Source organism: Sphaerodactylus townsendi, linkage group LG03, assembly GCF_021028975.2.
Source record: "Sphaerodactylus townsendi isolate TG3544 linkage group LG03, MPM_Stown_v2.3, whole genome shotgun sequence".
Classification (NCBI taxonomy): domain Eukaryota; kingdom Metazoa; phylum Chordata; class Lepidosauria; order Squamata; family Sphaerodactylidae; genus Sphaerodactylus; species Sphaerodactylus townsendi.
The window spans coordinates 53,972,655-54,212,156 of NC_059427.1; the positions used below are offsets into that span (position 1 = coordinate 53,972,655).

Here is a 239,502-nt window from a genome sequence, read left to right on the forward strand (position 1 = left end):
AAGTCATGGCTGGTTGGTTGAGAACAAGCAGATTGAAATTAAATCCACTGAAGATGGAGGTTCTGTGGCTTGGCCGGGGCAGTTGGCCGGGGAATTCCCAGCTGGCAGTCCTGGACGGTGAGGCCCTCCATCTTGCCTCATCAATAAGGAGCCTGGGCGTGACTCTGGATTCCTCTCTTTCATTGGAGGACCAGGTCACAAAGATGGCACAAGTGCTCTTTTTCATCTGCGCTAGGCATGGTAGCTGGCCCCCTACCTCTTGAAATCTGATCTAGCCACAGTAATCCATGCAACGGTCACCTCTAGGCTAGACTAGTGCAATTTGCTGTACGCTGGCCTACCTTTCAAGTTGATCCATAAGTTGAAGCTCGGACAGCATGCAGCTGCTAGGCTCCTAGCTGGAGCCATATAACAACTGTCCTGAAAGCTCTACACTGGCTGCCTGTCGAGTACCAGACTCTTCAAAGTTTTGGTGTTAACCTATAAGGCCATCAGTGGTCTCCGACCCGCATTATCTGCATGGCTGCCTCTCCCTTTATTGCCCTCAAAGACCCCTCCGGCCAGCCGGCGGGGGAGGGGGTTGTTGGTGGTCCTGGGCCCCAGGGATGTTCAAATGGCTATGACATGGGCCAGGGCTTTTACAGTCCTGGCCCCGGCCTGGTGGAACGCTCTTCCTGACGACATCCAGGCCCTGTGGAGTCAGTCTCAGTTTTGCAGGGCCTGTAAAATAGCTGTTCCGCCGGGCCTTTTTTGCCGGGCCATCCGGGCATCCCTTTCCATAGTGTTTTACATGTCCCCATCTGGTTGCGATGTGTACATCTGCTTTTATATTTTATGTCCCTACGTAGGTTCTATGTTATTTATTGTAACTTGTTTTTAAAGTTTTAATGTATATATATTTATATATCCATTGTATTATGTTGTTTTATTCATTTTATTGTAAGCTGTCCTGAGTCCTAGGAGATTTGGCAGGGTAGGTGTTACAAAGAAATAAAATAAATAAATAAATAATAAGTAAAGAGACTAGGCTTGCTTGCATTTAAAATGATTGCATCTCCTGGCCCTGACAAGAACAAGGGATACTTAACTTCCTCCTCCCCCTCTTCTGAGCACAACTCCTAGGTGGAAGAAATGTATTGTGAATTTTTTTAAAGGAGCAAAAAATGCTACTTTTGGAGGAAGTCCAGGTTTTAGACTCTGTTACATCATTCAAAATAACTTATCTGAGTCACTAATTCCAATTGGTATACCTCAGGCTAGTTTTCACAAATAGAGGAGGTAGCAAAACACAGTCACTGCCACTGTCCTAATGGCCACTAGGCTGTATCCCCTTCATAATGGAAAGAACATCATTGCAAGGGAAAAACCAGGCAGGCCAGATAAAAAGTGAACCATTTTAGGGAGCTTGCTTGGCCTTTTCCTGCCAAAAATGCTCCAAATACCAGTTGCTGTGAGACGGTGGCCTTTTCCACCAGCCAGAACTGCAGGATTAATTGCACCACCAACTAAGCAAAAACCACCAGCAAGCCAAACTGGGTAAAAATCCTAGCTTCATACTGATACTGTAACTGACCCCAACGCCCCATTTCAGTCCCTTTCTCTTGCCTCCCTTGTCTTTTTAGTTTGTAAACCCATTGTTCTAAGAAACAATAAACGCGTGTATGGGCTGAACCATCTTAAGCTGTATAGGGAGGGACGTACCTTCCATAAAAGAAGGATGTCAGGATATCTAGCCTTTTGATATCTAGCATTCATAGGAACGCTTTTCCCATCACCTTAGGTCTGAAGAGAATGTCCAGTTATACTGGTATGGAGGTCTTTTTAGGGACTATTTAATCGCCTGAAGAAATGATAGTTTCACGACAACATTCGCTTTTTTCAGAATTAGGCATATACATCCTAGTGATTATATTTTAATGCTAGTCAACCTCTTCTTAACAAGAGGCTTACAATTGAGAGACTACGACTCCCAGCACGCACTGCAGCAAAAAAAAAGGGGGAAGGGAAGCGGCCGATATACTTCCCAGCACGCCTGCGTGCCTTTATTCCTCTCTCGGAAGGACAAGTAGCGGCATTCCTTTCGGACCACGCCTCCCATGATGCTGTGCGGCTCAAGTCCCGAAGCCGTGAACGACAGCGGCGGCCAGTTGGCGGCTGGGAATCGTAGTCTTCCTGTGCGTCGTAAGGCCTGATCAGAGTTGGGCGTGTGGGTGGTGCTGCGGTGAGGATGTGGCGGGCGTGACGCGATTTTGTCCGCGTTGGAGCCGGGGCGGCCGTGACGTGGCAGAGCGAGAGAGAGAGAAATAAAGGCGAGAGCCAGGCGGGTTTCCCGGACCAGCCGCCCAGCCAGCCGCTGCCCTCGCCGCTTTCGGCGCCCTTGTGGCCGCGAGAGGGAAGGATCCCCGAGCGAGCACAGAGAGGGACGCACAGACCGCGCAGGCACCGGGGCCCAGGCCGCTGCCTCCCTCCGCCTCCGCACTCCGCTCCCTGCGCCGCCAGCCCCCGCCTAACCCGGAGCCGCCATGGGCCTCACCATCTCCTCGCTGTTCTCGCGCCTCTTCGGGAAGAAGCAGATGCGCATCCTCATGGGTGAGCCGCACGGGCGGGCGGGCCAGGCACACACACGCGGGCGCCCTTCGCCGAGCCCAGCGGCGACCCCGCCCCAGCAGTGGCCCCAGGCCCCGCGGCGACCCCTTGTTCCCAGGCTGCGCTGCCCCCTCGCCGCCATGGCTCTCGAGCGCCCAAAGAACAGGGAGGGGAAGTCTGGGGTGGCTAACTAGGCCTTGGAGGGGGGCGGGATTTTGGTGGGCTTTGGGGGGCACTTGTTGGAGAACATTCCCCGCAGTCCCCCTCGAAGACAGGCGTTTTACAGCCAGACAGGCGTTATATGCAATCGCCCTTTCAGGATGTGGGTTCTTTCTCAGTGTGATGGGCTTCCTGTGTTTCTAAATTTCATTTCAATTGTCTGTGTGTGCGTAGTCCTCCTAGTCCTTGTTATTTCAAAATGTGTATCTTGCTTTTTTCTTCCTGGTTTTCTACATTCGTTGAACTCACATCCTTTCTATTTTATCTCTTTCCCCCCCACTCCCGCAGTAACAATGCAAATATATAGTTACATCAGTTTCACAGCATTAATATTTCAAACAGAATATGTTTAAGGGCTCTCCCAATATTTACGGTGGGGTGGATGAGGATACTGAATTGAGATGCAAAAATTATTATTTTTTTGCTTGGGGGGGAAGCTGTCCTTTTAATTAGTGCATGTCGGCTTAACGGTCAAACAGATCAATACTTTGAGTTGCGGAAAAACACACAGAACTCTTTGTATGCTGCTTGATAGAGTTTTGTCCTAATTATACTGTGGCTGCTCTGAAGTATTATTAGGCGCGAGTGATCTTTCTTTGGGTTAGAAAAATTGGCAGAATGTGAATTTGAATTGCTCAATCTCGCTATATACGCATAATTGTGGTCTAGAAACTGAAAATGTCACTAGTATGTGCTTTGTCTTTCTGTTCTTTGCCCATCCTCCTTACAGCTAATGAGAGGCTGAAATGTCACGCTGTCATAATTCCCCCAAGTCTCCCAGTATTGGATATTTAGGCATAGCTTTATTTTTGTAAGAACAGTTCTGAATTGTCTGAAAAAAGTGCTAGTAAAGGCATCTTTTCAGATGGTTCAGTTTCTTGCTTTGCATCATGTTGCTCTCTGCTACTTTGAGGTTTGATGCTTAGAAATGGACTAACAGATTTGTATAAAACATTATATTCACTGGCCATTATCCTGTTCGGGTTTTTTTACATTGAATTCAGCTTACCAGTATAATAGTTACGATGTAATCTGTTCATGTAGTGTTCTGTCATACATATACATATATGTGTGTGTGTGTCTTATTGTTTAACCTCAGTGTTGAAATTTGGTTCAGCCTTTTGTCATTGTAAGCAGAATTTGAGAAAACTAACATCTGGTTTAGAATTAGATTTTTGTGTGTCTGGGATAGTATTTTGACAGTCCCATATTGTAGATGAAACACTCTCACTTGCCATTGGCCAGTCAGAACTCCATGGTTTTTGACAATACTTCATGATTTTTTTGTGCACAGAAGTTGTTAAGAACACCAGTGTATATTGTATATGCGTTTTAAAATAGAAAAGGAGTGCCAGAATTTTTCTTATGATAACCTTAGAAAATCTAATAAAATAAAAATAAAACAGAATTAAAACACGGAAGAAATCTGCATCCAGAGTGCTACAATAGAAAATAGTATGCATCCAGAGTGCTACAATAGAAAACTCCCTGTGTCTAGTTACTATCCACTTTATTTGGAAAGAAAAATACATCCAGAGTAGGACTAATATCAGCAAATGGGCAGGTTTGTATTGGGGGTGGGGGTGCCAGTCTTCTGGATGCTTTGGTGTCAGGCCACGTAGGAGCTGTGGAAGTCAAAATCGGCTCTTGAATTGCAATTAGAAACAAACATGGAGTCAGTAAACTCTTCCAGCATCAAAACATCTATGTCAGTGGCTTGTACATGGGTGTCACAGTTCTTTGGAACTCTCTCAGCCCCACATACATCACAAGGTGTTTGTTATGGGGAGAGGGAGGGAAAGGAGCTTGTAAGCCACCTTGAATCTCCTTACAGGAGAGAAAGGTGGAATATAAATCCAAACTCCTCTTCTTCTAAAGATAAGGATACTTGTACTGGGTCAGTGGGGGTTGAAACTGGATGATGTTTATATGAAGGCACTTGAATTTTTCTTTTGCAGAACCCTTTTCAGTTCTTAAGTAATACAGTTATAAAACAAACTTAAAGTTCAATCCTAGGCAAGTTTGGTTGGATGTACTCAGTGGGGTTTACTTCCAGGAAATTGTTCTGTAAGTTCTCTCAGAGAGTAGCCTGTTGATCAGAAGTAGATTGGCTAGATGTTCCTAGGGCTGCACCATTAGTTTTTAAAATTCCTTGCTGCACCCAAGGTAAGCCATTACACCAGAGCAATGCTGTGGTTTCCCCTTTCCTTTATGTTCTCTAGAACAATGATTCCCAACCTATTTCACTTGTACCGTATATACTTGCATATAAGTCAAATTTTTAGCACATTTTTTGTGCTGAAAAAGCCCCCCTCGACTTATATGCAAGTCAGGTGTATTTTAAAAACTATTTTAGGGTTTTTACTTTGTCGGCCAACAGGGGGCGCAGTATTTAGGTTAGCAGCACCAAAATTTCAGGGATTTTTCAAGAGACTCTCCTGATGATATCACCCAAGTTTGGTTCAGGGGGTGCCCCATCCCCCATTGTTTCCAGTGGGAGCTAATAGTAGATGGGGCTACATTTTGAGGGTCCATAACTTTGGACTCCTGGAACCAAACTTCACCAAACCTGGGTGGTATCATCAGGATAATCTCTTGCTGATACCAGCCAGGCTTGGTGATGTTTGGTTTAGGGGTTTTAAAGTTATGGATCCCCAAAGTGGGTGCCCCCATTCCCCATTGTTTCCAATGGGAGCTAATAGTAGATGGGGCTACATTTTGAGGGTCCATAATGTTGGACCCCTTGAACCAAACTTCACCAAACCTGGGTGGTATCATCAGGAGGGTCTCCTAAAGATGTTGGTACTGCTAACATAAACATTCCTCCCCTGACCAAAAATCCAGTTTTGAAGGATTTTAACTCTTGTGTTTTAGCTTGGTTGCTGGTTGAGCTAAGGTTTTTGTACTTTTAAAGTTATTGTTGAGACCATATTGGTTTTGTTAACCCTCTTTTCCACTTACAGAGATAGTTTACTCTTTTTCTTTGAAATAACTATTCAAAAACATTTTAACCTACTGATGCCTCAATTAATGTAATTTTATTGGTATCTATTTTTATTTTTGAAATTTACCAGTAGCTGCTGCATTTCCCACCCTTGACTTATACACGAATCAATAAGTTTTCCCAGTTTTTTGTGATAAAATTAGATGCCTCGACTTATATGCGGGTCGACTTATACATGAGTATATCCCTTGGCAACCCATTTCCCAAAAATTGTACCCCCACATTAGCAAACTAATTATGTAATTTTTTTCATATATCCCCAAATGCTCTGGTGCATACTCCTGGGGGTATGTGTAGCCCTGGTTGGGAGCCACTGGCCTAGAGTATGGTATTGTCCTGGAAAGGTAACAAAGTGAAATGTTTGGAGCTCTAAATTTCTGCATACTGTGTAGATGTATAGGCACACTGTTAAGAGCCTAAAATCAACTTTTTCAAATTGTACATGAAATTATTTAGATAGCATCAGAAGAAAACATGACCAGGCCAGAGTGCAAGTGAAGGAGGCTTCAAGATAGTAGATGCTTTTCTACAGTACTACTTTCAGTCCTACAGGCACATCTGAACATTAGCAGCACAATACTTGCATGTAACTGTATCCCTGTAGAGCAGGGAATCCCTACGTGGTGCCCGTTTTAGGCACCTGCCAAGTGTTTTTAGAAAGTGGAGGGGGGGGGTTGCCTAGCATGCTTCCATTGACCACTGGAAATTTGATTGGCTGTGCCTTTTTTTAAATAAAAAATGTTGCTTTGGCAGCAGCTACCATCACAGCGCGAGGATCTTCATTGTGTAACTGAAGGAAAGCTGCATAGCAATTTTGTGGCTGGCTCTACCTCCTATGGCAGCCATTTTGTGGCTGTGCCCACCCACAGGGTGTCAGAATTTCAGATGCGCCCCTGGGCTGACAAAGTTGGGGAACCTTGCTGTACAGTGTAACATAAATCCCTGCCAAGCATAGGAGTTGGACTGGATATGTGAATTTGTGCTCCCAGACCTTGGAGTGGCATTGTGTGCCACTAGATATTTGTAGGGGAAAAACAACAGGCTCCCACTGCAGCTGTTGGGTGCTCCTCACCTCCTGTACCCAAGTGGGAAGTGAAACCTACACTGTTTTCTAGACCTGTAGCCTTACGTTTCACTATTTTAATATTGGACAATATTATACAGTAATCTTCAGAAACTGATTCTGTCCATGGTGATCCAGCTGTAACTGCTTATTTTGATTGAAACATGTTTTAATTTAGCGTTATGGGGTTCAGTTTCAGACTTCATCTCTTAATATATGCAGTGACTAATTTCTAACACAATTTAGTGTTTCTGTTTTTGTAGGTCAGATTTTGCATTTTAATATATCTTAAAATAAGAGTTAAATTGTTTTTATATATGTGCTTTTATCTATGGAATGTGTGGTACCCTTCTGTCCTACATGTTCTTTTTGCATACATATCTACTTGCACTTTAACTCATGCAGTTTTCCTGTCCCATTACTTGATGGAGTTTTAAACATTGCCCTTATTGATTGTACTGATTTAAAAAATGAAATAAAGGGATATTAACCACAAAAAACCCCAAAATTTGAGATCAATTGTTGAAATATTGGGAAAAATATTAGCAAATCTTAGTTACCTTAGTGTATCATATACAACATAACTCATTCTTAGTAATGAATCTTGTAAAGCTGAAAGTTCTCAAAGTGGGTAGGTATATATAATTATTGCATGTTGATGTCAGGGTTCTTGCCCCTTTCTTATATTTTGTTCTTTGTCCCAGCTCTTAATTATTCTACAGTCAATTCTGTTCACTCTTTTGTTCTGATTTGCTAATTACTATTACAAAATGGGGCTCTTCAGCATTATAATGAGAACTTTCTATTTATTTTACCATACATAATAAAGAGGATGCAGATCCTTCATTTTTAAACTTAAAAATCTGTTACTTTTAAAAGAGCTAAAATAATGATTCAGAATGACAATAATAGTTTGGTACAGATCTACCTGTACAAAAATTAAACTGAAATCAGAAATAGCAAATGTCAACTGATGTAGGGGTAGGCAAGCTGTTTAGTATAGTGAGGCATACTGGTAGGGGTTCAGTGTAACCCCATTCCCCCTCCCCAATTAGGTTTTGGATGGGAGACCATCAAGGAATACCAGGGCCATGACATGGAAGCAGGCATTGGCAAACGACCTCTGAACGTCATTTGCCTTAAAAACCCCACTGGGTCACCTTAAGTCGGATGTAGATTGACTGCACTTTTCTCCACCACCACCAATTAATTTCCATATCTTAATTAGCAGTGTATGCTTTGGGGTTACTAAATTAATGATGATCATTTTTATTTTTCTAGTTGGTTTGGATGCTGCTGGAAAAACAACTATACTGTATAAACTGAAGTTAGGGGAGATTGTCACCACAATTCCCACAATTGGTAAGGAAATAATAATACAGTGAACACTGGTGTGAATTTTTTACAATGTATGCTAGGACTGAAATAATGCAGTTTTGCACAGGGTATGTTAGGGTCCAAGGGTTTGTTCTATACTACCTGTTGGATTCAGTGCCTGTCTTCTGGGAAAGTAATGAGGCTTCCTCTGGAGGGAAACAGTCGTTAGACCCTTTGAGCAATCCTACCAACCAAAATCTAATACAGAAAGAAGCACTTGTTGACATGCACAAAGGTGGACTTTCTAGAACTTGATTTTGAAAAGATGGCCGTTTATAAAGAAGTGTAATTATAGTTCTTTAACAATTAACTTTACTTGTCTTAGATCCTATTGTTCCCTTAGCAATTGGCCTGTCTGCTAAGTTCTGGTTGCGATTTCACCTGACTAGTTTCAACAGTGCTACTTGCCTTAAATGCTTGCTGACCCTGCTTGCTATAGTTACTTGTATATATGTTTTCTTGTCAGGTTTTAATGTGGAAACAGTAGAATATAAAAACATCTGTTTCACAGTTTGGGATGTTGGTGGTCAAGATAAAATTCGACCACTCTGGAGGCATTATTTTCAGAACACACAGGTAAGACTTCTGACATCTGTCTGATAATCTGTTACAAAGTGATAATGCCTACGAAAGGTGTTATTCCTAATATTTCTGTCCTTCCTCTTTAAAAATCTTGCCTGAGGTGGATGAAAATCATAAATATGGCTCAAAACAACGTTTATTCTAGGATCTAGGAGCAGCAGTGGCATAGTGGTTAAGAGCAGGTGCATTCTAATCTGGAGGAACCGGGTTTGATTCCCCTCTCTGCTTCTTGAGCTGTGGCGGCTTATCTGGGGAATTCAGATTAGCCTGTACACTCCCACACATGCCAGCTGGGTGATCTTGGGCTAGTCACAGTTCTTCTGAGCTCTCAGCCCCACCTACCTCACAGGGTATTTGTTATGAGGGGGAAAGGGCAAGGAGATTGTAAGCCCCTTTGAGTCTCCAAACTCTTCTTCTTCCTTAAATTATTTTATCTTTTTCAGACCAATCTGCTAATTAGCACAAAGAATAATTAGTATTCATTACTTGTTAGCTCTGTTTAATAGCACTGGAAAGTTCCGTGAGCGATGTGTTGGATTTTTAAAAACAGCTGAGCAAGTCATGGATTTCATTTTCTAAACATTCAGGTGTTTTGGCAGTATGTAACTTCTATATTTTTCTGCATACTGATAATCGCTGCCTTTGTGTGGAAAAAGTCTCTTTCCTTCTTTGCCAGAAGAAGGCAAAGAAATCTGTCCTTTATGAATCTTTCTGTGAGGGATACACTGCAATGTGGGAGTTACCACAGAAGAAGGCCTACATCCTTTCCTAATGAATTTTTCTTCCAAGAAGAAGGGACTACTAAGCAAGGCCTCTTGTCTGATTGTAGTAGTTCTGGAAGAACGAGGTTAGCTGTCTTGTAAAAAGCTTTCCTGAAAAGCCTAATTCCAAGGAGGAATATGCATGGAAAAGATATTCCCAAAAGGAGATATAGCTTGGCTTATTTGGCTTTTAAAGGTAAAATAACTCAGCATCTGGAAGCCAGCCAGAAACCAGCACAGCTATTCCTAATACACCTTGAGCCAAGAGGCAAGGTGTGCATAAATCTTTTAATATAAATAAACTAACTGGTATGCTTTTCGCAACCACTTTTCTTCAGAAAAATGTGTTGCAGAGTTCTGTACTAGGTGGCTCTTTCAAACAGTCTCCAAGGGCAACAGCATGCAGAATATATTGCAGAGTCCAATCAGGAAGCTAACCAAAGCATGGACAGTGTTGGCATATGCCTCGAGTCCTTTGGAGTATTGGCGGGATAAAAATGGAATAAATAAATAAAATTATTCCAGATGGAAGAATTGTCCCAACTGTCTTTATAGAAAGCTTTCCTTAAAGTTTTCTTCCAGGTGGTAGACCTGCTCACTTGGGAATAGTGCAGCTGACTCAAGGCAGAAAGCACCCAAATCCCTGTACAGACTAACCATACTGTCTGTTTTGTCTGACTTCAGTTTGCCCACTTGCTCTCATCAAAGGCCATTTTGCTGCATCCTGGCTTAGCCTGTTCTCTGCTGTTCCTGATCAGATCATCTCAGAAATCTTAGGGCTGGTGCTGGACAAGAAGCTTGCCTGCCTTTGTGCAGAGGCCGGTTAAAAATGAAAAGCAAGACCAGGTTAAATACTTTCATCCCTGTCATGGGGAGCAGATAACAAACCTGTGCTGTAAATTTATGTGTTATTGATTTCCCTCCGTCAGATGTGGCTCCATATTGTTCAGTTCTGTGATGCCATTTGCTGACCCAAAGTTTTCTTTGATAAGCTTGACTCCATGCCCTTCATTGCAGCCACAGGAGCTTCTTCAATATTTCAGTAGTCCCATACGAGTTATGCCAAGTATGCACAGTCTGTTCTTCACAGCACATGTAAATAAAAGTCTGGATTTTGGGGATCTATTTATTTGACTCTGTGGCCTAATGTTACCTGATTAGAGTTCAAGTCCCTGGTGTTTAAAGGTGATAAACATTAATTGAAGTGCAATGTTCCTTGAAAGTAATATATTTATTTATTATTATTAGGCTTCTATCCCACCCTTTCCCCAAAGGGCTCAGGGAGGCTACAACAGCGATAAAACAATTTCATTAAAATCACAATAAATAAATAGATTAAAACAGTAACAATTTAATAATATTAAATAAAACAACCCAACTCCAAATAGCGACTTACCTTCTATACCCCATAACCCCCCCCCCCCACACCCCTGGAGGCCAAAGAGGATGTTACATCTATGAACCTGGCTGGCCATCAGGGAAGGCCCGGTGGAACAGCTCCGTCTTAGAGGCCCTCCGGAAACTACTCTAGTCCCGCAGGGCCCTGATCTCAGTTGGGAGCATGTTCCACCAGGTAGGGGCCAGGACGAAAAGGCCCTGACCCTTGTCGTGGCCAGCCGGATCATCTTTGGGCCAGAGATTTCTTTAAAAGTTTCCCTCCGATGAATGGAGGGACCTACTTGGGCAATATGGGGAGAGGCTGTCTTTCAGGTATGTGGGTCCAAGACTGCTCATAGCTTTAAAGATTAGAATCAATACCTTGAAGATAGCCCGGTACTTGATTGGCAGCCAGTGCAGATGAAACAGGACTGGAGTAATATGGTTCCCACTCAATTTCCAGACTAGATTCAACGGCAGGCCAGCATAGAGTGAGTTACAATAATCCAATCTGGAGGTGACCGTTGCATGGATCACTGTGGCCAGATCAGAACAAGAGAAATAAGGGGCCAACTGTCGTGCCTGGCAAAGGTGGTAGAACGCAGTCGGCTGTTTTGGCAATCTGGGCCTTTAGGGTAATCCCGGAGCCCAGAATCATCCCCGGGCTGGTAACCGATGAGGTCGGGTACAAGGCCTCGCAGTCAAGCACAGGCATACTAAAGTCGGCCCTCATCTCCCCGTGACTTACCCACAGGAGCTCCATCTTTGATGGATTCAGTTTCAACTTGCTAGTTCTTTACCAATGAGCCACAGCTTCCAAATACCGCTGGAGAGCCTCAGGGGCCGAGTCTGGCCAGCCTGTCATTGTAAGGACAAGCTGGGTGTCATCCACATATTGATCACACCTCAGCCCAAAACTCCGGACCAACTTGACCAGTGGGTGCATATAGATGTTAAAAGGCATCGGGGAAAGGATTGCCCTCTGCGGCACCCCACATTCAATGGGATATCGCCTGGAACTCTCCTCCCCCAAAGACACCCGCTGTTCCTGGTCCCAGAGAAACTAGTTCATCCAGCACAATTCTTTAGTTCTCTGTGGGGTTTGGGGACCTAGTCAACTTAATGGAATTAACAAGCAACTTACACTGTTGTACCTCAGCACTCTCTGTCCAGCAGAACCATCTCCTTGTAATTTAACAAAGAATTATAAACAATTAATACTAAGGAAGACTGAGCACAATAGGTAAAAAAGGAAACCCTGGGCAAATGTAGCTTGGAACTCAATTAAAAGCCTGCACTGAGACTTTCAAGTAATGTTTCTTCCCCACTGTCACCAACAGAGTAGATTTGTGTGGAGCAGCAATTGTTAACAACTCAGCCCTCATGTCAGTTTAAGAATAGTCTTGTTGGCCTGCTGCTGCAATTCTGTGAATAGTTTTGCAAACTGAATGGCTCACCTTCCCTTCAACTAGGATAAAAGTAGAAATAATATTGCTTTCCATTATAATTTGTGGTATGCTACTGATGCTTTTAAAATACTGAACTTGAACCTTCTGTTAACAACCAACTGTGATGGACCTACTCATGTGGAATTCCCACCTAGTTCCTCCCCGTAAAATGTTTACATTTGAAATGCTTACGTGTCAAGGCTTTTGGGGAGCAAAGGTTTCTTTAATGGTGGCGGTGACTTCAGCTTTTGGTTCAACAGTGCTGCAGATATATGCATTTCTCATCAAGCTTGCTTAACACTTTCTTTTCAGGGTCTCATTTTTGTGGTAGATAGCAATGACAGAGAGAGAATTCAAGAAGCGGCAGAAGAGCTGCAGAAAATGGTAATTGTCCATAACTTTTGTTCTGAACGTAAATGCCTATTGTGCCTGATAATGGAAAGGAAATTGGGACAAATAATAGGAGGTGCAAAAAATTTACCAAAACATTAGATCTTATGATTTACTATTGAGTCCTTGAGGCCAAATCTTGCAAATCTTTTCTGAACATTTCTGTTCAGTAAAACCTTCCTGCAGCCATTAGTTTAATTTGATGCTATACCATGTCTTCACTACTAACGCACACTGACTAGGCTCTTGGAAATTTAGTCAATTACATACTGTAAATAGGGGAGGGAGTGTTGTTGCCATGCATTTCATTTTATTGATTTGTAGTTTGGGTGTAGGTAACTATAAAAAGGGAAATTAACTAAAATGGTTTTCTCCACCAGCTTCAAGAAGATGAGTTGAGAGATGCAGTTCTGCTGCTTTTTGCAAACAAACAAGACTTGCCAAATGCTATGGCAATCAGTGAAATGACAGACAAATTAGGCCTTCAGTCACTGCGCAACAGAACTGTGAGTCCATTTTCTAAATGAAATGTATGCCAGTGTGTGGTATTCTCTTGCCTTGATATGTTTAATTAGTTCATCTATGCTAACTTGCTAACTTCACAGAAACTTTAAAGTTGTAGTAGTTCCTTTGTGTTGAACAGCAGCATGGGACCCCATTAATTTCAAAAGTTAAAGGTTGTAGCTGGAGGCTTCATGTGCCTAGGTAACGCTTCCCTTATTTCCCTTTGCTCAGCTTATGTAGTATAAGCTGTACTCTGTTCCACATAAAGATGATAGTTCGGCTGGTTGAGGTGCAGGGGCTGAGAAAGTTGTATGCTTCTGTATTAAAATATCATTCATGTTTACACGCTGCCTTTGTCAAAACCATTATTTTGTGTATTATTGAACATGGTACTTTGATACAAGAGCATATATGTCAATATGTATTTTTACTTTCAAAGGGATGAGGGGAGCAGGGTTGGGTAGGCACTGGCACCTGGGCGGAGCATTCTACAACAAAGAAGGTCCAGCACGCTTTGTTCTGCAGCACAGGAATGTACAATCTACTATCATCTTTGAATAGAATACAGCATGTGTTTTGAGTCAAAGAGAGGTCTTTCTTTGTAGATTGTATGATTAAACTGTGGTGTATTTTAAAAAAATATGATATGGACCTCCTCCTCTTAAGTAGAACTCCCAGTGGTCTTCCAAAAGATCTACACCTGTTTGACTGTAGTAATATTAGAATATCTGTTCCTGGATATGCTCTTGTGTTCAGAGTTGTCCTATGTGATAATGAAAACATGGAAATGCTTTTTGATTTGTTTTCCTTTATCAAATTCTTACTCATATTTGAAAGTGGGCACACTACAGTGTTAAATGTTTCATATTATTCCTTCCCTTCTCCGCAGTGGTATGTTCAGGCTACCTGTGCTACACAAGGAACTGGTCTGTATGAGGGACTTGACTGGCTGTCAAACGAGCTTTCAAAACGTTAACCGGAACTGGATGACTTTCGCACTGAGACATGTTTGGTATAAGTGGTCTAGGCTTGTTACAACAAAATTAGTTTGCATCTTGGTTATTATACAGTATCTGGAACTGGTTTGGGCAGGATATTACAGCATTTTGACTTATTTTGTTGCCAATTATTGTTTACCAAGATATATGTTGCCAAGGTAACAATATACTTGGGTTTAAAAAAAAACTCCTTAATTTGGAAAACTAGTGTATTTTCTGATTTTTACTTCTACTGTTAGCCGAAATGCCTGAATATAGTTGTGACTTTTGAAATCTGTTTGAATGCTTCTTGAGCCCCAATTAAATTAAGTTTGTTTTAAAGATTTTCCCCATTTTCTTTAAGTTACTGATATATTTCCATTCCTTAGACAGTCTGCTGACTTAACCTAGCATTCCATTTATATTTATTTCTCTCCCCTATCAAAACACTTTCTTATATTGTTCCAGTGAGGAAAATACTCTAAAACACTATTCAAATCTTCTGCACTGAGGAACATTTTATTAACCCATTTTTGCCTCTGTGTGAATTGAATCTGATTGGTAGAATATTACTGTGCTGGTTGCAACAAACTTGACATTTTTAATATTCAGCAGATTTGTCTTCCTTTATATTGTATCTTTTTGTTGCATGTTGCTTTTTGGTATCAGCCTGTTTTGCCCAGTGTATAATAGTTCTTCGGAAGTTTTACTGTTTATTGGTGAACATATCTTCATAAAGACAGATTTTTGGAAAATTCTTAAGACTCAATGGATTAATTTCTTCATAACCTACTCCGAATTATTCCTAATAAATGATACAGATGTATAGCTTTGTGTATGCTCCTTGAATCTTAAGTTTGTGGAACTGATAATATGAATGTGTGACAGAATTATTCTTTTTCAATAAACTGAGTTTTTTCTGTACCTTGAACACACACAAAAAATCTGAATAGCCTTTGAATTGTTTTCAATTTGGCAAAAAATTAAGATGGGCAGTTAAAATTATGTACAGTGTAACTGGTTAATAGAGGCTAAAATCCTGTGTTTTGATGCTGTAAATCTAAATCCTTTTAAGATGTCCAGATATGAAACTACTAACAGAAAATTGTAATAAACTACAAACTGCCCAAAGACTGTGTCTGTTTCATGCTTAATTTGGGAAGGTGCTACTGGTTAAACAACGTTTTCCTATGAAGATGGAGGGCTTTAAAAAGAAAAGCCCTGCTTCCAACCTCAAACATCACTGTGTCTTGTGATGCCCAACATATTTATCTGCAGAGTACGTTTTAATGAGCCAAAGCGTACTGCTGGATGCATGAAGTGTCGTTTGGCTCCAGGTTACAGTCCGCCACTCTTAACACTATACCATGCTGCCTCTCAAGCAGATGCTTTTCCACTGAATCACAGCCCCTCCTTGAATGCTATACACTGGGGTAAACAGAAACAGAATTTACTGCAAGATAAGGGCAGTCAATCAAAATATAAGCATGTAGAGCAACATACAAAAACAAAAAAATAATCAGTCAAAAGTAAACCATTCCCAAGAGATCACAAATGAAATATGACATACACATACCTGCCTAACACTTGATGCACCTGGTGACTGGGCTCAGGCTCACAAAAGCTTATGCCACATTATATTGGTTAATGTTCCAGATGCCCCAAGACCTTTTTTATTGCAACATCTCTGGAAAGGATAACAAACCAGAAATGGTTGGAATATATTTGGGAACAAGTGACACTGGACATTTTCGATATCATAACAAAAAATAAATTGTGGCAAGATAAACAGCGAAATTTTGAAGTTATGGACAATATATGCGGACTAGATGAAAGAAGCTGGAGTCAATGAAGAGATATGGGAGAAGAGATTACAAAGAATGAATTTACTGCTGTTTGATAAAATTATGAAGAAATACGGGGGGGAAGGAGAAAATGTATTGTTTGAAAACGAATGAAGAAGAGATAAAATGATACAGTAAAAAATGGAAAGATAATAAATATGCATTTTTATGCAATTATGTGCTTCACTACTCCAAGAACAGATATGAAGTAATATCCACACACCTGTAGCTTGGTTAGTAGGCTAACATTCCCATCTTATTACTGTATCATTTTATACTGGTAAGTACAACGGTTGCCAACTTCTTCTACACACAAGAACCACGAACAGAGTTCTTCCAGATTTTTCTCTATAGCAAGTAAACTATTCAAACTACTTTTAAACAGCACATTCCATGTACGTAGACATAATTTATCCTATGAAACAAATGTTCTATTTTTAAATTGGAAAAAACAAGAATGTGCTAACATGAAAACTAAAAAAGCAATTAAACAGCCTTAAGTTGAGTTAATGAGTCAAACTGTAATATTTACAAAACTTTACATATTTATATGAGACAAAGTAGCAAAACTGAATATTGGAAATCTTTGAAGATTTTGTTACCAGATTATCAAGAAAACCCAACACAGAGCTATAGACATGATCTTTATTTAACCACACTAATTTTGGGTTACATTTAAGTAGCTGCAAAACATCTGAGAGACAGCAATTGCCAGTTTTTTTTAATGTGAAAGCTAACATGAGTCACTTATAGTACTGGCATACATGTAAACATTTTGGCAGCTTACCAGAATACCTTCTCAAAAAGTAACAACAGAGTGTTCGGACATGCTATTTACTGAAAGTACCAAAACCCTTTTATCTGTTCCAATTTATTATAAAAAGAGCTATGTTGCCCATCATATTAGACTATAAACAAAAATGCTCTTACAACCCAATCTAAAGGGGGGACGGTGGTACAGTGGCAGCCAGGGGATGGCGCCACCAAAGAGGCCATCGGTGGCACAGGCACTGGGGGAGAAGGGGAAAACCTTTACTCCCCCAGGAAAGCACGTAACATAAAGTGACTTAAGCCACATTTTTTGATGGCATAAGTTTGTACTGGTGGGAGGGGGTGTTCCCAGCCTGAAAATGCGCCGGGAGCCGACTAATGTCCAGGTACATCCATCGGTGCCAGTGTCTGTGCCAAGTGGCATGGACAGTACCTGTACAACCCTCCTGCCGCTTCCAATGTGGCTTCAGCCCCCACCCTTTGGACTGCACAGTTAATCACCATGTGAAAAACACCTGAAAAAAGATAATACAACTCCATCATTAAATATTGACTGCTTTGCTTATAAACAATTTTTATCTGATTTTTTGGTGAAAATTTATATTTAATCTAGAATTCAAGCTGAATTCTAAATTCCCAAATGGAAAAAATTCCTTGATTAAGAGCAAGGAACAGATTTAGCCTATTTCCACTTCAAATCACATATTAGTGCTATATGATCTGATGGGTGTGAAACACTTGGTAAGGCTTGGTGAGTGGTTACTTCTTCATGACTTGGCAGTGGAATGACTTGTTCAACCTCCAAAGCATTTGCATCTATGAAGATGTAGTCCAAACATCCATGAAAGCCACCAACATAATTAGTATAGGCAGGTTCTCCACAAGCACTTTTAAGCCTGAGCGGATGGGTCAGAGATATTCTGCACGGCTTTTCTTCTCCATTTGAACCCCAGTCCTCATGATCTTCAGCAATGCTACCATTACTGACAAAACTATACATCCCAGTTGATGGTGTGCTATTAAAATCCCCACAGAAAATAACTGGCGTGGCAGGATATACATTGTGCGTTATATGCCTAATGTGGGACAATGCTACTGCAGCCTGGATTAGACGGACGTTTCCACCTGAAGACACAAGATAACAAAGACTGTTTAGGTTTTGATTTTTTAAAAGTCACATCTGGTCAGAAATTGAGAGTTGGAATGACTTATTCATTTTCAGACAATCATCCCCCAATCTAATCCTGAATTCTGTCTCCCCTAACCAGCAAATGAAGTTAGCCTTAGCAATGGTTTTACTGTGCTTGGCTTCTTTAACTGGCACCCATGGGCATCTGGACTTGGTGGTTAACCCAATATGCTAACAAAACTTTTATAACTCAGAGGCACTGAGCAGGTGGCAGTCACAACCAGATGTGGCCAGGACACACAGCCTTTTCTGCCTCCTGTTCAATACTGTCGCTATCCACCATGGCCAGGACCAGATAGGAACATGCGCCCTGCCTCCCACTGTGGCAGAACAGCAAGTAATAGAGCCGTGCAGAGTGTTCTTGGAGTGTTTCTCAGCTCCCAGCCACACGCAGTGGTCTTTCAGCTGCAGCAGTAGGTGCAAGGACCTGATCCACAGCCCGCTACTTTTCCACCTGCTGCCACTGAACAGCAAGCAGTTGTGGAACAGGCTGCAGCAAAGTGTGCTGGTTAACCAAGTGCTAGGTACTATAGCTTTTACTGCACTTAATTGGCTCCAAAATGGTATCTTTCCACAGTGCTCCATCCCCTGAACCAACTGTGTTTAATCTGTTCTTTCATCCAGTTAACCTATCATCTTTTCCTGTCACAATTACAAACCAAAAAAGAAAAGAAAAAAGCAGGCTGTGAATTTCTTCTCCCTTGAAAAAAGCAGCACATGTTCAGCCACCACCCTCTCAGGAAAACTGTATTCCTCATATGGCATAAATGTCCCACATTGGCCATAACAGAAGTCATTTTAACATCTCATTACCTGCCTCCTCCCCAAATTTCAGGAAAGCTCATAAACTACAAATAGAAGAATTACCTTTTGGGTGCCAGTATAAGTGAGTGTTGGCGACACAAATCTTTTTGGAAGGATCACTTGTAGATTGAAGAACAGAAACCTACAAGAAACATTCTATAAGTTCTCAGATCACAGTTTTCTTCAATATCTGACTAAACCTCTGGGAAGAATTCTATGCTTGCTTAAGAGGCCAACTTGTCCTTGACTCGAATGATGCCTACTCCTAAAAAATTGCATTTCTTCTCCCTATCTCCCCACACTTTTGGCCCGCATGGTTGAAATAAAGCTTTGTTCCTTGAAGTAGGGATGTAAAATTTCCAGTTTGACGTCACTGAGATTTTTTTCTGATTTTGTAAAGATATTTGAGGAAAACTGAAATATGTACAATACTTTCTGTCCCATCAAATTAAACCAATTTTATTGCTTTATAATAAATATTTACAACTTACTTAGCATATAAAATTGCAATATGTGATATATTTATGGAATGTAAAAGTTTCAGATGCCTTACAGCCCAATCCAGAGGGCTGGCTGGGTGGGGACAATGCTGCTGCTGTGCCACCCAACTGTTTTTCAGAGTGTTTTTCAGTGGCGGGGGGTGGGGGTGAAAAAAAGATAAAAAATGTCCCCACCACTGGAAAGCCCTTCAAGGGGCTCCACAGTAGCCCAGAGATGCAGCACATCCAGAGGGAAAGCTGGGTAGAAGTCGACTAATGTCAGCTTCACCCCCAGTCACACCTCCAGAATGCCCCCGACGGTTCAGCACTATGTTAGAGTGTCCCAGGAGGCCACTGCAGCCACCCATTGGCATATTTCCCCCTCTGCCAGTGCAAGTGCCCTGGGGAGGGCATTTCTGCCAGCATAGGGCCACACTGCCGCCACAACTCCCTTCACCCCGCCCCCCACTCTGGATTGGGCTGTCAGTCTTGTAAAAGTACCATTGCAAATATACCCAATACTTGAGAGAAAACTGCAAGCTGATGCACTCTACACCAGTGGTGTCGAACCTATGGCATGTGTGCCAGAGGTGGCACTTAGAGCCCTCTCTGTGGGCATGCGTGCAGAGTTCGTCATGTGGGGCCCCCCGGAAAATCCCCCCCCCCACATCTAGGCTGGCCTGGGCCACTGGGCATGACGTGTAGGTAACCATGTTAAGTGCTGTTAAACCCCACTGATTTTCATGGGAAGAACTAAAGGGCAATCCTTTACCTGGGAGTAAGCTCGATTTCTGGCCATGGGGCTTGCTTCTAAACCTTCCTAGGGTTGTGATTCACCCATTCGAAGTGTTGCACGGTTGCTTCAAAGCAAAGCCACCGTATACCACCAAGCTTACTCCCGAGTAATGCACGCCTTGGAGCCAACTGTGTTTTCTAAACTAAAACCTCAGTATTCAGGTTAAATTGCCATGTTGGCACTTTGCGATAAATAAGTGGGTTTTCGGTTGCAGTTTGGGCACTCAGTCTCAAAAAGGTTCGCCATCACTGCTCTAGACTGTCTTATCATACGTACTTTAATTTATGCTGGTTAAAAAGAACTAAGTTCACAATGAAAACTTCTGATTTTCTCTGAAGCTTTGGTACAGTTTCTGCCCCACACCGTTCTGATCTTTTTTGTCTCTCTTGCAAGGCAGGGCAATAGCCTACTTTTTATCCAGTCTGTAAAGAACTGTGTCACAGTGGGTTAGGGAACACTAAAAAGGTTAACCACAAGGTCAAGGTTTCAGGGCAAAAGAAAGCATGCAACTGCTGAGAAGTGGTGAAAACTGCATGCTCTCCTCATGAAGGTTAGGTACCCTTCTAGGTACGGAAATGTGTCTTGTATTTGAGACTGGCATACAGTATGCCCACCTTGACTTTAAAAGCATTTCACTAATTCAAAACAAGAAAAATGTCCATAGTTTTTTTCCCCCAGCAATCGGCCAAATTTCAATTTTGTCCCACAGGCATTAACATCTGTACTCCCAAATCTCTTTTGAAATCTTACTCTATGAAATACACTCGTTTCACTGAATGCTGCAAACTCTAAAAAAAAAAGGCTAGAATTATTATCAGTAGTAGATCATGATGTTGTTTCAACATCAAAGACACATTCTAGAGAGCAAAACAGGCACTAACAGAAGTTACAGAACCCAGGCTATCCCAATCACATGTCAGAAGCTATGAAGGGTTGTTGGGAGACAACCAAGGAAGCCCAGAACTGGTAAGCAGAGGCAGGCAATGGCAAACCAGCTCTGAATGTTTCCTGCTGTGAAACCCCTGTGGGGGTGCAGTTGGTCAGCACTTGACACCACCAATAAACAGGGTTGTTCAGCAACAATTGGATAGCTGACTGACAACCCTGTTTGTGTTCCATTCATACTGACCTGTAACCAGTGGTGGGATCCAAAAATTTTAATAACAGGTTCCGATGGTGGTGGGATTCAAACAGTGGCGCCGCCGCACCTCCAGTCCCTAATGGGCAGGGAGGTTGCTTTAGTAACCCCTTCTCAGCACTCAGAAAAAATTAGTAACCACTTCTAGAGAAGTGGCGAGAACTGGTTGGATCCCACCTCTGCCTGTAACCAGACTTGATGGAGGGCAGATCCCCTCTTTATTTTATATACGTCAAAACATTTACCAGTTTCTGCGCTTTCAAGTGTCAGAAGCTGCTTCTTCATTCAAAGCACAAGAGCCCTGCCTTATTTTATTTCTGGTTACCACTTACCTTGTTTCCTTTTACCTGTAATTCCCTGCCCACCCCAACCCAGTTTGCCTCTTCAGACCCTGCCTACACGGCAGGTCCGCTTATACCTGCAAGACAGAGGACCTCTGCTGCACTTTTTCCTGCACTTCCGGACAGGAGGCCAAGCAGCCTCTCAGTTCTTCGTGCAAAGGATCTTCCAGCAGGGCCTGGTTTAAGGCGATGTCGTGCTGGCTGAGCAGGCTGAACTTGTCCCTTCGGTAGAAGGTGGCCAGGCCCTCGTGCTGCTTCTCCTTGAGCTTGAAGACCCCTTCCAAGCCGAAGGCGTCGAGCGCCGGGCCCAGGCTGTCGCTGAAGACCGACCTGTCCACCTCTTGCAGGCAGATGATGTCCGCGCTGTAGCCGGCCAGCTCCTTCTTGAGGAGATTCTGCCGGTAGTCGAGCTCCAGCGAGTAGGGAGCGCAGTAGGGGTACAGCACGGTCCGGGAAAGCTCGGTCTGCGCGTAGATGTCGGCCAGGATGTTGTAAGTCACGGTGCGGATGAGCCCCGGGCCGGCCACCTTCTTGGTGTAGAGGTGGCGCGCGTCGAAGGTGCAGGCGCCCGGGCCGGCCTCCACGGGGCCGCCGCTCTCCACCTCGCGCTCCAGCCCGTAGCGCCGCTGCCCGTCGCCCGGCCTGCAGACCAGCTTGAGCCGCAGCCCGACGTGCGCGTTGCTGGGCGTGAAGACGCGCTCGGTGCCCCCCGGGGCTTCCACCCAGCCGGCCGCCGCGGCCGCCGCTTCCACCTTGTGCTCTTGGTACCAGCGGAAGAGGCAATCGGCGGGGGAACCGAACTCGGTGCGGAGCTTGGGGCACACGGGGAAGCCGGCCAGGAGCGAGCGCGGCAGCTGGAGCTCCGTCAGGGCCGGCGGGTTGCGCTCCACGAGGTAGCGGGCCTCGCCGATCTGCAGCACCGCCCCGTCCTGCCAGGCCTCCGAGTTGGGCACGTCCTCTGCCACGGCGTGGCCGTCCCGGCAAAAGAGGCTCACGGCGGGGGGCGGCGGCGGCGGCCCTGCGGCTGCACTTTCGGCCCGCGCCTTCTTGCTCTTCTTGGCGGCTTTGGCGTTGCCTTTGCCGGCGTTGTTGGCGATGCGGGCCAGCGCTCGGCCCAGCGGCTCCGCCTGATCCCGCTGCATGTGCCGGGCGCTGCCGTCTCCCAGCACGAACGAGATGCTCAGCTTGGGCTCGGCCGGGACGCAGCGCACCACGGCCCGCTCCATGGCGGCGGCAGCGGCAGCAGCAGCGCCGCTAAGGGACGCCGGAGAGCCCGGCCGCTGCCTCCCGGTTCCTAGGCCGGGAAGGGCTCTCAGCGCCCCCCACACCAAGCGCCGCATGAACCCTCCGAGGCACCACCGCCACCATTCATTCCTCCCTCGCGCGGACCTGCCCCGACTTCCCCGTTGCCGAGCAGGGCAGAGACACTTCGGCTGCCCGCCCCGCAAAGGCAGATGGGAAGAGCCAGGCTGAACACGGGGAGGGAGGGAGGGAGGTAGAAGTCGGAAGCTGGGGTGATGCTGGGAAATGGCGCCTGCGCAGTCACTGGCGAACACAAAAAGGGAAGCCCCGTAAGCCGGAAGTGCATTGTTATCTTTGCCTTGCGTTTGCGTGCTTTCGCGTGGACGGTGCTCGCGGGCTGAAATGGGCATTTCTTATGTCACCAGAGGAGGAATTTGAAACCACCATAATTTATAAAAAGTTCTCTCATGATGTTTATATTCCCAGCACTTATTCAAAACATTTTATACACCTTTACCAGTTTTGCTGGTGTCATGTACATCATTGTATAAACATTCTCTTTCAAATTAGAATTCAATACATATTTAAGCCCCCTTGACCACATATTTTTCCATTATTCAAATTGGATATTATACCCAAAATTAGTAGCTCATTTTATCATGCATCCTTTAACCTGTTCTCCTTCTGATTCCAGTCTCGGCAAACATTTGTACATCTTAGCAATAACTTGCATACCGTAATTTGAAAATCTGATTTAGTTTTCTCAAAACCATACTTTTCATCTAGTCTGAATTTCTCCTGTAACTATACATAAGAGAATCAGTCACAATTAATGTATTTTGCCTATAATTGCTCCCTAGTTTTCATTTTGCAGCCTCCTTGTAAACAATCTAGGCTATCACCATTTCTTTTCAAGAGTCATGTCACATCTAGATAGTGCTTCTTGTGGTGATAACCACCCTGGTGTTTGTTTTTGGGTTTTTTTAACAGTCTAGATTGGAATTTATTGAAACCAGGGCTCCCTGGGCTTAGTCCAGTTATGGCTACAATGGCCAACCTCCATATGCGTCCTGAAATTCTCCAAAATTACAAGAGATGCTGAGCTCTTTCCTCTCCCCAACTCTGCTCCCCAGTCACTGCCCCCAAATTTCCAGGAATTTCTGGAGCTGAAGTCTGCAACCTTACATTCCTGCTGAGTTCTCTTCATATTGTCCCCAAATCAGGGATATTTTAAGCTGAAGTTTGCAGCGTTCAGTATACCATATAAGACTTATCAAGAAATAATAATAGTGTTCTGAACATTTTCCTTAGCTTAGCAGTGACACTTATCTGGAATTAGGGACTGAAGGGGGATAATTTCCAGGTAGGCATGCATCTCAGCATTTTTGTTATCACTAAATCTTTGGTTGCCATGGCAAATTTACAGCTACTTGGCTCATTCTAAACACAGGAAAGTTTATATATGTTTAAGGTTACAACTTGGAATTGATACAATAAAAGGATAGGCATATCCTGAATAGTGTTAGATGTAGCCATTTCCCTCTCCAGCCCAAAATCAGTTTTCATTATATTTTAGTCTGACCACCTTTTTATTGTGACAATTCTTCAGTGCAATAAGAGCAGTCTCAAATTTGCCATCAGCAAGAAGAAATGTGTAAAAATACATTGTCCTTTTACTCCCAAGGACAGAATAAGCAATGCAAATTTTCTGCCACTGGTTGTAAGCAGGTAATTATCAAATAGGACTCCATGAAGTAAAACCTCCCGATGGAGGCTCATCGGGACTTTGCAAAGAAGGTGCTGGTGGATTCAAGAGCAAAAAAGTCATCCCACCTTCATCACCAATTTGTTGCATCTGTTCAATAACACCTCCAAATCAAATCCCAAGTTTGTTTACTAGTCTCAACCAAGCAACATAAAAAACATTGTACAACTGCATGCATTCCCACTTTCTACGTCCAATTTGCACACAGTTCTCTTAAAGAAACATATACACCCCACACCACAATATTTCAAAGGAATAAATAAAAGTGTCATCTTGTTCATGTCATTGTCCTTTGTTGATTGTAAAGGGAAGCCCAAGATTCCTTCCAAAAAGAATTGCAATTCTGTCACCAAAACTTAATTGGTGACAAGGCTTACCAACGTTCTGAAATCTTTGTTGAACACCAATATCCAGTAACACCAATCTTGTCCACAGACACATCAATTGACAAGAATTAGGTCAAAATAAATCTTGTGACATCTTAAAATTTTCATAGGGCACTGCCAACTTAATGAGACACGTGAAGGGAAAACTATGCACACACATGGAGAGAGATGATACCAATGATGGGAGCAGTGAAACGAAAATAAATTCCAGATAAGCGCAGCAACCACACAACAGCTGTAACCGGTGGTAACACACTATCTCCCCAACTGTGGTAACCAATTAACTCTTGTAACAGGTATATCATCTCTATCTAAACTCTGTTAATACAATTAATCAAAGGAATCAATCAAATGGAAGCCACTAGACAGGTTTGAACCCCAGCGTCTTTGTCTGTAGAAGGAACTACTAATCAACAGCCCGCTTGAGCAACAACAGCTACTTCCCCTCTCCCCGTAACCCTGCGCCCAGAGAGCAACTGCAGAACGGAAAGCATGGCAGATCCCGCGCGCAAAGCAAGCTGGGAGTGGACCCGGGAGCCCCCTTGTTTCTATAGCAACTGACGCGTTGTTGATACCGCAGGAGGAATCTGCGCCGGAGTCACCCAGCTCCAGACTGGTCCCCTTGTCTCCTAGGAGACTTCATCGCCAAACTCCGCTTTTCTTGGGGTGCAGACCCTGGAAGAAAGAGGTGAGCGATGGAAAGCGCCCTGCCCTGCCCAGCTCCTCTTGCAAGAACGTCGGGGCAACGGCCGGGCGACTATTTTTACTACTGCATTTTATGAAAACGAGGAAAGTATTCGAGAGCAACAATCTCTCACTAATCACTCGCGCATCTGAGCTAATGGGTGGAAAAGGGAACGGCACTTTTTTGTAGATGCCAGGATTGAGCCATGGGTTTGGCGGCTCAGTCTTTATGTGCTGATCCTGCTTTTTCGGTTTTCCAATTTCTGGGAAGTGACTGTGTTTGTGAAGAGTTGCTACCTTCTGATGACAGCAGAAACTAACAGCCTGACCCTACCCATGTTTTACTTGGAATTAAGTTTCACTAAGGCTATCATGTTCTCAGTAAGTCACATGGAAATCAACCTGACTTACTTCCAAGTAAACATGCACAGGACAGGCTATAAAGGACATGGATTTAATTTTCCTTCCTGAAGGTGTGGAGTAGGAGCCGCCATCTCCCAAGGGCAATTTCTTTAGGAGTAGCCTCTGACATTTAATTACTTTACATCAAGGATCCTACCTTTTTGAGCCTGTGGATAGTTTGGAAATTTTGAGAGTGGGAAGTGGGCAGCACAACAAAATGGCTGCTATAAAGGTGGGGCCAATCATCGAATGTAGCCAGGTTCCCAGCAAAGCATTCTCCCATGACAGAGGCAGCTACTTCTGAAAGAGTAATGTCTACTGGGTTCTTCTGAAGTATATCCTGGGGAAGTTAAGGAAAGCCAGAATCTTTCCTTTAGTGATGATGAGTTGGATCCAGCAAGAAACACACAAAGACTGCAAATTTCCCCTGCTATGGCTTCCCACTAGTAATTATTTCCATCCTTGGAAAATACCCACATAGGCTTGGAAGCTGCAATGGGGAGGGAGAAGGCAGCAAAATTGCTCCCTGCTTCCATCATCTGTGCAGAGTGGAAAGCAGCAAAAATTTCAACCTTCAACACCTTCTGCTGATAGATCACTGGATTTAAATCTGGAGACAGGAGAGTTTGCTTCCTGTGTGCCACCAGGAAGAGGCTTCCAGGGCCAGGATATGTGAAAGCCTGATTTGGTGACCAAGCTAAAGAGACCGGTTTGCTTGTGATGAGTTCAGTACTTTGTTAGTCAGTCAGCTGGTAAGGAGTGAGCCATTCCATTCAAGAATCCAAGTATTTTGTCCCCAAGAGTCAAGAAATAAGCAAATACTAGGAAATACCATGGTGCACCCAGAATAGGGATCACTGCACTACATGGTAATTGAAAATTCATATCAGGAAGCAGCTACAAAGTCATTCATCTTTGCAAAGTCAGATTGATAGGACATCCACTTTATTTATTTATTCATTCATTCATTCATTCATTCATTCATTCATTCATTCATTCATTTATTTAAATAGTTCTATCTCATATTTCTCCCCATGTAACTTAACTTGTTTTTCTCCCATTCTCCATTTTATTTTTACAACACTAATCCTGTGAAGTAGGTCAACCCATGGTCACCCAGCTTCCAGGGCAGAGTAGTGATTCATACTTAGGTCTCTCAGATTCTAGTAAGATTCTGTAACCATTATACCACACTGAGTGTGAACTTCTTGGGAGAAAATCTGGGGGAAAGCCATCCCATGCTGACTTCCAACTGAGTAGCCGTGTTAGTCTGTTGCAGCCAAAAAAAAAAGTCTGTTACTTTAAAGATGGACACATTTACTGAAGCATTTGTGGGCTAGAACTTTTCTCAGGTCAGCAGAGTCTTTTGTGGGTGCCAATCTGCAAAAGTGCAAAATCAACAACTACCTATACACATGCTTTCTCTGTTGTGGCTCACACCTTATGGAATGGTCTGCCTGAAGAGGTCAGGAAGTCTCCCACTCTCCTAGCTATCCATAAATTATGCAAAACTAAATTATTCTACAAGGTTTTTCTGCACAGGTGGTTGGGTTACCCTCACCTGAATTCCAGGCTAGCCTGATCTTATCAAATTTCAGAAGCTAAGCAGGGTTGACTCTGGTAAGTATTTTGATGGGCAGCCTCCAAGAAATACTAAGGGTGTGACACAGAGGTAGGCAATGGCAAACACCTCCAAAGTCTCTTACCTTGAAAACCCTGTTGGGTTGCCCTAAGTCAGACGTGACTTGACAGCATAGAAAAGGGGGGGGGGGTTGGACTCTACAAAATGGTTCACAAACTAACTTGGATAAATGATGAAGGACAGTGGTTTATACTGCTAAATATAGCTTATATAAGTAGGATCCTACTATGCAGTTGTTTCACTGCTTACTAAGTCATGTTAATACTGCTATTAAGCTTCAGTTCTAGCTTTTAGATTTCTGGTTAGTTCCAGATTTCTAGAATGCTAATACACTGTTTATTGAATTTTTCCATTTTGTTGACTGTGTTGACTCACTCTGTGTAATCCACCTTAAGTCCTTGTGAGAAAGGTGGACTATAAATAATGCAAATAAATAAATGAATAAACAAGAATGCTGTACCAGGAGAAACAGTTGTCACCCACAGGACATACCCTGGAGACTGACTTTTGGCACCCTGTTGCAAATTGCAGTTTTTGTAACTAGGAAGTTGTCCATGACTGGTATTTTCTTGTGAGCTCCCATGAGATGAAGTAATTGTAAAAACTGCATCTGATGCTATTCTTCTCAGCATCTTGGTTCATAGTTATTCTCTGCTAGCTAAAGCCCCCTCAAGTTTGACAAACAAGGGAGAAATGAACAGTTTCAATCCTTTCCGTGGCTTCACTCCCCTAATTTTCCTTCCTCTTTCCCCCCTCCACCACAGAAAGAGCAAAAGATGGGGCCCCTAAGAATTAATGGTAAACGTTTACTTGCATGTAAAAAAATAAGGTATATACTTTAGGACCCTACTGGAAAACTAGCATTTTATTCATTTTTGTGTCTGAAATTGCTGTCAAACTCGATGGGATCTAATGAGAATCAAATCAGTCCTTATGTAGCATATACTTAATCCTGCCCCTGGGGTTGGTTTATTACTACCGTGTCATATATGTACGTCTCTCTCAGGAAATGTCGAATGGAATAGTATAGCCTGACTTTGTCAGATCTTGGAAGCTAAACAGAGTTAGTAACTGAATGGGAGACCACCAAGAATGACTTTTGTTCGTCACCCTATGCGACTGTGAGTTGGCAGCACTTTAAAGACACACACACCCCTCTCTCTCAGCATCCTTTGTTTTCACAACCAAAGAGACCCAGGTATTTAATCCTTATGTGCTTGTTCACAGTTTTGGATCACACTCTTGGATCACTGTGTATTTATGCCTGCTGTCAGTCTCTGGATTCACACTATAATGAGCAGAGAAATATTTATTTAGTCTTACATTTATTCAATACATTTTAATCCCTCTTTCCTTGAAAGAGCTCAGGACAGTACACACTGTCCTTTGTCTTCCATTTTATCCTTACAGCAATTTTTCAAAGTACGGTATATTAGATTGTGAGAGAGTGACTTATCCAAGGACACCCAGTAAGCTTCATGAGTGAGTGAAGACTTGAACCTGGGTCTCACAGATCCTAGTCCAGTGATAGTGAACCTTTTCGAGACTGAGTGCTCAAATTGCAACCCAAAACCCACTTACTTATCGCGAAGTGCTAATACGGCAATTTAACCTGAATACTGAGGTTTTAGTTTAGAAAAAACAGTTGGCTCCAAGGCACGCGTTACTCAGGAGTAAGCTTGGTGAAGCAACCGTGCAACACTTCGAATGGGTGAATCACGACCCTAGGAGGGTTTACTCAGAAGCAAGCCCCATTGCCAGTAACCGAGCTTACTTCCAGGTAAAGGATCGCGCTTTAGTTCTTCCCATGAAAATCATTAGGGTTTAACAGCATTACCTATACTGCTTCCCCAAAATTAGGTCTTAGATTTAATGCTAATGATCTCCCTGAAATAATGACTCTATTATCACACTGGGGGCCTGGCAGGAGAAGGGGGCGGGGAGAGGGAAGTGTAAAACTTTCGCTTTCCAAAACCCAATAATTTTCCGTCCCCCCACATGACAAATTCTGTGCACACGTGCCCACAGAGAGGGCTCTGAGTCCCATGGTTCGCCACCACTGTCCTAGTCTAATACTTTAACTACAACACCATCGCTAAATTAAAATGGCCATTTATGCACTTGTGGTCTCATTTGCATTGAGCTTTCAGGTTTGATTCTTGGTTACACACACATTTTCCCCTCTTCAGAACTCACTGCATCCTCAGATCGGAAAATCACCATAGTTTTTAAAAGCTGTTAAAGGTCAGCTTTTTCTATCTGAAGAGAAATGGAAGATTACTGCACTTTTCTTCAGGTTTTCTCACGTCTTCCTGCCCTTCATTGCCCATACAATAACAGTTTCTCTCACTCTTCAGGGCACCAATTCAGAAGATCAGAAGGGCTTTCTTGTTTTTTAAAAAATGTTTAATGCTGTGAAATTCACATGGTCTAGCAAAGTAATGCTAGATCAAAAGTGGTAGGGGGAAAAAGGCAGCAGGTAACCTCCCCAAGTGGAGGTTGCAGGGAAACAACAAGGAAGTGGTGAGTGGGCAAAATGGTGGATCAACTCTGCTAGGGACTCTTTTGCAGGAAGAGAATTCCTGTCTAAGCAAAAAACAACAGTCCCACTGCAAAGTAAACAGCCACAGGGTAAATGGTAGATGCATAAATGGCCATTGCTTTCCATCGAAAAAGCTATACAATGTTGTTTATTCATCCTGTGAAAACATTGTTAATCATATGCTGGTTTTTGTGCAGTTGCATTTAATAATTAATTTTTTTTCTTTACTAAAGATTGTTTTCTTTTTATTTTAGATGTCAGCTCCAAATAAATCAGCAGACTCCCGAAATAATGATGACGCATGGAACATTCAGTTACCACCCATAGATTTGCCCTCCACATCCCAGGGTTTGACAGAAAAACAAAAAAAGCTACTGAAATATCGCAGAGTCAAAGAACAGCAAAATATGTTTAATAAGATAATGTAAGAACCATACTTTATATTCTACATAGGAGAGTTTAGGAGAAGACACTGTGTGTTCTCACCTTAGACTCTGATCCCTTCCGAGTTCTGTGCCAGGAAGCAAAGGGCAGTCAGTCTGTAGCTGTGCTTTTCACAGCACCTTGATGTGAAAACATTGGAAAAAGCATAAGAAGAGCCCTGCTCGATCAGAATAGTGGCCCATCTATTCCACTATCCTCTCTCACACAGTGAACGATCAGTTACTATGGAGGGCCAACAACCGGACATGTCAGCCCCAGCCTTCCCCTGAAATGTTTTCCTGGCACTGGTATTTAGAGGTTGACTTCCTCTGACTGTGCAGATTCCCTTTAGTCTCCATAGCTAGTAGCTACTGGTAGACTTATCCTCTAAGAATGTATCCAATCCCCTTTTGAAGCTGCCTATGCGTATGCACTTTGTTTGTACAATTAAATAATTTCAGGGTATTTCAGCCCCTTGTGATACTGTTTATTCATTTATAAAATTTGCACCCTTCTTCATTTTTAAAATTTTCTGCCCTTCTTTCTGCCACTCTTTATGAGGTCAGCAAAGGGGGCTAATAAACTAAAAACACATCTAATAAAAACTCATCATAGGAACATTTAAAACTAAACAAAAACACATTATAACAACTAAAACCAAGCTAAAATACACATAGGAAAACACAAAAATAGCAATCAAAACATAGGGCAAGATGGAGGGATCACTGGATGAGACAAGCAAAGAAGCACTTCCACTTCTACTTTCATACTCAATTCTCTCTCTACGCGTCTGAGCGTAACATTTTTTGGTCCCCTGCCTCCAAGCAACAATTTTTCAGGGGTCAATTTGAGTTCCTGTGGCAGTGGGAAGATGGGGAAGTCTCACTGGATCCAAGCCTACTTTTCTAAGCTGGTGCTTGAGCAACACAGGCAAATGTACTGTAGAAGATATGTATGGTCAAGAATGATACAGAATTGCGTAGCCATCCACAAACCAAGCAAAGGTCTCTATTTAATGGACTGTTCTGGTATGCAGAATACTGTAACTTTGTAAATTAACAAAAAGAGGAAAAGTGTTCTCAAAACACAACTTGATGGAAGGTTGAATGCAGATAAGGGGTGGGGGGATGTGAGGGTTTAGAGAACCCTGGAAAGGGAGATCCTGGGATAGGAGTTCCAAATTATTCCACCTGAAGATGCTGCAAGAGTATGAAATGTTGAGAGTCAGTTCCAGGGGAAAGGAAAACGGGGAGAGTAGCCTGTTTAAGCCTCTGAGAGCTTAGATTATTCTGGATAGGGAGATCTTTTGTAGGAGGTCAGGCAGAATTCATTCCTGTCCCATGATTCATCACAGGCCCCCAGCTTGTATCTCCCTAATTCTGAGAACACACACAGAAATATTCTGCAATTAGAGTATATTGTACAAATAATGAAATTAAAAGAAATCTATAGCAGCTCCAAAGCTTGGGTAGAATAATGAATGGCAAGTAATTTTGTAGATAGCTGAATGCTATTAAGTTTGGTTGTTCCTGAGTGATTGCTGTGCAGTACAATAGCCATGCTACATGCCATACTGTTGCTCTGTTTCCTTCACTGGTAATCCAATCTTGTTCCACTGCATGTTATTCAGCTCCATCCAAAGGGCTGTAGGGAGTGGTGCAGCCTTGCACAGTGTTGTTTGCCCTCCCCAGGGCACTTACCCCAGCAGAGGGGGCAGCCATGCTGTTATCTGCCCATCCCACAGTCCCACCACTGCAGACCTCAGAAGTCTCGACTGGCATCCTGCTCGGATTCCAGCATGGGAGGAGGGCAGATTGGGCCATTTCTGGGAGCAGAGCTGACATTAGTTGGCTGCCTCCTGGGGTTGAGGGCCGGGTGTGCAGTACCCCAACCTTCGGATTTATGGCACTCTATGGGGTTTCCCGAACTTCTGGAAAGGCCCTCTTAGAGATGAAGGGGCAGTACCACATTGGTGTTCCGCGACCGCTGGGTTTGGATGGGGCTGACTATTGTATATAGTATACAATATATCCAGTATACAATATACTCTAATTTTTGTAATCCAAGTTATACTGCTCTGTTATACTGCTCTGATTGAATTGGTTTTAACTGTGTAATCCCTTCTTCCTTGAGTATCAGTGGTCGGTTTTTTCATGGTGAAATTGTACCGGTTTGAGCACGGGGGAATATACCTGTGCATTTGAGGGTTCCTCATGGCTCCCGGAGCTGCTGCGTGTCTGCCCCGATGTGGCCCCGTGGTATTGCCTTTGCTCCATGAATTTCAGAAATCACTAGCAAGGTGGTACTTTTTAAATACCCCTGTGCGGCCCTGCTGCTGTGAAAAAACCATAGGAGCAGATCTGGGGCAGAACTTTTGCATTTTTTCCGCCATGCCATTCTGGCCTGCCCAATGCTTTACGTGCCAAAAGTGTGAGTTGGAAATGCAGATGGCAAAGATGGGGTGGGTGGGGGAGTGGTGCTTTGATCACATTAAGCAGAGGCTTGTGTGCAGCCCAAAGAGGGGGAGGGGGACACCTTCTGCTGAGCCACAGTGACAAAAATCAATCTGCTGAAGGGTGAGATTTACGTTGCGGGGGGGGGGGGCGGAGAGGAGAAGAGGCGAGCATAAAAGGAATTGTGGCTTCCCAGCTGTCATCTATGTGAAAGGACTCCCTCCTCCTCTCCTAAATGGAATCTTTTACTTTAGCCATTGCAGAAGGGCTGCTGCCTTCCACTCAAACGCTTTCCTCCCATCCTGTCTGGGAAAGGCAGACTGCTCTTCGTTCCCCCCTCCCCCCAATTTCTCTTTCTAAATCCACGGTTTCTCCCTCCGTGAAAGGGAATGGGGGAGAATGATGCCATTTGAGTGACACAACCAGTGGACAATCAGAATGCGGGAAACGGAGGTTGTCTGTGCATGCGTGGAGTAGATCGCAGGGTGAATGAAAAATCCCTGTGCCCGTGCAGAAACAGCTGGAGCAGCTTAGCAGCAGAAGCGGGGATCCGTGCAGAATCACAGACCGGGGCAAAATTGACCCAGTACGTGAGATCCTGGGTCCACACGGGTGTATTTTCACTATGAAAAAATGGCCAGTGAGTAAGGGGGCTCTAAATGAAGCAAATAAACAGACCTGTGCAGGAACAATTTTGCATGGCATTGAACAAAATACCTGACCAAGCAAGTGTTTCTCGGCATATCTTATATTAGGTTTTAAAAAAAAATTGCAAGTTTTTAAAATTACTTTCTAACTGTACATTTTTTCAGTGTTACTGGGGCTATGCAGGACTATACAACAGCCTTAGAAGAATTTGCAAAGAAAGGTTGTCCACCTCCTGCTCCAGAACTTCCTGCTACAGTAAGCTTGTAATGTATTTTAAGACATGATATTGGTACAATTAAGACCTCCTCAAAAGGAGGAGGAAGAAGAGAACATAAGTACATACACATAATAGATTGGGTCAGATGCTATCTGAGTGGATTTGTAGAATCTTTTAATGTCAGAAGGGATCTTTCTTGTATCAGCAACAGAACAAGAGGATCAGTACGATGTTGTCCCTACTGATAGCATCCCTGCAGCTACTGCTGTTGTACCTATTAAACTGATGGAGATTGGTGTGTGTGTGTACTCACCATGCATGCACTCAGTTCTAACAGTGGTGTATTCTGTGCAGAGAAGTAATGAAGCTCCTGGCCTTTGGGGTTTTCTTGGGGGATGGGAATCTGCATTTATATATTCACTATACTGTGGCAGTATATTATGCAAATAGCATTTGTCTGTTAATGTTCATGTATGCTGTCCTTCCCTTCATCATGATAGCTTGTTATCCCAATTGAATAAAAAGAATCAAGAGATGCCTTTGTTTGAAATTCATATAAAACACTACTAAAAGTTTAAACTTATAAGATACTGGAAAAGTATATAGACTTCTCGTTGTATTGCAATGAATTGGCAGACTACATAATAGGGCAGAAATGTGAGTGAGTTATGTAGAATTTTACTAGATAACAAAATTAAGTTACTGTAAAAGAAAAAGTATCTCCCTATACCCTATGACACCACTTGTAAAGACGGGTTAGGGCTGAGCGAGCAGGCACACACCTAAGGGTCTTCAGAAGGTCCTGTCGGCCTTATTCTAACTGCCATCTCTTAGGTATATAGAGGGGATTTGTGAGGGGATTTTAGTTTTCCCTCCAAAATTGACTGATTAACAAACAAACAAAGATTTACAAGAAATTATGTCACAGATATAGTTAAGCTTTTCTTTTTCTTTGACAGGAATACTTTGATAAACCCTTTAGTTGTTTCAGACAGTTCTTTGACTCAGTTATAACAAAACTTCCTTCTACTAAACTTCCTTAACAGGGAAAATCTTTCTTTCACAGATCTTGACAAATACTTAAATCTCCAACTCCTTTCACTAAAGAGAGGCACACTGGGCTTCATAAAGCAGGCTCTGGGGTATTCCACCTGGAAACTCACTCCTGCCAATTAAATAATGCACATCCTCAGAGAATTCACTGTCCTATATCTAGATGCTTTCTTTGCAGAGACCTATGGACAAGCCCTCTCTGTGTTTTAAGTATTGTCCCTGTGATGTTGTTTCCCTCGGACCAAGGCTCAGGTTTCACACACAGCCTGACCTTTCTTGGTTCTTCACCAAAAACTGGTTATCCAGCCTCTTGAGAAGCAAAGCTCTGTTTCTCTCCCCTCTGCTTTTCTGTCTCACGAACACATACCCTCTGGCCTTTTAAAGATAGCTGCAGTACCAGCCAACCTGTAAGGGTCTGGTACTCCAGTCAGTAATAAGACTCAAGGTAGGTTCAAGAGCTTTATTCAGGACCATGTCAGCTCAATGGCCAGATAGCTGAAACTGGGGGTTTGGCTCTGGCCCCATTATATACCTAAAGGTTACAGATTGATTCAACCCCCACCCTTGCATTCCCATAATATCAGCATGTGAAAGGACAGTGAGAAAGAGACATTGTTTTGGGACAGTCAGGTTACTCCCTTTGAAAGACAGATAAGGAGAAACTGTCAAGCGCTATTGAACTAGTTACATGCGAACAAAGGAAAGAGGCCTCATGGCCTTGAGTGGTGGAAATGGCTGGGTCATCTGCAGCAGAGTGTTGTACATGCGATTTACCAGGCCAAGGATGGTGCAGGCCTGACACAACCAATCAGGTGGAACTCCTGGTTAACCCATTAGTTCCCCTTTCTCTCACAAAACTGCACTTAAAAGTTCTTCAGCAGTCTGGAACAGTTGCACTAAATATAGGAACAGCAAACTCTGTGCAAGTGCTCAGTCTGGGTATCTGTGAGGTCTATCTGTGTACCTGTTAATTATTGTTGCACTTTTTTCATAGATGAACAGCGAGCAGAGGAAAATACGAGTAAGTTTAACGTTTTCTTATTTTTAAAGTGACATGTTGCTTGATTCTGAAAAAAAATCTGTGTAGAGGCGGAATTAAGAGGTATATGTCAATCTGTGAATATCAAATAACAGAAACTACAGAAACTCTCACTTCCTGAATCACTGGTTTTAAAATGCTGCATATTATGGAAGAAATTATGTTCTTGAATAGTTCTGTCAAGTAAACTTTTTAAAAAGCAAGCAGCCTTTTTGAAGGGCCACTCCTACTGCCCCTACAAGAGCACCACAGCTCCTGCCTCTTTTTGCGTTCAGGTTGAGACAAGCAGTAGAATGGTGAGATGAGGTCACTAGTGGTAGATATAGACCAGGGGTGGCGAACCTTTGGCACTCCAGATGGACTACTTCGAGATGGACTACTTTGAGAGACACGGTATTATTATAAAATTATACACCAAAAGCTATACCAAAAACAAAAAGGCTTAAAGATAGATCTTTTTCAAGTGGAATCAAGTATGCAACACTTACATCACATACATGTATCTGCATAATTTTTTTAACTATATGGCTTATGCATAATATAAAAAAACCTACTAATTAAAACTATGCAGGTTCAATTGTTCAAGTTTCATGGCTGGATGCATTCTAGCATTTATGAAATTATTTTGTAAACTCTGCAGATTCTGAATCTCCAAAGTTTACGCTGCCTGTGTGCTGTTTCATAATGCAGTTTTATAGTGCTAAACCATTACCTAGAAATGGATTATTTTCATATTCAATGCATTAAAGATCTTGTGCAAATGCAATTCACAGATATCATACTGTACTTATGCTGGAGGATAACAGGTGAAATGTCTTCTGATTAGCCACAAAGCTCTCATTAGCCCCCTCATGAGGCAAAAGCTTCTCTACAAAACTGAAAGTTAAAGGTCATTTTTTTTTCTTTTCAAACTTACCAGTGCAATTTTCAGAAGGGCATGCATGATCTCTTCTGTACTTCCTGGCTGGCTCTCTCCCAGCCCTTCCATCAGTTTACTCACCCACCCACCCCCTTCATGAGGCAAAACTGAAAGTAGGAGCCAATGAGAAGAAGGGTCATTTGCATGCAGGCTTTGAGGATGCTGGGGGATAGTTTGGACGAAAAAACCTTTTGGAGGGGCAGAAAAGGATGAGGGCAAATTACAAAATAGTGATTTGCAGATGCTCTGAGGATGCTGGGAAACTGGGTAAAATGAAATTGAGACTCACCATAACTTGGAAGGTTTGCTGATTGTGGAGACATAAATACCAAGCTGAGTGAGTTTTTTTTATATAGAGAGACAGAGGGAGCAAGAGAATGCAGGCAGGTGGGGGGGGCCATCGTGTGATTTTGCACTGCCCCCCACGTGAATCCCACGGTGGACGCCCAGGACATTTGTCCCCGGATGTCCCTGTGGGAGCTTCATCACTAGGTTGGTCTTAATTTACTGAATATATTTTTATCCCACATTTCTACCCAATGGGGACCCAGAGCAGCTGTAATAAAAGGTTTTACATGACTTTTGTTTTGAACAACCTATTTTGAATAATTTCTACCATGATATTACATTGTTCCATTGTCTACTGAAGTTGCCCAAAGTTTCTGATGCTTAGCATAAAAACTGTTACATTTACTATGAATATCAATGTTAGCTATTAGTATATTGTCCAGTTTTCTGATAGTCTTTTCAGTTGTTGAATTGCAGAGGGGATAAACTGATTTAAATCTTTACAGCTTGCTGCTTTGTTCTGTGAACATTTCCTATGTTGTATGGAAGAAATGTTTATTGCAATAAATTGATTCACAAATATTTTGTATACAAACTTTGAAAGAGGCCAAGGACCAACTTAACATGATATTAAAGTACAGTTTTTAAATAAATGAACAAAGCATTGCTTAGCCTTTTGTAATGGGAATTACATGCATGATCATGGTATCATTTCAGAACAATTATCTCTTTATGAAGAAGTGTGTAGCAAGTAATCCAATAGTTCCTATTCAGCAGGAATGGTTAACCTCCATGCTCACTTTGGTACCTCAGCATCTAATGGAAGGCAAAGACCAAGAGAAACTAGTCAAACAACTCTTAGCTGAGGTAACAACAGATTATGAACTGAGCATGAAGAGATATATGGGTAAGTTCCACTAATGGTATTATGTTATATTAGTACATATTATAGCGACACTGGTACTCTGTAACAGGAGCAAGCATCGGCTTCCCCTGGCCATGGCCCCGGCCTGCCCCCACTATGCTGGCAGGGGCGCAGGGATGCTGGTGTAGCATTCAGCCCCATATCCCACCACGGGGAGGGGGGGGTGCTTTTTCATGGTAGCACTTTGATAATACAAAATATATACGTAATTTCTCCCGTAACATTTGAGTGGCCTCTTCACACATTTGAACAGTCTATTGCAAGGGTCGGGAACCCGTGGCTCGCGAGCCGCAAACGGCTCTTTCCCGCTTGTGGTGCGGCTCCTGGCATGGCCCCTTCCTCCCCTCTCTGGGGCTTTTCCACAGATCTATCCCTCTCTCTCTTGTTTCTCTCTCCTCCTCTCTCCTAGTCACCCACGCTCTCGTTTCCACCCTCCACTTTCCCCAGCTTCTTCCTTCTCCTCGGAGCCTCGGCCGCCCCACCCCGCCTTAAATCCTGCCCCAGTGCCTTCTGGGGCGCTTCTCCCCTCGTCCTGCAACGAGGCCGGGCCGGGGAGAGATGTTGCCGCCGTGAGTCGCTCGGCGGCCTGCCCCCGCAGCGCTCTGCTCGTTGTCCCTCAGGCCAGGGCTGGGCACATTGCCGCCGCCGCTGGGGCTCGGGGCTGCGTGGCCAGACCGAGGCCTGCCGCTGCTGGGGCACGCAGCTGCGCTGGCGCCCGCCCTGTCAAGTCTGGGGAGGAGCCTCCAGGCAGCCCTGGACACCCACGCTCCCGCATGAACGGGGAGCGTGCAGCCAGCATCCTGGCCTGAGCCGGGCGCTGCTATTTTCTCCCCTCCCCTCAGGGTAGAATCCTGAGAAAAAGCGAGCCTCGGCTCAGGCCGGGATGTTGGCTGTACGCTCCCGGCTCATGCGGGAGCTGCAGGTGTCCTGGGCTGCCCGGAGGCCTCCTCCCCAGACTCTTGGACGGGTCTATAGGTAATAGTTGTTTTTCCAAGGGCCACATTAAGGGACTCTTCATCATGTAACTTGCAAGGGCATTAAGCTTGAAAAGTTGTTCCCCAGCTCTGTATTATTCTAAATTTACACTAATTATTGGAGTCCATGGTGTTACCCATATTAGCAGAATGATCCATCCCAGCAGGCTGGAAAGTACTTTTTAAAATGCTAATTTATAGAGGAGTGGTACAGAAATGGACTGGGACTGAAGTGTGATTTCAGTTAAATTCCAAATGTTCACCACGGCAACACTCCTCTCCTGCCCGGCCTCGTTGCAGGATCGAGGGAGAAATGCCCCAGCAGGCACTGGGGCAGGATTTAAGGCGGCATGGGGCGGCCTAATCCAGGTTCCGGTGGGAGAAGGTAGAAGCTGGGGAAAGTGGGAGGGGTGGAAAGGAGAGCTGTGGGTGACTAGGGAGAGAGGAGGAGAGAGAAACAAGAGAGAGAGGGGGGGTAGATCTGTGGAAAAGCCCCAGAGAGGGGAGGAATAACAGGGAAGGAGGTTGAATGTAGTAGAGAGGGGGGGGGGAGCTGAAAAGATAACTGAAAGCTGGGTAGAAATATTAGAGACAGAACAAGGGGGAAAAGGAGGAAACAGAATGGGAAAAGGTCACAATCAGAGGGTTTGAAGCGGACCCTGACGAGAAGGGAGAACTTGAGGAAAGAGGAGAGTTGCCCTTTATACAAAGCGTGCATAAAGGTAAAAAACCAAAATACTCAGTGTTTTCTTCATTTTAAATGCCAAAAAGTATTTGCGGCTCCATGAGTTTTCTTTTCCATGGAAAATGGGTCCAAATGGCTCTTTGAGTATTAAAGGTTCCCTACCCCTGGTCTATTGATTTGTTTACTAGGAAAGAATGGGAAAACAAGAGGGTATTTTTGAAACACCTGCTTAATAATGTTTCCTAATTTATGAATGTATTCCAGTGCGAAGTGTTCTGGTTAAACCGTCTGTAAAAGGGATTGGATATGAAAAAGAAGAACCCTTGCCAGTTTCACCTATGTGAGTAAATTCAATTAATGATCTCTAAGGGTCTAACAAGGACATTTGTTTCATGTATATACGGGAGATAGTTTGTTAACTATTTGCTTTCTCAGTCATCTGGATTATCATTAAATGTATTTCCATAATTCGGATGACACAAGGCTAATAAATATGTCAGTTATGAAGACTGCTTGCTGTTTGAGTTTATTTAATATGCCAAAGGATTTAATACTTCCTCTTATACATATCTGATTAATTAAGTTCTAGAGGATGTGGAGGTAACCGAATTTTTAGTTATGTAGGACTAATGCTTCTTACTTTATTTGCTGGAAATCCAATTATTCAAATGAACTAACTTGAAAAACAGAAAGGGTTGAAAGCACAACATTGTGAGACTAGGGTTACAAGGTACAAACCTGGGAATGGTAGCTGTATGTTTAGATGCACTAAGGCCCTGAGGTAGAAATTAGTGGGGAGATGAAATGGTGGAAATATCCATTGTGGTTCCTTGCTCAAGGACTAAGAATTATTTGCTTGACAAGCAGTGTCAGGTATTAAGTATTTTTCTTCAGGATGGCCTACAGCATGTTGTCCTTCAAACTGAGATAAGGAATGTTTTGAAAATGCCAGGGGAGTAGTGGGAGAAAATGGTGCCTAGGGCAAAATGGCGCCCGGGCGCTGCCCCCACACCCTCACAGCCCCTCTTCGCCTCCATTCCCACCCCCCCTCCCACTTACCAGCAGCTGGCTGAAAAAAGCTTTTTTCAGCCGGCTGCTCATAAGCAGCTTGACTGCGGGGGAGGGGGAGGGCCAGGCCATCGGCTGGAACCTGTGCTGCACCTGTGTAGGCTCCACGCAGGCGTAGCCCAGGCTCCAGCCCACGACCCAGCCCTCTCTTGGCCTGAGCGAGAGGGGGCCGGCTGGGGGGTGTGGTGGGTCACAAGTGCGGGGCTGTTTTCCGCCCCCCCACGTGACTCACTGGGGGGCACCTGGGGCGTTTGTCCCTGGATGTCCCCATTGTAGCTTCACCACTGGGTGACTACTGCTGGTGTGCATTTGTATAAACCTCCGCCTCATAGGAAGCAGTATGTTTTCCTGAAGCAAAAAACCTGAAATCTTAAAACCAGTCAGAAGTATTTGTAAGGCGGGCAAGTGTCCATGTGATCTGTTAATTAGAGGTATGAAATTACTTTGCTTGTGCTTCTGTTTTACCATCTTCTTTTTATTTTTACAGTGGATTAGATTTTTCCCAGCCTTGGCATGCAAGCTTTTTACAAGCAAGAAAACAGATTCTCGCTAATTTACATATTCTTCATCCAACTCTAAGAACTTTACTGGATATTGGTTATAAAACCTTTTCCAATCTACTTCTAGTAGATGTGTCACATTTCAGGTAAAAATTATGCTGAAGTAAAATTCTAAGTAAGTTTATGTCAGTGTTTAAAATAATTGCTTTAAAATTAAAATAATTGTCACATTGGTTCCTTATGCTGTTAGATGTTAGGCTATAGTATAGTATTTTTCACAGTCAAAATGCCCCATGGTAGATCCGGGAGTGTACCTGCCATGGCACTTTTTGCCCTGCTTCTGATTCTTCGCTGCTCCCTGGTTCTTCCCGGGATTTGAGGCAGGGGCGGCACATTGTGCCCCAGCTGTTTCTTCACGAGCCGGTGCTTCCCCACTTGTACCGCAAACTCTTCCACAATGTCTTCCACACATGCACAGAGAACCTCCATTTCCCACATTCTGATTGGCTGAATTTCCCCTTGTCCCCCCCACTCACTTTCTCTATTTTAGTTTTAAATGACTCTGAACACAAAACACGTGCTGAGAACTGGCAACCTCAACCCCCTTCTAAAATCCTTGTGTGTGCAAGAGAATCGCTGCCCTCCCGTTCATGGCACCAGCACACACTGCTTTTCTGTTTAAAAACCAAGGTTTCTTCTGTGGTTTTTTCCCACTATAAGGGGGGGAGGGCACTGATTCTCAGTGCCTGTTGATTGGTGGGGTGGGCCAGAATGGTGAGGTGAGAAAAATGGCCCCGGTTCTGCAGCCCTGGAGTTTTTCACGGCAGCGGAAGCCACCAAAGCAACAAAGGGGCATTTCAAAAGAACTTCAAATTTGGCAGTTTTTGAAATTTGTAGAGCAAAGCCAATGTTGTGGGCCACCAGGAGGAGGGAAATAGTTTGAGGAGGGGATACAGGGGAAAGTGAGATGCCCCCCACAAGTCATTGCAGGCTCCCTACTTTATAACTGGGCCCTGGCTCAGTAGCCAGCACCCACAACTGAGTCTAGCTCAATTGTACAGCTAAAAGCCCCCAGTGTTTTTCCAGGGAGTGGCTGCCAAGAGAAAGGAGGAAGGGAAAGCTGAGGATGTGAAGATAGATAAAGGTAGGTTGGCTGATGGGCAGGAGAGAAGAAAGCAGGGAAAGGGGAAGCAAGAAAAGTGAAGATGCTATTGGGCTTTCAGGGAAAGAAAAAAGGAAGTAGTGGGTGACAGGAAAATGAGATGACTCCAAGTACTTGTGGGTCTCCCACTTGGAAGTACATGAATACCAACATTTCAGTACTTGTGTGCATCCTGGTTACATCTCCCATCAAACAGCCATATAATTGCCTTTATTTCACGCACTTTTATTTTTCATATCAGTTTTATTTATTAATATACAGGTCAAAAGGTCCTCTTGATTGTGAATCACTTCAAAATGATGTATCTATAAACTGTGTAAAAGTAGAAGAAAAGATATTAAGCTCATGGTATCCTAGGGTTATCAATCTCTTCACCAGAAAAGAGGCACTGGAAGGTGTGAAGGCAGACAAAGTTGATTCATTCTATAACTGTGTGGCAACACTTATGTCTAATCAGGTAAAGCTGCTTTCTCACCTATACCTATACCTTACCGATAGTGGCAGATTCTTTTCCAGACTAAAGCCCTATCGTAAATGCTGTTGAGTGATTACAGGGCCCCAATGTATATTTGCCTTCCCAAAAGAGCAGCTCTCTGCATATGCTAAGAACTGCTCTTTTGATTCTGACCTTCGTTGAACTGAATGGGGTAGCTTCTGTACTATAGATAGAGTTCCACGTGCTCATCAGAAATTGTGCAGTAGCAAGAGATCATTGGATTAGACCTCCTGTACATAAATTCCACATTGAAACTATTAGGAAATTATAATGTACCTAAATGAATTCAACATTAAATTGTATGTATGTATGAGAGTACGTACATACGTATGTATTACATTTACACCCTGCCCTACACTGAAGTTGTTGTTGTTATTATTATTATTATTAGTTTTATATACCGCCATCCCCCCTAAGTTCTAGGGCAGCTTACATAATGGGGTTAAAAGTTCTGTTAAAACATACAATCCTAAAAACATAAACATTAAAAACACCATAAAAACATCCTTTAAAAACGGTCAATAAAAATCACTAAAAATCCCCACTCCGCCCTCCCCCCACCCTTCAGCTGGCAGCGATGCAGGGGATCTTGGGGATCACACATTGAAGGCCTGGGTAAGGAGGAAGGTTTTAATCAGGCGCTGAAATCCATAAAGTGTTGGTGCCTGGCAAATTTCTGCAGAGAGACTGTTCGACAGATTGGGGGCTACCAGAGGCATATCAGGGGAAAATGGCACTGGGAGGCAAAACCTGCTCCAGGCACCTCCCCACCACCCATGCCCCATGCCTCCAGTGGCAGTGGTTCCAGTGGCTGCTCCAGGCAGCGTGGCAGGGCCAGGTCTGGCGAGGCCAGATGGAGGGGTGTATGGTTGTGGTGCCTCCAGGCTGCTCCTCCGCCGGCTGAAAGGAAAGGAAGCAGCCACAGCTGGAGTTCCATCCATGGCAGCACCATTTGCCTTCCCTCCTAGTGGGCTGCCTGCTCGGAAAGGAAGGGAAGTGGCCACGGCTAGAGCTCCAGCCGCGGCTGTGCCGATTCCCTCACCCACGTCGTCCTCTTTGACAATGTGGGTGGGCTGTCGGAGACCAAAGTCTGTGTGGGCGGGGAAAGGCATCTGATCATGGGGGGGGGGGCGATTTTGTGCCCCCCAAGTGACCAGCTTAGTTGCACCTGAGGATATGGGTTACCCCATGTCCCCGGGCAGATATGTCACTGGACAGAAAAAGCCCTCCAACGAGTCCCCTCCCACTGCACCTCGGCAACAGAAGGGATCACCAGGAGAGCCACTCCACTTATGGATCATATTAATTACCCTTTGACAAAACTAGGAATAAATAAATTAAATTAAAATGCAGTTTAGAAGTAAAACTTGGAATTGCTAGCTGAAGGGGATACAGGGGAAAGTGATTCGCCCCTCACAAATCATTGCAGGTTCCCCACTTTATAACTGCGCCCTGGCTTAGTAGCCAGCACCACACAACTGAGTCTAGCTGAAGAATATATTTATAGATATGTCTTGTACCAATTAAAATAGTATGGAAATAAGAAAAAATCTGACTCTAAACCAATAATGCTTCTAATAATGCTCCGTTAAGCAGTTTACAAACAGCATGATTTAATGGAAAACACTACTATTGGGGAAATATTCAACTGATGCTGGAAATTGAATGGTGCCACAAACTCCAGCATAGAATCTGCTATGGGTTAAGTGGCAGTTTTTCTCTGAAGGAACTGGGACAACTAGCTCTCAGGTGGTATGAATGTTGTTCAAAATACCTTTTGAAGTGGACCTGAACAAGTTGTGACACACTGAACAAAGTCATGCATTATAGCAAAAATAAGATGTTAGGGAATCCCTGATATGTTACCATTCCTGATTGATAAGATGTGTTTTAGCTCATTGAATCATGAATTCCACAGGCTTATTAGAACAAGTTAAATTTAAAGAATAGGTGTATAGGTCCAAAAATGTATGGAAAACTTTAAAATTAAGAAACAGGCACAGTATAATTGGAAAATCAGAGCTTTTAATTTCTAAGTATAATGCATTCTCATTTTAGATGTGAATTTTTCATCAAAGAAATCCCAAATTAAGTAAAATTTTGCTTTGAGCAGTTCAGGATGCAGGCAACTTATAAATGGGTCAAATAAAATTTTGCCCTAAAGAAGTTTAGATTCTGTTCTTTCATTAATTGATACTTTTTGCAAATGTATATGTGGATTTACAGTTGGAAGTCAGCACTAGGGTTGCCAACTCTGGGTTAGGAAATACCTGAAGATCTTAGGGGTGGACCTTGAGGAAGGTCAGGTTTGGAAAGGGAAGTGATTTCACTGGGATATAAAGCGATAGAGTTCACCTTCTAAAGCAGCCACTTTTTCCAGGTGAACTGATTTTTGTCACCTGGAGATGTAATAGCAGGAGAGCTCCAGCCACCACCTGGAGATTGGCAACACATTTCCCACATAGCAATGTGTTTAGTCTCCCCTGCCCAGAACTTGAACAACTTGCCATTTGAGAGCAATCAGTAGAAGAATGAAGAAGGTTCTATTGGTCATAATGTGATCTTTACTACAGGTTTAGCAGCACCTGGAAGGCTGGTTTGTATGGATGACCTAAATTTTCATGGTCTGTTTTAAATTTCATAATTTACATTTCAAATAAATGAAAATCCTACAAAATGGACTAGAACTATATTAAGACCGATCATATATCTACTAGGTTATTTGGGGCTAGGGTTGTGAACTCCAGGTTGGGAAATTCTTGGAGATGGGGATGGGAGGGACCTCAGCGGGGAAAAATATTATACAGTCCACCATCCAAACCCACCATTTTTTTCCTAGGGTAACTGATCTTTGTAGTCTGGAGATAATTTGTAATTCCAGGATATCTTCAGGCCCTTTCTGGAGGTTGGCAACCCTAATATGGGCGCATATATATATATATGAGAGAGAAAGAGAGAGAGAGAGAGAGAGAGAGAGAGAGGTCTCACTAGTAAGAAATGCTTTGTCAGTTTATTTGTATAGATCTTTTGAAGCAGACAGATACTTTCTTTTATGAAGAGTAATGTAATTATTCTGTGCTCTTTTGTAGCTGAAGGATTTATTGAAAAGAACTGTTGAGGCTTATGTGCAACTATTTGATCTTCAAGACAAAAGATGTCTGCCTTTATTTAAGATGGATCTGACTTTTGATGATGAGAAAATGGACTTTTATCCAACTTTTCAAGATCTGGAGACTGCTATATTGTTCATAGTTACTTTGATTTCACAGAGTCTGCAGGTGCAGTTTAGTCTTCTTGTTTGTCTCATAAATGTGTAGGAATGATAAACATTACATCACTTCTACCTTCACCCAAATACAGTTGTTTATAATTAAGCTTCATGCAACCATAGGTCTATCTCAAATAATAACTAGCCCTACAGTTGTAGTGAGTATATGCTAAATGGAATGTTTGCCATTATCCCAAAGAAGTGATTTAGTTTTGGGGATGTTGAGACAACACCATTGCTATGGTTAGGCTATTACACTCTAAAGGCACATATAACTGACATTCTCTGGTGCTGAGGTCTGCCTTTAGAGGCTAATGGAGCCCAGATGCATATTTAGGTATACCGTTGTTTATAGTAGGATTCTTCTCTGTTGAATATATTCACAAATCACTTGCAAAATGGGCATAAATAGTGAGATGATATAGTCAGCAGATGGTGCAAAATAGCTAAAATAAGTCAAGTCAAAAATTAACATTGAGAAGGCAGAGAAAAGTATGGTAGCAGCCTAAGTAATAAAATTAATTATATTGAGGCTGATATGTGAAAATCAATATATATGAGAAAAATCAACACTGTGCAATCTGTAAAGCTAAATTGCAAAAAAATTGCATTAAGTGATATCTGATAAATGTATTTATTCACTAAGAAATAATTTCTTAAACACTATGGTGACTCTTATATATGTTTCAAATAGAATGTCCAAACAATACACTCTTGGTTAGGAGGTGGAACTGTAGTTTCAACTATTGACACTGAACTTCCTGAGCATGTGATAACGTGGGCCTCAACTATACTGAGGGGAGCAATCAGTGAGAACTTGAAAGGTCCCAAAGCACATTTTGATTATTACGGTGAGTGGCTTCAAATTAGTCTTTGCAAGGGAATTTTAGTATTACAGTGCAATCATAAACAGAGTCACACCCTTCTAGGACCTTTGACTTCAGAGGACAAGTTAACTCTACTTAGGATTGCACTGTTAATATTGCAATGTGCATAACACTGATGGATTTTAATGTGATTGTTGCTTGCAGTTGAGAAGTATGGCTGGCTAGTAGATGGTTCTGCAGATGAGCGTATAAGAACGTTTGAAGCTGAGGAACATACTTTTGATGAATATGCAGAGGTAATTTTAGCTTATAATTTACTAGTAAATCTAGTGTTTGTTTTGCAGACATGGCTAATAAATTTCAGTTGGTCCTAGAAATCCTCTCTTCCCCTCCCATCTAAGCATCATTGTGTAGAATAGCAATTGAATTTTCACAGCCACCATTCTGTCCCATGTACAGTTTGAGAGGTGTACGTGGGGTCCCCCCCCACGTGACCAAAAGGCGTGCACCCCAGTCGCACGCCACCAATCCCCGGCCTCTGTGCAGGGCAGTTTTTGCCCTCCCCAGACCCTGCTGGCCTGCATGGAGGTGGGGAGGGCTCAGTGGCAGGCAGTCCCTGAGCCACACCCCTGAGCATGAGGGGCACAGGGGGCGTCCAGAGAAGGTGTTGTCTCCGGGCACCATTTCCCCTGATACACCTCTGACAATTTGACTTGCTCTTTGCTTTGTGTACTTTCATGCACTATATTAGGTGTCAAAATTTCCTAATTAGCCAGTAATTGACTAATTTCAACTTTATACTAGTGTAGAAAATCTATTCCAGAGTGTACTTCAAGTCAGCCTTGAATAAATATATCTTTCTCTGCGATGGAGAATCTCAGAAAACAAAATTCCAGTTGTGTGAAAACCGCTGTTCATACATACATGTATAGAATCTATGCATATGTTCTAATGAAGTCATCTTGTTGGGGGACAAAATTTGCCTCCACATTCCTGCTCCTTTTCCTCCATGTTTTCACTCTACTCTCTTAGAATATCTGAAATAGGCTAAAATCTACCCCAAAATGATATGTTCATTTGAGGGATACGTGTGTTTTTATGCTTTACATGCATTCCAGTCTATCCCAATGAATACTTGCAGGCAAGCAGGCTGGGGGCACAGCTAGCCACAATGATTCTGCTTCTGTTAAGCACATTTTCTTTTATTTTCCTTTGTGCAAGCGCTCTAGGATTACTGCGCCGTTATAAGGAAGCCACAGTGCAAACATGTTTCAGCCTCCATTTCGATCTTTACTACCTATACAAAATGGAAGTAGAAAAAGCTACTGGAGCAGGTGCCATTACCTGAAGAAATGAAAACACATAGGCCCCTCCCCCACGTATTTTTTCGGCCAAATTAGAGTTGTAATAACACATTATATTTACTGTGGCAGTCCCTTGTCAATTTCCCTTCAATTAGAAAGTCCCTTCTAACTGCAGATGCAAAGTATATCTTCCCCTTAATATTACATTGTTAATGCAATATGATAAAAGAGAAAAAAATTAAATTCCTTTCAAAATGGAGAATGAGAGGCAGAAGAAGATGGCTGAAGGGAGGTTGGATGACTGCCTGGGGCATGGATAATGGTCATGTGTTTGGTAGGATGGAAAAATAAAGACTGTTTCAACATGATTGCATTCTAACGGAAGCAGGCTTCGAAACAGATTGGAGAAAACCATTGTGGTAAGAGTGCTTGGGAAAACAATGGAGGAAAAATGACAGGAAAACATTTCAAGAACCAAATAGAGGAAAGAAAGTGTGGAAAGGAAAAATATACCATTTAGTGGCAGGATATGTTATAGACACATGGTACAGAAATGGCCTATTTCTAATGGAGATTTTGTGCTGCTTTGTTCAAAGTGCTGCTTTGAATATATCCTGCTTCTAGTAAAAACTGAGGCAAAGCAGTGTATGTAGATATTTAAGCTTGAATGGTTATATGGACTAGCAAGCGTGATTCTATTTCACCTGAGGCCTTGTCCTTAGAAACAGCAGAAAAGGTGTAAATGTATACATAGGCTATATTGTTGACTGCAGGTTGGTCCTATGCATGATTTGCCATGGAAAACTAGATAGTTCTAGCCTACTCTTCTCCCTAAGATACTAGTTTTGTTTATGTAGGATTTTTTTTGGTGGGAGAGCTTATTTTAAAGAATGTAGCTAACAAATGTAATATTGTTTTAAAGTTAACAGATGAATTTCTCAGCCTTGCAAAGGAAATAATGAGTTTGCCGATGATAGCTCATTTCCCTATGGTTCGTTTAGACTGTGAGGATTTGAAGCAGGGTTTGGTTGACAAAGCAAGAAGTTTTGCAAATATACTATTGGCTAAATTAATTCTTAATCACAGAAGAGAAAATGAAATGTAAGTGAATTTCATGCTGTATGTAAACTTTCACTTAAAGCTATTACTACAAGCCCAGCATTTTTTTCTTTTATGTTCTGATCTTATTACGAGTCTTATGATTATTTTCTTGCTGAACATTGACAGCCTGCTGCTATGATCTGTTGTTAAAAGTCAGTACAACATAAGACGGACTGCTAGGTTCCAGTGCTGGTGAAAGAGTAATCTCTTTTCAAGAATAGTGGGTCTTGTCCATATCATGCATTGTCAGTAGCCTTTGGTACTGGAGTACAAGCTCTAGGTAAAAACTTTTATCAGTGTAGCAGCACCATGAAAAGAGTTTTTCAGGGTGGGAAGAAGGATGCAAAAGGGAGGCAGGGCTGCCCATGGCCACCAGTACGACATCATAGGGGCAATTATTTTACTATATTTATGTACTTTTATTGTACAGTGCTTCAAGAGCTTTCATGGAAAGCCATCTAGAAATATGAGAAATAAATAAATGTGATGTCGAATACTTTCATGGCCGGAATCACTAGGATGTTGTGGGTTTCTTGGGTTTTATGGCCATGTTCCAATAGTAGACGTTTTACCTGCATCTGTGGCTGGCATCTTCAGAGGCAGCCACAGATGCAGGCAAAACGTCTACTACTGAAACATGGCCATATAACCTGGAAAACCCACAATATTCTAAATAGACAAATGTCTTGTAGAAGACCACTTTGAAACCTTTAAACTTTGATATATATCAAGATCTACTTTGCAGGATATGCCATGAATTTGAAATGATTAAAGAACGTGCCTTAAAAATTCCTGAGACAACTGAGGAAATGATGGCATGTATAGCATATATTGAGAAGGCTAAAACTGTAGGTATCCACCAGCTGAATGAAAGGATCCAGGTAAATTATATTGTTTTTGAATTGATTTCTTTACTAACAACACAGGTGGAGGTGGGATTTAAATTCAGCTCACTTTGGTTGCCTTTCACTATATTGCATGACATTGCATGCAAAACTGAATATCCATTTTATGTAGAAGTGGTACTGCAACATAAAAAAATCCATATGTAGCCTTGTTGGGGATCTGTCTGTAGAACTGCAGCCAGCTTCTGTACTCCGACTTAGTCATTCCATCCTTTGATCTGACTTTTCTTGCTGGTACACAGCTGAAGCATGCTTTTGCCTTCTATGTGGAAAGGGGCCACCACTTTGGGGCTTTTTTTCCTGCCTCTCATCCACCATTACTTCTCCTGTGCCACCAGAGGGCTTGTTCAGTTACTTTAAAAAGACCCATAATAGACTGTTGTAACACTGTAGTTATTTAGCTGTCTCCTTTGGATTGCCACCGTTCGTTTTAAAATGTAGCACTCGAATCTTTTTGAGTGCTGAGACACACATTTTGCCTTCTATTTCTGAAATGAAAGAGGCTAAAGATTTACTTAAAAAAATGAAAGCTGGGAATTCAGAAGCAGATAGGTATGTCTCTGTAGCTTATTGCCAATGGGCTTGGGGCAATGGAACAGGGAAAGTGCAGAGGAACCCACCATATGGAGGTCCCATTGCACTGAATTGGCAGTGACAGTGGCATGGGAAAACTACAGGGGATCATTGCCATGCAGAAAACACCTTACAGGGTCTTCATAATATTTGCTTTGTTTACAATTGCACATGCAGAACATATGGAGGCAAAGAGGCACTTCTTTGAAGCAACTGGTGCCCTACCCCACAACAGATCCCTAGAGCACTGCATACTTAGGCACTTTGCCTTCAGTCATCTCTGTCCTGCCTCCCAATTAAAAGGTGATAAACTGCTTTTTTGCTCATAATCTGCCTTGCATTCCTTTAGACTATTGGTGAATTGCCCACTTAGGAAACATCAACAGCTTTGAGTTTGTTTTGAATCAAACTCCTGAGTCCTCTTGAAAGTCATTTCCCCCATGACAACCCACCATGCTTGGGATCTCCTCTGGTGTTCTTCATCTGAAAGGATCTGATTAGATGGTACATCAAATGCAAGTTGGTTTTTGGGAAAATATGTGTGAGGGGCAAATGGTCTACTGAGCATGGTGCAGCCAGAGGAAGGGGAACATTGTTCCTTCCCTTCCACACACACACACACACACACACACACACACACACCCCACCACCATGCGTTTGCTAGCTGAAAATGGCTATGGGGAACAAGCTGTTTATCTTACTGCCTATTCCATGTGTCTGCCAGGAGACATGTGGAACTAGGAGTGACAGGAACTGTGAGAAGGCTAAATGGAATTCTTGGACATAACAGAGAAGGTAGTCTAGGCAATTATTTTTGTGTAAATTATAAAGTAATAAAGCATTTTCTACTTTGTCAGACATAATTTGCTAAGGGATGAAATGAGTCGATGATGCACTTCCAACCAAATGGCACACAGGACTCACTTCCATCCCTCACAGTCCAACCAGTCTCCTGCCTGCATTCCCCACAATGAGCAAGCTGGATCCTGTGAGGCAGCAGGAGCAGCAGGCTGCCCCCCTCGCCAGGCCAGGCCCGGCACCAGCCTCCCCATTTCTCCACCTGCCCTCCCCTCACCCCAAATACCAAGCTGGGCCCAGACCTAGCCCCAGGCCTCCAAAGCCCCCTGCAACCCTCCCCCTGCTCCAAAGAACAAGCTGGAGCTGGTGGGGTAGCCGTGGCAAGCTGCTGAGTCCAGCATCAGCCCTCCCAAGCCCCCCCCCCCAATCCTCCTCCACCCCAAAAACAAGTCTGGCCCTCCCATGCCTTTAGAAAGTCCTCCCCCCACGTCCAGAGCCCATTTTTTTTTTATAAAATGGGCTTTCCTGCTAGTCATAAATAATGATGTTTTTCACATTCAACTTAGGTTTGTTATTTCTCATTAATCCAAGCGATGGAAGCTGGAAACAAATAGTCACATATGATTAACATTCAACTCTGTAGCATTATGCATATGAATTTTTACAGTTATAATTGCAGTTTATGGAATCTTATGTCTATCATAGCCTATACAAAGAATGACTGGCAATGAGACAAACAGTCTGCCCCATGACCCTTTGTTTTTAGCAAAAGCTTATGAGGTCGAAGGGAGGGAATGCTGAATCCCCTCCTGCTGCTGTACAGTGCCTAGAGATTGGTCCCTGCCCCCCATTTGTAAAGTGAGTCCCAGGTGAGATAGGCCAATTATGCACCCACATCTTATTGGTCCTTTCCGCACACGCAAAATAATGCGTTTTCAAACCACTTTCACAACTGTTTAAAAGTGGTTTTTGCCATTCCGCACAGCTTCAAAGAGCACTGAAAGCAGTTTGAAAGTGCATTATTCTGCATGTGCGGAATGAGCCATTGTCTTCTTTCTCAGCAGTAAATTCGCCTCTCTTTCATGTGTGGGAAGTAGTGTGTATTGTGCACTGCCGTAGTCCCTGCCTCTTCAGCTTTTTCTGGCTTGGTGCAGGAGTAACCTTGCAAATTGTGTTCTCCTGTCCCAGGTTTTGCTGTCACCATGGCGTGTTGCTTGTGAGTGTTTCCACATCTACAAAATCTGCCTGGGGAATTACCATGCGGAAGTTGTATGGCGCCTGCAGATCTGTGTTCTGTGGCACATACACACTTTCTTCCCCCCTCATATGACCTCAGGCGCTCTTTACCTAAAGCCTGGTGGGGGGGGGGGAGGGGAGGGCAGGGCAGGCACAATACAAAACTTATTAAACATATTTCAAAGGAATGTAACATTAATATATTGATACATGGATGTTACTGCCAGTGGGAACAATGGATTCTATAGTATGGATGAAGAAGGCAGCAAAAACACTTCCCCTAAATGCCACAATAGTGGGGCTTTTTCTGCTGGGAAACTGCCCTGATCACAAACAAGCCTAGGGAAACTGGCAAGGATTTGAGCTATTCCTAAAACAACAAAATAAAATAATTACAAAGTAAAAATAAAATCCACTGGAAGCCACTCGACCCAAGAGCTGAACTCTGCAAACTTGCCACGGACAGTGGAAAGTCCCAGTCAAAGTAGATTTCACAAAGTAAGTGTTCATGTAGTATTTATGTCGTGATCCGTTGATGGTCAATAGTTGAACAAAGGGTTTCAGGTTGGGGCTGGTAGGATTCCAATCCCACCCCCCAAGTTGATGCAGGCATGGGAGGCAATGAGCTGTCCAAGGCCCGCAAAATCCAGCATGCATCCCCAGATGCCCAAACAAACAGAGGTCTTGGTTGCAGTTCACAGACATTTGGCACATTTTTCATGTTATTAACAAACAAAATAAGTAAAATAAATAAAACAACGAAATAAAATAATTACAAAGTAAAAATAAAATCCACTGGAAGCCACTCGACCCAAGAGCTGAACTAAAATGGAGGTTGGAGGGGATGAGGAAAGGGTGACCCGGCAGAGTAGGAGGTCGGTGGGATGATGCAAGTATAGGAAGACACCTGTATGCGTAGGAAAAAGGAGAAGAGGGGAGGGAGGAAAAAACCTGAAGGAGGCCCTGCACCTTCCCTGCGAAGTGAAAAAAGAAGTCAGGTTTTCCCATACCTGGAAAACATGCCGCTTCCCCTTTAAAAAGCACGGTTGTGTGAGGGAAAACCTAACCCAAATAACATATCAAAGCTGCTGCTTAATTAAAAATCTGATTTAAAGCGAAAGGCTGCTTGACGTGGGGAACACATTGCTGCATAATGGACCAGATTAAATATGAGTTGGCTGGGTGAAGTGCACCTGTGTTTAATGTATCCTCTAATCTCACCCTGAGACATGTTTCTTCCCTTTCCCAGGCCACAGTCCCTAGAAAAGCAGTATCCATGCAACCCCGAAGAAATATGGAGTCCTGTTTTATTCTTAATACCAGATCTGTATTTGTTTGAGAGTAGAAACTATTATTTCATTTCTTTTATAGGGATGCAAGCAGCGAATGAACTACCTGCTGGATGTTTATCTGTTTGATCAAGAGGACTTGTCACTCAATGCAACTGTCCTCTTGTGGCCTGTATATATTAATCCCATCTTCGATGAGAACGATGACGTAAATGAGTACTTTGTTTTATATGCTACAGTGTTTGAGACCCAACCCTGACTTTCAGCTTTAACAAGTCAGCTTTAACAAGTTAACCAATGCTGTATCATGCATGTATGGTTGAATCGGTGTAAGGCAGCTCTTGTGAAATGATATCACAAATGTTGATCCCTCTGGATTAGTTGCCATCCTCCAGGTGGGGCCTGGGTTCTCCCAACATTTGAAATGATCCCAAGACTACAGATATTTCTCATGGAGCAAATAGCAGTATCAGAGGGTGAACTCTATGGTACCACAGTCATGCTGAGCTCCCTCCCCAAACTCTACCCCTAAATCTCCAGGAATTTCCCAGCCCAGAGTTGGCAACCCCACTATAGATGCTTATCACTGATTTTCTTTTAACATATCTATTTTGTGTTATAGATTATTGAAATGACTAAACGTAAAGGTGAAAGTGAGTTACTGGCCAAACGTGAGAAACTGATACTGGAAATAGAAAAGCAGAGACGTCGTATGCAGGAATTTACAGAATACTCTGATTTGGACCGAATGCAGCAGGTCTGTGTCACATAGGGAAAAGGGGGAAGGTTAGAAGAATCCCACTTTTGCATGTTGGCAGAGAACAAAAAGTGAAATGATGAAGATTTGTGTCGTTCTGCAAAGCTGATAACTTATATATAATGACAATAATTAGTGCTGTTCATGCCAGATCTTATGCTGGGTCCAACAGTCCATCAGCAGAAGCCAATAGCAGGTGTGGGTTTTTGCAATATTTCTCTCTCAACAACAGTCCCTTCCACTCAGAAAAGTTGCTTGTTCAGGACCTGCATGGACTAATAGCCTTGCAGGTCAGGGGACTGCAATGAGGGCAGGGGAAGGGTGAGCAATCAGTTGTGGCTCACTGGATTCAGTCCCTTGATTTGAGTCTCTGTTCCAGGTTGCACTTGTTGTAATGTCCCTATGAGGGACATGGACATAGGATTAATTAGAGTTGGGAGGCCCCCAACCCAACTTGTGGTTAATGTGTGACCTATGATCCACCTTAAAAACAGTGGGGGAAGGGGCAAATCATCTCTCAATCTCTCTGAGCCCTCCGGGATAGGGCGGGATAAAAATATGAAAAATAAATAAATAAGTGTGGCATGGCAGCAGGAGGAGCTTCAATTATTTATTTACAACATTTATATTCTACATTTGACTTTCACCGAGAGCCATCATGGTGATTAATATTATATAATAATAACTCCTTTCCTTCCACCCTGCACACTTTCGCTAACAGAAAAGGGTGGTGGAGTGGGGGGAGGATACTGTTGTGTCTCCTAGGCAGACACATGCAACCAACCATAAGACAAGCAGCCCACCCCCCACAGCCCATTCTGCTAGTGAAGCCCCTCCTGTTGCCATGCCACACTCAGGAGATGATTAGCTTGTACGCACTATTTTTAAAGTGAGTTCCAGGTCATACATTAAATTTGAGTTGGGTTGGGGTTTAAGGTATCACCTGATCAGATCCTAAATGAGCTTGGGAATATCAGCAACTAGTACAGCAATTTATTATAATTGGAATAAGCATAAAGATTTCATCCATGCTTTTAAAGTTGCCAATGTAGTTATATATTAGCCGATTATGCACAAAGTCTTCGCTGCTTAGTGGAGGCCAGTGTTCACATCAAGATTTTCTTGTATGTATGTATTTTCTGGAGCCCCCCCTTTCACTTTCCACTCTCTTCGTGGCAAGCAAAACTACTTGTAGCATGATTTAAATCTTGCTCTGCAGCCAAAGCAGGACAGACTTGCCAGTGGGCACACCTCTTCCCTCTGCCCACAGCCTGCCTTCCCACTCCCTCACAGTGCTTTGCACACCTTCCCCTTCACCCCCCTTCATGCTGTCTTCTCCTTTCTGCTTCCCTAAGTGCACTGAGCAGAGATTGATCTCTCATATGTATAGTGGGGGGGAGAACCCCCCCCCCATCTCTGTCTAACCTCTGTGTTCAGTCTTTCCTCCACCAGCACAGCCTCAGCACAGCACAGCCTCAGTTGCCAGATGCCCTCAAGTCTTCCCCCTCCAAGCTACTGACTACTTCCTGCTTCTCTAAAGTGCATATATTGAGAGATGGATCTATCTATACAAAGTAACAATGAGTGCTTTTGCAAGAAATGGTACAAGCAGGCATCTTTTTGGCTCCACCCCACCTCCCCCACTCTGCTTCTGACCTCCTCAATGGCAGAGAGGGCTTTTAAAACTTTATTTCAAGCAAGACACTTGTTTTAAAACAAGTCTCTCTCTCCTCTCTTTTCTTGCAACAGCAGCAGAGATACAGAGAGAAGTGTGTCTGTGTGTGTGCATGTGTGTGGGGGAGAAGGGATGGGGGAGAGAATATTAGCTCTGTGCCTTTGAGGCTGCTGAAGCACAGAGTTAAGAGAACTGGGAGAAGCAGAGACCCTGCAGAGTTCAGCAAACAAACTGTGTTCAGGCTATGGGCTGTCTCTTTGCGTGTAAACAGAGAAATGCAAGGAGAGCCCACTAGGAGCCCACTGCACAGAGAACAGGCTTGATGTAAGTGTTCCATGCGTAATGGGCATATTTTGCATATTAAATCAAGGGTTTTTTTTTTACACATCTGATTATTAAATCAATTGCTCAAACTGTCTAGGAAAGATAATTGCATTAAATGGGAAAATTAGTCTAGTGTTTTCTCAGTATTCTATTGAGTTTTCCCTTTTTCAAAAAAAATCTAAAAATGTATCTTTCCAGGGTTTACAGAAAACATGTGTAGTTGTATCCCTTGTTTCTAAAGCAGTACTTTTTACTTTTAAGAATGGATGATTTACTTTATTGTGGTATTTATGAAATAATATGCTCTTAATTGAATTGACTTATATTTCTATGCATGTTTTCAGTATGTAACTGACATGAGAGCATTACAGAAACGCATACAAGAAGCTGAAGAAATGGTTGCTTTTATTAATAAAGAAGAGGTGCTCTTCAATTGGGAACAGACAGAGTACCCAGATTTGGAGACTTTAAAAGTTACCATTGAGCCCTACCAGAAACTTTTTGCTTTTATATTAAAATGGCAGCGAACTGAAAAACGGTAATGAAACACCCATATATTTTTATTAAATAATGATTACAATAGTGAAAATGTTTTAATTTGCTTTAAAAAATTGCAGACATAACTTTGGGCGTTTCTCCACTTACCTTTGCTGCCCTTTGCTGTGCACCACTCTCAGCGTGCGTCATCTCTCGTGTGCGCCCGGGCGTCCCCACGACCCTGGCACCGTTTCGAGGAGCGCCAGGGATGCCGCGCGCCGAGGGGGCGCGAGAGCGGCAGTGTCGGGGCGGCTGCGTTGTCGTCGTCCCTATAGTGGGGGGTGCCGAGGGACCCCATGCTACTTGAGGAGAGTAGCGCGGGGCTTAAGGTAAGTGGGGAAAGGCCCTTTGATTGAATTCTCACTCCATTCTGTTTGACAATGTGTCATGAGCCAGCCCCTGGGTACTTATCAGGACACAGAGAACTCTAAGGCAGAACTTGAGGACACAATGCAGCCAAATCTGGCTGGTCCTGAGGAAGACCACGCAGCAGAGCCAACACCCAATCCTTCCCTGCCTGACGACATACAGGTGGAGGAGCCTGCAAATCCTGCTAGGGAACCCAGTGATGAGCCAGCTGTGCATAGGAGGCAGAAGCAGAGGCTGCTACTGCAAAAGCACAGAAGGAGTGCTTGATTGGCAGCAAGGTATGGGAGATTAGAAGTCTCTGCATCTGACGAGGATTAACTCCTTGCAGAATCCCAGGCACTTGAACAAGGCTCTCTATATAAGCCTTGCTGTGAGCTTGCTTCTACCTGGTGCAACAAGTGTGTTACCTGTCGCCGCTGTGTGCCTGGTTCTTTGTTGATTCCTAGCCTGCTTCTCGCAGAGGCGTACCTAGAGAAAATGGAGCACGGGGACAAAATCTGAGTTTTGCGGGGGGGGGGGGCCATGGGCGGCTGCCCTCCCCACTGTGACCAAACAATGATTTTTTACACCAGGTCGTTCAAAGTGACCATCACATTATAGAGCATGCCCCAACTCACAAATCTGAACACAGCAATGGGCCATGCCACACAGCAGAAATAAAAACTTTTGAAAATGTTTTATCAAAATGTTTTATTGTTGCTGTGAAAACATTTTATGGTGTTGTATCCAGTCCTCCAATTGGGGGAAACAGCATCACTTTCAATGTTATTTAAACTGAGGACCCCAGATTCTCCCTTTAAGGTGGATTTAAAAGGAGAATCTGGGCTCCCTAGATTAAACAAGTGATGCTGGAATCCACCCCCAAACAGCACCATTTTCAATGGGGTTTAAACTAGGGAGCCCAGATTCTCCTTTTAAATCTACCTTCAAAGGAGAATCTGGAGTCCCCAGTTTAAACAACATTGAAAGTGATGTTTTGGGGTGGATTCTCCCCTACCCTGAAATAGTGTCGCTTTCAATGTTTAAACTGCGGACCTCAGATTCTCCCTTTAAATCCATGCCGAAGGGGGTAGATTTAAAAGGAGAATCTGGGGGGTGCATACTGTCAGGGGTGCAATTATTAAGATAGCAGCACCAAAATTTCAGGGTATCTTCAGGAGACCCTCCTGATGATACCACCCAGGTTTGGTGAAGTTTGGTTCAGGGAGTCCAAAGTTATGGACCCTCAAAGGTGTAGCCCTCATCTCCTATTAGCTCCCATTGGAAGCATTAAAACACTTTCATTTAAAGCCTGGGTGAAAAGGAGTGTTTTAGTCTGATGCCCAAAAGAAAGTTAACTTGCCTGGAGGCAGTCCTTCAAGTACCCTGATCCCAAGCCAATTAGGGCATTTCAGAGCAGGTCTAAGAGCTTAGATGAAGAAACTTTTCCTCTTCTGTTTTCCCAAAACAAACCAGCATTGCTACCCCAAATTGTCACTTGCACCACAAAATAAAATATATGGTTACCTCTGTGTCTTCCTGGAAGAAGCCAATAGCAGCTTTGATGCATGGTGTAAGAGTTGATGTCCAGAGTATGGATATGTGTGTGCTGCCTCCTTCACAAAAAAGAGGAGGAAAACTGCTACAGTAACTTTAATGGGAAGGGTAAGAATGATTACATCATCACTGGGGAGTTAGTAGTAATTCCTGAGTGACTTTTTGTCCACCCCTTGAGTTGAAGTATCTAATTTTCTTGCCCGTGTAAAATAATAATTCATAAGAAGCACAAGTGTGCGCTCCCCAAAGGCCATTAGCAAATCCGCTATGTGAAGTTTGCTGTGAGAAGCAGCTAGCTGGGCTCCTAAAATATGGGCAGATCTGCTCGCTGGGAGTGCTGCACTATCCTACATGCTGCACTATCCTCCATTGTAGTTGGCATCTGTGCCACAGTTCTTTATCAGGTACAGATCTTTAGGCCGGAAAGTACTATGCTTCAGATTGCTGTGTTGGGAGTATCATGCCCCGGTCTCTGTGTACTGTTTGTTGGCTCTATACTGGGATCAATTTAGCAGTGGAACCATAATTATCTGTCCTTCTCTACAGTTTATCCTGCCCCAATAGCTGCAGAAAACCACTATAGAAAGTGTAATAATATTGCTTTAGAACTGAGGGTACACTATTGCTTACACAACTACAAAATAGCATGAAGTTCTCCCTTGACATCAGAAAATGAATTCTTTTAAAAAAAATTTAGACATTTTAGCATTCCCTGTTTGAAATGATAACCTTGGTGAATGCAAACTTCAGTTTTAATGCTGAATTAATTTAGCCTAATTTATAAACTTTATATTTGCTATACATATTGCTGTGCAAAATGTTTTCCCCTTTATTCTTAGGTGGATGGATGGTGGTTTTTTAGACCTGAACGGGGAAAGTATGGAAAATGAGGTAGATGAGTTTTTTCGAGAAATCTACAAGACGCTAAGGTTCTTTCAACAGAAACTAAAAAAAGCTGAACTAGAAAAGAAAAAGTCAATGCAACGCAGACAATTAGTAGATGAAAAGGTAGAGGAAGAAAAGAAAGATAGTCCGACAACTATAATGTGTGCTGCAGTAATGGAACAGATTAAAGATTTTAAGGTATGTGGATATTTCTAAAAACAGCCCCTTTATGGTTCTACCATTTGTGATTAATTGGAAAACACTGTGGAATGTATTGCACAAGGTTTTTTATATGTGGATACTTTTGAATAATTAAGCTTCTCTATGACTCATTCCGCACAGCATATTTTTAACGAGTTGCTATCGTTATAAATGAATTTGTTTTCCAACGACTTAATTTATGATTACAACTCATTATAAATATGCTTTCCAGAAGTTATTCATGGAGCCGATATACTGCATAAAATAATTTTTAGAATTACAATTTTCAGATAGCACTTATACAACAGTGCAAGTTGTCTTAAATGTTTTTGTTTTGGTCCCAGGAATATATTCCTCTGGTGACTATCCTCTGTAACCCCGGCATCAGGGGTCGTCACTGGCAACAGATGTCTGAGATTGTTGGATATGATTTAACACCAGATTCTGGAACAACACTAAGAAAAGTTCTAAAGCAAAACTTGGACCCTTACCTAGAGCAATTTGAAACCATAAGTATGGGAGCAAGCAAGGTAACAAAAATTAACTCTTACATAGCAGCTTCACAGAATTCAAATTATTCAGAAATAATAACCTAATTTATTTCCATTGTGCTCTAGGAATTCTCATTAGAGAAAGCAATGCACACAATGATGGAGACCTGGGATGCTATTTCTTTTCAAACAAGCGTATATCGTGAGACTGGAGTTAGCATTCTTTGTGCAGTTGATGAGATTCAGACTATTTTGGATGACCAGATTGTAAAAACACAAACAATGAGGGGATCACCTTTCATCAAACCATTTGAAAAACCAATGAAGGTATTTGTAAACATATCTCTTTAATCCAGGCTATGTTCATTCACTGATGTTGTTTAGTTGGTTGTTTTATTAGATTTCATTGCATATCTTAGGATGAATAAATGTTAATCGATTTTTTTAAAAAAAGAATTTTCATTTGAGAACCCAGCATTAAAATCCATTTACTTCACTAGAAGGATATAACTTCTTGTAGGATTGCCCTGCAAAAGGGTCTGCTGCTGTAAATGAGCCACTCCTGTTGAATCAGGATTTCTGTGTTGAATCTTGTCTCTGTTGCGAACTCTCTGGAGAGGGATATGTCTTGATGGTGAAGTATGAACTTTGCGTGAAGAAGCTGAGGTTCAGTCTTGTGAAAATGGTCCTCAATAAAGTTTCAAAAATTGCAAATACTCAAAGGGGGCGCAATTTTGAGGGGAGAGAGAGAGAGAGAGAGAGAGAGAGAGAGAGAGAGAGAGAACAGATTTTCCTGCATATGAGATTTATTTCAACATATATGTATATGATTTCAAATATGTATCCAAACCACAAGAAAAACTCTAGATGCTTACAATGACTGATGCTCAACTTACATTTATAAAAAGTTCAGGAATATTTGGCACGTGAAAGATGTTTGCAGTAAAACTTAAAGTGGTTTTATTTGTCATCTTTGAGGTGAATGTAAAGGTCAGGTTACTAGATTGTCATATCTTGAATGTGGCTTATAACAGAACAACAGAAATGAGGAACTTATGATGTTTATATACTAGAAATATTTTGTAATTCAAGATGCATCTAAGGTGGTGCCCAGACAAGAGTTGATACTTCTATTAAGTACTGACATTGATTTCTCTTAGCAATTATTGCTTTGTTCTGAAAACATAAACTTCTTCAAATAGCAGTTCTTCAGCTGAAGGAGTTAGGAACATATGGGCCATTTTTCCACGGTGAAAATATCCCGGGGTAGAACCAGGATCTTACATACTGTGGCTATTTTGTCCTGGTTTCTGCCTCCATACGGCTCTTCGCTTCTTCCCACCTAGGCTTTTTTCATTTACAGCGCAAGGTCTTCCGCGCATGCACAGACAACCTCCATTTTTCACATTCTGATTGGCTGCTGGTTGTGTTAATCACACCTTCCCCCACTCACTTTTGCTAGTTTCCAGCCTACTTCCACAGGATCTTAGCTCAAATGTTTTGTTTTAATTAACTGTGAAACCAGTTACACTGAGAAAACGCCTTTCATGAAGATAGGAGACATGGCTTAGATTGCAGAGAGAAAAAAATCAAAGAGGGAGAAGTTGTGGATTAAGAAAGAAAAAAGGGGGGGAACGAAAAGAAGAGGAGAGTATCAGGCAGCAGTGGTGGCTGCTCCTGCATCCTTCTCGTCACATTCCTGTAATGCTGACAGAGAGGCATATTATCTTTCGCTCTGTTTCTCCAACCTCAGACTAGTGGCTTCTACTGCTCCTCACCCCCTTCCTCCTCTTGGCTTAATAAGATCAATGCACCCATTCTTTGCCATTTGTTTTCCCAGCTTGTGGCTACCCCCACAAAAATGCAGGGGCTATTGATTGCCCCAGTTCTGCCCCCATAGTGTTTGCACTGCAGCAGGGTCACACAGGGGCATTTTAAAAGAACTGCCATTTTTACAATTTTTTTTAAGTCGCAGGGCAAAGGAAAATAGTGAGGCAACACCAGGTCAGACCCGCTGCAGCTTCGGGAACCATGCGAAATTCCCAGCTGCGTAGGGATATTTTCCATGCTCATCCCGAGATCTTTTGACCATGTGCAAATATACAATTTCTGAGTTTTCTTCTTTAAACTAGTCTGGGATCACTAGTTGAGTTATTTCCCTTTATAACTGGCTATGGTTCCTTTCTGATTCAAAACCCAAATGTGTTCCTCTCACTCCTGTAGAGAATCCTCTCCAGACAACTTGCAGCTCACTCTACTATCTTCCACACTGTCGGTTAACGGTTCTTCTTCCACTGTCCATTCTCAACTGTTTTTCTAACTTCCATCCTTATATTTCCATTCAAACTCTGTACAGAACTGCTTGTTTACTCACCTTCTTCTCATGCGTTCCCAACACTCCAAGAAACTCAGTCAGGGAGCACAGCAGTTCAGTTGCTGAGGATGAGCTGAAGGTCTCTCGTCATCTAGTCTTCTTCATCAAAGGGTTCGTAATCAGGGACTTTTGCAAACACAACCACAGCTCCAAACACCGTTGTCCAAATGAAATTCCAAAATTTATTAGCAAAAATTCCCCGAGGTTAAATCATCAGCTCCCCATGTAATATATCGCATCTCAAAAGAGATAGCTAATACAAAATTAACACTCCAAGCCACCAAGGCTTAGGGAGGAAGGACAAAAACAACCAGCTCTCAGTTAAACACAGCCTCCCGCTACTTCCCAACTGTTTTTACAAGTCAATGAATCTGTTCAAGGACAGGCCACCCTTTCCATCACTGAAGCCTGTGATAACCATTTTCAAGTGTCATTAGGCAAAGAGGAAGGTTGCAGGAGACAGTTTGCCTGGTAAAGTCAACCCTCACACAAATTCCCTGTCAATCAAGGGGTCCTATGACCAGGACAACTCCTCAGAATGCCGATCCTTTACAGAATGCATGCTTACACTAGACAAAAGCTACCATGCTTTATTAGAAGAAAATGTTTGTATCAACATACTGACAGTGATTTCAGCTATGCCTGCCCACCTTCAAGGCAAGACAAGAACCATTTTCTCCAGGTGAACTGAACTGATCTCTGGCACATGGAAGTTAGGAGAGCTCCAAGTACTATCTGGATGTTGGCAGCCCTACACAATCCTTTCCCTATGTCTAAAGCAGCTAGGACTGAGGAGACTTAGGTTCACATTCCTACCTGGTCATGATACTCACCTTGGGCCAATTACTGTCTTTGTTAAATATACTTTCACAGTGCTGTGAGGGTCAAATGAGATGAAGAGTGAACCATGTATGCCATCATGAATTCTTTGAAGGAAGGGTGGGAGAACAAAGTCAGATGACTATTAGGACTCATTTTGGAGATACTGCTCCACTCGTCCAAATTCCTTCAAACAGCAGAAATGACTGCCGAATTCATGCTGCAGTACTCTGTTTTCTGTGCCTTGCTTTAACCTTTATTTAGTGAAGATATTATATGCCAAATACTTTTCTGTATTTTTAAGGAGTGGGAAGATCGCTTAATTAGAATTCAAGAGACTATCGATGAGTGGTTGAAAGTGCAGGCTCAGTGGCTTTACTTAGAACCCATCTTTTCTTCAGAGGATATTATGCAACAGATGCCTGAAGAGGGGCGTCAGTTCCAGACTGTGGACCGATATTGGAAAGACATCATGAGATACTGTGTCAAAGACCCCAAGGTAAAATAGTATTGATGAGTCAGTAGTAAGGAGGTGAGGCAAATACATAGAGCTAAACCCTGCAATCTGCAGATGCACACATCACAGATCTTTTCCTCACTCACCTCTTCTCCCAGCAGCTCTTTCTGAACCAAGGAAGGTTTACTCCCGGGAAAGTGGGATCCATGTGAACTAAGAGCCATGTAGATCAGTAGGCTGCAGGGGGAAGGAGAAAGGAGTAAAATCACTGATGGAAGAGACAGAAAAAGCAGTGTTGTTCCCTTCCCCTCTGTAGCTTCTTGACACTCGTGGTTACTAGACCTGTAAAGCTCATCTTACCAGAGCAAAACTTATTTCAAGGAAGACGTTGGATCCAGTGTAGCTTAAATACTTACAAACTGCTACAAAAATGTTCAAGATCAAAAAACAAAAGAAGGACGGGAGGCAGAGCAGAGCAGAACAGAACAGAAAATATAACAGTGCTGACATTCTTATCAAGGCCGTCCAAACATCCAAGATGCTTTTTGAAAAAGAGCTTTTTAGTCTTGTGCCTGTAGGTTTAATAGGTAAATCAATCTTGAAAGGAAGTAGCCACTTACTACAGCAGGGATCATGGAACATTTAGAGAATTTGCAGTGGATTCATATAGAAGCCCTCCCCCCATCCCCTTTCCTCTTAATTTATCATCTAATTGTAACGTGAGTTTCCTGCCATGTGAATTGAACGAATGTGTATACCTGGAACCAGGGTTTTGTGAGGCTCCTTTCTGAATATGCATGTTACATGCACACATTTACTGTTCTGCAAATTCTGAAGCAGCTGGGTGTTTCTGAGACTATTTACTGGTGTTTGGGGCTCTGAAATTTCCACTTTGTGCCATGCATGGTATAAATGCTGAATATACTGCTTTTGTATAGGTTCTGGCTGCTACGTCATTGACAGGCTTGTTAGAAAAACTTCAGAACTGCAATGAACTTCTGGACAAAATAATGAAAGGACTGAATGCTTACCTTGAGAAGAAGCGTCTGTTCTTTCCCCGGTATGCTAGGCAATGCTCACGATCAATTTAGAATATGCAATATTTGTATATTTGACACAAAAGCACACATGAGTGCACACAGTAACTTGGTATGCTTGGTATTTCTTTACATTTATTTGCAGTTTTTTCTTCTTATCCAATGATGAAATGTTGGAGATCCTGTCAGAAACTAAAGACCCTCTCCGAGTCCAGCCTCATTTGAAAAAATGTTTTGAAGGGATCGCTAAGCTGGAATTTCTTTCTAACCTGGATATCAAGGCAATGTACAGCACTGAAGGTGAACGTGTGGAGCTGATTGCAACGATCTCAACCTCTGAAGCACGAGGGGCTGTGGAAAAGTGGCTGATACAAGTGGAAGAACTCATGCTGAGCAGCATTCATGATGTCATTGCCAGATCTAGACTGGTGTGTTTTTGTTAGAATGGATCTTGCAATGGATTCTATTTCATTTCAGACCATTTTCTTTTAGTGTTCATGGCCCAGTGGTTTTTCTAACCTTTCTTGACATTTAAGCAAGTAAAAACTGCAGTTATTGGGGCCAGAATGTAATAAAAACCTGGAAAGAACAATGAAGCAAATTAGAATTTTGCATGGCATTACGTAGCTCATGGTCAAAATATTTTAAACTCTTAAGAGCATTTATGTTTGTCGGCGGTGTGACAACTAAACATTTAAATTGTTTTAGTGAAGTGGCTTTTTTACAAAAATGAACAAAATATATCTAATATTTTTGCATTGACTGGCAAGAAATTGACTGATATGAAACTTTTGCTGCACAAATTGCAGTTGCTTGTTCTTTGAAAAATTCAAATTTTAAATGCTTCCATGATACTCTATGGGAAATCTTTTTAGGGCTTTGGAGGGCTGTTTTTGAAGGCACTAAATTTTAAGGTTTTTTAAGGCTCTACATTTTCAGCATAGCTGCTGGTGATTCTCCTTATAAGAGCCCCCAAGTCTGGTAAAGACTGAATCTGGGAGTCCAGTTTTATTGGCCCCATTTTTCCTCCATCTGAGGGCCAATGAAATTGGATCCCTATCCAATCTTTACCAAACCTGGGGGTTCTTATAAGAAGAGTCACCAGCAGCTATGCTGAAAATTTGGTGCCTCTTCCTTAAAAAAAATAGCCCCCAGAACAGATAGCCAGAAAAATTCCCATAGAATTGACTATAACCAGAAGTGTATCGGAGGGGAAATGGCGCCCAGAGACAGTCCCTTCTCTGGGCGCCCCCCACCCCACCCCCGCACCCAGTGGTGGGATTCAAATAATTTAACAACCGGTTCTGGTGGTGGGATTTAAATAATTTAACAACTGGTTGTTTACAAGCACCATTTTAACAACTGGTTCTGCCGAAGTGGTGCAAACCTTCTGAATCCCACCACTGCCGGAGCCGCCCCCCCCCCCCCGTGCTTGGAGGCAGGGCTTGGGGGCAGGGGCCCTTGCTACTGAACCCTGCCCCCGGCCTCCATGCAGGCAGAGACCCACTCCTGGCCTCTGGCAGGCTGAGACCCACCCCCCGGCCTCCGTGCAGGGTGGCAGGGCCTTGAGAGGCCTGCACAGAGGCCGGGGGCAGGGCTTGGGGGGCAGGACTGCCTGCTGCTGAGCTCCTGGCCTCTGTGCAGGATGGCAGGACCTGGGGAGGCCTGCACGGAGGCCCGCCCCCAGCCTCCGTACAGCGCTGCCCCACCCTTGGCATCCGTGTACAAGAAGTTTATTAGTCTTAAAAGTGTCACCGAACACTTAAATTGACATATTCCAGTGAGAAGAGTCTCCTAAGCACTGCTACGGTTTAAATGCTTTCCCAACACTTAATACAGCATCCCATTTAAAACTTTTTGCCCACAAGATCCTCAGCTGGCTGGGCCTGAAAGTCATTGCTATAGATGTAACAGTGAGATATGTTGTCTGCTCTTGACCATCCATTTCACCCTGTAGGTCCTAAGACATGCCATTTGTGGGTAGTTTCAGGAGTTGTTTTTGTGTTTTCTGACTTACAAGTTGTTGGCACTTTCTGACCAATGGTGCCTATCATTTATAGTCACCTAGGATATGTTCTCTCTGCAGACCGTTTACCTAGATCCACTTTCAGTGTAGAAGTGGTACATCAGACATCACTGTAGAACTGGCCCCAGGATTCTTCTGTATGAGAAAAGATTATCTTTAGAAACAGAATGTTGGACAGAATAGCTCTTTTATGTATCACTGGGACTTTAAGGCAATACACTAGTTTTAAGGTGGATATTACTTTGTGGCTAAATGGAGAGACATTGTAGAAAATAGACTGATTTAATTTTTTAAAAATAGAACATGTTAAATATTATCATCACAACTGTATTGATTGCTCAATTGAATCATTGCTAAGAACTGAATATATGGTGCTGAGTAATTAGTGTATAATGGTAGTGCCTTTCATTAACTTTATTAGGCATATCCAGAAAGAGAAAGAAAAGATTGGGTGCGAGAATGGCCCGGCCAAGTAGTTCTCTGTGTCTCACAAATGTTCTGGACAAGTGAAGTACATGAAGCCATAGCTAGCGGCCCAGAGGTAGGATGATAGGGTTTTTATTGTCTTTTTATTTAGATGTTTCGTTATTTTATCATACTAAAAACGTTTGTGTGGTTTTTGTTATTTTCGTATTAATGTTGTTAGCTACTTTGAACTGCTAAAGATGGATATACATTTTTACAGTAAATTACATTAATTTCCTATCTTTTCTTTCAAAATAAAATTGAATGCGACAATTAAAAAAGCACATGAAATAATTCATCATTAACTATTTGTAGAAGAAGGTATTATCGAGTACTGAATCTGTTCCTTGTTTTAGGTGAAATTTTTGCTGAAGTATGTGTAGAAGGGTTTAGAGAAACAAATGTTCTATTTTGGACAAATATTAAATTATATTATACTCTGAAATTTCTCACTACAGATGGTTCTTTCTTAGTTCCAGCTACTGTGGCTTATATCAGATATACAGCATTAACAGGCCAGTTCCAAATCTATATATATAAAAATCTAACCGTGACTTTGTTACTCACACCCTAATGCCAAAACGCCTGGACCGATTGCTCCCAAATTTTTACATGACGTCCCTCCCCATTGTGGGCAGGTAATCGGATCTTCACCAGGCTCGCAGGTCACACTGGAGCCCAGTAAAAGGCATGTTTCCCCAGTCCCACAGCAGACCAATGAGGGACTGCCATGCCGGGGAAGGGGTGTGCCTTGCTTGTCTTCGCAGCGCCGTGCACGTGCACGCTGTGTGACACCACCTGCTGCCGCCCACAGGGAGATGCAGGAGGAGTGTTCACAACCCTGCCGCAGGAAACACATGGTAGCCCTCTCCCCTCCCTCCTCCCTTCCCTTCTGAACCCCCCCTCAGCCACGACAAAACATCTCCGAGCCAGCCGAGCACGAGGCACTCACACAGGTGTCGGCCCTGGGACGGAACCCTCCCGCTGCGTCCCAGCAGCAACCCCCGTCGGGCCTTGCCCGTGCGCTCGAGCCGCATCCCTCCCATCCAGGGAGCCCTGCCACCCTTCCGATCCCCCCCAAGCCACAGCGAAGCGTGGCCAGGCCCGCTAGTATTTTATAAATACAGAAAACCTAGTAGATTCCACAAGGACATGCAATCTAGGAATTGCTTTTAAGTACTGGAGTTCTGATATTCTCTCCCCCACCCTTACTTTTGGTGGTGACACATAATTCTTCTACCTAGAAGAATGGGGAGCACTGTATTCAAGAGAAATGTATGTGATAAAGACACAGTTACTGCATATTATATGCATGTTAACAAGTTTGTGAAAAGATGAATGACAATATCACTTATTCAGATGAGTTGCTCAGAAATGTTCAGAATCTATTTTGGCTTTGCAGGGCTTAAAGAATTATTACAGTACCCTTCAGCTTCAATTAAATGACATTGTAGAGCTGGTAAGAGGAAAGTTGTCTAAGCAAACAAGAACTACATTAGGTGCTTTGGTTACTATTGATGTGCATGCTAGAGACGTTGTCATGGATATGATTGAAAGTGGTATGTACTTTTTAAAAATAGCATTTCTTTATGATTTTCTGTCATAGTATAAATTATAATCCAGATTAATTGCAGTGTATTATCTGGTTTTTATATATATATATTTTTAAAATTGCTACTTTTTCATCTTCTCCTTATTAAAATGTTATTAGCTTAATTTATTTAAACCAGTAAGTTAATTCTGTAACAGTAACAGCAAATAGTAACAGAGCCACACTTTTGTTTTCCCTTCCTGTTTCCCTGGGTATGTTGAGACTGAAGTCTAAGTAATTTACCCTGTTTGTGTTATTGCCAGGTGTGTTGCATGAAACAGATTTTCAGTGGCTTGCTCAGTTGCGATATTACTGGGAATATGAGAATGTGCGGGTGCGCATCATCAACTGCAATGTAAAATATGCTTATGAATATCTTGGCAACTCTCCTCGTCTTGTCATTACTCCTCTCACAGACCGATGTTATCGTACTTTGGTATGCCTTTATATTAAAGTTCTTATCAGACCATCTGAGAATTCAAATCATATGGCATATCCTCAGGTATTTGGGACAGAAGCATGAAGAAATCTTATGATTCCAGAACACTTAGCCTATAAAATATAATCTTGTTTAAATCCACGAATTCTCTGAACTGACGTGCAGCTTTCAGGGACAGCTTTCTTATGTTGTTGTGTGATTTTCATAATCTCATTCCAGAATAGAGATTTTTCTTAGCTACCCATAACAATGGAAAGGGGTGATATAGCTCTACTAAATAACTTACCTGTTTGTGCGCGAGAAAGGGGAAAGATGAACAAGGGGAAAGATGAAAGATTTGGTGGGAGGTATGAACATTAAGATTTGGTGGAAGGTATGATCATGTATTGGATCATGTGTAATTAAACAAGAGTGGACATTTCACATTTTGTGAAACAGTTATTATGTGCTATTTATTCAATGTAATTTTGTTTCTACCTAACCCCTGTGGCAGCATTTATGTTTAGAGATATTTTTGAACTACTTTTCTAGATTGGAGCATTTTATTTAAATCTTGGTGGAGCTCCAGAGGGCCCAGCAGGCACGGGTAAAACTGAGACCACGAAAGACTTGGCTAAAGCTCTTGCTGTGCAGTGTGTTGTCTTCAACTGTTCTGACGGCCTTGATTACTTAGCCATGGGGAAGGTAAAGCGGCTCAAATTATAAGATCAGAGCAGTTTCCTTGTTCCAAGTGTTTATGCTGTTTTTCATTTGGGCGTCTGTACATTGTCATTGGTTCTGCTGGGCATTCAGAAGTGTACCCCCACCTTCAGTTTCTTCTGTAAAAATTATCTGTTTTGACATTGGTTCTGTTGGGTTTCCACTGCCACAGTGCTTCTGGATTCTGCTGGGCTTCTGCGCAATGCCATTGGTTCTGTTGGGCTTGCAAAAGAGCCCACCCCATACACACACACCTGATGTTGGTTCTGTTTGACTTAGCACATTGGCTTGTGGTTCTACTGGGATTACTGGGTTCTGTAATGGATCTGTCGGGCTTGTTGTATTGGTTCTTCCATGGCAGACATTTGACCAATGATTGCTCCTTATAGGCATGGCTTTTGCCCTGGAAGCAGTTTGGAGGATTTTTCCCCCTCCATATAAAATAATAGACAATAGCTGGAGGTACCCTGTTCAGAGACCCAGAGAGTTGGACCCCATGTCGAATGTACACCGCCCACAGCCCTTAGGGGATGGGGCGGTATATCAAAACTAACAAATAAAATAAGTAAATAAAATAAAATAAATACTTGCAATTTGGGAGTCATTTAAAGGACAGGCACCAGAAGCTCTTCTTCAATTTTGGTGTCTGCATTTTCAAAACAAGCCCCCACCACCACACAGAAAGTTTCCATATAGGGAATAATGGACCTGGAACAATCAGAAAAAAAACAGAATCTGAATATTTACTACATGGCAGTATCGGGAATACTAATATTTGGGGGGTCTAATGTATCCAAATCTGAAAAAATACCTTTCCTCCCACCCCTACTCATATATGGAGACATTCCAGATTCAGTCTTCCTGGAATGTAGCCACTATTTGCATGATGACCCTGTCTGATTTTCTCCCAAACAGATGTAATAGAGTTCTAGGTAAAGATGTTAGATATATATCTCTGAGGCATCAGAATATTTCCTTTGATTAATCATGGATATGTTTATGAGCTTGACAATTTTATCTAATTTTTCAGTTTTTCAAGGGTCTGGCATCTTCTGGCGCTTGGGCCTGCTTTGATGAATTCAATCGCATTGAGCTGGAAGTGCTGTCTGTGGTAGCTCAACAGATTCTTTGCATTCAGAGAGCTATACAGCTGAAGCTGGAGTTATTTAATTTTGAAGGGACAGAACTAAAACTTAATCCCAACTGTTTTGTTGCCATTACCATGAATCCAGGTTATGCAGGTCGCTCCGAACTTCCTGACAATCTGAAGGTAAAATTGTAAAATTAACATTTGACTGACAGGAATTCTAGACATTACTTTTAAAAGGCATATCTCTTAAAATCATTTCAAAACCTGTATATATCTCATGTGGGAATCTACTTGTATTTCACTGTAGCATCTAACTGGCTTCCCTAGTTTCTCTTAACATTGTAATATAGAAATGTGTACAACATTTGCACAAATCTTGACTCTTTTTTTCTTCATGAACTTCAGCATGCTTTAAGCCTTAAGGAATCATATAGCTCAGGCAACAAAGTGGAAAAGTTTCTTATCTCTCCAGTGATAACTGTCCACTATTTGCGCTGGGGTATGGAGTGGGGACAAACATATCAGATGCTGGGGTGTTGTGTGGTTTCCAGGCTCTATGGCCTTGTTCTAGTAGCATTTTCTCCTGACATTTCGCCTGCATCTGTGGCTGCCATCTTCAGAGGATCTGATGGTAGTAAAGCAAGTGGAGTATATATACCTGTGGAATGTCCAGGGTGGGAGAAAGAACCATTTACCTGTCAACAAGTGTAAAGGGTGCAGTTAGCAAGCTTGATTTGCATTTGTTCGTGGGATCTACCCATTTAGCATGTGAGCAACCATGAAGATAGCATACTCAATTAGCACTAATTAAAATTCTTTTTAGTACTAGTGCTAGTTTTAGTACTAATCAGAATTCTTGAGAATGCTCAGTTAGAAGAAGAAGGAGGAGGTTTGGATTTATATCCCCCTTTCTCTTCTGCAAGGAGACTCAAAGGGGCTTACAATCTCCTTGCCCTTCCCCCCTCACAACAAACACCCTGTGAGGTAGGTGGGGCTGAGAGAGCTCAGAAGAACTGTGACTAGCCCAAGGTCACCCAGCTGGCGTGTGTGGGAGTGCACAGGCTAATCTGAATTCCCCAGATAAGCCTCCACAGCTCAGGTGGCAGAGTGGGGAATCAAATCTGGTTCCTCCAGACTAGAATGCACCTGCTCTTAACCATTACGCCACTGCTGCTTCTTTCCATTATTGCCTGTTGTTATTGCAAAATATAATGCTTTTTTATGTGTTTCAGGTCCTTTTTCGAACAGTGGCCATGATGGTTCCGAACTATGCCCTCATTGCTGAAATTTCTCTTTACTCATACGGGTTTCTGAATGCCAAGCCATTATCAGTGAAAATAGTAATGACATACAGATTGTGCTCAGAACAACTCTCATCTCAGTTCCATTATGATTATGGCATGCGTGCAGTCAAAGCTGTACTAATAGCTGCTGGCAACCTCAAATTGAAATTCCCATTAGAAAATGAAGATATATTGGTAAGTTCCACATTGGTGACATTTTTAATGGCATTGAAAAGTGTCACCGAATTAGTTACAGCAAAATAAAAGTCCAGTGATACATTAAACAATAGCAACATTTATTTCAATATGAGCTTTTGTGGCGATCTCCCTCCCTCTCCTGTGGTTGAGGCTGACAAGCCGTCCCACCGTCCCTTTCTGAGGTGTTGTTCTCCTCGTCACAAGCCCCGGTCTTTGGGGTTCTCAGAGTTGTCAGTTGTCTGAACCACAGGGTGCCCCCAGAGGGAGGAGGGGAAAGAGCCCCTCCCTTTCCTCTGTAGGCCTGCCCTACGTGCGACTTGGGTCTTCAGCCCCCTCCTTAGGGGTGTTGCTGTCACTCGCTCTCGCTGGCAACCTCCCCCTTAAGAGTTGGGCGACTGTCCCCAGGAGCCGCTTCCTTTCAGCCTCTCTTCCCACCTTCTCCGTTTCTCTGCTCTCCCTTTCTCCTCCTACTGTCCCTTCCCACTCCTTCTCGGCTTCTCCACTCTCTCCTTCTCCTTCCTTCCCTTCCCACTCCTTCTCGGTTTCTCCTCTCTCTCTTTCTCCTCCTTCCTTCTCTTCCCCGTCCAGTCGTCGCCACACTCCCCTCCAGACCTCCCCTCCCTTCCTTCCGCCTCCTGGCTCCCGCAACAGCCTCCCTCGCCCCGCTGCACCAAACCTCGCCCTCCTGTCCTTCTCCCCCTTATCAAGCCTCGTCGGGGCGGGCGGGGCGTTCCCGGCTCTCCCAGCGCGCCCAGCTGACGGCCCGACGAGCCGCAGCTGAGCCGTCGCGTCACTGCCTCCCGGCTGTTCCAGCCCCCTGCTGGTGCGTCCAAGCCGGGGCGGGCCGTCGCCGGGTGCAGCTGCTGGCTCGCGGCTGGCCCGCCCCCCGGCTGGCTGAGTCCGGGCAAGCCACTGCGGTGACCCCCAGACAGCTTTCATATGTCACAGTTCACCCTCAACTGGGTAGCCCCAGGCTAGCCTGATCTTGTCATATCTCAGAAGCTAAGCAGGGTTGATCCTGGCTAGTATTCAGATGGGAAATCTCCATGGAATACCAGGGTCATGACTGAGAGGCCGGCAATGGCAAAACACTTATGAGGATCTCTTACCTTGAAAACCCTACAGGGTTGCCACAGGTCACCTGTGACTTCACAACAACAAAAAAGGTCACAAGTCACGTTATTTATTTTATTTAAAATATTTATTAGCTGTCTTTCTGCCTTTTCAGAGCTCAAGACTGCTTACAGTGTAACTAGTCATAAAATATATGAAATCATTAGTTAAAATCAATATTTGAAAACTGCTAGTAGGCAGAAGAACTAATGGAATGCTTTCATGAATGAAACTGTCTTCAGCTCCCTTTAAAAGATCAAGAGTGAGGAGGCCAAGCACACCTCCCTGGGGAGGTTATTTTGTGACCATGGGATCTGGTGCTGAAAAGGCCTTTCCTTGTGTACTCAACAGATGAGCTTTTTAAGTTGATGGGACAATCAAGGGCCCCCTCCCTATGATCTTAGTTCATGGACCAGAATGTATGGCAGGAGATGTTCCTTCAGGTACCCCTAGCCCAAACCATGTAGGGCTTCAAGAAAGCCTTCTGAGGAAGTGAGTTGGGATTAAAAAAAACTTATAGTGAAATGAATGTTGTTACTCTTTAAGGTAGCCCTGGACTTTTGTTTGATTTCTAAAGGCAAAACTCAAGTTCTCAACTAGATCTTGGTCATTTTAATATCTTGCAGATGATATTGCTCTGATCACTCTAGTCACGCAGCCAGTAGTCTGATGCCCCCCACCATGGGCGGCCTACCAGTGCTTAGGCTGTCTGGGTCAGTCTGACACAGTGTCCTCTTGAGCCTACACCTGAACTGGTTTGCAACATGCTACAATGTCCTGGTGCAAAAAAAAATTGGTTGTGGTGGAGTGGCCGCCCATGGTGGGGGGCATCCAACTCAGGTTTTGCCCAGGGCTACAGTTTGCCTCATTACGCCCCTGGTCTGAGACCCTGAGGGCCCTGAAAAGCTTCTGCTAGTGGACAATGTAGACCTGGACAGATCAGTGGTCTGATTAAGTGTAAGGTAGCATCATATGTACTAGTTGCAGTTTGAGGGGAAAAATTCCAGCAGCACACATTTTATGTCATTCAAGCTTGTTTTTGATTGCTCGTTGAAGTCACATTTATAATACCAACTGGAATATACTTTCTGTTTAGTTCTGCTGCTGTTTTGTTGTGTTCAGCTTCTCAGATCAATCAAGGATGTAAATGAACCCAAATTTTTGTCACATGACATACCTCTGTTTATGGGCATTACAAGTGATTTGTTTCCGGGTATTAAACTCCCTGAAGCTGACTACAGAGTGAGTACATTTGAATTATTCCGCAGTAGTTAATTCAGTATTTCCCAGTTTTAGTTTCCGCAGCTGATTGTTTCTAATTGCATAATGATGTCACATTATTGTATTTATATGTCAGCAAACGTCATTTCAAAGTCTTGCTGTACATCCATCAGAATCAATTTGTTACAAAATTTTGACCCAGTTTTAATACCCATTAAAAAGACTTTATGCTGTCTTTCGGTATGTAGGTTAGTAATCTTACTCTTAATAGGGGTCGATTCCACATGGTCCAAATATCCTGGGCTGAGCAAGGGGAATATCCCGGTTTGGCCAAAATGTTCACACGATTCCCAATCCTAAAGCGGGGTTTTCCTGCAATATGTTCCTCATCCCTGGTTTTTCAAAAACCACTAAAATGTCGATTCCGTGTGAACGCCACAGGAGCAAAGCCGATTTATTTTTCCCACCCCTCCACCTGGTCTCCCCACCTTACATCATCTCAGTTTAATTTCTGCTGAGTTGCATCCCGCCCTTTCGGAAACATTCATCAAGCTCTTCCAGGAGCCAGGCAAGCGAACCCGTGTGGAAAGAACGAGTGCTCGCCCTGTTCCCACTCATTCTTGTCAAGCGCCGCTCACCAAGCCACAGCCCGGCCAGCCCAATCCTACAGCTCCAAGCTCACATTCCCAATGGGATCCTGGGAGGGGCCAGGAAACTCTACTGGAAGCCAGGCAAGCAAACCCATGCTGGAAAGCACGAGCGCTCACCCTGTTCCCACTCGCTCTCATCAAACCACAACCCAAAGAGCCCAGCCTTGCAGCTCCAGGCCCACATTCCCAATGGGATCCTGGGGGGAGGGGTGGGGAAGCCTGTGACAGCCCCAAAGACCAGTCAAATGTTATTTTGTATATCTGAGGGGGATTGAGTGTCTCATGCTGTGGTTTCTTGCACACCTTTAAACGTGAATGGGACATAGGGCTCTGTCCAGTATTAGTCAAAAGTTTTTACTTTGTATAGCACAATGTGCTAGCCGTGTTGCTCAGTGCACCGGCTCCTTTCCAAAGCTAGGGGAAAGGTGTGTGTGTCCTGCTTGGTTTTCCTGCGGTTGCTGTGGATCTGCCAATTAGAAGCATTGCCTTTGGGAGTGGGGGAAGAGCCAATCAGAATGCAGCACACCAGGGATGTTCGAGCATTCATGCTGCATCTACGTTGTAAAAACAAAAAAAGCCGGGCTTATGCAAAAGAAATCAGAGTATTTGCTCCTGGTCTTAACTCGATTCCTTCATGGAAACGGGCACCCATGTGAAGGGAGAAGCCGGGATAAAATAGACTTGGATTTTTAAATACCAAATGTTACCCAGTATAATTATGCTGTGCAGAATTGACAAGTGTTATTAGTTCTGTTATAAGATGTCACAGGCTTCCTTTTTTCATTTTTGCTGATCCTAGAATGTCTTCTATTAAAACAAATGCCCACGACTCATGGCAACTAACTTCCCTCTATTTTAGAGCACACACAGACTAGATGCCCTCCTTGATCATTCTCATTCTGCTTATTAATGGTGCTCTATCAAGATCTGTGTGTGTGTTTGTGTGATCGGACAGCTCTAGAGTACCTTTTTTGTCAGGGATGAGTTTATTCCAGAAATTGCCAAAAAAGTATTTTCAAATGTAAATGTACTGTCCTGCTATTTCTCTAACTGCATATTATTTCCATATTATTATTAAATGCATATTATTGCCAAGTCGCAAATAAGAAACAATGGTTTAGCCCAACCTGCCCCAAAATGCTGCCCCCAGGGTTCAGGGGAGCCCATCGTCTCAGCGTAATGTAGTGGAAAGATTAATAAGCAAAATTGCTCCCCTCCTCCACCAGCAGAAGTGCCATTATGCCAGTAGGATGATCTAATGTCTGAAGTATAGCATTGGTATTTCAAGAAAAAAACGATTAATGCTGAAAGTTAATATTTTAATGAAACATTTGTGTGTGTGTTTGAGAGAGAGAATAAGGTTTTTCTAGCGTGGTGTTTTGATGGCTTCAGACCAGGAAAACCCTTTCTAATCAGCTGGGTGCCCTACCAAGATCCTTCAAGGCCACCTTAATGTTTCTATCTCAGACCTTCTCCTTTTCCATATAGTGGTATACCCTCCTGCAGTGCTAATAAGTCTATTATTTAGCATCCATTCTCTCAGGCAGTTCCTTCAGCCAGTGCCCTCCATTCTTCCACAAACTGATCTGTCAGCAAAGTCCCTGTGAGTTCTGAGGTCTTCCCTAAAGTGAGGCAAGAGGAACTTTTCTCACGGCTGTCCTCAGATTCTGCCTAGGAGACCAGTCGGCCTTACATGGTCAGTTTCCCCAGGGCCTCGCTCGCTAGAACCCTGAGTCCTCACCTCTTTCCTTAGCTCAGAGCTACCTTCTACACCTCTCTCCTTTTGGAACGGCCTTCTTCTTGGATCTGACCAGCCGCTCTGGCGTCTTTTCTTCCTGTTGCCTCCATGTACCGCCCCTTGCCAGCCTCTCCACCTCCTGTCAGTCTCCAGCTGTCCGCTATGTCAAGTTTGAAAAATGCTCAGCTGGCTGTCCCATCCCACTCCCTCATCCATGTCAGGTAAGCACTTTCAGCCTTCCAGTCAGGCTGAAAGCAATCTCTTCACAACCCGCCAGCCTCTCAGGATGGGACTGTCAGCCACAACTCACTTGATAGTTAAAGAACAAAATCACTATAAAATATTCATTAATCATACTTTTACAATTATATTTCAGGATTTTCTAGAATGTGCAAATGAATGCTGTATAGCTCACAATGTCCAGCCTGTTAAAGTGTTTATAGAAAAGATGATACAGACCTATGAAATGATGATAGTCAGACATGGGTAAGTATATTTGTTTTTGTTTTTTAATAATTTTTTTATTGCATAGTATAATTATGTTACAGATACATGCAATGCTTTTAATCAAACTATACATTTCTCCCTTTTTCTCCCTCCCCCCTTCTTCTTTCTTGTTTATTCAAGCAAGCAGCAGAAAGTTCATTCTTCATATTCTTTTCTCCCATATTTCTTTGTTAAATCCGGCTTCTCTCATCCAGTTCTCAAAAGTTGACCATATCTTCATAATGTCTCTTAATTTTTCTTGCCATAACATATTTTTGTCATCATCTCAAAAATTTCTAGCTGTATTTGTTCCCATACATATTCCAACCATTTTGAGATTGTCCATTTCTTTTTGTCTTTCCATCCCAATGCAATCACCGCATGTGCAGCTCTAATCATAATTTTGTACATTGGTCCATAACTTCTATTCACCTTTTTTTCTTCAATTATACCTGCCATTAATAAATCATTATTTAAATCGATTTTAACTTTTACTAATTTTTCTATATACTTCAAAAATATTTCCCAGAACTTTTTATCCTCCTTACATTCTATCCACGTGTGGGTGTAGTATGCTCCTAGTTCACCACAATGCCAGCATCTTGGGCATAATCCCTTAATCATATAGGCTAGCTGTATTGGGGTTCTATACCATTTAAGTATTACCTTTCTCTCCAGTTCTACGTATTTTTCTATCTTTATCTTATACTGTCTATGATTCTTTCTATTTTTCCGTTATCAAATAGTTCTTTCTCCCATTTTTGTTTCAACATTCTCATCATAAATCCCTTGTCTTCCATCATATATTCATAAACTGATCCCAATATCTTTCCTTTTGATTTTTCATTGCTTTTCAACCATTGTGCCATTATACAGTCATCTTTTATTCTAAAATTCTTTAATCTTTCCCAAATCCCTCTTAATACCAACCAATTCTCCTTCCCACCAATTTCAATAACATTTTGTAATGGCATAACTTCTTTAACTAAATCAGCCATTTTCTGTATTCCTTTTTCCTTCAAATTTTTATAGCTTTATGTCCCTCTTTTCCGACCATGCTTGCTACTGGTGCACTGTCCAGGATGCCAGGCATCCATTTACTCCTCCATTTCTCCCATATTTCCATATTAAACTTTCTTGGACCTATTACTTTTTGTTTTACCTTTTTATAGTCATTTGTATAAATTCCATATCTACCTATTCCTTCATTTACTTCATTTTCAAACTTTAACCATTTCTCTATATTGTCGTCTTTTATATCCATTAAACTTTTTATCTGGAATGCCTCAAAATATTCCTGCATTTTCGGTATTCCCCATCCTAAAAGTTTGTTTGTCATATATACTACTTTATTAATTACTCTTGCTTTTTTTAAATCAAACACCCATGCTTTCAATTTCCTATCCCATTCCTCAAATTGTTTTTTACTAATCTCAATAGATAATGTTCTAAATAGATAAAACATTTTAGGCATTATACACATCTTTAATTTTCCCCGTTATGGATAGGGTCTTTGTCTCCCAGTCTTTAATTTGTTTTTGTATTTTGTTCCATCTTTCACCATAATTATAGCTAAACATCTTATCTATTCTATGAGTTATCGCGATACCTAAATATTTAATCTTCTTCTTCAATAACTTTTTATCAAACTGTTTTTTTTCAATATTAACTCCCAGTATTTCCATTTTGTCCATATTAACAATTAACCCTGAATATTTTTTAAAATCTTCCAAAATTATTTTTAGCTCTCTCATTGTATCTACTGGGTTAGTTGTTATCACTAATACATCATCTGCAAACAAATTTATTCTTATTTCTTCTTGATTTACTTTATATCCTTTTATTCCTCCTGGGTAAGTATATTTGTAAGAAATTTAAAGATGTCAGCTTAAATGTAGTCCACAGAGTTAATGCACACTTAAAAATCTCATTCTGGACAATGGGACTTTAATAGGTATAATAGCATGCTGCATTAAAGCCATGAGGAATACCCAGAGATCTCTCTGGTTGGGGATGGAACTGTGGTAGAGCATTTATTTCACATGTAGAAGGTCCCAGATTTAGCTCTGACATATCCAGTTAAGGGGTCTCAATTCCAGAGTTTTTTTGGGTGGCAGGGGGGAGAGGGGCTTTTCCTTCCCTGGATCTTGGAGAACTGATGCTGAGCTAGATGGGGTTGTGCTCTGCAGGGGCGTATCTACCATGGGGACATAGAGAGTCAAATGTCCCCGGGCACCCCCATTTGGTCACGTGGAGGACACAAAAAATCAGATTCGGTTGTGGGTTTTTTGTATTTTTAGTGTTTTTTCAGATTTTGGCCTGCGGGGGGCACAGCTTTTAGGCTAGCAGCACCAAAAGTTCAGGGAGTTTTCAGGAGACTCTCCTGATGATACCACTCAGATTTGGTGAGGTTTGGTTCAGGGGGTCCAAAGTTATGGAATCCCAAAGGGGGTGCCCCATCCCCCATTGTTTCCAATGGGAGCTAATAGGAGATGGGGGGCTACACCTTTGAGGGTCCATAACGTTGGACCCCCTGAACTAAACTTCACCAAACTTGGGTGGTATCATCAGGAGAGTCTCCTAAAGATACCCTGAAATTTTGGTGCTACTAGCTTAACAATTGCACTCGTGAAAGCAGGCACCCCCTAAATTTCCCCAGATTCTCCTTTTAAATCCACTCCCTTCGGCATGGATTTAAAGGGCGAATCTGAGGTTCTCAGTTTAAACATTGAAAGTGATGCTGTTTCAGGGTGGGGGAGAATCCACCCCAAAACAGTACCACTTTCAATGTTGTTTAAACTGGGGACCCCAGATTCTCCCTTTAAGGTGGATTTAAAAGGAGAATCTGGGGTCCCTAGTTTAAATACCATTGAAAATGATGCTGGTACCCCAGATTCTCCTTTTAAATCCACCTTAAAGGGAGAATTTGGGGTCCCCAGTTTAAACAACATTGAAAGTGATGCTGATTTTGGGGGAGAGAATCCAGATTCTCCCTTTAAGGCGTGTGCCACAGGTCAAGGGAGGGCAGTCCTTGCCAGTACACCGACTCAACCCCTTCCAGCTTGCCCAGCAGTAGACTTGGGCCCCTTCCTGCCTGCCCAGTGGTAGATCAGGGCGCTCCTCCGTGAGATCGGCAGACAGCTTGATTTCTCTCCCCACTCCACTGTATGTAGGAAAAATGGAGTGTGGGGTGTGTGTGAAAAACTCAGATTATGCCCCAAGCTCCATTTTCTGTAAATATGCCTAGGCTCCACCCTCCCGGGGTCCGTGCAGGCAGGCTTCCTCACCAGAGACTGTTGAGAAAACTCAGCAATGAAGGAATAAGAGGGGAAGTCCTCCTATGGATTAAAAACTGGTTGAGAAACAGGAAACAAAGAGTGGGTGTAAATGAGAAGTTCTCACAATGGAGAGATGTCGGGAGTGGTGTCCCCCAAGGATCCGTTTTGGGACCAGTGCTCTTTAACCAATTCATAAATGACCTGGAAGTAGGGGTGGGTAGCGTGGTGGCCAAGTTTGCAGATGATACCAAATTATGTAGGGTGGTGAGAACCACAAAGGATTGCGAAGAGCTCCAAGCGGACCTTGATAAATTAGGTGAGTGGGCCCAGAAATGGCAAATGCAGTTCAATGTAGCAAAATGCAAAGTGATGTACATAGGGGCAAAAAATCCAAACTTCACATACACGCTACAGGGGTCAGTGCTATCAGTCACAGACCAGGAAAGGGATTTAGGCGTCTTAGTTGATAGTTCCATGGGAATGTCAACTCAATGCATGGCAGCTGTAAAAAAGGCAGACTCTATGCTGGGGATCATTAGAAAAGGAATTGATAATAAAACTGCAAAGATTGTCATGCCCTTATATAAAGCAGTGGTACGACCGCACTTGGAGTACTGTGTCCAGTTCTGGTCGCCGCATCTCAAAAAGGATATTGAGGAGATAGAAAAAGTGCAGAGAAGGGCAACAAGGATGATTGAGGGACTGGAGCACCTTCCCTATGAGGAGAGGCTGCAGCGTTTGGGACTCTTTAGTTTGGAGAGGAGGCGGCTGAGGGGGGAATATGATTGAAGTCTACAAAATTATGCATGGGGTAGAAAATGTTGACAGAGAGACATTTTTCTCTCTTTCTCACAATACTAGAACCAGGGGGCATTCATTGAAAATGCTGGGGGGAAGAATTAGGACTAATAAAAGGAAACACTTCTTCACTCAACGTGTGATTGGTGTTTGGAATATGCTGCCACAGGAGGTGGTGATGGCCACTAACCTGGATAGCTTTAAAAGGGGCTTGGACAGATTTATGGAGGAGAAGTCGATTTATGGCTACCAATCTTGATCCTCCTTGATCTGAGATTGCAAATGCCTTAACAGTCCAGGTGCTCGGGAGCAATAGCCGCAGAAGGCCATTGCTTTCACATCCTACATGTGAGCTCCCAAAGGCACCTGGTGGGCCACTGCGAGTAGCAGAGAGCTGGACTAGATGGACTTTGGTCTGATCCAGCTGGCTTGTTCTTATGTTCTTATGTTCTGCCCTCCCCAGGCTCTGGGGAGAGCAGGAGCCAGCAGCAGGGGTGCAAAGGGGACGGGGTTTCATAGTACATGGGGGCGTGGCTACACGGCCCACAGGGGGGTTCCGGAGAACGTTTTGTCCCCGGGCTCCACTTCCTCCCCATACATTTCTGATGCTCTGACTCAATATGTAGCATCATGTGATATATGACATGATCATTTTTATAAGCAGGGGAATGCTACATGCATATAATGTGTGTATACTTCTTTATAATGATAGCAGTTGAAAATCATAAGATTAAAAAATTATTCATATATACTTGCCATCTCAGTCCTCCAGAATTTCCTCAAGGAACTGAATGTTTTAGCTCATGTGATAATAAATGGTTACTCATGTGTTCATGTTTAGTAATAGTTCAATTAACTTTTTCTGCTGAAAGGAAAATACTCAGCCACATTTGTTTTTAATTTCTCAGATTTATGCTTGTAGGGGAACCTTATTCTGGAAAGACCAAAGTTTTGCATGTATTAGCAGATACACTTTCACTCATGAATCAGCGTGGATATGGGGAAGAAGAAAAAGTCATACACAGAACTGTGAATCCAAAAGCTATTACTATGGGTCAGCTTTTTGGACGATTTGATCCAGTATCTCATGAGGTGATGTATTTAATATGTGATTATTTGCGCACACTCACACACACATACTTACAGTGATAAACCACATAAGCCCTTAAATAGATTTGTGAACCTCCCAAACACCGAGTTTATCTGGGATAAGGGTTTGAGTAAGTATGTTAAGTATTTTACTCTAATAACTAAAATAAGTAATGAGTATTTTAATAACTAAAATACTTTAAGATTGCTTTTCTGATGAAAATGTTGAGCATCAGAACAGTTTACAACATGTATGTGTCAGTGACCATAAAACTGCTGAATTAAAATGACAATATACAATATAAGTATATAGTAGTTAATAATATCTTATCAGCCTCATTTATCTCTCATTAGAAGTCTAATACCAGCCTAATACACAGCTCAACAAAAAAGGACCTCCGCTAAAAGCGCTTAGAAAGTGTTACAAACTTGAAAACTGCCCCATAATCCTGTCATCAGTGAACCTATCTCTCCAGTAGGGAGATATATATTCATCTTTCTGCCTGAGGCATTAGAAGAATTGCACAAATAACAGTATACATTCTTTCTTGGGATCTAAAGATAGGGAGAAAAGAGAGAGATAATTTGAGTGCATAGTCCAGGTTTACATAGTTAAAGCTCGATGGTTTTGAACTGCAGATAACAGACTTATTCACAGTTAGGTAATTTGTTTTTATGGATACTTCAGACATTATTTGAGATGCCTCTGTGATTAACAACGACTTATTTATTTGCTAAAAAGATCTGGAAGATTCAAGGCAGAATTTATACTGGTGTAAACAAACAACCTTATTTTGCACCCAGCCTGTCTTTTGGGCCTAGCTCTTGCTGTGTCCTTGAAATGAGCAACACATACATCCTGTGTGCATTTTGATAATGTATAATGCTTCAAAAGTGCTGGAACTTATTAGTGCTGGCATACTACATGCTTTCATAATGTACTACTGCAGCTGAAAAACAGTAAATAGAAATTATGTCTGCTGAGAAAGTTGTTCATCTGGTCTGTCTTAGTAAGATGGTTACTGTTTTGCATCAATGTGGTCTACAAGACCAAGAATGCTTCCTAAGCAGCTGGGTAGTAGCTGTTTCAGCCTCGCTCTCTACCACAAACACACAGGAATTAACCTTTGTTGGATTGCCTTTCCGTTGCTCCTATAAAAGGGGAATTCATGGTAAATCCAGTTTTCCTTTTAATTTATTTTCTGCTGAAAAGAACATAAGAGAAGCCCTGCAGGAACAAAGCAAACACCTGTCCTATTCAGCATCCAGTTTTTTTGCAGAGGCCAACCAGAGGTCTGATTAGATTAGATGTTGAACACAAGTTTCTCCTGGGCAGGCATGCGGAACCAGAATTAAGACTAACAGCCACTCCCCCCCTGCCAGCCCTCTTTGTCTCAGAAAGCAAGCTGGCTGCAAGTTAGGGAATGGCAAAGCCTCTTCTGCTCAGGGACGTAGGTAAGGGGGGGGGGTTCTTGGGTTCAACCCCCGCATTGCATGTCCGAAGCTCTGCCCCCCATTTGTGGGTTTTTGCATTTTAAAGTGGGGTTTATTTTGGCCTGCAGGGAACGCAGTTTGTAGGCTAACTGCACCACAATTTCAGGATATCGTCAGGTGACACTCCTGATGATACCAGCCAAGTTTGGCGAAGTTTTGTTCAGGGGTCCAAAGTTATGGACCCCCAAAAGGGGTGCCCCATCCCCCATTGTTTCCAATGGGGAATTCAGCCTTAGTAAGATGGGGACTCTGCCACCCGCTTTTGAGGAGTTCATATCTTTGGACGGCCTCCTGATCAAACTTCACTAAAACCCTCAGGTGGACATCACATCAGGATGAGTCTACTACTGATACCACACCAGGTTTGAGTGAAGAGGTTTTGGTTTCAAGGGGGGATCCAAAGGATTCTGACCAGGACTCCCAAAGGGTGTCCCCTCCATCCCCATTGTTTCCAATGGGAGCTAATAGGAGAATGGGGGCTACACCTTTTGAGAGTCCATAACTTTGGATCCCCTGAAAATAAACTCGCAAACCTAGGTGGTATCATCGAGGAAAGTCTCTAAAGATGCCCTGAAAGAGTTTGGTGCTGCTTGGCATAACTAATTGTACCCTGACAGCAGGCAACTTCCGCCAGAATTTCCCCAGATTCCTCCGCTTTTAAAATCCACGTCCACTTGCCAGAGGCATGGATTGAAAGTGAGAATCTGAGGTCCCCAGTTCAAACGTTAGAAAGTGATGTGCTGTTTCAGGGTGGGGGAGAATCCACCCCAAACAGTACCCACTTTTCAATGTTGTTTAAACTGGGGAACCCACAGATTCTTCCCTTTTAAAATGGATTTAAAAAGGAGAAGTATCTGGGCTCCCCTAATTTCAAAACACCATTGAAAGTGGAGTGCTGTTTTGAGGGGTGGATTCCAGTGTACCACAGCAGCCAGCCCTTAATGAATTTGAAGGAGGGATCATGCGCAAACCTCATATTTTGCACTGGGCTCCATTTTCCCTAGCTACCCCTCTACCTGGAGGGGAGAGAGAAGGGACTGCTGGCTGCCAGCTGGGGAGCCCAGCCTGTGGGGGGGGGGCGGTCACAGAAGTCTGTCATCCCTTGCCTCGGAGAGCTGCTTTTTATAAGCACTGAGGCCATGGGCGTGGCTTGGGGAGGCATGGCCACACACCCAGGGGTGGGTGGGGGCGTGGCCTCACCCCCGAACCCCCCCATAAAAAATCTATACCTATGTCACTGCTTCTGCTGCCACTTGCATACTTAGGAGCCTCCCCTCCCCCCAACGCATACACCTTTTGAAGAGTAATGTGATCACTCATTAAATATGGGTTGGGATTTCCTTCAAGGCAGTTCACATTTTACATCTCATCTAATTAACCTCCAGGAAAGGGTAGAACACTATAATCCTCCCCTTCTGTTGGTCTTCATTGGCTTATTACCTCATAATCATGAATTTCTACTTGGTCATAATGGCTAACAGCCATCTATGTTTGTTTGCAAGCCAGATATACCATGCACAATCTCTGTGTAACCAGGCAACACATGAAAATCCTTGACCCAATTCCTGTTTTCCAAGCTATCTTGGATTCATTGCATCTTGACCAAGCAAGTTATGAAATTCTCTGTGTCATCAGATTGTGTGAATTTTGTGTAATTAAGTGAAATGGTTGGCATTTCTTCCATAAGTAAATAATTAAGTGAAATGGTTGGCATTTCTTCCATAAGTAAATAATTGAATATAAAAATAACTGATTCGGTCACATATAAAAGTGCTATTTGTTCCAGTGAACAGACAACACCTTAAGAAGTAAATGTCTAGGGGGTTTTTTTGTACATATGTATGTGTAAATTATCTACACTTAATATTTTTCTAGATGTTTTACTTGTTTTTAAGTTTTGTCCAGTTACTGGACCAGAGGACTACTTCAAATTATTTGCAGGAAAAAATTTCCAGTTGAATGTTTGTTGAAAATTTCAAATCTTTTTCTGTTTCATTTTAGTGGACAGATGGCATTGTTGCCAACACTTTTCGAGAATTTGCATTAGCTGAAACACCTCACCGTAAGTGGGTCGTTTTTGATGGCCCTATTGACACCCTTTGGATAGAGAGCATGAACACTGTGCTGGATGACAACAAAAAGGTAACGCTGCATCAAATAGCCAAGGTCTGGGCCTGGTGCACATAGCAAAATCTGTGTAACCACTCCAGCTTCAGTCATGAGTTAGGGCTTTGTAGAGATGTTTGCAGAAAAAAAATTATTAAAAAGGAAAGGGGCAAAACTTTCTTAGCTTTTTTCACAACATCTTTACAGTCCTAGATGGGTGGAAAAAACCTTAGCAGGAACTTGGCAGGTTGCTGTGGCACGTGCAGTACAGGGCCATGTTCCCCTCTGTCCAATGAGACCAGGGCCCTGTGGGATTTATCACAGTTCTGCAGGGCCTGTAAGGCAGTATTGTTCCATCACTATGGCTGAAGGCAGCAATGGTGTTTTCCTAGCTGGCTCCTTTCCTTTCTTGTCCTTCCCTTTTTTCTTTTTTCTTCTTTTTCTATTATTTTGCTTTGGTTCTCGGTTATTTGGGTTTATTACTTAGCTCTTTCCATCACTGGTTTTATGTATGAGGAAGAGTGCCATAAAATGTGGTGCATGCAATTGTTTTATTGCTCATATGTATATGTGGACCGCTCTAAGCACGGAAGCTTGGAGTCAGCCAGGACCAGGAAGTGAAGGACACAATGATGGTAAAGGAGACAGGAACAACAAGTGGTGGTGAGGCTAGAGGGGCGGGTGAGTGGGAAAGGCTATGGCAAGTAAGAAAAGGGAAGGTGATGACAATCAAGAGGAAGGGTGAATGCGGGGGATCATATGGGAGTCATCAAAGGATAATTTGATTCTGAACATGTTAATGATGTCATGATTGACAGAAACTGAGGATTTGGTAAATAAAAGTATAAGAACCAAATATTGGACCTATACTACTAGAATCCATTTCTTGTCTCCCATAGTGGGTAGTACTGGATGTTTCTTACACTTTTGCATACGACAGTTATAACTTAACATGTAATCTGTCACTAATAATATTGTGATAGAACAGAGCTAATGTTTATGTATGATGAATGTTTTCTTTAAGCTTTGTTTGATGAGTGGAGAAATCATTCAAATGTCATCCCAGATGAGTCTCATCTTCGAAGCAATGGATCTGTCTCAGGCTTCGGTAGGTTAAATCTTAATTTAAAGAGTTGACTGAAGTAGAAAATATTATGCTATTTAAAATCTTTTTTATTCTGCTATAGCCAGCTACAGTCAGTCGTTGTGGCATGATATACTTGGAACCTTTACAGCTGGGTTGGATGCCACTTGTAACTTCTTGGTTGAATATGCTTCCTGAACCGTTGGACCAAAAGGAGTACCAAGAACTTCTGCAAGAACTTTTTAACTGGTTAGCACCACCAGCATTAAGACTTCGCCAAAAAAAGTGCAAGGTAGTTTGGACTCCCTTCTCCTCAAAAGAGTAACTTTATCTATTGCAAAGTCTGTGTATAAACTACACAGTCTGTGTATAATCTACAAAATCTGTGTATAAAGTACTGTGTTGTCAACACAGGGACAAATATGTGTAATTTCCCTGTTGCAGCTGCCAATACAGCTCAATGGCAATGGAGCTTCCACACTAGCAGGTTTCTACCTAGTTTCTCTGCCCTGATCCTCCAGCAGCAGCACACTGCCAGGGCTTTTCCCATTATTTTAAATTTACAATTGAATATTGTTGTAACATTCTGTGTATCAGGTTTTCTGAATTTCTAGATTTCATTTTTAAAATAGTAAGTCTTTAGCCCCTTTCAATGCAGAGATATACCTTTTCCATTATAACTCTGCAATGAAAGGTGCAAGAAACGATTAAAACTTTTAAAAGTAATAGTGAAAGTGCGGTATTCAGAGGGAACTTTTCGATTACATGTATTGTTATAACATTACTTTTCGCATCCAATAGGTGTGACACCACAAGGAAAGGCATCTGCTGCATGATGGGGCAAATGTGCATTGCTGCAAGATTTCTTGTACAGGTGTATTCACTCAAACCCCACTTTCACTCTCTATACTTCCTGTGGCAAACGGGACCACTTCTAGCATGAACTTAATTTTTGCTTCACAGCCAGAGTGGGTAGATTTGCCAATGAGCACAGCTTTGCCCTAGACCTCTTCCCTCTGCCCACGGCTAGTCCACTTAGTCTTACCACCCCACTCCATCTCACTGCTTTGCACACTTCCGCCCTCCCTCCTCCCTGTTGCCAGTTTCTTCCCACTTCTCTAAATGCTTGTATTGATATATCAATATAGTAATAACAAGAGTTGGCTTTTGCAAAGGAATGAAGAAGAAGAAGAGTTGGATTTATATCCCCCTTTCTCTCCTATAGGAGACTCAAAGGGGCTTACAAATTCCTTACTGTTATCTATTATTCACATATTCAATTTTTTATTCTTTCCCTCTTGCAGGAACTAGTTCCCACCAGCAACAGCAATACTGTGGTATCTCTTACTCGGCTTTTTGAAATGTTGATTTGTGATGTTGCGCAAAAGGATCCTAACAATAAAAACATCCACAGATGGATTATGGTTTGTCTGATGTTATCTTTTAAAAGTTATGCTTCTCATGAAAAATTATGTTGTTTTGGGTTAGCTTTCTCACAATGAATGCTCAAAAATAGGTGGGTACACAGATTAATTTAAAAACGGCTATAAGCATACTTTTCAAACTGTTTAAAATTGAATTTTATCATGACTACATAATTAGTTAGGATAACTGAGAATTCAACAAAAAAATACCCCATCATGATATAAATAATTATTGTTACTCTTTTTTTCATGGAAGGCTTGTTTTGCTTTCTCTATGGTTTGGTCCATTGGTGGAACCTGTGACAGTAATAGCCGGGATCTGTTTGATACCTTTATAAGAGATATTCTAGCAGGAAAATTGGAAGACCATCCAGTTCCGGCTGCTGTGGGTAAATGGGACATTCCATTTGAAGACAAAGGGTTGGTGTATGATTATATGTTTGAGGTATGTAACCAATTACAGAATTAATAGATACCGGTAGCTGGATCAATAATAGAGATTTTTTATTTTGCAAATTGGCTAGCAGATGTAAAAAGAATTACTGGCATTGAACATCGATTATATGGAGCTTAATGTTAGTGGAACTGCATTCATATATGAATCAGCTTCATAGAAAGTTATATATAATACAGAACATGGCAACTTCCAAAATTAATGTTTTTCAAAGTACATCATACAATGGACATTCAGTATCCAAACACACATACCGTATATACTCGCGTATAAGTTGAGTTTTCCAGTCCTTTTCCTGGGCTGAAAAATGCCCCCTCGACTTATACACGGGTCACCACTTATCGGTACCTGCAATTCCAAGATGGTGCCGCTTGTTGCTGCTTGTCTGGGTGCAGGGCTTCCCAGGAGGAAGAAGGGGGATGGCCTCAGCAGAAGCCGCTTGTGCTGGGCCATCCTCTCCCAGGAAGTCCGGGAGAGCGAAGAGGGAATCCCCACAGCTTTCTCCTGGCCTCAGCAGAGGCTGGGGGCGGGGCGCCGGGTTACTCTTTGTGCGGCTGCAGAAGCCGCTTGTGCTGGGCCATCCTCTCCCGGGAAGTCCGGGAGAGCGAAGAGGGAATCCCCACAGCTTTCTCCTGGCCTCAGCAGAGGCTGGGGGTGGGGCGCCGGGTTGCTCTTTGTGCGGCTGGAGAAGCCGCTTGTGCTGGGCCATCCTCTCCCGGGAAGTCCGGGAGAGCGAAGAGGGAATCCCCACAGCTATCTCCTGGCCTCGGCAGAGGCTGGAGGCGGGGCGCCTGGTTGCTCTTTGTTCGGCTGCAGAAGCCGCTTGTGGGGGGTGTGTGGGGGGAAGAGAAGGGGTGTGTGCGGGGAAGAGAAGAGCTCAGTTGCAGCTCAGAGGGGAAGGAATTCACAGAAGTTCTTTGCATTATTCTGGTTCAGAAGTTCTTTGCATTATTCTGGTACTGCCAAATACAGCAAAGCTTGGAAGCTTGCACCTTCCTGCCAGAATCTTTTTGGATTCCTCTTTCCCCCCCATCCTACTTCCTTTGAAATGGTGACACCAAGACTGAGAGGAGGAGGGCAGGCTCGGGGTGAGTTGGGAGGGGCATATAGGGACGAAAGCTGGTAGAGGAACCAGGCAGCGTGGTTGCTGAGGAGGAATGCGAGAGAGCGGGAAAGAGTTGAAACAGTCAGGAATAGAGAGGCCCAAGGAGGAGAAGGAACAGAACGAGGGAAAAACAGAGAGAGGAAGCACACAGCAGTGGAAGGGAAGGTGGGGTGAAGTTTAACCAACTAATGCCTCAATTAATGTAATTTTATTGGTATCTATTTTTTATTTTTGAAATTTACCAGTAGCTGCTGCATTTCCCACCCTTGACTTATACGTGAGTCAATAAGTTTTACCAGTTTTTTGTGGTAAAATTAGGTGCCTCGACTTATACGCGGGTCGACTTATCTGCGAGTATATACGGTAATAATATTACCATAACAAGCTTGATAAATTATCCATATCAGAAGGTGAATGTGCTTTACTTTCTCATTAAATAATAAAAGATTACACATATGTATGTGAACAAATTATGGTGATATATTAAATCAGACATTCATTCAGCATGTTATTTTTACTGTAGCTGATTCTATGTGGAGATTTTTCCCTGCATGGAATGCAGCAGGCTTCTTCATTTTTTGAAAATTTCACACAAAGTTGGGCTCATTCCAAATATTACTTCAGGGCTCCTAGAGCTTTCTGGATTAAAGGAAAACCTCATAGGAGAAACTGTAGGGTGGCTGCACAGGAAGCTTCCATTCAGAAGCTCTTCCAGCTTTCCGAGGAGTGGGTGGAGCTAGCTCTGGTTTCAAAGCTGGGGACCTAAGCTCTGCAGTGTGACTGCCCATGTGCTGGGAAGAGAGAAAGGGTCAGAGCAACAGATTGGTCGGGATAAAGATGGGTACCTTAGCCAGTGGCATGGGAGTAGGGTGTGTGTTCCTTTAAGATTAAATTAAATGTACCAATACAAAAAAATCCTCCTAAAAGTATTCAGCTGTGATTAAATGATTTTGAATGTCCTTTGTTAGCATTGCATCGTTTATGAAACTTCTGCATTTCTTCTTAGCTGAAAGGCAAAGGTCGTTGGGTTCATTGGAATGAATTAATTAAGAACATCAATTACAATGATAAAAATGCTAAGATTCAAGATATTATAGTCCCGACAATGGATACAGTCCGATACACCTATTTGATGGATATGTGCATTACACATGGAAAGTAAGATAAATTGCTTCCTGTAAAAATGAGACGAGTGTTACTGTTCATATGAAGATCTTATTCATTGCCTGAAGAAATCAGAATTTTTAGTTGAATTAGCATATTGACATATTCTGTATCTGCACTGTTGTTACAGAAATTCTGAGGAGTAGACTTTGATACGTGTTCTTTCTGTATTAAAGGTTTCCTTTTGTGCCCCTTGATACATTACTGATAATATATTGTTAACTTGGTTTATTATTATTTATTATTATTATTATTATTTATTTAATTTGTATACCGCCCGATCCCCGAAGGGCTCGGAACTTTGGGATTTTTGTTTTTGCATAAAACAAAGGGCGGTTTATAAATATAAATATAATAATAATAATAATAATAATAATAATAATAATAATAATAATAATAATAATAATAATAATAATAATAATAATAAGCATCCAAGAAGTGATGTAGACAGACTCTACCTCGCAAGGTCAGAAGGAGGAAGAGGACTGCTCCACATCAAGCAATCAGTAGAGGAAGAGAAAAGAGGCCTGAAAGAATACATCCAAGAAAGTCAAGAGCCAGCATTGAAAGAAGTCCACAAGGCTGAGATGCTGAAAGCCAAAGAATCAAAAGAGTATAGAGTCCAACAGTTTTAAAAGAGCAGAAAGAGGAGCAGTGGCTAAACAGAAATGCCACTCCATGGAGCAGTACTTTAAGAACATTGAAGGGAAGGTTGACCTTAGCAAAGAGCAAACATGGGAAGTGGCTCCAGAAGGGGAACTCCTAAAGAGAAGGAAAGCCTTCGAAGGCCTCGATTTTTTTACACACTGCCGGTGCCCAGGAGCAAGCATTACGGACAAATGCAATAGGAATACACGAATCGAAAAGTCTTACAATGACCCAAAGTGCCGCTCTCTGCAAAGAGGGTGATGTAAACTGTGGAGGCACATCATCTCTGCCTGTTGTAAGAAAAAATAGCCCAAACTGACAGCTATCTTGAACGTCACAATAGGCTAGCAGCAATGGTGCACTGGAACCTTTGCAAAAGTGCGGCCTGCCACTGTAGCAAGACCTTGGAATGCGAGCACAAGCCAGAGAAGACCACAGAAAATGAAGAAGCAAAATACTCTGGGACTTTGTGAGGAATTACAAACAGAACAGACACCCTCGGCTTTTGCTTTACCACAACACCCCCAGACATAACAGTGATAGAGAAAAACAGCATGTTTTGGATCACTTAGGATGTTGCTGTGCCAGTTGACAGCAGGGGTAGAAGGGACAAAAGAGCTGGAAAAGATCACAAAATACAAGGACCACCTACAAATTGAAGTTTGAATCGATTGTGGCAGAAAAAGAACAACAGTAATCCCACCTAGTGAGGCTCGGTGCTCTAGGAGGAATCCCCAAGAAATGCTTGAAAAACATCTGGAAAGCCTAAACTTGGACCAGAACAATATTCAGGGTCCACATGCTGCAGAAAGCAGCACCTCCTCTAAGGAACTGCACACATTCTAATACATGAAATACCTCTAACTATCCTAGGTCCTTGGGAAGGACTCGATATTCAGAGATGAATTCCAGACACTTGTGCTGTGTTGTTATGTGTATAATAATAATAATAATAATAATAATAATAATAATAATAATAATAATAATAATAATAATAATAATAATAATAATAATAATAATAATAGCTATTCCCAGTTAAGAGTTTAAGATTCATACCGCATTCCAAAAACAAACATGCCTGTCAACTGAGATGTATGTACTTAACTTCCTTTTCATTGAAGCAAACTCAGCTTATTTATTTAGTATGCATTTTGTGAGTTAAGTCATCCATGTTCACCATGATGACCTCGGGGCCCATTATGATTGCAGTTGCTTAGATGAAAACATGAATGATTGAAAGAATTATGTATCAGTTGGTGCTAGCTATCCCTTTCTTGGGCAAGGTTGAATGAGTGACAGTGTACAACCCCAGCCATTCTTGAATGAGGCATTTTATATGGGCTAGTTTCAAACAAGTTTCCATTATGGCTTTGGAACAGAAACTGTCTTGATTGCTCTGACTGATGAACTTTGCTGAGAGGGACAGTAGGATCGCAACCTTATCTAATCTGTGATCATTAAGCACCTCTCTAAGCAGACTTTACTTTGAGAGTTAAATATACTGACCCAGTTTATTTGAGTTGCTGAAGCCACGTAACAACTTGATGATCCTTACTAATTTATCTAGAAGCACACCGGAAGGATTAAGGCAGTGTTGAGTAAAATGCCATGCCCATGGGAGAAGTACTACTTCCAATGTTTATTTTAGGATCAAAATACCAAACTAGTAACACATCTTCTTCTACAGATGTATTTGACCAAGTGAAGACTTAATGCTCGATTTCTCAATCATGATTACAATATTAGGAGCAACTTTAGGAATAAGCTGTGGGAGTGTAGTTTAAGAGATGAGAAGCACTTGATTCTACTCAGAGATATAATTTTATCTCATGTATAGTTCTTGTTCAGAGTATCCAAAAGTCTTTAAACTTACACACAGCTCAGGTTTTGTGGGTTATATGTCACACAGTTCTGTGTGTGGTCACCTATATCGTATATCAGCAAGTTTGGCTTAATATGTTGGACTTCTACATCCCCTTTCATGTTTATTTATTTTTGCATGACTAGATAATTATGTTTGTACATCACTGCAAAAATGGTAGAATCATCAGTCTTTATTTCTTTTTAGTGTCTGTCTACCTTGATAATGAGAGATTAATAACAATAATATGAATTTCTTTCACAGACCCCTGCTTTTTGTGGGACCGACAGGAACTGGGAAATCTGTGTATGTGAAGGACAAGCTAATGAACCATTTACAAAAGGAATGCTACTTTCCATTCTTCATTAATTTTTCGGCTCGCACCAGTGCCAATCAGACCCAGGTTGGTAGGAACTGTCATTGGAATTACTTGGAATATTATTTTATTAAATGCTGTGGCAGCAGCTCATATGGCAGTGGGAGAGGAAGGAAGAGCCATCTCCCATCTTTGCCACTTTCACTTAGAGCCAGAGCCTTGTTGCTTTTTATTGTCTTTGCTGCCACCGCTCAGATCCAGAGATGCTGACTGTGGAGGAGACTTCTCCCAGCCTTGTCCTTATTCAAACTGGGCATGGACCTTATTGGGGCAACATGCAAGCAGCATGCTGGGGATTAGGGATGTTCACTCAAATATTTCTTAAAATAGGTGGGAGTATCTGGAACTGGCATTTGAAGGCTCCCAGGCCTAGTTTTCTTCAATTTAACAGATTTCCTGGGCAACAAAAGGGATGGGTGAAAGGAGGAAACTCTTCCAGGCATTGAGACCCAAACATTTATGGAATTTCAGCGGGGAAAAAAAACCATGTGTCTGAAATACTGGTATGGAAACTATTTCCAAAAACTGAATTTGAACAATGCAATTTTTTTCAAGTCTGCATTACTATTTGGGTTGGTTGAGTGACTTCAGATTGCCTTGAAATTGCATTGATCTGCCTCCAGAGGCAATCCAGAAATGGAAGGGAGTGTTCTCCTGGGCTTCTCAGTTTTTTTTAAATACAACAATATCTTTAGGAACCATCCTGCTCTAGTGAGTTTGGAAGGCAGAATACATGCAGTTGCTTATTTTGTGATGGTCTGGGCAGCATTTAGTACTTGGCAAATGGAATGAAAACACGCAGTTCTATCCAGCTTCCTAGGCAAGTTGTGTGTGGTGGGGGAGGGGGTAGAAGCAGGCAGGCAGGTAGTTGCACCCAGAAAACATGCCGCTCAGCTGCTTCTTGACTCATTTCAAACATGTAGTCTTTGTTGGTGAAATCAACAAGATATAAAAGCAACATTCTAATGTGAAGCTTCTAATTTAGCTACATCACCTTGTCCTGTGTGGGCCCTTCCTCCTTCAGTTTGAGCACAATAATAATAGAGGCTTCTGGGCTATTCATTGAATGCTGCAAGTTCCTCTTTCTTTCCCCTGGGAGACTGACTGCGCTGTGGTATGGACAGCAACCAACCACTGGCTGAGCAATATCAAGAGATAATGCTTTGTTGTTTTAGATCTGGTTTAGGCTTATGCCCTAATGTCATAATAGATTTTGACATGGTGTCAGTGCCAAATTCACTAGGAAAAAATACTTGCATTTGTTGAATTTAAAGATATTTCTATTGAAAATGGTCCTTTAATGTCCAGTTATGACTTAAAGTAGTTTAAAATTATATACTTTCTTTTTCAAATACAGCCAGATAAATAAACCAGCTTGCCTTAAACTTCAGCATGTAATATTTATTAGTTTATACGCTTTATACATTGTATGGCCTTGTTTTAATCAGTAAAGAAAATGTTCCTCTTTTGCACCTTAGAACATCATCATGGCCAGGTTGGACAAAAGACGCAAAGGAATATTTGGTCCACCAATGGGTAAAAAGTGTATCATCTTTGTAGATGATATGAATATGCCTGCATTGGAACAATATGGAGCTCAGCCTCCTATTGAACTTCTACGGCAGTTCTTTGACCATGGGAACTGGTAAATATTCATGATTAAATTCAAGCTGATAATAAATGAATGAACAAACAGTTGAATCCTATCAGGAATATTTAGTTTTGAAAATGCAAATCTTAAGCTGTTTTTGGTGTACATTATCAAAGATGCAGTTCTTCATTTAAAGCTGAATTTGAAAATGTTGGATAAAATAATTCCAAAGTATTGATTACTTTTCCAAATCTTCAGAGTATCAATCTCACATTGTTAGCTAGTAAATTTGATTGTTCTTCGCCATAATCCATGCAGATCATATGGTAAAACGATTAATGAAATAAAGCAAGGTAGTTAGGCCTTCAGTTTATATGGAATCCTGGTGAGTTCATGTGAAATGTAATTCATCTATATATCTTAGCAGGCTCAGAATTTATTATATTCTTAAATGCAGAAATACTGAAGGCCCTGTTATGTTCATAATTGTCTGATTATCAAATTTATATTTGTTTTAAAGGTATGATCTAAAAGACACAAATAAAATTCTACTAGTTGATATACAATTGATAGCTGCCATGGGTCCACCGGGAGGTGGAAGAAATCCAGTGACACCTCGTTTCCTGAGACACTTCAACATTTGCACCATTAATTCGTTTAGCGATGAAACAATGGTTCGGATTTTCTCTGCTATTGTATCTTTCTACCTCAGAGTCAATGAATTTGCACCTGAATTTTTCACAATTGGAAATCAAATTGTCAGTGGTACTATGGAGGTAAGATGGAAACATCTACATGGCAGGTCTGCTTATGTGCTTGTTGTTAAATTTATATTCCACCTTTCTTCCATCATGGAATTTAGGGATATATGAGTAGATCTTCCAACCAGTTATTGGCTTAAAAGAGATCCAGAATGGTATAGTTGCTAAGAGCAGCAGACTCTAATCTGGAGAACCAGGTTTGATTCGTCATTCCTCCACGTGAAGACTGCTAGTCTCAATTGTCTCAGAATTCTCTCATTCCCACCTACTTCACAAGATGCCTATTGTAAGGGGGGGGGGGCGGAGAAGACAATTGTAAGCTGCTTTGAGACGCCTTACAGTAGAGAAAAGTGGGGTATAAAAACAAAACAAACATCAAGCACATGGAAACAGTAGAAACCTTCAAATCAGGAACATTTGGAAGGACTCGGGGAACATGGCCTCATGTGTCTAGGCTCCTGCTCCTCCTATAATCCAACCTAGAGACAGACACTGAAGAAAAAGCAACCCAGTCTACAATTAATTTAGGATAATAATGGGTTGGATATAGCCCCCTAGCCCGCCTAGTCCTGCCCCACCAAAGGAGAGAGTGAGTTCCTGGCTGGCCAGCTGCCTGAGCAAGAAATGCCAGCGAAACTGGGTAGCCAGGTGGGGTAAATCCAGATAGACCCATCCTTTACTGCAGAAAAGTGAGTCTGGGTGGGCCCAGCTTGTTATTTGCCTCAGAGAGGGTGCCTAGATCAGGACCATCCTATCCAGTGGTGTGGCTAGGGCAGGCAAGCTTATCCCATACCATGGCAAATTGAGAACTGGCAGACCTTGCCTCAGCAAGACTGGGTCAGGTATTGTGGGCTGGGAAGCAGGGGCATACTGGCCACAGGGACATGGGGTATCACATGTCCTCGGGTGCAGCCCATTCAGTCATGTGGGGCGCACAAAATCACCCCCACACCACCCTCCTTCCCCCCTGCTGTGCCCACCCTGGCTCCAGCTGCCCACCCGTGTACCGCCCACTACCAGGCCCCCGCAGCCAGGTTGTTTGTGGGCATGCTGCTGGATGCAGCCATGGGCTTCCTGTGGCCCCTGTCTCCCCCACTCACCAGCTGTCTTCCCAGCCCCTGCTCCAGTGTCAGGTAGGTTGCTGCAGGAGCCTTGGCAGTGTTTGTCAGCCATCTTGGTTCTCTGCTTTATTTGGGCTGAAGATTTTGCTTACCCTTTCGCTTTTTGCAGCAACGATCAAGACCCTTTCAAGCTGGCCTTTGCAGAGCTTGCCTGGAAGGTTTCTGCAGCCCTTAAAGGCACAGACACATTTTTTCCGGGGCCACCCCCTCCCCTTCCCGCTGGAAACTGTGCACTGGGCCGGCCCTCCACACCTCTATCAAAGGCTGGGCAGGGGGAGGGGGAGGGGCACAAAACAAGGCCTTGCCCTGGGCACCGTTTTATGCCGGCATGCCTCTGCTGGGAGGCCATGACAGTTGCTGCAGTAAAGCCCTCCTCCCCTATGCCTCTGGCTCCTTCTTACCCCTCTTTCTGGGCTGGATTAGCTTTGGCAGAGCGGGGGTGGCACTGCACTTGAGTGGCCCCAGTGTGTGGAGGTAGCTCATAAGGCCATTAGTCTGTGAGCTCTTCCTGGAAGCCCTAATGTCCAATTCACTCCTGATTCATGACATAATTTTCATCTCAATTTTGTAAGTCATGAAGCAGTCATGGGTATCACAGGGTGATGTACTAAGTTCATTCAAGATTCATAATAACGAATGTAACTTTTTGAGTTGTGTACCCTTTTAAAGTTATTGCAAAATCAATGCAGGCATAGTTTCTCATACCAGCATTTTGTCTCTTATCTCAAAGAATTATTTTCCAAGTGCTGATCCAGAAGCGCAGGAATCTCAAATGTATTCACAGTGCAAACCTACGTGCCTTAAAAACAGTGGCCTTCAAAGGCATACCTCTGCTTTGAATCGCACTGTTAAATATAGAAAATTGCTTGGAGCTCTTATCTGAAGAGTTTTATTTATTTTTTTCCAATGCTTCAGGTATATAAGAAGGCGATGCAAAATCTATTGCCAACACCAGCGAAATCCCATTATACGTTCAATCTACGTGACTTTTCACGTGTGATTCTAGGCTGCTTGCTCATTAAGAGAGATTCTGTTCTAAGCAAACAAACAATGATTCGTCTCTTTGTGCACGAAGTATTCCGAGTATTTTATGACCGCCTTGTGAATGACGTGGACAGAGCTTGGTTATTCAAACTAACAAAAGAAGTTGTGAAAGAACATTTCAAAGAATCATTTGATGGAATATTTACACATTTGAGAGAATCAAATGCACCTGTAAGTTATTTCATAACTCGTTACTAATGATGGCTTAGCCAGGGTTAGGTAACATTTTTAATTGGGTGACATAAAAAGCAACCTCTCCTTGTTGGTGAGCTGGCACACAGAGATAAAGGTTGCACTTGGCTGTGTATACTGGGAACAAACCAAGCTGGAGCACCACCATCACCATTTCAGTGGCTTGCCAGTTGCTTGGACAGAGAGGCAGCCCTGCATACTGAGAAAAGGGTCTACTTATGTGCTGCTGTTTGGCATATGTGCTGGATGTTGACTAACTTTGGATTTGACGTTAGCCTGAAGGCTGAGAAGCAAGGGTAGTCCCTTGCATTCAACTATGATTCTATTCTGGGGGAGTGCAGCGCTGTCTAAAAGAGGTTTAACCTTTCACTGCCTTGTTAGCTTTGCTGTCACAACCAGAATCACTTCTATTTCTTCGGGATCCAGCTTCAGTTCATAGGCACTCATTCTAGCCATGACTAATTCCAGATATCTGCCCACAACATCTCCTTTTTCCTTTTGGTTACTTTTAAAGGTTATACTGCTCAAAAAATTAAACAGACCATGCTCATTCCGCTGCAGCAATGAGGTGCTCTCAGGCAGACTATTAAATGGGTTTTTATTACTATTCTTGAGATAGAGTAATGGCTCATGGAATTGTATTCATGCAAATTTATTATGGAATACTACCACAAGTTGTTTATTTTGGGCTATCAGGTAACTGAAGAAAATATGAGAAACCTTCTCTTTGGGGACTACATGAATCCTGACCTTGAAGGCGATGAAAGACTTTATATTGAAATTCCAAATGTGCAAGTATTCAGTGAAATCGTGGAGGTTTGCTTGGATGAATATAACCAGACTCACAAATCAAGAATGAACTTAGTAATTTTCAGGTGCATCAGCTATTACTTATATCAGTATATTTATGTGACACTGTGTTTAGGAGTTTGTGCAGTTTATTCACATGTAGAACAATATTTTTTGTTTTGTTTCATTAGAGGTTGATTGTCACTATATATGTTCAGAGTGGGTTGAGCAGAGCGTCCTTCGTGCGATGGCATAGCACAGTTGCCCTGACTGAGGTTCAGAGCTTGATGTGCAGAAAGCTGCTCATCTCGCCCTGAATATGAGTGGCATTCAGGGGGGCAGTATTTTTCCTGTCTTTATGTGGGGTGGGGAGACTGGAGGAAATCTATAAGCACACATATCTCAAGATACTAAAAATTGTTATGGCCCTGTTTCCTTCAAAACGTATCCCTTAGAAGAGATTTTCCTATTTAATCCTACTGTTAGTTCTTTTTTTAGCTTTGAAATGGTCAATCACTTAACATTTTATAGTATTCTGTACTTCTAGGGTTGGGTGGAAAATTAGAGCTGAAAATACATGACATGTACTCTTCTTCCAGGATCCTGAAGCTGTTAAGGACTCAAATAGTCCTCTTTCCCCTTCTTTTGTTTATGTCTCACCCCTCTCCTTTAATTGATGGCTAAGAGTCCTCTACATTCTGTTTTTCCTGGAGGACAATCAACATGTTGAGTACTGTCTGTATGTGGCCCAGTTTTGCTGTCCTACTGATAGCATAGGACCATCAAGTTCATTATTAGGATTGATTATTAGACAGATTGATTAAGGATTGTTGTGATGCCCAGCCCAGGTGGCACACTCAGCCCTTGCTACCTACTCTCAGAAGGGGGCTGAAGATGTTGCCACACAGTAGCCAGAGCCCAGCCTGTCAGTGGTACCAGCTACTGTTGGAGTGACTGCTGCATCAGCCAGCTGGCCAGTGAGAAGAAAGTGCTGTGGGTAAATCAGGGCCTAGGCAAACACCTAGCAGGGCATTGGGCATGCAGCTCCTGGCAACAGAGACTTTGGTGATAGGCCCTCAAGAGACACAGAGGAGAGAGGCTGCAAGACAGCCAGTATATGGGGGAGGAGCCAGTGCCAAATGGCTTATGGGGAAGGGATGGGAGAAAGCTTGAAAGCAGGGTGGAGATTATACCAACCCTGAGAAAAGTCTTGGGATTGAAGCTTGGGGAGGCTGGAACACAAGAAAAAAGTGATCCCTTGAGTTGGTGCCTAGATTACCCAAGAAATAGTAGATTTCTGCAAGGGAAGAGAAAGAGCAGGCCTAGGCAATCACCGTGTGATAACCAGCCTATGAAGCTTGAATAAAGGTGGAATGAGGATGAACTGTATATTGCAGTGGTGGCGAACCTTTGGCACACCAGATGTTATGGACTACAATTCCCATCAGCCCCTACCATTGGCCATGCTGGCAGGGGCTGATGGGAATTGTAGTCCATAACATCTGGAGTGCCAAAGGTTCGCCACCACAGGTATATTGTGTTGTCTGTGGTCATGATGGGAGGTCAGTACAATGTGGCTGCTGTCAGTACAAAGGCCTATACAATTGTCAAGAAGACTTTTGAGATATTTTGTGGTTAGGATGTAGTGTGGACATAGTACATTTATCAAAGAGAAATGCAGGGAAAAATTGGTTTGCATAAACTCATATATAGATGCTTCTATTTTTCCATTATATTTCTATGATAGATATGTGCTAGAGCATTTGTCTCGCATATGTCGTGTGCTGAAGCAGTCAGGAGGTAATGCCTTACTTGTTGGAATGGGAGGAAGTGGCCGTCAGTCCATGACTCGTTTGGCTACATCCATGGCAAAAATGAACATTTTCCAGCCAGAAATCTCCAAAAGTTATGGAATGAATGAATGGAGAGAGGATCTAAAGGTAAAAATCAACATTGGTTGGCTTAGGCCAGCATTGGCTATTTTTATATTGTTCAGCACCATCTTATTCAGTGACTATAATATTATTACTTTGAAGTTTATAATTTTAAAGGAGATTTTTATGCTACTGTGCCAGAGTTCTGCTTGAGATAGCTTACAATTTAGATCAGTAAAAATGAGCAATTGTACTCACAAGAGGAATGTTTCTGTTTCATAATCAGTCAGAGCAGCTGACTTTTTAAAACAAATTGTTTGCTTATTCCACAAAATAATTCTAGACATAGGTAATAGGCTATTAAATGTTACATACTACTTTACATTTAGTTGCAATGAGGTTTCTGTGTACTACTTTTGTGTAATCTGACTGACTATTGCTAGGCTGTCCAGAGTTAGAGATAACATTTTAAACACTCATACAATATGCACGCACAAGACTAATTCCCAACTATGCCAACAATAATAAAAATGATAATAATGATTATGATGTTAATGATATATCAATAGGTGGTTGTATTGACTTTATTGTGAGGTGATGTATTGATTTCAATTGATTTCATATTTACTAAGTATGTTGTGTAATGTATTGTATTGATTGTGAGGTACTGTATTGTTTTAAGAGTCTGCAGCTGTTGCACTGGAATTGGTAATCAGTAGGTGTGTTATATTGAGCACAGCTGCAGAGTGATTTTAGGCTATGTGTGAGTAGCAGCTTTGAAATAAAGCACCATGTTTTGTTCCTCCGACTCCTGATTCTTTGAGACATAACATATTGGCGACGAGGATAAACTTATGACGAGTCTAGCAAGTTTTTGTGAAGCAAGGACTGTGAGTAAATTATGGCTTTTCAAGGGCAGCTGGAACAGTTTAATTTGGAGTTTCCTTTGAAGTGGCAGAGTTATGAGGCCCGATTGGAATTTTATCTTCTGGCAAATGGCATAACAGACCCAGAAAGGAAAAGAGCCGTGTTTTTGAGCCTCTGTGGTGAAGGGGTTAGTGGGAGAATTTAAGAGTGTGTTTGCTGAGGGACTGGGGCAGTATAAGGGTCCACCTATATCATTGCATCTTGATCCTTTAGTACCCCCAATACGTCTAAAATCACGGCGTATTCCATTTGCTTTGCGCTCTAAAGTGGATGCAGAACTAGATCGGTTATTGGAACAGGGAATATTGGAGCCAGTGGTAAATGCAAAATGGGAAACTCCAATTGTGACCCCCCTGAAGGCCAATGGGGATGTGCGCATTTGTGCTGATTATAAGTGCACAATTAACAAGGCATTGCAGAAACATCCATACCCAGTGCCAGTTGTCAGTCAGTTGTTAGCAACATTGGCAGGGGGAAAGGTTTTTGCAAAATTAGATCTAGCGCAGGCATACCAACAGCTGGAAGTGGATGATGCCGCTGCAGAAGCCCAGACGATAGTGACTCACAGGGGGGCATTCAGAGTAAAGCGGCTGCAATTTGGAGTGAGCGTAGCTCCTGGGATATTCCAGAGCTTGATGGAAGAAATATTAAGAAACTTGCCGGGAGTCATACCATATTTTGATGATGTGCTGATAGTGGGTGCAACTGAGGAGGAACTGATGACAGTGCGGTACGGAAAGTACTCCAGTGCTTCTCAGATGTAGGGTTAGCTGTTAAGCGGAAAATCGTGTTTGGAGTAAGCGCCAAGTAGAGTTTTTGGGATACATGGTAGATGCAAGGGGAATCCACCCGACATCAGCAAAGGTGAGGGCCATCCAGGATGCCCCAGCACCACAGTCAAAGCAAGAGAGTTACAGGCATTTTGGGATTGCTAAATTTTTACCATTCATTCTTAAAGCATAAGGCCACAATGAGTGAGCCACTGCACCGCTTATTAGATAAACGGGCAGTGTGGCAGTGGACAAGTCAGCATGAGAAGGCATTCGAGGATGTCAAACGCATTGTTGTCATCAGAAAGTGTATTGGTTCATTTTGATGAGAGGAAGCCATTAATTTTGACGATGCATGATGCCTCCCCCAGTATGGAGTTGGAGCAGTGTTGAGCCATCAATTGGAGGATATGCGGGAAGCTCCAATTGCGTATTATTCTAGGACGTTGTCTACAACGGAGCCAAATTACGCATAGAAATTGATAAGGAGGCATTAGCAATAGTGGCTGGGGTTAAGAAGTTTCATGATTACGTGTATGGGCTGACTCATTTATGATTGTTACAGACCATAAGCCGCTGTTGGGATTATTTTCCTCAGAGCACCAGACACCACAGATATTGTCCCCTAGAATGCTGCGGTGGGCAATGTTCCTGAATGCATATGATTATGTCTTGCAGCACCAGTCGAGAAAGAATATTGGTCATGTAGATGCGTTGAGTAGCTTGCCAGTACAAAGGGAGTAGGAAGATCAGTCCCCAATTTTGGAGGTTTTGATGCTGGAATCGGTATCAGAGCCTCCAGTGCAAGCGACAGAAATAGCAGAAAGGTCAGCTAAGGACCCAGTGCTTGCCCGAGTTTTGAATTGGGCATGGAAGGGTTGGCCATTGGGTAAGTTAGAGGAAAAAATTCAGACCATTTGGAATGAGGCAGCACGAGATATCTGTCCACAAGGGGTGCTTACTGTGGGGAAATAGAGTAGTGATCCCAGCAGCTTTAAGGATTAGGGTGCTGGAGGCCTTACATGTAGGGCACCCCGGAATAGTGAGAATGAAGGCATTGGCCCGTGAAGGCGTGTGGTGGCCAACGATGGCTAGCGAAATAGCAGAATGGCGGGCCAGGTGCAGGGAGTGTCAGATAACGCGACCTGCCCCACCTCAGGCCCCTACCTATCAATGGGAGTCCACAAAAAGACCGTGGTCAAGGGTACATATTACATACATAATTTATTTACGGTCATTGACCAGCAAGATCCAAAAGAATTAAAATCATAAAATTTACAGATATTACAAATATACAGATTAAAACAGTTAACAAAATACAGATTAGACCTCAGGAACTCAGAACATCAGCTCAAGATAATGAGTGGAAGGTCAGTCTAATAATAATTAGTAATAAGGATTAGCTGGCAGAGCCAGTAGTGCTCTGTCGGGCCTTCCTGATTTTACTTGATATCCAGGCAAACTTGGCAACAGAATACGTTAGATTTTTATTGGTATCTGATAACAGTATTTTAACCTTTTCTTTCTTAGCCAAAGGAATGTTTGTCTGGTCAAAGGACAGAAGCATCCAACGTATCTCATCATAGTATGAGCATTCAAATAATATGTGTTCCGAAGTTTTCAACACCTCCTATTTGACAACTGCAAATTCTGCCCTCAGTTGGTACTTTGTTATAAATCCCGTTGGTATAATTAGACTTAAAGGGCTTTGTAACGGAGTAGGCTGTAGGCTCTTTGATAGTTAACGTTAAACAAAGAAGTAAGATAAGGCATTATTGAAAGTTTATTCAGCATTATTTTGCTGAAGATTGGGTGTTTGAGTTTATTCAGGTCGTGTTGCCTCTCGACATCCTATGATTCTAAGTTTAACAAGATCCCTAGCTCTATCATAATTCATGCTGGTAATTAGTTGTTGGGAGAGTCCATAATATGATAGTTTCCGTAAAACTGCTCTAAGCCACGGGGAACAAATATGTCAGGACAAGACAAGTCTTGCAAGACCCTCTGGCAATCGTGATAGCCTGAGCCAATATATTATAGAGAGTGTCCATAGTTTTGCTTTGTACTGAAATTAGGCCAGTCTCTATACGCAATGCAGCTGCTCGAAATGTTGTTTGGGAGCTGTAGGATGGACCTCAAGAATTTTGACTGAGGACGCTGAAGATTGCAGAGGGAGTCCGTTATGGTGAGTGGTGTACCATATGACAGTTGTGCCAATGATTTGGCCTTAAATAATTTGATGGCAGCCGGAATATGATGCCCACCTCTGTTCCAGAAATAATTTCTAATAGCTCCAGAGCTTCTAGACGATTTTGCAACAGCATATTTGATATGAGCCGCTCTAAGTCCTGATGACTGGAAATACTACCAGATATTTGTAGAGTGGAACCTGCTCCAATTTTTTCCCATTTAATTTCCATATATGGCGTTTAGGTCTAGTAGCGCAAACCATCACTTTGGTTTTTTCATAGTTAATTTCTAACTGGTTTTCTGAGAATAGTCAGCAAGGGTCCTTAGGGCTCTCCTTAGGCCAATGGGGGTTCTAGAGATAAGAGCTAGATCATCCAAGACATATAAAAGTAAAGAGATACTTTTACAGCAATTTTGGGGATGGAGATTCAAGTTATTGAATAAGGCTACAATATCATTGATGTAAAAATTGAATAAGGAGGGGGCCAAAATACAACCCTGCTTGACCCCTCTGCTACTTTTGATTTCATTTGTTAGATAACCTTGTGGGTTATATTTTACTTTAATGCTGGTATTCTGATAAAGTGCCCTGATTAGCATTAGTAACCGTTTATCTATATCGGTACTAAGCAATTTGTTCCAAAGTAAATCTCTTGAGATAGAATCAAAGGCGGATTTAAAGTCCACAAAGGCAATATAAAGAGAGGTCTGAGGGTACATATTGATTTTGCAGGGCCTTTCCAAGGCCAGGTGTTTCTCATCGTAGTGGACTCATATTCCAAATGGCTAGAAGTAGTGCCAGTAATGTCAATGACATCACAAACAGTTATTAGGGCACTGCGTAAGTTATTTGCAACCCATGGCCTCCCGGATACGGTGGTATCGGATAATGGGACAGCGTTTGTATCCAAGGAGTTTAGAGTATTCCTGGCCAATGGTGTTATTCGCCAGGTTACCTCGGCCCCTTTCATCCAAGCCACGAATGGGCAGGCAGAAAGGATGCGCGTGACAACGAAGCGATGCATTGCAGCCGAATAGTAGAGGGGATTGGCACCGGCCGGTTGGCAAATTTTTTGTTAACACAGCACATAACACCGCGTACAGCCACCGGGAGGAGTCCTCATGGAGTTGCTAATGAATCGGAAACTTCACAACGTTGCTGGACCGAATGCATCCCGATTCAGTTGATGATCGTCCACGGAAAGAAGATCAGGTGTTGAAAGCACCTCGGACATTTGATAGGGATGATACGGTGTATGTCCGAAATTATGGAGCAGGTCCATGTTGGGTCCCAGCAGTTGTGAGGCAGCCGACAGGGCCCTTTGTCTTATAGGGTGGAAACTGAAGAGGGGCGGGTGATCCGCAGACATGTTGACCAAGTAAGGAAGAGAGTGCCAGGTCCAACAGTAGATCAGGAACCCCAGGTCCTCTCGAGATCTAGGGCTGCTAAGGGGCAGATGGAGCTGCAGGATGAGGAAGCAGTAAATAGTCCAATTGTCCCAGAGGAACCTGGGGCGTTAAGGGCACAGATGGAGATGCAGGATAAGGAAACAGCAAAGGGTCCAATTGTTTTGCAGAACCAGGAACAAACACAGACTCAGGAGCCAGAGCGGGAGCTGAGACGATCTCAGCGAAAGAGAATCCCACCAGATTATTACAGGAGTTAGGGGGAAGGGGTGTAATGTATTGTATTGATTGTGAGGTACTGTATTGTTTTAAGAGTCTGCAGCTGTTGCACTGGAATTGGTAATCAGTAGGTGTGTTATATTGAGCACAGCTGCAGAGTGATTTTAGGCTATGTGTGAGTAGCAGCTTTGAAATAAAGCACCATGTTTTGTTCCTCCGACTCCTGATTCTTTGAGACATAACATGTTGTAAATAGCCTTGTAAATAGTCTATTGACAGACTGACATGGAAAATAAGAAACAATCCCGAAAATTTTAATAAAACTTGGGGCTTGTTAATAAAATATTTAAATAAATAAAGGGATATAATTGGTTTGTGGAATGTTATTGACATTTGTAAAGTATATATTTTATGGAATATTGGACATATTGTATAAGACCTGGTGTTTTTTTCTTTTTTTTAAATAGCAAGATAACTCCTTCTTTTGATCTTCGTTTCAAATTTGTTCAAGCTAATGCATTTATAATTTATATATTCATATGTATAGTTCATATAAGAATTAACTTTACATTTTGTACATTATGATATGCTGATTTGATTGTATAGAATTTAATGAGTTTATTGTAATGATTGAAATGGTTAATAAACATATATTACTTTAAAAAATAAAAATTAAAAAAAAATCCTTGGGGATATTTTCAGTTGAAAGGTCATCTATAAACAAATTAGTACCCGTGTTACAGTTCAGGTTCAGGATGTTTTATGTAAATATTAAACAAGAACAAATTAAATGAAATTATAAACTCTAAAACAATAAAACTGGCATGGAACAGTTAGAAGTACACTGAAAACAAACAAGCAGTAGATCTTGAAAGTATTTGGCAAATTATATGTCTCCAGGTTGTTTTCAAAGATAAGATGAGACTTGCAAATATTTCAGTGAAGCTACTTTCACACTGAAGAAGCCCCCATATTAAAATTCAAATACTTGGAAAAAAATAGAATAAAATCCCCAAACATAGTATTTTTTTTTTGTTGGCTAAATATAATTGCACATTGTTTTATACTGTAGATACTAAGTAGATATTAAATTCTTTGAGTATCCTTTCACATTTTTTTTTGTTACTTTTAGACCCTTCTGAGGAGTGCAGGCATGAAGGGCTTGAAAACTGTGTTTCTAATCACAGACACACAGATTAAAGAAGAAGCCTTTTTGGAAGATGTTGACAGTCTACTCAATACTGGCGAAGTGCCGAATATTTTTGCAGCGGATGAAAAACAAGAAGTTATGGAGGTATCCCCATAAGAATTTAAAAAAAAATGACAATTAATCTTTAAAATGTCCATAAATACATATGTGGCCAACCTGTGGTCCCCAGTGGTGTTTCAGAGGAGAACTGGCAGCCCCATCCAAACCCACAGGCACTAGTCAATCTGGTACCAGTGTGGTGCCAACCCACCAGTGCCAAGTGTTGTGCCAGTGTGGCCAACCTGTGGTCCACAGTGGTATTTTAGAGGACAACTGGCAGCCCCATCCAAACCCACAGGCATCTGTGTACCCAGTGCCAGTGGGGTGCCACCCCACCACCTCCAAGAGGGCTTTCGGGTGGTGCAGCTCAGAAAAGTCCTGAAACACCTTCCCACAGACTTGTGGTGGCATAAATATGAAGGTTGGAGCATGGCACTCCCAACCCTCGACCCCAGGAAGGAGCCAACAAATATCGGCTCCGCCCCCAGGAATGCCCCAGCTTGCCCCACCCAACACTGGCATCTGAACAGAATGCCAGCCCAGCCCCACCGCAGCCTGAACTTCTGGATTCTGCAGCAGTGGGGCTGCAGGATGGGCAGCCACCAACGCTTCTGCTTACTTCTCTGGGCTAAGTGTCCCAGGGAGGGCAAACGCTCTGGCACAAGGCTGCGCCACTCTCCAGAACCGTTCCCCCCTTTGGATGGGGCTGTTAGCCACTTAAAAATAGCCATGAGGCGGGCCTGATCAGGATTGGGCCTGTGGTGCAATAGCAGCAAGCAATCTGCAGTGCAGTAGCAACAAGCAATCCCACAGCTTCTTGCTTTCCTTTTATGCTATTTTTACTTCTGTGTCTTGACTTATTGCACCATTAAAATGCTACTATAGCTTTTGAAATAGGCACAGAAGGAATATTCATTTTATATTTAATATTACTGTATTTTATGGCCTTGGGTCATTCTGCTGTGGGACAGTCCATATAAAGAGGTGCTACAAAGATTCAAAATCTCTTTTATCTCCAGCAATGGTACAGAGTAGTCACCATGCTAGAAATCCACATGCACAGCAGCAGACTGTCTTCTTCAGACTCTGACTGCACTTCATCCATCCCTTTGGGGTGATCGTCTTTATCTAGCTTGCCAATCAGATGGTCAGTAAGTGGAGATTTGCAAACACCAGTTTATTCATAAAGAAGATAACTATGGTTTCATTTGGGGTAAATTTTCATAATTTGAGTAAATGGTTCATTTTAATTGAGCCTTGTTCCTATACCAGTGATGGCGAACCTATGGCACGGGTGCCAGAGGTGGCACTCGGAGCCCTCTCTGTGGGCACGTACACACAGAGTTCATCATGTAGGGGTGGAAAATCACCCCACACACATACACACACATCTAGGCTGGCCACTGAGCACAATGGGCCACTGAGCACAATGTTCGCGCACCACAGTGAGCAGGGAGAACTCGGCTGGTGGGCCTGGTGCCTGTGCTCCGGGTGGCTGCTGCCCGAGGGGGAGGGGCACAGAGGAGGCAGAGATGCTAGAGAGGCACAGAGCGGTGTGAGCAGGACTTGCTGGAGGCTAGAGCAGGCTGGCCCCTGCCCGAGCGAGTGGGGCGGAGGAAGAGGGAGCCAACCGTTTTTTCTAAACTAAAACCTCAGCATTCAGGTTAAATTATCGTGTTGGCACTTTGCGATAAATAAGTGGGGTTTGGGTTGCAATTTGGGCACTCGGTCTCAAAAAGGTTCACTATCACTGTCCTATACGGTTGAAAATTAGGGACAAAGCAGAAGGCTGCTCACATTTTAACTAAAATTGCTGTGCATTTTTCTCAAATACTGAATAGTGTGGTAGATATCTTGCACTCAGCTCAAAATATAAGAATGTCGTCCTCTGACATTCTATTTATTGGTGTAATTATTTTCCAGTATTATATTTCAGAATTGTGTAATTTATTAGAGTCCATTATCTTTTAGGGTGTTCGATCAGTAGCCCAAGCAGGCAGTAAACACGAAGAGCTCAGTCCCTTGGCTTTATTTGCTTTCTTTGTGAATCGCTGCAAAGAAAACCTCCATGTTGTGGTTGCTTTCAGCCCAATTGGTGATGCTTTTCGCAACCGACTGAGACAATTCCCATCACTTATCAACTGCTGCACTATTGACTGGTTCCAGGTTTGTAAGTGTAATTAAACAAATGGACAAATACATAGCTCAACAGTACCTTCTTCAATACCTTCTAATCTTTATATTACTGTCATGCCCTGGGTTGTCCAGTAATGAGATCATTTAATAATGAAATCCTTTTTTTTTGAATGACAGGTCCCAGGAATGCAACACTGTAAGAATCTTTGACAAGACTGCCTTTTGGCACCTAAATCCCCAAGATATACAGCTCCTCAGCAGTCCCCCTTCCACTGCTAAGCAATTCAGCCCCCCTTATCCAGCAATTTCTCAAGGCATAGCAGTTCCCTGCCAGAGAGAGCAACAGCTTCAGTATCTCTCTGACCTTGAAGCTCGCCTGGCAAAGCAAAGCAGGGAAACCTGAAAGTATCTCTGAGAAACAGAACAGTTAGGACAATAGTCCAGTATGACCAGGTGTTGACAATGACCTCTTTTATATAGGGTGTATTTTCTCCCAAATCGCAAATTGTTTTCAAAGGTTTTGAGGAAGTAAATAAACTTTAAATGTTTGTGTATACACAGCAGTAGAAGTCATTGTGTAAATAGTGAATCGTGCTTTTACCGCTCAAATTTTGACAGTCTCAGTACCTCAAAACACACTTGCTTATCACTGAGAAAATAGCTGTTGCCAAATGGCTTGTTGTGTGCAATTGTGTCTGGAATTCAGTGTGTTTGTATTTACAGCTCCATTTATTTATTTCCTTATGCAATATACCTTTTTCTGTAGTGGGGGAACCAATGTGACTGACATCATTATTCTCCTCTCCTCCATATTATCCTGATAACAACCCTGTGAGATTGGTTAGGATGAGAGAGTGTGAGTTGGGGCAGTGTCATGCAGCAAGCTTCCATGGCACAAATGGAGATTTGAATTTGGGTCTCCCAGATCCTAGTCCCAGACTTTTAATCCCATACATAGTGAGTCTTTCGCCTTCCTGATTTCTGTACAGCACGCTGTGTATAACCTGAAGAGGTCCATAAAGTAGTTAAATTGCAGGATAATAGATTATCTGGGGGTCTATAGTAAAGTTCCTAGATTAGCCAACAGGCAAAGTTAGTTATATATACGATACCTGGGTTCAATGTACAATTCACAATACACACAAAAAAGTAAATAATAAAAAAGAGGGAGCTTTCAAGTTCACTATGTTCCATGTTCACCAATGGAGCAAGACTTTTCAGAGGGGAGAAAAGGACCTGAAATTAGAGTTTGAGTCATGACAGTGTAGTCTGATATGGGTGGTCTGGGCTTGTCTGATGTTGTCAAATCTTGGAACCTAAGAAGGGTCAGCTCTAATTAGTGCCAAGGAAGTCCAAGATTGCTCCACAGAGGCAGGGAATGGCAAACCACCTCTGAATGTCTTTTGCCTTGAAAACCCTACAGGATGGTAGTAAGTTGGCTGTGACTTGACAGCTAAATAAATAAAATGACAGTGTCTTGGATGTAATAGCCTGTAAAGTGAACTGTGACTATAGCAGATTTCATGAGGAACCACTAGTAAGGAAAAAGTCAAAAGTTGTATTTCATTAATATTGGAAGGGGACCACCAGTAAAGTTCATATCTTTCCTGTTTTCAGCCTTGGCCTGAGGATGCTCTTGAACGTGTGGCTGTCAAGTTCTTGGAAAGGCTTGAGCTCACAGCCAATGAGCGGCAAGAAGTTGTTCCTATTTGCAAACACTTTCATACTTCGGTGTTGACACTTTCTACAAGGTTATATTTCTATATACATTTTTGAAACAGCCTAATATATCATGTAGTATGCTAGAAAGGAAGGAGTTTGGCATGTTAATGTTCAATTATGAAAAAAAAACCCCTTCTAATCTAAACAAAGCTAAAATTTAGGATCAATTTTGGCCAGAAAAATGTTGACCAGTCAGCAATCTGCTTTGATTTATCTCATTAGTATTGCACATTTCCTGCTTCTTTAAGGAGTGAAAAGTTCCAGAGACACTTTGAATGAGATAATACTAGAGATTTATGGCACCTTTACAATATTTGTTTTGTTTGCAAATATATGGGTAGAGCCAAAGGGACACTCCTACAAAGCAGTACTTCTGATATGTGACCTCAAGTTCCTAGAAGAGGGATTTCTTGCACTTCACCAAACTTTACCTTGAATCAGTCCACAGTTTTTCTCCATCAGTTTCTCTCTCTATTCAGACTCCAGCCTGCTATTTTTCACACAAATGCTCATATAATTAGGAAAAGCCACTTGCTCTAAGTTAGCAGTCAGAGCTGCCAGATCATCTCCTAGCAATTAACTCCTGATGAAAAAACATCTATAGTCATTAAACACAATATCAGCATTCTTTTCAAACTCTGTAACCATAAGTTATAGACCCGTTCATAGTAATGGCACAGCTATATCACAACAATGGATAGTATCCAAAGTACTCCCAGCAGATTGAAGCTTGTGAAATGGGACTTTGCTAATTCCCCCTTCCTACTTCAGTCCAGTGTCCCCCCCCCCCCCCGAAATTCTGCTCCTGCGACTCAGGCAGCCCTCATGAATAGTACTTAAGGTTGGGTTGAAGTGGGAGTCGACTGCTTGAGCCATTAATAGTAAAATTACCCTTTTTCTGCCAACAGAAGTAGTAGTTTTCTTGTTTTAGTGCACTCATAGTACACTGCCATTGCAGCAGTAGAAGAGCACCCTTGAAGCCAACCCAATGTGTCCTGGATTTATAGGTGTAAATACACTGTGAATAGCAACCTCATTGTAAATCCTCAGCTCTTCTAAAACGAACCAGTAGATAATGGGTCGTTTTAACTGTATTGAATCTAAAGTGGTACATGTTACACCTGGGTTTTAAACCTTTAGTTGCCTTCAAATGTATGTTTAGTGATATGTTTTGGAAGATGAACTTAAAGTGGCAGGTTAGAGTGAGGATCTGAACCTTTCCTCTGCCTGTAGGGTCGCCAAGTCCCCTCTGGCCACCAGCAAAGGGTGGGGGGGTGGGGGATGCCAGATCCGTGCTGTAACATATGGGAATGGATCCTGGAAAGGGCAGGGACCTCAATGGGGTACAGTGCCACAGACTTCATCCTCCAAGCATCCATTTTCTCCAGGAGAACTGATCTCTGTAGTCTTGATTCTGGAGATGAGGTGTAATTCCAGGGGATCCCCAGGTCCCACCTGGAGGTAGGATCTGCCTGCCACTTTTTTATGTGATAACCCTATCCCCCAACTATTTTTTTCTTGAGGGTTTAGGATCCCATATGAGTCCAAGAAGGAGAAAAAAACAGTTGAGAGGCATGGGAAAGATTCCACATATTTTTCCACACGTTCCTTGTGATTGACATTTGTTTTTTAAAAAAGAAGGAAGACTTCTGGACTGTGCACTATAAATGTGTAATAACTGTACAGTCATTGTTGAAGGAAGCCCTTTGTGATATGGGAATCCTGGAACATTAGAATCATATTCACCTTAAACAAGATTTAGGGAGCTCCCTGGCACAAACTGGTAAGCTGCAATAATGCAGTCAAAGCTCTGCTCTTGACCTGAGTTTGATCCTGACTGAAGTCAGATTCAGGTAGCCAGCTCAAGGCTGGCTCAACCTTCCATCCTTTTGAGGTCGGTAAAATGAGTATCCAGCTTTCTGGGAATAAAGTATAGATGACTGGGAAAGGCATTGGCAAACCACCCTGTAAACAAAGTCTGCATAGTAAATATTACTGACCCAGTATTTGCACACTACTTTTACCTTTAAAATGAGGTATCCTCTGATTAAACAAATGGCTACTTTCTTTTGAATGTTGATTATATCTAAAGAAAATTTTCTCATGCCACAGATATTTGGAAGCATTGGGACGGCATAATTATGTTACCCCTACTTCATATCTTGAACTCATTGCTTCTTTCCAACAACTTTTGACTTCAAAAAGAGATACGGTGATGAGGGCGAAAAGAAGATATACTAATGGTTTAGACAAACTAGCTTTTGCTGAATCTCAGGTGAGTTAATTGTGAAAGTGCATCTTTCGTCCCAGTGGCTGTGAGAGCTGATAATCATCTCCCTTCAGCACTGTGAAAAGCCTTGTTCCCATAGTTTTTGATATTTTTGTATGCTCTGTATTTAGTGACAAGAATGCATCATTTAAGAACTTAGGGTTCTTAATGGAGAACATAATTAAAATACTAATGGAAATTTTGGAACCACATAGCTTAGTGGCATATTTAAATATCAGTTTTTTCTATTTGCAGCTTGCTATGTGGTAAATAACTCATGTACAACTGCTGTTGGTTTTAGGTTGGCGAAATGAAACAAGAACTGGTTGATTTGCAGCCTAAACTAGAGCAGGCTAAAGTGGATAATGCAGTTATGATGAAGGTACTTTTTCTGCTCTTAAACATGTGCATAGTTTTGCAAGGCACCAGCTTGCTTAAATGGTACACACACAAAAGTTTCAGTTAGCTTTGTTGAAACCATTTGCCTGTTCACAAAAATAAATGCTTCAGTGTCAGCTGTAATTAAATCATCCTTGTGTAAGCCTATTGACATCACCTTTCTGTTTTCCAGCATATCTCCTTCCTTTTCTGTATCTCATGTTCCCATTCTAGCTATTCTGTGTAGCAGGTCAAGGTTCCAGGCACATGGTAGCATTTCTGTATATACCTATTAGGTACCCCACTTTTACCTAGACAATAAAATATTCAATTAACTTCCCCACCAAGTCCACACTGTGCATCTGCCCTGCCCCACAATCAGTCAGGATCAGAGCCTGCCCAGAGGGCCGTAGTGTGGCAGAGAATCAAATGCAGGGGGAGGAAATTATTCATCTGGATACTGTTCTTTGCCTTGCATTAAGGCTTATCTTGTCCCTACTGGAGATAGTTTCAGAGGGTAGACGTGTTTGTCTGCAATAAAAGAACTAGATTCAAGTCCACTAGTTAAAAAAAATTAGATACCAACAAAACCTTTTTTTTGAAGGGGGGGGTATATGCTTTCTAGAATCAAAGTATCTGGTGAAAAATCTGCTGGTCTTTAAGGTGCTACTGGACTCAGATCTAGCTGAGTGCCTAATGGGTATGACTGGAGTTTGTTGAGCGTGGTCCTGGCAATGATTTCAGCTTTTTTCAAACCTGTCTCTTCCCAGCTGCCCCCCATTTCTATCTTTCTCCCCCAAATAAATGAATGAGTAAAGCTAGATAGATTTGACTCTGTGACATTCACCATTATTTCTATTTCTATTTTTTTCCCTTTTAGATCATAGAGAGAGAGTCTGCAGAGGTGGAAGCCAAAAGCAAAACTGTAAAAGTGGATGAAGAGATCGCTACAGAAAAAGCAGCAGAAGCCCAAGCGCTCAAGAATGAATGTGAGAGTGACCTTGCAGAGGCAATCCCAGCCCTGGAGGCAGCACTCGCTGCGCTGGACACTCTGAAGGCAAGTTGAACCAGTGACACCAGAGCAGATGAGAAAACAAGGATGAAACATAACATAGCCAGAAACAGAGAGGAAATAAGCGTCATTTTGATGATGCATGGGTGGGTGGGTAGAGGGAGCTGTAAGGAAGCGTGTGAAGAAGAACAGAGGAGGGGACAAAACATTAGTGTAAGGAAAGTATTCCTACAAAATCAGAATAAAAGTAATGCAAAATAACTCACCACCGCCATTTTTAGCAGTACTGATTGGATTATAAATCAACATATTTCGTTTTAGCCTGCAGACATTACAATTGTGAAATCAATGAAGAATCCACCTTCTGGTGTCAAACTTGTCATGGCTGCCATCTGTGTTATGAAGGATATAAAACCTGAAAAAGTTGCAGATCCTTCAGGACTTGGCAAGGTAAAATTGATGGTGGTGGGGGCCATGGTGCCAGAAAACCATAGCTCGTGTTGCCAAGCTGAGCTTGACTGTGGGAGGTGCTGTCATGGGGTGGGGGCACCCAGCTTCAAGTGAGAGGAATGGAGGGGAGCATGTTCAGGTTCTTCACCCGTTCTTCCCTGTCAGTGTGCAGTCGTTCCTTTGGGTGAGCCTCCAGGTAGGGTACCTGTTAGGATTCTGAAATGAGAGAAGTCATCCATACAGTACTGACTTTGCTTTCTCCTGGACCTGCTCCTTCCCAACCCTCAGCTGTGTTGTGTACATGGCTAGGCTCACTGTTCCTAATGACCCATGATGGATACTGCCTGCTCCATCTGTCACAGTGGAGCCATCAGAACCCGGTATGGGATGCCGTGAACGCAGTTACTGGGGGTGCTGATGTGGTCACAGCCTACAAAAACCCAGCAGCATGCTCGTTTTCCTGCTGGTTGCTCTCTAATGAGGGAGCAGACTAGCACCACCACTGGCAGCTGGTGCTACCATAGACAATAGACCCGTGGTGGCGAACCTTTGGCACTCCAGATGTTATGGACTACAATTCCCATCAGCCCCTGCCAGCACGGTCAATTAACCATGCTGGCAGGGGCTGGTGGGAATTGTAGTCCATAACATCTGGAGTGCCAAAGGTTCGCCACCACTGCAATAGACCAAATATGCAATCAGTGGTTGGTTGCAGGGCAGTCCTCAGGATTCTGCTGTGGGCTTAGTAGGCTTTCTATAATATATGTCATGGGCACAGTGCATATGTTGTAAAGATGCATTTGTTAGCTCTACAGCATATGTGGTTTTTTGCCATTAAATTGCACCTGACTTGTGGCTACCCCATAGGGTTTCCACAGGCAGAGACTTCCGAGGTGATTTGCCATTGCTTGCCTTTGCATAGCAACCCTAGATTTCCTTGGTTGTCTCTCATCCGAGAACTAATCTGGACTGTATCTGCTTATCTTCCAAGTTTTAACAAGATCCAGCTGGCCTGAGCTTTCCAGGTCAGGGTGTTTGTGCAACAGGGCTTTGATAACCTGGGAAAATAATCCTTTGTATTAGAACGTTGTGGGTAAAATAAGATTTAAATAGTGTATAGAGAATCAGTGATAATTAGTTTGTTCCCTGCAGGTTTGCTTCCGGTGCTACTATCGACCTAAGTAATGTGAGAATAATTTTATTTTAATTAAAAAACTTCTATACTAATATTGTCAGTTCAACTGTCTTTACAGATTTTGGACTATTGGGGACCCAGCAAAAAAGTGTTGGGTGACATGAATTTCCTAAGAGATCTAAGAGAGTATGACAAAGACAACATTCCAGTAAGTTTTTGTTGTCTAATAATAAATTATTATAATAAATTGTAATAATATTTGAAGTACAAAAGGAGATAATTTATCGTTCTGTGTCTGTTTACGCTCTGCAAGGAACAATGAAAGAGATTATGATCCCATCTTTCTGTAACCTTTGCTCCAGAAACACACAGTTTCTTCTTAAATGGGATTGGCCCATAGCAGCTTTCAAGCTCAGAGCTTCTTATTTGAAGGAGAGGGAGACAGCCTGCTGTGCCTGGGTCCTTCTTTTCCCATGATCCAGCAGTGATCATGTGGTTAAGAGCAGGTCCGTGATCCAGCAGTGGCATAGTGGTTAAGAGCAGGTGCATTCTAATCTGGAGGAACCAGGTTTGATTCCCTGCTCTGCCGCTTGAGCTGTGGAGGCTTATCTGGGGGACTAGATTAGCCTGTGCACTCCCATACATGCCAGCAGTGTGACCTTGGACTAGTCACAGTTCTTCTGAGCTCTCTCAGCCCCACCCACCTCACAGGGTGTTTGTTGTGAGGGGGGAAGGGAAAGGAGTTTGTAAGCCCCTTTGAGTTTCCTACAGGAGAGAAAGGGGGGACATAAATCCAAACTCTTCTTCTTCAGCTGGGGAAGGGTAATTCTGAAGGGAGTATCTCCCCACATTTTGCTGTAAATATGCTGTTTTTAAATTCTGATTTAAATCATGTAAAATCCTGTTGTTCAGTTTAAACCTGTTGATATGTTACAGTATATTATTATAAAGGAAATTAAGGGGAGACCATCTATTTGTCACAGTATTGCATGACAAGCAAGCAAGGGGAAGCACCAGGTCATGCTGATCCAAGGGGGAGGAGCATAAGACTCTTTGCCCATCATTTAATGTCAAAAAACAAGTAGCTATTTATACCGATGTGGGGGAGCCACACATTCCTCAAAGCACAGTTCCACCCAGAGCACCAATATGGCAGCTAAAGAGAGGACTTTCTCCTCAGAATATGTATGTAAAATGCCATCAGTTCACGCCAACTAATGGTGACCCCAGCAAAGGACTTTCAAAATAAGTGAGAATCAGAGGTGTTTTGCCATTGCCTTCATCTGCAGAGTCTTCCTATGAGGTCTCCCTTATAAGTACTGACCCTGCTTAGTTTTCAAGATCTGATCTGATGAAATTGGGCTATACCATACTGCCTTCCCTCGCTCTCTCCTGAATACCCACGGGTAATTCAAGCTTGCCACAAGCAAGAGGCTGAATTGCAATCTTGAGTAGAAAGAGGTGGAGTGTTTAACCCCCCCCCCCGCTGATTCTTCTAGGGGGCGAATCCCCACTGGGAAAATAAACCTTGTTTTCCCTGGTTCCATAACATACAGCACCTTTTCATCCCAGTCTCTGCCTCCCCACTGCAGTGTTTGTCTGTTGAGGGGGTCAACTTCATTGCAGCTTCATTGGAACACATACACAGCACTAGCTGTCCTCTTTGTAGGTTCATGCCTACAAAGCCACAGCCAGCACAAAACAAACAAACAAACCCCCTTCGCACGCTCTGTGCCCAGCCCACTGCGCTCTGATTGGTGCAGCCTCGGCCCACATTTTTCAAAAAGGTGTACCTTCTTGACGGTTTTTTAAAAGTGCAGGGTGAGGGGGAGAGCACGTGCCAGGGTCGGGATGGAGCCGAGTTGGGCACTGAAGCCGTGGGGACTCCTTGCCCAAACCGGGACTTTTACCATGAGTATCATGTGCTTTTTTGACCGTGGGGAATTGCCCTGTGACAACCATTTACCAAGTCATTTTAAAATGTTCCCCACCCTCACACAGCTGGGTTCTGAAATTGGAAGTAAGCCCAGCATGGGGAAAAAACAGTTTCGGGAGGTCTTTTCAGGGTACAATCAATAAAGATGAGCACAGTTAAGTATCCTTTCCTTCCACCATCTGATTCTCTCTTGCAGGTTTACCTCTGCATATCCATTATCTCACTAAGCATTTGCTTGGGAATTTATGTTAGCCAATATAAAAATCTAGTCAGTAGAAAAGGGAATAACATGCTGATAATGATAACCCAAAGTTGAATGTATGAAGACTGTATATAAATACATTGTATTTTATATATACCAATATATTTTCCCATAGGTTTCTGTCATGCAGAAGATTCGTTCTGACTATCTAACCAATCCTGAGTTTGATCCACCCAAAGTGGCTAAAGCATCCTCAGCAGCAGAAGGCCTGTGTAAATGGATTATGGCAATGGAAGTGTATGACAGAGTTACAAAGGTGGGATTGTGTACTTTCCTGCCTCCCTGCTTGGAAAATATTAATTCTACAGAAGGCTGGAATCTGGCGTAGCATTTTGTTGCCAACAGCACCCAGCCAGATGCATCTGCAAAGTTCACTAGCAGAGCATGGGGCAACAGCCCTTTCCTTATTTGTCCCCAGCTTTGATAATCTGTGGCATGCTGCCTCTGAATATGCAGGTTTCATATAGCTGCCTGTGCAAATAGTCCTTTATAGATCTACCCTTTAGATCAGCAGTTCTCAACCTGTGGGTCGCGACCCCTTTGGGGGTCGAACAACCCTTTCACAGGGGTCGCCTAAGACCGTCGGAAAACAGTCTTTTTGCATTTTATATATACCAATTTTATGGTTGGGGTCACCACAACATGAGGAACTGTATTAAAGGGTTGCGGCATTAGGAAGGTTCAGAACCACTGCTTTAGAAAGTACTAGACATTTTGAATGTCATCCAACAATGCTAGAATGAGTCTAAAACAAATCAAACACTGAGGTTTTACCTGAATAGGAGATCAGCTCAGAATATCACAGAAAGTATTCTGGAGAAGGAATTGAAATATTGCACATATTTCATATTTGCTGTTGGGACTTGAAGAGGAGCAGCACTTAATATACTATGTTCCATTGAAGCCTGTAGCATCAAGTCTCTGAAAAGCCTTTTTATCGTTAAATTATCTGAGCAACTGAACTTCATTTTCTAGACTTCATTTTATATGTTTCTTTAGCCATTTAGTGATCAGTGATTTTTAACTGTAATTGAATAGGTCGTTGCTCCCAAGAAAGCCCGCTTAGCAGAGGCACAACAATCTTTGGCACAGACAATGGCCTTGCTAAATCAAAAGAGAGCTGAACTTCAAGCTGTTGAAGATCGTTTGGAAGCTTTGCAGCATACCTTTGCAGAAAAAACTGAAGAAAAAGCTCGCCTAGAATTTCAGGTGGATTTATGCGCTAAAAAGCTTGAAAGAGCAGAAAAGCTGATTGGAGGTCTTGGTGGAGAAAAGTCAAGGTCAGGGAAAAATACTTTGCATTCATTCTAGCAAGCAAAGGACAGTTTTTCAATATTGCTTGTGAGTGAAGATCTAAAATCCATCTGGTAATATATGCACACGGAGACATTTTAAGGCAAAAAATTGTTACTTGCGTGAAACATACAAGAACATAAGCAAAATTTAAATTTTCAGTGTTACATATACTGTATGCTGCCTTTCTCCCTTTTATTTTCGCAACCTGTGAGGTAAGTTAGGCTAAGAGAGAATGACTAGACCTGGGAGACCTGGTGAGTTGCTGAAGTAGAGTGGGGATTTGAACCTGGGTCTCCCAGGTCCTAGTTTGACACAGCACAATCTAGGGAGGGGGGCAGCTGCACCATGACTGGGGATGGTAGAGCAACAGCACAGCTGAGCTGCCTCCTAAGCAATTGGTTGTGCCACACCCTGCTCCAGGATGGCAAAGCAAAAAGCCAGTTGGTGACACTGGAATGGTGACACAGCAGCAGCAACATGGAGGGGTGGGGCAGGAGCAGATGGACAGAATGGCTACCATCCATGGGGGATGAGGAAGAGAGAGCTGGCAAAGCTAGCCCAGGATCAGGGAGGGGCAGAAGTAGGCAGATGAGCTCCCACCTGCTTTCCAATTCCTGCCCCCTGAGAGGGTTGAGGAGCAAGGGTCATGCCGCCTCCACATCACTTTCAGCCCCCCTTCTCTTGGATTGTGCTGTTGGTCATGATTTTCTAATAATACAATCTCTAATTCTGATTCAACAATTCCCATGTGACAAGCCAAAACTAATGGTGATGAAGTAATAATAGGTGTTGAATTTGTGCTTTCCTATAGATGGTCTAATGCTGCAGATGATCTTCAAAACACTTATGATAACTTGTCAGGAGATGTCTTGGTATCAGCAGGAGTAATAGCGTACCTAGGTGCTTTCACAGCTGCCTTTCGACAAACTTGTACTAAGGACTGGAGCCAACTATGTAAGGTAGGTTTAAACAATTATTGTTTTTGGGGGAGGAAGGGGTTCATAGAATCATAGAGTTGGAAGAGATCCCAAGGGCCATCAAGTCCAACCTCCTGCAATACAGGAACACACAATCAAAGCACTCCTGACATATGTTCATCCAGCCTCTGTTTAAAACCTCCAAAGAAGGAGACTCCATAACTCTCCGAGGCAGTGAATTCCACTGCCAAACAGATCATTTTGAATTCTGACTCTGTCCTCTGAGATATTAGCTACCCCTCCCAATTTGGTGTCATCTGCAAATTTGATTAGCATGCCTTCTATTTGATCATCCAAGTCATTGATAAAAATATTGAATAGCACTGGATCCAGGACAGAAACCTGTGGCACCCCACTAGTCACTTCTCTCCAGGATGAAGATGAGCCATTACTGAGTACCCTTTGAGTTCGATCAGTCAACCTATTAGAAATCCATCTTACTTGTGAGAATATTATGGAGTACCTTGTCAAAAGCTTTACTAAAAACAAGGTATGCTAGGTCTACAGCATTCCCTTCATTTACCAACCTTGTCATTTTATCAAAGTGCCCTCAAGATTTCACTTTTAACTCCCAGCAATCATGCACTCCTTTCTCTTTTAGTATTTTGACCACGGGATCGCACCCAGTAGATTCCTAAGCTTACTGAAATCTGCTTTCTTAAAATCTAGAATGCTTGTATGACTATGCTTAGCATCTCCTTTCCACTGTAAAACAAACTCCAGGAGAGCATGATCACTCCCACCTAAGGATCCTACCACTTCCACTCCACTAATCAAATCATCATTATTGGTTAGGAGCAGATTTAAAATAGCCATTCCCCTTGTTGCTTCTTCCACCTTCTGGACTATGAAATTGTCTGCAAGGCAAGTGAGAAATTCATTGGACCTGATTGTCATGGAAGAGTTTGACTCCCAGCAAATATCTGGATAATTGAAATCTCCCATTATTACTATTTCTCTTATTTGTGCAAGTTTGGTCATCTGTTCCAAGAATGCATCATCCATCTCTTCAGACTGGCATGGGGGTCTATAATAGACCCTCACAATGAGATCAGTGTTGTTTTTCTCCCCCTGAATTTCTCTCAACCTGACTTGGAGGATTTAAGTCATGGACCTGCTCACAGCTGTAATATTTTTTTACATAAATTCTACTCCTCCTCCTTTCCTGCTTGATCTGTTTTTCTGAAATAGGTTATACCCTTCAATTCTTATGTTCCAATCATCCCACCAGGTTTCGGTTATGCCTATAATATCATATTTGTTTTGCTGTGTTAAGAGTTCAAGTTCATCTTGTTTATTTCCCATACTCTGTGCATCGAAGACCATGGTGCATTTCCTCTGGCTGCTTCTTTAATGTTTTTTCCCTCCCGCTGTTGCCTTCTTGACCTATTCACTCAGTTCTCTCTATAACCTTTGGATTACCATCACTATCATTTGTTGAACTCCTATCTGTTTGAATACTGTCTCCCTCCCCCACATAACTCAGTTTAAATCCCTTCTACAGGGACATATCAGGGGGAAATGGCGCTCACCCCCTAGCCGCACCCCCTCCCCCAGGGATCCTTGGCCCCACCCATGGGATCCTTGACCCCACCCATCCTTGGCCCCACCCATGTCGGTGATGATGTGGGCAGGGCCGAGGGAGTCCAAAGATGACAAAGCAGCAGGACTTCCTTCTACCTCATTGTCTTCACACTGAACCTATTCACGTGGGGGGCCAATTTTGCACCCCCATGTGACCAGATTAGTGGTGCCTGGGGACAAGGGGTAACCCTCCCTCCCGTCCCCAGGCAGATATGCCACTGCCCTTCTAATCAGGTTTGTGAGCCTCCTGGCAAAGATGTTTCTTCCTACAGGTGTGATGTGCAGCCCATCCCTGGCCAGCAGTCCCTCGTCATGAAACCACAGACCATGATTCAAGAACCCAAATTGTTTCTGGTGGTACCACTTGCGAAGCAAGTTGTTTACCTCCACTATTCTTCTTTCACTCCCTGGGCCAAGTCCTTCAATCAGGAGTAGAGATGAAATGACAACTTGTACATCCACATCTTTCAGCTTCCTTCCCAGAGCTTCAAAATCCCTTATGATGTCCCAAAAGCTACATCTTGCTGAGTCATTTGTCCCCATATGTATCAAAAGGAAGGGGTAATAGTCAGTGGACTTAACAAGTCTTGCCAGCCTCTCAGAGACATCACGGATTTTTGCTCCAGGGAGACAGCATACCTCTCGTGACATCTTGTCAGGCCTGCAAATCACTGCTCCAAAACATATAAACTCTTTTGCCATTTCTTATCTATATGATCTGAAGATATTAAAATGTCTCCAGGTGATGTTGAAACTGATGAAGAGTGTTATTTTGATAACACATTTGTTATCATTTCTGTTTATATACAGCATAATGGGAAATAGGGTCTAAACCTCCTGTACACGGACTTCTAGTTTAGCTGCCACTAAGTAAGCAGAAATACTAAGGCAAATCTTTATGTGTGACATTTGATTTCTTGAAACAGGGTGAAGGTTAGATCTAAAGAAGCAGTTCTACAGTACAAAGACACTTACCTACACAGCTCATGATGTTTGGCTGGCCCCAGGAGCATAAAATGTCATTTGGCCCATTGAGCTGCATTGGGAGGGGAAAGTCCCAACCCACAACTGTTCCACTGGTGGTATTTGGGATCCAACCTATTATTCACAGCATTCAAGAAAACTATGGCCATGGCTAAGATGAAACTTCCACAGGTCCTCCACAGCTCTTCTCAGCCCTGAAAAATCTATACAGTGGCCAGTTACACAGAGGATGATTATGGTGCGCTGGCAACTGAACCCCAGTGCAGCAAACTTGCTTGTACTGATGTAGCTATTTGGGAGCAATCTTCCTGTCATTGCTAATTGGTCCCTTCCACTCCTTCTGCAGTTCGATAAAAACTGATGGTTACCTTTTTAAAATGTATCTGTTCTTGCAGGAGAAAAACATTCCTTGTTCTGAGAGCTTTTCTCTGAGTAAGACGCTTGGTGATCCAATAAAAATCAGAGCCTGGAATATTGCAGGGCTTCCAACAGATCAGTTTTCTATAGACAATGGTGTGATTGTTGACAACTCTAGACGTTGGTAGGTAACAAAAAATTAATATGTTGCTAAAAAAATAAGCTTTCTGTCTTAATAACAGACTGATGGTTTCCATATCCATGATGATCGATCTTTTTATTATCTATATCATTTTCAGTTTTCTTTTTAAGATACTCTGGACGCCCAGCCTCTTTTCTCCTTTCCATACTACCTAGATATGGCAGTTTTGTCCATGAAACACTGTCTAGAAGAGGCTGGATAGCAAAGAATACAATTTGTACTACCTGGGATAAAGGGAATTCATCACTGTTTTAGATGCCAGATAATTCTGAGTTGGAATATTTGGGTTTGCTTTGAAACTTCCTTGGCAGGTTCAGTTGATCCAGCATAAATTTGCTGGCTGGCCAGAGCGAATGGTCAGCACAAAGGCCACGTTGGCCTTTTGTAGGCTCTGGCCAGCCTCCCCTGGGTGATGCTGCACCTGCCCTTAAGGGGCATGGCAAGGAGGCCCCCATCCACCCTTACTAGGGCAGATGCCAGGGGCTTCCTCCTGCCCTTCCCAGGCAGCAACTGCGGCCGCAATGATTCCCGGCTGGTCTTTTATTACTCATAAAGAGAATGCAATGTCAATTTTACATGGGCTACTGTGATAACCTATTTGCTTTGGGATTAAATTTTAGGTGCTAGTGCTTATCTTTAGTACTCTTTAAAGACTGGGATTGGAACATTTGTGAGAGCATAACTCAAAACAAATTGAAATAGCTTTGCAATAGTTTAACAGTGCAATCCAACAAACACTTCCCTGGAAGTAAACTCCGCTGACACTGGAAGTAAACCCCACTGAATGAGCCTGAATAGGATTCTGGATGGACCTGTTTAGGATTGCACTGTAAATCTAGAAAGGCTGAGATTTTAAAGACATAGCCAGGGCATAATGTTTAAAGTTACAAAGAGATCATATATATGGTTGTTGTGGGTTTTCTGGGCTGTGTTGCCATGGTCTGGTAGTTTTTGCTGCTAATGCTTTGCCCACATCTATGACTGACATCTTCAGAGACATGCCACGGCAAGATGTATTCTTCTCCGTGGCCCAGTTAATGTATTTACCTTGACAATTCTTGCAAATAGCCTATTAAGCATTCCATCTGTAAAATAATGTATGATTATTACGTTGTAGGCCATTAATGATTGATCCTCAAGGTCAAGCAAATAAATGGATTAAAAATTCTGAGAAAGAAAATAGGCTAAGTGTCATCAAGCTAACAGATACAGACTACATGAGAACTCTGGAAAACTGCATTCAGTTTGGAACTCCTCTTCTTCTTGAAAATGTAGGGGAAGAGATAGATCCTTCACTGGAGCCCTTGCTGCTTAGACAAACTTTTAAACAAGGTGTGAGAAATAGCTATAAGCTCTAAACTATGCATTTCATTCTCCTTGGACATTTTGTTACTTCATTTAATATTTTCTTTTTTATTCCTTAATTATTGCTGCCTAGCATCAGAGGAAGGTAATACAAGATAACTTTTTTGACATTTTGTCATGTAATCGCTTTTGAATGGACTGCCTTGTAACTTGTAACAAATTTAAATTTAAATCGAAAATTAAATGAACAAATTTAAATCGAACAAATATACTCCTATGTTAATAATAGTGATACACATTTATAAAACACATCAGCAATCAAAGGCCCCTTCCGCACACACAAAATAATGTGTTTTCAAACCACTTTCACAACTGTTTGCAAGTGGATTTTGCCATTCCGCACAGCTTCAAAGAGCACTGAAAGCAGTTTGAAAGTGCATTATTCTGCATGTGCGGAATGAGCCAATAATGTTTTATATGTTGGGCTTTTTTGCATTCTCAGTTTCCTCACTTGCAAGTTCCTGTTTCTTTTATGGGGTGGGGGTGGGAGGAGATTAAGTTCTGCACAAGTTTTACCCCCACTAGCGGTCAGTTCAGTGTCAAACAAGTTTATATCCATTGTAAAGCTGTAGGGAGATATGCTAGTTTTAAATTTGCATTCACCACAAATTCACCACTAGAGGAAGCAAAATTCACCACTAGAGGAAGCAAGGAAAATGAGAATGTAGAAAAGCTCATTGTTTTACACTCCAAATCCAAAGCAGAGATCATTCATTTTGGAAGAAAGCTAGAATGATCAATAGGAAAAAGAATTTTTGATCTCTTCAAAAATGCATACCGTAGGAGAGGAACTTTATCTCGAATGTCAAACTCCTCTCTTCTACACAGGTATTAAAAGACAAGGAGGCCCTTTCTGCCCTTGCATCAGGTCACATTAAAGAGAGACCTGGAAATATATGCTATCATTATATAAAATAGTTTACAGATTTATAAAATGGATCGATATTATTGTATTCCATCAGCAAACATATGAGCTACATGGCTGGCCATGTGAACAATAGATTACTCGGGCAATCTGACCCCAAGAACACTGAATAGCTGCAAGCCACTCGCATGTGACGTATTAGATTAACTGTTTCTTTGTTTAAGATTTATCTTTATTTTAGTCCCCTTGAATAGGAAAATAAGCCTTATGCCCTCAGAAATGTTTTAGGTTGCTTCAGTGTACTCCTCCACCTGCATTTCCTGTGCAAATCTGAGTTATCTGAGAAGTTATTGCTACCACTAGAGATTAACTTTTTGGGATTTTTTTTCCTTAGGAAAAGTGGACAATAAAGGTCCATTGGATTGCCTTATCTATCTTATTTAGTGCTATCTGTGTGCTTAAATTGCTAGCAGTTTAATTTTGCTGCCACTTGATTGCAGAACTAATGCTCTTGTGTATTTACGAAAAGTGAATAATTATAAATATTTGTCTTTTTTAAACATTAGGGGGCATGGATTGCATTCGGCTTGGTGAAACAATTATTGAATATTCTTTTGATTTCAAATTTTACATTACCACCAAATTAAGAAATCCACATTATTTGCCTGAATTAGCCACAAAAGTTTCTTTGCTCAACTTTATGATAACTCCAGAAGGACTTGAAGACCAACTTCTAGGTATTGTTGTTGCAAAGGAAAGGTAAGTGTTCATATACTCTGGAGGATGTATTAAAATTAAATAAAATGTATTTTTACCCCAAAATATAAAAGACAGAGTATGGACAATCTTTTTTTATACTGCCTTAATGAGCTACAAGGGCAATAGATATGGGGTTGTAGCCATCAGTAACAGGCTGCACAAGAATGCCAGTGTGGCTGCACACTAAGTTACTAGATTCAGTACATCCAGGCACTACTCACCACTAGCCAAGGCCCCTATGCATGGCAAGAGCCAGAAAGACTAGGAGACTTGTGCTTTTCTTCTGCTGCCCTCCTGCTGTCCTACTCACTTTTTGAGAGTTTAAGGTTTGAATGAGAGCCTACTGCATTTGTTTCAGTGTTGGATCTTCCTCATTCTGCAATCTAAACCTTCAGTTGGAGTCAGAGAAGGGCTATTGGACTGAGAGACACACTCCAAACATGAGACTGTTTCAAGAACCGAGCAACTGTCATCTTGAGTAGCTTTTAAGTAGCAACTCAAACCAAATGGTGTAGAGCCAGTGTGGTGTAGTGGTTAAGAGCAGGTGGATTCTAATCTGGAGAACTGGGTTTGATTCCCCAGTCCTCCACCTGAGTGGCAGAGGTTTATCTGGTGTTTCCTCACTCCTACACTCCTGCTGGGTGACCCTGGGCTAGTCACAGTTCTTCGGAACTCTCTCAGCCCCACCTACTTCACAAGGTGTCTGTTATGGGGAGGGGAGAGAAAGGGAAAGGAGCTTGTAAGCCACCTTTCCTTACAGGAGAGAAAGGTGGGATATAAATCCAAACTCTTCTTCAAATGACAAATTGAAAATTAAAAAGGATGCTTTGGAACCCCAATGTACCTCTTTTGATTAGACAAAGGAGAAGGCCGATGAGCTTCAGGAGCAGAGTAGGATATATGGTGCACAGTGTCCTTTGCATGTCTATGTAATTGCCCATATTCCAGTGTGCTCTGGTTAATGCAAACCTGAACTTTACTATCATAGTGAAACTGAAGATACTAGTGACAATAATGGCCTTTTGATACAAATATCAAAGACAGTGTTTTTAAAGTATTGATATTGTTCATGTAATACTGAGAAGGGCAGCCATGAAGAAGCTAGACAAGATTCCTAAGGATAAAGATACATCACTGGCAACCAAGATTAAGTTAGTTCATTCCAAGTATTCCCTATTACTATGTATGGGTGTGAAAGTTGGACCATAAAGAAAGCTAATAATAAGAAAGTAGATTCCTTTGAAATTAGGTTTTGGAAGACAGTGTTACAAATATCATGGACTACCCAAAAAAACCAAAAATCCAAGTAGGTTCTAGAATAAATCAAGCCTGTACTGTCTCTAGTTCTAAAATGATTAAGACTTTCATACTTCGGTCACATGATGAGAAGACATGAGTCACTAAAAAGACAATAATGCTAGGAAAAGTTGCAGGCAGCAGGAAAAAAGGAAGACCAATATTAGATAAGAACATAAGAACTAGCCTGCTGGATCAGACCAGAGTCCATCTAGTCCAGCACTCTGCTACTCGCAGTGGCCCACCAGGTGCCTTTGGGAGCTCATGTGCAGGATGTGAAAGAGGAGCCGTGCGGCGTAGTGGTTAAGTGCTTGCACTGCCACTCACACGGTCAGGAGTTCAAGCCCCCTGTGGGTCAGATTTCCTGGCAGCTGGTTCAGCCATCTATCCATTTCTTGGTCAGTAAATGAAGGGGGTAAAGAATAGCTGGGGAAAGCAATGGCAAACTACCCCACAAAAGCGGCTTACCTATGAAATCATTGCTTACAGTGGTACCCCAGGGTCGGATACGACTGAAGGGGAAACTTTACCTTTTTTTACCTCTATAAAGGAAGATGTGGCCCTCCATTTGCAAGACCTGAGCATGGCTGTTAATGACAGAACTTTCTGGAGGACATTGATTCATAGGGTTGCCATGAGTCAGAAGCATCTGAGAATGTTGCCTACTGATAGCTACTGGTTGCCAGTAACATATATTAAATTTTATACAGTAATTGTAGCAAAGGAAGTAATATTGGGTTTATTTTTAGGCCAGAATTAGAGGATGAAAGGAATGCTCTTATTCTCCAGTCGGCTACCAATAGTAAACAACTGAAAGACATCGAAAATAAGATTTTAGAAACATTACAATCTTCCGAAGGGAACATTTTAGAAGATGAAAGTGCAATTATGATTTTGGATTGTGCCAAAGTGATGTCTAATGAAATTACCAAGAAACAACAGGTAACTTCTGACTTAATTTATTATCTGTGTAAAAATTCGCCAATACCCTGATCCTTGTGATAGATGTTGGCGGCCACAGTGCACAGAAAAAGTGGTGTAACTGCATAATGTTTGAAATAATCAAAGCAATTGTGTCAAATATGCTAAATGCGGTATGGAATTCTGTTATAAACTGTCCGCAGACAGTCCCCTCATAACTGTTCTGGTGTTTTGTGTGTCATGTTTTTCTTGATTCTTCATTGTAATGATTATTTGATGGCTGTTGGGTTGACCAAACATTCTGAACCTGCTTTCAGATTTGGTATTTACTGTGTTTCATTGCTCAGATATGAAGGAAACAAAGAGGTGGTCCAAAGATGTTAACAGTTCCAATATCAGTTATTGGCTGCTTTTATATAGCAAATAATCTCCGTTCTGTTCATCACTGTTCTAACTCAAGAGCCATGTCTGTTAGTGATTGGGCTTCCTTGCATGACAATTTTAATGCACTTTTCTCTGTCTTTCTTCCAACTTTTTCCGTCCACACATTCTGTGCAGTGACTCCACATTTGTTCTTGGTACTTACTCACATTGACTGCCATGGGTGACTCACTGCCCATTGTGTTTTGTTCTTTCCTTGAAGTATGCACTGTAAAAGTTCTATTAAAATTTTATGTAGATAGATGGCGACATATCATTACAGTGCAATAGCAATATCTGATTTTTTTAAGCCCTCAAAAGTTCTCTGGAGGCATGGCAAAAACAAGACCTACAAGGGACAGTGGGAAAATGGAACTGATGTGGGATATACTTTTGCAGGGCAAGAAAGTATGCCCCATTCCTTCTAGATGGCATGCTAGTGTGCATAGGCGTAGCTACAACAGGGACATGTGGGGACATTTGCCCCAGACGGCCCCTGTTGCATCACATGGTGGGACGTAAAATCGCCCCCCCCCCCCATTTCTGGGAAGTAGGAGGGATGTGACTGGGCCAGGACGTGATGTGCACACGGTGGGGCGCAGGGGCCCATGGGGGGGCGGAAAATTTGGAGTTTGCTCTGGGCTCCATTTTCCATAACTACACTACACCACTGCTAGAATGCTTGGTTTTGTATTTTTTTTAAAGTACATATAAAGCAGGTTTGGGAAAGAACCTATTGAGCATGGGGAGAACCTGAAAACAGAATAAGTACAGCATAATGTCATGTGGATGCTCCAAAAAAAATGTACTCCAGTTTGGAAGCTAGTGAGAAGAAAAACATCAGTGTGGAAGCAACCTACACTGTGGTATAATGGAATTACTAAGATGAAATAATGGAATTTCAGGGAGCATATTGTTTTGGAGCACTTTATGTCAAGATGAGATTTTATACTAGATATGTTCATAGGGCACCTTATAAATAATATTTTTGCAAAGCCATGAATATATAATTTAGGTGATTCAGAATTTATTTTGAACAGCCAAGGTGTTTAGGCAGCTCTAGATTGAATAAGGAAAAGGACCTAATTTCAGCCTCAGACTCTTTCTCACAGAATATTATTGTCGCTGCTGCTACTGTGCCATAGTGTATATAATTGCTTTTCTTGGGGTACAGCAATTCTATTCTGGATATGAGTACTATGTGAAACAGAGCTGTAGGAGATAGACAGGTAAAATGTATTGTATATGGCCAAAGTCAGTGACAATATAACAAAAACAACTGCCCAAGGAGCAGATAAAGCAGCACAAAAACTGAAAGTGATGTTAAAATTTTCAGGGTCAAAATATAACTTAAAGTGCAGTACATTAAATATTGGGGGGGGGGAGTTTGCAGTTTGCTAAGGCAGTAAGGAAGATGTCATGTTCGATGTTGGTGTGGCGTGTGATAACAAATATGTTTCCTTTAGATTGCAGAAAAAACTGAAATCAAAATAGCACAGTCTCGAGAAGGCTACAGACCTATTGCAAAGCATTCTTCAGTCTTGTTCTTTAGCATTGCTGATCTGGCTAATATTGACCCCATGTACCAGTATTCTCTTATTTGGTTTGTAAATCTTTACATCAACTCTATTCATGACAGGTAAGCAGTTATGGAGTTCAGTTGTTAAATTTTTGCGGTGTTTCAAAAGATTAAGGCACACTTTAAAGCATCTATATTGGGATCCCCAAACTTTTGAACTCCATGGGCACCTACAAATTGCAAAATAACTGCCACAGGAAGGGGAGCCAAGTACAAAATTGCTGCTGTAGGAGGCAAAGCCACAAACACTGAAGAAGGTGCATGGGAAAAAGGAAATAATCTAAAAATTCACTGGAAAAGAGGAGAGGCTGAGAATATAACCAGCAGTGTGGTGGCTGCTGCCACTAAAACAATGTTGTTTTAATCAGCAAAGTGGCTCTCCAATGGCCAGTCAGAAGCCCTGCTGGGCAAATGCCCAACCTGACTCTGCCCTTTTTCTAAAAATACTTGGTGTGTATCAGGAAACATGTTGGTGTTCACCCAGGGCACCGTACTGTGGACCCCTGATCTTTGTTGTTATAGGTGGAGGTAATCTTCAAAACAAATAAATCTGCATTTTTGAACTTACAAAAATCTGTACTGGTTCCGTTGATATCTAGGCAACCAAAAGTGAGATGTTGAGTCACTTTTTTACTTGGGTCTGCATGCTCAGGCATATCATAGTGGCATTTCATTGTCTGATTAAGTAGACCAATGTTGTGCTGTTTTCTAATGAAATCTGTATATTTTCTTTTTTTTATAGTATCAAGTCTAAAATTTTGGAGAAACGCTTACGATACCTAAACGACCATTTCACTTACAACTTATATTGCAATGTCTGCCGTTCCCTGTTTGAGAAAGATAAGCTGCTGTTTTCATTTTTACTATGTTGTAACCTCCTCATGTAAGGACCTCCTTTTTCTGGAATCTTTTTATAAACCAAGAAAATACCTATATTTTACATAGAAGCGTAGAACTTTATAAGTAAGAGAACAGGTGTGTTATGTATCCTGATGATGTTATGTCTCCCTAATCTTACCTCCGCAAAGAATAATGGGCCTGAGTTCCTTTTGACCACCAAAAGGTCATGCTGGGGATCATGAAACCTTCATGGACAAAAGCCATGATGTGGGGAGGGGCTGTGATAAGAATTGGAACTGAGTGAATAGAAAAGGTGGCTGGATCCAACTCATTACTCTGAACAGGATAATGTTGACAATCAAATACTTCATGGTGCTGTGAATCCTCTAATATTCTACCATTCCACTGAGCAAGTTTTGAGGAAGCCTTTTTTTCCAACGGAAGAGTCACAGCTGTAGGAAGGTTCCTTGGGCTGGAGGAGCCTTCCCCAGCCTAAGCCTGGATCTTTGCCATTATTATTTTTTTCCCGCAAAAACAAACCTATAATTTTAAAGAGCTGAATTGCCTTGTGGAATATTGTTGCCAGGTGAACTAGCGGCATGGTTTTTTAAATATGGGTGTAATTTCTCTGACAACTTCTGTGTTGATATTTTATGGTGTGTTGCAAAGTGGCAACAGAACACCGGATGAACTGCTGAGTTCCCATTACCAGTATAAAGTGACATCTTGGATGCTTTCAAGAAATTTCCTGAAATACCAGAACTTTTAAATACAGAGAGGAAAACCATCTCTGAGAAAAAATATTTACTAGCATAGAGGTTTAGTAGGTTGATGTTTAAGCATAATGGCTATTCTTCCAAACACACTTCTAATCAATTCCATCACATGTATTCCCTCCCTTTGTGCTAGTATTGCCCGGGACCTGACCATATTTTATTGGTGCTACTGTACACATTCTTCCCATATTTCTTGCATAATCCAGCTGTGTTACACAGAGGACTGCGTTAGTGGCAGGGTGGGAGTGCAGTGGCAGGTGCGAATACTGTTTCCAATTATTTCTTAACAAATAGGCCTAGTCCACACATGCAGAACAATTAGATGGAAATATGGTGGTGGAGCACTGGGATGGTAAAAAGGACTGTATCAGTTCATATGTGCGAGAAGCATTATTTTATGAAGTTCCCCTTTATTGCTAATTCTTTGTGAGTGAAAAACAGCAACAGAAAGGCAATGCCAGAACCTTTTTCACTGGTGTTTTAATGTTTATTTTACACGCAGGGAGATTGTATATTTATAATTTTACTTCACCACCTTTCATCTGAATTGGTACTGTTAATTATGCCACCTCAGAATTCTACCACCACATTCTTCAGCATGGGTAGACTAGGATTCCGGGGATCCCAGATCACTTAATAAAGGAGACGGGTTTAGTGGGTATAAGTGGAAAGCAAGACAATCAGCTTTGCCCTACTTACTTAGAATAGAACGTTACTTTAGCTGAAGCAGCACACTAAAGGAACAGACTGTGCATGAAGTTGTAGTTTAGATAAGATCACATTTCAAACTAAAGTAATAACTTACTTATAAGAGACTTTTTTGTTCATGTCTAATATAGGGCTAAGAAAGAAATAGAAAATCAAGAATTTATGTTCTTATTAACTGGAGGAGTCGGCCTCAAGAGCAAATATAAAAATCCAGACCCATCTTGGCTACAAGATAAAAGCTGGGATGAACTCTGTCGTGCAAGTGATATACCCATTTTTAACGGACTACGGTAATTTAGATAAACCTTTGGGAGAACATGAAAATATTACAGTATTTTACTATCTCATGTAGTATCTTTGTAATACTTCCTGAGCTTCTGCCATACAAATTGATTCTGGAGTCTGATAGAAACCTGGGCTCATTCCGCACATGCAGAATAATGCACTTTCAAACTGCTTTCAATGCTCTTTAAAGCTGTGCAGAATAGCAAAATCCACTTGCAAACAGTTGTGAAAGTGGTTTGAAAACGCATTATTTTGCGTGTGCGGAAGGGGCCCTGGTGTTCTGTGACTATTGTTAGGATAGGACCACTAACAAAATGGACTTTATAAAAAGAAAAGGAAGAAAACTAAAATCCAAGATGCTCAGTTGCCCTCAGTGACATATAGAATCTTTAGAGCTGTTTAGCATCAGAAAATAATTGCTCAAATCTCTCAGGAATTTCTTCAAGAAGGTTGCATGACAGCCTGCTTGAAGGCAGAGGCAGAGCAAGGGTAAACTCAGGGGTAGGGAACCTGCGGCTCTCTAGATGTTCAGGAACTACAATTCCCATCAGCTTCTGTCAGCATGGCCAATATTGGCCATGCTGGTAGGGGCTGATGGGAATTGTAGTTCCTGAACATCTGGAGAGCCGCAGGTTCCCTACCCCTGGGTAAATTACACCTTTTAACTCATCACTGCTTTCCTAAAATAAGAATGGTTTTATTGGAAACTGCAGGAAACCACTTTTTTCCCACCTAGAAATAAAAAGTGAACTGATACTGTTCTCTTTATTTTTCACATGACAAAAACACGTTGCTGCTTTTTAATAAAGGTACTTGCCAAGTGATGTGTCAAAGACCGGGAGTGTGGGGGTGCACACCTGCCTTATAAATGTTGGGTTCTTTTTTCCGGATACTCAAAAACCACTGAGTTTTTCAAAGATTTTATTGAAAAACAGAAAATAAGAAAAAGTTCTAATACATAGATTTCTCAGCTACCACATTGTTCCAAGCATGTTTTGTTTCAGACCTGGGCCAGGAGCTGCTTTCCCCTCTCCCAGCCTGGATCAGATTTTTTTTCTCTCTTCCCTTGGTTCCCAGCTAAACTTCGTTTCCTGCCCACCCCCCCACCCCCGGTAAATCAGCCTCTCTGATCTACAACCTTTTGGCCACTTACTTCCTTTGTGCAATTTATTAAAGCCTTTAGGCTTCCTACATCCAGAGATCAAAGATCCTTGTCAGGCTAGTGTGAATCTGCCTGATACTGTAACCGGAACAACCTCTTCACATGATGGAAACCACTGATAGAAGTAAATGAGGAGATATCTTGTTGGGTGGGTATCCGTTATCCCTGGAATTCGCAGGTGCCATTCCTGAGTTTCTACATTTGATTGCTGCTCTCCATGTTCTGATTCTGTTAGTACATTTACAATACAACCCAATGCAGAGTTGCATCTTTCTAAGCCATTTCATTTCAGTGCTCTGTTTCATTTCTTATAACAATAGCTCCACGTGGCAGTGGTATCACTAAACTCCAAAGTATAACAAGAAATATATATATATATTTTTAAATGCAGACACTGAGGGCTGGCAATGGTATTTTGGCACAAGTAGCAAGTCCATTGTTGCTGGTTCTGCTGATTTAATTATACTGACGGCATTTGGCATAAGATTTAGGACCTGATCATGTGATTATTGTGCAACTGAGTGCCACAGTGATATGGTTACAGTGTCAGACTAGGATCTGAGAATGCACAATCTTTCATGGAAGCTCACTGGTTGACCTTCGGCCAGGCTATGTCTCTAGCATCCCTCACAGAGGGGTTGTTTTGTGAAGAAAATGGAGGAGGGAGAACAGTATTGTAAGCCATTTTAGATCCCTGGTGGTGCTGTGGAAAATGCTGTCCAGTCACAACTGACTTATGATGACCCTGTAAGATTTTCAAGGCAAGTGTCATTTGGTGATAGTTTGCCATTGCCTGTCTCAGTGTGGGCTGAGGGAGTTCTGAGAGAACTGTGACTGGTCTGGGGAGGAAATAGGCTGTAGCTATCTATGTAATTGAATACATTGGTGTGGCCTGGTGTGGAGCCTTGGATGACAGCAATCAGCACAGGGATTAGCAAAACTGTCATGTGACTTGAGAAACGTGGCACAACGCATCATCATGCAGGCATGCAAGTACCATGTGTTCTGGAAACAGCTGACCTCTCCAAGAGTCTGTATTTGATATATAAATAAATATGTGAAAAGCTGAACTCCAGGCACTTTTGATTTACATTTTTTTGTAGGAATCATGTTGCTTCACAAATAAGTGAATGGCGCGTAATCTATGACCATAAAGAACCTCAGACTGTTCCCTTACCAAAACCATGGGATTCAAAGTTGAATGAACTACAGAAGATGATTGTTCTTCGATGTTTGAGACCTGACAAGGTAATATATAGGAAAATAATTGTGTAGTCAGTTACATAATTAAAACATTGCTTTCTGTAACTGGCTAGAATTTCGGTGCAAATTCTGTAATATATTAGGCCAAAGAAGTACTGTGTTGCTTGGCAGCAAGAGCTGACTATACAGGCAGTTAGGCAGGCACTAACCAAACTTGTACAGATTATGGGCTGTGGAAGGAACAACTTTTGCTTAATAGAACATGAAATATAAATGTTCTCCTCATGCTAGCAAGGATAAGCAGTCCACTGTTGACCTGGCTGAACAGTGTAATTGTAGGAAATAAATCATTTTATGTGACTGTCACTTAAGCTGATTTTGAATAGAGAATTCTCTTTTGCATAAAAGAAAAATTGTAAATAGAATCCTGAAATGAATAAAAATGCTGCAGATCTAGAGTGTAACTCTAATAAAGACTGCAACCACTGACTTCAAACATTTAGTAATAGGTACCAAAGTATTTACTGTTGTTGTAGTCTGTAATATGTGACATGAACTAGATTTACAACCAAACCCTATCCTATGTGTAAATGTATTTTTAAATAGATTGCACCAGCTATAAACAGCTTTGTGACTGATAAACTGGGGAAAAAATTTGTTGAGCCGCCACCATTTGATCTTACAAAAAGCTACTTGGATTCAAATTCTACAATTCCTCTGATCTTTGTGCTGTCTCCTGGAGCAGATCCCATGGCTAGTAAGTTCTGATAAGTCTCAACAAAGATAGTGAGGATTGGCATGTGTGAGAACAAAATAAAACATTTATTTTTAAAAATGAAGGGTTCCATTATAACATGTCTAGAGTTTCTGAAGTATGCACCTATATCTGAATGAAGCCTGACCCGAATAATCCAAAACAACCTCTTTGCAGAAGAAGATATAAAAGTGCTTTTTAATCAGTTGTGACTACACTACGGGGGAAAACTAAACCTCTGAGATGTTTACATCTTTTGTTGTTTTTCCAGCTGCGTAACATTTGGCAAGATCTTTAACTAAGCAATAATTGACTTTTAATTTATGCCCACAGAAAGGTTACAGAGATCCTAAGAAAGGGCTGAATTTTGTAAGTAAATGTGAGAGCAGGAGGAAAGTTAATGTGGTAATAGGGCTGCACAGTTGTTCCAGATGTTATAAGCGAAACTGACATGTTATAAGCACAATTTGTATTACTAGTTTGTATAATTTATCCTGCCTTGTCAAATCTTGGAAGCTAAGCAGGGTTGACCTTGGTTAGTATTTGGATGGGAGACCATAAAGGAATCCCAAGGGTGCACCACAGAGCCAGGGAACGGCAATGACAAACCATCATCAGCTGACATGGGGTTTCAAGGCATGAGATGGTGGTTTGTCATAACAAGAATAATATTGCTATGATAGTAAGAATAATAAGTATTTGAAAATTGGGAACTTTATATAGCACTTTTTAAACTTCAAGAAAAATGGGCAAGATGCTAAATCCTTTGAGGTATCATTCTGCATTCAGGTATTGCTGGATGGAGAGGCAGATTTTCTGTCAGGACAATTTCTGATCTCCTGGACAAAGTCTAACACAAATAATGGTTTCCGTGGGATTGTGGGGATCATTCTCCATATTTGTTTACACACAGAATTGATGCTACTCTGAACATTACAAAAGTCATACACCAAGTAACTTTTCAGCAAGAATGAATGCATTACACATCTACACATTGTACCATAAGATGGTCCTGCACATGTGTATGCCATTACAACATATCACAGCATATTAAGCACCCTTATTAAGCAACATACAAAGTAAATAATTTGTCTCTTCAAAATAAGTGTAGAAAGTTACTGAATCCAATTGGTAATTCGGCTGCAAAAATCAATGAAAAGGAGCTGATTTCCAAATATTTCTAGGTTTCTGCTTTGAATTTTAAAATTAGCTTTCTCAAGCTAGCAAATAATGACATTTTGCATCTCTTATACCAGGTCTCCTGAAATTTGCAAATGACAAAAATATGACCGGAAACAAGTTTCAGTCCATCTCTCTGGGACAAGGTCAAGGACCAATAGCGGCAAAAATGATTAGACAAGGACTGGAGGAAGGAACCTGGGTTTGTTTACAAAATTGCCATCTTGCTGTCTCCTGGATGCCAATGCTAGAGAAAATTTGTGAGGACTTTAGCAGTGACACTTGCCACCCAATATTCAGGCTCTGGCTAACTAGTTACCCATCACCAAAGGTAATGATAATTCCACAGATACTTCCAAGGTAAAAATAGTTGTACTCTATAGCATTTTGTATTAAAAAAATTATTTATAGTTAGCCTTTCTCACTGAGACTCAAAGTAGATTACTCTGTGTAAGTCAATGCAGTAATTCGAACGTGACATCTAATAGGGAGTATAATAGGATTAGTCTAAAACATAACATCAGTATTGGATATGATATGTTAATCAGTTCAAAAAATGATAATACATAAGTATAAAAGCAAAGCAGTGAATGCTGGATAATGCATATAGCAAGCAGATAATACAAGCTCTATACATTGATATAGTTCCTCTTCCTTGTGTAAAAGCATCTTCCACAGATACTTTGCTTCATAAAAAAGGTCCTCCTGAGCAATTCTGTTCTACATTGTTTGCATAATGACAGAAATGTGGGAACCTTCCAGTCTGCCTCGGGCAGGCCATTGAACAAGGTGGGGGCCACAATGCATTTTTATAAGGCAACACCCACAGAAGGCCCTGCTCAGGTGCTTGAAGCTGTTTGGTGGCTCATAGCAGGAGCAATGGTTTTGCAGCTATGAAGGTCCAAGGTCATGAAGGGCTTTGTATGTGTTAGCCCAGGGGTAGGGAACCTGCGGCTCTCCAGATGTTCAGGAACTACAATTCCCATCAGCCCCTGCCAGCATGGCCAATTGGCCATGCTGCCAGGGGCTGATGGGAATTGTAGTTCCTGAACATCTGGAGAGCCGCAGGTTCCCTACCCCTGTGTTAGCCAATACCTTGAACTGAACCTGGTAATTGATGGACCGCCAGTGGAGTGTCTGCAGAATGGATGTAATGTGCACGTTCTGCCTGAGTCCTTACAATAGCCCAGCCACAGCATTCTGTATCTATCTAAATAATCATAAATAAATACAGTCTGTATACTGAATTAGACTCTTGGCCTGTCGGGATCAGTATGGTCTGCTCACACTGACAGTGACTCTTCGGGGGCTCAGGTAGATGCCTTTCATATCACCTATTACCTTGTCCTTTTTCTGGAGATGCTGGAACCTGAGACCTTTTGCATGCCAAGCAGATGCTCTATCATCTAGTGCCCCTCCCCTCTTTAACAAGTTAAACCAACCTGAAGGACATTCCGTGATACTTAATTCTTCCTCTGTATGTCTCAACAGTATAGAACCATGGTGGCGAACCTTTGGCACTCCAGTTGTTATGGACTACAATTCCCACCAATTGGCCATGCTGGCAGGGGCTGGTGGGAATTGTAGTCCATAACATCTGGAGCGCCAAAGGTTCGCCACCACTGGTATAGAAATATCAGGTACGGTAATCATACATCTTTACCTGTCAATATAGCTGATTCTCAACTTGCTCCCATCTATGGATACTTCAGTCTGAAAATTGGGGCTGGGGACAGACAAGTCTTTATACAAACCTGAGAAAAACCTCAGGGTTGCAGGAAAAACTGATAGCTAAAAAATAAATGAATTGGAAATTAATGGTAGCAGGAACACCTGTAGCTGTAAGGAAAAAATGGCAGTGGGATGAAAGGAGAAGTAGGCACAGATAAAGGTAGGTTGACTGGTCGGTGGGAAGGAATCTGGAAATGGGAAAGGTATGGGGGTTTTCATGGAAGGGAAAGAGGAAATAGTGGGGGGCAAGAAAATGAAATGCCCCCTGCAAGTTTTTGTTTGAATATATTTTCCAGTTTTTCACTTCATCCTACATTGAATGACTCCTGCCATTGGGAGATGTGTAGGCCAGGCCAGCTTGTTTTAGACAAGGACAGTTATGTTTAGGTTAGGCTTCCAGGTTCCCTCTGGCCACCAGTGGGGGATGGGAAGCTACAGTTGCTAGATCCAGGTTGGGAATCTTCTGGAGATTTGGGGAAGGACTTGGGGAGGACAGGGATCTCATTGGGGTACAATGCCATAAAATTCACCCTCCAACACAGCCGTTTTCTCCAGGGGAACTGATCTCAGTAGTTGGGAGATAAGCCAGTAATTCCAGGAAATCCCCAGGTCCCACTTAGAGTTTGGCACTCCTCGTTCAGATGTGCTAGGCTAGGGAGTTTGTCATCGCTTGGCAATCTTGCTCTATGAGAGTACTTGTTTGTTCTGTATTTTTTTTACCTATCTTTTTAAAATTTAATGTGTTAAGTTTTTCAAACCTTACTGGATAGTCCTGCCAGATCTCCCATTATAGCTGCAGTGGGGGGTCTCCTGGCAAATCTTGATCTTATCAACAACCAGCAGGAGAAAGTGGCAGTAAATTTGGGACGTGCTCTGAATTAACTTTTGGCAAAACCTGGAAATGAAATCATGACATGGGACCCATTTTAGGATTTTTACAAATGTTATGACATCATTTTGGTTTTTACCTGAAGTGACTTCAGTTCCCTGGCATAAAAACAGTGCATGAGTTCCCCCACCCACCCCGCAAAAAATGCTAGACAGAGAAGAGAGGTACCTTTTGCAGAGTGACAACAACATTCTGCATTCTGTCCTATAAATAAAAATAATGTAAACTACTTTGTTGTACAAATGGTCAGTAGGAATGAGAACCTTCTAATGTGGGAACTGTTTCCCATTTTTTTTTGTCTAGTTTCCAGTAACCATCCTACAAAATGGGGTAAAGATGACAAACGAGCCTCCTACAGGTCTTCGGTTAAACTTGCTTCAGTCTTACATGTCTGATCCTCTTTCTGATCCTAACTTCTTTGTTGGCTGCCCTGGGAAAGAGTTGGTAATTGTCTCTCAACAAATTTTAACGTGGTGATGCATTAGTGCTAGAAATGGTTTTGATTGACAAAGATTCTAATCTAAGATGTGATCTTAAATTACAGTTTGGTATTTCACATGGATATAAAAATGTATTGTGTAGTCTGACTCTTTGAAGTAAGCAATATATTTCATGCGTGTGCAATTCTAAAATCAGACACATGTTTGTCCCCCGAAACATTTTGTCTATGGAAAAACAGTGTTGGAGAGGCAGGGGCACCTTTTTCCCCAGTCTGAGTCAAATCAGCCCCTCCCCCCACAATGGGTAAAAGTGATGTTCCTTACAGCTACTATGTGTCTTCAGGGAAAGCAAGTCACTTCTGGTGAACCAAGATCCAATTTGTTGAAAATTTATTGTGTAATGTGGCCAGTTAGGGTTGCCAGCTTCAGATTTGGAAATTCCTCAAGATTTGGAGGCGGTGCTTGGGGAGTGGGGAGGTAAAAGATAGAATGTACCCAATAATGTAAAGACTGATATGCTTGCTTCAGCTCAGTCTGTATCTTCCTGTTTATATTTTGGCTAACTAATTATTTGCTTTTTTTTTACTGAAGAGATGGGAGAAGCTGCTGTTTGGAGTTTGCTTTTTCCATGCTCTTGTTCAAGAGAGGAAGAAATTTGGGCCTCTTGGATGGAATATTCCATATGGATTTAATGAATCAGATTTGCGTATCAGTTTAAGACAACTGCAGGTAAAATTATATATCACTGTTTCTATAACAAACCTCAGAATGTGGTAGAAGGTCATAAACTATAAGCTCAGTTTCCTGAATTGGTGCACGATCATAACATTTCATAGGACTGTGTGTTACGATTCAAGTGCCGGTACAAATTCTCATTGGGTTCTCTTGCACCAGAACTGAGACCTGACTCCACTTTTGTTGGGTAGACAGACAGACAGACAGACAGACAGACAGACAGACAGACAGACAGACAGACAGACAGACAGACAGAGTAGAACAAGAGACAGATTCTCAGTTGCTTTTTATATGTGAGTTTACTAACAATAAAGGGAGGGTTACATGGAGATAAAATAAGAAATCCTTTCTGTCCTGTTACACATCTACATTACTGTATGTTTGGTTACATCTTGGTACTTATCTGCTGTCTTGTTCTCATGGTGGTGCTGGTGATGGTGTGCAAACAAACTTTGTAACTTCATATGTACATTCTCACTAACACGTAGCACTATCTGACTGAGCAATAGCTAATCAGTAGACCAGGTCGTAAACAGTGACTTCAGCAACTTGGTTACATACAAACAGTTAACACTTTTATGACTGAGTTGTGACAGACACTTGTAAAATCCCAACAACTTTCAGTATTGGTTTGGCAAGTGCTGTTTGATGCTTATAATATTGGTGATGCCTTGTAGTCTCTATGTAGCACAGCTGTGATATGTAAAAAACTTACAGTGGCTTGTGGGGGCAGTTACAGTGGTCCCTTGTGAGGGATCTTAAGAACTGTCAGAGCAGCACCAACACTCCTGTTAGCTGGAACAGTTCCTGTGCTTTATATTTTGGCTTGGTAATAGTCTGTAAGTACACTTTACATACTTGGGCTATCACATGAACTGCAACTGTGAGCTACAGTTTTGAGTCTGCTCTTTAGCATCAAGGTAGCCAACATAGTATATATTTATCTTTAAACTTCTACAGTATTAAAGTTATTGAAATATTTATAATCTTTTTAAAAGAAATGTCAGATTGTAATTCTTTTGCATGATGGGTTATGTAGGTTAGATCCAGTGGAAAATTTCCACTAACTGAAGGAGAAGGCAGGAGACCTCTAATTTTTCCAACATGCTGTCTCCTAGAAACAGCATTTGGTGGCGGGATAATGCTGACTGCAGCAGTAGGGACAATGCAGAACAGTTTCAGTCCACAGAGATGCTGCATCTTTAATGTTAATCAGTAAATCAACTAAATCAGTTGGATCATATGATTTTGTTTTTGGCAACTGCCTTTGAATACTCATCAAATGATTAGCTAACATCCCTGTACAAAGCGGGGGGATCTGGTAGTGGTGTGTGACCATGCCAGCAGATTTGCACTCCCTGGGGCACTTGCCCTAGAGGATGGGCGATTCCTCTGGCACTTGGCACTGAAAGCAACCCCAGCACCCCTGCTGCCACCAGCATAGCAGGGGGCAGACCAGGGATGTGTATGGGGAAGAGCCAACATTAGTCAGCTTCCTCCCAGCCTATCCCTGCCTTACACCAGCAGCCAGGGCTTCCAACTTAAGCCACTAACAAGATGGTGTAAGTCTGTTGTGCCCAATGGGGGCTTCTCGGTGGCAGGAGGCTTTCTAACTTTGCAAACCTCAACATTCTGCCAGGAAGCCTCTATGGGAATGCTGGGGCAGTGCAGTTGGAGCCTTTGACCTTTGAATGGGGCTGCCCATGAACTAAATAGTTACTTGAAATTAAATGAAATCGAGAATCTGAATTCAGCACAATCCTCAAAACACATACATAAACTTGATAAAATATAGGACATGCTCTGCTGGGGTGTAGCAGGGACTTCAAAGTAAAATGGTATTAGTGAAGTTAATATTAGAAGAAAAGAGCCAATTTTTTAATTATTCACATTTAATACCATAACTTGTTTACTGTTGCAGCATCAAGACGTCATGTGATTTCAAGTCTTTTACATCTACTCTTTCATTTTCTGTTTCAGTTGTTCATAAATGAATATGAACACGTCCCATTTGAAGCAATATCTTATCTTACGGGGGAATGTAACTATGGAGGAAGAGTGACAGATGACTGGGATAGGCGGCTACTACTGACTATGCTTGCTGACTTTTACAACTCATATATAATTGAAGATCCTCATTACAAGTTTTCTCCTAGTGGCAACTACTATGCTCCACCAAGGGGTAGCTATGATGACTACATTGAGTTTATTAAGGTATCAACTTGCATCATTTTTTAAAAGAACATGCTGGAGATAACAGGAAATAAAGATAGGCTGATCAGATTTTTGTGTAAACATTTCTTTATTAATGTTTTTTTAAAAAATAACTAGCCACATAGGGGTTTTAAAGTTCTAAATAAAATATATTGTAAACATATTTCAATCTTAGCAAATAGAAAGCTGCTCCCAAGCTTGATACTGTTAAGAGCAATGCTCCATGTTGATTCTGTACATATATTTAGTTTAAATGTTTGATTTCATCCATAAGGAAACAATGTCAAAAGGAGTCAATTCTACTATATACGTCTTACAGTCTATATATACGTCTTGCAGTCTAATGCTATGTATGTTTGATAGGAAGTGGGTCTCACTGTTTTCATTGGGGGCTATTCCCACATAGGTTTGCTCAAAAACACACCCTTAGCCACATAATTGTTTTGGCTGTTTATGCATCAGGCTTTTCCTACTTCATCTATGTAGTCTTTATGCAACCCCACATTAGGCGCAGGTCAGCTGCAGAATGATATCTTGCAGTTTTCCAGAAGATTCTAATTAGGAGTGCTCCCCCTCCCCTCAGGAATGGAGTCCATACAATTCTCTTCGCTGCCTGAAAGGGCCGCTTTGGGATTCCCTCATGGCCACAGTCACTTCCACTCTCCTATTCATCTCCCAACCCTTGGGATCATTGTTGGGTGAGAGGGGCCGCCAGATAGAGAGGTATTCACCATCAGAAGTGCAACGCATGGTCGAAGCTGTCCTGAATGTGGCTGAACATTCTGCATCAGCTTTGTCAGCAACAGCTATGGGAGCACCTGCTGAATGGCATTTGAATGTGCATGAAAGTCTGCACCAGGACTGGTGTCTGCCATCTCCCCAATTTCGTTCACCTGAGAAGACCCATCAAGAGGCCGTCATTCAGTTTATTTGGAGGTGATCTCTGCTCAACACTGAGTGTACCACTGTCACTTCCTTGCTGCACCATTCCAGATCCCCTCATAGGCATGCCTGTTTCCCGACACCAGAGGTTTCTCACTATCATTTACCTGCAGCTTGATGGCAAGATTCTTTTCGTACAGAGTGTTGTCTCTCTCCAACATTGTTGGTCGGTGAGCACTCTGACGACATGATTGAAATTTCTTTCTTGCCTTTGGGCCATTTCCATTCTTGTGAGCACATCTCGGATCAGTGCTGATTATCATTGAGAAGGAACTATAGCTGTTGTTGGCAATCTCATTTTAAAGATTCCTATGCTAGCAACAGGAAGGTCTATAGCATTAAGCAGTGGCGAAGCCACCAGGGGAAGGGGGGTGCGTGACGCACCGGGCGCACCATTTCTAGTCACATGGGGGGTGGAAAAATCCCTCCTCCCCTACCCCCCATGGCCCCCTCCACGGCGCACCACCCCACTTACTTTTAGGAATGGAGCAGGCTGGAAGCCACCAGGCCCAGGCAACGCAGGCAGGCTTCTGGCCTTCTTCTCCAGCCTGCTCCTTTCCCAAAAGTAAGTGGGGTGGGGTGGGGTGCCACGGGGGGCGCCACAGGGGGCGCAAAAGCCAGAGTGTGCACCGGGCGCACTCTGGTCTAGCTACGCCTCTAGCACTAGGTCCCCCTCAACTTTGAAATACTGTCCTCGTTGCTCCATCCATGTGGAGGAACTCTTCCTTCCTTCATATTTATCCTATGAAGACCACAACTCAATGGCAGATTCTGATTATCATTCAGTGCCTAATGTGGTTCTGAGGGATGCCTAAACCATCTCACCTCTAAGGGATGCCTAAATCATCTCACAATAGATGGTTCACTGAACTATTGGTTTGGATCGCCGATGCCGAACCTGGATTATGGGGCTGTGGAAGTGTAACCTCAGCTTGTGGGTTCTGTGGGGCAGTACTTGGAAGGAGTTGCAAAGAACCAAATTTAAACAAAACAGTTTACTTTACTTAACAAATAACACTTTTAAAACATTTAACATTTACACTTTGCAGTCCTGTTAAGTTTGCATTTTCAAGTCCTTATTTACAGTCTACTGATATTGCCAAGTCCAATTCTTCTTTGCTGGTGGTTGGTTTTGAAGACTTCTGAGGCTTGGTGAATGGGCTTCAAGATGATGAAGGTTCCCAGAAAACTCTCACCATTTACATACACAAAAACCCTGAAACAATAAATTCTAACATTTACAATATAGCAAAAAAATAAACTCCCTTCCCACTAGTTCCCCACAACATTGCAGTTACCTTAAACAAGGTGTTAAGGGCTTAATAAAATCAATCAAGGTCCCAGCCTGGTAGTCTCGCTTCCTCCAACCTCATGAGTTCTGCAGCATTCTACTTCATTTCAGACTCCACCCCTTTCTGGGTCATCCCATTCTGACACAGGGGTTACAGAAGCATCTGAGGATGATACTTTACTTGACGTTTTAAATACTAAGGAGGTATCTCCCATTTGTTTACCCATCATTAAGGGGTTGTTGAAACTAGCCGTTGATAATTGGTCCAGACAGTGTACAGCACCCTCAGCCACTAGAAAATTAGAACATACATACCAGGTTAAGCCTGATAACTGTGCTTTTCTTTTTCACCATCCACATGCTCAATCTATTATTACTGACTCCCTGCCCAGTAGATACCGAGCTGGCAATCACTCTTCTCCAATAGACTGAGAAGGGCATAAGTTAGACTCTATGAGAAGAAAACAATACTCCCTGTCTGCATTAGGGTTCTGCATAGCAAACTACTTAGGTATCATGAGCAGATACCAATCTTTCTTTGGGACTGGATGTTCCCTTACTTTGATTCCTTACTAGAGGATCAGAAGAAATTGTCTAGGAATATTCAAACTGAATGATTTAGATTGGGCAGGCAACTACTTTCAGCCTCTAAGCATGTAAACGACACATGCATGAAGAGCATGGGGGCTCTATAGCCCTGAAGAAACTTTCATGACTCAGATCGCCAGCCTTACCAAACGACACTCATCTTAGAATTCAGGATATGCCCTTTGAAGGCACATCCCTGTTCAGTGACAGACTGATACGGTGTTGCACCACCTGAAAAAGAATAAGGCCGCTGACCACTCTTTGGGCAATACACCATACAGTAATCCGACTTACAAGCAAAGGTATTTCCCATTGGTCATGGGACCATCAAGCAGGAAAATTGCACAGACTTTGTTCCCAAGGGGAAGGGGAACACTCCTAATTAGATTATTCTGGAAGCTTGCAAGATATCGTTCCATGACTGGCCTGCACTTCAGCAGTCCCAAATGTATGTCTGCACAGAGTACCGCTGGATAAACAACACTTTTCTTCCGGATGGTCAATCTGCTATATCTCACATTTTATATGCTTCACAGATCACAAGACCTTTTGGCAATTAGACTCTATAGCCACCCCAAAAAACACATCAAAATTGAAGGAGTTGAGCCAGATAAAAAAGATAGAGATGGGTGTCATAAAAATTGACATCCTCTGTTCTAAATTATTTAGCACCTGGGAAGTTAGCTGTTTCCCCATTTTCATTCTCCCACCAGATTCAAACAGAAGCAGGCAATTGCCTCAACAAATGCCTGCCACATGTATGTATGATGGCACCAACTTTAGTTAAGCTTATTAGAAGTATTAGTATCTGTCCAGCCTTTTTTGACCCACTTTATGAAGTTGATTTGTTTTGTTTCAGAATCTCCCTTTTAGTCAACAGCCAGAGGTATTTGGATTGCATGAAAATGTAGATATCTCAAAGGATCTCCAGCAAACAAAAATCCTTTTTGAATCTCTGCTACTAACACAAGGAGGGAGTACACAAGGCGGGTCCTCGGGTGGTGGAGACAGCACCTTGTATGAAATGGCAGATGACATCCTCAGCAAGGTAATAAACCAGACAAACTATTTATTATATGAAAACACCAGAAATCTTTTCGTGTTAAATTGGTTCCATTTTGTATTGTTTCATACTTCCAGAGGTAGTCACATTGTCGTAGCTTCGCAGACATACCCCAAAAACAAAACAAAAAAGGAAAAATGACACGTGCGCTGGATCACTAGGCAAAACAAACTTTATTCATTTACTTTTTACACGGAAATCACGTGCAGATTAGCTGCAAGCAGAGCAAACCTCTGTGGGAAACATTCATGGAGAATCTGCTGCAACACACAAAATGGCAGGTGCAACTCTGAAATTGACCAGAGCTCCATCAGCCAGCAGGCAAGAAAAAAGAACCGTTTTGGCTGGCTACGCTTATGTTCTGCACATTACGGGAACACAAAATGTCAGAACAGATCTTTTTAAAACGTCTACAGCAGGGGTCTGCAACCTGCGGCTCTCCAGATGTTCATGGACTACAAATCCCATCAGCTCCTGCTGGCAGGGGCTGATGGGAATTGTAGTTCATGAACATCTGGAGAGCCGCGGGTTGCAGACCCCTGGTCTACAGGATATTTTATTTGCCATGGGGAAAAGACCATTGAATCCTTTATTGCCATGTTTGTGTATATATGACGCAATGTGGGACAAACGTGACAAGAGACAAATCAAACCTGATACATCAGAACAGGTTTGATGGTTTGTCATTTTGACAGCAAGCTGTATGCTACAGATAAGTAAACTTACTTCTAGAGCCATGGTGGCGAACCTTTGGCACTCCAGATGTTATGGACTACAATTCCCATCAGCCCCTGCCAGCATGGCCAATTGTAGGGGCTGATGGGAATTGTAGTCCATAACATCTGGAGTGCCAAAGGTTCGCCACCACTGTTCTAGAGAGACCCTCTTGTTTGTTATTTCAAGCGGCAATTCCAAAGAGGACCACTGTTCTTTACCATTTCTGTCCAAAAATAGTCAGAGATTACAGGAAACATTCTTCTTTGATAAACTATTAACTAATTCTAGAAGTAGAGCTCTGTTCAGATACGGGCCCTGGAGAAAGGTGCAGGTTCACCAGCTATTCTTAGGAGAAAACAACTGTATCCAACATATCTTTATTTAAATATTATGTTATCATGTCCTCCTGTTCACCTAAATGTTCCCATTTGAAACGTTTAATTTTAGAAATTAACAGTTAATATTGGGTTTTATCCTGTAATTTTGTCAGTGGAATGGATTGATGGCCACAGATCTTCCCCACTTTCTCCTCTGTTCAGCAGTTGCTTCCTGTGCTGAATGATTTTTGTGTTTTGTAGAGTTTACAAGATGCCAAATGGGTGACCATTTGATAGTTCCCCGGGCTTTCATCATAGGTTTTCATAATTGTTCATTCAGCTCAGTTTGCTTTTAATATTAACTTTGAATTATTATAAATTAAAGTTTGATTTACATTGTCAAAATGAAAACAAATATGTCAATCTTCTTAGCTTCCAAAAGATTTTGACATTGAAGCTGCACTACTTAAATATCCAGTAAGATATGAAGAGAGTATGAACACTGTGCTGGTACAAGAGATGGAGCGCTTTAACAAGTAGGGGCATTTTTAAAAAATTTGTTGATGATAATGATGTATTGTTGATCATGTTCATTCGGAAACACATTAAGCTCGTATGGATTTTATATTGTGATGAGCCATTTGTACTGTTGGCAGAAACTAAACTGGATTAGAGTAAGAGGTAGTAGTCTCCACTCTACCAGTCATGATAATTAACAGACTGAGGGAAAGGGGAAAAGTGCTGTTAAAAACAAAAGAACAAGTGACCCAAGAACACCAAGAACAATATCTTTCCAAAGTTTAGCATTAAAGATAAACATAGAAGAACAGGATTCATAGCATTCTTCTCACACTGGAGGATAGTAAATAGCAACCGGTTGCCAAAGATTCACATTCTTAAAGTAGGAATGAGGAAATGAAGAGAAAAAATTTAATCAGCCTATTTTATATCACAGAATGTATAACTGGAAATATCTACTGGTAGATAAATGTTAGGGCTGATGTAGACATAATGGGCAACCTGTATGCAGGGGGTAATTGTGGATATGAGGGTAAAGTATTGCATGACAGTATTTAAAATAGTATTTAAAATACTATTCATCTTGCAGAAATAAGTCACACAACTATATAGCCATCTTAACATTATTTTCTGAGATTAGCAGATAATCAGCGCAATCCCTAACAGGTTTGCACTCTCCTAAGCCTGTTGAAATCAAAACAGGTGTAACTGCTTAGAATTGCACCAAATGTGCTGCAGATTACCGTACTTAAAACTTGTTTTGCTGATCTCTGCTTTCTTCTTCATATTTAGTTTGATACGAACCATACGTACAACTTTGACAAATTTGAAGAAAGCCATTAGAGGACTGGTTGTGATGGATTCGGAGCTGGAGGCACTTAGTGCCAGTCTTCTTGTTGGAAAAGTTGCAGAGAACTGGGCTAAGCGTTCATACCCAAGTCTGAAACCACTGGGGAGTTATATCCTAGATTTCCTAGCTAGGCTGAATTTTTTACAGGTAATGCGACAAAGATTATGTTATAAATTATTCTAATTAATAAATTACATTCATATATTTGGAAATGTATCATGAACAGGCCCATTATGCATGGAACACTTACCTTGGGCCTCTTAGCTGTGCAGTGGGGCCTCCTTGCGTTTCTCTATTTCCATGCGACGAGCCAACCCACAGCCTGCAGTGCAGCTTTTCTGCCGGAAAAGACCTCTAGATCTCCCTGTTCCCTTAACTTCACCCATCAACAGCCTTAGCGGCACAGATCTCATTACACTCAGGAATCTCAACCCAGAGCTGATATTCTCTCCCATTCCGTCCCCTCCCCTCCCCTCCCCTCCATTCACACATACACTCTCACTGCCACAAGAGAAGAGAAGAGAAGAGAAGAGAAGAGAAGAGAAGAGAAGAGAAGAGAAGAGAAGAGAAGAGAAGAGAAGAGAAGAGAGAGGCTTGTTTTTAAAAGTCCTCCCAATCATCCGAGAGTGCAGAAGCAGAGTGGGGGAGCTGGAGTGGAGCCAAATAGATGCCCTTCTTGTACTGTTCCTTGCAAAAGTTCCTTGCAAAAGCAAAAGCCCTTATTATATTGAGAGATTGATCTCTCCTTATGAGCACTTTGAGAAGCAGGAAAGAGCCAGCAGCATGGCGGAGAGGGGGCAAGGGAGAAGGTGTGCAAAGCGGCACGAGGGAGTAGGTGGAGGGACGATGTCTGGGGCAAAGCTGTGCTCACTGGCAAATCTGCCCACTCTGTCAGCAAAGTAAATTAGAAGTTGTTCTGAAAGTGGTCTCGCTTGCTGGGGAGAGAATGGAAAGTGAAAGTGGGGCTCAAGGAAAGAGGCCCATACAAGAAATGTTGCTGAGATGGGTATTTGCCTGCATCAAGTGGCAAGCACATTGTGCATAATCTGATATTATTTTGCAAAATATGATTATCTAAAGCTAGTATATTAAAATATATTTTTCTATTCTTCTTCCAAGGATTGGTATGACTCTGGAAAGCCCTGTGTGTTTTGGCTGTCAGGATTCTTTTTTACACAAGCATTTTTAACTGGAGCCATGCAGAATTATGCCCGGAAATATACCATCCCTATTGATCTACTGGGATATCAATTTGAGGTATCATTAGGTTCAAATCAAATCCTTTTATTGCGTTGATTCAGAGACATAGCAAATAACAAATTCAATTTGTTTATCATTAAACAAAGTTGTGAATGGACACTGATTTACCAGCAGAATCATAGTGTTGGAAGATACCCCAAGGGCCATCAAGTCCAACCCCCTGCCATGCAGGAACACAATCAAAGCACTCCTGTCAGATGGCCATCAAGCCTCTCTTTGAAAACATCCAAAAAAGACCACACTCCAAGGTAGTGAATTCCACTGTCGAACAGCCCTTGCTGTCAGGATTTTTTTCCTGATGTTTAGGTGGAATCTCTTTTCCTTCACTTTGAAACCATTACTCCTGGTCCTAGTCTCTGGAGCAGCAAAAAACAAGCTCCTTCACCAACATGACATCCCTTCAAGTATCTAAACATGGCTATCACGTCACCTCTTAACCTTCTCTTCACCAAACTAAACATACTCAACTCTTCAAGTGTCTCCTCGTGGGGCATGGATTCCAGACCTTTTACGATTTTGGTTGCCCTCCAATGGATGCTTATTTTCCTAGATAGGCTTTTGTGTCTACACCAGTTTGTTATCATAAGACATACTGCTTTAACAAATGAAGTGAGTTTGACTCTTGAAAGCTTATATCCCCAAAATCTTGTTGGTCTTAAAAGTTCTACTGGATTCTAATCTTCTATTGCAGATCAACATGATTATTCTCTAAAACTGCTTTAGCAAAGTATTTGAATTAGAGTGTCCATATGTGTCTACCTGTATAGATTGTGTATGTGTGGTGAGGGAAGGCCCAACAGATTAACAACTTTGGGAGTGGGGGTTCACCCAGGACTACAGTATATGTTTCTGCAAATTCAAGGTAAACCCCAGGTTTGAAAAAAAGTATGCTAAGTAAAAGAGATTATTGGGGATTAATTCCCACCTCTTATAAATAACAGCATAAAAAGCCTGTGTGGAGTAGTGGTCAAGGTGTCAGACTAGGTTATGGGGAACCCTGGTTCACATTCCGACTCTGCCATGGAAACTTGTTAGGTGACACTGGGCCAGTCACACACTTTCAGCCTTGAGCCTAACAAATATTTGGATGGGAGACCTCCAAGGAATTCCTGGGGCATGACGTGGAGGAAGGCAATGGCCAAGAACCTCTAAGCATCTCTTTCCTTGAAAACCTTCCAGGGTCACCATAAATTAGCTATCACAAAGAATAAATAAAAATACCCTACTAAATCAGAGCAGTGGTTCCCAGGTCATATAGCCCAAGATCTTTCCCTGATGTTTCTTCCTAAACCTGGTATTTAGAGGTTTACTGTTTCTAGGTGTGGAGGTTCTTTGTAATCATCATGGGTAGTAGCAATGTATGTGCATGTGTAGGTATCATTCTTTTAAAAAGGGTAACCTTTGAATTCCCAGCAATCCAAGATGCTGCATGGAAATGTGAACAAGTGGGAGAACAGGCATTCAGCCAGAGGAGGGAGCACTAGACAAGTGACCTGAGGGAGGGGAACTGGGCAGTTGGGCAGATGAGGGGAGGCGGCCATGGGATGTGGAAGATAGAAATTTGGCTAAGTGGACGGCAGGGGAATGAACTATTGAGATTTGAGAACAGGGGAATCCGAGTCACTACAAGATGGGAGGGAGTGGGGTCTAGCTTTGTGAGGGGCAAGGATTTTCCAGTCCCATAAGTCCCCAGGGGTCACTTCTGTGCATGTGTACATGCAAACCTGTAATCATTGTCCCTGTTGTACTGAACCTTCATATCAGTCAGTATCTCCACATGGAGGATAGAAGCCATTTCTGAAGATGTTGCCACATAGGAGAAATATTGTCCAGTTCAGATTGCCACAAGATACAACCATTTTTCAGTAGTGATTTGCATAGGTGCAATAGTTGAATAACATTCTAATACACTGAAACATAGGGATGGGCAACAGTCAGATATTGCTTTCTCCAACATAGTGAGAGGAAGGCTGCTCAGCTCCCCCCTTATGCACCTTTCTCATAAGGTTGCTCAGTGCAATTTTCCTTTCACATATCTATCTGGATTGTGGATCAGACTAGCTCATATTGCAGTAAAATTTGTTAGTATGTAAGGTGCCACTGGACATTTGTTTTATTTTGCTCCACATAGTGAGATTTCTCAAATGTGAATTTGCCCCCTTTGCAGAGAAGGGTGCCACAGAGAAGATAATTAACTCATGCTCGTTAAACCTAAAGCCATTATTTTGAACAGAGTCTGTGGATTTAAATGAATCTTACTTCGGTCTAATCATTCTGTCTTGGGAGGGTAATTTGTGATAGTCTGCTGGTTCTGTTAGAGTTCAGTGCATAGAAAAGAATCCTCCATCTTGTGCCCTGGTCTGGAGATACAATCATGCCATAACAAACATTGTGCTTGTTGTCAGATCTGATAGCACCAGTCACCTGTTTGAAGATAAGAGTGTTTGAATCCAGGCTTGTGATTCCTGGTGATCAATGCTGTCGAATCTGACAACAGGTGATCAATGTCGAATCTGACGAACAGGTGATCAATGCTGTCGAATCTGACAACACTAACCATCTGTTCAATAGCATTACCTCATATTTGTGATGGACAAGTTAAAGTATTAAGCAAAACTACTTTGAGAAAAGGCTAATTATTTCTGTTTGATTCAAGATGGGGCAAGTTAAAGTATTAAGCAAAACTACTTTGAGAAAAGGCTAATTATTTCTGTTTGATTCAGGTTATTCCTAAGGATACTGCAGATGCTTCTCCAACAGATGGTGTTTTTGTCAATGGACTATTTTTAGATGGCGCTCGCTGGGACAGAAAAAAGTCAGTAATTCAGCAAATGCATTCATTATTGGCATCTATTCATACACTTCCCCATGTTTCTTGCATACCAATAAACAACTTGTAGCATTTTGACACCTTTTTAGTACAGAAATCATCTCTCTTACAGCAACAATCCTGTGTCATTTTCTCTAACAAAAATGAAAAATAATTAGAAATATTACACATTATTGATCAAAATGGCTTGTGTAAATATAATGTACCGGTATGTTCATTTTCTTTATAGGCAAATCCACACATGAAATATGGAAAATTGGGCAACCTTCTTTAACCACTGTAGAATTCACATATTATACAAATATCACTTTTTGAAAAAAAAAACCTGATCTTTAATCTAATTCCATCTGGAGCAACCAACCAGAGTCCTATTAATTTGAATGGATGAATGATTCCCTTACTCTTTTGCCTGTGCAGATTGACATCCCCCAGGTGCATGCAGGAGGTGCCACAGCACATTAGAGCAGACAAAACGCTGTACTAGGACAGTAGCTTTAATGTTAGATGAAAGTTCAGATTGATGCCTCCAGAACAAGTAGTTTCCAGTTGGGACAATAACATCTGCTTTTATCTTAACCATTTCCTTTCTTCACATTTTTTTTCTTTTCAATCCACTCATTTCTTCATTCTTCATGTTTTCATGTATTATCATACGCAGGAATCTGTGCTATTATTATGAGCTCATTTTTACGTTTCTTTCTTTAATCAGAGGACTTTTATGTGAGCAACATCCTAAAATACTGTTCGACATGATGCCAATTATCTGGATAAAACCAAGTAAGTATATCTGGATCTTTGGCAAATGTTTTGCTGCAAATGTTTATCTCATCATCTCTCACAAGAAGATCCTATTAATTTTAAATTGTATTTTAAATTTGATTTGCTTTCTTTCAGCTCTTTTCCAAATCACTTTTCAGAAATTACTTAAGCCATAGAGGTCTAATTGATTTTAATTTTATTATTTGACATAGACTGAAATACATAAGGACTTGCTTCTAGTGTGTCCTAAACCAATTGGTATGCAAATATCAAGCAAAATTATTTTCCATCAGCTTATCTCTTAAATTTTAGTTCCTTTTTACTGTTTAGAAGGTGAACTTTGGAAATTATGTGTTGCAGCACATAAATAAAAGCATTTGCATTAACTCCAATCAAGAAGTTCCTAAAATAGAAATATTTTTCATTTACCAATTCTTGAAAATGAATGGTTTTTGTTTTCCTTTTTTAGTCAGTCTTTCCTGTATGATAAAAACACCTTAATCAAGAATAGTCCGTTATAATTCAAGTACATTCAAGTACATTTCTAGATGCATGAAATAATGAAGAACAGAGAATGATGTGCTTATCTAAGCCATAAACATGGCACATAAATATGAACGTTTAGATTAGCTCCAATCAAGAAGCTCCTTATACATGCACAAGCTTAGATGTGTGCTTGAGCTTCCATATGATCAAAGGCACTACTTATGTTTCAATATCAGAAGCAAAATAGATGAGCAGGATCTCTGCTGGCTGTTTTTGCGCCTTCTCCCTCTTGACCTATCTAGCCCTCTTCTTTTCTCACTGTTGCCTTGTCTTACTTGGCTTTCATCATGCAGACCCTGCAGTCCCTCAGCCTTTTCCAGAGTCAGATGTATCCCTGCTCTTGTTGCATCACTGGAAAAGCTATTGCTAGACTATGTCATTTTAAGACAACAAATGAAGAAGGGAATGCTTTTTCAGTTATCTCATATACTTGTGTATAAGTCTACTTTTCCAGCACATTTTTGTGCTGAAAAAGCCGCTGCTCAACTTATGCGCGAGTGAGGGTCCCACTTAATTCTTGTGTAGCGTTCCCACTCTCCCATATTCACTCTCTCCTGCCTTCCTCTTTGCCTTCTCCCTTTCAGCCGCTTTCTCTGCCTCTGCTTTGCTCTCCTCTGCCCTTTTCTCTGCCTCCCCCCTTTCAGCCGCTTTCTCTGCCTCTGCCTTCTTGTCGGCAGTGACCGGCCCCTGGCTCTCAGTGGGTGACAGCCAGTCGACCTGGGTGAGCTGGACAAGCTGCGGGATGGAGAGGTTGTGGCAGAGACCTTGGGATTGATGAGATGGTGGTCAGGGGCAGAGACCCCCAAATAGCTCCCGACTGTATCTATTTTTATTTTTGAAATTTACCAATAGCTGCTGCATTTCCCACCCTAGACTTATACTCAAGTCAATAAGTTTTCCCAGTTTTTTGTGGTAAAATTAGGTGCCTCGACTTATACTTCGGGTCAACTTATACATGAGTATATACCGTAATAAGAAACTTTCTCCATCGTCAAAGCCAAACTACAGTCTTTTTCCTGACATGCTAAATTTTTGCATAATTTGGGAGGGGGACGCGCTCCCATATGCAGTCTGAAATAATAAGCCTGGCAGTAGATGCCTCATGTGGTGGTGGTGGTGGTGTGACTGCCGCTGCTAGGTTTTGTGTATGGACATATGTCCTGTCCTCACCAATTCAGTGTGATTTGTATATGTAAATAAAATTAATCATGAGATTTCTGTGGTGTCTCCTAAATTAAAACATATCTAAGTTAGAATTACAGTTATTTAAATCATGTTTTTTACAACATAATATATTTTATGTTCCTGTCTTTTGAAGGAAAAAAAACAGACATAAAGAAGACAAATGCCTATGTCTGCCCACTCTACAAGACAAGCGAGCGTAAAGGAGTTCTTTCGACAACAGGACATTCCACTAACTTTGTCATTGCATTAATGCTAGAAACCAATCAACCCGTCCAGCACTGGATTAAGCGAGGCGTTGCTCTACTGTGCCAACTGGACGACTAATTCTACTGCATTCAGAATCATTTCTGACAAGAATGACTGTATATGTATTCTTTCCCTAAGTAAGGAACTTTGAGACAGACCTGTCTTGATAGATTTAGGCTGTTAAATTGTTCTGACTTCTGAAATGTAACATTTGACTGCAAATAATTAAATGTAATTGTTATTTCTGTGTAAAATATATCCTTCTATTTTGCTTCTTATGTAATAATAGTGTAAAATGTTAGTGTACAGTATGACTTACTGAATATATTATCATTCTGAAGTTGCTGAAGGACAGCATTTGTGCTCCTCATACGTATGTCGTTTCACTTGTCTCAATTCTAGAACTTGTACACAGCTTATATGTTAGTTAATCTTCATAGATGACATAGTAACCAACTGCATTGCTTGGAGAACTATCGGGAAGAAACAGATGTGAGTTATGGGAAGCATGGGCCCAATCCAACTAAAATTTTAAACCCATTAATTTCAATAGGGAAGATTATGCATGAAGCTACATTTCTCTGACAGACATCAGTGGTGCTCAAAAGTTCTTAAATGGTTGTAAAATTTTAAACCCATTAATTTCAATAGGGAAGATTATGCATGAAGCTACATTTCTCTGACAGATATCAGTGGTGCTTAAAAGTTCTTAAATGGTTGAGTCTTTTTGTGTGAGTTCTGTTCCACAAAAATAATAATCTCTGGCCACAATTCACTTTTCTTCTGAATGTGGGACACACAGAGCAGGTCTTTTGACGCAAATCTAGCTACTGGGCAGGCTCATTGGAGAGCACGTAGACTTTTGTATATTCTAGTGCTAGCCCTTTAAGAGCTTAAGCTCAGTCATAGAAAGGTCCAAGATCATACTTTTTTTGTCCTACAAAAAGGTGACCAGAGCAGAATTTGAAAACCAAGTGGGAAAATAGATCAAAACAGGCCCAGATAATCTGCCTCTTAAAATGATATGCAGAGCTGCATGGCAATCTTCAATGCTAGTATTGGCACCCCCACCCACCCCTGTCACAGGAGGCCTTCTGACAACAATCCTCATTGCTGCTCCAAGCAAAAGTGGGAGAATTAAAAACACACACTGGCATCATGTGCACTATAACATCATTTCCAGGGAATACTGGACATGACAATGGGTAGCTCTAGAAATTGCTGAAAGCTCTGTCATTTTACCATAGAGTTTCTGACAATTCCTAAAGCTAATACTAAAAAATCTGAGGCCAGCCAAGCTAGCCAGATTCATTTATGGGTTTCCGCATAAGTGATTCAATATCATGTGCCCCTTCCCATGTCAGTTGGCAGCCCTATTCCAGGTGAACAGTGGCCTGGTCGTTATAGAGTATAGGTACTTGATAGCATATTTATGTTTGTTCCAGTGCAGTGGTGTCAAATGCTGAAGCCTGCTTTCATGTTGTTGTATCCTGATGGTCCACATACCTTATCACAAACTGGGCCCAGGAACATCAAAATAGATGTGGCAGGATCAGTGCAAGGCATTACATAAAAAGACTAGAAACACTGAGTACATGAGGCAATAGGAAGAAGGAAATTAGCATCAATGCCACATAGTCTGGAAATGGAGAGAGCACATCAGTGCTACTTATCCACAAGAACACTATCCACAGCCAGCAACTGTTCATCTGTGAGTCAAGGAGAAACTTTGTGAAGGGATCAGCTATAGGTAGTCAGTGTAATATAGTGATCTGTATATCAGACTGGGATCTGGAAGATCTGGGTTTAAATCCCGAGTTTGCTATGAAAGTGGATGTTGTTGGTTTTCCTGGCTTTGTGTCTGTGGTCTGGTAGTTTTTGCTGCTAATGTTTCACCTGCATTTATGGCTGACTATTCTGAAGATGCCAGCCATAGATGCAGGTGAAATGTTAGGAGCAAAAATTACCAGACTTATGTTAAAGCACAAATTTGCCCTTTAAAAAGTTACCCTTCAGATTATGGTATGCCAGCCTGTAACACTGATTTCACTTGTTGTGGAGTTCAGTTTGACTTGACTATACTTAAATTTGACCTTCTGCATCGTGAAAGGTATAGATATGATCCAGTGTCTGTTCTATTGGAAGCAGAGGCCTGTGCAATGTTCCTTTGGGGGGAAGAGAATAGTAGAATTAGGAATGCTAGACAGATCAATTCCTGTAGCCTTCCTTTACTCTAATCTGCAGTTGCCTCTATGTCCCATTATGCATAGAATGTTTATCTTGGGGCTCTTAGCTGTGCAATGGGGCTCCTCACGTTTCTCAACAGAGAAGCATTCACGAGGAAGCATTCACAGTCCACTCTGTAGAATGCTTCCTGGCTCTCTTAACTTTGTGCATCAGCTCCCTCTTAAAGATACACAGCCCTTTATATTGCAGTAATATCGATATACCTGTGATTGCAGTTATATCATACTGTAACCCCTTTCCAAAAATACCCCCCCCCCCCCCCGCCCCAGGCAAAAGAAAAAGCCAAAGCAATTTGCTGGACCACACTCTGCTGAAGAAGGGGATCATGTCCTAGAACTGATATCCTGCATGTGTGTCCCAGCGTACACCTGCTGCTGCTGCTTGCAAGAGGCTTGTCATTAAATGGTTAGCCCACCATTCATAATTCATGCAACAGACATTCCCCCCACTCCAGCAGGGAGAATGGAAATTGAAAGTAGGGCTTGGGGAAATACAACCATACAAGAGATCTTGCTGCATACACCTTGTGCCTAATGGGCCAGTATCTACCCGGAATGCTACTCTAAGATCCATCCATCCATCCATCCATTCTTCCTTCCTTCCAATTTCCTTAAAAAGAAAGAAGTCACATGTGAAGCTAATTCAATAATCAGGGATTCCAGCCTCCTGGTGGGATTTGGGATTCTCCTGGAATTACAGCTCATCTCCAGGCTACAGAGATCAGTTCTCCAGGAGAAAATGGACACTTTGGAGGTTGAATTCTTGGCATTGTACCCCACTGAAGTTTCTCTCCGTCCTATGCTCTATCCGCAAATTTTCAGCAGTTTCTCAACCTGGAATTGGTTGTCTTGCCCCCTGCCAGTGGCCAGGGGGACCTGGCAACCCCCATCCACAGTGCTAACCAAGCTCTAATGCTAACAGATACAAGGTTGCTTTCCAGCTTTAAAATTATCTAATGGAAACTGCTGTTTAGAAAGCATACCCTACGCAGTTAGGATTTTTCAGAGGATCATTTACCAAGCAGTCTTTGCAATTACTGCCTTGAACATTCCAGCCTATTTGCATCTGGAGTATTATGATTAAAAAACCTGGCTTTTAGTTTTCATGTCAGGATGACGTCTTCAAATACACCAGTTAAACCTTGCACAAGCCTCAGAGGGTAACCTACAGACAACAGGATCTCGCGGTCTGGTATTTATAGTAAGTTATTAATGGATATGGTGTCTGCAAGAAACACAGATCATTTTCCAACACATCGAGTCTAGCACTTAGTTTTAACGTTTGCTTAGAGTACGAGTCCTTCTCTGTTTCATACATAGAAAAAAGGTGAGTAGAATTTATCGTCCATTTTTCAAATCATTTTCCTAAAAAGTTAACAGTAAACTATCCTGAAAAGCAAAAATCAAAGATTTTAAAAGTATGTGGTAGCATTTTGCTAATTTTATTTCAATTGTAATACAGGTCTAATTATTTATATGTTTAATTTGTTTAATATAACAATATTCTATAGAGTAATATAATACTGAGTGTATGGATAACTTTTTGATTAAAATAGCGTATAATATGTTGTTTAATTTAAAATGTTTGCAATACTTTTTCAGTGCATACCAAGCAAAGTTGCACCCTTCTAAGTCTTTTGAAGTCAATAGACTTAGAAGGTAGGTATTTCAGTTTAGGTTAGGATTACACTGATAGAAACATCTGAAGCTAGTTTTTAAAGAATGTTTTCCAAATGACATGGGGAGGAAATCACAGTATTTACAACGTGCAGAGCAAATGCTGATGTTTGTACAAACAACCAGATCTTTACAGCAGATGTCAATGCTTGTATAACAGCAATCAAATCCCAGTCTTACTGGCAGACATTAAGTAGTAATAGTTATTTATGAGGGATTAAATTTTGGAAGCTTTATTCTGAAATTGTGATACTTCCCTCTAGGAAATTGTGATACTTCCCTCTAGGGAAGTATCGACCTTAGCTCTGCTAAGTCGAGGTCTTGAATACAGTAGACAGCAGGGTGTGCAGGGCAGTGAAAACTGAGAAAAGGGGATGTGGGTGGGATTCTATGCCTAGGACCAGAGCGCATGGGGAGAGTTAGGAATGCCAGTTGTAATAAATGCCCATAGGGGAGGTGGATTCAAAGGATAGACAACATGGAAATGGTTAATTCCTGCCCGGTCCTGATTGGCTGGGGGAAATTGCCTGAGGATAGAAAAAGGGGCAGCAAGAGTCCTGAGGAGAATTTTGTTTTCTGGGGAGAGCCCCAGGAAAGGGGTCTGAGCCTGAAAACCTGACAGGGCTGCAAAATAAATGAAATTAGGGTGACCCTAGGAACGTGTCATTGGGGCTTGTTTATTCTCCCTAAAGGGGATGTCTCCCAGATATGGCTGCAGGGAAGCGCCTGAGGGAGACTGGTCAGTTTTGAAGTGAAATGCCAGCTTCCTGAGGGGAGAGCTGTGATCCTTCTTGGTGAAAGCCAGTAGACACGGGGATTCTAGGCAGGGACCCAAACAACTCACTGTAAGTCATAGGACTGTTTGAGAGCCTAAATCCCAGTTTGAATGACAATACGAACTTGTTTTTCGTTATATTTTTATGTGTTCCTCAACCCTACCTAAAGGAAGTTTAGCTTTACCATTTATTTAAATAAAATATTTTGTTGTTGATCTATAAAGCGATACAGGCTCTGGAGCTGGTTATTCCAGAGGTACTCAGAGGAAAATGGGAAATAATTCCTGAGGAGATAGCGCCTCCATTTTGGGGCTTGTGAAAGGGGAATTATCTTTCCCCCCCTTTTGGCATCCTACAATTGGTGGCAGTGTCGTGATCCGAACAAAATATCCATGTAGCAGTGTTCCCACAACATCCAGGAATCAGTATTATAAAGATTTTATTTTATTGAGGAAAACATTTTTCCTGTCAGAAATGGTATCATCAAAAAAACACCAAAGGCTCGTAGAGATGACACCTCAGAGGGAGATATCTTACCAGAGGAAAATTTCAGTCAATAATTAGAGTTGATGAGGATGAAAGTTGAGTTGGCCAAAATAGAAACAGAGTAGGCAAAGATAAATGCTGAGAGAGAAATTCATAGAGCCAGAATACAGGCTGAAGAGAATGAGAGAGAGAAAAAGGGGGGGAAAGCCAAAATGGTTCATGAGAGGGAAATGTATGTTTTCAGATTACAGGAGATGCATCTGAGGGCTGAGACACCTCACTCCCTGTCCTCCTGGGGAAATTCTCTCCATGGATGTTAAAAGGTTCCCCATATACCCAAAAGGAGACAACGTTGAAGCCTTTTTATATAGTTTTGAGAGGACATGCCATGATTTAGGCATTCTTGAGGAGAATAGAATGTTGTTTTTGTGACTACAGATATGTGGCATGTTGAGTGAGGTATACTCAGATCTGAGGGATGATGAAACCTCTAACTATGCTATTTTTAAAGAGAGGGTTACAGTGTGTTTTGGTTGAGCAAAGCAGGAAATCTTTTAGGGACTTTAAACGCAAACCAGGAGAGACATATGCTCAGATAAAGCTCTAGATAGGTGGGTAGAAGGGAGCTTTTGATGAGTTTAAATAGCTTGTTAGTTTGGAACAGTTTTTATAAACAAGTTCCTTATCAGTTATGCTGGTTCCTGAAAGATAAGCGGCTAAAAATAGTAGTGGAAGTCGCTTCACTGCTTGATGAAATAGAGGGAGGCATAGGGGGAGCTACTTTCCCAAATCCTTATGAGAAAAAGCAGGAATGGAGTCATAGAGAGAAAATTGGCCTGTATGACAACCTTGATGGACCACTCCTGCCCAAATAAAACCAGGAGGGGTTGTATGTTATCACTGCCATGAAGAGGGTCATGTGAGACTAGTTGTCCTAAATTAGAAAAGCCAAAAACTCCAATTGCTCCAAAAACTGTCCAATTAATTTGGAGGAGTGAAACGGTTGCCCGTGAAGTTACCCTGTCTGGGACTACATACCCTGTCTGGGACTACTAATGAAGGAATTGTTAAAAGCATGTGGAATTAAACATCTGAAGTCCACTCCGTATCATCTGTAGATGAATGGGTTAGTGGAAAAGTTTAACCATAGTCTAACCCATATGTTAAAGACTTATGTTTTCAATCACCCCAATGATTGGGATCAGAAGCTCCAGCATTTTCTCTTTGGATACCGAGAAGTACCCCAAGAGAGTACCAGATATAGCCCATTTGAACTATTCTTTGGCAGACAGCCACGCGACCCTTTGGACATTTTGAAGGAAGTGTGGACTGGGAGAGAGACAGTTGAGAGCCAGGATGTTGTGAACTATCTTCCAGAGCGCCAGAGCGTCAACAGAACTTGAAAGAACTGAGAGAGACTGAGCAAACAATACATGCAGAGCCCAATTGAAACAAAAGAACTAGTATGGTGTATGGTGTCAAATCCAGACACCGAGAGATTCTGTGTTAGCCCTCCGACCCAGCCTGGAGATTCTGTGTTAGCCCTCCAACCCAGAAAGAAGAAGCTTGAGGTTTCTTGGGAGGGTCCTTATGTTGTATTGAGTAAGTTCTCTAATGTAAATTTTTTTTTATTTTTTTTAATCCCAAAACCTCCAGGAGTTCCACAACCTGGATCTGGCAATCCTGCCCCCCTCTCCCCCTCTGGTGTTCAGGGGGACCTGACAATCCTTGGTGGGTGGAGGGGAGGAAAAATGTGAAAGAACACTAGATTGGTGCCTTCATATATTTCACTATTCTGATCAGTAATTGGATTTTTTAATAATTTGTTCTTTAACATCATTTAATATTTTAAATTTACAGAGGAACAGGTATATTTAAAAATGACAGTTTTTAAGTAAAGAAAGGTTGATTTCTCCAATGATATATGTATATGTGTGTGTGCATTATATACAAAGGTATATAGACACATAATGTTAACATTTCATTTCTGATCATCAACCTTGAAGTTTGGGTTTTAACAAATAAGAATAATACTGATGAACAATACTTCATAAAGATATAAATTAATGTGTTTTACCTGCCCTGCCACTTTACAATATTCCAGTTTTACATGGAATTTTGGTATTTTCCATCATGATTCAATTTCTGTTCTTGCTAAAAGTAACGTATGCATAGGTTCTTAAGTTCTCATTTTCATTATCATGCTCGATGCAATAGGAAATATCTACCATTGGGTCAGCAATCAAAATGAAGCTAAAATATTTAATTCATTAACTGTTGTTGAAATCTCTGCTTTTGTTGCCTAGAAAATATGAGTTTATTATTGTTTTATTAATACACCTATGCCTCACTTTTCTCATTGTTAATGACAATTCAGATATATTTCTTTCTATCAATTAGCTACTGATATTTCTCAAAAAGTAGAAGAAATTGGATTTCAAGAACACAACAATTATTTATTCCCACCTGGTTTTGGAGCTGAGCGATGTGGTTTTGACATGTACCGAGCTGCAGGTGCATGTGATGATTTTGATGATGACATTCTTACTCAATATGTCATTCAACAAAGTTTGCAGGATGTGCATAAGAGCGAAACGGTGACCACAGCAGAGAATGACAGGTATGGAATCCTTCTAGCAAACTCAGCTGTGAAAAAATTGGATAAGAGGTCCATATTATCTTTTAAAACTCATTGAACTGACTGCTTTGAAATGTTTATGTGTATTTTTCTCTATTTTGCATGTTTGATTAGGTGAATGGTTGCAGTCATCAGTGTTTTGGCCAGAGCAGAGGATCATAATAATGTTGGAAATAATCCACACACAGTTAAAAACTTAACATTTTACCTCTGAGAAGCTCAGAACAGCTGATCTGTTTTCCAAACTGTCTCCTTGATTAGCTGTGACAGCACAACTGGCATCATGTGCATTTAGACCAGTGGTGGCGAACCTATGGCAAGAGTGCCAGAGGTGGCACTCACAGCCCTCTCTGTGGGCACGTGCACACAGAGTTTGTCATTGGGGGGGGGGGGGGCGAGAAGAACTAAAGCATGATCCTTTACCTGGGAGTAAGCTCGGTTGCTGGCAATGGGGCTTGCTTCTGAGTAACCCTCCTAGGGTCATGATTCACCCGTTCGAAGCGTTGCATGGTTGCTTCACCAAGCTTACTCCCAAGTAACACATGCCGTAGAGCCAACCATTTTTTCTAAGCTGAAACCTCAGTATTCAGGTAAAATTGCTGTGTTAGCACTTTGCAATAAATCAGTGGGTTTTGGGTTGCAATTTGGGCACTTGGTCTCGAAAAGGTTCGCCATCACTGATTTAGACCATTCTCCAGGAGTATGCTTAATGCTTAATGCTTCCACTGAAATTAATGCGTTAGACATGCTCAACTGTAGCTACATTGTGTGCTTGTGTTTCAGATACCACTGGATGTCAGATTCTGTGTAGATGAGATTATGGGGTGGGGTAGTTGTTTAGTTTTTGTTTTCCAGTGCAGTCATGAATGCTACATATTTATTCTGCTTCATATTGCAGTTCAGGTACAACATGCTAGGGATCTGCAGTCAGATGATAATTATTCAAATGAATGAAAATAATTTATTATTTGAGTCTGACTAATGAGACTGGAAACTAATGGAGAAGCTTTGGTAATCCTTCTAAGAAATTAGTGGGGCAATATTCCAAAGTACTCTCTCTACATAAGCAGAATCAGGATATCAACCATCAACAAATATAAATGTCACTAGCTGCATTGTGAGCACTATGTAAAAAGCCTTCCTTGCTAGGAAATGTAATGAATCTACTAAATACAATTCAACCTGTTTGCATGATATGATGAATAATATTTTAAAATCACCTTTTGTTTGCCATCCTTCATTTCATTTTTCTACTTCGGGTGTGTATTCCCACGGTGGGGGATGCATTCTTTTATGGTTAATTTTAATGATCATTTGTTCTTTTTGCAGATTTTATTTTGCTACAAGTGCAAATCACAGAAAGATAATTACTGCTATTAGGACAGTTAAGTATCTGTTTTGGATTCTCTCTGGGGTTTCAGACAGAAAGGGGACTAGGGGAGTATCCGCTTTCTTTCACATTAACAGTTTAAAATAATCAGCTGCACTGTTGGAGTTGCCACCTCTTGGAAGGCACAAATCTACGAAACAGCAAGTCCCACCAAGGGGCCAGGTCTACATAAGGCCCGCTGGCCCAAGAAGGGATTGATAGGTTGAGCTCAGTGGGGCCAAAGAATTGAGGCATGTACCCAGGTCCAGAACTAAATGTTCAAAAGGTGGAACCTAGTGGTTAAAGAGAGGTGCCAACAAAAAATACTAATTTGTTTAAGGTATACAGAGCTCTTTCCTCTACCCTTAGTCTTTCTCATTTTTTTCTAACTGGCTGAGAAAATACCAGAAGTGAAAAGCATCAGGAAAGGCAGCCAAAAACAGCTGCGGTGTTTAGAGAAGATATTTTAGAAGAGCAAAAAGGACTGGCTGAAAAATAGTTAAAATTGGCTGCAAAGATTTCCAAAGGCCTGCACAGGTACAATAGGGCAATTTCTATTGCCTTAAAAGTCATCAAACAAAAAGTGGCATATTTACTACTCCCTACATTAAAAATATATATAATATATAAAACTCATCTGGCAACCAGCCAGAGCAGGTGAAAAATGCTTGTGGCTGGCGGATTCCGCATGGGCCAAAAACAGCAGTGTGAAAATTGTGTGAAAATGGTGTAAACTTTTTTACACCGTTTTAAACCATTTTACACCATTTTCACATCGCTGGTTTTGGTCCATGCGGAATCCGCTGCTGTTAAAAATGGGCCAGTCAGCAACCCTGCATTAAGCACATGAGCAATGAGAGATCAAGCAGCATACATGGAAGTATGAATCTGTGAAGATTATTGCGTTTAACAAGGCTCAGAGCTGTCTTTGAGTTTCAATTGCCTTACTTGGTAATTTTATGCACCTGATAGGTGAAGAAGAGACTTTGCTTAAATTGATAAGCCACAGTTCAGCTTTCCAGGAGCAAGACAGAGATGGCTGCCTTCCTTTACATGATGCTGCAGCTCAACTCAACAAACATATTTTAGAAATAACTCTGAAAGGTAAAGTCCTCAATGTGTTCTGAGAATTTTTATTAAATCCACCTTGCATGCTCAGTTGGTATTGAAACAGTAATCCCTTTCTCATGATCATCTTTCAGCTTCAGACTCCACAGTGTGGCAACAGACAAACGTGAAAGGAGAGACTCCTCTCTTTGTAGCGGTGGATAAATGTCTTGTGGAAAACGTCCATTTTCTGCTACTTAATGGCTTTAACCCTGATTTTAAGAATGAAGCTGGAGATTCTCCTTTATTTATAGGTAAACAAAATTCTACAATCTATTCTTGTTTTAAGACTGAACAGATTCAGGATAAAATAAATAGCATGCCTGGAATTGAGCCAGAGGACTTTTCCCAGCCTCTCAATGGTTTGCCTGCTTGCATTTCTAGGATCAGAGCTCAGTCATGTGCCTCTCTGGGACTAGGTGCTAGTGCCTCTTCTAGTGGGGGGGAGTAACTGACAATATTACTGAGGTTCCATTGACTAGGACAGCGGTGGCGAACCTAGGGCATGGGTGCCAAAGGTGGCACTCAGAGCCCGTTCTGTGGGCATGCCTGCACAGAGTTCGTCGTGGGGGGGGTGGAAAATCACCCCCCATGCACATCTAGGCTGGCCTGGGCACGATCCTTTACCTGGGAGTAAGCTCTGTTGCTGGCAATGAGGCTTGCTTCGGAGTAAACCCTCCTAGGGTCTTGATTCACCATTCAAAGCATTGCACGGTTGCTTCACCAAGCTTGCTCCCAAGTAACTCGTGCCTCAGAGCCAACCATTTTTTCTAAACTAAAACCTCAGTATTCAGGTTAAATTGGCATGTTGGCACTTTGCAATAAATAAGTGGGTTTTGGGTTGCAATTTGGGCACTCGGTCTCGAAAAGGTTCGCCATCACTGGGCTAGGAGGAGCCTGTCCTTTTGCAAAGGAGAGCTTGAAATAATTAGCGTCCATTATACATGGAACGCTTACCTTGGGGCTTTTCACTGCACAGTGGGCTTGTAGTGGGATCTTCTCGCCTTTCTGTGTTTACATGCATGTGGGCACTCACTTCTGCCACACAGTTTTTCTGCAGAGAACTCTCCTGGGCCTCTGCTTCTCCTGGTTTTCTTTACTCCTCCCATCGACTCCTTAAAGCCACTGATCTCATCACACCCGGTGGTTGCAAGATAAAAGGCTTTGTTAAGGTCTTTTAAATTACAATATACCTGTGATTGCAGTTATATAAATATTGTAGCTCCTTTCCAAAAATAACTCCCCACCCAAATGAAAGAGTCAAAGCAGAAATAAAAGCCTTTTTGGATGTAAAAGTCCGTTTATTAAGACATCTTAGAAAGCTCAAGTACACGCAGTGGCAGGAATGACACTTCCCGCCAGAAGCACAGGTTATAACACCATTCACCCCATCCCCCCTTCCTGCTTCCCATGGGAACGGAGTCCTCATCTCCCGCGCAGAGATAAGGTCTCCGCCGAAGAAGCTGGCCCATCGCCCGGGCTGTGGAATGCACTCAAGGTTACTTCACCATCAACACCATTGAATCCTTTACACTCTGCCTCCCTTAAAGAAGACCCCTCCCCCCCAGGTTTATGCGGAAAGGCGCGGTGGAAAGCAGAAATAAGGGTGGGGGCTTCAATATTTTCGGAATAAACCCATTGATTATACCCAGAGGAATATCCCACCCAAGAGACTAAATATTGCAAGCGTTTGCGATTAAAGCGAGAGTCCAGAATAGCGTCAATTTCGTAGTGCTTGTGACCATCAATAATAGTCGGTGGGGGCCTCTCCGGCGGGTCGTGCCAGGCATCGGAAGCGGGAGCCTCCTTGAGCAAGCTGGAATGGAAGACAGGATGAATGTTACTAAGATTTTTTGTAGATAAATACACCCAGGAGCCCACACGCAGAGGAAAATCCGAGCGGTGTTTATCCGCTTGCAGTTTTTGGGAGTCCTTTGCTTGTTGTAAAGCGGTCTGGACCGTTTTCCATCCCTCGGCCAGGGATGAAATCCACTGTTGAAACTCTGGGGGGTCCAAAGCTGCTGCGGGTAGTTGTGGCAACGGTGGAAAGGAGCGACCAGACACAATTTCAAAGGGGTTTTTTTTTGTACTACTATGAACTGCATTGTTGTAGGCGTACTCTGCAAACGGAATAAGCTCGCACCAATTGTCTTGGTGGTAGTTGGTGTAACAACGTAAATACTGCTCCAGGGTTCTGTTCGTTCTCTCCGTCTCGCCGTCACTTTGAGCGTGGTAGAGGCGGCGACGGCGAAGCGACTAACAACCCCAAAAGCAGCTTTCCAGAACTTTGAAGGATGAATTGGGGGCCTTGATCGGAGACCACCTTAATAGAGGCGGAATGGAGGCAGTAAATATGTTGAATGAACAGCCGTGCCAACTTAGGAGCGGAGGGGATGGACGCACATGGAATAAAATGGGCTTGTTTAGAAAATAAGTCTACCACCACCCATAAAACCGTGTTGCCATGACTTTCGGGCAAATCTGTAATAAAATCCATGGAGATGACTTCCCAAGGGCGGGAGGCCACCGGGAGAGGTTGCAACAGCCCATGGGGCTTTCCCGGGATGGTTTTGCCTTCTGCACAAACTGAGCAGCCCTTAATGTATTTCTCAATGTCTTTGCGCCATTCGCCACCGAAACTGCCGGCGGGCTAAATGCAGAGTTTTTAAAAAGCCAAAATGTCCAGCCGAGCGGGCATCGTGGCAAGCTTCAAGAACCTGCTTGCGGAGGGAGGCGCGTGCCAACAGTCCCCCCCTCCGCCAAACTCCATTCTCCAAACGCATGATTGGGAGTCACCCTCTTCCGCTGAAGGCTCGTGCAGCCCCGCCTCTTCGAGTTCCCGCGAGGAAAGGAGAGACGAGGCTAGGAATGGGGGTGGAGGAGGAAGGCGAAGCGTTTGAGATCGGGTGACAGCCAACCCCAACTGGGAGGGGAAAGAACAGTCTGCGGAATGTCTGCGTGGAGCAGCTCCACCCCCCTCGGGTAGGCAGCGAAGCCCGGCGTCAGCCAGTTTATTGGTTTTTCCAGGGAAAAAATGGACTGTAAAAGCGAGAAAAGAAATCGGCCCAACGAAGTTGTTTGCAGAACATCTTGAGGGTGGAAAAGAGCTGCCAAGGTTTATGATCCGACCAAACCTGAAAGGGGTGTTTGGCTCCCTCCAGCCAGTGGCGCCAAGTGGAGAGTGCCACTTTGATGGCCGCAGTCTCTTTATCTCCCACAGTCCAGTTGAGTTCAGCACCAGAGAATTTCTTAGACAAATAAGCACACGGAACCAGCCTACCATCTTTATTTTTCTGCAACAGGGCTGCCCCAAGTGCTTTGTCCGAGGCATCCACGTGAACCTCAAACGGGAGATCTGGGTCAGGGTGCTTTAGGATAGGTTCGGTGGTAAAAGCAGACTTTAAGAGCTGAAAGGCTGTTTGACACTCCTCAGACCAGGAAAGGGGGGCCCCGGGCTTAGCGGACAGTGGATCTTTACCCTTAGTGCGTAAGAGGTCTGTGAGAGGGAGAGTCAGTTCAGCGAATTGGGGTATAAAGTCACGATAGAAATTAGCAAAACCAAGAAAAGATTGGAGTTCTTTGCGGTTGGTGGGGGCAGGCCATTGGAGGACTGCGTCAATTTTAGCAGGATCCATTTTCAAGCCCTCGGGCGAGATCCGGTAACCCAAATAGTCAATGGAGGTCTGGTGAAAACTGCATTTGGAGAGTTTGGCAAAGAGAGAGTTGTCGAGTAAGCGTTTCAATACCTCCCGAACCAATGTCTCATGCTCTTCCATGGTTTGCGAGTAAATTAAAACGTCATCTAAGTATACCAAGTTGGGTTTTCCCCCCAGTTCATGTGTTCACCGCAGGGAGGGTCAGTAAATTCTAAGATCCGTTCTTTCCAAATGAACTTTGGTTCATGTAACAGTAACCAAGGCATGCCCAAAACTATGGAGTGTTTGGCCACTGGTGCCAAGATAAAACTAATTTTCTCCCAATGGTCGGCGCAACGGAGGAGAACCGGCTGTGTTTTGTACTGGGCCGGTCCTTCGTTCCCAAGGGGGCTGCCGTCCATTTGGGTGAATGGTATGGGCTTGGCCAGGGGAATTTGGTCCAGACCTAGCTCCTCTGCCACCTGGGGCCGCATTAAGCAGTGGGAGCAGCCAGAATCCACAAGGGCCGAGGCTATGATGCGAGTGTGTTTAGCGGGGTTGGCCAGAAATGCTTGGACAGTAATGGGGCTGCCTTCACTCACCGCGTCAGAGTCGGGCCCATGTCCATGGGGGCGGAAGAAAGGCAAACAGCTGCTTCCCCTCCTCTGGAGTGCGCCCGATGACTGCTTTAGAGCGAACCCGTCGGCGGCGGCCCTGACCTGCGTGGTGGCTTGGCAGATGGGGTGTCGCGGAGCTGGAGGCGGTTGGTTTTGTTTCTTGGGACAGTTGGCGGCTAGATGACCTGGTCCTCCGCAGTAAAGACACAATCCCAGCCGGCGACGGCGTCTCGAGGTGGTTCCGGTAGGGGCAGCTGGGCTTGACTTGGTGGACACAGTAGTGGGTTTTAGGCGTGCGTGCCACCGGCACAGCGTATTCCAGGCGAGATGCCACCTGGGATCCCAACTGGATCCAATCTGCAATAGTACGAGGGACCAATTAAAAACTTACCGTTTCACGCAGCTTGCTGTCCACAGCATCCGAGAAGTATTGCATTTCATGCGTTCAGGCCACTCAGGAGGAAGTCGAGGCAGCCGCCCGCGAAATTCACGGGCAAATTCTGCAAGCGGTTGCCTTGCTGGATAGTTTTGATGGTGCGGATAGCTTCATTCTCGGCGCCTGGATCTTGGAAGCGCGCTCTTAAGGCTTGGAGGAATGCGGGCACCGTCACGAGAGTCTTCATCCTGCAAAATCTAGAAGAGTCACGAACCAGTCGGCTGCTGCCCCATCCAGGGCGGAGCCGATGTCCCGTATTTTTTCGCGCTCAGTCCGGTATAAATCATCATAGTCTTCCAAGTGGGCATTGAGTTGCAAAATGAAGTAGGGAAGTTTGGAAGCGGTCCCATCAAAACGGGCTGGTATCGGGGGCCGATAGTAGCCCGTTCAACGGCTCTTGGTGCCTGCTGGGGTGGTGGTTGCGCGGGGCGGGCAGCTTGGGCAGGCAGCTGTTTTGCGGGGGGGGGGCGGAATCGGGGTGCTGGCGGTGCAGCTGGCGTTTGGAGTGGCAGGACCCAGATACGTGGCCCCCCTGGCACCGGCGTGATCAGTAACAGCATAGACTCCAACTTGGGGGTTCCTGGTCTGCTGCCTCCTTAGCTCCCTCTCCAGCGCAGCCAGCTCCCTCTCCCTTGCGGGTCAATTCATCCTGGTGCGCATGCAAAGCAGCTTTCTCTCGTTCCAATTTAGCCAGTTAGGTCCCGTTTAAGGGCTTCCAGTGAGCTCACTTTGCATGCGCAGGAGCCTGAAGCAGCTTTAGCGTTGCCGTTGTAAATCCAGTCTGGAGTGTTCCAGGACTTTATCATGGACTGACAGATTCTGGGCATATTGTCGCGATTGGAGCGCATCTTTGTAGCCGCGGTCCAACTTCGAGTTGGACTTCTTTCGCGTTGCCGTTCCGGTCCCTCTGCAGGTTTTCGCGCTCTTGCTGCAACTGTGCCCGTTCCTCCTCCCATAGCTGGCGTTCACGAGGTCCATGCTTCTTGGGCATCTACGCCAGTCGTCCCTACTTCCTCATCCCAGGTCTCGCCGAAGGGAGAGGGAACAGATCCGGCTGGGAGTGCAGGCTTTCGCCGGACTCTTCTTCATCTGGAAGCGAGACATCGGAGACACCGTAGCCGCCGTATACCGGTGGCTCCCGAGGCACCTCAGGTCGCGGTCAGCTTTGGCCGGGATCAGGGGGGTCGAATTGGGAATCGGTACGGATGCCCCTCCAAATTCCAGGTTTAGTCCCGGTGTCCCTTTGGGCGGGCCCCAGTGCTGTGCCACGGTGGTTCCTTGGGAGCATCACCAAAATCTGAGTCCAGGAACCGTTCAATGGATTCCCTGGGTTGCCGCGCATGAAAGGTGGTCAGGCCCGTCTCCTCCATGACAGGTTGCATCTGAGGTTTGTAATCCACCGCAGCGGGTAGAGATCCGATCCACAGGCTCGATCCATAGACAGCGCCCCAAGCGACTCATGTAAGTCCCCATGGTGATGCGTACGTCCCTCGTTCCAACGGAGTAAAGGAAGACTCGTGCTGATACGAGGACGGGAAAGAGCCACCAGCGAGGCCCGTTCTCCTGCCGGTTGCTCTAGATCCAGAAGGGAAAGGTCGGAGCCCTCTTTGGGGGCTACCGCACCTTCCGCAGTAACATTCACCTCTCCATGTCGAGACACTAGAGGTCCACTGCACTAGTAAAATAGATGGATTAAGGATTCCTGCCACAATGTAAGGAATTCCATAGAAGCAGAAATAAAAGGCTTTTTGGATGTAAAAGTCCGTTTATTAAGACATCTTAGAAAGCTCAAGTACACGCAGTGGCAGGAATGACACTTCCCGCCAGAAGCACAGGTTATAACACCATTCACCCCATCCCCCCTTCCTGCTTCCCATGGGAACGGAGTCCTCATCTCCCGCGCAGAGATAAGGTCTCCGCCGAAGAAGCTGGCCCATCGCCCGGGCTGTGGAATGCACTCAAGGTTACTTCACCATCAACACCATTGAATCCTTTACACAAAGCAATACCATGTCAAAGCAATACCACATATTGCTGAAGAAAGGGACTCTCCCAGAGGTGGGATCCAACCAGTTCTCACCACTTCTCTAGAAGTGGTTACTAATTTTTTCTGAGTGCCGAGAAGGGGTTACTAAAGCAACCTCCCTGCCCAATAGGGACTGGAGGTGCGTGTGTGTGGCGGCGCCACTGTTTGAATCCCACCACCATCGGAACCTGTTATTAAAATTTTTGGATCCCACCACTGGACTCTCCCCTCCCCTCTCTCTCTCTCGTCCTGCCACTGTTGCTGCCGCAGAAAAAGGGAGGCACCTTTTAAAATAAAGGCGTGTTTGAAACAAACTTCTAAAAAGCCCTTCTGGTCATCAGGAAGGGCAGAAGTAGAGTGGGGAGATGAATAGAGTTCCGGTTCCGGTTTGACTGGGAGTAGCAGCTTGTTTTCTACACTCCGCGTCTCATATCTCAGATAAGCAAATTTCAATAATACTTAAATGCGTTAACCAGAGTGAACTGTCTCTAATTTCTTGTAACAACTAAAGAAACAAATTAAGACTCTGAAACGTAGACACTGAAGCAATTACTATGAGCTGTAAAAAACGCAGGAGAGATAACGAGGACCACAATGCATTTAAAGCCAAGCAGTTAAGAATTGACAAATTCTATCCTGCACAAATAGAGACAATAAATCATTACAGAGCCCTACAGATTGAGGAGGTAGAGGAGGAAGTGAAAACACCCACAGCCTCACAATTTGTAAGCTTGGGAATGGATAAAAGTAAAACGAACAAAAATCCAAATAGTGGGGAGAGAAACACCATGAACAACCTCCCAGCAGCAAATGAACATGATGCCCGTCAAGTTGCTACTTCTCACAGCTGAGACAGTAGAAAAAATATTCAGAGAAATACAAACTATAAATTATATAATAGATATGATCCTTAAGAGCAAAATTCATAAGGAAACCTCAAGAAATGAACAGACAATTCCAAAAACCAGCAAAAATGTCAAGGCAAGGAGATTAACTTTTAATGAGATAGAAAAACCCTCACAATTAATCCTAGTTCCAAACAAGGTCTGCTTGGAGATTGGCAAATACAGAGGCTTATCAGTGCCCTGGAATGATAAACAGCAGGCCAGAAATCATCTGAGAGAGCTATTAAGAGGAAAAATTAAACATCTAGATTTAAAGGTGGTAGAAACTCTCCAAAATTACAGCCAATGGAAAAGAATAATTTTGACTTTTTATTCTGATTATATTCCCTCAACCTTAATGAAAATGTGCAACCAGTTAGAAAGGAAAAGGATCTTCCCAAGACGTATATTTAATAATGCGCTCACATGGCCATTGATATCTAGGGCCAGCATAATGGCTAAACCCATGGCAAAATTCAACAGTATAAATAAAGCAAGAAAGGACTGTAATAACACTGAAGCAAAGACATCAATGGCAGAAATGGATGATAATTTTCAGATGCTGGAAAACAATTTAAAAATATCCTATCTGGCATTACCAACTGCAGAACAGGAGGATATTATAAGAAGAATGGAGACCCTAAAACAAGAATTGACACTATGCAGGAAGCAAGTACCAAAAGAACACAAAAAAAGAGAAGAGGATGAAAATCTACTAATACACCTGAGTACAGAAGGAGTCAACACCATGATTGAATGTATGGAGGCACAGAACCATTGCTATAATGAAGAACAAAACTTACTAATCTTTTCCCCACCTCTAGGCACAAAATCACAAACAAAGGCAAAAGCAGAGGAAGGAAATTCTCACATGCCAAGAGGGGGACACCATACAACTCAAGGTCAAAAGGAGGAAATCAGATGTGAAATGGAGCTTGATCCTCCTGCCCTCAGAAATTTGACAAGGGAAAAGGAGAAAGGGAAATCATGGAAGCAGGAAATAATGGAGCTAGAATATGGGAATATAAAATCAAAAAAAGCGCTAAGATATATTGATGAAAATAAAGGAACTGGATCGGACTATGAGGAAAAGAAAACTCAAAAAGGAAAACAACCAAAAAACAATGGTTGTATCTTCACGGACAAGACAGGCCTACTAAATTTGATCATGAGTGATACCAGCCAAGAACAGATATCTGTGCAAGCAGAAACGCAGAAAGAAAAAATAGAATTAATTCAAGATGAACACAACACATACACCTCTACAGCCCAACCAAGAAATGAATTATCAACTAAATGACTACAGCAGAGGCATGCAAACCACCTGAGAAACGGATACATCAAACTTATTTCATGGAACGTAGCAGGGTGGATGAGATGCATCACATCCTATGATGATGTTCCACTCTTCAAACATGATTATGACATCATTATTTTACAAGAAACGTGGATGGCTCAACCTCTTGAACTTGATGGCTACCAGAGCTATAATCTAGGAGCAACACTAGGAGTAGGTCCGGGGAGACTGAAAGGAGGCTTGAGTATACTGATAGCCACCACCCTAAAAGCCAAATGCCATCCGAAGCCAGACCTACCTCAATTAGCGATGTCCGTTCAGGTATCATGGAGAGAGGCCAGCCTGATCATTATAAATGTGTACTTTCCACCAGCAGTAAGGAAGCTCCAGCTAGAGCAAAAATGGAATGCTTTGGACCAATATGTAACACAAATTTCATTGGAATGCCTAGAGGCCTTAATTTTACTAGCGGGAGACTTAAATGCTCGCTTAGGCCCGAATGACTCCTTTCTAGCAACAAAATATCATACGCTTCTGGAGAATGGGGGGTTAGGAAATTATAAGCTCCCACACATATGGATTTTCAAAGACCAAAAGGCAAATTACGCCGGCCTCCTCTTGGCCAAGATGGCACAGAAAAAAGGTCTTCAGATACTGAATGGTGCTTCAGAAAATGACCACCCTGGTGAAATGACTTTTATGGCAGGTAACAGAGCCAGTACAATTGATTACATTCTTGTGTGCAATTCCTTACTTCCATATGTGCAAGAATTTCAGGTGCTCCCCTACTTGGAGGGAGATCACCTTCCTCTCATTTTAAAAATCAGTCTAAGAACAACACAGACGCATATAACCAATTGCTATAGATCACAGCTGTCCTATGTAGGCAGAAGAATCAGATGGTCTGGGGAAATGGATCTTGAGTTAAAAAAATTTTTTAACACCAGAAATGCTACAGAAGAGCGCCACTGTATTCTCCACTGCCAAAGACATCTAGGATCCTATGGATTTTTATGATGAACTGATAAGCCTCATAACTACAAGGTTAATAGATTATAAGGAAGATGGCCTCATACAGAATCGTAAGAAAGGACAAAACAAACCATGGTTTGACAAGGAATGTGCTCTAAAAAGGGGGCAATTGAACCAGCTATATAGAAAGCTAAGGAACAGTTCACCCGACAAAAGAACGGAAGCCCAGTTAGCACTCCTAGATCACAAAAAAAAGTATAAACAAACACTCGCTAAGAAAAAAATCAGTTTACGAGAAAAATATGGGAAGATCTGATACAAGCGACTAAGCAGAAAAATCAATCTCTGTTCTGGAAACTCATCCAAAAATGGAAGCAAAGGACATCGACCCAACTTGAAATGTATATACCACGTAATAAATGGATTGAGTTCTTCCAGAGGCTATATGATGACTATGAAGAGCCACCATTACATGAGGACTTTTTAACAAACATTCAGACATGGCCTGCAGTTAGTACAAGGGAAATAAAAGACCATATTAATAGGCTGAAAGCAGGGAAAGCCCCTGGCTTAGACGAAATTACAACAGAAGTCCTGAAAGGGAACATTGATTGGTGGGCTCAATTTCTGGCCAACGTATTTACCTACATTGACAGAACGGGACGGATCCCCAAAGATTGGGGAATGGCGATTACTGTTCCCCTACACAAAAAAGGTAATAAAAAAGATCCCAAAAACTACAGGCCAACTAGCCTCCTTAGCGTATTAAGTAAATTATATTCAAGACATCTGCTGGAGAAAATAAATGACTGGCTGGAAAGAGAAGATCTAATAGATATAGCACAAGCTGGCTTCAGAGAGGGACGCTCCACTACTGAGCATTCACTAATTATACAACATTTGATTGAAAAATATGCCGCAAGTGGTCCAACATCTCTATTTGCCTCATTCATTGATCTGAAGTCTGCTTTTGATTCCATCTCCAGACACAAGCTTTGGCAGAAATTAGAGGTATCTAGCATAGATAAGAGGCTTTACTTTTTGATACGTGCCCTGCATAACCAAGCAAAAATGAAAATTCGATGCAATCCTAAAGGGCATCTCACTGACCCAATCAACATACACAAGGGTGTCAGGCAGGGATGCTTATTAGCTCCCACTCTATTCAACTTTTTCATAAATGGAATCACAAAACAACTGAAAAATATTGATAGCCATCCACCCAAGTTGGCCTCACAACATCTGGCGATACTCTTATATGCAGATGATTTTGTTCTCCTGTCCAGAACAGCAGTAGGACTTAGAAGAGCTCCCCGGAGCTTCACAGAGTACTGTGAAAAGGAAGAACTGGTCATAAATTTTTCCAAAACAAAAATTATGAAATTTGGCAGTAAAACTAAAAAGAGAACTTGGAACATGAAAGGCAACAAAATTGAACAAGTAAATATCTTTAAATATTTGGGAGTGGTAATACAATCTTCCGGATCCAACAGCGAGCATTTAAAATTAGTAACAGAAAGGGCTGAAAGAACTATGCACGCTGTGCAAAAATTCTTTTGTTCAAAGGGGGCTTTTTATGTTCCTGCAGCATTAAAATTGTATCAGGTTAAAATCATTCCACAACTTTTATATGGAGTATACTCAAATCAGTGCATGACAAATATAAAGATCTTGGAGAGAACTCAAATGAAATTCTTAAGAGCTATTTTGCAAGTACCTCCGGGAGTGGCCAACGCCTTTTTAAGGCTAGAAGCCGGATTAATAAGGATAGAAGACAGAATCTTCCTGCAAACAGCCTATCTATGGTTGAAGGCACATAGTAATCAAAAAGGATTATGGTCACTTATTGTCGGTGACTCTTTTCAACCAGATGGATTCGGGAAGTCAATGAGAAGGCAACAAGGATGGGTTTATCACTTCCTGATTTAAAATCTCAACCCATATTTACAGCAAAAAGCACTCTCAAGCAAAGGGTACAAGATATTGATGGACAACAAGATCTGAACAAGTATCCGGATTTTACACTAGAGGCATCTCGTAGATACATACAATCACCAGCCCCATATGTATCTAACATTGAAATACATACACTCAGAAGGGCGTTTACCCTGGTGAGATGTGCATCACTCCCGTCTGCGATCCTAGAAGGGAGATATAAGAAGATACCTAAAGAAAGGAGGATCTGTTCCTGTAATTTAGAAGAAATGGACACTACAGGCCACATCCTCCTCCGCTGCCCTCACTTTAGAAAATAAGAGCCAAAATACTAGACCCAATATTAAATAACTTCAGGGGCTATCCAGAAAATGTGTGTATAAGGAAGCTCCTGGAAGACAAAAATCCAAACTGGTCTAGATTGGTTGCCAAATTTTGTACATTTGTTATAAAGAAACGCAGACCAGTGAGTAGGCAACTGATACACACACACACACACACACACACACACACACACACACACACACACACACACACACACACGGCTCATAATCATTATTAATTATTAATAATATTATTACTATTTTAATCTAGGATTGAGTAAATGGGAGTGCAAACAGGCCGAAAGACAATAAGTAGGCAAGCCTATATGAATAATTTTAACTTAAGTGACTCATTTTAATGCTAAGTTATGGAATGAATTCATTTTTAACGCTAAGTTATAGCTAAGTTATAGCTAAGCTATGGATTGGACTTATTTTTAATGCCGTTATAGATTGGATTCATTTTAACGCTAAGTTACTGTATGTATGGGACAAGTGAAACAAATTAGGCCTCAGTGTTGATTTTAGGGTATTTATATATTACAATTACATGGGGAATTAAGGTTGAGAGTGTGTATAGAATTTGTTGACCCTCGACTGCAATTTGCTGTATAGAATTTGTCGGTCCCGGACTGTAATTTGCTGGTCTTTGACTGTAATAAAGTGAAATTGAGTGGGGAGGTGGAGTGGAGCCACAAAACACACCCTACTTGTACTGTTTCTTGGGAAAGTCCTCTCTGTTAATATTATATCGATATATCAATATCTTGATATGAGCAATTAGAAAAGGAAGAAGGAGACGGCAACATGGAAGGGGGAGTGAGGGGGAAGGCATGGACGACAGTGTGAGGGAGTGGGAAGGGTGGAGCTCTAGGTAGGCTAGTCATGGTCAGAGAGAATTTGTCCAGGGCAAAGCTGTGCTCACTGGCAAATCTGCCCATTCTGGCAGTGAAGCAAATTAAAAGTTGCACTAGAAGTGGTTGTGCTTGCTGCAGAGAGAATGGAAAGTGAAAGCCAGGCTTGAGAAAATACATCTGTTCAAGAAATCTTGCTGCAACTGGCATTTGTCCCCATCTTGCACCAGACACCTTGTGCATAATCGACCTAATTTTCCTGGAGTCTGCCCCAGGCAAGCTCACAGTACTTAGCCAGACTGGATTTTTTTGGCTGCCAACCAACTTAAAGTTCTACTGCAAATCCTATGGTGGATCCAGCCATTTTGCTCAGCAACAAATGAAACTTTTTTCCCAATGGAGGCTGAAGGAAAGCTTTCATCTTCACTAAGCAGAACTCCTGGATCTACCCCCACTGTCTTTGGGTCTGGTCTGCTGGTTGCCCATTAAGAATAACTTTCACCAGTAGCTTCCTCTCAGGTTACCAGCCCTGTTCAAATTGATACATGCTGCTCTTCATTTCGGTGGTTATTATTCTCTTTCATCGTACAGAAGGAAAGCAAAAGACTAGGGGAGTTTTGGATCTCTGGAAAGCCCTATACAAGTAGGAAGGTCCTGTGGCAGTAACTGTGGCATGTTAAATAAGCCAGTAGCTTGGTTCTAAGTATAGCCCCTTACCGTGCTGTGTGACCTTTTTTCTATATAAAAATAACATGATAGATAAGCAAAGGCTTATCCTGGTCTGGTTTCACAGTCAGAAGAGGCATCTCATTTAAATATCTTTTAAACAAATCATTAAAATGCCGCTCTTTCCGATCTACTTTTTCACAGCTGTTCAACATGACTCATATGAAATTGCCTCCTTGCTGCTTCAATTTGGTGCCAAAGTCAATCTGCAGTGCGTCAACAAGCGGACAGCTTTACATGAGGCAGCCAAGCTTGGCAGAAAAAGCATGGTAGAATTTCTGCTTTGGTCTAAAGCAGATCCTGATCCACGGAGTTCATATGGCTTCACTCCTCTAGCACTGGCAGCACAGAACGGGCATACAGAAATTCTGGAAATCTTATTGCGTAGAGGTGAGAACCTGCACACAATATCTTGAAAGTAAAAGGCATGCCCTAGGCTTAATTCTAAACATTATGAGTTGCTGGTTGTTAGAACAATACAAGTGGGGGACTTGCGGGGGGGGGGGGCTTGCATTTCTCCTCCCAACTATTTCCTCTTTCCCTTCCCTGAAGGACCTTATAGCCTCTCCACTTTTCCTGTTTTCTTCCTTCCCACCCGCCAGCCAGCTTACTTTTATCTGCCTTCATGTCTCCCTCCTTCCTTCATTCTGACATTCTCGCTTGGGAAGATTCTGATTGAGTTGCATAGTACCATGCCCAGGCCCACTTGCATGATGGGGAATCCATAAGGGCTTGTGGGGGGCATCTCATTTTCTCATGTATCCCCTTCCCCATGCTATTTCCTCCTTTCTCATAGCAACTCTCCATATCAACTCCCCCTTTTCCTGCTTCCTTCTTTCCTTCCCACCTACCAAAATACATACCTTTATTTATTATTCTACTTCATTTATACCCCACCTTTTGCCACAATGGGTATCCAAAGCATCTGACAATATTCTCCTCTCCTTCATTTTATCCTTAAAACAACCTTGTTCAGTAGGTTAGGCTGAGAATATATGACTGGTCAAAGGTTACCCAGTGAAATTCCATTACAGATGGGAATTTTGAAACTCTACTATTCAACATTAGTTTTTGTGTGATGGATGCCATTGAACAGTTGTAAGTAGCAGACCTGGGTGTAAGTCATATGGCATCAAGTCACCTGATGGTTGCTGCTGGGCCTGGCCCCTCAAAGGCCAAAACAACCTGAAAAGTATCCTTCCTCCTCCCTCTGTCTGCTGCTAACAGAAATCAAGGCTTGAATGCTGGCAGTACTGCTGTGGTTGCCTAGCAATGGCTATTGAGATATTTGTTTCTTAAAGGTTCAGGCACTGCTTTTATTATGGGGGGGGGTAACCCCACCAGTGTTTTGATTTTTTTAAGACTTTCAGATTTTTGTGCACACTTGGAGCTTTTTTTCAGGTTTGTAGAAAGATTTGTTTGGTCTGTTCATTCATGGCCCCAGTCTCTAGATTGTCCACAGATGGGGCCATAATTAAATATACTGATATCAGAAGATTGTTTTTCGAGCTCTTTCTGTTTAATCTGAGATTTAAAGTACCAAAGATTCCTTTTGTGAAAGACAAAGGTAGAAATGGGAATACCTTATCTAGAACTGGATCCTGGAAATGCTTATTCTGAGCCACAAATCCTTATAAGATGCACAAATGTTTAAGGCTTCAAGGAAGGAATGGACTTCCCATCTCCAAACTCCCTTAAATTTGTTCCATGAAAATATAGAAATCAAACAATTGGCAAGTTTTATAGTAGTAAAATGACCAGAAACAGTCAAGCAGATAAATTTAGCACCAGGAGGAAGCAAAAACCAGTGGGTCCAAGGTAGTGGGAAGAAACCCAGTATCCCTGAGTCAAAGGAACAGGGCTCGCTGAGGCACAGTAGGGTGATGCAGTCACTTGAAGAAAATTCTGCTCTCTGCACAACAAGCAGGAAACATTTTCAAAGCACCTTCAGGTTGTTGTATTTTATGCAGAATGGACTTATGACAAAGGATCTATTAGGTGTTGGTTAAAATTGAGGAAGTTTTTTTTAAGTTCTTACAAAGTATGTTGTATTTTATAAATGGTGCCATTTCAGTTTAGCAGATTTGCTGGGGGCAAAGGAGAGGGGGTGCGGTGAGTTGTTAATGGAGTACTGTTCTCAGGAGCTGCTATTGGGAGTATTTTTCTCTGTAGTGTTCTAGTTTGGATCTCTTATTGCCAAGATTTTCCAGAGGAAAAAACTTCAACTTACCCCATCAAAGCTCTTGAAGACAAGAGCGAGAATTCACATAACAGATGTTTCAGGTTGCCTGTCACTACATATTAACTAAATTTGTGCTGCTCTTTTCCTCTTAGGCGCTGATGTTCTTTCCCAGGCATCAGACTGTGCATCCATATTATTTGAAGCTGCAGGAGGAGGAAATCCAGATTCAGTCTCACTTCTCCTAGAATATGGGGCTGATGCCAATGTTCCAAAGCATTCGGGACACCTGCCTATCCACAGAGCTGCTTATAGAGGGCACTTATTGTGAGTTAGAAACTGTGGACTCAATTTATCAGCTTTGCAAACAGAAATTGTGGTTGGGTGTGTGGCACAAGAGAAAGGAAGACCTTGGTAGTCATTTAGTCTTACAATTTCTCATACACCTTAAGTAATCAACAGTGCATTACTGAGAAGTAGCTTGCCAGATCCTCTCCCCAGGTTTCCTTAGTGACACACAACTGTTGCTAGTTGTGCTACTGTCATATCTGCAAGTCCGGCATAATCAGTAAGAACAAACTAGAATTCCTGTGTAAGCACAACATAGCTGCATGTTTTCTGGCAACTCATAGCTTTGTTTTCCTGGTCTCCCTAGAGTTTTACAGATCCTGGTTCCTGTGACGGATTATTCTGCCATAAAGGAGAGCGGAATCAGTCCGGTCCACTCCGCAGCTGCAGGAGGCCACTTTCAGTGCCTGGAGTTCCTTCTCAAATCTGGATTTGATCCCAATTTCATGTTGCATCAGAGAGTCTGCAAAGGCTATGATGATGAAAGGAAGTCAGCTTTGTATTTTGCCTTCTCAAATGGGGATATTAACTCAGCTAAGCTGCTCCTAGAAGCTGGAGCCTTACCCAACCAGGACCCTGTTAACTGTCTCCAAGTAGTCTTAAGAATGGGCAACTATGAGCTTGATAGCCTCCTGCTCCGCCATGGGGCCAACGTGAATTACTTCTGTAGGGTTAATACAACACATTTTCCATCAGCTCTGCAGTACACACTGAAAGATGAAGTCATGTCAAGAATGTTACTGAATTACAGGTATGGTGTGTACCGTTGCTTCGACTGTTCTCACAGAGACAAGCATTCCCGGTACATGTTTGAAGGATGGACCTCTACTGTTATTAAAGACAATATGGCAAGTATTCCAAATGGGCATATAACCTCTTCCACACTCAGCAAGTTGCCTCCTTTCCAGCTGTCTTCCTTCCAATTTTCCTGAAAAACTGGAAGCTAGCTTGACCAGTGAGATGAAGCCTTCCAAACAACAGGAAGGCACCGTTGCAGGGGAAATGCTATCAGGAAGGCAGAAGTGCTGAGGAGTCCCATCTGCCCAATTCTCCCTTGTCAATGCCCCAGTCACCTATTTGCGTTGCAAGGGAAGCACAGAATTCGGAACCTCTACTTTTCTTGTAACAGCTAACCCTGTTCTTGAACAATGATACACACTTAGATGATAGTGGTAGCATCCCACAATTTAAGCTGTTTAGATTGTTTGCTAAATTACATTGGTAATACTGCTGGTGCCTGACTCCAACTAATGGAATTTTGCTTTGCAGATTAGGCTCAGTAGGGCATCAGGTTTGTTCTCTGGGGGGAATTTGAATAATATGAAATGTTGAATTCTATGGTCTTATTTCTCTCTCTCTCTCTCTCTCTCTCTCTCTCTCTCTCTCTCTCTCAGTTTTGTGAAGTGATAACTGTAGCATGGCTAAAGCATCTCTCTGGAAAACTAGTACATGTGATGCTAGATTATGTGGATCATATACGACTTTGTTCTAAACTTCAGAGTGTTCTTCAAGAGCAAAAATTTTGGCCAGAAATCAGTACAATTTTGAGTAAGTACCAAATATAGTTAAGCTCCACAAAGAAATTCAGTTCACCATGCCTGATAATCAGTACAAGTTCAGAGAAGGAGGTGGATCTGAAGGAGCACTTTGATTCACAGGAATGCCTCTCATTCAAAGTGTTAATCACAAGCAGACCTATTCATGATCTGTTAGTGCAAGGGTACACTTAACCTTTGGGTAGGTGTTATATGTGGAATCCTAGATCCGTAAGGACTACAACACAAGCAGCTCTGACAGCCAAAAGTAGTTTCCAATCTAAGCGTCATACTTCTGCACTTAAAGATCTGCTTAAGAATGGGATTTATGCAGTGGTGGGATTCAAATAATTTAACAACTGGCTCTGAAAGGACTCAGTGGTGGGATTACAACCAGTTCTCTGAACTAGGCAAAAAATTAGCTATTGGTTCTACCGAACTGGTGCGAATAGGCTGAATCCCACCACTGGATTTATGTGATGAATCCTTCACTTTGTAAAACTCTTTGAAAGATTCAAAGGAATCCATTATCGAGCTAAGGTTACCCTACAAAGAAGAATCTTGTAATGTGTTTACCTTAGCATTAAATTGTGTATACATATGTTATATAAGCTGTCTTGGGCACTGTGGAAAGTAAGTTATCCAATAATAGACAATAAGTTCTTAGCATTCATAAAACAGCAATTCAGAGTGTAAAGTGCTTATAACACATTAGCTCAGAAATAATCCTGATTTCCCTTGAATCACGCCATGAGCTCTTCTTGTCCTGAAAGCTTCAGACAAGTAGAATTTCTACATCATTAAGACTTTCATCAGAATTCTGTGGGGAAAAATCTCATTTTACAGATCAGAATGGTTAAAATGTAAGGATTTGTACACAGCCATACAGACAGAATCTTCAAAGCTAATCTGTGACTAGAATCTAGGTATATATTTTAGCTAATGCAGATATTTCAAGAGAAGGCCCCAAAGTGAAAAAAAATCCCTTATATTGTTACATTTCTTCATTTTAAGCTAATGTTCGCCCCTTGAAACACCTTTGCCGTCTGCAAATTCGGAAGTGCTTAGGACGCCTGCGTCTACGTTGTCCTGTCTTCCTGACGTTTCTGCCACTACCAAATCGCTTGAAAGAGTATATACTCTACAAGGAATATGATCTCTATGGACAAGGAAATCTGAAAGGAAACTGATAATTCAAGTACATAAGTTAGTATTGGCAGATATATGGCAGTTACTTTTACCTTAGGTAATTATTTTCTCTATGTAATGTTGACTGGTTTTTATGTAGTGAATATACAAGCAGCTTAAAAACACTGCTAGATAATAAAACATAAAACCTGTTGCAGAATAAGATCATGATAATTTCAGGCAACAAATTTATGGAAGTGGTTTTTGACATTTTTGCTCCCACTCAAATTCTGCCCCAAATCTTCTACATGTGAGTGCTGGGTGGGAGATTGGTACACAAAGAAGAGCTCCAAAAGTCATTATGCAAACAGAGCAAACACTTCCACAAGAATGAAAGATCGTGATTGCATGTCTTGACTGCATGTTGCTTCAATTTCTCCTCAGTATTTAGAGGGAAGATGACACAGGGAGCTGCAGAGGGACAGAGAAAGTGGGACAATTTGCAGATAAAGCCTGTTACATATCGCTACCCACCATCTTTTCTTTTTTTCAATAGGAAACAGAATTATCTATAGCATCACTCCAGCTGGTGGTGGTTGGGTTTTTTTTGCTGTCAAGTCACAACCAATTTATGGTGACCTCTGGTGTTAGGAGATGTTAGGAGGTGGTTTGCCATTTCCACCCTCCAAGTCATGACCCTTGGGAGGTCTCCCATCCAAATACCTTCTAGAGTCAGCCCTACTCAGCTTCTGAGATCCGACAGGATCAGGCTAGCCTGGGGCTAGGTCGGGGCCTAAATATACTCTGTTCTAAATCAAACACTTCCTTTCTATTGGCTCAAAGTGGCATTGATCTGCTGATGCATCTGTATCCAAAGGACTGTTATTTGCCTCATCACACTCATACTCATCAAATTGATCTCATAGTGGAATACAACAGGAAGAAACAAATTTTATATTTTAAATCTGAGAAATGAGACAATGCAAAGTATTTTAAAGGCTGAAAATCAAACACATGCAAGTTCATATATCAACATGAACCTATAAACTCACTGCAACCATAGCAAGCAAACAAAAATCAGTGTCATCCTTGTATCAGGGACATGTTTTAAAAATCCAACTTGAGCAGAGCTAATATGGCTCAGTTGTTCAATTAAATATAAAATAGATATCATTCCAACTGTTATTTTTATTAAGTATAATAAATGAATCTCTGGCTATATCATATATACATACAAAATTATTGAATGGCCAACAGTTGAAATATTTAACACAAGAGTTCAGCGATATTTTTAAAAATGTATTCATAATTACTACAGAAACCCATACACTAAAGTTATAATTGAATGCTGCTGAAGTCCTCTCTAATTTTATTAGTATACATATTTCAGTCTGCAAAGCAAAATATCAAGTTGACAGTACAAATATTCAGGGAAACTGTATTAGTCTTAAAAACACTGCAAAAATCACAGTCACAGAACAGGACCAAACCATTATGTTACTGCAAGAATCCAACCAATTAACTACATTATTAAAAAACCTTCAAGTTAATTTTACAAACTTCTTGCCTTGCTTGTAGTTATGTAAGTTATTTCTTTAAATGGCAAGTGGGTTTTGAACTTAATTTATTGTTTGATGTATATATTTGTAGGGTGTCTAAAAATATGGCCAGAAATAATGATTAAAAGTGGGAGAAGATAATTTTGATTAGTTTTTGTGTGTATTGTGTGCAGACAAGACACAACAATGCCTGGACTAGATTAGGATGGGAAGGAAAACTTGCTAACAATTTTTTTGCTCTGCACTTCTGGGGGGGGGGGGGGCATTAAAGTACTTTTAAAAAAATGATATTCATTTCTGTTTAATATATCCCATTTTCTTCTCAAACGTTATACTAAAATATGATCAATACTACATTTACAAAAAATCATGGTAAACATATGTGCCAGAAGTTGTGCTCTTCAGCTGCTTTAAAGTACTAATTTAGTAGGAGGAAAAAACTTAATTTATTGATAAATGCAATGGAACATTTGGTTCATTATTACCAGAACAGTGTTTCACACATGAGTTCTACTACATGAAGAGTCTCTGGGTAGGAAAATACAGACTTACTATACAGCATTAAATACAGTGTATGGCACTTGGTTCTAGATCAGGACTCAGCAACCTTTAGTACCCAAAGAGCCATTTGGCCCTGCCTCCCCAAGCCCTGCCTTCAGCCAAGCAGGCGGGATAGACTGTGGCGGTGATGCCAAGTTGCACCTGGGACACGGCGAGTGCGCCTCCTTCCCCGTCCCCTCCTTCCTTCCTCCGGCATCCTTTCCTCTCCTTCCCAGGCGCCAGACAAGGGAAGGAGGGAAAAGGACGCCGGAGGGAGGGAGGGAGGGGCAGGGAAGGAGGCACGCTCGCCACGTCCCAAGTGCAACTTGCCGTCGTTGGTGTCACCGCTGCGGAGCTGCAGTACGAGGACGAAAGAGCCGCATGTGGCTCCGGAGCTGCGGGTTGCCAACCTCTGTTCTAGATCATCAGTGTATCAATCATGCTTGTATGTACAGAGACTACACTGGATCCTGCATTCCCTCCCCCAGCAGTCATTTTCAACCCCCTCCCAGAGCTGCTTTAACAGGTAGAAAAAGTGATCCTATGCCCACCCCCCAACACCTCTCTATATGCATGGCTGTCAGCCCCTGACAATAAATTTTCCCAGGGTCAGAAGAGATTGCTGGGAAGAAGAATGCAGGAAAAATTACAGTTGTCAGCATCTTCCATTGGTGGATCCAATCCACTACATCCAACAGAGAAATAAATGTGGGAAGTACATGCTCACATTTTACAAATCTTTCTAATAAGAGGAGGAAAACCTCAACCCTATTTAATACGTTTTATTAAAATGACCCTTGATATAAAAACCACTGATCAATGTGGTAGAACATTTATACAAATTTCAAACCACACAAACTGTCTATTCTCCCAACTTTCTTAGCGTTTCCAAAGACAAGGTAGAGTATGCCAGAGCACCAGGGAGTATGCTAGAGTACCAGTGAAAAAGAGAAGAATAGTGAAGGTCAATAACTGGCTTTGCAGAGGGTGCCACCAAGAATGTTCTGTGGTTTCACGAAGATGGACTTCTGGCAAGGGATGGGTTCTACCTCTCAGCAGTTGGCAGAAACATTTTTGCTAGAAGGCTTACAAACCTGATCAGGAAGGCTTTAAACTGAGCTATCGAGCAGTACAAATTCAAAGCCCAAGAACTCAACCCCCGGATCCTGGAGGGCGGGCCCATCTTGCCCAAGAAGCCGCCCGTGAAAGAGCCTACTAAGCCCATTGGATTCGATCTGGAGATTGAGAAGCGGATTCAAGAGCACGAGAGCAAGAAGACGCAGGAGAAAGAGCACTTTGAGTTCCACTCCAGGCCATGTCCAACGAGAATCCTGGAGGAAGTTGTGGGTGTACCAGAGAAAAAGTTGCTGCCTTCTTTGTTTTCATCTTCTCCCAAAAGGAAAACAGTGCTCAACCAGGGGGAAATGGAACAGATGATGAAGTAGAGTAAATCCAGCACAGAATAAAAAGGTAGTACTGGAATATTTGGCTAGTTTAAAGGAATTCAAGTCTCCAGGGTATTAAAAGAACTGGCAAAAGTAACCTCAGAACCACAATCAATAATCTTTGAGAATTCCTGGAGAACAGGAAAAGTTCTGGCAGACCAGAGGAGGGCTAATGTTGTTCCCATCTTCAAAAAAAGGCAGGGGAGAAGTCCCAAACCATTACTGCCCAGTCAGCCTGACATCAATAGCAGGAAAGATCCTAGAGCAGATACTTAAATAGACAGTCTGTAAGCACTTGGGAGGGAATGCTGTGATCACTAAGTCAACATGGGTTTCTCAAAAACGTCATGCCAGACTAATCTCATCTCTCTTTTTTTGATAGAGTGACAAGCTTGGTAGATGAAGAGAATGCTGTGGATGTAAAATACCTTGATTTCAATAAGGCCTCTGACAAGCTCCCCACCTTCATGATATTCTTGCAAAAAAGCTAGTAAAATATGGGCTAGATAATGCTGTTGTTAGGTGGATTTGTAATTGGTTGACCAACTGAACCCAAAGGGTGCTCACCAATAGCTTCTATTTTTCCTGGGCAAGAATGACTAGTGAAGTTTCTCAGGGTTCCATCCTGGGCCCTGTGCTATTCAATATTTTAATGAACAACTTGGATGATGGAATAGAGGACATGCTAAACAAATTTGCAGATGACACCAAATTAGGAGGAGTAGCTTATTAGGGCAGGGTCAGAATTCAAAATGACCTTGACATATTAGAGACCTGAGCCAAAACTAACAAAGTGAATTTCAACAGGGAGAATTGTAAGGTATTTCACTTAGACAAAAAAATGAAATGGACAGATATAAGATAGGTGATACCTGGACTGACGACAGTACATGTAAAAGCGATCTGGGAGTTTTAGTAGACCACAAACTGGACATGAGTCAACAGTGTGATATGGCAGCTAAGAAAGCCAATGCAATTCTGGGCTGCATCAATAGAATAATAGTGCCTAGAGATCAAGGGACATTATAATACTGCATCAGCCAGACCTCACCAGGAATACTGTGTCCTGTTCTCAATATCACAATTCAAGAAGGATATTGACAAGCTAAATTGTGTCCAGAGAAGGGCTAGCAAAATGGTACAAAGTCTGGAATCCCTGACCTGTGAGGACAGACTTAAGGAACTGGGTCTGTTTAGCCTGGAGAAGAGACGGTTAAGGATGACATGATAGCCTTGTTTAAATATCTGAAGGGATGACATGTTAAAGATGTAACAAGCTTGTTTTCTGCTGATCCAGAGACTGGCACAAGGAGCCATGCATTAAAACTACAAGAAAAGAGGTTCCACCTAAACCAGGGGTAGGGAACCTGCAGCTCTCCAGATGTTCAGGAACTACAATTCCCATCAGCCTCTGTCAGCATGGCCAATTGGCCATGCTGGTAGGAGCTGATGGGAATTGTAGTTCCTGAACATCTGGAGAGCCGCAGGTTCCCTACCCCTGACCTAAACATTAGGAAAACTTCCTGACAGTTGAGTGTAGTTTGATAGTAGAATATGTGACCTTGGAGGGTGGTAGAGTCTCCTTTGGAGGTTTTTAAACAGAAGCTGGATGGCCATTTGTTGGGAGTGCTTTGATATCATGCTGCTGCATGACAGGTGGTTGAACAAAATAGCCCTTGTGGTCTGGTCCAACTCTATGACTCTAATAACTGACAGTCTGTAATTCCATGAAAAGCAAATATGCAAGCCCTTTTAAAACGTATCTGACAATTGGTACAGGGGTAAAACCCATCAGTTTTATTTCGAGGAAACACAGATATTATCCATATTATATAATACAGTGTATGAACAAAACATCTTTACATATATACACACACAAAGATTGCAGGTAACAACTGGCAGAGATTAATCTGAAAATATAAGACTAAGCACTGTCTATTGCAGAAACTAATTATTCACTTCAACACAAATTGAAGGTTCACACAGTGTAACATTATATATGGCTTTATTAAGCATTTTAAAAAGTGATATAATTATGATATTGCCAATTTAGAAAGCTGCCCCCAAATATAAAACATAGGTTAGTATTCCTTTACCACAAGTAAGTGAAGCAGCATTAAATGCATTTCATCAGCCTTACGAACAGGTTGATTCTTGCAGAAATTCAAGGTAGTGGTGAAAGAAGAGAAACTACTAGCAGCTACAATCTTTGTTAAGCTTATTGCAGCCCTATCCATTTCCTTTCAATATATATTCATAAAGCTTCATGGCGAACAGTATCAAAGTTCCATGGGACAACTTCGTCCCCAGGTCTTAGAGGAGTGTTTAGATTAATGAGTCCTTCAAAAGGTCCAGATAATGACCCATGAAGCATTTTTGTAGCTTTCTTCAAAGTGGGTTAAATCTAGTTGTGTAGATACCACAAGGAGGGGGGCACCCTGCCCTGGGAGCACATCATTGGCATCACATGGGGGGGGGGGGGCAGAAAATCACCCCACACATTTCTCCCCCTTCCCCTTCAGGCCTGGCAGAAGCCTGGAGCAGATAATCTTTTGTATGAAGATAATCTTTTGTATGAAGAGTTATCTGGCATTGGAGGATAGGGTGATATAATTTAAAATGTGTTATTTATTTCTAATTAAAAATAGATGAGGATGAGAAGTTTCAGTCTAATTTTTCTCAGAGGTTCAGCAGGCTTATGCAAGCTGCACATGCACTTACATGGCAGGTCAAGCTGTTTAGTGAAGTTGTCCTGTAAAACAGCTATCAACTAAACTAAATTAGCTGCATATCTAAATTTAATTCACATACATTTTTAATCTCAACTGTTAGTTTATTAATTCTTTCAGCAATCAGTTCTTCTATCAACATTCTCAAACCTAAGTCTCCAAAGATTGCCTGAATGCCAGAAATTTATTGCAAGCTCACTGTAAATTTCTTAGACAAACACATAGAGTTATCTTTAAATGGAAACATTTTCATGTGGACAGTTATACCACACTCCAATTTCTAACCTGCATTAGTTTTGCAGTCATCTTTCAAGGAAGTCACTAAACATATGTTGAGAAACTAAGGCCAATAGAATCAACTGCAATCTCAAACAACAGTGATTAAAATTTCATGTAATCTAAAAACACTATTGTGATTTTTCTGGTTTTGCCGTACATATTTCTCCTTTGCAATTTACCCTCAGAATCATTCAGCAGCATATAGCACAATACTTATTTAAAGGACATTTTCAATATGAAAGTAAAATTATACTTAACTTATGCCAATTTCTATCCCATTAAGATTTCCCTAACAACCAGAAAGGTCCATACACTCCAATTCTGCTGCAGCCATTAACCATGATTCCTTACAGAATGAAAGTCTGTATCTATTTTATGCAAGCAAAGGAAAAGAAAATTGAAAATTCAGAATATGAAGTCTCATCTAGTAAAGGTAACCTCCACCTTTGTTTCTTCTGCATTCTATGCCAGATCATCCCAGACAAAGGTCCAAAGATTCCCACTCATGCTTCAGATTCACGTTTCTTCTTTCCTTCTTCTCCCAAATCACTGTCTTCTGACTGGCTATTACTAAGGACGACAAATTGGCCCTCTCCAGCACTCTGATTAGATCTACTAGAAGCAGCTATTAGACGACTTTGCTCTTCCAAGTCCTGAAAGGCAAAGAAAGTATTGACTTTTGTTTGTCAGTTCATATCGTGGCAATCACTGATGTTGAGAGATAGTCAGTCATTAGTACAGGGGCCTCAATGTTAGGATCTCCTCCTGAGCTCAATTAGATTAAACAGTGCCACCTGAGAAGGGTGGCCTATACACCGGGAGTGATGATAAGTCTGCCATAATTTAAAAAGGTTTGTGGATAATCCTAGACTGCAGAGCAAAGTACCCCTCCCCTTTGAAAATCCAACATCTTCTAAAAGACACTGTGCCTCAGTTTGGTTCCTTAAATCTTCGATCCCCCCACCCCCACCCCCAATCAGTCTGAAAATAACCCTTGGACAAACAGAAGTTCCAGAGCATTCGTCTTCCCCTTTGGGTTGTCCCTACCAGATAGCAGGCACCAGAGCAATGAATAACTCTATCCCTGAGCCAGAAGTCCCTGCACAGGTTCACACTCATGGCAGATATCGGATTGTGGGGTGTAGCCATTAAGAGTTCTGTGGAGTAGAATGGTACATTGAGGAATAGACCCTTTTAGGCCTGGAGAGCGTTCTATGCCATCTGTGTGGTTTTGTTTGTTGCGATGCCTACATTACTTCTGCATCAATGTTAATGGTCTCATTTACGGATTGTTCTCGTTGAATATCCCTTCTACTGCTAGCCACTGAAGATTCATAATGCAGAATCCTGCATGTCACCTCCCTGAGTTACTTCAATTGTGGGGTCCTTCAATTAATAGGCCTCCCAGCGGTCCTCTATCTCTCACATGGATCACCCACACACAGATACAACATTGAACAATGCCAGCAATTAGCACCACCATCTTCATTGGGGAGGGGTTTTTTTTAAAAGTTATGAGTCCGACCATTGGTGGGTTGAGGGAATCCTGTCTATGCCCAACCTGCCAAAGTGCCCGTTCTCTGCATCAGTGGAATTCTACCTTGAATGTGGAGAATCCATTTAGCTGTTATGATAGACCTAGCCTTCGTGGAATTGTCCACGCAATACATCTAGACATTATCTCTTCTGGTAGTAAATTTAACATGTTTCTCATCTGCCTCAAACCTATTGCTAATCAATTATACTGGGTGGCCCAGGGTTCTACAGAAAAAGTATATCCATTTTCTCACTATGCATAATTTTGATGCGTAATCCTCCAAGTGACCAATCCCAGATATGTACAAAGGAGTTTCTGAATGATGGACATTATGATAACACACACTTCCAAGCAGCTATATTCTCCTTCTGAGATTAACATAGGACACATTTGTAACAGCAGTTCAAAATAAACCAATACATGCAGTATCTTTTGAAGAAAAATGTAACAACCTGAAAATTAGACAATACTAACATACCTTTTCAATTTGTTTTTGCTTGCTGAGTTCTTTTTGTTGTTTCTCTTTCACTTTCTCTATTTCTTTCTGTTTCTCTGAGGTTCTTCGATCCTGATTTTTTAAAAAGCATGAGAGTTAATAGATGTTTAAAAGTTACATCCTCAAACAGGTGGCTTAAGTTCACAATTTTGCTATTGCTATTTTAAAAAGTCTTACATTAAAGAAATGATGCAAGTAGCTGAGCTTATCACAATCTTTAACCTTTTAAGAGTAACTGGGGAGCAGGATTCTCAGAACCTGCCAATAGCCATTCCAACCAAAATACAGAAGAAAAACAAGCTACTACACCAACCACATTTCAGACCACATACTGAAAGTCACCCTCCTAGTTTACGAAGGATCTTCTGCCACATTTGTATTGATGTGATATGTTTGTACAAATCTTTCATTAAACACAGAGTGTTTACATTCCCAGCTGACGGCATTCATGCCTAGAAACATTCTCAAAAGAAATCTTTGGATAGGGAATGTTACAAACCTGAGAAGTAGTTTCAGAAAATTTGGCCTTCCTAGAGGAGGGAAGGTTGAAAACAACAGCTTGTAAGGACTGCAGAAATTCTAATACAATCCTCCATTAAAGAAGATGATCAGTTAGAGGGGTCTTCAGATTTCCTTCAGCTCTACAACACTGTGATATGCACACAAAACCTATTCATTTTACAGCCACCAAAAATCTTACCAATTCAGCATGAAATGCAATCTGTTTCGCAAGTCCTACAGAGTCACAAATCTAAATGGGAAAAAAAATTAGGAAACTGTGAGAATGATAAAAAATGACCACTGTCTAATCTGTCATTAAATCAGCTTCAGAATGTTTCAATGTACTCAGTAACTTTACTGTAGCTATACCTTTTCCCCTTCATTGTTTGATTCAAATATATAACAGACTGAAGTTGGTCTGCTATCTGGTCTTCCTGATGAAGTTCGAAGCACAAATCCAAAAAGGCGTCTGTTCTCCTGATGTGTCGCATATAGAACTATATTTGGCAAAGGAAACTTTTTTACAAAAAAAAACAAAAAAGATAGCAATTTAGAATTTATTGGATATCAGACAGTAATATACTGTAGCTTTCTTTGAAAATAAATTAACTTACAAAAGAAGAAAAGTAATTGCCATGAAACAGATGTGGATTAAAATAGTTTATCATTAAGTTGAATACTGAAGTGATTGCTACAGCTTAGTTCTATTCAATTGAAGAGATGTCCATTTATTGCCTAAGAATAAATTACAGTAGGCATATAAAACATAAGACATGCCAAACAGTTTCAATACAACATCAACCATTGATCAATACCACCTCAACCATTTTGAATATGGCTCACATGAATTCAGTAGGCTTACAGTAACCCTCTACGGTAAGATAATATCATTTTGCTTTTAACAAGAAGCGGGGGGGGGGGGGGGGCGACATGACATGCCCAAGATCTACAAGTCCTGACTGTTGTGGTTTTTCTGGGCTGTGTGGCTGTGGTCTGGTAGTTTTTGCTCCTAATGTTTTTCCCACATCTATGGCGAGTATCTTCAGAGGAATGTCACAGTGACTCTCTGTCACATGCCTCTAAAGATGCCAATCACAGATGCGGACAAAACGTTAGGAGCAAAAACTACCAGACCACAGCCACGCAGTCCAGAAAATCCACAACAACCAGTTGTGAAAATGAAAACTCTTAAAATCTTTGACAATAGATCAACAAGTGTGTTTATGGCTCAAATTTGAACCAGAGATGTCCCAGCTCATAATTGTAGTCTTTACTAGTTCTTATACTAGTGCACAACTTCCTACAATTATCTACTAAAAAAGTATATTCATACCTTTTTCTAAAAGATTGTGGGTTGGATTCAAAGAAAAACAAAAAAACAAAACAAAATGAATCTGGAAATATAGATTCTTCCTGCCTCCTTCCATCTTCTGCCTCCCTCTTTCGCAACAACAAAAACTACTTTTAAGAGTTGCGGAACCTTTGGGAATACAGTGAGATGCAGCAGAGGAGGCTGCTGCTCAAGTAAAAACTCCCCAGTTGAGTAATCTGTGAGTAAAGACCCCTGCATATGCATATTTGCACATGCACACGAACAAGCAGAAGTGCCTTTGGATTCAACTCCATGTTCTCTGTTTAAGCAATTAAATCACTATGAATGTACTTAATGTAGGCCTACTATAAGCAAAAATGGACTTGGCATAAGGCATACAACCAGGTATTTTGCAAAAATGAAATCACAAAACTGTTATGCTTGCACTGCAGTGGTGTTGCACTGAAAGTCCCTCAGAATGGTGCTCATTACTTCAATGCTAACCACACACAGGCTTGTTTTGGGTTTACTCCAACATTGGTCATAATATGTGGTAAAAAGAAAGCTAGGCTGTACTGAAACATCAGAATAATTTCCAAATTTTGATTGTTTTGATATTAGCAACTTACCCTGAGTCTTGTAACTTGTGTCTGTGGATCAATTAACCTAGAAGTGTCAATTTAAGAAGTTACTGTACACAGAAAAGGAACTACATAAAATTTGCTTGACAAAAAGGTTGTTCATTTTGCAAAGTACACTTACTTTAAACAGTCACATGTGACTAACAGATGTGATTCTGTCATTCTGAAAATGTTGTGTATAGCTCGAGCTGCTAGTATTTGGCGCATAGTTTCATAAACAACATCAGGATTTTCATCAGACTTCACTTCCATGGACCCAAGGAATCTTACAATAAATAACTGATGAAGGATAGAATCTATAACAAACATACATGAAACAAATAGCATAAACTGCTTGTGGACTTTCTGGTAGAATCTTGCTCTTCACATGTTTAATTGAGTGTTCATGTGATACAAGCCATATTTATAACCACAAGACACTCTTTAAATCTTGGGACACTTAAAAATCCATTTGCTAGAACTCCAAAACACCTAAATTATAAAGTTTTGCACCAATATATTTGAAACCAGTCCCCTTGAGAAGGTATTTGTTCTACTACATAACAATATGACACTACAACAATTTACTATTTTCAGTTATTGCTGCTTCATTCCTTTTACCGAACCAATGTAAAGCCTTTAATGGAAAATGATCTTATCTGTGTGCAATTATCCACACAACAATATAAACAGAAGTTTGGATAAATTCAAGCCTAATTATAACAGCTAAACCTGAATTTATTGCTTAAGGCAAGGCAGCAAACGTACAGAGCAATGACTTAAAATTTCAGTCAGATGGATCTAGGAAAACAGTAACAGTTACTGTGGAAGTCTGAGCTTCACTCCACTCCTTTGAGTGAGTTCAATGTTACCAATGAAACACAAATAAAATCAAGCCATATAAGGAGCCGAAGGATGCAACAAACTGGGTTTAGTGCTTCACTTGAACCTTACTTATCAGTTCTGGACAATCCGTAGCCTACCACTCGTTTGCCAGGTTCTGCATTGTGTAAAGACCTACAACCCTTCTGGCAAAAGTTTCAGGCTATCTTGTGGACTAAAGCACTTACTCTCATTATTTCCTTGCCCCAGCACAAGTCAGGCATCAGCAACTAAATAGTCTGTAGTATTATACCACTTACCGTACTTGCCTTGAAAAAGTCTGCAGTGAAAAATAAATGTGAACTTCTTTGCCACAGAGGGAAAGTTTAGCTGGTACATATGAGCCCTTTTCATTCTACACAACAAACTGTCTTGTAATTACTTTAATCCAGAACTTGTTTCAAATGAACACTCCACGGTTCAAGACATATGAGCATGCAGGCTAGATTAAACACATTTCAGATTCAACTGAAATTCTGCTTTACCTTCTGTTTCTGATTTAAGCCCTCCAGATTCTCCAAAAGGGTTTGTACGCCTGTCAAAAAACCCAAAAAAATATTGTTGTCAGAAACCATGTGCAAGAGTCACTGGCAGATTATGCACAAGGCATCTGCTGCTGATGGGGGCAAATGTGCCACAAGATTTCTTGTACAGACATATTTCCTCAAGCCCTGCTTTCACTTTTTATTCTCCCTGTGGCAAGTGAGACCACTTATAACATGAGTTTAATTTTGCCTTGCAGCCAGGCTGATTTTGTCACTGAGCACAGCTTTGCCCTGGACCTCTACCCTCCACCCACAGCCAGCCCGCCTAGTCTCACCCATCCACTCCCTCCTGCTTTGCATGCTCCCCCCTGTTGTCAACTCCTTCTCACTTCTTAAATGCTTGTACTGATAAATCAAACAGAACAAGACAGCGTCACTCTCATGCATGCCAGAAGGAGGGAGGGAAGAAGGTTGTGTGGGAAAGGGATGGAGGGAGAGATTGAGGTGCTTTCAGCAGCCAGCATAGATTCTTCCCATCCCTGCCGTGGTGTCTGCTGGGATCTCCCGATAATGCCAGCCTGTGTTTGTGGGGTGTATGGGCGTGTGTGTGTCATGGGGTGGGGTTCCCTCCTCTTCTTCCAAAGGTGCCTGCATACACACCACAACAAGTACCTCTAGCATCAGCAGTAGCCAAGGAGGCTATACCCACTCCACCCCTCTCTCTATTGTTCAGACCTTTTCTCTGATCATTCTCCACCACCACTACCATCACATCCTTTGCCGGCAATTACTCTGTTGACTTCAAACGTAATTTCCCTAAGCCCAGCCAAAATAAGGAAAACCCCAGCTGGTTTTAGGCAGCTGACAGCGCCATCTTGTTAGAGCCCTGATCGCCACTGACTGTTACTGTGGAAGGGTGTCCTCACCACCAAGACCTGGTTCTGGCAGCCCTTTTAATTCTCATGTAACAAACAGAATTGGCAGGACTTCCTGGAAAGGAGCAGGAAAAGCTGGGAGGTGAAGAATCGCACATAAGGGGAAGAAGCTCTCTGCGCATGGAAAAGGGAAGTTCCCCCTTACAAAAGTCAAGGTTCTTTCCCCCAAATCCTTCCATCACTCAGGCCACTTTCCCTGTCAAAGTAGTCTGGCCTCAATGGCACAATGCATCCTGATAAAAGTCAGGACAACGCCTTCCCCCAGCCCATGTCCCTGACTAAGTCTTCCCTTTGTGTGTGTGTATGTGTAGGGGAAGGGAGAGAAAGAGAATATCAGCGAGATCTGTGCCTTTAAGGCGGCTGATGGGCAGAGTTAAGAGATGCAGTAAAGGAGAAACCAGTTACTTCAGCAGGCAGCTGAGGGGAAAGAACTGGGCTGCCTCCCTGTGTGCAAACAGAGAAATGTGAGAAAAGCCCTCTGCACACCCAGCTCACAGAAAACAGCCTCAAGGTAAGTGTTCCCTTCACAATTGGCTACTAATAATCTGTAATGAAAGAAGCAAACAAAATCTGAAGGAGGTAGATTCATAACAATGAGCTTCAAAATATGCGCACACCACTGTTCTACCTCATCAACCTTCCAGTCAAACCATTTGAAGGACAGTGTTCTAAAGCCATTAAATTAATCAAGAGAAACATGGCTACATCTGACTCTCAAATATCATTATTCTTCAAATTATATGCAAGTGAAAATACTCTAGGCTTCTCGTCTTAAAGGCAAAGGAAAGGCTTTATCAAAATGGAAGGGGGAAGGGAGGTAAATTAGATGATGCATAGAAAAAGAACAAGAAAATTTTCTAAAATATAAGATAATCCATTTGTAATAGAGAGAAAATAAATCCAAGGCACATTCTATATCTGAAAAGAAGATAAGCCTTGATGTAAGACAACCCCCCACCCTCTATTTTTTCTGGAAGCACTTCCTGGAGGGGGGCGAGGGAAAGACTGATCTTCCTTTTATGTAAATAGATAATGTTTGACAAATGACAAGAAATGTTTAATTCCTAATGTGAGATTATTTAAGCATGATCTCCATGAAAAAATGAGGACCAAATAATCTACCTAAATCGAACTTAAAAATCTGTACCTTAGTACAACAATCCAATTACTACAATGTGTTTAATCTGCCATTATCTGCGTTTAATCGAAGATACAGAATTTGGGCGTCTGGATGTTTTCTGACTAGAGTTCACAGAAGCCATTCGGTCTTACTGAGTACATCTATTCAGTGGAGTGGACTTATCCCAAAACTCTCTCTTTTCCATGGTCATTACACTTAATGAGAACTGTGCTAGAAAATTCTCACTCCAAGCCTGGTCAACTCCACAGAAAGCTGTCCTATTCTGAAAAACTCATTAGTAGCCTTTCCAACCGAAGCTGATCATAACTCCCCAGAACAAAGCTCGAGAAACATCTGCAGAAACAAATTTCTGCTATGGCCATTCCACCTTGGGTATCAGTGCACATCATTGGAAAAGCTGAATCACAAACACTCACTGATACAGACTCCATGCTGCTTCTGCTACTAACAGTTCTGTCAGATTTGCTTTGCAGAAAAGTATAATGTAGCCATCCTCAGTGCCAGCCTTTGGTGATCTATTATCTGCAGTGCACAACAAAGTATACGAAGCAGTAGCTCTCCTCTAGCTGTCAATTCTGTACAGCTGCAGGAGATGTAGCATGACCTCCCAATCCACAATTGTGATGCACCCTGCCCCATCAGGACCTGGAAGTTTCTACCTCATCAACCTTCCAGCATTCAGGTTTGTTTTCATGCTGCAACACTACATTCACGAGAACAAACCGGATCATGCCCACTGCTTTACCTGCACAGTTTTATAAAGTTGCTACCAAACATCTTTTGTATGATGTAATCTGTTTATACTTCTGTTTAAGGAGGGTGGGGGCAAAATGTCTAATGCTATAAATAATCCTCACATACATCTATTTTTATCTTAAACCAGGGGTGTCCAACCGTGGTTCTTCAGATGTTCATGGACTACAATTCCCGTCAACCCCTGCTGGAAGGCCAATTGGCCATGCCAGCAAGGGCTGATGGGAAATGTAGCAGCACAGTTGGACATCCCTGTCTTAAACATTTTGTCTGAACAACACTGAATCTGAAGGGGGGATGCTTAACTCAATTGCTTGTATATTTTCCTATCAGATATCACTCCAGAAGCCTAGATCATTTTCACTCACCTTTTTAGCTCAGGAAGAGAGTCATCAGTATGCCATCACCACCTGGAAGCGGGGATATCACATTTCTCTTGAGTTTCCAAGAGGAAATACCCAAGGTGCTAGGGCAAGCAAGCAATAGGAAAGGAAAATATACTTTTTAAAAAACAAAAATTTTAAAAATTAAACAGGATTTTAAAAATTGCTGAAAGGAATGAGGCAGTGCACACAGAAGCTGAAATACCTGGAATTTACACAATGGTGTAAGATTTTGCTTCTCTTCCCTCATATCTCATGAAAACAAAATTCATGTGGACCCTAAGCTGTAGTCCTCTGGATTACGACTTTCTTCTGCCAGCCTGCCCCCTTCCATGCATGGATTCAGCCCACTGCCTCAAACACAGATAAGAGCTGTGTTCCAAGAAAGATACTGACAAGAAGGAGCGGGTCCAGAGGAGGGTGACCGAAATGATAAAAGGTCTGAAATCCATGCCCTACGAGGAGAGACTTGGAGAGTTGCGTATATTCAGTCTGGAGGAGAGAAGGTTAAGGGGTAACATGATAGCCATGTTTAAATATATGAAGCGATGTCAAGTTGAAGATGAAGAAAGCTTGTTTTCTGCTGCTCCAGAGACTAGGACAAGGAGTAATGAGTTCAAGGCGCAAGAGAAGAGATTCCAGCTAAACAACAGGAAGAACTTCCTGGCAGCAAGGGCAGTTCAACAGTGAGAGTATAGTGTGGTGAGGTAAGAACATAAGAACTAGCCTGCTGGATCAGACCAAAGTCCATCTAGTCCAGCACTCTGCTACTCACAGTGGCCCACCAGGTGCCTTTGGGAGCTCACGTGCAGGATGTGAAAGCAATGGCCTTCTGCGGCTGTTGCTCCTGAGCACCTGGACTGTTAAGGCATTTGCAATCTGAGATCAAGGAGGATCAAGATTGGCAGCCATAGATCGACTTCTCCTCCATAAATCTGTCCAAGCCCTTTTAAAAGCTATCCAGGTTAGTGGCCATCACCACCTCCTGTGGAAGCATATTCCAGGTCTTTTCCTTTGGAAGTTTTCCATCAGAGGTTGGATGGCCAACTGTCAGAGGAGTATTTTGATTGTGTACTCCTGCATGGTAGTGGTTGGACTTGATTGCCCTTGTGGTCTCTTCCAACTCTATGATTCTAAGAGCTGTTTCAGTGTGAAGTTTAATAGTTGTTTGTGTTAGTTAGGGCTCATTCTTAACCAGAGATTTGAAATGTTTCTCAAAATTTGGTAGAAGTAGCAGCTTACAAACTCTTTCTCTTCCCACTGCTGACACCTGGTGAGGTAGATGGGGTTAAATTCTGAAGAACTGTGACTGACCCAAGGTCACCCAGCAGCTTCATGTGTAGGAGTGGGGAAATAAATCCAGTTCACCAGATAACAGTCTGCCACTCATGTGAAGGAGTGGAGAATCAAAACCTTCAGATTGAACTCCACCTGCTTTTAACTAGTACACTAAGCTGGCTGGTTGCCAACTCCTGATTGGGAAATTCCTGGCAATTTGGGGGGGTGCAGCCAGGAAGGATAATGGGAAGGGCTTCAGCAGGGTGAAGTGTAAGAAGTAGGACCCCTCCTCCTGCGCAGTGGTTCTCAACCTGGGGGTCGGGACCCCTTTGGGAGTCGAATGACCCTTTCACAGGGGTCGCCTAAGACTCTCTGCATCAGTGTTCTCCATCTGTAAAATGGATAACTGTTAGGGTTGGGGGTCACCACAACATGAGGAACTGTATTAAAGGGTCGCAGCATTAGGAAGGTTGAGAATCACTGTGCTAAAGGATGACATGGGAGCAAGGGGATAAGGGTAAGACACTGCTCCCCATAAAATGGATGCCTCTCAGAAGGTTTTGGAATCCATCTTGTGTGTCATGCTGGGGCAGGAAGGCAGTGGCCACTGAATTTTTCCACTGGCCTTAGGTTTGCCTGGCTGGACAATGTGGCCAGCTAATCCCCACTGTGTCCCCGTAAAGCACAGGTGTCAAACTCGCGGTCGTCCAGATGTTATGGGAACTGCAGTCCATAACATCTGGAGGGCTGCGAGTTTGACACCTCTGCCCTAAAGTGATTTAATCACCTCTGACCAGATCATTACTTTCCCTATCTTCACCCATCCCAGCAATCAATCAATATTCAAGAGAATAGCCCAGGTGTTCTCTTGGGTCCTGACAACTCATCAAGCCTCTTCTACTCTTTTGTAGAAACTTTGGCAAAGCAACCAATTCTTTGCCTCTGACTTTCCTGTCAGCTTATCTCATACTGCCGCAGGACCCATTTTGGTCCTTAGGCCATTCACTGTGTTTGTGTGTTCTGGATCTGTGGACACTCCCCCACTTACGTGTGGGCTCTGCCTTTTGCTCCCAGAAATGCTGGTCGTTTTCTTCTTCAACACTGCTTTCCCTGGATGTCCCTCCAAGGCCGGTAACTTTCACTTACCTCTGAAATCTTACCCAACTTCCTCCTTTTTCTCTTGGCCAGTTCTTGTTAAAACCAATTTTAAATATACAACTGCCGGCTCATTTGAGAGTTTTCAACCCTGGACTATCTTGGTATGCATAGATTATAGATCCCAGTCCTCTTGCTGCCTGTCTCCAGCTAATTCCCCCAGCTTAAGTGGAGACTGCCTGCTTCGGGTAACAACAGTGCCACCCTCTAGAGTAGTCTTTACTCCAGGGAAACTGATCTTTGTCACATGTAATTCTGGGAGATCTTCAGGCCCCACCTGGAATTTAACAACTCTAAAACTTAGTATTAAACCCTAGTTAAAAGTTAACTTTGCTGCTGGTTAGTCATGGCAACTAGATGTATTGGCATAACTCTTAGTTAAGGCTGGCAGGGAGAGCAAGGGAAATTCTTGGCAGGGGAGCTACTGAGAAGAGAGCATAAGTTTCAGCACACACTCGGTCCTGGAACGGAAGGCATGGTATACTGTAGGACAATATCATCAACCTTAAGCCTTGCTTTTGTAACTGCAAACACTTTGTTGTGGTTCCCTACCTCCCTGACTGTCCTGAGGTTTTTGCCTGGCCGGGTTGATCTTCGCTCACTGGAGAAATGATGTCAAACTGTATAGGTGTATCAGGTGCAACAAGTGAATCCAAGGAAAGTGCTGACAGAGATGCTGAATCCGATCCTATAGACCCGGTGCTGCTGGTACGATTTGTGGGAGGACGAGACTGTCTAAAAAATGAAGCAAAGCCAGAAGGAAAGGTTTCAAATTATGCAGCATGTCAAGCATCAAGGAGGAAAGAAACAGCATCACAACACAAACCTACTACGTAGTTCCTCAGGAGACTAACCATCTCAAACCACTTGGCTGCAGGAAATCCCACTTCAAGGAGGGGATCTTCCCACACAAAAATTGATTCAGGATCACTGCATGTTGGAAGGCAAATCTTACCATTTCTGGTAAGAAAATGGACTTATCACAGGAAGGGGCAGGGCCGTGGGGGAGGTGGTTGTGGGCAGGATGTCCCCCAGCACTCCCTCCTTCCTCCCTGGAAAAGGCAAGGGCCTTGCATGCCACCACTCTTTAATATTACTGGGGAATGTCCAAGGCACCTTAACACAGGATACACTACAAACATGCAGTGTAAAACTTCCATGGGAAGAATCCAGCTAGAAAACATGTCCCCTCATGTGACTGACTTTTGTCACTCCAGCACCCAGGCAGCTAGAGGTCAGTGGAACCACCATGGTCTGCATAACCTGATTTTTAAACACTCTGCTGTCTTACAACTTACACTGCTGGCCTCATGCTCTCGTGTCTCTGCTGGAAGGAAGGTGAGGGAGTGACAGCCTCCAGAGCTGATTGATTTACACGGGCAGCGGTTTCCTACATTTTTGGGGGAAAACAAAAACACACATTGAAGATTTCCCTTCCAGTAAATATGAATATAACTGTATGTGAGTAACACAAACTTCTTACAACCAAGTATCATACCTCAAACTTCATATTTTAATTGCTATGAATAATTACACAATAATTACACAATTTTCCATGCACCATATGGTAACTGCTTCATCTAATTAGACATCAGCAGAGAGTCAAGAGTGCAAAACACGTATTCCTCGACAAAAAAGTTCGGACCATGGAGAAACCATTCACGTGTCTCAGAGCTATTTCATAATAATCTAATTCAGATCAATCCCTGTAGTGAAAAATGTGTTGTTTTGGAAGTATTTATATAGTACCAGATATGCCTCTTTCTCACATGTATGTACAGATTCAAATAATGAGTCTGGTTTTATTAAATTCATCATCTAGATGAGCTAGCAATTCAGCTGAGGGTGAGTCCACCCACTAGTCCACAGCCAACAGACATTAGCAAAAGTTGTGCAAAACACTGTCAGCATGCCTGGCTGGGTGCTACATCATCAAACTGGGAATACAAGAGCTATAGTCTTGACAGACTTCCTGCCTTGAAACCCAAACCAGACCTGGGGTGGGGGTGGGGGTGGGGAATCTCCCTGGCAGCCAAGGATGATGCAGTGCTGCGCTGCCTCCAAAGAGTTCAAGTAGTGTAAGAAGAAAGAAAATCCAAAAACTCTCCTGCTGCCTGAATAGTTCCATAGAGTAAGTCTGCAGCTGGGGCGGGGGGTGTTCCCAAGCCCAGTGGAAGCCAACTGAAGTCAGCTCCACCCCGGGAATACCCTCCTGATGCGCTGGCATCCTCTTTAATACCAGTGCGGCTCTAGGGGAGGCAGCTTCTTCCAGGTTGGTTGCTATGGAGCTGTACAGCTCCGGCCTTCCGCTGCCCTGTTGCCTCCCTGTGATGTAGGTGCCATGTACACAAGCAGGGTAGACAAATGCGTTGGTGCAGGTCCACACCACTTCCAGGACAAGCTTCACCCTCTTCTGTCTCTGGATTGGGCTGCCCGTAAGCTTGAAGTTTCATATTTCTAGTTAAGATTCCAATGTGCACATTGATCCACATATTTTGTTAATAAAAATTTGGTACACAAATGTTTTAAAATTAACAAAAGTTAATCTTGAGTAATCAGGACAATATTGTCATAACATTCCTGCCAAGTCTTACAGAGCTTTTCCTTTATAAATCAACTCAGCATTGTCAGAGTGATTTTGTAAAAATTTCATCTCTTTGACAAGGCCAGCTTCAAGATTCTACATTTCACAAAAGTTTATCTGCCATGTTAATCTTCAGTTCATCAAAAATTCAACAACATTGAAGACAGACTTATACAGGTTCAATTCAGATTTCATGATACACCATAGTGTAACATGAAATAAAAGCACAGTGGCTCGATTCAGATAAATCAAAATGATTTTGAGCCCAAACATCAGTTTAAAAGGAAAAGGTCATCATTCTTGCTGTCAACAACTGCTTTAGAAAACATTCCCCTTGATCCCTCTCTGTGGGATCAACAGACAGAATTTTGTACCAAAGTCATTTGGCAGGGACGTTTACACATAACAGTCAATTTCTAACATGAAAACATTACCTCTGGGTTTTCACTTAGGTATATCTGTTTGGAGATGTTGTTTATGGTACATATCCACTGAAAAAGAAAGTCAAAAGGTACAATTAAGCCTATGATCATTTTCTTGGTCAAGTCTGTTACTCAAATTTCTCATTCCTTTTCTCTGTGTAATTTTCTTTGCATGTTCATATTTGTTTATGGAATCAGCAATCCGTCAGTGAAGGTGCTGATGGTTACTGCTGTCACCCAATTTCCTCTCAGTCCCTTCTGAAAACAGAAAGGTTTATTTGCAGGACTGCCAGACCCATGTGGAGTAGCAACCCTGTAGGTCAGTGGCCTGCAGTGAGGATGGGGGTAAAAATCACCATCGCCAACTCTTCTATCAGGACAAAAAAGGCAGGAAGGGGGATTTCACTACCTTCCCCTTCCTTCACTGCAACTCACTAACCCACAGTTGCACAGGGATCCTGCAACCAAGAATCAATTTCAGCAGAGATTGCTGGGTGGGAAGGAAAATCAAGAAAGATCTGTGATCCCTGTTCGAGCAGATTGCTGGATTGAATGATACATACTGAAGCAGTTTTTGTAAAAAATATATATATCAAAATGTGGTGAAACATACACCACCAGATTGCAGGACGCAATTTATAAATCAGATTGCATGACACAATTTATAAATCACACAATCACGCAATTTATAAATCAATTTATAAATCACCCCCCAAAAAAACCCACGTAAACCCACGTGACAGCTTATGACAAAAATGAGTAAATGGCTCCTATTATTCAGGAGAACATGGTATCTTTAAAAGAACTGAGAATATTTTCTGCATTCTCCATCAAATAGTTGACAATTTAAAGCTGAATTCATAGGAAGACTAAAGCAGTATGTAGTTCAGATACACAATCTTATGCCTATGGCCAGGTAAGATCATCAGACAACCTAATTCTATCCATTCCAGTGTAACAAAAGCCACATCCTTTCCTGACAGTAAATTCTACCTTAACAGTGGAGCAATGCTGAGACCACCAACAGCCTAGAGATGCATAACTGGATGGCAAAACATAGGAATTAAGTTTTAACGTGTAATGTTCTGGCAGTTTCTTTGCTCTTCTGCCCTCTGAATGATTTCTAAACCCAGTGTTTTCCACCAAGATGGCAGACATTTCTAACTGTGAGGTCCGGCTTTCTCACCTCCTACTGCAGCCAAAAAGGCTCCTCAGAATATTGTTGTTGGTGACACAGAGTACCCTACTTGAACAGAATAATGGGGGATTGAGAAATATGCTGCAGAAGGGGGCAAGTGGCAAAATCCACCTCATCTTCTGTCCATGGAAATCCTCCATGGGATTTCCCAGTATTTTTATGCTGATCTTTAAAATGCAAAAGAAAAATTATTGCAGTTATTTGGTGTCAAATGTTATTTGGCTGGTCCAGGTAAACAAACAAACAAACAGCCAGCAAGACAAAAACCTTATTTGGATACCAGTTTTAACCCCTTCCATACATGAAGTTATGATCGTCTGTTGCAGGGGACTCAACCAAGGGTCTTGTGAACAACAAATTTACTGTGAAAGAAGCCTTCAAAAGTCCAAAGACCACTTCATGATTTTACAGCTGCTTTTTTGATGAGCGTACCTCCTCATAATCTTTTTTGCTCTCTGCCTGCAAAATAGAAGACCTGGCAGAAAAGGAAAGGGAAAAGAAAAAGATTAGGATTCACTCTCACAAGACAAGAATTTTCACACTGTATTTTCTAGCATCTTTCATTTGCTACATGTTATTCTGTACCTATGCTGACAGGACTCAAGTATGCACAATAATAAATGTTTGATCTTGAATATTATTTTATTTATTTATTTATTATTTCGATTTCTATACCGCCCCATCCCCAAGGGGCTCCGGGCGGTGTACAACAAAGTAATACAAACAAATAAGAAGGCAAATCATGCAATTAAAACAACGACCTATAAAGCTCCAACATTCCAATAATAGTTTATATATTCATTAGACATCTTTTTCAACACATTTAGTGCTCTCTAAATGCCAATTTTGAACTACAGGATCTTTTGAACCACAGGATCTTTGTATGGTGGAAGGGCCAGGTGTCCCTCATCCTGTCATATTCTACAGACATCCACTCATTAGTACAGCTAAGGGAGAGGGGAAATGCCAGACACCACAGGGAATCTACCCTGCTTAATCCTGCATGATCTCCACCTTCCACCTGCAATCCCAATCCACGCAGGTATTACAGTACCCACCATAGCCTTTTCAGGACTCAAGAAGCCCCCCTTCTCCCTCATTTGAAAAGCTCAGCTGAGACATGATAGCATCGCAAACATACACACTAATATTTAACTCATATAGCACTCTGTCCCTTTTGATCAGAAGTCACCTTTGTGGAAGGATCAGACCCAGGGGGTCTGCTTATCAAAGAACATCCCTTACCATCTTCACAAGTTAGTTTAATTTAATTGGCATTAAATTAAAATCTGGGGCTTGAGTAACACCAGCAGAGCCAACATAATATTTTGAGGTGTAGCTTAAGCAACTAACATATACTGAACAAGCTGAACAATCCACTAATTTTATTCTGAATGCACACGAGAGTACTCTGAACTCCAAAATATGTCAAAAAGGACGGGGAACAAAAATTCTAATCATTAACTTTATACTAATCTAATTTTTTTAACAGAGGCAATATTTTTACAGTAACAATCAGTATGATGCACTTTTCCTCTATGCTGAAAGGCGAACAAAAGATCTCTTTAGCTGATAATCTCTGCAAAGAACCAATTAAGTCACTTGCATCCCCCCATTCCCCAACTGAATAGCTGAGATTGAATACAAACTTTTTGCCATCAAACGACATTATCTGAAAGCAGTATCTTCTGTCTTCACAGTCCACGGCCATGACTGAACAGTTGTCTATATCCATAACAAGTCCTCCAGCCACATCTCCTCGCGCCTGGCTCATTAAGTTTCCACCCTGAGTGAAATAAAACTGCCTGTCCCAACTGGAAGACACGAGTCCTGTTTTACTGAAAAAACAAAGCAGATGGACTTAATGTTGGCATGTACCACTGCCAACCCTCCCCACCAAGCAGACACTATAATGAAGAATCAATTTATATACCCAACCCACCCACCCCCCCTCCCTCAAAAACGGGGGCTGTCATTGATAGTCTGGCACAATTTAATATATCTCTTAACAATTTACTGAGTTTGCATGAAGAGAAATTATCTACAACACTTCAGAGGATCAAGGATAACTTGCTGGTATAAAATCATGTTATTAAAAATGTAGCTTAAATTGTAATGCACAGTTGCTCCTTTTATTAGGTGAAAAGGCTATCCGCCCACATCTACTGTTGCTCATGGAGAGACAATTTCCACTTATCAGTTGAAGAAGTCTCACAGTTTCTCTTATGAGGCACAAAAAATGAGCTTGGAGGATCCTTAGGTTTGCCAAAAACATATGAAGCATACCTCTTTCAAAGCCTAAGACCTTTTACCAATCTCTATATTAAAGCTTATTTACAAACGTTCTCCAGGAATGAGTGAGAACTGTTTGAGGAGAAGGCTTGTAAATTAGCTACTGTCCTGTCTACTGAAACAGTTCATGAAAGACTGCTCTAAGAATGGGGAAAGGTCTGCTGTGAATGTACAAAGAAAATCCCACCTAATCAACACCCTTATTAAAAGACACCTAGAAACATCACATAAATGATTCATACACCTCTGGCATGCTAAGACAGCCTGAGTAGAACTGCAGAAATGTTTTAAAAACAAGGTATTGGTCAACATCATGGTTTAAAGTTTGCCCTCCTTTCTAAAAATTTCATTTTCCAAACAGGTTATCTGGCCATGCTAAATTCAGTGGTGTTGGAAAGGAGGAGTGTTTCCTGTTTCTCCACCATATCATAGTGCATTTATACCCCTCGTGGGGTTTCTCAACAGCCTTTCCCCCTCAGATCTGCTTTGTTGCAAAGTTTTGGGGAAAGTAAAGCCTGAATGGTGACCACATGGGTGGGACTGTTTGGATTTCCCCACCCACACAGCAGCTATTTCCTCAACGTTGTCCTGCAGTAGCTATTCTCTCCCTTTGCCACCAAGGGCTTGGTTTTGTTTCTTTTTAATTAGCAACTAAATATGTGTATGTGCTGGAGCCACAAAGTCATAGCCGACTTATGGTGACTCCATATGGTTTTCGAGGTGAGAGATGTTCAGACATGGTTTGCCATTGCCTGCCTCCACATGACAATCCTGGTAGTCTTTGGATGTCACCCACCCAATTTCCAGCCAGGGACAACCCTGCTTAGCTTCTGAGATTGGACGAGATCAGGCTAGCCTGGGCCTATCCAGGTCATGTCAACTAATTTTTGTAACACTGATATAACATTATAACAACTAGAAATAAAGCCCATTGTGCAAAAAAATACAGCAGTCCCTAGAAAACTGTGAGTCATTGAAAATACACCTTGACCTCGCTCACATCAGTGTGGCCTGCACCCACCGCTCACGTGCCTGTGCAGCTCTTTAAAATGTGAGTCATCGCAGAGAGGGTAGTCCTCACTGATGCGATGTGCAGAGTACGTGCAAGGCATATGCGTGACACAGTTTTCTAGAGTTCACTGTATTTTTTCACACAATGGGCTTTGTTGTTAGTTTGTATATATACTAAAGGAAGCATGAATGCCTAAACTAATAATTAATACAGTGGATCTAGTTTCTTCCTTGAAAACACTGCAGAAAAAGGAAGGGCATTCAAGCTGCTAACTGCCTCAATAAAAGTAAGGTGGAACCCACAGAGAACAACTTGGCCTACAGTACCCGGGTTCACTTCTAGAGTATGGGGGGGGGATTAGTATTCAGAATTGGGGGGGGGACTCAACACCACTGCCTTCTCCTCCTCCTCTTATATCATCACTGCAGAAAATGGAACCCAAGCAACGCCACCCGCATTCCCCCTCAGGGCAACCTGGCCTCTCAGAGGACCTGCCGAAAAGTGTTCAGCCTACAGGCTTAAGTCTCTTCCCCATCAGCGTATGCCGGTCAAACTTCCCTACCTAAACTCAGTTCAGCAGCACCGACGATGATGGTAGCTGCTGAAGAAGCTGGTGGTGGTGCCAAGTTGGCACATCTCCTCCCTCCTCCCTTTCAGCTCAGCACCAGCTTCCTCCAGGCTCTCTGAATTCCCAGCCTTTGTTTTGTTAAAAAAAATCTGTATAATAAATTATCAATAAACAAATCTCCAACTCCTTCCATTGCAAACATCTTCACAATCAAAGACGCTAAAGACTTCCTTTTTAAATGAAAAGTGGGAATTCAGCAAATCTATGGCACTTATGCTATATTGATATAAGGAAACTCAATTACAGATTTTAAAAGAAATAACTGACCCGGGTGGGGAAACCTGCTACTACCCACACTAGCCTTAGAGAAAGCAATCCACCTCATTCAAATTATTTTGTCTAGGCCCATTCCTTACATCGCTACTTAAAACAGTTATTTAATTATTTCAGAACAGTATCTGTAATGGTTCTCACTTTCTTGCATTAAGATAACCAGCTTTCCGAGTAAGGTTCCGTTGGCTAGGAAACTTTGTAGTATCAGGGTCAGGCAAATAGAGTGGGTCACTGGCTACCTCCAAATCTTCAATAGTCTGCTGCATAGTCTCAACTTCACGATCCATTTCCCTGCGAACACTAAAAAGTGCAAAACAAATGTTCAGTGCACTATGTAATCACTAATAATGGTAAAAAAGAGACAGTCCATTCATTTTATAAAGCAAAATTAACTTACTCCTGCACACTTGTTCCAATGTTTGTTAAAAACTCTTCTAGCTGTTCAGTGAGATTTTCTGATCCCATTTTGAAGAAGCTTATCTTTTAGAACAGAGAATGCAGTAATTTAGTCACAAGTAACTAATTTCTTCCCACACATCTAATTTGTGTCTCTATTTTGAAGCAAGCCTTAAGAAATTTATAGATTTAGATCAGGAAATCAGTTCCACTGTACTCTACAATTAACAAACATTAAGAGAAAGCTGAGAGGAAAACTTACACTTTACCACTAACAACATGTCTTAGATTCTCAATTATACAAACTTTCTCCATAAGGTGACCAATTTATCATTGCTTACTATAAGGCTTCTTTTGGACAATCTGCAGAGGATTATGACACATGTGACATATATGCTTTCTTCTCACCAGAAAAGCCAGATAGATCAGTCCACCTAATAACTGCTAGGAATATCCTCAATCTCCCATCAGGTACTTTTGAGATGCACTGTTAGGTGACCCTAATTTATTTTTTTCTTAAGAAAAGATTGAAGCTAAGGACTTGTTCATGCAAAAGCCTGGGTAGGCCAAATATGGCCTACAGGACTTTATATTACCCACTGTTAGTTAGACTTCATTAACTATGGCATACATTGGACCTCATATGTTTATCCTAACTTTGCATACATATTTAGCTTTGTAACTCCAACTTTTTAAGACATTCACCTGTGCTTGCATGTATCCTAATAAAGGTTCTAACATAGCAATTTTCTTCTTGTACTGAAGAGTATTTAATGCACAAAAATAATGCATCATAGTCTGATGCTGTTTCTTCCTGGAAGTATATACGTCTTCTGTAATTTCATATTTGATCTAAAGAGAAGAAAGACTCTGAATCAAGGCATAAGAAATTACAATAGTGAATATTTCTTTATGTTCCACAGGAGACTAGACTTTTACATTAAAAGAAATGAGCTGTATCACCATTACAAAATTAAAAGAAAACCAAAAGAAACTCATAACCTGAGAAGAGTCTAAAAACAGGACAATTCAATTATTTTCAGGATTAATTAATACTTTCTTCTCCCTACTGTACTAATACACATCATCTGTACATTGAGAAGGCAGCCTTCTTCCAGGAATGCCAAACAGACTTGGGGTGAAAAGCAGTGTGGTACAGAGCATTTCAAAACTGTTAGGTGTTGTAACGGTTCTATAAATGAAACTATAAGCTGTACTAAAAATTGGTCATACCTTCTCATTCTCCCTTTTCTTTGACAGACGACCATATCTGGTGATGGCAGCATCATGATCTGCAGAATATTGATATATATATTTATTCTGTACTTCAACATACCGTACATACCCTCTTAACCCCATGAAAATTTACAAATACATAGGAAAAAATAACATATTTTTCATAGAAGTCAGAATTTACCTTAGAACTTCTTTTAAGTGATATGAAAATAGGGGTGTTTTTTATTATAAAGCAGACTTTGAATACATACCGGTAGCAAATATATCAACATGATCAAAATTATCATTTTACCTACGTTACTAATCATTCCAGAAATATTTCTACCAACTAGGTAACTTAACCCCGAGACTCTTATTCACTGATTATATTTCATCAATTTCTTTTCTTTTTCTACTTCACAGGGTGATGACCCCTTCCCTCCAATAACTTTAATATCAGGGATTTGTCAAGCATTTTTCTCCAGTTACTCCATGCAACATTTGTCATGACTTCAGATTTTGAAGCCGACTGATAGTTATTTCAGCTGACAAATTCATAAACAGTCTGATCCTAGTTGCACCCTTCTAAATCAGTTGAACAGGTTAAGAAGGGCATGATTCTTGTTAAGATTTTATTATAAGTTTCTGTAGTAAGAAATGGGGGTTCTGTTAATGGTCTTTTCCACACAAGTTGTTTACAACAAATCTTGCTGCCAAATGATACGTTTTTTTCTTTTGAATTCCACACATTCTTCCTCTGATTCTGGAAACGGTTTCCCTTCATTTTTCCTCTGCTGTTTCACTGCGATGTTTTCGGATCCACTTTTCAGCCCACTTTGAGCGTGCAATTGTGTTGAAACTGTCTTCATTTCCCTGACAAACACCTGGCCCTTATCCAGACCTTGTGTAGTTACTGAACCTCCCCTGCAGCCATTTCTTTATACCCTCTTCTTCCATTTTTTGAAAGGAATTTTTAATGTTTTTTCTCTTTGTCATATTGAACTAGTGATGTAATATTAACGCAGAGATAAGAAGCAGGGGCAATGAAATCAGCTTTGTTGACTTCCAGAGAAAATGGTGCTTTGAACAGATGAGCCTTTGGGAACTATCTGCCACACATTACTGAAAGGAGAAATTGCTGGGCAATTGCTGGCAACAGGGCAGACAGGGTCTGGTCGTAACCTCTCCAACACTTTCTGGAGACCTTCAATTTGACAAGTGAGCTGGTCTGGGGTTTTTTTTACCCACTAGCTCTGATATAATCCAGGATCAATAATGTGCATGTCAGCTATTTGGCTTTTAAAAGCTGCCTTTGTGTCGTCCCTCCATTCTCCAGATTGTACTTTTTTTCCAGTGTGTTCTCGGGGGGGGGGGGGGGGGGGGCTTTCTGTATTTTTTATCTATTTTGTGGATCTGCAGCATTATTTTTTGCTACACCAGAGGATTATTAGACTGTTTTCAAAGAAAGAACGGAAAAAGAAGCTTTTCCCTCATCGGACTGGACTTGCACTACATGAAGACCTCACCGTACCAAGCAGATTACAAGATTGGTAACGCTGTCAAAAAGATTTGCCAACCTTTATATAAAAATATTATTACTTCTTATCCTCAATTGTTTTTTAATTCTTTAAGTATTACTGATAATGAATGCAAATCCACACATTACTATTCTCTCTTCTGTGTGTTTTTTCCTACTTTCTGTTGTTTTATTTTGTAAAAAAATAAATTTTGCTTTAAAAAATCAGCTTTGTCAATTTCACCAAGAGCTTGTCATGTTAGCATTCAGGCACAGTCACAAAGCAGCAGATAATTGGATCAGTGTTATCAATCTGATATTGAATTAGCAACTTAATATTCAGGCAAAGATACACTGTGTCAGCCGTTAGGAATGAGTGAAACTGACAAGGGCCAGTTGTTACTGCAGTTCTAATTTGGCTGAAAAATGTATTTTGGGGGGATGGGGGTGGACTATGTTTCAGTTTCACAAGGAAATGGTGCCTGCTCCTGTAGGGTTTCTGGCTTCCATTTTGTGTGATAGTTCTCAGGAGTAGAAATGAAGACGAAGACATTCTATAAATTGCTGCTTCAATGTAACTGCAGTAACACTACAGCGTCTGCACACAGAAAAAAGGGGAGGATTGTTCTTCTGCATCACAGATGGTACCCCATCACCATTAGGAATAATATGTTTTCGGCAGTAGTGTGTGAAACAAATGCAATTGAAGAAACAACAGGATAAAACGTTTCCAGGACACAAGGTTTGACCACTGGGAAAATCTATGGTAAGCTGTGGATGTGGAAAAGGCCAATGCTTCAGCTGTTCTGAAAACCATGAATAAAAAAACCTGTAAATTCTGACTATTTGCAATCAAAACACAGGTCATAACATACAAAAGTAAATTTAGCTTTAAGATACACTTACCATTGCTTGAGATCTGGAAAACTTCTTTTAAAGTCAGTATCTCTGAAATGCATATATATATTATTTAAGGTGCTACACAGTATTAGTGTAGTTTTGCTGATAACATAAACAATGCAAATATTTATTTATTTATTTTTCAATTTATATCCTGCCCTCCCCCCGTAGGGCTCAGGGTGACAAACAACATAAACAATATAAAACTTCTGCAATCATAAATAACCAATTATCATACAGGTGATTCACTGATTTCTGGGCAAAAAGAAAAGGTGTAAGCACCAGGTAATTACTGACCCATGGGTGACATCACATCACAACATTTACTAGGCAGACTATATTTATAGGGTACTCATTTTACCAACCTCATAAGAAAGGAAGGCTGAATCAACTTTTGAGTAGGCTACCTGAAACAAACTTCCATCAAGATCGAACTTAGGTCATGAGCAGAGCTTTGGCTGCATTACTGCAGCTTACCACTCTGCACCATGAGGCTCCCTTCTGCCTCTACTATCCCTTCCTCTCTGCTCCCAAGAGTTTTATCAGTTCCCAGTGCCAACCCCTTTGACTTGATCAGTCTGGGTCAAAGAATCTTTTCCTGTTGACTCCAGGTCTTCCCGAAGCCCTCCTTTTCTTTGTAAGACCTCCAAATCTGTGATACCAGCTTAAAGAGGGAGCTTAACCCATTCCACTGTCTCTCACTATCTATATTAGCATCTCAAAAGGGTGGCTGGGTGGGGCTGGAAGTCTTCTGCCCAGAGGAAAAAAAGTGGTTAAAATGTTCCCTTCAAACTTCAAGGGGGAGGATATTTCTTCTCAACATCCAAGAGCCCCCAAAAAGACTCCTTTTACTTAAAACAGAACTTAGAAAGTTTGGACTGTTTTTAGATGTCTGGTAGAACATGCTTGAGTATAAAAAATAGGAAACACATGTTAACTGTTACAGAATGACCTCTTATGCATACAAATAATTTGTAATGTTAATTACTGTACCTTTTAAATCCCTTTCTTTGAACTGAGTAATGGGAAACATCATGGCATCAGCTAACTGAGTTGACAGAACAGCATGACAAGAACTGAGCTAATCAAAAGGAAAAAGAATTGTCCATAAATTTTGACTACAAGTACATAGAAGTTTCTCTGCTTTACTGTGAAGAATCTCAGCAGCTGAAATTAATGGAACTCTAAAACAGTTCAACTTCATACCCTTTGCCTTTCCCAAATGTAAGATTTTTTAAATCAATCCCTCAAATGATATTTTCATATGTGATGCTAAGAATGCCTTTTGGTCTACACAAGGCGCTCAGATATTATTCATTATCTTCCTTCTTGGACTCTTTTTTGCCAGATCTTTGTGCTCAAACGCCATATTTTTTCTTAATTTCACTTCTGTTTTCCCTTATTTGTAGATAAGTTCGTACTGTTCAACTAATAATTCTTCTTTAAAATAATCTTTGTCAAATCTACTATACTTGTTGTTGGCAACACCTGCAAGCAAGTTTCCCTCCCACCAAGTAGCACATGAGCACAGCATCAGCGACTAGAGGTTTGCCAGCCCAGCGTATTAGCTGGGGGCAGGGGAAGCAGCTAGAGCCTCTGGCTAGGCCTATGCAAACTCCAGGGCAAGAAAGGGGTGAAGAGAGGAACAAGTCTCAGAGAAGGGAGGAGAAGTGCTGGGCTTGGACAAGGGAGATGTCAGGAGAGACAGGGGAGGAAGGCAAGCTGGCTGGAAAATGCCAAGAGGGCACAAAGAAAGGAGGAAGAGGAACCTAAAGGAGGAGCTGGGACAAGGTAAGTTTACTAGACCTGAGCACACCTGGTAGAACTGCTCCAAATCAGAGGCTCAACTAAGCCTCCTAAGGTTATGAAGAGGAAAAAGCAGGCAGGTGAAGAAAACTGTGTCCATGAGGAAGCTTGTGTGCTGATTCCTATACAGAGGCACTTAAGGCACACCATTGCATCTGATGAGTCTCTACTGCCCATGTAAATCAGTTATTATGTCCTTCTGCCCCTGGGGAGGTCTTACAGAAACAAACAAGATTTGGGGGGTATGAGTTTTAGAGAGACAAAGCTCCCTTCATCAGAGAGAGCTGTGACTCTTAAAAGATTCCCCCCCAAATTTTTTGTTAAGCTTTAAAGTGTTATTTGACCAGTGATGGTGAACCTTTTGAGCTCAGCATGTCAGCATTTTGCAAAATCCCTAACTTGACTCTGCTGATGTGTCACCCCTCCTCCAAGCCAAAGAGAAACAATTATTTGCATATGTGGGGTGCTATGTATTATATAAAGAAATGTCAGATATTACAAAAATGACTCAGACAGAGAAAATAGTTGTTGTTGGGTGATGGTGAACACTGGTGCATTTCCCAAAATGTCATGGAGTGTCACTTTTGACATGTGCGTCATAGGTTTGCAGTCATTGTGCTAGACTCAAATATCTATTGTAGACCAACAGAACTACCTGCAGAGACAGGTTCAGTGTGAATTGGACTGTTGCAAATGAAAAAAGATTGCTATGGCTTACAATTAATGAGTAGCATAGATAATATACTCAGTCTTACCTCATCTATCACTTTTGCAAATTGCTGCAGAGTAGAATTCATAACTTCATCATCACCACCCAAGGGAAAGCGCTGCCAAAACACAACACACACCACTTTTTACTCCCAAATCAACCTTCATTGACTTTTCCCGTGTAACAATTAAGAATCACAGAGGTCTAACAACATGTGCTGATATCAAAAGGCATTTACAGCTTTGTAGAATAAAAGTTCTTAAAAGAAAATAATTCTGACAAGATATTCTGGGCCAGGAAAAAGGTATTGTCTAGAACTTGTCTCCAATAGGTTAAATCCATAAATATGTTAGTTAGTTTTAGTAGGGTATACCGTACGTTAGGTCTCCCATGAACATAATTACATTCTAATTATGTGATTAAAATATACCCAAGTTGCTATAAAACTGCAACATCGATTTCCTATTTCACAGTGGAAATGGCAGTCTCAGTTGAGAATGTATGATTGTATTCTGTTTATATGTTGTACACCGCCCAGAGCCCCCCGGGGACAGGGCGGTATAAAAGTCTAAATAAAAATAAAATAAAATAAACTTCTTTACCAGTCATCTCTTATGCCAGTAGTTTCAATATGTAAGAATTAAACGAGCAACGCTTTTTAGAGCATGGAGGAAAAGTGCATGAGGAAAATCATTACTACTAGAGGGCACATGAAGAAGCCAGCAATACTAATCAGAATTTAAATATTTCATTTGATAAAAGGACAAATACCTGCTGCTCATATTCCTTAAGAAGCTTTGAAGTTAAATGTGTTGCTGCACTTAATTCATTCTGTTAAAAATACAAAGACAACCATTAGTATCTCATTTTGCTTAACAATGAAAAATGCACACATACGCCACACTCTTTTTTAGCATACAGGATGATAATAATAGGATGATGAACAGGGGCTTATAATCCATCTATTTACCTTGGCAATTTTAATCTTACATTTAAGAAATTTCAGTTGATGACAACACACATTTCTAAATTAGACCAACAATACATAATTCACATAGCTTGGAGACAGGTGAAGTCAATGGAAAATGAGCCAACATTCAAAACAGCATGCAAACGCACACTTATAAATCTTGATGATGCAATAGTAGTAGTAGTAGTAGCAGCAGTAGTTAGTAGTAGAATTAATAATACATTTTTGGTACTTGGCCAAAGGCCCTCACAATGCAAAACAGAAAGAAAGAAAAAAGAGAAAAAACAAGATTTAACACTGAAGAATATGTTAAAATACAATCTCTCATTAATAAAACATTTTCAACCACTCAGTGTAGGTGCTTTCTTTGGCTGTGATATCCCTTGCTGGCAATGCAAAGAGAGTTACACTTTAGGACACATAAGCAAGTATATCAATTTGACATCTGAAGCAAGATTGCCTGGGATTATTTTAACATTCTTTTCTGGAGTCTGCATAAAGTGGGCAATCTTCAACATAATGAGGGAGATTTTCAATAACTGGATTCCAGCATATACAAAGATGTTGAGATAACTTTTAGCTGTGTTGGAAAATTTTCTTCCAAAATGTGAATACTGCTAAATGTGCACATACTCTAAATCAGGGGTCTGCAACCTGCGGCTCCGGAACCGCATGCAGCTCTTTCGTCCTTGCACTGCGGCTCTGTGAGCCTTGGGTCCTCTCAGCCTCCTTCAGAGTCGCCCTAAGGGTTAATGGGAAAGAGTCCCGGTTCCTAGAGAGGCACAGCCCAAGACAGCTATTCCAAGCCACTTCCGGATTCCCTGTCTCAGCTGCCTGGTTGGCTGATGCTGGTGATGACGGCACAGGGGGCGGAGCACCACTGGTGTATCCTCTTGAACAGGTGAGCAGCGAAGGGCGGGAAACGGGAGGGAGTTGCAGGAGTGCAGATTTTCAGCGCAATCCTAACCTCAGTCCACCCCTCCTGAATAAGGTCAGGGGTTGACTCTGCTTTGGATGGCCTCATTTCCCCCTCTCCCGGGTCCTTCTTGGGGGGCAGGACCACATGGAGGACACCAACAGCACCACCTTGGGTTACAGACCCCCAAGCAGCCCCGCTGAGCTCCAGGGGCTTTCCTGGAAGATGGCAGCCTGGCTGAGTCCAAGTGAGAAAGACGATGTCAGGTTTTAAAGGAGTTATTACCTGCAGCCCTGCAAGGTTGCACTTGTCGGGGTTGTTTGATGGGGAGGTGGGGGTGGGTGGGAATTGTTTGTTTCTGCATTGCCAAGGAGGACAGGAACGCATGGGGAAAGGCTTGCATGTGGATCTTGGAAGGTTTACTTCAAAATAAGCCAGTGGAGGGTAAGCTTGTAGATCGTGGAAGGGAAGAAGGCCGGGATCATCCTCAGCCATGGTTGTTGTGGGTTGCCAACTCCTGGCAGGCAAATCCCAGGACATTTGGGGGTAGATTCTCAGAAGCTGAGGCTTTTGGGGCCAGGGCGGGGGCCATGCTCAGTGAGGAATATGGCTGTCGAGTCCACCCTCCATGGCAGACATTTTCTCGGGGGGGAGTTCAGCCCCCCCTTGAAGCTGACAACCCCATTAAAGGCACCAATTTTGATCCACAACCCAAGTGGAATTTGAAGGGGTTATTATTTTTTAAGAGTTCAAAATGTGTTCTTTACAAAAATAACATACAATTTTCTCTGTAGCACTTCATGGATTTCATAAGAAACACACTATAATTGTTTATACAAAGCGTAAAGGTGTGTGTGTGTGTGTGTGTGTGTGTGTGTGTGTGTGTGTGTGTGTGTGTATATATATATATATATATATACACACACACACACACACACACACATACATACATACATACATATACACACACACATATATACACATACATACATACATACATACATACATAAACACACAATGTTATCTTCATTTTAAATGTCAAAAAGTATTTGCTGCTCCAAGTGTTTTCTTTTCCGTGAAAAACGGGTCCAAATGGCTCTTTGGGTGTTAAAGGTTGCTGACCCCTGCTCTAAATGAAGGGAGACCAAGGTCCACTTTTAGCAGTGCTGCAGGAGATCCTTCAGGAAGTGCTAAAATTCATTTCATGTAAGAGTTTTGGAGACATTCTAAGCTATTGAGTGCTTGTTCTTTCCATCCTCAGATTTCCATGCCAAATAATACTCAGTTGGAAGCCTTGCTTACAAAACTTTTGAGGGCTGGATCCACAAGAACCTTCCCTTTGAATAGTTAGAACCTCATAACTGGTCCCATGGTCTTTAGGGCCGTAGCTTTTATAATTGTCAAATGGATTTTCCAGGTTAAGATTTCAGTAAAAGTAATTCCAAGGTATTTGAGTGAGCTGCATTGATTAATGTGGATACCATCCATGTTCCAGAAGAATCTTTTTGATTTTCTCCTGAAAACCATAACTTTTGTTTTGGTGTAATTTATGGTTATCGCTTCTTCCATACAGTATGCTCCCAGATTGTGAAGCAGCCTTTTAAAGCCAAATCTTGTAAGTGAGATTAAGACCATACCATTTGCAAAGCGCAGAATAGAGATTTATTGCTAGCTGATAGAGGATGATACAAATTCTGGACCTTCCAAGCTCTTCTCTATATCATTTACATACAGGTTGAACAGCAAAAGAGCCAGAATACACCCTTGCTTAACGCCCTTTAATTTTTGCAAATGTTTCAGAGTGCAATTTGCTGAGGAGATATAAGAGCTGTTTGTCCAAATTTGTCTTGATTAACTTCTGCCAGTGTCTATTCCTATGAATCGAAGGCTGAGACTAAGTCCACAAAAGCCAGGTATAACACTCTCGTAAGTCCATTTATACTAGAGAGTGCCAAATAACAGAGGGTTTGGCTGGGATCCACTATGGTGTGCGGTCTTTTGAATCCAACTTGATGAGTGATACAGTGCTTAAACCTAAATAGTTTCAAGTTAAAAGCAAGACACATCTCTGAAACATTCATTCAGTTTTATAGAATAATCCTAAATATAGACATGCCACATAACTTCAGTGCAGCAAATAATTCTATCTTCCTCATGTTGGAACTGAGCAACAAGCAAAGTAGAAGAATTACAGCAAGCTTGAAAAACATGAGCATTAAAAAGCCAGTCCAACATTGTTGGCACACCAAGACTTTCACAAACTCAAATTTTATCAGTTGTACTGTTTAAAAATGTTGATTTAAACTGTAGTAACAACATTACCTGTGCATCATAAATTCGGTGCATGGCTTTATATAACTGGTTAAAGTAACGAGATATCGCTGCAGCATCTTCTTCAAACACACCCAGCAATGACCGGGTCTAAATAAAGAAAATGTATTTTTAAAGCATTACAATACAGAATAACAGCTAGATTCAAAGAATGTTCTCTTGATCAGCCCAAAAACTGGGGGGTGAGAAATCTTCAGTGTTGCTATATGTTTGGAACATATTTAGTGGTTTCCAAACAGAAATTATCCCACCTTACGAAGTCAAAGTTAGAGTAATTTTGTACCAGCTCAGAAAGCTTAGCCACATATCGCTATCCTGTGTGAATCAGATGGCCTTTAATACACATTAGACTCTTGGATTTTTAAAACGTTTCCAAGAAACTTAGTATTAATTAGCTAAGATTTGCACTTAAAACTTTTATTAGACAGCAATTGTACCCACTATCAGCTAAGCATCATCTCCAGTCTGAAGATCATAAAAAAGTGGTTGCAATCTCCACCTAATTCAGCAATAAAGGGAAAACACCACTGTACTACATTTTAAACACTGCTACAAACCACTGTTTCTCAGCCTCTGTTATGTAGCATACACTAGCCAACCCAATGGAATCTGGTTGTGGGGGATTTTCTGGGCTGTGTGGCCATGGTCTGGTGGATTGTTCCTAACGTTTCGCCTGCATCTGTGGCTGGCATCTTCAGAGGTGTATCACAGAGAGAAGTCGGTTATACACTGTGTTACACACTGGACACAGTGTGTAACAGACTTCTCTCTGTGATACACCTCTGAAGATGCCAGCCGCAGATGCTGGCGAAACGTTAGGAGCAAGATCTACCAGACCATGGCCACACAGCCTGGAAAACCCACCACAACCAGATGAATATAAGATGAACAACCAGATATTTGTGAATCTAAAATTACCTAGATAACCTGCATCTCAATATTATGACTGTTTCCCCAACAATCATCCTACTGCTGTAGATACTGAATTTGGTACTGTGGGATTCTTGGTTCCTATGACTGACTGTAGTGGTCCACTCTTCTGCCAACTGAATGCTATGCTATGGACATGTTTCAGTACATTTAGTAGTGCATTTAACTCGCTATTTGCACCTGAATTTGGGGAATTTATCAAGCAATGGTTTGGATCCAAAGACTTTCATCAGCTAAGTAGGAATCTGCTTCCACTGGAAGAATTGTATAGTTCTTCAACACACTACAAAACTCAGGAAAGGTCAAAAAGAAGTTTGGAGATATGGTCCAAAAACTTTTTCAAATGCAATCAGAGAAGAAAAAGCATATTCACTGCACACATATGACATTTCTCCATTTTGAACTCTGGGAAAGAAATTATTCTAGAAGAAATAAAGTGAATATACATGAGTGCATAGAACTATTGAAATACACGGAAATTTTGCTGATTGAAACCAAGGTTCTACCAAACTCACATTTTTATTGAAAACGGTAGTCAGTGGCTTTTGAGAAGTCTGCAAGCATGGAATGAAGGTAATAACCATCTTCATTCATGCTCCTTAGAAGCTGGAATACTTATACTACCTCTGCATGTGGAAGCATTTAGACATATCCTTCATATTAAAATGGGCCACAGGCCTGATTTTGCATAACTGGCTTGGACACATTTTAAAATTACCATATTGTGTGGAAGAAAATGCAATAAGATAATCATGTGTTGTGTGTAAAATAGAACTCTTGACTGTCTGAACCTATTGACAATTTCATTTGGCAATCCAGCACTGAAACTGATTGGCAGTAACTTGGGAACACACCCACTAGCAGCAGAGTCATATGCAAAACTCCAGTGAACAGCCACCAATTTTAATGCAAATCCAGTATATATTTCTATGGTTATGTGGGCCAAAAGGATTCCTGTCTTCCAGAATGAGAAACCCACCAAAAAAGCAGGAACTTGATTATCAATGTTTCAATGTTGTGATTCCCCTCATGCTATAAATGAGATCCAATCAACATTTCAGCATTTTTAAAATGAATTCTCTAGAGGCCAAAGATACTCCCGGTGCCAGAATGAGACAACAATTCTTCTCACATCTTAAGCAGTATTTGACTTTATTTATTTTGGATTTATATCCCGTCCTATCCCCGAAGGGCTCTGGGTGGGTTACAACATAATTAACAACTTAGTATAGCCTGACATGTTGTAGTGTATGTTCTCAAAGGCTTATGAATTCCTCAATCACATCATCAGTAACAGGGAACAAACTACCCTTAAGACAGGCCTGACTCCTACCCATCTTCCTCTTCAGCCCCAGAGAAATTAGGTATATTTTAATATAGGGTAGTGGTAGAAAGCAGTAAGATGGATGGTAAGATGGATAAATTGAGAGTACCCTCAATTTATACCAGAGTACTCTGTAATGCATAGAGAATCCATAACAGATACACAGAAATGTCTTGATGGACCAGTCAATTTGGAAAAGATTCCTTGAAAACAAACAGTTTAAATCACCATCCTGGAATGAAAAGTTGTGTGAATGTGAGCAAAATTTCAGTTCTTCTGAACATTTAACTGCCTATCTGGTTTAATTATATGACACTTCATGCTGAGATCTTTTTTGAAATTTATTACTACAACTGTCAAATTTATGTAGATAAGAATGGAAATTATTTAGCAAGCATCATGCTTCACTCAGGGTCTTCCAAGAACAGCAAAATGAGGGCAAAAAGACCCTCATTGTACTTATAGTGCCCTGCTATTAATTCATTGTTGCAAATACCAGCTCACAAGTATCTTAATCAGTCTCCTGTAGGGTTGCCAGGTCCCCCCTGGCCACTGTACAGGATGGGGAGGTGTGGTCGGCAGATGCAAGCTGGGACACTCCTGGAGATTTGGGAATAGAACCTGGGATGGCCAGGGACCTGAATGTAGAACAATGTGTCAGGGTCCACTCACCAAACCATCCATTTTCTCTGGGGGGACTGATCTCCGTAGACTGGAGATAAGCTGTAATTTCAAGAGATCCCCAGATCTCACCTGGAGGTTGGCATCCTTAGTTTCCTGCTTGCATGCATTACTTGAGTCAACTCAAAGACCACACTAATTCCTGGCTTTCTTGATCCATGCCACATCACTATGTTCACGAACTTCTATAATAAAGCAGTATGTAGCTTCTAACCTTATCCCTTCCTCTTCCCAATATCATTTCTATGGAGTGTAAACATTTTCTAAAATGTTTCATGTACAATTTTATCTGCCAGTTGTCTTGCCAGAGACATAACTTCATTATTATTGTACTACCAAGAAAAAAGGGGGGAGGAAGAGATGAAGAAACAGTACTGCAATGGACAGCAGGCAGACCCTGAAACAGCGACTCAGCTTTTTCATCCCTGAGTGTAGCTCCAGCTTCCAGCCGCCTTTCAGAAAGGGAACTGAATACTGGATGGCAGCAAAGTGGCAGTCTTAGTTTAGGTCTGCTTCAAGGAGCATGCAGCCATAGTTTGGGCCTGGCTCAGCAAAAGAACAGAGAGAGCTTTGCCAGGTAGTTTGGAAAAGTGATTTAACTCTAGGTGTTGGAGATAAGAGAGTACCCATCGTGAGGCCTGTCTCTGGTGATGATCAGCCCTTGTACAATTTGACTCTTGGTAAAGAGCAGGCAAGTGTGGATGGAATTCTGTATGTGAAAGGATCTAATCTTGATGATTAATCACAAAAGCCTGTTTGTACCTCCAAGTACTGATGAGAATTCAAACCACACTATGAAGTCATAACTAGCTTAAATGTGTGTGCCTCCACAAGGGTTCTCCTTTGATTGTCTGAAGACCTGTGCTACTGATCTGTTCATTGAAGCCAACCTGAAAATAAATAAATCATCTTTGTTATTTGCATACAACTCCTGCCTCAATGATCTGTGTTCTTGCTCACCACAAAATTCACCTCATGGCAGCAAATGCAAAGCGTTTATCCTTGCTACCTGAACAACTTCTTGTAACTGAGGGGAAGGGTTATCTGAACAAATCTAGTAAGAAGTGTGTGTGGGTCCTTTTGGTCCCAAGAAATGGCCTGTACAAGTAACTTGCTTAACAGCATCCAGTGAATTCAGGGCTGAGATAAGGTTTAAATCAGGAACTTCATATCTAACTCATAATTCTCCTCACTTCCATTTTACCCTTACAACAACAATGTGAAGTGGATTAGGCTGGGAGTCTGTGACTGGCCTAATGAGTTTTCATGACAGTAGGAACTGAAATTCGGGTATCCCATATCCTAGTCTGAAACTCTCACCATTATACCACACTGCTGTGCATGGGATGCTGTTGAACAGTACCAAGTAGTTGGACTTGCCAGTATTTGCTGCAAAGCCTGGCTCTGATAAGTCTGCCCACAAAGGTCAAAACAACCCTGGGAAAGGTCCTGTCTTCTTCCCCTGCCCTTCACTGACAGAAACCAAGGTTTGAAGGCTGGCAATACTGTTGTGGTTGCCTAGCAACTCCAATAGTAGCCATTGTTGAGGACACTTTTTTCTTAAGCATACAGGCACTGTATGGGGGGGAGAGGAGTTAACCACAATTTTTTGTTAGGATTCACATTTTTCTGCAAACCTTTTTTTCTTGTTTTTTGTTTCTTTGTAGAAACCCATGTTGTCTATTCATGACTTCAATCTTTGCATTTAAGTCTCAATAGGTGGGACCATATTGATAATTAGATATATAAATGATAATTTAATATTTTCAAATGTTTACTGCCAGTTGCAGAAGAACACATCACATCACTTTCATCAGAATTAGATATGATAAAACTGTTAAGGGAGTTTGCAGAATGCAGAAAATGTAAAATGATTATATACAAGAAGCAGTACTGTCTCAGAATAGGATACTCCAACAAAACAACATTTATCTTCCATCACATTGCCACACTAATGTTGCTTTTATTATTAAAACTATGATGTAGACTGCAGAGCGCTGCTAAGAAAGCTGTGGAGATAAGAAATGTTTGGTTTTTGCATTTTGCGCAATTACAGATAATTAAAACCAACCTTTCATAGGGAAGAGAATTTGCCAGTCAACATCACTAATTTGCTGGTATGGGTACAGCATAAATAGATTAACCCTTAAAGAGTCAGCAATAATTTTTATTAAGGATTAAGCAAAAACTGTCAGTTAAATTGAGGTAGATTGCAGCTAATAATTTCTCAGTACTTCAGTGGAGAACACATTTATAGGATTGCACTGGAATACAATTCTTATCATACATACACTTTATTTAAGCTGCACAATGAGAATTCCCCATAAATACGCATAGGACACAGGCATACAGGAAACCATAACCTATGAGCAAGGTTCACTAGAAGGAAATTCAGTTAACATATTTAAAGTGGCAACTTCAAAGCTATTTACAAACTGATCCACCTTTTACAGTTGTAGGAGGAAGGGTGTGGTGAAGGAAACCGAGGCAACACTCTAAGTAATTATACTACCACATTAAGAACATAAGAGAGTTCATATTTCTCAATAGTGAATTAAACTTCAGAAAAAGAAGGGCTAGAGTTATTTAAACAATGTAAATTGACTCCAACAGATGTCACATTCCAAGATTCTCCAGATTGATCTCCAGATTCTATATAGATTCTACACTGCTTTTTCATGGCTCTGCCTTCTCTTCTGTAGTGACTTTCAAGGACTTAAAAACAAGGGGAGACGTATCTTTTTGCTCCTTGGGACATATATTTGAAACTATATCCTGCATTTTCGGTACCACTTACTCAGTGGGTGGTAGTCCTTAAAGGAGGATCCCAACTCATGCTAAATACTGCCTTATAAGGGATTTGCCATATGTCTTTAACAATCACAATCTTAACCTGGTGCGCAGAGCTCTCATATATGCCTTCTCCTAAGAACCTTACCGCTTGGCAAGATGACACAGAAAACTAAACTATCCCAAAGGGAAACCTGGTGCAACCGGGTGATCCACGGGTTAGGACTACCATGCCACTATCCCAAATCGGCAGAAGGGAGTAATCAAGGGCCGTGATCAAGTAACCTCCTCGTTGCACCACTTGCTGCGAGGCCCGAGCGGGCTAGCTGGGCGCCTTCCCCGCTCGCTTACCTGGGGACTGTCCTCCAGCGTCTCCTCGATGGGCAGCTTGTCTATTCCGGGCATGTCCACGGCGGAGTCTGCACAGTCCAACGCCGCACCCAGCAGACCAGCTTTCCTCCTCGGTGCAACCACAACAAGGCAGCTCAGCCAAGCTCAGGAAATCCCGCCCCGGCACTTCCACAATGGGGCGCGAGCCCTACGCGGCTTCCCATTGGCTGACAAAGCGTTCCGTCTGCTCGCAAAGAGAAGGCGAGCGCTCGAGACCCGGGTCCAGGCGGGAGGTTGGGGATGTTGATAGGGAGCGGGGTGACGTCCTCCGGGTTGCTCCTGCAAGGAAAGCTACCTGGCCGCACCTTCCGATGAGCGAGCTCGGCCATTATTCAACCATGCCGTGTTTCTTTCCTACCGACCAGGCAACCACGCATCTTTTCTTTCCGCGTCGTTTCTTTCCCTTGTTTTATTTATTTAATTCCCGTTAATGAAACAAGTTGCATGTTAAAGAAAAAAACAGAAATTAAAGTGATTTTGTCGCCTTTGTAAAAACCGAATGCACACTTCTGTTAGCACCCTTTCTGCTTGTGGATGTGTGGGTTAAGTGCTGTCGAGTCGCTTCCGACTCATGGCGACCCCCTCCAAAAACGTCCTGTTCCTAACAGCAGCCGTGAACTCTGCATTCGTTTATATGGAGGTCTGTGTTTTGCACACCAGGCAGGTGAATGTCGGAACTGTTGCCATTTTAAACCGAGTTCCGGTGATCAATGTACATGGGCGGATTAACCATCCAGCCACTATCTCCTGTCTTCAGCACGACGGTACCCTATGTGTAACAGGTGGAAAATATATTACTAGGATATTGTTTGAGTTATTTTGGACAGTGTGAATTGAGACTCACTCTTAGGGGTAGGGAACCTGCGGCTCTCCAGATGTTCAGGAACTACAATTCCCATCAGCCCCTGCCAGCATGGCCAATTGGAGAGCCGCAGGTTCCCTACCCTGTGACCAGGGGCGTACCTAGGCAAACTGGCGCCCGGGGACAAAACCTGAGTTTGGCGCCCCCCCCCCCCCGGCCTGGCGTATGGGCGGCCACCCTCCCCCACCATGACCAATTTGGGCATTTGGGGTTATTTTTGGTGGTTGTTTAGGCCGGTGCAGGGAGCAAGCATTTTTAAAGCCTGGGGTTGCACCATTGATTTCAGGTAGCATTCAGATTAAACTGTCCTGATGATGATAAACCACCAAATTTACAGTGATGTTTGGTTCAGGGGAAGCAAAGTTATGGACTAAAGGGGTGCTTCATCCTCATTGTTTTTTCAATGGGAAGCTAACCTGAGAGTTGGGGGTTACCCATTTTGAGGGACACATAACTTTGGTCCTCCTGAACATGGGACTTCACCAAACTTGGGTGGTATCATAAGAATAGTTAACAGATGATACCACTTGAAATTTTGCGGTCACTAGGCTGTAAAAATACATCCCCTTCCAGGCACCCCAAAAAATTTGCCCAAGATTCTTTTGTTTTGCAGTGACTTTGCTCCACTGCAGCTACATGAGGAATTTCTGAGGCAGGCTGCACATTTTTGCGAAGATAAGAGGCACCAGACTTTCAAGGTGGCTCCAGGAGGGAGCATCCTGCTAATTGCATCCAGGCTTAGAGACTCCTTTGCTTCTGTCCAATTTTATGGGCCCCCCAAAGAGGCTTAATTTTGTTTCCCCGCTGGCCTGCATTGATGAAGCCTGCTGGGTGAGTTCTCTCAGAACTTCTCAAGCGCCCCACTCCACCACCTCAAAAGCAAAGATGTTCTCTCCCTCTCTCCTGCTTCTGGATGCGCTATTACTCAAGGCCTTCTTGGAGCCACCTTGAAAGTATCTGGCCTTTGTCTCTCAAAAAATGTAGTGGTCACTGCTTACACACTCGAGAAATTCCCCAGAATCTGCCCTCAGCCATCAAGCTCCTGCATGATGTGGGGACATGTTCTGTGGTGGGAAAAATTATTATTTTTCCTTCATCATAGACTTCAATGGGGCTTTTTCTGTTATGCCCAGCTGGCTCTGTGGTCAGGAAAGGGTTTCCAACAGGAGGCACTGTGGTAGGAGCCTGGTTTTTCTCTGGGCGAGGGCACTTATTTCTATGGGGCTGCTGGTGTGAATCTCCTGAATGGAACCATCTAACTCTGCTAAAGTTTGCCTGTGACTGGGCCACTTAATGCCAAAGTGGGCATCAGGTTCACCTTCAACCTCGGTGCCCACAGCATTTTCCCCTCTTCCACACACATTTTAAAGCAAATTTGGCTGGTTTCCTTTCAGGAGACTCCTACACCAGCAGCTCCTACAGGAAATGCCTCCCCCACTCAGAGCAAACAATCCCTACTCACAGTGCCTCTCCTAAGTTGAAACCTCTACCACAGAGCCATCTGGGCATAACAGATAGTCCCCATTGAAGTTCTCATGGTGGGGAAAGTAATTCTTTTCCCACCACAGGAACTTGCTGAAGAGCTCTGGCAAATTCTGGGGAATTTCTGAGTGTGTAGTTTCGGCTTGCACATTTTTTGGAAGATAGAGGCGCCTAGGACTTCTCACAGGTGGCTCCAAGAGACCTTGAGTAATAGCATCCAAGCTTGAGTGAGGCTTTGCTTCTGGGTGGAGTGGGGAGTTGGAGAGAGTTCTGGGAGAACTCCCAGCCCACAGGCTTTCATGTGTGCAGGAGCAAGGGAAACAAAATAAGGCCTTTGGGGGGCCCATATAAAATTGAACCCCCCATAGAAGCAAAAGTCTCCAAACCTGGATGCAATTTCAGCAGGATGCCCTCCTGGAGCCACCACCCTGAGAAGTCTGGTGCCTCTATCTTCAAAAAATGTGCAGCTCAGTCTGCCTACACACTCAGAAATTCCCCATTGGCTAAGCAATGTAGCAAAGTCACTGCAAAACAAAGAATCGCTTGGGCAAATCTTCTTGGGGTGCCTGTAAAGTGTGTATTTTTTTACAGCTAGTGACCCCAAAATTTCAGGGTATCATCTGTTAACTAATTCCTATGATGCCACCCAAGTTTGGCCACAGTGAAGTTATGTTCAGGAGGAACTAAAGTTATTGTCTCCTCAAATGGGTAGCCCCCATCTCAGGTTAGCTCAATGGCCACAGTTGAAAACAATGGGATGGGGCACCCCCTTTGGGGTCCATAACTTTGCTTCCCTGAACCAAAATATCACCAAATTTGGGTGGTATCATCAAGAGACAGTCTCTGGGTGAAATCCTGAAATTTTGGTGCCAGCTAGCCTTCAAAATAGTGCCCTCCCTGCAGGCCGGAACGTGAAAAAACACTTTAAAATGTAAAAAACATACAAACGACCCTGAAATGTTGGCGCCCCCCCACGTGACCAAATGGGGGGCGCCCGGGGACAAAGGGTACCCCATGTCCCTAGGTAGGAACGCCACTGCCTGTGACTGAACACTTCAGGAAATGTCAGGTAAATACTAGGGGTCAGCAGCAGCAGTTTGCAGAATGATAATTCCCATCCACAAGTTGAAGGATACATAGAACAGGATCCTTGTTCATCCACAGCCTTTGCATGTGCATTAACTGAATGGAAACAGAGACTGCTTCTTCCAACCTTTTCTGATCCCGGCCTCTTTTAAATAAATAATAAATAGGTGATTTTGGACCAGTAGCACATTCTCAGATTAACCTTACTCACAGGATTATTGTAAGGATAAAATGGAGGAAAAGAGAACAATGTAAGCCACTTTTTATATCCCCATTGTGGCGAAAGATAAATAAGTAAACAAATAAAGGCAGTGCTGGCCTGCAGTGAAAGAGCTAGATTTGAGTCTTAGAAAACAAGATTTTCACAGTATAATCTTTTGAGAGTCAATACCCCAAAAAATCTGACAAAGGAAGCTCTGACTCTTGAAAATTTATATCCCAAAGATCTTGTTTGTCTCTAATGTGCTGCTGGACTCATATCTAGCTGTTCCTAAATCTATCAATCAAACAATCTATGAATTGCTCTTCTGCTCTTTCTTGTGTTTTGTGGTGCTGAGTGACTATACTATTGGGCAGAAGATGGAGTACTCATCCTCTTTATGCACGCTGCGAAGCGCTACATAAGCTCAGTTAGTACTGTGTATAGTACATGCTTTATAGAAAAAAGGCTTATAAAAAGTATACTTTCCTGTTTTCCATTTCCTCTTATGGAAACTAGTTTTCATAAATGGTGCCTATCAAACAGAAAAACTAATTAAGCAGCTTCAATGCACTTGTTGCAAAATAATTTAACTTTAGCATATTACTTTGAATTGATGGATGAATACCTCATGTTATTGCATTATTTCTGATACTATGAGTGAAGAAGACTTTGTATATGAAGAACAGAATTTGCCTCAATACCTTTGAAAATAACTATTTTATTAATAACTGCCACCAAGAGATTATCAACACTAGATGGCAGTATTATAGAACGTTAACTGTGTTTATGGCAACAGTTCAATTAAATAAAAAAAGGATCACTTCACAAGATTCTTTTTTAATTCATCATCATCATCATCAACCTTTTTATTAGCATAAGTTTAAAATACAACAGGGAGGTTGAGGAGAATCAAGTTAAAATCTTTTTAAATTAAAGAACTTACACAAGAACGATACAAATGTTTATTATAAGGTCATCTGTTATTTTTTCATACATTTCACCAAATGAATTTGTAATTCCTCTACTGTAAGAGAGGTGACCATTCACACTTTAAATTATGTTTTCGGTGATATACATGTTAAATTTAAGTTTCCAATTTTGAAGCCTGACAAGTCAGTTTCTTAATCCTAGGGTCCTGGGGAGAGCCTCTGTATTTACATACAGGGAAGCGAAGTTTAATCACCTCTATACAGAAAAGAGCAGAATGGGTCTTTCCAAGTACACTCCCACAAAAAGAATAATGTAGAAACCAAAAAGTGAAATAGGAGAAAAAAGAAGCAGATGGAGCTGGCCATGTAGATATGCCATGTTTTTCGTGGCGTACCTCCATTATCTCCGATGCGGGATTTTTGCTGGCAGTTTTGCAGTTTGGGGGGGTCTTCTCATGCTGCGGGGGAAGCTCTTTGGAGAGGGTGGGATGGGCTGTTAGTCTCTGCTGCAGTTCTGTGCTTGAAATTCAGCTATTGTTGGGTTATAGTTAGGAACCTGACCATTTTCCTACAGGATTAAGTTATTAAACTGATGCCAAATGAGAATCCTAATATGCAAGTCACAGTTACAAAAAACTTATAAAAATGATTTGCAAATTGAATACAAAAATAAATCGCTAGCTCAAGGCTTCTAATGGTGCCATCCAACAAAGGTGTAGCATCAACAACTGCCCACTGTCATGCATTTTTTGGGAATGGCCTTTCTGAGGATGTCAGGAAAACTACAATGTAAAGCAGAATGGTTCAAGCGGGATTTTTTAAAATAAAAGAACTACATAATGGAATAATTCAGAAAGGAGCAGGACTGTGAATTATATCACTGTATGTTATTTTTATATGTTTGCTTTGTATTATCCTGCTCTTACTGCATTGCTTTCTACCTTGGTAATACCATTTTCTGCAATGTTGGAGATATGTGTAGTAATTTTTGCTCAGTTTCAAATTCCTAGAATCCTAATCTTATTGCATTGTTTGTTAGATATCTCATCCAAATGACTGCATTGATTTGAACTATGTAATTTGTTTTGAGTATCATTGAAACAGGTGGACTATATATATATATAAACTTTAGTATATAAATGCTATAGTATATATAATGCTATATAAAATGCTATAGTATATAAATGCTATATGTATATATAAATGCATAGGAACCATAGGATTATTTTCTTAGTGAATATACACAGATCAAGCAACAATGGCATAATCCTTGAGCTGTCTACAGGTAAGGGATCATTTCCCAGCAACTTTCCATCTTCAGAGCAGATCCACAACTCTTCTGTGCATAAGATTCCTGAGGGTTCATATGAATTAGCAGAAGATTTCTGCTCACTTACTTCTGGGCATAAATGCCTTATTATTTGTCTCCTGTTCAAAATAATTTTCCCAGCAATAAGAGTTCTTTTGGAATACTGTGGAACATTGTCCTGTACTGAAACAGGATTCTGGGCCTTCCCCACAACGATCTGTCACTAAAATCCCCCACAGGTGCCTGTTGACCTTCTAACCTGAGAGCACCTTCTAACCTAAGATTTTCAGAACAGACCAAATGTCTAGCTAAGCTGAAAGTGATAACCAGCATATCAATGTTAAAGCCTCTGAACTACTTATAGGATCCCAGGGCCAATTCCACAGGCAAAGAGGCACAGGTCAAGAGCCCTTTAGTTCTCACCTTTAGGCTCGCATCCAGGGGTGTAATGAAGCAAACTGTAGTTGGATGCCCCCCCCTCCCATGGGCGGCCACTCCACCACAACCAAATTTCTTTTTGCACCAGGACATTAGTGCCTGCAGGGGATGCATTTTTAGACATATCAGCACCAAATTTCAGTGTATCATCAGGAGACTGTCCTTATGCAACCCCCCAGGTTTGGTGAGGTTTGGTTCAAGGAGTCCAAAGTTATGGACTCCCAAAGGGGGTGCCCTATCCCCCACTGTTTCCAATGGGAGCTAATAGGAGATGGGGGCTACAGTTTTGAGGGTCCATAACTTTGCCCCCCCCCCGAACCAAACTGCACCAAACCTGGGGAGTATCATCAGGGCAGTGTCCTGATGAGACCCTGAAAGTTTTGAGACTGTATCTTCAGAAATGTGCCCCCCCAGCCTGCAACCCCCATTGACAGCAATATAGAAAACTCAATACAGAACAAAGATTCTTGGTCAAATTTCTGGGATGTTCCTGCAGGGGGCGCATTTTTGGATGTATCAACACCAAAATGTTAGGGTATCATCTGGAAACTGTCCTGATGGGACCCCCCAATTTTGGTGCAGTTTGGTTTGGGGGTCCAAAGTTATGGACCCTCAAAGGGGGTGCCCCATCCCGCATTCTTTGCTAAGGAGATGGGGGCTACCCTTTTGAGGGTTTATATATCCCACCTTTCTTTCCTGCAAGGAAATTTATATCCCACCTTTCTTTCCTGCAAGGAAACTCAAGGTGGCTTACACACTCCTTTCCCTTCCTCTCCCCACAACAGACACCTTGTGAGGTAGGTGGGACTGAGA

At 42.0% G+C, this 239,502-nt stretch overlaps 5 protein-coding genes across 15 annotated transcripts; 3 read left to right on the forward strand and 2 right to left on the reverse strand.

Moving 5' to 3' along the window:
• Positions 1-2,171: 2,171 nt before the first annotated feature.
• Positions 2,172-15,419, forward strand: ARF4 (ADP ribosylation factor 4). The gene is made up of 6 exons (XM_048489884.1): positions 2,172-2,589; positions 8,154-8,234; positions 8,716-8,825; positions 12,730-12,801; positions 13,188-13,313; positions 14,201-15,419. Exons 1-6 carry the CDS (start codon positions 2,523-2,525, stop codon positions 14,285-14,287), a joined length of 543 nt encoding a protein of 180 aa, XP_048345841.1. The 5' UTR covers positions 2,172-2,522; the 3' UTR covers positions 14,288-15,419.
• A 1,344-nt stretch (positions 15,420-16,763) lies between these two features.
• On the reverse strand, positions 16,764-23,153 carry PDE12 (phosphodiesterase 12). Its single transcript, XM_048491372.1, has 3 exons — positions 21,728-23,153; positions 18,960-19,038; positions 16,764-18,028 (listed from the first exon to the last, which is right to left on the reverse strand). The coding sequence occupies exons 1-3, from the start codon at positions 22,988-22,990 to the stop codon at positions 17,586-17,588; spliced, it is 1,785 nt and encodes a 594-aa protein (XP_048347329.1). The 5' UTR covers positions 22,991-23,153; the 3' UTR covers positions 16,764-17,585.
• A 2,460-nt stretch (positions 23,154-25,613) lies between these two features.
• On the forward strand, positions 25,614-160,592 carry DNAH12 (dynein axonemal heavy chain 12). Of its 11 annotated transcripts, XM_048490126.1 has the most exons (75): positions 25,614-25,731; positions 30,568-30,737; positions 34,002-34,092; positions 36,102-36,128; positions 38,071-38,260; positions 40,202-40,277; positions 41,493-41,651; positions 42,929-43,124; positions 46,253-46,441; positions 47,126-47,282; positions 47,463-47,554; positions 49,485-49,663; positions 50,409-50,544; positions 54,547-54,672; positions 55,087-55,221; positions 57,565-57,758; positions 60,502-60,745; positions 61,093-61,278; positions 61,366-61,566; positions 64,737-64,931; positions 65,828-65,949; positions 66,072-66,354; positions 68,374-68,493; positions 69,820-69,976; positions 70,272-70,444; positions 70,979-71,131; positions 72,177-72,416; positions 73,469-73,714; positions 75,953-76,072; positions 78,816-78,925; positions 83,910-84,093; positions 87,586-87,726; positions 88,715-88,798; positions 88,878-89,066; positions 90,079-90,198; positions 90,455-90,643; positions 92,764-92,915; positions 95,695-95,833; positions 97,285-97,451; positions 97,918-98,173; positions 100,195-100,494; positions 101,212-101,390; positions 103,052-103,244; positions 109,824-109,985; positions 111,912-112,106; positions 113,694-113,827; positions 115,911-116,073; positions 116,369-116,449; positions 117,326-117,502; positions 117,779-117,907; positions 119,161-119,250; positions 121,356-121,496; positions 122,279-122,520; positions 123,348-123,495; positions 126,477-126,622; positions 127,758-127,972; positions 128,079-128,090; positions 129,437-129,629; positions 131,675-131,867; positions 133,733-133,905; positions 134,588-134,728; positions 136,301-136,459; positions 138,720-138,864; positions 139,426-139,576; positions 140,830-141,083; positions 143,676-143,816; positions 144,404-144,541; positions 146,528-146,761; positions 150,442-150,630; positions 152,112-152,215; positions 152,991-153,195; positions 154,168-154,305; positions 157,032-157,123; positions 157,848-157,915; positions 159,762-160,592. In XM_048490126.1, exons 2-75 carry the CDS (start codon positions 30,568-30,570, stop codon positions 159,950-159,952), a joined length of 11,904 nt encoding a protein of 3,967 aa, XP_048346083.1. In that variant the 5' UTR covers positions 25,614-25,731; the 3' UTR covers positions 159,953-160,592. The 11 variants fall into 11 exon arrangements, 10 of the variants coding, with proteins under 10 accessions (XP_048346083.1, XP_048346085.1, XP_048346084.1 ...); XM_048490128.1 differs by lacking the exon at positions 136,301-136,459; XM_048490127.1 differs by lacking the exon at positions 128,079-128,090.
• A 2,704-nt stretch (positions 160,593-163,296) lies between these two features.
• On the forward strand, positions 163,297-191,429 carry ASB14 (ankyrin repeat and SOCS box containing 14). The gene is made up of 10 exons (XM_048487978.1): positions 163,297-163,447; positions 167,460-167,679; positions 169,027-169,082; positions 170,039-170,170; positions 170,269-170,427; positions 184,023-184,268; positions 186,213-186,384; positions 186,713-187,253; positions 187,800-187,953; positions 188,955-191,429. The coding sequence occupies exons 2-10, from the start codon at positions 167,558-167,560 to the stop codon at positions 189,128-189,130; spliced, it is 1,758 nt and encodes a 585-aa protein (XP_048343935.1). The 5' UTR covers positions 163,297-163,447; positions 167,460-167,557; the 3' UTR covers positions 189,131-191,429.
• Positions 191,430-194,386: 2,957 nt separating this feature from the next.
• APPL1 (adaptor protein, phosphotyrosine interacting with PH domain and leucine zipper 1) lies at positions 194,387-232,470 on the reverse strand. Its single transcript, XM_048487977.1, has 22 exons — positions 232,343-232,470; positions 226,258-226,356; positions 222,821-222,880; positions 222,096-222,167; positions 220,528-220,615; positions 219,541-219,582; positions 217,137-217,195; positions 216,609-216,755; positions 215,905-215,987; positions 215,649-215,807; positions 212,952-213,140; positions 211,735-211,777; positions 210,117-210,173; positions 208,397-208,488; positions 207,651-207,833; positions 201,454-201,503; positions 200,229-200,403; positions 200,096-200,132; positions 198,524-198,670; positions 198,354-198,404; positions 197,636-197,725; positions 194,387-196,273 (listed from the first exon to the last, which is right to left on the reverse strand). Exons 1-22 carry the CDS (start codon positions 232,394-232,396, stop codon positions 196,124-196,126), a joined length of 2,127 nt encoding a protein of 708 aa, XP_048343934.1. The 5' UTR covers positions 232,397-232,470; the 3' UTR covers positions 194,387-196,123.
• Positions 232,471-239,502: the final 7,032 nt, after the last annotated feature.

Coding starts and splice junctions, on each gene's coding strand:
- ARF4 (XM_048489884.1), top strand. CDS start 2,523: ATGGGCCTCACCATCTCCTCGCTGTTCTCGCGCCTCTTCGGGAAGAAG. Junction 8,235..8,715: donor CACCACAATTCCCACAATTG/GTAAGGAAATAA, acceptor TTTTCTTGTCAG/GTTTTAATGTGGAAACAGTA. Junction 12,802..13,187: donor CAGAAGAGCTGCAGAAAATG/GTAATTGTCCAT, acceptor TTTCTCCACCAG/CTTCAAGAAGATGAGTTGAG.
- ASB14 (XM_048487978.1), top strand. CDS start 167,558: ATGTACCGAGCTGCAGGTGCATGTGATGATTTTGATGATGACATTCTT. Junction 169,083..170,038: donor AATTACTGCTATTAGGACAG/TTAAGTATCTGT, acceptor TGCACCTGATAG/GTGAAGAAGAGACTTTGCTT. Junction 187,254..187,799: donor CTGTTATTAAAGACAATATG/GCAAGTATTCCA, acceptor TCTCTCTCTCAG/TTTTGTGAAGTGATAACTGT.
- DNAH12 (XM_048490126.1), top strand. CDS start 30,568: ATGTCAGCTCCAAATAAATCAGCAGACTCCCGAAATAATGATGACGCA. Junction 71,132..72,176: donor ATTACTTAGCCATGGGGAAG/GTAAAGCGGCTC, acceptor CTAATTTTTCAG/TTTTTCAAGGGTCTGGCATC. Junction 101,391..103,051: donor ATGAACTTAGTAATTTTCAG/GTGCATCAGCTA, acceptor TTTCTATGATAG/ATATGTGCTAGAGCATTTGT.
- APPL1 (XM_048487977.1), bottom strand. CDS start 232,396: ATGCCCGGAATAGACAAGCTGCCCATCGAGGAGACGCTGGAGGACAGT. Junction 211,778..212,951: donor ATGTCGTTTGATGGCAAAAA/GTTTGTATTCAA, acceptor CTTTTCTGCCAG/GTCTTCTATTTTGCAGGCAG. Junction 201,504..207,650: donor ACCTCAGGACAGTCAGGGAG/GTAGGGAACCAC, acceptor GTTTTTTGACAG/GCGTACAAACCCTTTTGGAG.
- PDE12 (XM_048491372.1), bottom strand. CDS start 22,990: ATGCGGCGCTTGGTGTGGGGGGCGCTGAGAGCCCTTCCCGGCCTAGGA. Junction 19,039..21,727: donor AGAGGTCCTCTGTCTTGCAG/GTATAAGCGGAC, acceptor TGTTTCTTGTAG/GTTTCTGTTCTTCAATCTAC. Junction 18,029..18,959: donor CTTATACTGGCACCCAAAAG/GTAATTCTTCTA, acceptor TTGTGTCTTCAG/GTGGAAACGTCCGTCTAATC.